The sequence below is a fragment of the Cylas formicarius genome, unplaced genomic scaffold (assembly GCF_029955315.1).
Source record: "Cylas formicarius isolate icCylForm1 unplaced genomic scaffold, icCylForm1.1 PGA_scaffold_8__14_contigs__length_24414737, whole genome shotgun sequence".
Lineage (NCBI taxonomy): Eukaryota > Metazoa > Arthropoda > Insecta > Coleoptera > Brentidae > Cylas > Cylas formicarius.
The window spans coordinates 4,237,286-4,525,643 of NW_026844361.1; the positions used below are offsets into that span (position 1 = coordinate 4,237,286).

At 34.0% G+C, this 288,358-nt stretch overlaps 1 protein-coding gene across 1 annotated transcript; it reads right to left on the reverse strand.

The window, feature by feature from the left end:
- Nucleotides 1-995: 995 nt before the first annotated feature.
- Nucleotides 996-140,345, reverse strand: LOC132706246 (LIM/homeobox protein Lhx1). Its single transcript, XM_060677461.1, has 7 exons — nucleotides 140,010-140,345; nucleotides 121,141-121,336; nucleotides 100,981-101,204; nucleotides 37,091-37,254; nucleotides 27,967-28,218; nucleotides 1,903-2,179; nucleotides 996-1,845 (listed from the first exon to the last, which is right to left on the reverse strand). Exons 2-7 carry the CDS (start codon nucleotides 121,311-121,313, stop codon nucleotides 1,631-1,633), a joined length of 1,305 nt encoding a protein of 434 aa, XP_060533444.1. The 5' UTR covers nucleotides 121,314-121,336; nucleotides 140,010-140,345; the 3' UTR covers nucleotides 996-1,630.
- Between the last annotated feature and the right edge of the window lie 148,013 nt (nucleotides 140,346-288,358).

The following is a 288,358-nucleotide window of genomic DNA, read 5'->3' on the forward strand; positions in this document are numbered from 1 at the left end:
TTTTCATATCTATCAAATTAAATGTTTTGTAATTGTACCCAATACTATAAACAATTTTAATCTCAAAATCCTTTTTACACTTTCTTTGTCAAACTTTAACGCATTCTCATCCCAACATTAGCACACCATCGGTTAAGTTATAATTACTGAAGTGGTGAAAAGAAGAGAACAGAAAATATTTCCTGATTTTCGTAGATTAGCGCAACCGCCATTTTAAACTTTTCAGCCAAAGTACCAGGAAAATATATATTTCTTAAAGCTGAGTTTTTTGCTTGGAGTGAATTCTGCTTAATACATTTTACAATATACTCATTATAATAACTAAACTATCCATTTCTAATTAAATCCAACTTACCTGTAATATGCGTTATTCTCAGTGACGTTGTTAGTGTGCGTTTTTAAATACAACAGCACAATGTTGCCAAATTTTCTAAATCATTAAACGTAATAGCATGAATTTTTTTGATAAAACTTTTGTCAAATGATACTAAATAGCCAAGTGAAAACCGCATCTCAGGAATGCAATTCCTAGACCAAAATATTGAAGAAAAAAAATATTTTTCATAAAGGGGTGCTATTAATTATTTTATGTTTTTATAATTTTTCTAATTTACAGCTTTAACTTTAATGATCTATCAAATCCCACTTAAATATTCTTACTTATTTTATGATTTTTTCATAATTTTTATAATAAATAGTGTGCTTCTTAATGTAACAGATAAAACAGAGAATATTTCAACATTTTTTAAACTATCAAACCCAATAGCATGACTTGTTCTTTGATAAAAATATAGTGAAATGACACCTAATAGCGGACCCGGAATCTTATTCCTAGCATAAAATATTGAATGAAGAAATAAATTCAAGAATTATATATATATATTATATTGTTTTATAACTTTTTTATAAAGAAATTTGGGGTAATTTAGTGCTTTTGCGGTAGGAAATAAAACCAAGAGACGGGTAATTATAGAACGTACTTTTATTGATAGGACATCTAAAAAGTAAGTAACAATATACACTAATATGTCGAACGCATTTTCTTTACAGCGGTTACGTCATATCGTAAACTATTTACACATTCTTTAGTTTTGTACGGCGGATTAAGTTGATACAAACTGAAACCGAATCCAGCGGCGGATTCGTCGTTATTTACACACACAAAAAAAATAACCTATATACTTTATACACCGACATATATAAATAGAAAACAAAAAACGGCTAAAATGCTTTTTTCTTGCTTGGCACTTTTTCTTTTCAACTTAATGCGAAAACGGATCTCACGCTATCTACAGTTTCTTCGGTGAAACGAGTCGATCTTCAACAAAAAAACATCCACAGATTGCACAAACTTAAACCAAAGCGACATCCAACAACATTTTTCTGTAACAAACCCAAAGAGCGAACATATAATACGAAATAATAACGCTGCCCGCGTCACCCTGTATATTATGAAACGGAAAATCGCCCGGCCTTGGTGCGCTGCGTCCCACCCCTCACTGTTATATCACAAAACCGCCCCTCACAGTACACCAAAACCCGCCGGCGATAGAACGGAAGAAGAATTATGTACACGCTGTCTCTACATTGTATATTATTCTCTAGCTCTCTTGGCTAGAGCCTTTGCCAGCTACCAAACCAACCCCTCGTTCAGCTGCTGGGGGTTGTCTGAGAAATTTCCGGGCGACATGAACTCCGGACTGCCTCCTCTTCCGTTGGCCGGTACCCCTGGTACCATCTGATCAGGTCCGGGTTGTTGGCCCATGAATTGGCCGCCTTCCGAGCCCGGCATACCACCAAAGTCGGCGCCCATCGACAAAGGACCGCCGTGGTCCATAGGGCCACCTACAATTGAAATAGTGGTTGTTCACCCAATCCCATAAGGGAATATGGTCGGCTTACCTCCTTGTCCGAAGGGTATGCCCTGACCTGGACCTCCTCCCGGATGGTGACTGGGGAAGAAGGGGCCGTCGTGCGGGTGGAAAGGGGGACCCCCGTAGCCGAACTCGAATTTACCGTCGGAGAAATAGGGAAAAGGGGGACCGTCTTCTAAGCCCCCGGGGGAGAGGTTCATGGGGAAGCCCCTCATTTTTCGGGATCCACCGAAGAACGGACCCCTTCCCATCGTCGTCAGTTGTTTCAGTCGCCGCTCTTTTGACCGCTTGTTCTGGAACCATACCTGAAAATGAAAAGATGTTTATAGTCTCAAAAATTCGTTCATTAAAGCAAGAAACGTTATAGTAGTATAATTATGATTTGCTTATTTCGCTTAGTCTCAAAACAGAATTCAGAGAAAATTAAGTTGGATAATCTACAATTTACAAGTGATCGACATAGTTATAGTGTAACAGTGTATGTATGTGGGTTATAGGTATCCGCACTTATTCGTGTAATGGATTTTCCTAAACCAAAATTAATAAGGCTTCAACACTATTCGCAGTTTAAAATCTATAACATTTGCTACGGTCTAACATGATTGAATTGAGTGTAGCAATTATAATAGGTATTAATGTTTCAATCTTGGGCGAAAGAGAATGAGCAATTTTGTAGGTGTTCATATTTATTGGTGTAACAGATTTTGAACTATGATTCATAATTACTCAACATTTTCCATAGTCTAGCAGGGACAGGTTTCAGTATAGTGTAAACACTAACAGTGTAACAGTGAATGAGTTATACACACATATAAGATGTATTAAGTGTATTTTGAGTGTTGGTCCAAAGAAAATGAACAATTTTAAAGGAGGTTTCTCTCAGTGTATTGGGTTATGAGTATGAGTAATAAGTTTGACGGCAGGAAAATTCCTAATTTTTCTATCCGGATCTGATATGAGTAGAATGTATGAGTGTGTATCAGGGGCCAAAAAGGCAGATAGAACAAACTTTGATCTAAGCACAATTTTTCAACATTTTCCACAGTTCAATCAGACTTCAGTTGAAACGTTTGGGTTATATATACACACAGAGTACAACAGGGTCAGGTTGCGGTGCTGTGTATATAACAACTATGAGTATATCAGTTGAAAGAAAATGAACAATTGTTGAAGGGTTATCGGCGTAAGAGTATAAGTGTTAATATTTCAAATAGGATGGACAATTTTTCAAAAATTTCCACATTATAATAGTGTATGAAATATACACACACGGAATAATTAGACCAAGTTAATTACAGCTATATAATAGAATTTTTCAGATTAAACCTGGAGGTAGGAGTTATAGGTGTTGATATATGTAACACATTTGTAAACCGCCATGACAATCCTGACATGACATTTTTTCCTTTTTTTTGTGGGCAGGCCTTACTTTTAACAAATTTCAGAATGTGTTTATTTAAACATTTAAAAAATAGTTACCAACCCAATATGACGCAGGATATTGCCCGCAGTTAACAGGATCGGTTAGGGGTACAGTGTATCAGGTACATAATAGTTATGACTGATCAGCCTTCGTCGAAAAAATTGAACAATTTTTGAGTAGGTGTAGCGATGTATGAGTAAGAGTACACTTTGAACTAGCATTCACAATTTTTGCACAGCTTAATCAGCCTCCAGTACATTGTAGTAGTTATACATTTGAAAAAATTACAAAACAAGTCAAAAATCATATCTTCATGATATTTTTGCTCATATGTAGACGTTATAGTTTTAACCCAGTCCCCCATATGATCACCCTCTTCTATTTTTTTAAATATAACATTCTATGTATTATTGTATTGTTGTATACCACATAAAGCTAAAAAAGTCAGTCAATCAATTGCGGAATTACGAATAATTCCAACTAGCTTTTATAGAAATCCATAGTAACGTTGAATATTATTTATGTCAAAGTTTGACCACAGTGTAGAATTCATAATTTTTGTAACTGGATTGCGTTCTTCTATTCTATAACATGAGTGTATCAGCCCTTGTGCTTTGAACACTTAATAGGCTCAAGTTGGACTACAGTGTATCGCGTATATAATGAACAAATGAACCTTTTTTTTGGTAGGGTTTAGTGGTATTCGTAGTAACTTTGATTATTAGGGATATTAAAGTATGACTACAGTGTAGAATTTATAACTTTTCTAAGTCGATTAGGTTTTTCTATTGTCTAACAAGTTTGAGTGTAGCTAGTATAACATAGACATGAGTATATCAGTCCTTGTAAAGAGAAAATTTTTAAGGTAATTTTTCTCAGAATATCGGTGGACGAGCATGAGTTATGGGCGTGAGAGGACTTTGAACATCTTCTACAGTAAACAGGATCAGACTGGAGCACAGTGTATCAATTATATAGTAGCTATAAGTGTAAACCCTTCGTCGGAAGACAAACATACATTTTTTTTGGTAGGGTTTATAGGTATCCATAGTAACTTTTTCACTTACACTACAGTGTAAAATTAGTAACTTTTCTAACTCGATTATGTTTTTCTATTATCTGATAAGTTTGAGTACAGTGTACAGCCCTTATAAAAAGAAAATGAATAATTTTTTAAGCGGCCAGTGTATCGGTGGACGAGCGTGAGTTATAGGCGTAGGAGGACTTTGAACATCTTCCACAGTTAACAGGTTCAGGTTCAGTGTATCAGGTATACATTAGGTATGAGTGAAAAGCCTTTGTCGCGAATCAAATAACCATTTTTTTGCTAGGGTTTAAGGTATTCATTATAACGTTGAATACTATGGATATCAAAGTGTGACTACAGTGTAGAAATTCATAATTTTTCTAACTCAATTAGGTTTTTCTATTGTCTAACAAGTTTGAGCATGGGTAGTATAATATAGGCATGAGTATCATGAGTATATCAACCCTTTTAAAGAGAAACTTTCTCAGAGTATCGGTGGACGAACATGAGTTATGGGCATGAGAGGACTTTGAACATCTTTCAGAGAAAACAGGATCAGATTGGAGCACAGTGTATCAAGTATATAGTAGCTATGAATGTGAATCTTTCGTCGCAAAACAAATATACATTTTTTGTTGGTAGGGTTTAATGGTATCCATAGTAACGTTGAATATTGTGGATATCAAATGGATTATCAAATCGGGGCGGCAAATGGAGGTCGTGAAAATCGACCGGCCGCCTTCAAAGGCGCCGACGCCCCGACATACGAGACTTAAATAATGGCAACGTAGCAACATTGCAGTCCGGGGATTATTTCCATGGGAAAGATCTCTCGGGTCGGAGCGAGCCTCATTCTGGCCGTGGCCCCGCTCGTAAACAACTCAATGACGCTGTAAAACCGACCGAGCGGTCCTTTTCCACATATATAAATATTATTTTTAATATGTGTTTTACGGCTTTATAAATATTTTATATATTCAGGTGTTAAGATTTTTGTATCGACGGTATTTTACGGTCGGTCCGCTTTGGACTGCGCCCCCCCGCCCCTTAAAACATATATAAACGTCAATTTTTATTTGACCTATACGGAGCGCGATCGTTTTTTTTTTTTTCGTTCCTTTTCGAGAGACTGCACACGTTCCCCGAAGCAGTAAACCCTAGTTTATTGCGACTCTCGAGAGGTCTTAAAACCAACGTAAATCTTTGGCGAATGTAACGTCCGTAGCGTTTCTGAAAAGCGTTTCGCGATAATTCAGTCGGGAATATGAAAGTTTTAGGGGCCCCTTTTCAAAAGATTCTTTTTCGATGATGGCGCTCGAAGTCGTTTTCGTTAAGGTTTACCGTCGAAGTTTCAGTTCCGGAGATGGAAATTAACGCATTGTTGGGGCTGGTCAATTGACTAGTCAAATTCGATGAAAATGTTTTTAATAAAATCTTGCTATTGTAGAGTGTCATCTCTCATTATTTAATAATAATAGGTATTTTACAATAAATTATTATGCATTTGTGATGTCCAATTTACGTACACTCAGAAAAAAAATGCGTTTTCAAATGTACAAGAAATCACCTTGTATGAAGTCAGCCCTTATTATTAAATTTAACTAATCAAAATATAACATTTTACGTAAGCGTCAAAATATTTTGATATTGATTTGTTTGTAAATTAGTACGAGGGCTGTCATTTATGTTTCTGGATTTTCTTAAACTAGTCCTGCCATCTGTGGGACAGTGAAGTGTGACATTTTGAGGTTAGGTTCACTCAGTTAGATTTTGGCGAAATAGTGTTGTTTGTGTTTTTTGTGATAAATTAAGAAAAATGTAACAGTTAAAAATGGAACTTAATCGGAAACATTTGCGTGAAATAACTTTTTACAACTTTAGACGTGGATTAACTCAACTCAACTCGATGAACTTAATTCAACTTTCCGAGTTAAACCACCATCTACGACTACTGTTTATGGTTAGTCGTAGCTTTCTTAAGGATGAATTTGGTGAAGGTCGTCCAAAATCGGTGGTTGTCCAAGTAAACAATGATGCAGTACGGAAACTGATTTTGCAGAATCGTCATGTGGCTTACCATGAGATTGAGGTATCTTTGGGCATTAGTGGGACCAGCATACATACAATGATTTCTTTTTATTCACATTAAGAATAAATTACGTGGGCAACGATTTTTGACACCAGAAGAAGAAGCGATTGATACGTTTCGGATGTGCCGGACTCGATGTGGGAAAAGTGCCTTGATGAATGGTTTTATCGAATGCAAAAGTGCATTGATCATCAATGCATCAGGGTGGATATTTTGAGATACAACAAAGTCATATTTGTTGGTAGCTTATTGTTTTTTGTTACAAATCTCGAAATATAAAGTTAAGATTTTCTTCTCTATATTTAATGCAGTGCGTATTTGTTTTAAACGGAGTTATAATAATAAGACGAATAGATTAATCAAATTTGAACGTTTATATTTTAAGGGCGATCGGTTGTTACATCTATAAGATTTCTTTAACATTTAAAAAAAGGAGGATCTGCTGTCATGTGAAAGGGCTAAAGCCGCCATTAGCGTCTGCGTGGCCCTTTTCGATAGTTCACATGTTGTGTTGTTAAAGTTTTTCTTACCGTTTTCTTGTCGGTTTTAAGAGTAGTGAATTTTTTTAAATTGTTGGCGATAAGCAATCAAGCATTGTAGTATATATGGACTGGATAAAATTGAGCATTACAAAATAGTGCAAGCTAGAAGGGGTGAAAGATCACACCTAAACATTCTTAATATTTTTTTTTCATTTTAGTACCAAAACCTAAGTAAAGGCAATTAGGTATTATTGAAAAAAAATGTGTTCATTTTATTTTAAGTAAGACTTTATATGCAAAAACTATTTTCCCAGGCGGTTTAGGCTTTTCGACCCCACAGAAAAAAATGATAACTTGAATTACAGCCAAACACTTTTAAAGCAAGACAGTCACAAGTTTGGATATTTTATTTAATTCATTAAGATATATAGCAGATGAAATAGATGACCCATCACGAGGAATCAAATCAACTATATACTTTTCAACAAGGGATCCTGTAGGAACAATAAGGATGGAGTTTAAAAGAATACAGATCATTAAGAAAGCAATGAAACAGATAACATTAAATGGGAATCCACTAACAATAAAATAACATAATAAATACAAACATATTTTACATTAATATTGCATATACCTGAAAGTAAAAAAACTAGAACTTTCTAGCCTGACCATAGTGTTAAGAAAAACAGGACTTTTCTTACAACTTATAATGAATGCCTCTTTTTTAAACCTATAACACGTTTAATTTTTTATTTTAAACATTTAAAATAATATTTTGTAATGTTTATTTTATTATATGTTAACTATAATTTGAAAATTGAATTGATTTGAAATAGAACCAATAAACCAAAATCATATTTAATTTTGATCAAAGCGTTTTTCAATTTGATTTCAAAACATTTTTTCTCTCAGTGTGTAACCCTCTTCAAGGAATAACCTAAAACGATACTTAGCTATTCCATTTAGTTCTGAGAACGACGGGACGGCGATGTAACGTACAATATAAATAAAATCAATATATAAATTTCATTGTATTTTTAAAATTATTTCGGTCAGTTGACTTGTTAGCAATAAGGCCCAACATCTGGGCCGTTATTGTTTAAATTTAAATCCCTTATCAAAACTTAGTTGAGTTTAGAAATATCAAGTTAATCCTCAAGGTAGTTTTGAAAAACGTGAAAGAATCAAGTGTGTCGGATTTTTAAGAAAATTCACATGTTCGTAGAAAAACACTTTCCAGTAAAACCATATTTTCCAAGGCAACCAATTTTTTTAGTTTTTCTTTAACAAAAAGTTTCAACTTTATCAGATGAAAGTAAATGTTTTTCATGAATTATTTTAAAACAATTATTCCATTGAAGGTCAAGAGGTGACTATTTTTTTTAAGTTGTTTTTTTTTGTATTAAATGTATACGTTTGTTTCCTATATTATTTTGTACTACACAGTTAAACAAAACCACCCCTGAGTTCTATTTATAAAGGAAATATAAAACCATAAATTGTTTTAAGTCAAAAGAGACAAGAAAGAGACAGAAATCTAAATCAAGAGCATTTACTTACTTTTATCAGGACCATACCTGATACCATACATGTACATATAAAGTACGAATTCCCAGATATATTACAAGTTGTGTTTTCTTTCCGGTCTCCTTTACTATTGATTTTGTCTTCGATGATAAGACGGAGCAATTCGTGTATTTACTTTTTCATAACGGGGCCAAAATATTGTGTTATCTTTTTTAGTGAGATGCATAAGCTCTGTTTTGGTGTTCAGCCTCCGAATATAACTCATGTAGGATATTCTAAGCATTTTACAATAACACCAGTTCAAATGCTTATAATGTTTTTTGTGTCTATCATTATGGAAGCCTCAACACATAACATTTAAGTATTTAATGACCGTCTTTATTGTTAATGTCACATGAATGTTTCACCATGTTTCACCACCTCGAAAGTCATTTAAAATTCTATGAAACTTAGGCACATCACGATCGACGTCTCTATATCTCGCAATTAACACACGTGTCGAGAAAACCGCTTGTGTTGTTCGGAAGTCATTGCTGAAACGAAATTGAGTTTGACCAGTTACTTTATATAATTTATTGTCTATTGCTTTTAGTTCTTCGCTTTTCCTGGAGTGCCTCTTTCATCTAGTTTGTTGAATGAGTTTCATTACTTCGACATGTCTGTCTAATAATATTTTGATTATTTCAATTTGGATGTTATCTTCCCCAACACCAATGTTGTCTTGCATTTACGTATTCTCTCCATCTGTCTATTTGGTCTTCTATAAACAACAAGGGTTTACCTTCAACAACAGATGGAGAGCTTTGTTTTCATATTCCAGCTGTTTCTTTTACTCTTCTATGTAGATTGAAAGAGTTGTTACTATGTTCTAATTCTTTAATTTCTGAGCATTTTTCGTTTAGTCGAGTTTCCTTGGTTTGTTTAATTTTAATTCTCATGTTTTTGTGTATTTGTATATTCTTTCGTGTCTACTTCTGCGTTTTTTTCTCTCCTCCACTAACATATTGCCAGTCTTGCTCACAACTTTGTATTGACTTTAAGGTTCTTCGCTGAAGTCTCTTTGTATTTCTTATGTTATTTTATTGTTAGTGAATTACCATTTAACTTTATCTGCTTCATTGCTTTCTTACTGGTCTGTATTTTTTTACCTGCATCGTTATTGTTGTTAGGAGAAGGTTTTCGTCGGGGATATGTCTTGAATCCCTTGTTGAAAATTATATAGTTGACTTGATTCCTGGTGATAGGTAAATCTATTCCATATGCTATATATCTTAATAAATTAAATAAAATATCCAAACTTGTGACTGTCTTGCTTTAAAAGTGTTTGGTTGTAATTGAAGTTATCATTTTTTTTCTGTTGGTCGAAACGCCTAAACCGGCTGGGAAAATAGTTTTTGCATATACAGGATGAAGCACAAACATCATATAATCAAAACTATTGTATGTTGTTGCATCTTGTCGCGAAACAAACACGGGAAGTTGCGATACAAAGTTGATTTTATAGCGAAGACAAGACGAAAAGAAGAAAAACAATTCAAGATGAATATTTTGATCAACGGCATCCAGCAGCGCCCTAAGTATAATTACACAATTAAACCGTAACGGAAATCGTTGTACTTACGTCCCCCGCGCAGAATTACAAGCGAAAACAACCCCTGCGATTTCCCCGACTCAAAACCGATTTGGACTTGCACGTACACCCGATTAATTCTTGCACTTGACAGAGTCATATTTACTTATTTATTATACTATGACGAGCCGGTTACCCCACGAGACTTCGCCACCCTCCACGTACGTACGCGCGTGTACCAAGCGTTCATAACAAGTGTATTTATTTTCCCCGGGTAACTACCCTAATTTTCTAATTTTCTGCAGCCACATGTCATATGGATCCATAATTTGCCGAATAATAACTTTTGGGCGCTCGGGGAGACGCAGCCCGTATAAATGCATTTCGTATATACGGGGAGAGTCAGATGCATTGAATTAATATAAAAATGTTTCCTCCAATTGTTAATTTTATCTTTGAACTGATTCTCTTCTAATGAGAAATGATATTCTACTAAATTATTTTATAATTGACAATTTAAATATTTCAATCTTGTTAATTATTAATTACGATTTTCTAAATACTTCACGGGCTGCTGTTATCTTTCGTCTTTTAGTTGTGTCACTGCTTTTCATCTAACATTTTGCACGAATTCAAACTGTGCTTAAAACATACTTGCTTTTTGTCCAGAATTTTCCATCTCTTCGTAATGTCTACGCCATTAATTATTTGTACTTACCTCTCATTAGAAAACTATATAAATTTAGATATTTTGATTTAATTTAAGTAATTTTAACGGCCTGTATATAAATGTCAGCAACTTTTATTTCTAGGCAGTCATGTAAGTTTCTCTGAAGCAGATTATCATCGAAATTTATCTTTCCGCAGAAATCCACCCATTATTTGACTGTACATTTTAATTTTAAAAAGAATACTCGTTATCAACACAAAGCACGTGGGAACAGATTGAGTAGAAGAACGAATTTTCACCGTTCATTTAACAAAGAAGTAAATAAATAAGTTTTAAAGACGTAAGTCCTTGTATTTATGTAATATTTAAAATAATTAACTATTTTAAAACAAGTATTTAGGAAAAAATATTAAATTTAAATTTATCAAATGGAAAGGAACAAGCCATAAAAACGAGATACAATTTCCACAAAGTCATTCCAAAAAAGAATTAAAAATAAGATTTTTTCATAAAACACAACTCAAATATAATTTAATTTTTATATTATACGTAATATTTTCATTTTGTTTGTGGGGTAAGGAAATGATTTTTAACACCGTCCATAAATGTTCATACAAAGTAAATTGTTTTGTTAGATAAAAATATCTGAAGGTGTTTTTTGAACTTCTTAATAGGCATAGGATTATGGAGCAAAAGCTGCTACTGATTTTGAAACTATTGTCTATTTCTTATGCTGTACAGGATGTAGAGAAATTAGTAGGCCAAACTATTAGCATATTTTACGTCCAAAATACGTAATAGCTTTTTATATAAAAATATGCCGTAAGGCCCCATAATATTTCCGAAATAGGTTGAGGAGAACCTTTTGAAATTTTTAGCGGTTTGTTTTTCCAAATTTGTCCAGAAGCTTAACTTGTGATGGGTACAGGTAACAAAAAGTGCAATAACTGTTTCCTTATAAAATTGAAAAAGTTGTGTTCTGTTACGAGAAAAAAGTACACTTGATTTATATCGCTAGGATGGACCGTTTTCGTTTAGCATGTCGATCTTATTTATTCATATAAAATTGAAAAGGAATTTTGTTATTATTCTTGTAAAAAGTAAAATAACATTAACCAGTAAATTAAATTCATAATCAAGTGTTAAATAGCTAACAATGAAAAATCGTCAATTTTGATTAAGTTCTCGAACAAATTTGCATTATTTTCAATATATAGTCGCGATCTTTTTCTACAATTTTGAGACGTGCGAAGAATCTCGAACAGATGGTTCCTAATTTCATTTGCAGGAACATTAATTCGCCTTAATAACTCTTGGGGATTATCTGCTTCTGTGGCATAAATAAAATTACACATATTACCTCAAAATCTAATGGGTCAGGCGACCGACCTGGTCAATTTACTGGACAAAGTTTCATCGAACCAGTTTCTTGTACTCTGCCCAAAGTGCTCCATCATGATCTTGGAACATCTCCAAGCGAGTACGTATTGGAATATTTTCAAACAATTTAGTAAGTATGTTTGATAGAATCCTTTGGTAAAATTCTAAGCGATTTGAAAAGTCTTCTGTTTTTAAATTCTGCATTTTTAGGTTATCGTAAGGTCAAATTTTTTTTCACGTTAATCAGATCAGTAAACTTCATTTTTTTTATTTCATTCATTCATTTGTGATATCCAGCCAGCGCTTTGGTACCATTTTAGGATTTTCCTCAATTCTGTTAAACCCTCCCTCCTGATCGTGATTTCCCATGAGATCGACTAACACTTCCACATTCTGCTAGATTTCTATTTTTGTTAAATAATACTCTTCGATGTCTTTGTGGAAACCGTATTTCGTACTCTTTCGTCGTTCAAAAAAAATACATATTGCAAAAACTTCAGAGACAATTTCAACAAAAAATGTCAAACTGACAACAAATTAATTATCCTATCAAGAATTTTCAGAGCTTTTGCCATTAGCGTACTTCGAAAAAAATTAATTTTTAGTCCAATTTTGAGGGTCGAATATTCCAAATTCCAAAATCAAACAGAAATTAATTTTGATTGTTTTCGACGGGAAACATTGTAAGTTTTCAACGATCATATTTATCCTATAAAAATACGTTTTGAATTGCCGATTGCCGGATTTCGACGCGGTCATTAAATCGTTAAGCGTCGGCCCTTCGACGCGAGACAGGGCGATGAAATATAGCTAACCACTTGCCGAAGGATTGGACACAATGGGGGCTTTTGTTGTGTATGCGTTTAGAATGGTCGGGCGAGGCGTTACCGACAGTATGTCGCTTTTTGTATCGGCCCTTTGTTACTCTCTTAGTAGCTACATTTGTAGTTCGGTCGCCACTATTCGAGGAGGGGTAAAAGAAAAACGATTAATCAATTTTTATATTGTGGCTTAGTTTTGAAAAAAAAAAGATTTTCGGTAGATTTTTGAATTTTATTTTAAAAATTGAACTGAGGTGACTTTCACTTGATGAAGATCCATTTAACAAAATAAATAAGAACTAAAAGTTCAGATTTTCACGAAATTATATATATTCACATGTACACTTGTTTTGATGACACCCTGTCTTTATCACACCACATTTGTTCTTTTTTTTTTAATTTTATTTTAATTAATGTTTCTTTTGAAACTCATGAATTATCAATAATATAATCGAAATTCTTAACTAAATTTGTTCAACGCACCATTTTCTACAAGTTAAGGTTGTCATTTGCCAAAACTACTTTTTTTTTATATAAATTGTACTATATACAATTAGGAAGTCGACGCTCACTTCTTGAAAGTATTTTAGCCGGATTGAACACACCAACATTCCTAATTTTCAAATTTTTACTACTCGTTTTTCCATAACAGAAAGGGGCAACTTCCGATAACACACCCTGTATAAACTGTGTGACAGACTAGACTAGCTTAAGTTCGTATTAAATTAATATAATTAAAATTAAAATTAAATTAAAATAAATATGTTCGAACACTAGAAACTGTATTATAATTTTGAAATAAATATATTGCAACAATATAGATTATTTATTACAAAAACAAAATAAAATTAATAATAAATAACATTAATAACTAATGATATGTTTTTTCTATTATAATTTGCGCTTTTCTAATAAAAATATACAGCACAACAACCATACAGCAAAACTAGACATGCATAAAATTATATAGATAAATAAATAATAGATAAATAAATTTAATAAACAATGAAATCTTAATTCAGTTAATTTTCTTTCGTAAAAAAAAATATGAAAGGCGTATTAACCAGGCTAACGGCTTAATAAGAATAATAATAATGATAGTAATAATAATAATAATAATAATAATAATAATAATAATAATAATAATAATAATAATAATAATAATAATAATAATAATAATAATAATAATAGTAATAATAATAATAATAATAATAATAATAAATAATAATCATTAACAACCAAATCCTCTATCCCTTTAACTTAAAATATATGAGATTTATGTTTTTCCTGCAAAAGAAACTTTTGATGTAAGCACATATATATGGGATGCTTCTTGTCCATGTTCCTCTTAAGGGAAATTTTCAAAAACTGAGGATTACTTTTTATAAAATGTACCTTATTTTATAATTTTCTTTCTAAAGACCTGGTTGATTGTAGAAATTATCAACAATTATTCTGTGAAAATTCTTCATTTTTGAAAATTTTCAGACAAGAAAAATTTGAAACATTGTAGAAAAAATCGCAATAAGAAAAAAAATTGTTTAAAAATCAATACAATAAAAGAACAATGTTAAATACAAAGCATTTTGGTTTTTAAATGGTAGTTTCGATTAATACACGATAATGAGCGTGTCTTAAACATGAATCATTTTCTTGTGTTTTATTTTATTCATCATAAAAATTAGGGAGCCATTTTATATAAGATGAATTCTATTTTATTTTATTTTTTTGCAATAAAAAATTAATAAGTATAAGTGTTCTCCTAATGTTGCAAAAATATTAACAATGAATGTATATGCTCTAAAACAGTATTTTATTTTCAAACAATTATCGATAACCTATCAATAAGCGAGTAAAATCTAATTTAATGCTATAAATATAATTCAATTTTTTTAATTGAATACAACTAAACAGACAGCAAAAAAATATAAATACTACGTGAATAAAATTTGGTAAAAAATGGTTTACATATAGAGTCGTCAGTTTAAATACAACATATGTATGGTCTGTTCATAGATATAAGAAAGTGACCAATGGCTTTTGAATGGGACTATCCAAGAGTGGTCATTAACATACAATGCAACAAGATTATTACCTAAAGTTTCGGAATTTAAATTCTGGTAAAATTGTGGTCCGTAATAGAAAATAATTTTATAGCTACCTGTGTTTAATATTCTTTGGTTTGGTATACTACTTAGTTTAAGTTTATTAGTAATCATTCTTATTTCGTGTGTAATACAGCGTGTGTTGAATCGTGTGCGAATTATGCAAAATATGTGCGAGTCTAGTGTACCTCAGGAGATATATGCTCCCGCCCAAATGTAGAAAACACTATTCTATTGAGACTAAGGAAGTTATAAACAATGTTTATTTGACTCTCATGGAACGTGGTGCCAGCAAGCAAGCATCTTTAGAAGAAACGGCTACATTGACGAAAATTCCAACATCAACTGTATGAAAAATTTTTCTCGAGTGTAGATGAAAGTGAACAAGATATAATACAGCGTAAAATTTACCAGTTATACGAGCAACAAAGCGTGCCTACATTAGATATCTTAATTAGGAGGCTTGAAAAAGATGAAACCGGTTAAATATGGCAGAACTACCTTATGGAAGTGTATTCAACACATGGGTTTTCGATTTAAAAAAATTGAGAAAAGGCAAGTTTTAATGGAATTTCTTAGAATTAGGAAATTGCGACTGGAATATCTAGAAAAAATTAGGATTTACAGAGAACAACAAAGATCATTTATTTACTTGGATGAAACCTGGTTCGACATTTATGATACCCCGGAAAAGGGTTGGGTTGACTCAACTGATAAGTGTAAAACAAACGCGCCATCAAAAAGAGGTAAAAGAATAACTATTTTGCATGCTGTCTCTAAAGATGGTTGGATTCCAAATGGACTTTCTCTGTCTATGAAAAAGATTAAAGATTCTTCTCTGGATTACTATGAAGACACCACCGCTGATTTATTGCATATTGCATATTGCAAATAATATATAACAAATAATAATTAGAACAGACAATGATAGCGATAGTGATACTGATATATTATGTGAATAATTTTAAGAACTTTAAGTATTTAATAAGAATAATTTGTAATTTTATTTTAGATTTAATCATAAATACATACATAAATAAATAAATATTGTTTAGTATCTTTCCTAACAAAACCCCAAATAATTAAATTCTAAGCAAAGTACGGACCTGTTTTCTTTTTTTTTTTTCTAAATTCGTAGCAGTCAGTCTTTTCTTTCTTATATCTATGAACAGACTTTATCTATATGTTATGTCTCACTTATTTCTTAGCAAACACGTTGATTTTATTTGGTTATAAATAGCGTCCGTTCATAAATATTAATTAAGCATCAAAATTGTCTGATTAATGACGCGATAAGGCTGATTGCACCTCTATTAGTGTGCGGCGCGTATTAACTAGGTGCTTGAGTATTTGCGCTGGTACTAACTGTTAAATGCCGTTTTCGATCAATCACACTACCATAACCGGCATTGAAGATGGTTATAATCACAGCCCGTTTTGATTTATTGCTATCAACATTGACGATGGTTTATTCATTGAAATGCGAAGCTGGGTTTTTGGATGTAACGGATGGTACTGCAAGGTTTCGAAAACAACGTCGATATTTTTTTGGTCGAGAAATGAAATACTAAAATTTAGAATAGTGGAATTCAGCACTCGGTTTTTATGGCCGCCGAACTTTTATGTTCTTTGAAACTATGGCATTACAATAATATACAGGGTGTTGCTCTAGTTTCCTGTGTAAAGATATGTCGAGATAAAGGGTTCTGAAATTCTAAGAAAAAACTATTATATATATATATATATATATATATATATATATATATATATATATATATATATATATATATATATATATATATATATATATATATATATATATATATATATATATATATATATATGTATATATATATATACATATATATATATATATATATATATATATATATATATATATATATATATATATATATATATATATATATATATATATATATATATATATATATATATATAATTTCATTGAAATTTTAGAAAAAAAAATGGTCCGGCACTAGGTAAGTGATGAAAAGTTATCAAAAATAAAACATAGGTTTTAATTTAATTATGTAATTTTTTGCGAATCAGATATACAGGGTAATTATAAAGAATAAGCAATTTCTTAACTGAAACAAATAACATGAAACCCCAATGAGGTTACTGTTATTGTTAATTAATGGTTTTTTATTGTTACCCGCACCTTTTCATCTTTTAAGTATTTATGAAAAAAGTTATGAAAAATTGAAAATTCTTTCAGATTTCCATTATGTGTCAATCGCAAATCTACAGACAAAAAAAATATAATTCGATTTATCTAAATAATGTGGTGAAACTAGCAGCCTCTACGAGCAACGTCCAAATAAGTTTCAAACTGCTAATTTTTTAATTATACTACCAAAACTTTCTATGTTAATGAAAAATTCAGATTCAAAGTAAAACATTATATCTGATGTTTCGATTCGCAGTATCCCTTACGAGAAACTTATGTCAGAAATTTTGAGTTGTTTCTCAGAAATTCTGACATGTCAGGAATTCTGTTTTTTTTTCTAAGAAATTTTGATTTAAGTCGGGAATTCTGACATGTTTCTCAAAAATTCCGACTTATTCTTAATTAACTAAAACTTATATTTTATTTTTGGTGGCTTTTCAGAGCTTACATTTAATATAAAAAAAAAAATCGATCTCTTGACTTTTTTCGGATCGTTTTGGTAAAAATCTTTCAGATCTTACGGACTTCTCTGGGAAATAAATTTTTTTTTCGCATTAGCAAATGTCTTTCTCTGCTTGAATATATATCTGGAATGGTTTTAAAATTATAATAAAAAAAAAATATTTTCTTAAAATTTCAATGCTTTGTATTTTAGAAATGAAGGGTTTCTGGACGTTTGTTTATATAGGAAACTAGGGCTTTTTTTCACAATACAATTTCGACACACCCTGTATATATTATTACATCATTTAATATTTTTATGAAACCGGGCCGCAAAACCCTTCAAAACGGATCTACAATAAACCATATATATTTTGTAACCCAACGAACCCAAACCCATTGAAAGAGGATAAGATAAAAAAAACTTTGAATTTACTTCGAAAAAGATTTGTTTGTTTCACGAAATGGGCGACACCTAGTGGTCATCCAAAAACTTTCAAACTTATCTCCCATGTTCTCTATGGGTCGAGCGTCGTCCTTGTTTGAACGGCCTGTATATTGAGATTTACGCCGAAAAATGAAGGCGCCCCCGTAAAAGAGCAATTAAGAAATTATTAATATGCGCAAAATGAGACTGTAAATGGCGCGTAATGTAGCTACGCGTCGCCATCAAAGGCGACGTCCAAAGACGGATGGCTCAATTAGCCGATGCCCGAAATAACCTTTGCGGCTCTTTCGCGTCGACGCCGTCTCGTACCGACGCCATCCATCATCAGGGTGTGCGACCGAAATTCGATTTAGGCGCGAGACGGCGCGTGGCGCCCGCTTTTTTTTTTATAGCGACGACATTATAGACCCGTTGGAGAACGTAATCTTGTTTTTTTTTTTTTGGAAAAAAAAAGCGTAATCTCCCGTAATCTCCATTCTTCTTTTAAAGCCACAAAATGTCGATTTTAGACAACTATTTCTAAAATACAGGACGTAAAACTTTGTAAAAATATATTTTTACAAGAGATCTTTTAAAAAGAGGAGTAAAACTTTCAAAAAACTATTTTTTTACAATTTTTTAGAGCTAGGTTTCGGAAGGAGTAGCTTTCATAGAAATTTTAGAATGAGCTTGGAAAAAAGTGAGAGGAAGCTTTTAAAGCGAACCTTTGGAGGGAGGAGCTATCAAAAAAAATTTTGAAGAGCAAAATTTTAGAGAGGCAAATTTTATTTTAGAAAAAGGTGTGAAATATTCAAAAAATATATTTTTGACAAAAAAAAGGTTTAGAGCGTGATTTTGGAGAAGTATATAGAGTGACTCTATAAAGAACTAGTTTTTAAAGAGAGCTTTTAGAGCAAACATTTGAGGAGAGGAGCTTTTGGAAAGGAAAGTTTTCAGAAGAAGGCTTTGGAGAGTGACATTTTACAAGTCGAAAACACTTTCGAGAAATAGTTTTAAAAACGAGGTTTTAAGGGATGATGACCGTAAATAAATATTTCAAAAAATTTGAGAAAATAGTTTCAAACTGTTAGAGATTCGTTTAAAGAAGAACATTTAAAAAAGGCATTAAAAATGAAATAAAAATAAAATATTTACATACATGACATTATATGACATATTTTCTTTATTTAAACATTACAAAACTCGTTTGTCGGTTCAGTGATGGGTGGAGGAGGGAAATATAAATAAGTATACCTTTTTCTTTAAGTGCCATGCAAATTCTTGAGTCGGTGTCCGTCACATGTTCCTGTTAATTGCAGCATTCTGGACATATCGAAAATTTTGAATCTATGTCCATTGCCTAATATTCCTTCTTTTTCTGGTGATGCTCTAAGTTCTAATTGTGCTCTCCGAAGAACTTTTTCATTTCTTATGCGACCTATTCTCAACATTCAAGCACCATATCTTGAACTTTTCTAATTTATTTATAAAATTTGCTTTTAATGTCCAGGCCTCTACACCATACACAAAGACTGACCAAACATATTATTTATGGGTTCCTTATCCTAATTTAAAATCTAGATTTTTATTTGCAAGATTTTTTTTAAGTTAAAGAAGGTTACTCTTGATTGCTGTATTCTGCACCTAATCTCTTGTTCTGGGTCTCAATTTTGTTTGAACATACATACCAGATGTTTAAATTGTGTCACTTGTTCAATATTCATGACATCTTTTCTCTAGTCTTGACAATTTTGTACCAAGGTTTATAACCTGAATACAGCTTCTCTTGTTTCGTTACAATTTTTAAACCCGAACTGACAGTTGCCGCTAGCGTCTTCGCACTTTTTATAGAGCCTAAATGTTGTTAGAGAGTTTAGAAATTATTTTTATATTCGGATCATTAATAAATTGGAACGTGCCAGAAGACATATTATCTAGGTCTTGGGATGATGTTCTTCGTAAGCTTTACTGAGTTTTTGATTTCATTTGCAATGTACTTGATCAGGTCAGCTCTTCTAATTGAACCATTGGGTTGTTTGTATGTTGTCATTAAAAACGTTCCTTGCGTATTTCTTCCAGATTTCATGTGTCAGCTACTATTTTATTAATTTCATTTCTAATAGGCTCGATTTTTTTGATATATCAGTATTTTCTTTAACTTTTTTTATGTAGGTTGGAAGTATTAATAAGAAGGTTGAGATATTCAGCTTCTGCCCATCGTCTACCTGATACTGCATAACTATGAAACATGTTTAAGACTACAGGTGTACAAGTTTTAAAAATATATTTTAGACAAAAAAATACAGCATCGGCCGAGGATTATTACAGAGAGGTATTGTAGAGAGAGTTTGGAGTGAGATTTTAGATCGAGGTTACGGAGAGAGGAGCATTTGGAGAATAAGCTTCTAAAGCTAGTTTTTATGGAAAAAGCTTTTCGTACAAGTCTTTGGAAAGTTTCGGAGCTTTTAGGATGAGGATGAGGATGATTTTATAAAAGGAGCTGTGAGAAAACATTTTTAAGATATATATGTTTTACAAAAAAAATTACGCCCCTACATTTCTAAGATTAAACTTTTAGAGTGAGATTTGGAAGGGAGAGTATTTAGCTTTAAAGTGAACTTTTAGAGGAAGCTTTTGAAAAACGGACTTTTAGAGCTAACGTTTGGAGAGAAAAAGCTTTTTTCTACTCCCGTCTGTAAAATACCTAATTACCCATCGATCTAGCATGTGGGAAGCGTCACTTTACCACGTCAGTTTCGTTTCCGATGAATCCGAGCCACTTCGGATATTTCCGGTATTTTACCGCACGGATTTGGGAGCAATCGGATGTTTTCGGAGATATTTTCCATGCTTTGAATTTTGACGTTTGTCAATTCTGATAATGAAAGTATTCGTGTTATTTCGCGAAAATGTACCCAAAAACTAACGGTCGTAGAAAAAGTATAGTATGCAACACGTTCGGTAAACTTTTTAAGTCACTCGTTTCTTACACACTGGCTCCGCTGCGCTCCGTTCGTGTCAAATAAACTCGTGAGTCAAATGCCGTTTACCGCACTTGTTGCATAATATACTATTGGAGAGAGAACTTTCTGAATATGTGTATTGGTATTGGTATTGGTATTAAAGGGGGGCGCCCTCGCGGGCGTCCAAGCACTTAAGCCACCAGATGGGCCCGTTGTGCCCCCAGGCCGCTCTAGAGGGCGTCCAGAATGCCGCCCCTCCTGTAGAAGGTCAGCAACTCCTTTAGCCCAATACCGTGCACTGAGTCCGGATCGATCAGGGCCGTTCCGAAGACTCCCAATCTTGCCCATGTCAAGGCAGGGCACTCGGTGAGCAGATGATACGGGGTCTCCTCCCCTCTGAATATGTGTAAAGGAAGGTTTTAGTTGGCAAGTTTTTGGAGATGGGGATTTTGGAGAAAGATAAGTTACAGGAAAACATCTTTCAGAGGGTGGATGAAAATGCTACCTTTGAGGTAGCATTTAGAGAGCACTTTTAGAGGGGGCTTATGAAGAACTTTCTTGACATCATAGCACGGTAAACAAATATTAAAAAAATATCTAAATAACATATCGAAATCACGTAAAGTTAAAATAATGGACTTGATGAATATTGTTATGAGCGCAAATTATGTTGAACGTTTCGAGAATTGTTTGTCAGTTCGTTATGAGAGTGAGAGCGAGGGAGAGACTGTGAGGGTGGGGGAGGGGGGAACTATAAATCAAATACCACGGAACGGTTTCTCCCACAAAACAGGCCGGTGCGTGGTAAATTTTAGCGCCGACATTCTGGGTTATTAATAATATTTTTAAATTTGAACCGTAACGGCCGAGCCGAGGGATGTTCCGGAGGGGCCCGACGTGGGGCTCCGCGGGGGACCTTTGTAGGCACCGGCGTCCGCACAAAAGGCCCCAGGGGCACGTGAATTAGTTCGGTCGTGTAGCGGCGACATAACGATAACAATTTCGATGAAAAATCGGACGCGATATATCATTCGTTTATTTATTTAGTTGAAACGTACAAAAAAAAACAGTTTTCGAATCTCGATGTTAATCGTGGCCAAGAGTTGTGCTTAAGTGAGGTATTTCTGTAACTGTAATAAGATATAAAGTGCCCATAGTAACAGTTTTGTTGGAATATTTAATACTCCGTCAACCTGCGAGTTTCAAAAGGAGTAAACAGAAACGGAGTATTAATACAACTCTCGTATACTAGGATTTATATAAAAATCACAAGAAACAGGTTGGAACTTTAAACCTTCTAAGCTTAAAGGTCAAGATCAAGAATAATCCGCAATTTAATACATTTTGTAAATTCTATCATTCTGGCCTTGAAATAATTTACAAATCTTCTGGATAATAGTATAGTGGAAGTTTCTTGCAAAATTAAAAAAATCTTGCCTTGCGTTTAGAAAAAAAAGTCGATATAAACTTGACAGCTCAGCCAATCAAACTCTCTCTAGTCTCTTCTTGTGTTGAGATCCAATTTCTTTTGTAATTTTACAGCATCTTCTTTCCTATAAAACTCCATCCACTCCTCAGATGAAATTGCATTTTCAACTTTATGGTGGATCCACAAGAAAATTGCTTATATATAAATGAGCTGAAGTTGCAGCGAACGGATAAAATTTCAACAGATTCTGCGCCGTAAGCATTCGTAATGGAAAGGAACGTGAAACATTTGATTATTTCGGCTTCTATGTGTTTAGCAGTATGTGATTTAAAGGAGCTGGGGAAGAATACCTACAATTCAAAATTTTGCATAGAGTTTGTACATCAACGTGAAGGGATAAATTGTAACGACTTTGTTTTTTGGTTAAGTGTGTGGTTTAGTCTAGAAAATGTTTCATTATATTTTCTGTATTTGCAATCGTTACCTTTTTAACTGCTTTAGATCCTAGGTCAGTTATTATGGGTGACGAGTCTAGTCTTAAACTTTTTGGTACATTTTTCGGTAAAAATGGTTGTCGCAAATCAATTAATTGAGCAAAACAGATGTTTTTTGCTATTTAAATACAAAAAAAAATGAATGCATTATTTATGGAAGTCTGATTCTTTGCCGGAAATTTTTCCAAACTTCGTCTATAGCGACAACTGTTTCAAATACGTCAAAGACGTCAATAATCCGATCAATTTTTTGAGGAGCAAGTTAGAATTTCTAACATAAGAAAAAATTTCTGAAAAACAAGTCAGCATTTCTAAAAAATAATTAAACATTTTTGGAGAAGAATATCTACATAAATCTCTCGTAAATGTCGATGGTTTTGGAGATACAGGGCGCGCAAAGTTTTAATTTTTTTCTGAATTTGTTCATTAATTGAAAAAGTTTTACAAGATAACCATGAAAATTGTCAGCTTCAGTTTTTAATTGAACAATTATGAATTTGAAATTTATTCGGACGTTGCTCCTAGAGGGCGTTAGTTTCAGCGAATTATTTAGATAAATCGAATTATATATCATCTGGAAGAAGGTCTAATTTTTTATACTAAAATTTCATAGAAAGGTGTCTAACTCCGGAGCAATACAAAATGAAAGTAATAAAAAAAATTAACTGTTTGAAAATTACCTATTCTGAATCACCTTGTGTAATAATAGAGTATAGTCTTGTCAAAGTACAAGCCTATTTACAAGCGTGTATATATTATTAAGATTCCTACCTCCATTATGGGTTTTGAAATTAACAAACTAACTAACAATTGTTAAATTAGTACCCGTGTACAGATCGATAGTCTAAGTGGATTTAACATAATTGTTTTACCATTCTGTGATATTAAACTAAACGTCTTATTTGTCTGCATTTTTTTGTCTGTTTTTCTTTCAATAATGTATAAATATATAAATAATTATAATAAATATATAAATAATGTATAAAGAATTCGTCGCAGGCTACGATAATACTATTTACAGATCTTCTGAATTCTGAAACTGTTTCAGTTAAACTCTGAAGAAGGCAGCAGATGTAGAACTATCGGGAGTTGACTTGGGATGGGGCCAATTTGTATGTAGAGCTTGTTCGAAAATTGTAAGTGTAAATCATATTTTAACATTTATTTTTTTCCCGTATATCGTAACAAAAGAAATATATATGTTATTTTAAACATTTTTTAGGTATTTATAAAATTTTTTCACTCAAATATTTTATATGGTTCAAGTAGAAAAGTTTTTTTTTTAAATTCGTTTTATTAACAAACGTAAACCCAAATTAATTATTGCTTTTTTGGATTTTACAGATTTATGCAGATAATTTTTTTTTTATTGCGGATCAGTATGTTAATGATATTGTTGAATTATTAATTGTATTATAAATTATTTTTATCATCACAAATAATATTTTGTCCCTATAAGATTTTTATATTTTGCAATTGGAAATTTAAGTATTATAAATAAAAAACTTTTGTTACGATTTTTTGTTTTCATTTATATTTATTCAAATAGGTCTCCGGTGTAGGTAAAAAATTATACGATTTCTGAAGAACAGGTGTAATTATAAAGAAATAGTTCTGGCTTTATTTACAATAACATTAACGTTTATAATTTTTCATATAATAATAAAGCATATTTGCATTTTTTGTTCATTTCATATATTTTGAAAATTTTTTTTTCGCTTGCAATTTTTCCGCTCACTAGCGTATGATATTAATTGATAATGTTGATAATGATGATTAAGTAAAATTCATTCGAAATATTCGAGTAACGTTGGCAATACTGACTTGTTTTCCAGAAACTCCAACTTGTTTTCTAAAAACTCCGACTTGTTTTCGACAAATTCTCTCTTCATTTCCAGAAATTCTGATTTATTCAAACTAAATCATTTATTTATTATTTATTTTAAAGCATTTGACGGTTAATTCGAATATAATTCACGTTAAGTCGGCAAAATGGCACCGCTAAGTAGCTGAAAACGATATGAAATTTTGGTGACGAGACGAAAAGGGCTTCTCGAAATTATAAAAACAAAAAAAAATAACCCGGGCGGCGTTAGAGAGAATTTACGCGGGTCCAATTCCCGAAATATTTACGAGCGTTTGGGTGGAATATGGGCCGACCCACCGTTGCCGATCGTTTTTCACATTCGTAACGGCCTTCGGGTCATTTCTCACTAATTGATGTCGAAATTTTGACCCCCACGGTCGTGGGTCCCCCGTCCCTCGTTTTTTATCGAACACTTTCCTATAATGCAACAAAAATATTTTAGCAATATTTTGCAGGTTCTAATAAAATTGCTTAGAAGTTAAGAAACCATTACCGCGTATACATGTAACTCAAATCGTTTTCAAAACTGGTTTTTGATTTAAGTTTTAGTTAGTTTTTTTTTTAGTTTTAGAGGAGTTTTCAATAATTTTAGTTAGCATCATAAGCGCACTTAGTCCATGTTTTGTGTTTCGGAAAAATCGGATCCAAAGACGTTAATAATGATAACTCTTTTATTTTGCCAATGGGTGCAAAATCAGCATCTTCTTTACCATCAAGTAATATCACGGTTTCATATATGTACGATCGTTTTCCACCTTATATTACTTATTTTTGATGTTTTATATCCAGTTTTTCTTTGGTTTTCTTTATCGACCTTTCCTCATCAATCAGTTGATGAATATCATCGACAATTTTACACTCGTGGAGTGCCTTTTTGGCAATGTCCATCGATGTTTGAGAGAAACAGGCAGGTTTCCTTCAGCTACTTCTGAACATCCCGTTCAACAGGAACTTGCTCAAGAAGAGGCAACAGTTGATACGATTGATGCTCAACCTTGTACTAGTCTCCGAAAAATAGATAACAGACTTAACGTAGGCCGGATGAGTGTTTGGCGAATTTTATACAATTTTGGGTTGTACTCGTACCACATTTTACCTATACAAGCTTCAAAACCTGCCGACTATGCTTCAAGACTTGCATTTAGTCGCTGGATATTGAGAAATCAAATTATTTGAAGGATAATATTATTTAGTGATAAAGTCTCACTCACCCGAAACGGTATCAATAACACCAGGAATTAACATTTTCAAGATACATTTTCGGTAAATATTTGGTATGGCAAATCCTTTAGATTACTTTTTATCGGGGACACTGAAAACTTGATGCAGAAAGTATTGAAAAGAGAGAACAAATAGCAGCTGGAATTATGGATGCCCCAGAAACTATTCGTGCTGATCCTGAAATTGCTAGCGGAGCTACCACTTCAATTCTGGGTATATATTTTGACAACCAATTCAATAAAATAAAATATAAATAAATAAAAAATAATAAAAGAAAAAATAAAAGGGTTTCTTTTAAATGGTCTTTAAAATTTCAAATTTAAAAGTTCATTTAACATTTTTGTATGTGAATGTAATTTTAATCATTGTATTGTATATGTCAGTGTGCCACTTCGGATATTTCCAGGATATTACCGCACGGGTTTGGGCTGAAGCCCTATGGTCTGGTCTAAACACATAACTAGAGAAAAAAAGAATGGTATATTATGCTACAAGTGTGGAAAACGGCATTTAAGTTACGAGTTTATTTGGCACCAGCGGAGCGAGTGTTTAATAAACGAATGACTTAAAAAGTTTGCGCATTGCATACTATACTGTTTCTATTAGACCAGGTCATAAGACTCCATTCAGTTCTTCTATGATTTTTTGCTTTGGGCTATCCTATCCTTACTTAAAGTTGTCGCACTTTTCTTGGCGAATTGCTATGTTGGTTTGATTTTTATATGCTTATAAAATGCGCATTTTACATCATTTTTACTTTAATCATGTTTCTGAGAATAAATATAAGCCAGAGTCGTATTTTTTTCTATGTTCTGCTTTTATTTTAGGATGCGAGAATGTCAAAATGCTCAATAGAAAGTTGTTTAACGCTAAAACTGTATTACTTTTTAAATTTTTAAATAATATTTTTTCATTTTAAATAAATAATATATTAAGAATCTACTTGGACAACTTCTAGACTTGCAAGCTTTTTCTTTTTAAAAACCTTGGTAGGGCCAAAAAAAAGGAAAAAAGAAAATAAAAAAAATTAATAATTCTGGATTTTTCCGATGGTAAATTAATTCTAATTTCAACCTTGTAAACAAACAGAGTAAAAAACTAACCAAAACTAGAATATAATTATAAGCAAATAATAGATAAATGGATCATGATAAAGCTGAAATTATTACTTGTTCTTTAAATCTGTTGTATTTGGATTTATCCTGCCTCGATTATTGTTGAATTAAGAGCCAAAACTAAAACTGGCTCGCATTTAACTCTGTACCTGCTTATATATTTTTTGAGGGGGGAGGAGCTAAAGCAGGGGCATGAATATTGTCGCGGATGACTGATTCCCAAATTGGAGACCGGTGCAGATCTCGCAGGTTATGATTGTTCGTTTGCATGTATATTTCAATTCCCGGATTTTTTGTTGGTAGAAGAATTGATTACGTGCAAGACTTTTAGTTTTATCGAATAAAATTAGATGTCCTTTTTTGTGATTTTGTCTGGTAATTGTCGAAGTCTTAAGGCTCTTTCATGTTCTTTGAGTCTAATTGATATATTTCGTTTGGTCTCTCCAATATATTCTTTGCCGTATGTAACTTTTGATATGTCGTCAGTGATGTTTTGAATTTAAGGAAGGACAAGTAGCCAGTGTGGGGTTGCTGTCAAACTCATTATCTTTGGAAGGTTGTGGTGAAGTATATTTTGCGAGCAAACGCTTAATATCTCTAATATGGATGTTATTATTAGTTTCAAATTCAATTCAATTCCAAACATATGTGTATATCGATCTATAACATTCAGGATGTTTATATTACATCTCCACCGCAGATGATTTCATATGGTTGGATTTCTGGCAGTTCCGAGAACTTCCGAAGACTATCAATATTAATTCCTTAAATAAATAAATGACCGAATTACCTTACTTAAATTGGCGTTTTGGGGTTGTAGAACGGGCTACTGATTTCAAACGACACTCACCTGTATAACCCTCATCGGTAACCCCGTCTCTTTCGCGAGCTGCTCGCGTATGTGCCTGGTGGGTTTCGGCGTTTGAGAGAATGCCGTCTTCAGGATCTCCAACTGCTTGGCCTTGATGGTGGTACGCGGTCCGCGACGTTTCGAGCCCGCGCTGCTGTCGTCCGGACTTTTGTTTTCCGTTTGCGAGTCTCTCGTTTCTGGGTCGCCGTCCAACGAGTTTTGGTCTTCGGAATCGTTTTCCGCCTTCGGATCCTGAAAAAAAAAAAGATCACGCAGTCAGCACGGCAGCCGCGTAGATAAATCGGCATTACAATAATGACGCGTTGCGGGGCATTACGTCGCGCAATCGCCTGCCTTAACCGCGAATTAACCAATTTAATTCAATATCTTCCGCTACTAACGCAATCTTGCGCTCCGCGATCGGACGCGATGCTAATGGAGTCGGTAGCGGGCCGGAATGGGAGCCCTGGGGCACCCCCGTCGAAACTGCGTATTAAGGAAACTTAACGCGCCCGGCCGGTATAAGGAATACCGCCGCGTCGCACTATACAGGGTGTATCACACATACAGATACGATTGTGCAAGAAAACTATGTTTGATCCCTACTCTAAATCCGAACTACGTGGACGCAATTATAACAGCATATTCCAAGTCCAAAATAAGTCCATATACGGCGTATATGTATTTTATAGATCTAGCATTTGACCGCGTAAGACTCCCTGATGTTGTGAGACTTCTTAAGAAAAAGAGCGTGCACCCGGAGTTAATGAAGATCGTAGTTGAGTTAAATACCGAAATATATACCCAAATACAAGTGGAAGGCGGAAAAACACGCAAAATACCCATGCAGGGAGGAATAAAACAGGGGGACAGCCTCAACTCTGTCCTTTTCAATCTGGTTATGGATGAGCTAATATTTGAAGTGAAGAAGATTGGAAAGGAATACCGACTAGGGGACTAAAAAAATAAAGATAATCTGCTATGCGGACGATCCCGTGTTGATATCGGAAGATGAAGACAACTTACAGAATATACACCGCCGTCAAGTACAACATGAAGATATCGGTAGCAAAATCTAAATCACTAAGGATATCAAAAGAGCTCAGAAGATGTAAATTGGTCATATACAATGAACCTGTAGAGCAGGTCATGAATTTTAATTATCTCGGCGTCAGCGTTACGAGCAGCAGAAATCTCCAAAAAGAAGTAAAATGCCAAACATCCAAGGCTGGCTTAATAGCCGTGTATCTGCGAGATGTAACATGGAGAAACAAATATATGACCATAGAAGGCAAAAGTCTCATATATAAGACCTGTGTGAGACCCGCTGTAGAAACAAGAGCGGAAAACTCGACAACAAAAAAAATCATCCGAACAGCAGAGATGAGAACTCTAAGATCTTTAATAGGCTAAACACTGAGGGACCACAAAAGAAACGAAGACAGCAGAGAACTTTGCGGTGTCCTTGATGTTGTACGATTATCCCGAAACAGACGGCGCCAATGGAGAGATCATGTGGATGACCACAGAGTGCCGAAAATTGCAAGAAATAGTCTCCCAAGATTGAGCAGACCTTCTGGACGTCCCCCATACGATGGCGTGAGAGCTGGAGCTCATCTTTCCAGCTACGTCTCTAACTACAGAGTTACAGACAAAAGCCTTATAAAAAAAAGAAGAAAATAAGTCCTAGTTTTCTATATAAACACATGTGGAGACACTGGTCCTAACAGAACCACAGGCCCTAAAAGGAATGGACCTAAAAATGGTTTTTTAATAATAGTGTGAACGCTCTATATAAGCAACTCATTTGAACCAATTTTAATAAAGTTTTTTATTTGGATAAGTTGATTATATGCAAAAAAGGAGCATAAAAATCCTTACCGTCTGGAAAATATTTTTACTTATTTCTTTTACTAACTTTTTGTAGGAATATTACATATACTGGCTACGGAGTTTCTGAATATGATGGAATCTTATAAAAGGATTTTAGTTAAAGTATACTTTAAAACAAGAGTTCACCTCACAAAAAAACAAGCTGCATTTGTCTTCCAGATATGAATCACACCTAACCGCCATAGATATCGTAAACTCATCAGCAAACTTTTTAAACGCTGTGTTCTTGCAAACTTTGCAAACCGTCAATATACAAGAGGAAAAGTATTATTAACAATAATTATTATTATCGCTCTCAGATTTCTGCCTGCAGTCGGGTTGTAGTGGGGAAAGCATAATTCCAGTAGATGCGGCATTGTTTTCTACTACTGTTTCAATATCACCTGGAACGTATAGGAGCACTAGTGTCTCATCCTTACTATAGGAATGCCTCAAGTGATTGAAAAGCAGCTGAAGAGCTGCGTTATGCCTGAAGATGTAGATCGAAACCGCGTATACCGGGAAATAGTAAATGCATAAGAGTCTCGGGAGGCTTACGGCAGGTCCTGAAGCTAATGTCAGGCTCCTAGACAGGTCCAGAATCTGAAGGTGCCTGTAGAACAATCCACGCTACGGCTTACTAACGTGGTCTTCTTGGAGCTTTTGCTGTTCCGCTCTCTTAATCTGGCATTTCAGGACCTCTGGATCAAGCTTAGTAAGTGAGTGCTGATTATCTGTATCCAATGTGAAGGTGAGACTTAAACGTTCTGCCACATGACCTGCTGCTCTCGTGTGCTTTGTGCTCGTGTAAGGTGTAAGGTGCACAGTTTCTGAAGAAGTGCGGGAGTGTCTGCTTGTAATGATGTCGCTGGTTTGCCGGTACAGGAAATCAGGTACGTAATTTTGTTGAGTTTGTGTTGCATCACAATGTCTAGCTTATTGTATTCGATGGTATGATCGGCTATTATGGTTCTGTTCCAGTATATTTTGTGGGTTTGACTTTCAGTAACAGGTTCTAGCGTGTAGGCATAGTAAGGAGGTTTCTCCATCAAAACACCAATTCCCTAGTGTATTACTTTAGCTATGTTATCGTGCCTTCTGGGGTATTTTGTTGGAGCTAAGGTTGTGCAGAGAGTAGAGATACAACCTACTACCGAAGAACAAACGGAGCCTACGATTCTGAAAGAAGAGGTAAAACGGGCAATCGAGACAACAAAAAGTAGAAAAGCGCTGAGTCCGGATGAAGTATCTGTGAAAGTGTTGAAGCTGATTGAAGAGCGCAACGTTTGCACTCTATAACAGCACTACTCAAGAGAATATACATAACGGGGATCATAGCAACGGAATGGCTAGAATCGACCTTTGTTACAATACCCAAAAAGGCAAATGCTGTGATGAATACTGTACAATAAGCTTGATGAGTCACACACTAAAAGTATTCTTGAAAATTATACACCGCAGAGTATTTCAGAAACTCGAAGATAACATCTGGGATGCCCAGTTCAGTTTTAGAAACGTACAATATCCTCATACAACGCTGTCTCGATGTCAATCAGGAAGTTTACGTCTGCTTCATAGATTAAAACAAGGCGTTTGATAAAGTAGGGCGGTAGTTTAATGCCGGTATTGCCTGATCTTCAATGGCGTGCATAAAGTCCTCAGTTTCCGCCATCAGCGTGCTGTTTTCTAACCAGGCGTTGAAGGCATTGGTGTCTATTTGGTTGAGTTCAATTGTAGCGGGGTAATATTATTATTATTTTTATTATGTGTTTCAGCGGAAGTCGGCCTTAATGGCAAGACTTACGTGCGTATCTCTATTCTAGAAATGATCTCACAATACTTGTCGCATCCATGGCTACAGAATTGTGCATAGTTCGATACGTGAACTTGGGAATATTAATGCCCCTGAGAGACGTGCTCAGTTTCTTTAGAATCAAGCAAATGCATAACAAAACATCAGGAATTATCTTGACTTCTTCCACATTCGACAGCTCTTTTAATTCTCTCTTTAGGTCAGGATATTTGTTGAGTTTTTCATTAGATTTGTTTTCTATCTTAGAGTTATTTGGGAGCACTATGTCAATTAGTAGCGCTTTCTTGGATTGTTTTTTAATGACTGTAACATCCAACCTGTTGTGTCTGTCATGATGGTTCTATCCCAATAGATCTTAGCGTGGTTGATACTTCTAGTATGGCTCGTTTTGAGGTTCAAGCTTAAATTTTTTCAGTATTTCTAAATAGACTATTGCAGCAACTTTGTTGTGTCGTTCTAGATATTTATTTGTCGCCATATTTTCACAGCTAGGTAATATATGTTCTACGGTTTCTTGGGAATATTATCTGGCACTTTATGCACCTATATATTGGTATTTCTCCCTTAGGGATATAGTTTTGATAGTTTCGCGTTTTAATAGTCTGATTCTGTGTACCAAACATAAACCCTTCAGTTTCTCGAAAAAGCGTTCCAGTGTTTAGCAATTCCACGGATTTACATTGATCTACTGTATCCTTCTGTAAGTCATTAATAAATCTACCATGCAGTTCTTTTGAATGCTTTAAACTTTGTCATAGTCAGTTTTTGTATCAAATGGCTTAAAATTTTCCACGCTTGTGTTTAGAGGTGTAATAACTCAAACATCTTTAAAGCATTCATCGCCTTTGCATCTATACCAATTAGTTTAATTTTCCACAACTAAAAGAGAAAAATGTTGCGTGGATATCCACATTGAACGGTACTAATTAATAAAAACGACAATAACAAGTTATTGATTACGTAATTTACATAAATTCCCTACAATTTTCAACTATTATAAAAAAAAGTGCAAGATAACGTACAGCTTGTGATAAACAGAAAATAAAAGTTAAATTTTACTGTAAAATTAACCTTGTGGCATCATTTCGCTTTCACATAAAAAAAAGATAATTACCGCGGTGATTCCCGTGCCATTTTTCAATATGGCAGTTTCCTCATTCGCAATTAGAACCACTAATCATTTTAATTGCTTTCATATTAATGAATCGGCTACCGCTAGACAGTTCCCATCGCAACTGAAAATCTCTCGAACGGACACAATTTTGTTCTACAAGCATTCCGCGAGCAGATTAATTGGCAGCGATAACTCGCGTACCAAAAAAAATTAGATTTATCGTTAAAGAAAACTTTTACAACAAATTAAAGCAAAGTTAAATTTTAAAAGAGCCATAACTCATTCGCTTTTGAATTTAGTAAACATTTTATGTTTATGCAATTTACCACAAAATGAAGAAATTTATTTCTGAAAAATTATGACGTCCAGATGCCTTCGCAATTTCAATGTCAACGTTTGCTTTGAGGAACCCACAGAGTTAAATCGGGACTTTTGGGGAGATAATTGATATCATGATTTAATTCTAGTACAGATAATTTTGCAGCGTTGCTCTATATCAGAAATAATTGTGACAGTGAGGCTGATTTACATCCTCAAAAAAAGGGACCAATAGTTCCAGGTGCAGACGTTGCTGTCCACACTGTCGCTTTGGGACTATGTAGTGGTTGCTGCATTTGACTATTGGATAAAGAGGGAACTATTAAATATATATAACAGCAGAGCAGTAACTGTCGTGCGAATTAAATCATATAGAACTGTTATTTGCTCAAAAGAAGGGATTTGTAGCCAGACACAATACGACATTCAGAATGAAAGACCTTAAGCTACAGTTTGATCGTGCCATGGAGGAAGTAACACTAGAGAACTTTCGAAAAGCTAGTGTAGCTACTGGGTCGATCTGACTGTCGTCCTGATAATTATAAGGTTAAAAGGAGATGACAGATCTTCTTCATGTCGCTTCTATATTCCGTAGGTTTGCTAACATCATATCAATCCTGACCTTGGAAACCGCTGCTCTGTAAGGATCTACACAAGACATGTTAAACCATTCTCGCAGATTCCGAAGCCAGGATATTCTTCTTCTTCCAATTGATCTCCTGCCCACAATCTTCACCTGGATTACCAAGTGAAGCAGCTCATACTGTGGACCCCACTTCTTTCAACACCTCTAACTCTTTGTTAATCGTGGCAAGCACCTCTGCGTTCTGTGCATCTTTCTATAGGTCCACATCTCTCTGCCTCTATTTTTCTTTGGTACACTCTGTTAGGGGTCCAAGTTTCTACGCCATAGCACAGCACTGGGAATACATAGCATACAGAGAATTTTTTTGCATTTTGACAAATGCTGCACAAGCTTTCTCTATGCAGAACTTGATTTCGGAACAGTAATCGACGGTACAGGTGATATTTGTACCAAGGTGTTCTCGCAGCGTGTTGTTTTTTGTTATGATCATATACTTGGTTCTTTGTGTTGAGCGTCAAACCAAAGTGTCGACTGGCAGCGACGACCTTATTTAGCAGTTCTTGTAGATCATGCATATTTTCAGCAAGAAAGACGCGTCCGCGTAGCACAAGTTACTAATTATCTTGCCATTTATTCTGATACCTCCCGAATCGCATACAAGGGCTCTGGTGAATATTTTTTCAAAGTATATGTTGAATAAAAGCGGCGAGAGGACACAGCTTTGCCTTGCTCCACGTTTGACTTCTATAGATTTTTCTGATTTAGTACTTCTATTAACTGGTTATGCCTCACTTTATCAAACGCCTTGTTGTAATCTATAAAGCAGGCGTAAAGTTACTGATTGACATCGAGACAGCGTTGTATGAGGATATTGTACGCAAATAATTTGTCCCAAGTACTGTATCCGTTTCTAAAACCGAAGTGGGTATCCGAGATGTTATCTTCGAGTTTCTGAAATACTCTGCAGTGTACAACTTTCAAGAACACTTTTAGTGTGTGACTCATCAAGCTTATTGCACGGTATTTATCACATCTTTTTGCATTTGCCTTTTTGAGTATTGTAACAAAGGTCGATTCTAGCCATTCCGTTGGTATATTCTGTTGAATAGTGCTGTTATAGAGTTCAACTCTTGTTGCTCTTCAATCAGTTTCAACACTTCCACAGCTACTTCATCCGGACCCAGCGCGTTTCCACTTTTTGTTGTCTTTATTGCCCATTTTACCTCTCCTTTCAGCATCGTAGGCCCCGTTTGTTCTTCAGTAATAGCTTGTATCTTTACTCTCTGATCAAATCTACAGATATTTAATATTATGTATTATTTAACTTTTTTTAGTGTCCTACCGCGACGCGTATCAATACCAAATAATAAAAGTGACTTAAGCATTTGCTTGGCCACTCTATAGTTTATTTACATACCTAACGGAGGTTTATTACTCTAGGTAACACAACAAATTACAAATTACTTTAAAAATTTGATAGAATATTTGTTGGTCTGACGTTTGATCTGTAATGTAATATGCAAGTGTCCATTTGAAATTCAGAATAGCATATCGACTTGAGAATTGAGATGCCGATATTTATTAAGAACTTACGTTAATGGAATAAAAGACGCAACTTTAATCTTGACTTTGACATCATTCTTGCTCTGTTTTACTGTTAAATACGTGACAGACAGCGAAGTCATGGAAATTATACATGTGCATTGACAGTCAAATCTAATCTGAAGGAATAGTAGAGGTATGGTTTGTCTCCAAGTATATCGGCAATTATCGCAATCATAAAACAAGTGACCATTAGGTATTGTAGGACTTCTTTGAATTTATGGGTGGTTTCGGGTATGGCCATGCTTCAATAAAAAATTTTGGTTAAAACCTGATATTCCGGATTGAGAACTGTTTCCTTCTGGCTGCCTTGTTTTTAGACTGGATCGTAATGCTTCTCTTAGTGAAAAGAGTGAAAGTGATGTGATCTCAGTATGTTGTTGTGAATGCGATAAAATGAAATATATATACTCTGGGTTTCCTTAGGGGTCGCATTTCGGTCGGTTATTGTTTGCCAATTTCCTGTATGATGTTTTTCAGTGTTTTTTACATAGTACTTACTTCTTGTACAAGGATGATCTAAAAGTTTCAAAATTATTTCTCACTGGTCGCCAACTACGTCTTGTTGCAGAGAGACTTGTCAAATTTTGAAGACAATGGTTCTCTGAATAGATTATTCGTTAACCCTGATTAGTGCCACGGTACTTTATTTATTAAAAAATTACCACAACTGTAAATTAAAAGTGTCTAAGTAACTCTATATAAACAACTATTGGGGTTTAATAACCTAAAATCTTTACAGAGACAGAGATATAGTAGAACAAATTTGGATTTATTGTTTGTTTATAAATTTGTAAACAATTTGATTGAATTTCCATTCGTTTTGGAAAAAATATCTTTTAACTGTAATCCTTACATTCTTCGAACCAGGAAAACGTTCTCTGTAAATCTCCAATTATGAGGCGTTGCCTATAACTATACCTATAAGTATACCTATAACAGAGTTAAGAGCGACTTTCCGGATCTTGGCTTATTTTCTCTGGACTTTGAAGCCTTTAAAGTACTTGTAAGACGGTATACAAATTTATTTCTTAAATTGGTTTTACGTGCAAGGAATCGTTTGGACTAGTCTATTTACTATCTATCTTTTTGTAATATTTTTAGGGCTTTCTTTTCTATTGTACGTAGGAAAGTCTTGTTTATACATAAATAAATAAAAAAATAAATAAATAAGTACATATGTTGTGTATGTGTATGTATGTAAATTATACATATGTTTTCGGATATATGCGTTTTCATTTTCTGAAGGTAATGAAATCTCATTACCACTTCTTTTTTTCTATTATGCAGTAATTAAATCCAATTTTATAAATAACTATATGGTGGGTGGCATTGCTAGTTAATATTTCTTTCTTCTAGCTTTCTGTTCAGTTAATACAAAGTAGGAATGATCTGGTTTTGATGAAGGGAACATATCTTCATTCTTATCATATCTTGTTCGCTATTGTACCGATGATGACGATTCTTTTATCGAATACTTTACTATTATCAATATACTTTATCGAGGATATTGAACTTATTAAATATTCACCCACATTATTCACAATATAATGACAAGTAATTTAAAGGTTAAGGAAAAATTTGTGGTATGCTTGTAAGAAGCTTGGAAATGTGTGGTAAAGCGGGTTACTCAACGCTGCCATTTATATCAGTGGACACGTGGTCGACATTTACTTGATTCGCCCCTGTCATGTCCCTTATCTAGGTCTTATTATTGTAAATTTAGGATTATACTAGGTTTACGGGGGTCATGTGGTTGAAATATTATTTTGAATGGAACGCCCTATAAATTCCAAGATGTGGCTCAAATCGTTTTTACCTGTCCTATCGAGCTGCTAATGTCAGAATGGGGTAGCGAGTTGTTGTTGGTCTCGCCCGGATTGGGGGGCAAGGAACCGTGGAGGGGGTGGTGCTTCATCACCGACGAGGCGGTACTGTTGTCATCGTCTTCTTCGTCTTCCGAACCCGAACCCATTAACGAATCTGCAACAAGCGGGAAACCTTTTAGATAAAGTCTGTTCATAGATATAAGAAAGTGACTAACTGATACGAATTAAGGAAAAACCCGGGCAAGCTGTAAGAATGAAACAGGTCCGTACTTTGCTTAGAATTTTATTATTTGGGGTTTTGTTAGGAAAGATACTAAACATTATTTATTTATGTATGTATGTATGTATGTTTAAATCTAAAATAAAATTACAAAGTATTTTTATTACCTAGTTAAATTACTTAAAATTATTCACATAATATATCAGTATCACTATCGCAATCATCACCTGTTCTAATTATTATTTGTTCTATATTATTTGCAATATGGATATACGATTCTTCTGATTTTTCTATATGTTTAAGAGAATTTGCCCAACTTTGTGGAGGGATGTTAAAAACTTCGGTTCCTATAAGTTTGAGGACATTGGAGTTAACACGGGGAAAAACATTGTTACAACGAATGGCAGATTTCAGTTGGTGCCAAACATGTTCAATGGGATTAAATATACAGTGGTATGGTGGAAGCCTTAAAACTGTATGCCCTAGATTTTTTGCATAATTATCACAGACCTATTGCTTTTGTAGGTTCAAGCTTGGTAGAACCTCAATTAATTGCTTTTTGGTATAATCTTCGTGAAAATAAATGTCGTTATTATACATGTAGTTTTGGATTGTTGCTTTTGTGTCACATGAGGAGGGGGTTTTAGTCAACTGTCTACTGTGATTGTCCATTACAATGACGCTGTTAGGAGGAATCTTTGGAACTAGTTTGTTTTTAAATCAACTTTCAAATAAATCAGCGGTGGTCTTTTCATGGTAATCCAGAAAAGAATCCTTAAAATTTTTCGCAGACAGAGAAATTCCATTTGGAATCCAATCATTTTTAGAGCCAGCATGCAAAATAGTTATTCTTTTACCTCTTTTTGATGGCGAGTTTGTTTTACACTTATCGGTTGAGTCAACCCAACCCTTTTCCAGGATATTATAAGTGTCGAACCTTTGTTGTTCTCCGCAAATTATATTTTTTTCTAGATATTCCAGTCGCCATTTCCGAATTCCAAAAGTTTCCATTAAAACTTGTCTTTTGTCAATTTTTTAAAATATAAAACCCATGTGTTGAATACACTTCCATAAGGTAGTTCTGCCACATTTAACACCGGTTTCATCTTTTTCAAGCTTCCTAATTAAGATATCTAATGTAGGTACCCTTTGTTCCTCGTATAACTGATAAATTTTATGCCGTATTATATCTTGATCACTTTCATCTACACTCAAGAAAATTTCAGCATCGCTTCTTTTTTTCCTTGCTGAAATGGGATTATTCACAATTTTCCATACAGTTGATGTTGGAATTTTCAATGTGGCCGTTTCTTCTAAATACGCTTGCTTGTTGGCACCACGTTCAATGAAAGTCAAATAAACATTGTTTATAACTTCCTTAGTCTCAATAGAATAGGGTTTTCCACATTTGGGCGGGAGTATCTCCTGAGATACACTAGACTCGCACATATTTTGCATAATTCGCACACGATTCAACACACGCTGTATTACACACGAAATAAGAATGATTACTAATAAACTTAAACTAAGTAGTATACCAAACCAAAGAATATTAAACACAGGTAGGTATAAAATTATTTTCTATTACGGACCACAATTTTACCTGAATTTAAATTCTGAAACTTTAGGTAATAATCTTGTTGCATTGTATGTTAATGACTACCCTTTGACAATCTCATTCAAAAGCAATTGATCACTTTCTTATATCTATGAAGAGACCATACCAGTGATACCTAAACAGGACAAATCGTAACTGCCGTCTTTCTTGCACGGTGATCATACTCTACCTCGGCACTCGGTGGCAGAAAGTAAGAAATGCCGGCCAAGGGACAATGCCGAAAATTATTTTTAAGGCTCTGAAATGGACACGAGAGGGCGTCATTGGCATCTTGAATTTTACTATCCGTTTTCTGCAATTTTTTTGATATTAATGATACTTAAACTTGACTCTTTTTTATAGCTCAAACAAATTGAAATCTTTCTTGTTAGATGATTTTTACTCTATCACCAAAAGGAAAATGGTAAACGGTGTCCCGGTGTTAACATTTAAATTTTAATAAACTTGGAGTCGTTAAGAAGTTCTTTTCCTAGGCTATGCGTCAGATATTTGAAATGAAATGCAACGATATACGTCACTAGATAGCCAACCAAGAGCAAAACATCCCAGTAACAACAGCATCTCAATATCCTGAACTAAAATATGCCCAAGATAAGCCTCAGATTTCCGATTTATTTAATTTTTTTTCAAAATTTTTAAACATCCTATTTCCCCATACGGAACCTCTTACTGGGACGCCTGGTATATTAAGAGTATATATTTAGTACTCAGATAATCGTGTGAACAGAATAAGGAAAAATGAAAGTGGATGAGACGAGCTTTTGCTCAAATCGGAGAAGTTAAAAGAAAATTGTTCATGCTACAAATTGATGAAATCGAAAAGGAAATTGATAAAAATGAAGAATTAGAAGTTAAGAACGAATCTACAGATGAAGACAGACAAACCGAATGAACAGTATAATAAAAATTAAATAAACCACAACATTTGAACCCTTATGAACTTGATGATATAAACCTATTTACAGCACTTTCATTGTTTAATGATGTACCCAAAACATATAATGATGGAGAATTAGAGGCTTTCGAAGACATAAAAATTAGTGGTGGTTTCGAAAGATGTCAAAATAATCGATACAATGTGGGTGTTTACTAAAAAGTTTGTTGAAGAAAAAGCAAATAAAAAGGCGAGACAAGGTGGCAAGAGGTGTTAAGCAGAGTGTTGCGAGGATTGACCAATTGTTGTTCTCAGTTGGACGTTGAAAAAATCGGTTTTTATAGAATCTCCGGATGGTTATAGTGTAAAAACAAGAATTTAATTTAAATTCTCTAATCGAAATTCGGTATTATAGATCAAAGTACCATCTGTGTGCTTTTCAAATATCACGCTTTTATTGATTCGCGTTGACGATACTATTTTGTTTTCCATGTCCAAAAACAGTTAACATATGTTAATAAAAATTTCAAATCACTTCAAAAAATCAAGCAAGGTTTGTTGTCCATATTAACCAGAGAAATTTGATAAGATTTTGACATTCTCGATTGTAAACCGTACGATTCATCAATGCATTCAAAATGTCAGGGAAGTTTTAATTAGCAATCTGATTTTAGCCACAAAATTTTGCCTTACAAAGAACTAATAGATTCATTAATGTATTTTTTTAATGGAATAAAATCAGATTTGAGTCCAGCACTCTTCTTCCACCTTACCTGGGTACCATAGCAACTCATCCCAGTGATCCATTGCCTAAATGCGAGTTTTTCCATTTTTTCCATTAGCTATTTGTTGATCATTTAAAATATTTGAATCTCATATTGAGCTGTCTCAAAAAAGCGCCAAATTAAGTTTCATAATATAATAATAAAACTGTGAGGTCGGCCATTGTATTCCCGGTTGTTTAAAAATCCTCATAGGAAAATATCAAGAGGGTCCAATCATCATCAGGTATTTAGTAACTGGATCGGTATTATTTTCAATATTATTTTGAATTAAATATAAATATCGATTGCCCTTCAGATGTCCATCAAGAACAATCGGTCCGATTATTTGGTTGGCCTACATGTCACACCACACAGCAACCGATTTACGACCTTATATTTTTACTGGTTGAATTTTATGTGGGTTTTCATTTGTCCGATAACGCTTGTTTTCCGATTAAATATACCTACCGCCGTCATCAGTAAAAATTATATTTTCCAAAATATGGGGATCCTCTGTTATATGCTTCGACATATTTTAACAGTTTTGTAATAGTTGGCTTAATTTTACTTCCTTCAGATCAGCCTTGAGCCGGGATAAATTTTCGAGATTTTCTAAAAAGTTATATCAAAATTAATTATATTTTTAATTAGTATACAGTTTACAAAATGTATGTGTAGCAAGTCAAAATAAAATAAACAAATACATAAAAGGATAATAAAACTATATATCAATAAAAGCATAAAACACTTTTTCTACTCCCGTCTGTAAAATGCCTAATTACACACCGATGTAGCGTGCGGGAACCGTCACTTTACCACGTCAGTTTCGTTTCCGAAGCATCCGAGCCACTTCGGACATTTCCCGGATTTTACCGCACGGGTTTAGTTGGAGTAATCGGATGTATTCGGAGATATTTCTCAAGCCGTGAATTTTGAGTTTGTCAATTCTGACGGTCATGTCAGAGGATGTATTCGTGTTGTCTCGCGAAAATATACCAAAACACTAACGGTCGTAGAAAAAGTATATTATGCAACACGTTCGGTAAACTTTTTAAGTCACTCGTTTATTAAACACTCGCTCCGCTCGTTTCAAATAAACTCGTGAGTCAAATGCCGTTTACCGCACTTGTTGCATAATTAATAAAGGCATGAAACAACTTTGTAAAAGCGACAGGTTATACAGTACTCCAAAAAGAGTTTATTGTCAGTAGATGCTCCTAAAAGAATTGTTACCAAGGCGTTCTATATTTATATTTTATATTGCAAAAGTTCAAGTTCAAAGAATTTCTAATTGATTTATCAAGACGGTGTCGGGGAATCATTAACTGGTGTGTATTACTCGTTGCGAAGGAATGAGTGCCAGAGTGAACACAAAATTTGATTTATTAGAATGAATCTCGATTGGGCTGTTGTATATGGTAAAGTTATAATATGAATACAGGGAAAATGTGTCCTAAGAAGAAGAAGAAGAATTCGGAGAGCTCTGACTGTGGATGTCCTATCCTATATGGTGATCCCGTATTGCATATTGCACATGATAGGCTTAACAGAATGAGTAAAATAATTTATATAATGAGGAAATGGAGCGGAACCAAAACCAATCCTTGCGGAACACCGTGAATCTAAGGTAAAAAATGAGAGGTACTACCATCTACGTGCAATCTTTGACGGCGATGAGTAAAATATGATTTGAAAAAACATACAACGGACTCTGGCAAACCGATACTATACAACTTTTGCAATACCAAACTTTGATTGACCTAGTCAAAGGCCTTGGATATATCAAAAAGAGAGATAAAGAGTACAGGCCGTCCATCCTCCTATTGTTACTGGAATAGACAATAGGAGCTATTTGAAGCTTTTCTTCCTGTGAAGGTTTCAACTTGCGGAACACTCGGCCAAATCGATAAACATCTATTTCAAGACTGACTTATCCAAATATCAATCAGTATATTTTTAAAATCAGAAAGAAAAGATCTTTCGTTACAACAGAAAATCTATAGTGCGTTCCATTGAAAAAAAATTGTTATTGTTTCTTAAACGTTGCGATGCCCATTTGTTTTCTTTTAGAAGTCTAAAAGATACTACTGCAAAAATTATGCACCTTTTGAATTAAAAGTTTTTCTCGGTGACCTCTGTAAGTGGCCACTCAAATATAAAAATTAATCCTGTACGTTTGTGATAATAAAAAGATTGCTTTCGAAAAATCGCCGTAGCGCGTAGCGCGAAGCAGCACTGTTTTTCAAAATGGAGTCGCTTCGCGGTTTCTTGTCAAAAAAGGAGAACTATTGTTTTTCTATCGTACTATTGCGGATCAAAATCGATGAAATTTTATTGTGCATGCAGTTTTAATAATTACCAAAGTTATTAAAATTTTTACCAATAATAGCGATTTAAAATGATATTTTTTCAAATATTTCGTGCACCCTGTATGATAGACAAATTTACCCACAAAAACGGCAATTTGCAGGGACTTTTTGATTCTTTGCCAATAATCGACACATAATTGAAAAAAATTCGGAAAAAGATGTTTAACCCTGGATCTCCCGCGTTTCCTGCTACAAGAATTTTCCCAATTGAGGAAATAGTTTTCGAGAAAATAGTTTTTTTCTGAAACAGTACATGCAGTACACCGTAGGAGGAAGGAATAGTGATTCTCATATGGATTTTTTCAAATATCTTGAGCAGCGTGTGTGATAGACGAAAATGTCCAAAAAACAGTTGAAAATCGCGAAAAAAAGATTAATGCCGGCTTATGTATCTCGTGGTGGGTTAAAAAGGAGATAAATCTCAATTTCGTAGCCCAAACAGTTACAAAGTTAAGAACGGAGAACGGAGAACGTCCAAACAGACAAAAAAAAAATTTTTTTTCGAAGCTGATCATTTCTGTACCAACGACGGTCTCCTGGGACCTACCTTCACCTTGATATAAAATTTTTATACGAGCATAGATACTTTCGAAAAATTCGATGTCATCGATTTTCAAAAGCAACAAGTAAGGGGGAATGTTATATTTTAAATTTTTATGGGAGAACAATTGAGTGTCACCTATAGAAAAAAATCCAAATCGAACAATTACGAGATAATTTTAACGGGAACCCGCCCGCCGCCAAAATATTTTTCTTTCCCCGCCATCGCGCGTGATTAAATTCGAAAACGAGGCCGCCTCCGCAATTTTCATTTCTCGTTCCGAGTCGAGGGGGTGTTGAAGAGGAAACGGAAAACGTAACCGTGGGAGTGTGCCTGACGCTTTCCTCTGCGTCTCCCGCCACCCCTTCGACCCCGTCCGACAATTTTCTGGCCAAATTTATTCATTAGCGTCCGTGTTACGAATACTGTTATCGCGTGTTCTTCTAAGAGCGATGGAGGGGCGGTTAAGTGGTCGGAGGGCGAGTCGATTGGTTTGCCCTCTTCGGGCGAACTTCCCGCGGGTTAATTTCTTGCGCACACATCTCGAAAGTGTGAAGTAGTGTGAGAAGAGTCAGAAGGAAAAAATATCAGTATGCTCATATAAATTATATACATGAATTAAAATTTCTATATATTGATAGATTTATCCTACTATTTACAAAACTTCTGGATTCTTTCTGGATCTCCTTGCTGACGTTTCGCCAATCATCCTGTTGCCTTCTTCAGAACTTAACAGGATCGCATTCTACTCTGTGACTACTGGTGACAGGTAAAGACCTGAGTCGCAGTTAAGATTGTTTGGTTGCTTATATTATTTCGGGTATATTAAAATCAGGGAATCTGAAACCAAACCTTCAAATTTTAATTGAAAAATACTTGTTTGGAACATATTTTTCGGTCAAATTTTTGAACACACGTCGGGAACAGCTATTATCACCTGTTTTGATCAGTGCAATGCTGAGCGAATCTCTTGCAACTATCCAATACCAACCAAAACTAAAAATCTATGGAAGGCTGATAAATTTATTTGTCAAATGAACAACCTGCCTATACGACGCTATAAACAAGTCTAATATCCCTTTTTCGCAACACGGGCGCGCTCTCCTTTTACAAACCGCTACGGTAATGATACTTTTGTTATTTGGCTTCATGGTCAAGAAGCCCTACAAGATATTCTTAGCGACTTAAACACCATACCCCTAACATACCCTATTCTTAGATATTCTAATCAGTAGAAAATCAGACCTAACATTGGGTCATTCAAACCTGCCCATACAGATCGAAACCTCAATGCATTATCACATCACCCTCCGACCCAAAAATCATCGGTTATCAACTTTTTTTGTTACGGAGCTATAAAACTAAACATATTTAAAACACCCTCCGACCTAAAAATCATCGGTTAACAGAGCCGTAAAACTAAACATTTAAAACACCTTATATCTGTTCTTCTCTCTAATAACATCCATCTTATAGATATTAAGGGTTTACTCGCAAAATACACTTCACTACAACCTTCCACAACTGTCGACAACAGCCCCACATTTGTTACTGTGGTCCTTCCGTACATTCAAAACATCACTGACCACATATCAAAAGTTCTTAGAAAATTTAACGTCAAAATAAGATTTGCCACGTGTCCAAAAATCTCTCAACATCTTCGATCAGTCACAAAATTCCGTTTGAGATACCAGGAGTTTACAGCATTCCATGCATATGCGCCAAATAATACATTTTAGAGACCGGACAAATAATATTAACCAGGCTCAAAGAAAATGGAAGAACCTTAAGACTAAGACAAATAAATTCATTAGCAGAAACTGGACATTAAGTTTGATTCTATAAAACTATCTATAATCGATTATTGGACCAACGAAGAATCCGAGAATCTATTGAAATCTAATCTAAGCAACCAAATAGCTTTTTACCAGTCACGAATGTGGGAATCAGTCACCCAAGATAATGTTCATGCCCCTTATTTAGGTCACATATAAGAGAGTAGAATGCGAGCCAGTTTTAGTTAAGCTCTGAAGAAGCCCATGGGATGAATGGCGAAACGTCAGTAAGTTCGATTCAAAAACAACTAACGCTGGAGGAATCCAGAATATTTGTAAATAGTGTTACGGTAACCTTTGGAAGTTTCTTTGAAAAATTAAGGTCTAAGTTCAAATAACTTCCCTTGGAAGAGGTGACCTAATACGGACCTGTTGTTAATAAGGACACTTTGATATTTTTGAGTGTATCTTAAAGTCCTCTAATCGATTTGCAGTGTGCCTTATGCAAGCAGTATCGATGATAGTCGAACTGTTTTCGACAGTTAGCCTACTTTGATAGAAAATTTTTGCTATTTTAATAGCAGTTTATTTCCTTTGTGTAATACGGATATCATTAATAAAGGTAAGGATTGTGAAAACGCGTGTATTCGATTTTATAAATAAAATTCGAACTTAGATTATAGGACTGTATATGAGTCCTGAGCATTTGAACACTTGCTATAAACTATAAAAACTCCGTGATATACATTACAACGTCACTCGACGGAGAAAATCTTCAAAATCATTCACCATACAATGAATAATTGCAAAGGACAAGGTCCAAAAGAAAACGAAAGGCATTTGAATCAAAAGACAAAAGCAGCCGATAAATAAACGATGGAAAACTGATGAATCTTCTTCTAGTTGATGAAGGCACGAACTACGATCAACCCATTCAACAAAATATACGAAACAGGCATAATGCCAAATTATTGGCTGACATTGGCGTTTATAACACTGCCGAAGAAGAAAAACTCCACGAAATGTGAAGAGCACCGGATTATTAGCCTGATGCATCATGTGTTGAAGTTTTGTCTCCGAATGATACACAATGGAATATATCATAAGTTAGACGAACACACTGGTCAAACTCAATTTGGTTTTAAGGATGTCTTCTCAACGAGAGAAGCCCTTGTCTTAGTGCGTGTAATGTATTTAATAGATTTTCAAGAAACTTTCAATTTGAGAAAACATGATAAACTAATCAAAATTTTAAGATCATGTAAGATTGACAGTAAAGATTTAAGGGCCATCTTAATCCTCTCCCAGCAACAAAAAGCTAAGATCAAAATCAAAAGCAAACTGTTTCAAAAAATTTAAATTCTGATAAAAACTTAACCGTTTTAAATGTTTAACATCCACTAGGAAGAGATAGTCATGATACCTGAGAACTTTGATAAGAAAGGAGAATCATGAGCATTATATCTATATCAACGATTTTTGTAGTTAATTTAAATTAAGTTACATATAGTTTTTATTTTGCATATCATTAATGATATTAGGTAATTTTATTCGAGGCTCGTATTCCATGCACCCTGTCTTTGTTTTTTATTCAAACTTAAAATACCCTATTAGGCATTGACAATGACCCTTTGGTACATGCACGTAAACTTTGGCATTAATACAGATAAAACATATAAAATAGGACCATTTCAAGGGCTCCTCTACGTTTTAAAAAATAGATTTGGATTGTTATGATGTGCTTAAATATAAGGTACTGCAAATTATCTTTAAATACCACAAAGCTAACCGAAACTAATATTTAATATTTGTTCTTCTATATACGATTTCAACTAAATCTATATTGTGTGCAATAAAATGATTTTCTATAGAAAAACAAATAATTTTAATTATGCTTAAATTTAGAATTGCATTCAAAATACGACTTATCTTTTAGGCTCAAATACGTGACTATAGTGATTGATGGTCCGACTTTTCAAGACAAGTAAAATAAAATTTTAGGTTGCTGTCATAAAAGAGGGAAACAAATTCGCCGTGCCAATAATTTTTTTGTACTACTCTTGAATATAAAGTAATACAAAAGCTCTTTATAGACTACAGAACCTCCAAATTTACTGTTTAATGTTAATTCTTTGCAGCAGTTGCGGCAGAAAATGTAAGGTGCCGCCACTACCCTTGACAATAATGGAGAAGTTTTGTTTAACATTCATGCAGAGACATTTAACTATAATATATTGGTGTAGATGTTATGTTAAATATTAGGATTTAATTCCCCTGTACCGCTGCTTCATTTATATAATAATAATAATAAATTTATTAACAGAAAATTAATTACAAAGAATATATTTGTATAAATTATATATAATTATCAATTATATCAATATATTCCCTGTAATGGGAAAACAAAGACAAAAGATGTCTGCAAAATTATGTATGGAGAAATAAGAGCTAAGTTTTCTGAAACTAATGTTGGATTTTGAATGAACAACAGAAGTGATAGAGAAAAACGGAAAATAAAAATTTAAAAGAACATAAGGATTTAAATGCGTATTAACAATTAAGACAATCAAACATTTAAATTATCTGGGGACACAGTACAGTATGTAAAGGTTATAAGAAAACGATCTCTCATAAAGTGAGGTATAGTGAGGCGAGGTACAACCCTAATCTTATTTACTATTTAGGAGGGACATTGATTATACTGTGGAACAAAACCGCAAAATGCAATTTACGTCGATTTTCGATCGGCAACTATTTAGTTTCCCGTAACTCCCTGCGTATACTATGTACAAATCGTAGGCAAGACTTTCGTACCCTCTGAATTCTGTCTTTGTCTATTTTATCCTAACACGGTCCAAAATCTACGACACAAAAATTAAACTGGCTTAGTACTAAAGAGTCAGATAAAGTAATTTTCAGTTTTTTCGAAAGCAATTGAGAATTTGGCAATACTTTTAAATTTCCGTCTGCTCTTTGTATACATCTATTGATATGGGGTTTAAAACGGAGAGATGTGTCAAAATTTAACAATAGATTTGTTGCTTGTTTTATGAATCTAATAATGTATTCTCCAATTGTAATATTTCAGTTTCAGTGTTATCCCCGTGCTTGCCAAATACGCGACAAGCCGCCTTATATCTTGATTTAACCTCTCTTGCACAGCTGTTGTTTCATTAAGTGGATAGGAGATATAAAGCTGTGTATCGTCTGCGTATAAATTTACATACAGTACTAAACAGCTACTCAAATTACAATGCAAGTAGCAAAATGGAGCCTTTACGAGTTTGTACAAATCGATATCTATTTCCCCAATAGCTTTTAATAAGTCCAATCGCGCTCTCCAAGAAGCCAACCAAATTTCAACTTACGATTTAACTCGTCAAAAGCTTAGAATAATCGAACAGCACAGGTGCAGTTGTCTTACTAACATGTGGCCCAAAAACAGACTGTTGCTCGGGAAGCATATTAAAGACTTTTGGGGTCTAGACTTATATTGGGGTCTGTTTAGACTATTCTTTATGAATCACCTCAAATTCCTTACAACCTGTACTCAATTCTGTGAAAAAGTGCGGCAGCAGAGACGCCGTGTATATGTTCCGGTCAAATATTAAAAGCGCCGACCTAAATAATTATGGCGGATGAACTGAAACTAGTTACTTCGTGGTTGCGCAAGCGGTCGCCTTATTCAAACGCGAGATAAATGAATATTTATTCGAATATTAAAAGATCAATCAGTAGTTATCAAAACATATCATTAATCGCCTATTTGCCTAAAATTCCAATAAAATTATTGTAAATTTAGTACAGTTTTATGTTAAGCGGTCACTCGGGTTTGCGCTGAAAGTAAACGCATTTTAATCGGTCATTAATCGGAGAATGAATTATTCATCAATTTTCCCGTTTTTTCTTTTCCGATTCGAAACTTTCGCCGGTGGACCATTAAAGACAAGGACTCGCGGTTTTGAATAATCACGCCGACATACAATGTAAAGCCGTCAGAAAAAACGCCACATTGCGCGCAACTTTGAGAAAATTGAGAAAAGAAAACGGGTTTCCAATTAAAGTCGGGTTTAAAGTTGTCGCCGAAATTGCCAGGCGAACTTTGATAATTTTTTAATTATACGTATCCGCCGGGATTATCATCTCGTCAGGGATATAATTTCGGCGATGAAAGAGTCTTTTCGCCTGCAAAGTGCTTTTGTTTGAAATACATTTCGCAGCTTTATAATTCGCCATATTTTCTGAATTGTCTTCCTTCCAAAGGGTCCCAGTACGAAAGGGTCAAACAAATTCGTAGCATATACATGGCAACAAAGATTTCCATTTCAATTTTTACAAAAAAAAACCGTAGTTAGTTAAAGAAGCACATATTGTTTAAAAAACCATTAAACCGTATACCAACATACATTTGCACATGTTTCTGGAGGAAATTGTTTTATTTTTATCTCTAGCAACTTGGGTTCACTTGAAATCATGCATTTAATGTTGTTTCTCAAATTATTGTTCCTACAAGTTTTTTTAGAAAAATGTTCCCTAAATTGTTTAATATCTTTATTCCGGACCTCCTGTGCCTCTTCAAATAACATCCCTATCGATAACACAAACGAATTGATGATTGCAGAATCATGAATTATTATCTTATAAACAGAAGTATTCACAGGATACCAAGAATATAAAGATACAAACAATTTAGTGTCTAATTTATAAGTTATATATCAAATCCTGATAGGAAGGTTTGTAATACTACATGGAATCTTTGAGTAATTCTGATATCAATTTGCTATTACTTGATATCAAATTGCCAGAATTTCCGTATTTTCAGAAAATTTTTGCGCAGTTGGAACTGCCAAACCCAGATTTTTAGGTTATCTACAATGCGGCCAATTTGAGAACATAATTGTTCTTGGATATGTTTTTTTCTATCCTGATACGCTTAGCGTACCTTCTGGCCACTTTGTAATGTCCATCTTATAAGTTGAATTTATCAGCACTCAAAAAAAACGAATACAAGTATGTAAGGTAATGGCAATATTATTAAGTTGTTTAGTAGCAGCAGGCTCCACAAATGTATTACTCTTGTGTCGACTAATTTAATTTAAATGTTATTGGTTCAACAGACATTCAGAAGACTCAAAGCTCAAAAATTTATGATTCCATGAGATTTTTCTGGTTTAAAATAAGCTCATTTGTTTCTTGAAGTTACTGGAGGTTGATGGAGCGACAGCAAGTGCTGGAGTTATGTCAAATATTTGTTATGCAATTTAGCTTGTAGATAATGGGCACTAGGATCATTAAAGATACTAGAATCCGCGTCGTTAAGGTTTTGAAACTGCTGTTTGTATTCAGCCTGTCCTGACGATCCGTCCTACTTACAGATCAAACTTACATCACTTGTATTATTTAGGAAACAACAAACATCTCTCTATCAGTAACTTTCACAAGTGTAACTTAGCAAAGACTGCAAAGGTATTTCAGTTTTTGTGCTCGTATAATTTCATCGTAACATGTATATATAAGATATGTGATATATTTTTTTAACCTAGACCCTTATTAAATTGTGCTGTAATTTGCTTACGAGCTTGTAAGCTGTGCTTGAAACTTTTTTTATTTTTAACCAAGTTAATTTCTTCAATATTTCGGATATATGGTCAAATTTCCGTAAAATAGAAATAAAGCGACAAGTATTCTGAATGAATTCTGTAGCCGATAAGAAGTCACTGTATCTAAACAGGGGTAATACTAAATATCGCAGACAAAAGAGAGAGAACAAGACTCTTACATAACTGTGTTTTCATGTCATACGACAATACATTTTTATATGAATACAGCAATTCCAAAATCATATGTTTGGAGACATGACCCAAAAACTTCATATTCTCATCGAAATATAGACCCAGATTTTTAACAGACTCTACAACTTGAATAGACGTATTGTCCACATATAATTTTAGCCTGGACTTGATGTTGACTTTCTTTCTCTTGGGAGCAAAAATAATGACACTACACTTTGAATGGGTTTAAGTGTTAACTATGTCCCTCCGCAAGGCAAATCCCTATTCATGATGTTCGAGGGCATATTCAAAATTGTCGCACTCAAAACTCAGCAAAGCAAAAAACTGAGCTCGCCACTGTGCAACCACACCACCCAGATGCATGGTATAAACAAAAATAATAAGGGTTCTAATACTGAGCCCTGCGGTACCCCCGATAAAATATCTACAGATGACGAGAGCCTTAAATTCGACTGCAGAAAATTCAACGTTCCTTCATCAAATCCAATATGTCGACATTTGGCAGTCAACAATCTGTGATTAATATTATCGAAGGCCTTTACGAAATCCAATAGAACCAAAGTTATCGCCATAAGCTTGTCACTTGTTCTCAAGATTTCGTCAATTCCTAAAACCAGATTGGTTAAGCAACTCAATCACGGTCACATATTCATGTATCTGTTCGTATATCACTTTTTCCAGAATTTTATCGGCCTCAAGTCTCCAAATATGGACGGATCAGTATTCTTGAGAACTGGTACGACCAATGCCTCTTTCCACAAAGCTGGCAAATATCCGACTTGACGGCAACAATTTACTAAATGACGAATGAATTTTTCTATTGCTGGCATACATAACTTTACCATCTCCAGTGTGATTCCGTCCAACCCAAAAGCACCAGATTTTTAAATTTGGAAGTAAAATTACATGCATTACTCAATTTGTGAGTATTATAAAAAATTATGATCACTTATCTTTTTTTTCTTGATTTTCATGTCTTTTACAGCTTTGTAAAATAATGAAGAGCTTTTTTGTCATAAAAATTCTAAATTCTCTGTTTATCTTTGAGAAATTACGGAGCAGTCTGTAATAATTTATCTTTAAACTGTTTGGAACATCAACTGCTTTCAGTAAATTTATTTACTCCTCGGACGTGCCGCCAAACTACTTTTTTTGGGGCAAAACGTATTTTTAATTAAAACCATTTCGAATATTTCGGTAAAAATTTATCGTTTTTGCGACAAACGGAATTCTGTTTCTTCCTAAAGTTTGCTTTAAACTTGGCAATGCTTCGCTTAACACTAATTGGAAACATTTCAGGATCAGTTATGTCCTTAATTTTAGCTTTAATCTCTACGATTTTCGACTTTAACTGTTTTTTGTAGAGTTTTTTTTTTAGTGTTAAAACTAACGGCGCTCTACTTAAATGTTAAAAACACCCAATTTTATGATCTTTTAAATCCCATGTCATCATGGCTCTCAAAAATGAGATTGCAAATACTTACAAAATATTTATTTCTTTAATTTATTTATTGTGAGCAGAGAAAGGCTCTTCTTTTCAGTGCTTTTCGGGCGCTTCTAGTCTTTTTAGGCAAAAGCAGCTACACGAATAAGATTCTAAGTGGATTTTAGTACGGGCCAAAACTAAAATATTAATCGCAATCGGTTGGAACGTTGTCTCGCGTTTTGGTAGTTTCTGTCTGGATTTTAATCTGTTGCGAGAGGGTTACCCCGAGAGCAGCGGCGTGCGTCCTCGATCGCATGCACAAAGTTGCGGGTTTTGAGATTGCCGCCGTTTTACATTAAAGAGTGAAACCAGAACAAATCGGGAGGCGATAAAACAAAGAAAACGCTCCGATGGCCGCGGTTTTTGTATACGCTCGAACAAATCAAACGTCGAGAAGTTATAAACACAACTGCGATTAACAAAATAAATATGTTTTAGTTGCATTAATTTATGTCACCAATCGTTAAATAACCCATTAAAAATAAATCATTTGGTAAATGAAAAATTTCTCTAAATCAGCAAAATACGTTAGAGCTGTAGAAATTACTTTAATCAAAATTTTTTATTTTAATAAGTTTTTGGTTTCGCTTATCGCAAGTTGTCACCTGTTCTAAGTAAGAATACTTTAAATTTGCGGAATTGGGTTCTTTACAGTAAAATTTTTGATAAAAAGCACGATTTCTTCGTTTACATTTCATTCCCTTATATATATAATATGTTGATGGAACTTTTCCCCATGTTCCTCGCTCACGTCTTGAAGGTTTTCTCGAATAAAATATGGACGAAAATGCAAATAATGCGTCTGGATTAAGATCTTCTGAATGCTGCCAATCTGCTTTTATCGTTTACGCGGTGAGAAAAAAAATAAATAACTTATAACAAAAACTGAAATGGGTCTAATTCATCAAAAATACAAATGCGTATGTGTCACTAAGTAAACGCAAATGGAAAAAAAAACTTGTTTTTGACAAAAACCGGTTGACTTTTACATACAGTGGTGTAAATTAAATGAAGTTTCAGTTCAAAAATAGTTAAAATTATATAATAATTATCATAAAACTTTTTAAGTTCTTACAGTGGCAATCGCTACACTGGAATAGTAGATTATGCAACAAGTGTGGTAAACGGCATTCACTTAAAAAGTTTACCAAATATGTTGCATACTATACTTTTTCTACGACTGCTAGTTTTTGGAGACATTTTTGCAAAACAACACGGATACATTCACTGGCCTGACGGTCAGAATTGACAAACGTCAAAATTCAAACCGTGCCTTAACCTTAAAATCTCCGAAAAGATCCGATTGCTCCCAAATCTGTCCCATAAAATCCCAGAAATGTCCGAAGGCGTGCGACAAAAAACTTACGTCGTGGCAAAATGTTATTGCATACGACTAACACCGATAGATTTGCTTATAAACATGACCAATAAGATTTCCATTTCAATCTTTAGAAAAAAACGATGCAGTAAGCACATATTTAAAAAACATATTAAACTCAATGAAATAACTGGCACCTTGAAGAAAGAAATAGGAAAATGATAAAGGGAGTCTTCACCCAATTCGATAATGTTACAAATTAGGAAATAATAGTGTAATTATTTTTTTGACATTGCAGATTTTTAATAATTTTAATAATAAAGTAGTCGAAGGTATTTGTGGTCCAAATGCCATTAAGGTATCTTAAATTATTTCAGAACAAATAATAATAAAAATAAAATTTGGGGCCTCCTTTACTTCCGATTTACTAATCAAACAGCCGTTATTTTTAGATATTCTTCACATTCAACTTCAGTTTGGAAAAAAATCAAAGTGCCAAAATATCTGCCAATGTTCTTAATAATTGCAAAAATTTTGAGCCCATGTCATTTTGTACACGTCATGTGGGTAAAATGACTCGATACATATTCTTTAAAAAGATTTATTACTTTACTTACTGGCGAGTTCTTGTATTAGTGTTTTAAATTTAAATTTAAATTTAAAGAAAACTGTCATTTTGTACGTATTTCCCCTAACTTAAGTCGTATCAATAAACACATGTTCTAATGAAGTTTGAGTAGAAAAATAGTTAAAATTATGTAATAATTATTACAATACATAATTATAAAGAAACGATGCCATCGGAGAGTAAGTAGTCAATTAGCTTAAGGGCAGCTTACATTTTACTTTATACGCTAGTAATCGCTAAACTAGAGATGTTATTCCACACGACTCGTATTGGTAGATTTGCTAATAAACATGCTAAAAAGATTTTTACAAAAACACGATGTAGTTAGTTTAAAAAAGTTAAAAAAAATAGGACCACAGAAAAGAAGAACCCAGACAATTTAATAACGATTTTTTACAAATTATTAAAAAAAACAGAAAGTGTGTTTTTATAATAGTAATGCTTCCGTAATATTCTACTGTTCAGTCTTCGTTTTTAAGATGAAAATTAATTATTTGTTTGGTGTATCTATTACGCAAAATCTTAATAATCAATGACAGAATCAATCAATAATAATAATAACAATGTTTATTATTCCAAATTGTAGTATGTACATGCCAAGTTATATAAAGCTGTACAAATCGGCCTTGACGCAGCTCCCTTCCGTGCTGTTGAAACCAACTAAACTTATAGCAAAGAAATCATACATATTAAATACAATAATTGAAGTGTATAGAAGAATGACAGGATACAAAAGAAAGAAGAAAGAAAGAAGACAGGACTTACTGTAAAAATTTTGAGCCTGTCATTTTGTACACATAATATGGGCAAAATGACTCTTTTTACAAAGGTTCTATTACTTTTCATTTTGCAAAATTTTATTAATAATATAAGATAATAAGTTTTTCGATCTACTACACCAGTGGCAATTAAATTTTTTTATTAGTTCCTCCATTAAATTTTTTTTAAATATAACTTAAGTCGTATAAGTTAATGACGTGTTCTAATTAAGTTTGAGTAGAAAAATAGTTAAAATTATAAATCGCTCAGATCGCTAAGCACAGCTTACTTTGTACTTTCTAAACTAGCAATCGATAAACTGGATATTTCATATCAATCGCACTTGTAGATTTGCTCATAAATATGACAAAAATGATCTTTACAAAAAAACAATTAGTTAAAAAAAGCACAATATTATTTTAAATAACTCAATTAAATAACCACCATTTTGAAGGAAAAAATGGGAAAATGAAAAACCTAACCCACCTAACGATTTTATATAAATTAGGAAATAATAGTGTAATATGGAAGACCTACTTTATTGCTAATTTTTTAATAACTTTTGATTTGCTTATACATAAAAAAAATATCAGAAAGTGTGTTTTTGTAGTAATAATACTACCGTAATGTTCTATTGTTCAGTCTATTCTCGTTTTTAAGATGAAAATTAAAAGCATTATTTGTCCGCTATATACGAATCAACCCCTTAAGTTATTTTCATTTGTTTTGAAACACCCTGTATAAGTTTCGAGACCCAATCGAAAGGAATTTGTGGTCCAAATGTCATTAATTATTTCGGAATAAATAATAAAAAAACATTGGGGTCCCTTTTACAACCGATTTACTAACCAACCTAAATTTTTAGATATTCTCTGCACTCGAGAAATCAGCGAGACGTTTATCGAGTATAGAAAAAAAACCAGTGGCGTACCGGCGGAAAAATCCTCGGGGCCGCTTGCGGCCAATTAAAACGGATATTCGCTCGGTAACGTTTTCTTAATTAATAAAGCGGCCGCAATATGTTCGCTTAATTACCCTGCCACGCTCGAAAATGTTGCCGGTCTAATGGCCGTTTTTCCGTCGGAAAGCGTCGATTCATGCACACTTTGCGCTTTTTATTGTGAAACTTCGCGAAAAAATTACAAGCCCGCGCGGTGCACCGGGGCGGCGGCACACTTTGGACTTTTCGACCGCGTCATCGTGCGCCGCCTCCAGCAGTTACCTTTATTGTTTTCGCGCCAGCGGCGGCGCGCAGTGACGCGAAATGAGGAAATAGATAACTTAAGAAACGATGGACGTGTGAAGCCGGGGTCGGTCTTATTTAATTCGAGGAATGTGGTTTTTGCTAAGGCTCAATTCACACCGGCGTTTTCGACCACAGTATGGACATACATGGAGTCTTAATAGGCCGTTGGTATTTTTTTAATAGGCACAAAATATGCCTAATACTTCATAACTTACACCTCTAACTGACAAAGGGCGAATTTTGGGTCCGTTTTAAAAAGAAAACTTCATATGAACATATGTCCTAGATACAAGGCGGTTAATTTTTCAAAAATACTTTAGATTTTTTAACGAAATTTGACACACATGTACTATGCCCCAAGAAGCATTATTTAGTGTACCACAATCTTCTTAAAATACACCAGTGGCGGGCGTATGGATTTCACATGTCTATTTTGGCGGACATTGATGGCACGCCATTGATTTCACTTAAAATAAAAAATATTCCTGCAATCTCCAATCATCTCTAAAGAAATTTAGCTTATTGATTTTTTTCCATCTGATGTAGCGTTTTCACTAAAAAAAATAAAACTCTTCTATGCATGGTCTTTACAATATCGTTAATATGCCTATTTGTTTTAATAAAATACTTTCTTTTTTTCTTTATAATTATTAGATATTTTGTTTTAGATAGATATCTTGTTTTCTACAAAAAAGTTCTTGATTTAACCGGTGCAGTGGCGACCTAATTAACCAAAATATTATTTGTTGATAGTGGAACGCCACTGATTTCCTTAAAAAAAAGACTAATCTTTCAGCATATATTAAGGATATTGTTGTGACCATACAGAGAAGAGGTTTTTACTTTTTAAGCGAAAACTGTACATCAGATTGAAAAAAATCAAGAAATCAAATTTCTTTAGAAATGATCGGAGATTGTAGGAACAATTTTCATTTTCGCTTTTCGCACCGATCTAAGGGAGTAGAAAAAAATATTTTTCCATACAAAAACTTCTATTACCGACAAGAGAAAGATACAAATATAACACATGTGTGTAATTGATGTTTTGAATAGCCATTATGACATTCAAAGAAACAATCTAAACATAAAAACTTCGAACATTTAGCTGGTCGATATTGAGATTATGTTGTTTTATTATTAGCACCATTCCTTCCCAGCATTTTTCTGATAGCAGCCTTCTTACTTTCATGGAAAAAGGCTATGCTTTTTCGCTAACATTATATCTTACTTTTTATGATCAAAAAATTAAAAAAAACAGAAATTTAATTGAAACCCGGAGAATTTAAATTTTGATTTTTATTAGATGTGGAGATAAAACGAGAACTCAAGAAGTTTGTAATTTGTTTAACGCAAAATATCCAATCCGTATATATTTATAATTTACTCCAAAAAATGCGAGCATTTTTCTTGAAATCCAATACCGGATATTTAAATGAATTCGTTTCATATTCTGGCCGTTCACTGCTTATGATTTGGGACATATTAGGTCTCGAATTTTTTTTTCATGGGCACTTTACGTGTTAAGACGCCCATCGGACAATGCCATAAGCAAGTTGTGTTTGTACAATTGCAAAATATAAAAAGTTGTTTTTTCTATTCCTACTATACAATTTGCAGTTTTGTGATGATTAATAGTGCGGAAAGTGCTACTTTAAGACGTCAGCTTCTTGCAAAAAGCCCCAGAAAGGACGCAAATAGTTTGGTGAGCACGTGCTCTGCCCTTTCCTGACTCGTGAAACTCCACCGTTGCGGAAAATCCTTCGCTGTTGTTAAAACTTTATTTCTGTTTTAGTTTTTGTTTCCTATAAGCTCTAGTAGGCTGCCTACGACGTTTGCACGAATACGTTTTATTTAAACTTATACTATTTATTCCCGCAAAGCGTATAACCCCGCACTAAATTTTATTTCATTGTTTATTATATAGGAAAAAAAAAACATCGGCATTGGTCTTTGATGGTTGCGATCTAGCCGAGCGCACTTAGAAAATCACGATTTTTTGCCGCAAACAAATAACTCAATCATCGGTTGAAGAATTGTTACAAGGTCGAATTTTTTTTCGCTTAAATACTTGATTGGTCAATGCAAAGGCCGATCGTTCCAGAGGATGTCCGTTTACGATCTAATCTTTGCCATTGAAATCGATAATTGAAGTCAACAGGGTGGCAAATTGGGTTTGCTGCTGATGCAGCGGTCGTACGAACTTTGGTCGGCGTGTAAAACGCTATTTTAGTCACGAGTTTGATTTGGCACGAGCAGAACGAGTAGTGGAAGTTACCTTCTAGTTTGAACATTCAAAAATTACATTGAATTCGTCGAAATTAAATTTGTTAAAACATGTTTTCAATAAAATTTAGGTGATTAAACTTAAATTTTAATTTATAATTCCAAGGTAAACTACGCCTTTACTGCGGCACAGACTTAACCCATTTTGGCCCAGTGGTGCGCTAATGCACCACCTATTCTATGATTTTTTTTGTCACATCCAGGAAATATTTTTGCACATCCATTTAGAAATTTTCTTATTATCGCTACTAAAGGACATAAAACCGTAGAAATCGCTAATTTATGTGTAAAGGGAAGATCTTATATATGACTTCAAAAGTTAACAAAAGCGGTATATAAATTTGTATAAAATTTTCAAGTAAACCCAAAATAGTAAAAAAAAATATTTTGGATTTGTATTGCCATTTTTATTAAGTCTATAGCGTGTAGATTACATCCCAGAAAACATACATTGGAAATACTATATCGATTATGCTTTATTTTCGATGCGTGAATGCACCACTGGTTTTATCTGCGAAATAAAACTTTGTTATTTCAAGTCTAGACAAGTAAGCGCATGTAGAACAAACATCCAACAATTAGCGTGTTCTTTAGTATTAGTTTGTGCCTTGTGTAGTGAACGTTGAAGTTCATAAAATATGGAACTTTCGAGTTACACCGAATGATACAGCTGTCCTTTAACAGTTCTGTAATTCATCAACTACTGAACCTGAATGGGACAGATGATGAAACCCTGAAATTCAAAAGAAGAAATTCTGCATACGACAGGCTTGCTTCTATTGTCAAATTTAAGAAAGGTCAGATTGAGTACACTCACACACCTATATCCGATTAATTTAGATCATGTGAGGAACTAAAAAATAGGCTTTCTGGAAAAACTCCGCTTGAAATATTTTATATGTTTTTTGATAACGAAGTGATTGATTTGATTTGCGACTTTTAAAAACTGATAAAACAATTACTCAAAGAAATCTTAAACCTGCCATACATGCGTTATGAAAATCAAGGTCACCTCATGATTGTTCATGCTAATAAAGCCCGAAGGAGATGTAAAATCTGCCACAGCCATACAATTTACGTTTGTAATAAGTGTAATGTGCATTTACTTACTTCATGCTTTGTAAAATATCACCAAAAATGAAACCGGGTGTTACTAGTGGTGCGCTCACGCACCATAAAATATTATGCGTTTTTTTTGTATCAAATCAGGTTCTGTTTGAAAAACAATCTACTTTTAGTTGTTTTATCTCGAATTTGAACTTTTTTCTGTATATTTATCTATAAATTATATGTTACATCTTATGTGCCCCAAAACATTATTTAATGTTTTTTCCCAGTGGTTCGTTTAAGCACCAGTATTTTTTTGTATGTTTCGAGTTTTTTTTTTATTGACACATGTAATGTATTTTTAAGTGCAGCAAAATAAATAATGTCAGAGCAAAAAAGTATTTTTTTATTTTTTTTATGCTTGGAATAATATGGGTTAATTAGAAAAACGATGTTTTGCTTGGGGACAAAAACATCGCGATCGAAAAAATGGTGTTGTGTCGTTTTTTAAATAAAGTAAAAAGTGTAGCTTAGTTTTGCATTCGAATATCATTTACAAGTACCTATCTACTGTAAAAATGATTGGATTAACTCCATTATTAGATATTGCAACCAGGATATTATGCAGGTCATACTGATTCTCTCAAGATAAATCACAAAAAACTAATGGAACAAAGAAAAGTAAAAAAAAAACTACGCGAACCAGACTTTTTCATAAAACTTGATAACGCAAGTATACGTTGCGTTAAAAACGGCATACATGAATATGAAGCAAGTATATCAGGTACGGCAATATTTAAGCCAAAAAATGTCAAAAAATGTCTTCACATCTTTAGTGTTGTCAGGATTCAAGTACGGGGATGTTATTTGATGACTATGCTTAGAGATTCTTCACACATATGGAGAATTCAGGTAGTGCAAAATGTATGTCTAACACTCATTTGTGGTATCAGACAAAAACAACATATTCCTCATAAATTATGTGGCATTAAAATGAAGTGGTTGAATATGAAATTGAGAAGAATCCTCCATGCAGCGTGAATGTTTTATAAAATCGTATCAAACAAAAATCCAACCTATCTGTATAACAAGAGTAGTAGTAACCGCCATTTAATATACATTAATAACAGAATTCCCAAATAGGTGGCGAAAACAAGAAGAAAAGTTATGAAAGGAAAAGTGGATCTGGCAGACAAACAATTAGTTCAAATCAAGAAGAAATATTTCAGAAATTTATCGTGCCCAGTGTGGAACAGCTTTACCAAGAAAATAATTATATTTTCCAACAAGGCAACTGGCCCTGTTCACATTGCAAATATTGTTACACAATGCTTCCAGCGTGGATAGGACGATGTTACACAAGTGACAGTCCTGACATCAACCCAATCAAAAACATATAGGGGATAATGATGAAACCGCTGAAATCTTCATAACTCCTTTCATGACTATGAGCCCAAGACTTCAAACTGTGATAGATGCGGATGGAGATTGCACAAATTGTTAAATTATTTCCAAGTTTTTGTTCTTGTCCTATTTATGTTACAATGTTGGGCCCCTGCTGATAATCTTCTAAATTTGTTACATTTCTTGCATTTACCTAAACCTAATTATTTTTAAGTAGTTTAATTTTAAAAACAAATAAAAGTTTAGTTTAGACGTTTTTTAATGATTAAACTTTCTAGAACAACCAACGATAAATAATAAAATTGAACAAAATACGAATACTGTAATATTTATATAATATAAGCATAATATAAATTTTTTTGCAATATATCTTCATAAATTAACCAAAGAGAATGTATATTATTGCTCACAAAAAGTTCGGGTTCAAACAAACGGTAAAGGCTGATCAAAGCAAGACTTTTTAGTAGTAAAAATAGATTTAATAATAGATTTTATTAAAAAAAGGCAACAGAAATAAGGGCTTTTAAGCTGTTCTCTAAAACAGTTGACAGCAAAACTCGGCATTCGATATCCGCAGGGAAAAAACACTCAACTCAATATATGCGTATTATTTTTCATTACTCAAAATGTTTGCATAAACCTGTCTTTAGATCCCGCAATGGACGTCAAAACAAACTTTGATTTGTCAAAAAGTGATATAATTTCATGCTGATACTTCTCAAAATATAAAGTTGAATTTTCAAGGTGTATTTTCATAAAACTAGACGTACGAATATCGAAACATACTTATTAACAATTTTTAATATTTTCTAACAATTTGAAATGAGTGTTTAGTAAAAACTATTTATATATTATTTTTTAGTATTTGATTTTTCATTCTTGTAAATATAATAACATTTTTTAAAATCTCTGTAAAATTTATTATAGCGATAGATTTGTTTGATTTCATTAATAATTAATAATGTTAACTGCTTATGCGCCTTGTTGCAGCAGATAAATAAGATTTTTTCAAGCCATCACAGCAGCAATGTATGCGGGAAACATTTTAATATTGAATAATAGAGATTTGAATATTAAAAAAAGCTTTAATCCTGAGAAAAATACAGAAATCACTTACAGGTTGGGTAAAAATTATGCAAAATATGCAATATTTAAAAATCATAAACGGATATTTGGATGGAGATTTCTGTACTCTGTAAAATGAATTTTTGCAAAATTTTGCCAACACTTGTCCGCTGCAACACCAAAATCCACAAAGAGGACAAAATCAACTCGAAACCCCGGACAGAAACGATCCTTCCGAATTCCTCAAGCTCAATCGACCGGGTATAACACGCGGTATCGGTTACAGCCCTCTGAAAAAATCATCCCCTTAGAATAATATTTATATTGCGTATGCGGTAACAACTCCAAACAAAGGGGTATGTTTTCGCAGCCGCAGGCACCTACTGCTGGGGGTCGATATCGTCGGAACCTTTGGTCTGGCAACAATGCGGGGATGAAATCAGAAAACGTTCTTTCCGGGGTTAAGTGGATGTATATATATATATGTATTATATGGCGGTATTCGTTGGCAAAGGAAAAGTCAGTTAGCTGTCGTGCCTATTGATACAGCGAAGATTATCGAAACTACAGTTTTGAATTACAATTATTGTGAACTCCCCTAAGGAATTTTTCTTTCTAACAGTCGGCTATATTTACATTACATTTATTTATTATTTATAATATAAGAAAATGATTGAGTCGTTCTTGGGCTGGGGTTGTTGAATATTATCAATATTTTTACGACCCAAGATGAACTTTGTGCCAAATATGACAAGAAATTAATGTCCTAGAACTTAAAGCACATCCACAGAATCTTACTAGTCTATGAAAATTATTTCCTTAATTTTAATCAGTTACCTAATCAGAATTATTGTTTAATTAAAACAAAAATAAATATTTCTTTGTGTTAGTGCTTATATTAGTTAATATTAGTTGGTGTTAGATATTTATGATACAGTAATTCATTATAGTTAGAAAGGTACGGGCACGTCCATCACCTGTACGTCTATCTGCCACTCTCGGGACCTTTGACAATTACATTATATAGAATACGGCTAAGACCACTATGAAACAGCATTCAATTACTAATTTTATATTGATCATTTCTTGTAGTGCCAATTTTTAATATTTACTATCTTGTGTTAAAATTTCAGTTTTTTTTTGTTAGGACACCATGAAAAAATATGCAATGGATATTAAAAAGGGCGGGAAATAAAATCAAACGTATTCCCATGTTAGAAATTACAAGGGGCTCTAAAATTTTGAACCATGTTAAGAACTAGTACATACAGAGTGTTCTAAAAAAGTTTTTCAAAAAACCATGAACCATCGCTAGTCAAGTCATTCTTTTTTACATCAACATGGGTCTGATTCTGCTTCGTTTCGTAGCTACAGGGTGTTAAAACAAAATTATTTTTTAAAGACTGTAGCGATTCCAATAAAGTTTGGTGGGTAAAAGTTATTTGAACTAGTACATATTTTGCTACAAAAATGTTTGGACAACTTGACCACTGATTTTTTTACATAAAATTTTTATTAGAGATAAATAAAATTGCACTTATCTCATTGAAGAGATTGAAATCCATAAACGACCAAGAGGTAGTTTTTAACAGGCACTAAACAACCTTCTTAGTTTTGCTATCAAAGAAAACAGTCAGTGGCGTAGAGGTTTTTTTTTTAGAAAAGTATTGCCGCGATAGCCCGTACACATGGCAGTGGTCACGTTGCCTAAGCTCCTTTTATGGCAAAATATCTAAATCCAAATTTCATTGGAATTGCAACAGTTGTTTTGAATAAATTTGAATTAACTCAAAAAAACATAAGTTCTTTAACACGGAACCTAACACAATCGAAGCCACGTTGATGTAGGAGATATCTCCCTGTACCCTATATATGTTCATGATTGCAATTTCTTAATATAAAAAAGTATTGAGATAAATTTGGGGCCCGATTTTATCTCTTTTTCCAACAACGATCTCATTTGCAGAAACCAATAAAGAAAATTCGATTGGCTAAGTGATATATTGACATTTATATTTTAATAAATTAAACTAAATAATAGCATTTTAAGGTAGAATATTTATGTATATATTTTTAGACCTGTTTTACTCAAGTCTAAGGTAAAGTAAGTATAGAAAACGAACTGTTCCACCAGTTGATAAAGGCCATTTTAAAGTCAAACGTGTCTCATGCTATGCTTTTTCTATGGCCATTAGATTTTGAGTGACGTGTGACAGTAGTGACAGGCATTAATATAACAAGGCTGAAATTTGCCAAAAACATCCACCGCTTACATAGGTACCGGGTTAGTAAAAAGCACCGCGACGCTTCAACATCTGCAAAATTGCCAAAGTTAGAACGATAGAGTTCAATAATTGGGGGTATTTGGAAATGCAGAATGTCCAAAAACCCCCAAAATTCTGAGTGGTAACAGTGGTAAATCCGGTACTTTTTATTAACTCGGTATATAGATATAAGTATCAATCTTATGCATTCATTACTTCGACATCGTCATATTTGAATTTCATATCCAAAATAACTTGAAACAGGAAAAAACTCACGGAAACCATACAACTCAAGCGACTCTAGAAGGGAAATTTGAATAATGGTCATAGGCCATTGATCGCAGAACAATGCACGAAACAGTTTTGCAAACTTCAAAAGCCATTGGAATGTCGTCTGAATTTTGAACAAATCTTGCATCTTTACATTTCCTTATAGCAGAGGGCTCAATCAAATTTGTCAACCATATGTCATATGAGATTATAATAGTAATAATAATAATAAAGACGAGTGCAAGAATTATAGAGGAATTTCTGTGCTGAATACAACGTACAAAGTCATGAGCATTGTCCCACTAAAAAGATTAACGCCTTATGGAGCAAGTGTTTTCTGAGGCAGCTGCTGTAGTAACATTGGGAATTTAACAAAGACACACACCAGATATTTGTAGACTTTCAGCATGCCTACGACTCAATCGACCGGAGTGGACAGCGATGACTCAACTAGAAACCCTTAAAAAATTGGTGGCAGTTACCCGAATGTGTGTAAATAACAGCTACGCACAAGTACGTATGGGAACGCAACGCTCTGAACCTTTTCATATTAAATTTGGTCCCAAACAGGAAGTTGTATCCTACCCTTGTTACTGATATAATAGCAAGAGGATCAAACGACGATGTAAAAATGTAAAATTTGTTTTTTTTTTTTCATTTTTTAAATTGTGTGTCGGGGATTCACCGTTACCATTTTATCTGCTTGTACCCGCATTTGTATAGGGGCGACTTCAATTTTGCCCCCGCCAGAACATCGGCAACAAAACCCAGCTAAATCTATCACGTTATTCAAATCAGCAGCGCCCCCGAAAACACGCCGGGCCCCCGAGGACACCGCAAATCGGGTATTCTGTATGCATTCGGTAGTCATCTGTTTTCTTAAGCTGTCGGCTTTATCTAGAGCTCCCGTTTTTGTTTGCACATCGAAATTGAAACGGGACAAGCTCGGGCAGGGGCGGCGCGCGCCGATCAACCGAAAAACGAATCGTTTCTTTTTTTAATGCTTTACTTATAAAGACACTGACACCGAGAGGAAGAGGAGAACGAATTTTATTAGCATTTATAACAACAAACAAATTGTAAGTCAGCCGATAATATCAAAAGCTGTAATTCTATACAGAAATCTTTTAGATTCCTCCTGCGTGGGCTGTTGATGAGTCGAATTTGCTGACGTTTCGCCAATCATACGGTTCGCTTCTTCAGATCTTTACTTAAACTGTCTCGCATTCTACTTGTATATATTCTTATCAATAGAAATTCAGACCTAACATTGTCACACCATCATCCAGCAAAAAAATAATCTCTGATTTTTACAGAGCCGTAAACCTATCTCAGCCCAAGTCACTGAAGCCAGACTTAAAACGCCTTACATCTGCTCTTCTCTCTAATAATTTTCACAATAGAGATATTAAGCGTTGATTCCGAAGTAATCCCACACTGGCCACTGTTGTTCCTTACATTTAAAACACCACTGGTGATATAATTTAGAAACGACTTTGAATTTTTGAGGTCAAGGTAAGTGTCAACGTCCTGTCGCTTTTGGTTCAACCGAAAGTTACATTTCTCTGTGAAATTCTAAACATATGTTACATCCTATCTTGGCTTAACCAACTTTGAACCTGCATATTTCTGTAATTTCTGATGCGCTTATTTGGGAAAAGGCACGTTTTTGGGATTGTTGTTGTCAACTTTTATCCAAAATTAGGTCGCAAATATTCTACAACTAACCAAAACTAACCATATTCGAAATAATTAGGATTTTTTATAATATCGTATTTGTTCGGCTTAACATTTTCTCATTACGTACTTGGCTATGGAAAAGCAATTATTACTATTATTATTATTTTATTATTTAATAATTGTGCAAGTAATAGTAAGTAATGCAGTTTTATAGAGAAATAAATCCTGGGCTTTAACTGTTAAACAGTTTAAAACGAAAAAAACGACTTTGAATGTTTACGGGCTAACTTAATTATTATTATTAAATTATTAAATTAATTAAATTAAAATTATTAAAGTAGATAACAAAAATGACAGAAATGTCAACTTACGACTCTTAATATTTAGCCAATTATCAGGATCAAATTTTCAAAAACTACAAAAATACGCATTTCCAAAATTTAGGGCTAAGATTAAGCTGAAGGCACAATTCTTTTAAGGTCAAGTATTTTAAAAACGGTTAGACATAGAATTTCCATTGTTCCATTTGAAATAAGCACGTTGACAGCAACTTCTGGTGGAACCATTGAAAATATTTCAAACAAGGAGTACACTTACGTTCACTTCAAAAATGAAAGGCGTTTCTAAATTACATCTCAATAAACTTTTAATGGATGGGTTGGTTGAAAAATGCTGTACAAAGAATTCTCTCATTATCCTTTTAAATGTGACAGTCAATAGATAGAAATTTTGCTTTGAACCTCCATCTGTGGTATGCGGTTGTAGCTGATTACAAATTGAACAATTTGGAGCAACAAATTGCATCAACAATATCAAAATGTCCGACATCTAAATACCCAAATACGGTAGAGAATGCTTGATATTTTAGAAATTCTTTAAGCACAGTTTAAAATGTCTTGCAATAATATAAAAAATTTCATGTCTAGATAAAGCTAGAGTTGATATCTGTTGTTTTCTTGACGTTTTCGGTACAATAAGTGGAGGAAAAGGCAATTTTGAATGGCATCTGACTGGCAGAAAAAGATGTTTAAGTTAATGTTTGTTTTTTGTTTAAAAATCAATTTTGAGTGGAATCTCACCTAAATCGACAAGAAAGGGCCTACAATTTGACGTAGAAAGTGAGTTCGTAGATTCCATGCGGTTTTCGGCACGATAAGTAGCGGAAAAGTTGATTTTGACAAGAACCTGATTGAATTGACAAGAACAGGATAATATATGACCCGGAAAGTAAGGTTTCGAGTCGATATCTGCAAGCTTTATGAAGTTCTCAGTACAAAAAGTAGGGGAAAAGTCGATTTTGCCTCGAATCTGATCAAAATCAACAAGAACATTATTTCACTCAGAAGGTGCGATTGTAAATTGATATCTAGTTAAGGTTTGATGGCGTTTTCGGTACAATAAGTAATAAGTTGACAAGAACAGAACCTGATTGAATTCATCACAAACAGGCTATTGTTTGACTCAGAAGCAGAGCATGTAAGTTGATATTTGTAGGTTTGATGCAGTTTTTGGTACGATAAGCAGCCCGACTAGAACCTGATTGAAGTTGACAAGAACAGAATAAATTGAAATCACCAAGAACAGGCTATTATTTGACTCAGAAGGTTATGTTTTAAGTTGACATCTGCAGGTTTGATGTTGTTTTCGGTACCAAAAGTAGCAGAAAAGCGGATCGAAATGGTCAAGAAAAAACCAGAAGTGAGTGACCACCGCAGACAAGAACTGCATCTCCAATAAACATGACGTACTTCGAAGCTACCTTCGCAAATTTCAGATTATATGGGCATGGAATATCAAACGTTATCAAACGAAACGGCTTTCTCGCTGCACAAGGCGCAACATTGTTTCGCCACAGCCAACCGTACAAATCACCAAGACGCGTTGCGATCCAAGTGGGCCCCCGGTCACGATCCGAGTAAATCATAGACGGCCGACGATGACGAAAACAAAAAACAAGCGCTACGGGAACATTTTCACGGTCTCCGGTCGGTCGGACGCGGCGTGGAGCCATCGCGCACTCTTCAAATAATTATCTCAGCAGTAGGAAACTCGATGTTCTATTGTCAAACACCTTGTTCTCGCATCGGGTAGGCCGTGCGCGGCTCCTACAGGGGCGGCGCGTCGCGGACAAAAACGTAATTAAACTTTCTATAAGCGGCGAGTTTGCGATTGCGGCGCAGCGACGGCAGCCATGATTTGGAACCCCTCTGAAACCTGGAAAAGTCAGGTGCGAACTGCAAAGGGAAGAGTGTATACACCTTCATTCCTGTTATCCTTATAATTCCTTGAGATTCATCTGGAATTTCTTCAAACCATACGGGAACAGTGGATATTGATGCCCAGTAAAAAATAGTGTGTTAGTGTTAAATGAAATACGAGGGCTATCTGTTATATTTCGGGATTTTATTAAACTAGTCCTGCGACTAATATTTTTATAGTTAAGTGTGATATTTTGAGGTTACGTTTAATCAGTTAAGTTTTACCGAAAGAGTTGTGTGTGTGTTTGTGATAAATAAATAAATAAAATCGGGAGCATTTCCGTGCAATAATTTTCTACAACTTTAGGCGTGGAACAATAATGCATCGATGACCTTAATCCGACATTTGAAGTTAAAACACCATCTAGGACTACTGTTAATCGCTGGTTTTCGGACTTCAGCCGTGATCGTAGTTTTCTTAAGGATGAATTTCGTGAAGGTTGTCCAAAATCGGCGGTTGTTCAAGAAAACATTGATGCAGTGCGGAAACTGATTTTGCAGGATCGTCATGTGACTTACCATGAGATTGACGTATCTGTGGGCATTAGTGGGACCAGCATACATACAATTTTGCATGAACATTTGGCTGCTAAAAAATTTGTTCCCGTTGGATTCCACACAATTAGACATCAGCTCAAAAAAAGGTTCGTTTTCATTGGTCGATTGATGCGTTTAAAAGGCTTTGGAGGTGCCCGAATCGATGTGGGAAAAGTGCTTTGATGATTGGTTTTATCGAATGCAAAAGTGGATCAGGGAATCAGTCATCCAAGACAATGTCTATCAAGACCGCTCCGGAGGTCCAAGAAATCTAAATGAAAATTAAGCAAAGTAATTTTTCAAAACTGCTTTATACTCTTCAAATATTTCTCTAGTTAACAGACAAAATGCTGTCTCCAGGCGTAATTCATATGCTTCGAGAGTTTTCAAACCCATTTTCTCACCGTTAGCACGTTCGAGTTAACAAAAAGCAACACAGGAGGAATACGGAAGTTTTATAAAAAGTATTACAGTAGCCTGTGGAAGTTTCTTTGAAAAATTGACTACAACATCGATTCGATAGCACAACTAAACGGACTTGAAATCTTGTGATTACCCCCGTATCATTGTATATTTAACCCAATTGGTCTGAGTTGGAAGCGCATATAAGAAGAAATAACACTGCACTAAAATTTAGTGATGGTACCATAAACGTAATTCGGCTAGAGGTAACTAAAATATTAGTACAAAGCTGGCCTAACTGTGAAAAACTAGTAATAAAAGAAGAGAAGAACGATTAGTGGCGAGTTGATCATTTAACTAGATGTTGACAGTAGCGATAGTGATACTATGTAGAAATGTAATGAAATAGAACGTAATAAATTGTTAGTTTGTACAAATTTTTTTATGTACATGTTGGAAGATTGAAAACATACTTATATCTTGCTTGTTAGAGTAACTAGATAAATTCCTAGGAGGGTGCTGAAGTGGTTACTGGTCTGCTCGGCGGGGTGTTCCATAAGGGGTTGCGGTTTTGGAGTAATAAACACCAGGCAAAGTTAATCACGGAGTCAGTTGTAAAAGCACTATATTTCTGGCCCAAGTATAGCTGTTCTTGGTTTTCATATTCATGTTACGAAACTTAAATATTAAACAGATATATATAAAATGATCGAACAACACCTGCATTCCTGAACGTTGAACAATATTTTTATGATAACAACACATGGCATAAAATAGTTTTTATTTTTTATCTCGTAAATGAAGCAAGATATGAAAAACATTGAAGAGAAGAAAAAGTGAGTGTTTTAGTCGCTCTATCTCAGTAAAGTATCGACATTTTCTATAAATTTTATGCCTCCCTCTTAACGCCAGTGTTTGATCCTTATTTAGTTAGGGCCAATTTAGCCGCCTGCGTTTATGTCTAACCCAAGGATGTTCTGACACTGTTTCTTCCGTCTGTGAAGCCTTCTTGAAGTATGTACTGTATTTGCAGCCGTTTGAGTACCGCTGAGAGCGATGACTCGCAGATTGTGCTGTTGGATGCGGTCGAGATCCATGAAGGCTGTTAAAAAATGACGTCCGCTACGCGTAGAAGCATCGCGGAGAACAACGAAGTCACAGAAAAATCCGCGAAAGCCTTCGGCTCGTCTTCTGTCCAGCTCAGTTTTCCGCCAAACGAAGCAAGAGAAATTCTTATTTTTGACTGTTCGTTCTATTATGTGACATGGAGCTACGTCACAGTATCGGCTCATCAGGGTATCATCATGCCTAAATTTACCTAATTATTATATCAAGGGAAAAACAAACCAATAATTTATTTAATTATGAAATACAAAATATATAAAATACAAGATGATATTGGAAAATTATCTGAAATTAAAGGTAAAACTCAACCTGCATATTGTTTATTCAGTTATTATTATTATCACAATACTATATTAACATATTCCAATTTTGATAAGGTTTTATTTTTATATTCTGTAATTTTCTTAGCAATAAAATCACGTTTTTTCTTTGCCGCTATATTCTTAAATCTATGAGATGTATTAATACTATTACATTTTATATGAACTTCAATTTATATTGTTAATGTGGGAATGAAAGGATTCGCAAGTGTTAGTGGTTTTATTCAGGTGGGCAGATGGATTTGCCCAAATGTGAGGTGGAAATTTTGAGTCGTCAAAAATGTTTCAAAATGGTGATCAGATTTTTTTACCTGATCATTCTGTGGTTTTAGTTCGTATAGCTAAAAAAAAATCTACTTTTTCAGGGTTCTAAAAACAAAAGTTCAAAACAGCAACAGTAACTACTATTTCCTTCAGTAAGAACTTCAAATTCATATTTTGATTCCAGCAAATTTTTGATAGACACAGCTCATAAGTGTTTTCAGTTTTGTCCTTTAATAAACAAAACACTAATGGAAGATAATTATTATTTAAAAATCCATGAAAAATAAATAATTGTTTAAAGTATTCGGTGCAATAAACAAAAGTGCCATTCATATAAATAATCCTGGAATCGCACAAAAATATAAAATTTGTAATACATTATGATGTTATTTATCAGTAATAAGAAGTCTTCGTCTCTGTTCGTGACTGCATTTCCTGTAAAGCATAATATATATCTTTCCTTATACAATGCACATCCTTTGTTGTTGGAATCATACAACTTGTACTCAACTCCGCAAGTTCTGTCCGGATTAGTCAAAAACTATGTATTGGCTGAAATTTTAATCTGATTTTTTTTATAATTATTTTGTTGTTATATTTTTTTTTCATGTACTTTATACTATTATACTTGTTATGTATGTCTTGTATTATTTGCATTTTGTTGATGGTTGGTTTTTTGTTAGAGCATTTATGCTAAATAAAGTATATATTTATTATTTATTCCTTTCTAGTGCCGACCGCTGGAAGTAAATGCCAACAGAAATATTTTAAATGCAACGGGATAAATGGATTTTTTTACTTATAATTTTTAAAAACTACCAATATTTTGGTTAACCGTTGACGGTGCCACTAGTTGTACGTTTTAGAATATTTTCCAAAAAAAAAAAGTACTCCAATGGCGAATTTTTGTATCTCAATTGCTTAAAGGTTTTTATTAACAAAAAACATATCGGAAATTCTTTATTTAAGTTTTTATGTTTTATTATTTCCATAAGCAGCATTCAATTATTTTCAGAAGAAAAAAAAGCGAATAACTGGAAAACGTGTTGTTTAACATTAAAAGTTACTTATAAAGAATAAAAAAAATCGCAGAATTGCTGGTCAAAGGGATAAATGAATTCCTTTACTTTAAATTTTATAAAAACTACCAATATTTAGGTTAATCGTTGACGGAGGCACTGGTTGTACGCTTTAGAACATTTAAAAAAAAAAGTACTCTAATGGCGAGTTTTTGTATCTCAATGGCTAAAATATTTTTATTAACAAAAATAAATCGTAAATTTTTCATTTTAGTTTTTATGTTTTATTTTTTTCCTACGCAGTGTTCAATTATTTTCGGAAAAAAAAATTTACTTATAAAGAATATAAAAATTTACAGAATTTGCTGGTCAAAGGGATAAATGGATTGCCTAAAGGTTTTTATTAACAAAAAATAAATCGGAAATTTCTCATTTTAGTTTTTATGTTTTATTATTTCCCTAGGCAGTCTTCAAATATTTTCGGAAAAAAAATTAAAATGCGAATAACTGAGAAATGTGTTGTTTAACATTAAAAGATGCTTATAAAGAATATAAACATTTACAGAATTTCTAGTCAATGGGATAAATGGATGTCTTTATTTAAACTACCAATGTTTTGGTTAACCGTTGATGGTGCCACTAGTTGTATGCTTAGAATATTTTCGAAAATAAAAGTACTCCAATGGAGAGTTTTTCTATCTCATTTGCTCAAAGGTATTTATTAACAAAAACAAACCCGAAATTCTTAATTTTAATTTTTTTTAACTATTTATTTTTTTATTATTTTCCTCGGGATTGTTCAATTATTCTCGAAAAAAAAATCCCCCTAAATCGGACCTTAAATTTACGACCGGAGAATGAGTCACGTATCGCGCGAGACCGCCACAACCCGCGTCTTCTTATACGAATGACCGTAAAAATTACGATTCGGAATACGACGTTTCGTATATATATGTGCTTCCTCGGGGCGGCTAACGCCTCGACTCGGTCCGAGTCGTAAAAACGCGATAGAAAAACGACGGGGGAAAAAAATTAACAGCCGACAGGTAACGAGCTAGGCGAGGAAATAAACTTGGAAGAATCATTTTTCATAAAGAGTGGTCGCGGGGTGGGGGGGGGGGCGCTCCGGACTTATAAATATTTAATGAGGCGATTTTTTTTCTCCTCAAACGAGGCGGTGCACCTTAGCGATGCTAATTTTACGGCCGTTTTGAATCGGACATGGGTGACGGCGGGGGGACGACAATTAGTCCGGGCGCGAGGGGGTCCGATCGCGAGTAAATCCGTGTATTTAATTATCTTGTTTTCGTCGATCGGCAGGAAGGACGCGATTCTTTAGGCCGTTAGCCCCCCCAACCTTACTATGTTCCAAGACGTCCAAAAAACAAAATTCTTAAGATTTTTTTTATTTTTTGATAATTTATTAATGTTTGTTTTCAGGGGTTCAACAGATCTAAGGAAGTTATTTTTTTATCAATACTCGAAATATCGAAATCAAAACTTTTTTCTTAAAATTCTAATGCTTCAAACGTTAATATTTTTTAAAATTACAAAAATAAAACGCTGCAACAATTATTCAAGAAGCGAATTCTCCTTAAAACATATTTTATTTGTATTTGTTTTATATATGATTCATTGTGTCCAAGATAAAAATGTCCACAAGAGATACAAAGATCGTTAAATTAGAAAAACTTGCAACATTTAAAGGTTAAAAACGTGCTGTTGCTAAAACTAAAAAAATTTGAACACTTCTGAAAATGCGCCGAAAAAACGAAATTTGCCGATTTCCTTTTTATTTTTTCTCGTGTCACTTTATCGTTGCCACTTTTGGAGAGAGCGTCGAGAGATTTTAAGTTTCGTTTTGGTGAAATGTATTAAATGTATTAAATAGCATATGAATTTATGTTATTTAAAAAGGATCAAAGTTCGAAATTGGACTATTACTTACGGCGAAATGATATTCCAAAATTTGAGTATAAATATTGTTGCGAAAGAAGTCTCCTTTAAATTTTTTCATATTTTTTTTATTGTTTTCAACCCTCCGGTTTTATTTTACAATCGACACGAAAATTAAAGTTAATTTTAATTTTAATGACATTAGCATTAGACATTGGTAATAAAAAACAATCTATCTTTTCTTAAAATATCGTCAAAATTCAATAGAATGATTTTTCAAAATTCCTTCCTTTTTTAGAGATTTTTTTTTTAAATTTCAATTGAAAATTGATTTTAATAAAATTCAAAATTAGCTAATTTTGATGCAGTTAGTTTTCTGAAATGACTTTTATTCGAGATCTAAAAAAGTTCCCTTCAAAATTCAAAAATTTTCATCAAAAATTAGAAACGTTATAATTTTCGCTTGTTCTTTAAAACAAAATGTTTCTTCAAAATTACCTTCAAGGTGTTATTGTCTTCAAAAATAACTTAAATTTTCGTCAAACAGTGGCATAGGAGCAAAAATTATTGGTTATTGTTTGAATTGTCAATCAGAGTTCAAAACAAATAAAACAATGCAAAAATAACTAACCAAAACTAACCAAAACAAAAAAATTTGGAAATTAATTATTATTTCTGGTTACTGTTGGACTAAAAAATCTGTTTTACACTTTTCTTTTTCATGTAGAATAAACTCGAGTTATTTCGAAGAGGACTAAGTCATAATTACATCAAGTTAACTTAAATGAATTAATGTACAACTGAATTTGAAGAGATTAACTAAACTGCGCAGTAGGGTGTTTTTTTTTTAATAAACCAAAAATATTGTTTTCTAGTAACGCAAAATATTTTTTGATTCTGTTCGGGTGGAAAAGAACTTTTATCTAAAATAGGAATATACAAGGAATAAAAAATTGAAGTTAATAGAGTTAAAATCAGCTATTATCTTGATTCGGGTTTAAAGGCCGTCGTCGATTGGAATTACTTCCTAACGTTTCGCTAGCACGAGTGGCGAGCTTCTTCAGAGGTCCTTCCATCTCCGATGTTGGACGTAGAACATCGGAGATGGAAGGACCTCTGAAGAAGCTCGCCACTCGTGCTAGCGAAACGTTAGGAAGTAATTCCAATCGACGACGGCCTTTAAACCCGAATCAAGATAATAGCTTATCAACGGGCCGCGAAAGCCTTAACCAATTTATCAGAGAAAAAATCATTTTACTTTTGTATAAAAGATTTTTGCCTATCCCTTTTCGTAAACTCTGTAAATGTATGTATTTCTTGTAACTGGTTAAATGTAACTAATAGTAGTAAGACCAATAAAGACGTAATTAATATTATTATTACTGTTATTATTATTATTAATTTTTCAAAGAAATTTCCATAGGCTACTGTAATACTATTACAAATTTTCTGGATTCCTCCTGCGTCAGCAAGTTCAGTTCATCAAGAACCGACGCAGAGGTGTTTTTTGGCCAAGTAATAATTAAAAATTATTACAACTTGAACTCTATTGCTGGCACAGCAATGAATATGTTGTTATTGTTATTATTATTATTATTTTTATTACTATATTGTTTATTTTTAGTTCGTGTGGTTTAACTATGTTTAGTTATGTTATGTATGTTAAGGACTTGCCTTAGACAATAATATGATATATAGGCGTTTATTTTACGTATTTTGTAAACCATACACATGTTTTTTGTATTTTGTGTTTGTACGATAAATAAAAAATGTGATTATTATTATTAATATTACTTCATTCGAGATCACAAGTGGAATTGTCCTTACATTAGTAAGCTGCCAGATGTTCTTGAGCTGCACTGCCAAGTTTTCGTATTTAATGACTTTCTGTGCCTCACTTCTGCCAACTTGATGACAATATCTGGTCTATTGTAGCCCACTGCACTACCCGCATATATAGACCTGACGCAATCGCCTCTTCGTTTTCTTCAGCATCAGTATCAGATAGCTCTCTGTTTGGTGCTGGTATAGCTAGTAAGATGGACAAGTCTGAAGATGCTCATCTTTGAGAGCTAGCTGTTGGTGGATGGTTTTAGCTACTTAATTGCATTGTCCCCTATCGCCCCATATTTCCGACATCTGTCCTCGACCTCTAGCCTTAGGCTAATAACTCTGTCCTGGATGGCCACGAAAAATCCTTCCGAGGTCAGCTTCTAGGCCTTTTGGAAACCTACTACGTGAACGTTGTTTCTAGCAGGTGGCATGATCTTATTATTAGTAGTTTACTTCGAAAAAACTCGGTAAAATAGGTCCCATCGGTCGGATCGGTCTGCGAAAAGTCGCTTTTTGCCGCCTCCGCCGCGTTTTTCGGAATCTCCGCGCGATTATCGACGGTTTCGTTTTGGGCAACAACGGGTGACGCAATCGAGCGGCCCGAGCTTTTTCGTTTACGTAACGAACCGCAAAAGGCGATAAATAACGAATCCGGCAAAAACAAAAGCCATCAATTTCGGTATCGGATTTATTGCGCCCCGCGCAACCTCCAAAAACCAAAAAGAATTACGATCCGGCCAATTACGGTTCGAAACGTCGGACCCTGCGGGGCGTCCCGTATCCCAATTAGCATAGGGACCCGCTGGGAAACAAGGCATTAACGGGACACCTCGAAGGGGTCAACCGTACAGGTATATAATACACCCACGTCTCGGTCACGAGGGCGAATTCTCCGAAGCGTCTGATGACGTTTTTTTTTCGAACTCGTCCGGATGACCAAGACTGCGCCACAAAATTTCAGTGCTTTAGATTCATTCGGATTTAAGGAAACAGATTATAGAAATAGGGCGTCAATTTCAATTAGTTTCTACACAAAAATATACCAGTACTTGGATGTTATCAGCAAATTTGAAAATATTAGTCCGGGAGCCGGGGGTCTTTTTTAAAGCGATTTATATGATATTAATTTTTCGTGAACAACTTTGTTTTAGCAAGACCTACTAAATTTTTCTCTGCGAAAAAGTTGTCAAGTGGGGCCTAAAAGAATAGGCAGGTGTTTTTGGTGATTGAAAGAAATGTATTAATATAAGTTGATTTTTATTATTTTTAAAATAAGAAGATTATGACTTAAGGTATTATGAGAAAATTTCGCAAGCGTTTCTTGTTATTGGATAGCTCTAGAAGATATCGCACGTGTTATCCGTCAGATTCTAGCCGATATGTTTGAAAAAGTAACTTAAAATAATTAAAAACCTAAAATTTAGGTGGAATAATCTTTAACAAATAAATGACAATGATTGATCTTTAATAAAATAAAAATAGCCATACTCAATTTACTAAAAACCTTTATTAAAAAACAGACACTTAAAAATTTCACTTCGAGTCAAGAAGCTGCATGGCTTGGTCACACATTTGTCTCCATTTGATGTTAATGTTCTTCAATACAGCTTACCACTCCCGCACTTTCAACTGTTTGAATCCATTTCCGCGACGTACCTCTACCTCTTCTTCAAGTTATCCCTCCATTCAGAATCTGCTTAGAAGCATGTTCATCTCCTCCATTCTATGGTTCTCCATAGAGCTCTTTAAGCTCCATATTAGTTATTCTTCCGTCTCTCTTTTGTTAAACTTCCATACTGCACATCCATATAAGACAGGTGGCCTAATCATATCATTTTGTGCGCTATTTTTTGAGACTCCATGACACGTTCTTTGCTCTTAATATGTGATGTAATCTCCCGATACATTTCATACTTTGTGGTATCCTTGAATTTCATGTTTTTCCTCACAACCTGATGTTATAACTACCCATAAATAACTAAATTTGTCGACGTTTCTAAAATAATATTTCCTATTTTCTGTTATAACCTCTAGCTGCCTATTTTGTCCATTAAACTCTTTTTCTCCTAGTGTCAAAAGCTTTGTTTTTAGTTCATTGGTTTTGGTAGCTGACTTTTCTGTCCGCAGATTGGCATTATATTCTCTCTAAACATATATATTATTTTTCTATTTAAATAGCGCATCTATTTCGATTAGTTTCTACACAAAAATATATCAGTAATTTGATGTTATCAGCAAATTTAAAAATATTAGTCCGGGAGCCGGTGGTCTTTTTTTAAAACGTTTTAGATAATATTAATTTTTCGTGAGCAACTTTGTTTTAGCAAGACCTACAAAATTTTTCTCGGCAAAAAAGTTGTCAAGTGGGGCCTAAATGAATGCGCAGGTGTGAATCAGGTGTTTTTGGTAATTGAAAAAAATGTGATAATATAGGTTAATTTTTATAACAATTGTTATAGATTATTTCATAAAATATTTGAAACAACATTTGTCCAACAAAAAAATGGCCCATTAAAAGTATCGCCCATCTTGAACATGCATGAATTATTAAAGAATTAAAAGTGACGAATGTCCAAATAATTTTTTTAACGCTTGGTAAATTTTAACTATATTAAACAGTCAATTTATTGGGCCATTTTTTCGGTCCTACACTAGAAAGTTGTAGTGTAGAACTTATTGTCAAAAACATTAATATACTTCCAATTTTTCGTAAGCAGCTTTATTTTGTCGAGACGCCCAACTTGTCTTCCTTGTAAAAATAAAAACACCTCGATTTAGTGATTAAAATATTTTGGTCAATAGACAACTAATTTTTATTTTTAAGCTTCATAAATATTAATATTATTAAATGGTCGCCTTATTTTACTAATTTTTTGGGCCATTTTGCTAGTCCTACATTACGAAATTGTTTACTCCACGATCAAATTTTTTTCACTAATATACGTAGGAAGTAGCATATTCTTGATTCAAATTAATTGATGTCCTACAAAAATATTGGCCTTTAGCGTTGATTGCAAAATCTTGTAAACTGAGAAAGTGCAAAAACGGCATGTGTACTATGAAATTGACGGACCTACGATAAATAATTGATCTTAAAAAATTTGCCTATTGCTTTTCGTTCATTACAGTTAAGCTGCTTAATTAATATTAATGATTTAATTAACACGTATTCGATTGTAGGTCTGTAGATTTTTTTTCTTTTCTATCTTTGTTTATAATATATTAAATATTTTTCGGTATTACAAACAGATATGTAGGTAGATAAATGACTAAAAAAAAATCTGTTAATAGATGGGTGGGTGGGTTGACGGTACCGAAATGAGAGGAGAGGGGTTAGAACATTTTTTTCATTTGGACATTCGTCACTTTTTATTTTTCAATAATTCATACACGTTCAAGATGGGGGATACTTTTAATGGGCCCCATTTCTTTTGTAGGATAAATGTTATTTCAAATAATTTATAAAATAAACTACAACATTTATTATAAAAATTAACTTACATTAATACATTTCTTTCAATTACCAAAAACACCTGTTTCACGCCTGCGCATTCTTTTAGGCCCCACTTGACAACTTTTTTGCAGAGAAAAATTTTGTAGGTCTTGCTAAAACAAAGTTGCTCAGGAAAAATTAATATTATATAAATCGTTTTAAAATATATATATATTTTTTCAAATTTGCTGATAACATCAAAGTACTGGTATATTTTTGTGTAGGACCTAATTGAAATAGACGCCCATCTAAATAGAAAAATAATGTATATATTTAGAGAGAATGTAATGACAATCTGGTTGATGCGATAAAGCGGACAGAAAAGTCAGCTAGAGAAACGGGGTTCAAAACGAATGAACTGAAAACAAAGCTTTTGACACTAGGAGAGAAAGAGTTTAGTGGACAGAATAGGCAGCTAGAGGTTATAACAGAGAATAGGGAATATGATGAAAAGTAGAAACATTTAGTTATTTAGCTGTAGTTATAACATCAGATTGTGACGAAAAACATGAAATTGAAGAAAGGATTGCACAAGGTATGAAATGTATGGGGAGATTACATCACATATTAAGAGCAAAGAAAGTGTGAAGGAGTCTCAAAAAAATAGTACACAAAACGATATGATTATTCCAACTGTCTTATATGGATGTGAAGTATTGAAGTTTAACAAAAGAGAGACGGAAGAATAACTAATATGGAGCTTAAAAAGTTATATGAAGAACCATAGAGTGGGGAGATGAACATGCTTCTAAGCAGATTCTGAGTGGAGGGATAACTTGAAGAAGAGGTACGCCGCGGAAATGGATTCAAACAGTTCAAAGTTGAAAGGGCAGGACTGGTAAGCTTTATCGAAGAACATTAACATCAAATGGAGGTTTTTAGTAAAGTAAGTATGGCTATTTGTATTTTATTAGAGACCAATTTACTTTTTCAACAAACATATCAGCTGGTATCTTACGGATAACATGTGCGATATCTTCTAGAGCTATTCTTTCCTTGATTTTGTTTGCCTAACACCCTCACATGTCATTGTCACACAAGTTTTCATGCAAAATGGCTTAACACTCTTTCTAATGAACAATATTTTACTAAATCGTTTGAACATAAAAAATTTATGTCAAAATTGTAGCCTCACAAATTATAAAAACAATCAATGGAAATAATTAGACAAGTCTTCACATTAACATAAGATAACCGGTAACGGTACCAAACACATCGATAAAGTATTTAAAAATTATTGGTTCAATAAAAAACTATCATTGCAAACTAACCCTGGCAGATTGACCGGTGATATTCTGAAAAAACTTTTTATTATCTATGGGTATCCCGAGTTACTATCCGTACAGAAGTTTCAGAATTTCACATAATTCCAATTCAAAAATTGAGTTATATGTATGAGATTCAGTCATTAAATTATATAATAGTATTTCAATAACGCTCTGTACATACAAAGAAGACGGATAACAGACAAATATCATATTACTGATTGTGTATTTTAAGCTAATTCACTAAAATTTTTGTTAGTAATGATTAATTTAAATTATTACGATAATCTAAAAAATGTTTTGAAATGTTTTGAAATTCTAAAGACACACGTTATTTTGTAGAAAAAAATTACAAAAATATTCTCGTTCAAACGTTTTGGGCTTCTTCCTAGATCGAATTTTTTTAAAATTTGTCTTTATAGACATCATATTAAACCGCTTTTGGTAAGTTTTGCATTTTTAAAGATGCATTACAGTTTACACAATTTCAAAAACCTAAAATATTGGAGAAAATGACTTTTCAGGCTCTAATTTTTCCAATAATTTTGGTAGCTTGGTAGTAAGAATACACTAACGAAGAAATGATATAAACAGGGTGGTCGGAAAAAGGCGCATCATTAGAAAAAAGTCGAAAGATCAATTTTTTTTTTCGAAATTTAGGAAAAAGTAATGCCTCGCCGTTTTTTAAAAATATTCCATAAATTTATTTTTTTTTTGCTGGTTCAAGGTAGTGTAAGTCAATGAAATATCTAAATATTTTAATAAATTATAAATAATTTTTTCTTAAAATTTCAATACGTTTCCAGACAAATATTTATATGGGAAATTTGCTTTAATTTTGGAACATACATACAGAGAATAGCAAAGTTTTTTTTTCATTATCAAATGGCCCAATTTTAGGGCATATTCATACATTCACATTATCTCTGACGTACACGTGCTATGGTGTGTGGTCGCCTTTAAAACATGTCGGACGGCGGCGAACGCCTAACGACCGACTTTTGGATTTGATTCGAGGCGTTAGCTGGAAATATTAAACGCTCGTGACATCGCTTGACGTGGTTTTGATAAAGCCCCCCGGGTCTCCTTTGACCCTTGTCTCTGTCAGACGAATTTCTGTGTTTAGAAGCGACGTCGCAAGATTTGAAAGACGCGGAACGTCCGAGAGGCTTTTCCCTTGTACCGTACCGATTGCTTGTTGTGTGCCAGACGTTCTGTGGGAGCGACAGAGTTGAGAGGGATTTTCCCCGTTTTCCCAATTCTAGTTTGGGGTTTGGGCTTGGACACTGTTATTTTAATCGATAATACGCGACAGATTCTTTAGAACGCGAAATTATAGCCGGTGAGTTATTTTGCCGATAATGGTTAGTTTACACTTTTAGAATTAGGAGTCAACTTCAAGCAAGCCAGTTGGAATTATGGTTCATTAAATTTCTATTATTTTATTATTGGACTTTCGCAGGGTTGTCGCTTTTAATGCCACAAAACACTTAAGCAGGTTCCAGAGCTTTGTAGTCCGATATATTTCAAATTCCACTTTTGGATATTTTTAAATTCATCCGGAAGCAATATAAACACCAAACACTATTTTAAAACAAAACTATAAAATAGCTGATAACGGAGTTAGATAAACAAATTTCATTAATGGACTCTCGAATGTATGATTGTCATCGCATCAAAGTTTTATTTACATTTTTATTACATTTTAAATAAATTATGTAAGCTGTCCGTCACGTTATCAAGGGAAGTAAAAAAATGTGGGATGTATATGTATATGAAGAAGAAAAGATTGTTCCTTCACATGGCCGGCCATATTTTAACACCCGTTACGCGTAAAGTTTACTCTGTTATTTTATTAATGCCAGATGCTCTTTTTAATGTGTTCACATTTCGAAGGCTGCTGTTCTTTCCAATAGCACTTCTGAGACAGTCCATGCCTCCATTTCGTATAATACTGGAAACATTACATTTCAGCATCCTTTTCCGGAGTTTTATGGAGAAATTATAGTTAGACAGAAATGTTCTCATTTTGAAGAATGCTTGTCTAGCCTTTTCCATTTTGGTAGATAATTTGTCTCCACTCTTCTGGAATGAACTTTGTACTTTATTTTCTTGATGTTCCTTTTCAGTCCACAACGATTATTGACTTCATTCACGGTGTCAAAAAACTATCATCTACGTTTTTGAGGTTACTGATCAATATTCCATCCATTGAAGTCATATTTTGCACTGCTTTTATAAAGATTGGCTCAGGGTATACATTAAATAGGAGTCAGTACAGCGTCATTAAATAAATATTGGAAATTCTCACGATCTAGGTTGTGTTTTCTTGTTATGAGCTTATCTTAAAGCACCCCATATATATTATTCATTTTCTAATATAGCCCATACAAATTAGTGTTAATATTTATTTGCAGAAAAACTTTGTGCATATCACTTTAGTTCTCAGATTAGAATTTTCTCGTTCTTGTCGGGTCAGGCTAACTGTCGACCTAATGGTTTTAAATAAAAAAACTAGGTGATCAATTTCCTTATTGGATTGATCGTGAGAGTCCAACACCTTGGCCGCATAGGATTCCATATTTCAATCTTATTGCTTTTTACAAAACTTCTGGATTCCTCCTGCGTCGTTTTTTGCTTAGTCGAAATTGCTGACGTTTTGCCGAGTTTTCAGTCAAGCTCTGAAGAAGCCAACAGGATGATTGGCGAAACGTCAGCAAAAACCGACGCAGGAGGAATCCAGAAGTTTTGTAAAAAGCATTACAGCAGCCTGTGGAAGTTTCTTTGAAAAATTATTGATTTTCGTCTTTGGGGGTATATGAAGTCGATAATTTATGAAGAAGTAGTTCATACTCGACATGAATTGTGGCACATAATCATTTGGAATAGATATCTTTTTTTTTATTAATAGTTTTTGTATTCCACTTTAGTTTAAAATTTAATTTATATTTCCATAAAATTGTTTTCATCGACGTCGAAGTTTATCTGGGTCTTTTGCGTGTGTTTGTAAAAATCTCAAAATAAATAGCATTCAAAACGTTGTCAAGGTCTGTACTACCATATTAGTTCAGTGGTATGCAATATCTCGGTTATTTTAAAATCGATGGCATAAAAAAAAGAAATTTTAAATTTTAATATTTAAAATTTCAAAACTAAATTTAAAAGTTTTTTTTTGTGTAAAAAAGTGGTAAGAAGTTAGGAAGTATCAAATGCATGAAATTTGGCGATCTACCTTTACTTCTAGGACACCCCGTTCATATACCCGATGATGATGATGATTGATGATGATGAAGTGGTGTTTCAATTACAAAGCACATACATTTAATTCCGATTTTTTTTGTGATTTTAATTTCTGCCTCCCCTTCTATTCGCTCGTTTTGGCACAAAATATGACAGTTATGAGAAATTGGATCACGAAAGCCTAATACCATAAAAAATGAGACACACTGTATACATTGTGTCCAAGATAAGGATGTCTGTCATGGGATATTGGAAACCAGAAGAGATACTTTATCATGGATAGAGATTATTTCATTCTGGTGTTATTTAAGGAGATATAAAAAATTTAGGTTACTTCCTCGCTGCCACTTATTGAGAGGTTTTAAGGATGACATTTCGATTCGCCGAAACCATCATCAAACGTAATTATAAACAATTTAACCTACATGACACGTATCCACCGCGGAGGGCCGTGGAAACCATCTCCGTCACAGTCGGCGTTGGAACCCGCGTATCGAAAAACAAAGTCATCATGGCCGCCTCGGCCAACAGCGAGGCATCGCCCGCGGGCCTAACCCCACGGTACTCATGACGAAAAAAAAAAGAGCCCGGCGTATCCAGATCGAAGCGCATCGACAAAGAAGCGTACGCGGTGAAAGGAGGCTCTTTGTTGTATGTTGTTTCGAAATTTCAACAAATCGACACAATCTCGAGACGTATCTCCGCCGCGCGCACAATGCTCGTGTAAATGCGGCTGATTTACAAGGTTAATTTCAATAGCAGGAGGCCTCGGCAGTTGGTGACGCAACGGCGCCCGCAGCAATGACCAGTTTTGCGCCACTAGGTTCCCGCTGATCGCTGGGTGTACACCGAATGAAGATATACTCGAAAGAAATCCAGATAATCAATTTCGGTTGATGTATCGAGACTGTGAACGATCGGGCTAGTTGGCTAGTGGCTTTGAGGACATTTTTTTCTATCATAAAAATTCAATCAAGCAAATCGATTAGTTATCAATTTTATCGAAAATGACCACTTTTTAGTCTGCGCTTCTTAAACACGTGTCTTTTCGGTGGTCCAGTAAAGATGGACAGAACCGTGAAGTAAGTTATTTCAGCGTATCTTCCAAAATATGCCAGCACATTTTTAGGGAAAAGCTTAACACAATCAGAAAACATACTGCGTCGAAACCACAGTTCTAAATCTGTCGACTAACCCACCTAATAACAATGGTCTGACAGCTAACAGGTATGGTCTGTTCATAGATATAAGAAAGTGACCAATTGATTTTGAATAGGATGATCGAAGGGTAGTCATTAACATGCAATGCAAAAAGATTATTACCTAAAGTTTCGGAATTTAAATTCAGGTAAAATTGCGGTCCGTAATAGAAAATAATTTTATACCTACCTGTGTTTAATATTCTTTGGTTTGGTATACTACTTAGTTTAAGTTTATTAGTGATCATTCTTATTTCGTGTGTAATATAGCGCGTGTTGAATCGTGTGAGAATTATGCAAAATATGTACGAGTCTAGTGTATCTCAGGAGATGCTCCCGCCCAAATGTAGAAAACACTATTCTATTGAGACTAAGGAAGTTAGAAACAATGTTTATTTGTGAATAAATTGTGAATAATTCCATTTCAGCGAGGAAAAAAAGATGCGATGCTCACAGTTTCTCACGATTTCTTGAACGTCCAACTGAGAACAACAATTGGTCAATCCTCGCAACACTCTGATTAACACCTCTTTTCACCTTGTCTCGCCTTTTTATTTGCTTTTTCTTCAACAAACTTTTTAGTAAACACCCACATTGTATCGATTATTTTGACATCTTTCGAAACCACCACTAATTTTTATGTCTTCGAAAGCCTCTAATCCTCCATCATTATATGTTTTGGGTACATCATTGAACAATGAAAGTGCTGTAAATAGGTTTATATCATCAAGTTCATAAGGGTCCAAATGTTGTGGTTTATTTAATTTTTATTATACTTTTCCTTCGGTTTGTCTGTCTTCATCCGTAGATTTGTTCTTAACTTATAATTCTTCATTTTTATCAATTTCCTTTTCGATTTCATCAATTTGTAGCATGAACAATTTTCTTTTAACTTCTCCGATTTGAGCAAAATGTCGTCTCATCCACTTTCATTTTTCCTTATTCTGTTCACACGATTATCTGAGTACTAAATATATATACTCTTAATATACCAGGCGTCCCAGTAAGAGGTTCCGTATGGGGAAATAGGATGTTGAAATTTTGAAAAAAAATTAAATAAATCGGAAATCGGAGGCTTATCTTGGGCATATTTTAGTTCAGGATGTTGAGATGCTGTTGTTACTGGGATGTTCTTACTTTCTGCCACCGAGTGCCGAGGTAGAGTATGATCACGGTGCGAGAAAGACGGCCGCTACGATTTGTCCTGTTTAGGTATCGCTGGTATGGTCTGTTCATAGATATAAGAAAGTGAATGAATGGAATTATCATAGGGTGGTCATTAGGTAATATACAATGCAACAAGATTATTACCTAAAGTTTCGGAATTTAAATTCAGGTAAAATTGCGGTCCGTAGTAGAAAATAATTTTATACCTACCTGTGTTTAATATTCTTTGGTTTGGTATAGTACTTAGTTTAAGTTTATTAGTAATCATTCTTATTTCGTGTGTAATACAGCGTGTGTTGAATCGTGTGCGAATTATGTAAAATATATGCGAGTCTAGTGTATCTCAGGAGATGCTCCCGCCTAAATGTAGAAAACACTATTCTATTAAGACTAAGGAAGTTATAAACAATGTTTATTTGACTCTCATTGAACGTGGTGCCACCAAGCAAGCATCTTTAGAAGAAACGGTCAAATTGACGAAAATAATCCCATTTCAGTGAGGAAAAAAAGAAGCGATGCTGATATTTTCTAGAGTGTAGATGAAAGTGATCAAGATTATAATACGGCTTAAAATTTATCAGTTATACGAGGAACAAAGCGTGGCTATATTAGATATATTAATTAGGAGGTTTGAAAAGATGAAACCGGTGTTAAATGTGGCAGAACTACCTTATGGAAGCGTATTCAATACATGGGTTTTAGATTTAAAAAAATTGACAAAAGGCAAGTTTTAATGGAATCTTTTAGAATTCAGAAATTGCGACTGGAATATAAGATTCTTCTCTGGATTGCCATGAAGACACCACCGCTGATTTATTTGAAAGTTGCTTTAAAAACAAACTAGTTGCAAATATTCCTACTAATAGCGTCATTGTAATCGACAATGCAAGTTATCACGGTAGACAGTTGACTAATACCCCTTCCTCGTGTGACACAAAAGCAACAATCCAAAACTACATGTATAATAACGACATTTATTTTCACGAAGATTATACCAAAAAGCAATTAATTGAGGTTCTACCAAGCTTGAACCTACAAAAGGAATACGTCTGTGATAATTATGCAAAAAATCTAGGGCATACAGTTTTAAGGCTTCCACCTTACCACTGTATATTTAATCCCATTGAACATGGTTGCCACCAACTGAAATCTGCAATTCGTCGTAACAATATTTTTCCCCGTGTTAACTCCAATGTCCTCAAACTTATAGATATCGAAGTTTTTAACATCCATCTACAAAGTTGGGCAAATTCTATTAAACATATAGAAAAAGCAGAACAATCGTATATCCATATTGCAAATAATATAGAACAAATAATAATTAGAACAGGCGATGATAGCGATAGAGATACAGATATATTATGTGAATAATTTTAAGTAATTTAAGTAGGTAATAAAAATAATTTGTAATTTTATTACAAATAATTAAATTCTAAGCAAAGTACGGACCTGTTCAGCCATATTTGATTCTTACAGCTTGCCCGGGTCTTTCCTTAATTCGTATCAGTTAGTCACTTTCTTATATCTATGAACAGACCTTACCTAAATAAACAGGACAACGTGATGAATTTAGTTTATGGATGGAACCTAAACTTTTACAAGGACTTTCCCATATATTTACAAGCAGAGTGACATGTTCATGGTATCTTAATAAAAAATCATTCATTCAACGGCCAAAAAATGGATGATTAAAAATTATAATAGTTTCTTTTTGGGGTCTTTTTGCAGTAAATATAAAATATACGCGGTAGGTCAAACAATAGATGTCTTTATCTAAAACAAATTCATTTTCGAATTCATTTAGCACATCATGAAAAACATAAAAAACATGTAAAAGAAATTCAATTTCGAAACTCTCCCAAAACATTACGTATTTTCATTAATTGGCTTTATTTCGTATTTAATTCTACTAAATCAACTAAATTTTGTAGTATTTCCTTATGCACTTTTGCTTTTATATATCCCCAGAGAAAAAAATCCATTGCGGTAATATCTGCAGATCGTGCAAGACATTCTATCTGGCATATCAGGCCGATTTGATTTTGGGAAATAAACTGCCAGAGTAGGAATTAAGCCATTTTGAAGAAATTGAAAATATCGGGCTCCGGTACCATTTGGATCGAAGAAATAAGGTCCAATAATTTTGTTATTTCATATCCTTGTCCAAACATTTATTACTTGCCGCTCTGTGTTATACGATTTATTCCTAGGGAAGGTATATTTCACGCAAACGTGAACATTTCACCCACTACTTTTTCTTTCTAAACAGCGATTTCCACACACTAAACTCGTTTTTCTGGAACATTTAAGGAGATCTAAGCATATTTTTGCCTTTGCGGCAGTTTAACACATGCGCATATTGGATGGACCTTATATAATATTAATAATAATATTTGCTTTAAACAAAATGTGGTTTCATCACTAAACAGTACCTGACGAAGAAAAAAATGGATTTCAGTTTCACATTTCCATCATCATTCGATCATTTAAAAACATATTTAGTTTTCTTTTTTAATTTTTAATTAAAAGCTTTAAGTAAATTTGATTTGCGCCCTTTACTTTCACAACGTACAATTTGAGAATCTCGATCTACGATCTACGATCGCATTTTCTTAAATGAACCACACAACCAAGCTTTTCATTAACGAATGAATTATGATGTTCTGTTGGTTCGTCTCCTGTTTGGCATTATTTTACGCTTTTGCCTCAACAAAACGTAAAGAGCAAGCGTAAATCCAAGACAACTTTACATTTTTTTGAAACAACGCCGTAAAGCAGCAATTGAATATCAAAACTGCAAATCCACAAAATTCACAATTGCAAAACAACACGTTACATGTTACATAAAGCCACAGGACTAATTGAACGCGAATTATTTATCAATATCAGTCACTAAGACTTAGACAAAATGTGAAACTACCAGCATAAAAATATTTTTAATTTGAAATAATCACCCGATGGACCATTGGCGCGTATTTTGTTGCCTTAGTCAATATTTTGGTTATTATGGTCTCCAGTTTTGATAATATTGATATTAAGCTTTATTGTCTAACAGATATAATGACCATTTAGAAGTTCATTAAGTATAGATACCAAGTCAATATGAACAATTAACAAAAATGCCACACAAGCAACCCAAACCAAATCAAATATTTCGCTGCAACCACGGCTATCTTCTTCTAGTTTATTATACTATCACCGTGAAGTTAAAAAATGAATATCAAATTTTGGAATCAAAGGAAGGTGGGACTGTATTTCGTGATGGGATTGTACGTAGAAAAATACTCGAGTTGCTTATGTGAAAACCCCTTGAGCACTGGCCGTCGGCGAGTTGCACTCGGACTTATTCGGCGTGCGAGATTGCCACGTTTATTTAAATTCTCAAAAAACATGACATGGAAATTAAAATTATATTAATAAAAAATGAGGCGTTAACACATATACAAACATATCATGGAATCAATACGCTCGGCAGCATTTGAAGTCCTTGGACAAACAAGCAAACAAAGCACAAAAAACAAACTCGTCACCTAGAGTACTGCACTAGAGGAAGAAAGAAGTAAAAAACTACAAGCGTAGCATAGCATAACCAGCAAGAACAAAATAAAAGTAGAATAATGTAGAGAGAACAACAAGCACGGTTTACAAGAATGATGAAAAAATAATATTGAAGCTGAAAATTAAGAGAAATGGACTCTCGTATCGTTGGCACAAGATCCTCAGAGGCGTGTAAGTTAAAATAAGCATCACTAAATAGGGTAAGATTCAACCAACCAAATAGAAAAGCAGGTACATGGGCACCCCATAGAACTTAATGAGGGAATTTAAGCGAAACCATACAGACCATGAAAAACAAGAAAGCTTGCGGACCCGAAGGAGTGTCAGTGGAAATGATAAACTAATCTAATACCGTACAAAACTGTTAATTAAATACCAAAATGAAAAAATCATATCAAGTAGTTGGAAATAGGTATCAATAACTGTGAAAACTACAGGTGCATATGTCATGAGCAGTTTATATGGAAAAATATTAAGTAACATAGTAGGGGAACAGTGCGAACACAAGAAGATTGAAAGCAGGCCGGCTTCAGTGTTGGTAGATCGTCTATACACCATATTTTTACAGTGGTACAGATGAATGAAAAAATAGTAGAAAGAAACCGTGAAGTACACCTACTTTTCGTGAAACTAATAAAGATCATACTGTGCCAGTACACGAAAATCCAACGACGGTGGTGCCTGTCTCCCACATTTTTTAAAATTTATTTAAATGAAGTGCTGAGAACTTGGAGCAGATCGTGCAGTGGACTAGGCATTGAATTAAACAAAGACACAACCCCCTGTAACCTCCACTCTGCAAATCTTAAAGTGGTTATTGCCCAGGATAAGGAGGATCTGGAGTTTATGGCTAGAAGACTATTCAAATATGGATAGATTAATGAAACCAAAACCAAAATAAAGGATTTGGAATTTGATCAGCGAATCAGTAAATGTCAAATATACATTCCTATGGACAAAAATTGATAAACAAGGACAGAGAAGGAAATTTAACATCATGACGGAAAAGCAAGTAAGCCGCTGCTTGAACATGATAGATCAATAAATCGGATAGAGACCGATTATTGAAGAAGATCGGGTGTTAAATCATGGCTCGAAAAAATTAGAAACGAGGACATAAGAGATAATGAAATTAAGATAAAATATAATTGAAGAAATGCAGAACTTAAAATGATATTGAATGGTATGAAATGGTATGTTATGGTATTGTCTGGTCTGAATGTAACTTAGGATCATGGGACTGGGAAAATCGAAACTTGGAATCAAGAGGCGATTTTTTCATCATTTTTCTGCTCTTTTTCTTTTTTCTTAATATGGATCGTCTACCTCATTGGCTATTTGAAACCGTGAGTAAAGATATACTCAAAATAATCTCATAAACTAAATATTATCAGAAAATGTCAACGTCAAAAAAGGACTTTTATTAGATGCGAGCCCTACATATTTTTAGTGAAATAATATTAAATTAAAAATGAAAAAATATTAATAAACGTGCTAAGAAGTAAGTAAATATTGAAATCAACGAATTTAGTCTAACTAAAACATGTTTTAGTCCGCCTCTAATAATGCGTTCAGGGCTCGTAGCACACAGACTATTAGTTTTGGTTAGTTTTGATTTTGATGCATTTTATCCGACTTTGAAATGAGTCGCCCCGGAATTATAAGAGGGTAATAAATTATTGATCACCGAACTCTCGAGTGCCTCATCGTTAAAGACACTATTATTTGTTGTTCAAATTACAGTGAGACCAGAGGGACCCGTACAAAAAAAGCGGGGAATAAAAATTCTGCCGGCACTTCGGAATCCCGCCGCCACCATGTTAAATAAGTTGTCATTAATACACGTCTCGCGTGCGCCGTACAACAATAACGCTAGGTATACGAGTGATTTATCGCCTATGTAAATTATTATAAGGAGAAGGTGCGTTGAACCAATCGCCGACATTGTTTCAGCAAAACGTTGTGATTGATATCGAAAATGTTTCTCTTTCTTTAGGGTCGTATTTGCGATTGCTCCTACTTATACGAGGTATGATGTCTAGGTTAAAGGCAACTTTAAGAAGAAAAATCAATTCAGTATGCCTTACGTAGGCGTATTTGATTATTTCCAATTTGTGATAGCCTATTGTCAATTAAGTCAATTATAGATTCAATGGTTTTATGTTAATGTTTTATAATTCCAATACACTAAGTTCGAACATTAGATCTTGGAAACAGCTGTCGAAAATGTAGAATGATGAAGTGTAAAAAAAAATTGTTTTTTTATTTTTAACGACGGCGCCTTTTTAATGATAAGATTTTAAACTTCAATTATAAATACGCATACGCTATAAAATTCATATGCATATGACATATTGTATACACTTTAATTATTATTATTATTGTTATTGCTATTATTAAATTCCGCAAAATATGTTCAGTCCAAAAATTACTTATTAAGCAAGCAATAAAATCAATAAGAAATTTTTACCGGATTTATTTTAATTATTATTGTTATTATTATTATTATTGTTACGCAAAATATATCATAGTCTAAAAATTTAAAAAATTTTGAGGTAAGATAAAAATCGATAGGAAATATTGACCGATTAATACATGCTTGATATTGTATTTACTTTAGTTATAATTGTTGTTGTATTCTTCATTATTAAAAAGTTTTCGATATATCAGTTTTAAATTTGAATTAAAACTAACAGCAATTTTTATTTGTTGTTGTGGTTGCTTTAATTATTATTATTATATTACACAAACCATATAAGATCCAGAAATACTATAACAAATTTTTTTGTAAAAAATGCGATAACTTGTACGTACGTCTCATTTTCGAGGTCACATAAAAACCAACAGGAGCTATTAGCTGATAATAACTTATATTACGCAAACAAATTTACGTCTTCAAAAATATACAACAAATTATTTCTTAAAAAGGCATAAACTTTTAGATTTACATAAAATCTTACCTCACTTTAATTATATCACTTTAATTACTATTATTGTTTTATTACTTTTAAAAAAAGAAAAGTTTTCGATATATCCGTTTTAAAGTAAGATAAAACGAACTATCGACTGATCAAATTAACTAATTCCATTTTTTAAAATACGTTGGCACCATTCTTGGTCATGCTGCCAGCATGGTTCACTGAATCCATTGGCATATAGGTTTTACCTAAATATACTACACTATATATATGCAAAAATCTATAATCACAAATATATTATCATAAAAAATATATAAATATATTATATTAATGTTCTTCAAGTCAATACTCTTTAGAGGAAGGAACCTAAGACAACTAAAACTCTAAAAATGATCCAACTCTGTGCGAGCGAGGTTACCTCAGGAACAGATCAATAAGCGGCAAGGTCATTCCATGGTCACGTCACAATGTTCGCGTCGTACTTTTCGCGGCTGATTTTTCTACAACAAAACCGAGGCTTTTTCTCGATCGGGCCAGAGAGGTTCCGTTTAGCGGGTATCACCATTCGAAACGGTACCACGGTTTGGCACCCGATGCGGTCGCGGTATTGTTCGCCGGATTTCACTCTCCAGCTCACCGCCTTTTCCCACATTTAACGCGGTTAACGAATTACGCTCTACAGGGTGGACAAAACAGCGGGGGACGGGTAGACCCGTGCGGCGGCCACCGCGATCGCCAGACTTCGGTTCGCCGGATTAAAATCGGTGTGAATTCCACGTTAGATTCGCCGGATCGCCGTACAAAGGCCGGACGGTACAGTTAGGCGAAACTGAAGGTAAAAAAAAATGCGACCGCTGGCGATTTATTAACGATGTTATTATAAACCGAAATTGAACAGGACGGATCTAATAAGAAGGCCGCGGATTTAGCTATAACAAAGGAAGATCCCGGGCGGCCTAGTTTTTTTCTGTGACCGTTCCTAAAACGGTTTTTGTAACTTGATCCATTTGGTCCTTAATAATAATAATCAATTGTATTTATTGATCAAAATAAAACAATACCAAGCGAAATAGAGAAACGCAGAACTAGAAAAATTAATACTAGAAGAAAACACTAGAAATGGCACAAAGGAAAATTTACGAGAAAACCATAAAGATTCAATCAAACTCCAAAGTGAAGGTCTCAAAAATTATTATTTATAAAATTTTACACGTGTTGAGCACACTCGGGCATCATCAGACCCATAAAAAAAATTCACACAAAAACACGCTCATAGTAAGACGTCAATTCAAACGCACATACACCAATTCGAGTGAGATCTATAGAACGAAGTAAAATTTGTTGAAATTAAGAAATATAAAAACTCCTAACAAGGTTACATCGGAGACCTGCAGTGGGTACTCATGAAGTGCATTGATATTTTGATATGGAGGAAAGTTAAGCCTCGTGGAGAGAAGATGAGTGACGAAAGCACATTGTCTTTGTCTTATCCTTGTACTTTTTCAACAACGTTAGATGCATTGCTATCAGTTTAAAGAATATACTCCTAATCTCGAAAAAAAATCTATTGGATCTTTAACTTTTATTATAAATTGTTTGTTTTTTTTACAAACAATTATTTTTGAGACATAAATGTTTCAATTAGAAGGAAAAGCGACAACTAAAGGATCCTTATACCGATTGTCTGAGTAAACCCACATACATATCTTGAAAAAAGGCTAAACGCATTTTAATGAACTTGGAGTTGTTAAAAAGGGGCTTCTCCTAGGTTATCATTCATGCTATTGTGATTGTGACCTTGGCAAAAAGATAATTTTATTAGATAATCAAATAACAGCCCAATAACCCAGTGAAAAAGGTATCTCAATACGTTTATAAAATGAATAAAAGAACTAAATTTAAGGAGCTAATAATAATAATACAGCAGGCACCAAATTGTCATCCCATATAAAAACCTACTTCGCATTCACCTATTTAGTATCTCTGTCAAGTGATCTTGGAAAATCTAGAACATCGTAGAACTGGGTCATGGTTTCTAAATGAAAATGCTTCCCGGAGTGTTAGCAGACCAAAATTAGAGCTGAGAGTTTTTTGGAGCCAGGTTTGCGACTTAATTTTTCCATCCACAGGAAAAAATAACGAAATATCGTTTTTAACAGACAGGGTCAACATTGTTTGTTCTAAAAGGGACTACTTTGGACTACTACTAAGTGGCAAGACAAAAATGTTGGTCTTCTTATTTTTCAATCAAACAAAACCGGGGACTACAACGACGATATGAACTCTGCAGGTTATTCAATAGTTATTCAATGGTTACTTTCAAAAGATTGGTGTACAATTTACAAGGGTGTCATCGTGTGATGGAAACTCTTATTCATTTCTTCTCCAAGAGGAATTATTTCCACAGCTAGCAGATTCGAATATTGAACTGAGGTGGCTTTTACTTGATGAAAATCCATTTATCAAAATAAATAAGAACTAAAAGTTCCGATTTTCATGAAATTATATATTTTGACATGGCAATTGTTTCGACAACAAGGCTAATCATATACAGGGTGTGGCAATTTCTATGACACGCAGTATTTGAGTATACGTTAAAATTTGCTATTCAACAACGCGTGAAATGAGAGCTCGCCATTTTTTCTACTATCCCCGTAATTAGTCGTAATTGCACCTGCAATTAAAGATATTTATTCCGCGTAAATAGTAATTAGACAGGTACCTACATGCTTACCGGTACGCAAAAACTTAAACACATGTTTTATCAATTACAGCCTGAAACTTGTAATCGAAGTTTTTTTTAATATAAATATATACAAAGATGAATTTATTGTTCGCCGTTTTGGTTAGTTTTGGTTACTAATTTTCGGGCGGTAGTATTATTCCAATCCTTTAAAATAAATAAACAGTTATCATTTACTTTATAAGAATGAAAAATAAACAAATAAAAAAAATAATTTTCCAAAGAACCTTTTACAGGCTACTGTAATACTTTTTATAAAACTTCTTGATTTCTCCTGCATCGGTTTTTGTTAAGTCGAACTAACTAACGTTTCGCCAATCATCCTGCTGGCTTCTTTAGAGCTTGACTAAAACTGCCTTGCATTTTACTCTGTACCTGCTTTCATATTGTTTGAGGGGGGGGGTGGAGCTAAATAAGGGGCATAAACACTGTTTCGGATGACCGATTCCCAAATTGGTGACAGGTAGATACCTGAGTAGCGGTGCAATGCCACACTTGCCACTCTTATGATTCCTTATATTCAAAACATCACTGACCACATATCAAAAATTCTAAAGAAATATAACGTCAAAACCAGATTTACCACTTGTCCAAAAATCTCTCAACATCTTCGATCCGTCAAAGACAAAATTCCATTTGAGATGCCAGGAGTTTACAGCATTCCATACATATGCGGCAAAGAATACATTGGAGGGACAGGACGAAAAATATCAACTAGGCTCAAAGAACATAAAACAGCCTTAAGACTAAGACAAATAAACTCATCAGCAATTGCCGAACACAATCACGAAAGCGGTCATAAAATTTTATTGGATAAAACTAAAATTCTTGCATATAATCAATTCTTCTACCAACGAAAAATCCGAGAGTCTATGGAAATCTATAAGCAACCTAACACTCTTAACAGGTCCCTATCTGTCACAAATATGGAAATCAGTCATCCGAGATGGTGGTTATAAAATTTTATTGGATAAAACTAAAATTCTTGCATATAATCAATTCTTCTACCAACGAAAAATCCGAGAGTCTATGGAAATCTATAAGCAACCTAACACTCTTAACAGGTCCCTATCTGTCACAAATATGGAAATCAGTCATCCGAAACAGTGTTTATGCCCCTTATTTAGCTCCACCCCCCCCTCAAACAATATAAAAGCAGGTACAGAGTAAAATGCGAGCCAGATTCAGTCAAGCTCTGAAGAATTCATGATTGGCGAAACATTAGCTAGTTCGAATCAACGAAAACCGACGCAGGAGGAATCCAGAAGTTTTATAAGAAGTAAATAAAACATTTTTAAATATGAAAAAATTTTGAAATACAACCGTAACAAATGATCCTCCCCATCCCAGCATCTTGGGTCCTCTTTTGTTTGCTATTTATACTTCTCAGTTTCACATGTCGCTAAATTACCTTAAATATTATCTTTATGCTGACGACACCCGACTACATACAGCTTTCAATGACAGTGAAGTAATGAACTTATAAATTCTGATGTAAATAACTTCTATAATATAGCTTCAACAAAATTAATCCTACTAAATCAGCTGCTGTAATTTTAGGAACCGATGTTCAAGTTTAAAACTCAAAAAATTAGGTCTTGTTAACGATTATATGATTCCAGTAAAACCGTGGGTTTATTCTTGGATTCTAAACTTTGTTTCCGCCAGAGCGTAATTGAAAAACTGAAAAAAGCTTATGTTACTTTAAAACTAATTTATTCTTATAGATACTAAAATTCAAAACCCATGCTTGAGGTTGATTTATGGAATTCAAAGGCCAAAGAATTTCAAAATTTCTCCGAACTACTAGTTGGCTCAATATGCACAATAGTTTCAAGTTGGTTATGGCCTCCTTTTATTTCAAGATCATTAAAGATAAATCACCTGGATATCTGTTTAATAAAATTTCCTTTACAACAAAAGTCCATGGGCTTAATTTTCATAATAAAGGATGGTTGACTGTATGGCAGCATAGAAAGGAAGTATTTAAAAGGTCATATTCCTACACTATTGCTTCACTAGTTAAATAAACAGTTTCATTGTTATTATAATAGTTACGGTGAGTCCGCATTCCAGGAACTTTCTCGTTATGTCGTATCATTTTTAATTACTTAGTACCTGTAACATTAGAAACTCATCCTAACTTAAGGTAAAAGAAAGGAAAATAAAAACATATATATGTTCGTAGTTTCCAAGTTAGGTACCTCGTGGGGTCCAAGTGGTCCAGTTTGAAGGTAATTGTGAAATACAACGGCAACATACGTTATCTGCAAAGTAATGTACTGGCATTTGGTTCTCAACCAGAAGAGAAGGGAAGAGTTACTTCCATCATGTGTGGGATAAGACTAAGGTGAGATGAATGAACGAGGTGGTAAAGGATATACGTAAACTAGGGATTAGCAGCGACAGAAGGAAAGAGGGAGACAACGTCAACCAAGTAATGGACCTTCTGGGCCTGGAGAGCTATTAATCATCGTACAAGTATAGTCTCAATTTTCATCGTGCTGACTTTTGCCCGCAATTATGAAAGTTATCTACCAACGGCAATAAAACTCGGGTGGTGCTTTATGTAGCAGACGACCGTGGTAGCTTGCGTTATCCATGTTATTAGGAATATATTTTTGAAGATTGTTTTAAAACCAAATTACAAAAAGTTCGGCACTTGTATCCTCATAATAATCCAAGCTGGAATTCTTAATATTCTTTGGCGTAAGTAGTTTGGGACAAATCTTTCTTCTGACCCAGCGTCTATTATGGCGGTGCGACTTATTTGAAGGTGCTTTCGCCTGACAGTTTTGTGTGGAATCAGACCCATCCTATGGATACATTGTCGTATGTATCGAATCATATTTCATGAAGATCAATTATGATCTGTTATCTAATCTATATCTTTTAGTCTCTTGAAGGTAATGAAATTTCAAAGTGGGTAATGTGTGTGATTCCATTATTACTTGCCTTTTGTCTATTTTGCGGTACTTAAACCCCATTTGGCGAACAACTCTATGGAGACACGGTTTATATTTATATTGGTTTCATCTTATTCTAGCTTCTTTTTCAGTTAATTCAAGGTAGGAACAACTACGTTTAAAAAAATGCAATATAATTGTATATATACAATATTGTCTATACGGTGGTAAGAAACAGGCTCCTTTAAAGCTTCTTGATGAATAAGTCATCTTCTAATTAAAGATTCATACATATTTTTCGTAACCTGTTTTGCATCAATCGACAATGTTATATTCTATTAAAATAACTTAACAGTTGAAAACTGCCTCAAATGGTCAACACTCAAGAAATATATCAGAAAGAAAGAAATATACCTGGCCCACCCCTGCCTTGTCACTCAAGTAAGAATAATTTTTTTCTTAGTGACTTTACCCAATAACAAAAGGTAATAACATCGTTAGAGTTTGATTGGGGAGGGTCCGTCAAAAGTTAACACGATAAAGATCGAGACGGACTATAACAGAAACGGTAAAACTATGTCGTATTTATACGCGACGTAACAAGAGGACGCTAAAAAATCGGTCCCTAGGGCCGTCAAAAATTGGCGTATCGATCCGCGTCGACGCGCGTCCTAAAGCCGTCCATCCGCTAACGTAAATTATCGAACACGTCCGCACGGCGGCACCTGCCCGTTCTCTCGCGGTCAGCGCGCGATCTTCGACGCGCGCCTCAGGGACACGGCGTGGCTAATCCCCCTCCCCAATGCGACGCGTCGCAAGTCAGCCGCGATCATCGCGGCTGCGCTCATTGGTCCGTCGCGGATGAAAAAAGGCGGGGCGTGGCCGCGCACGCGCCGCATCTACGGGTTCGCGTACAAAGCGATCGATGATCGACTATGGAAATTACGATTTTGCCGGCGGCTGCCGATTGAATTTCGTCACGGGGCGCCGCGAAGCAGCTGATTACACAGGCCAACAATGCTTAAACTGTAGAAATTTGATTCTACATCACGTAAGGTTTTTTTATCAACATTAAAATATATAGATAAAGATAGCATAATTCCATAAGTCTTAAGTTACAAGTGTTGTAGTATATTGTCAATACAAATACAAATGATATAAAATTATGTTAGTATAATTAATGAATTAATTATTAATTAATGAAATCTAAAATAAAATTACAAATTATTTTTATTAGCTACTTAAATTAGTTAAAATTATTCAAATAATATATCAGTATCACCCAAGTATCCCAGTATCATCGCATGTCAGCATCGCTTCTTTTTTTCCTAGCTGGAATGAGATTATTCAGGGATCAATTTTCCATACAGTTAATTTTGGAATTTTCGTCAATGCGGACGTTTCTTCTAAAGATGCTTGCTTGCTGGCACCACGTTCAATGAGAGTCAAATAAACTTTCTTAGTCTCACTAGAATAGTGTTTTCTACATTTGAGCGGGAGCATCTCCTGAGATACACTAGACTCGCATATATTTTGCATAATTTTCATAAGTGTCAACAAAGAGTGTTGTGGAAATAGGTCTCGACATTAAAATTTCCACGGCTACAGTATAATCCTTAAAATGCGTTTCTGTCTCCTAAAGACTTGAGGAACCTCCCCAACAAATTAAGGCGTAGTTAAGACGGGAATGGACAAAGGAAAAGAAACCTCATGCTGGAGGCTCCGTATGACAAAGCAATAAATAGAAAGTTTTTTTGAGAATGTAATCCACTTGTTCGACTATATACAAACTCCAAGAAATTTTACAACACTTTTTTGTTGGATTGTGCTTTCATTGAAATGTACTAATAAAAAAAAGCAAGCACCCTAGTGTACATCTTTTTTCAACCATTACCTCAACCAACTGCCATTTTTATTTATTTATTCGCAGGATAAACCCATCTAAATATTAAGTAATCAAGAAAAAACAAGGCCTGCATAAAAAAAAGGAGGAAAAGGAAAAAAAAACTATCATCCCCGCTGGATAGACACAGTCCGGTGGATTCCTATTATTATTACTCCAGTGGATGCGAAGGCGCAATGCAATCCACATCATTCATTTATTTGGCGTCAATCTCGGAGAAGTACAATATGGTTGGGTTAATATGGCACATCGTTCCAAAAATTTCCCTTATTTGTTACAAACTTTTAAACTTTTGTAAATTCATTCTTACTTAAACATAACAGCTTCAAATAATAGACATAATTTGAGCAGGTGTATTGGTAGGCCTATATATACCTATATACACGAAGACATGGAATTATGGGTAGGTGTTATATACGCATGGGACTTACCTTGCTGGTGTGGTATTCCCGTCACTTTGTTCCCGTTGAGATAGTCATCCTTGCAGATGAATTTGTTATCGTCCAACACGTAGAGCTCCTCCCCCGTAGACAACTGTTTCCTACACACTAGACAGGTGAAGCAGTTGAGGTGGAACACCTTGTCTCTAGCCTTGCGCACCAGGTCACTCGGCGAAATACCCTGGCCGCAGCCACCGCACTTCGTACCGTACCGTCTGCAACAAACGAATCATTTTCTTCTCGATTCTTGCTTCTTGATCAGTATAAGATGAATCACAATGGATGGTACATGAAGATTTAGTTGCAAACATAAGCAAGGACGATTTTCAAGCGATGCAACATTGCTATTTCTTCCAAATTGTAGCATCAGCTTTGATATTTTAAATGGGACATAGTGTATATCATCAGATTTTCCGGTGCGTCATTGACTTCTATTGATTTGTCGATTGCATTTTGTTCAAAACATATTGCCAATTAAATCTATTTGAATGTCATATTAAGTAAATCCTAGAAAACCATAATATACCAAAACAAATATAACTCAAGGAAATTGTGGGAACCTGTAAATCAGTATTTGTCTCGTAAAAGATAAGGTTCAAGATTCAAGGTTTAGAATGACTATATACTTTCCCATAGAGCAAAAGTTGGCGAACAAAATCCGAACCACAAATATTGACTCAGAAAATTATAATAATAACAATGTTTATTGAAGAAACGAATATTAGTGATATTAAAAAATTATTAACGAACTGAAGAATAAAAAAAAACTGCGCCTGGAGAAGATGGTATTGATGTTGAGATTCTAGAAGAGATTGCCACAGAAATATTTCAACCGCTATCGTATATAATAAATGTGATAATTCCTATGTTTATTGTTAGTCCAGTATACAAGGTGAATGCTGGCGGTTAATTATCGTCTTATCAGTGTTCTATCAAATATAAATAAAATATTCGAGACACTTATAAATATAAGATTAGTAAAACGCCTTTTACATACACAGCTCATTTCTAACATTTCTAACAATCAGTTCAGTTTTACTCAAAATAAAAATACAGCTGATGCCACTACTTTATTATCTGGAAAGAAGTATAGCTATCTGGATCTGGATAAGGCCTTTAACACAGTGAAACATAGGTTATTAATAAACAAATTAGAATCAATTGGTGTCAGGTGTATTGTGTTGGACCAATTCAAAAGCTACGGTGGAATGCTACAGGGAACAGTTTTTAGCGGATGATACAGTCCTAATGATGGCAGCCGACACTTAGGAATAATGTTGAATTGCAAATTAAGGCAGATCTTTGCTCAATAACCAACTTGTCCGACGAGCGCTTATTTTGCAAAAAACTGTGTACGTACCCTTTTCTAAAAATGCTTTAACATTACCAAGTAACAAGATTGAGGTTTACCCGGCACAGAGATCTGAATTGTGGCAAATAGAAAAACTGAAATGGGATGTTCATATTCAACACTAGCTATAAAAATCTGTATATATTTTTGAGCAAACGAGCCAAATTCTTTGAATAAAACAAAATGTGGTGGTGGCGGTGAATGTAAAATTAATCTCAAACCATTTGAGGTTATTCAGAAAAGAGTCTTCATAATTATATTTCAACTTGACCGACAGTATCGCTCCCATCAGTATTTCATGGTATTAACTATTCGACAGAAAATTCATTATTCAACAACGAAAGAAAACTTTACGCAACCATTTATAGAGATAGGGAGCAAACATTTTTATATATTGGGACTAAACTAGATAACATATTTATATATAGCGTCTAAAGGTTTCGGCTATTAATTGTCTAATTGGTTAGTAGAAAATCGTGAAACAATCACTGACTAACAGCTATAACTAAAAGCAACTTAAGTTAGTTATTTGTAAAATAAATAGCACTTAAGGGAGCATACGAATTCCATGACTCAAGTTTAATTAAATGTTATGAATCCTATCACAAATGTTATTAAGCACAAGAAGTGCTTGGAATACAAAACAAAATTCGAAATTAAAAACTATGGTTGAACAAGGGCAAATATTGGTGTCTCAAAAAAGCGACTTTATATAAGACGGATTAATAGAAAAAACAAGAAGACAAAGACAGCTATTTAGAGATAAAAATGACGACAAGGACTAAAACAAACATATTAGGAAAAAAGAAACATTCAGAAACGTGGAAATTTATTAGAAAGGCGAATCAGAAAAAGCAACACAACACTCAACTGAGACCAATGTGAACATGTATCCAACACTATGAACAGCTTCTAAATGAAGACAGAAATGAGTATACATCGATTACACTTCCAGCAGAGTTAATTAAATATGGTACAACGACACTCCAACTTACTTGGCGTATAAATCAATACCTAAACGAAAACCCCAAATCACACGAATTGAAAGTAGTATACATTTCATCGCTGCATAAAAAAGGAAATAAGTTGGATCGCTCCAACTACAAAGGTATATCAGGCACAAGCACTCATAGTAGTACAGACAACGTTTTTAGTCTAAAGCAGATAATACAAAAAAGATCAAGGACGAATCAAGAAAATCATCTTATGTTTATATATCTCCAGAAAACCTATGACGCTGTTCCTATAAAAAAGTTTTGAAAAGCATTACAGAAAACCAACATTAATGAATGCCCTCGAAAACATTTACAATTGATCGACGTCAGCAATAAAACTAGGTAACAGAATTTCATATCAATTTCCTGTTAATAGAGGACTACGTCAGCATATCACTCACAAGTTCTAAGATATATATTGCGCAAGCCTTAAAGTTGAAGTTGAAATAGGTCACACATGCTTATATACCTTACAATTCGCCTATGATCAACGAAGAAGAATAGAGTAAATGGGGTTTAGAATTCAATACCCAGAAAGCTACGTACCTGCCCATAGGAACGGAACCGTCTAATATCCAACTGAAATCAGATGAAATGGGATTATGTACCCACTACACTACAACGGGAAGAAATGATACGCGAATAACGCAAGCAAGGAGAATAACTCGCTGTTTAAACAGCATTTTTTTGACCGAGAAATTGAAAAAAACTAAAATTTACGGTTAATGGGACGCTTATGAAGAGTTTTATGGCACAGAGACGTGGAGATTCACAGAAAGCAATCCGAAGATCACTAGGAATATCCAGAAGAGAAAGAATTCCAAACGAGGAAGTACATCGGTGTAAAGGAATTTTGAACAATTGACATTGACAGAAAGCAACTCGTATGGTATGGATATATGCAAATAATAGAATGAAGCAAAATTGGTTACGGTGGAGTTTGCCCCAAGGGGAGGGGAACAATCGGAGAAAAAGGAGACAAAAGCCCAAAGCGACGGTGAAGTTGTCATAGGAGTTTAAGCATAACACTATAGATAAAGAAAAATAACTATTGAATATTTAGATTAATTATTCTAAAAGCAGATATTGGTCTATAAGTAAATTAGATTTTATTATTTGTGTGTATGTCATCTGACTAGCAAGAACAATGTAAGTTAGGTTATTTCTTGTTCTTTGGGAATATGGAAGAAGTTGGAACATCTCATCAAGATAAGCCAGTTCACCTGATTTTATAATTTTATAAAAAAACCCGTACATACGCAGTTTCCGTCGATTATTCATATTTAAAATAATTAAATTATTCAAAAAGTGATATATGACTACGGCAAGGTATTTTATAGGCGAAACGCATAGTTTCTGTATTGACCTTTTAATTTGCCAAAACAGACAATATTCATATGCGTAATCAAACAATGAAGGAACTGCAGAGAAAATCTTTTTGTTTCGGATTAAAAATTGCTTTATTCCTGTAAATGTTCTTAACACCTATGTAACTGGCTTTAAGTTTTTTTTAATGTGCGAATAAAATGATGGAGAATAGTTAAAATAGCAATAGTCAATCAACATAATTCCGGTGGAAATTATCACACAACGCAATCGAAGAAGGCTGGAAGCAACAGAAATGGGTTTATTCAAAAGATCGTTAGGAACATCAAGATTTCGTACGTCAATCGAAGTAAAGGGTTCTTAAACAACTGGTATTGAGAGAAAGCAACTGGCATGGTATGGATATGTCCAAATAATAGAATGAACCGAAACTGGTTATGATGTGGTTATCGCCAAGAAGACCAAAAAAGACCTGGAAATGAGTGCCCAAGTCAATGAGTTCACGAGATCTGAGAGAGGGACAGGAGCATGGGTATGGGACATTCGGAATTAAACTAAAGCGTTCTGTACTCAGCAGTATCTATCGTTATGTTAAGGTAAAAAATTGTATCTTACGGGCAATAAACAATTTATAATTATTATTATAATTAATAGTTTTACGTAAGGAAGTTCGCTCTGGGAGATTATACGGGTGGAAATAAAAATTATACAAATTTAATTCGTCTTAAGTAGCAATAAAATTATCAATCAATTAAATTGAACATGCAGTAAATTTGCCAGTTAATGGATTATATTGGAAAAACCTCCGTAAAAGGTACAATGTCATATAGTTTCGGGAAAATTTAATGTCAAGATCAGCTTTTCAGCGGGTGCGTCATAATATTAGTTTTGGGGGGAATGGCACTACTTCAAAGAATGCGGAACCATTACAATCGACATGACGCACCCTGCGTCTCTTTCTTCAGCGCGTCTCTTTAATAACTTTTTGATCGTCCGAGCGCTCTTAAAAAATTTTATTGCTCTCCCACAATAAATCTTTTATTAAATAATAAAATCCGCCTCGGACGATGGCGGCAAATTATGGTTCGCTTTTACGGCGAATTTTATTTCCGCTTTTATCGCTCGTACGCGGTACGAAAATTCACACTCGAGACGGCTCGGAAAATCGGGCGTGAAACTCGACGCGTCCGTTCCTTTTTTCCGAAATTTCTATCCCCGCCGATGAAAATAACGCTAATTTTACGTTATTTTTTTATTCGCAGCTTTGGATAACATAGATCATTAAATTGCAGGTTAAAAATGAACATTATGATTAATTAATTCTAATAATAAAGGAGCCTTAAGTATAAATCGGAATGTTTTATATCAAATTTCGAATTCAAAGCAAGATTAAGTAAAAAATTTAATCAACTTTCATAAAATTTTAAACCTAAACACGGGGGCTACCTTTTATATTTCGAGATTTGTAATAAAAAACTATAAGCTACCAACCTCCGGAGCTGTCTTGATAGACATTGTCTTGGATGACTGATTCCCTGATCCACTTTTGCATTCGACAAAACCAATCATCAAAGCACCTTTCCCACATCGAGTCGGGCACCTCCAAAACATGCTTTTTAAACGCATCAATCGCTTTTTCTAGTGTCAAAAATTGTTGCCCATATAATTCATTCTTAATGTATGGGAATAAAAAGAATCCTTAGGTGTTAAATCAGGACTATATGGTGGATGGATCACCAAATCAACGTTTTTAATGCTTTGTTTGCACTGAATGGTGAGAGCTAGCATTGTCGTCGTGGAGAGTGGTTCGTCTTTGGCGGTTGATTTTTCTAATTTTGTCAAAGTCCTTCGGCAAACAAATGGTTGATAATTCGTCACCTATCACGATATCATAGACGTCTTTGGAAACACCGCGATCGTATCTTTTTAGCATTTCCTTCGACCAATCAAAACGAGCCTTTTTTTGAGCTGATGTCAAATTGTGTGGAATCCAACGCGAACAATTTTTTTTAGCTACCAAATGTTCATGCAAAATTGTGTGTATGGTCCCACCAATGTCCGAAGATACGTCAATCTCATGGTAAGTCACATGACAATCCTGCAAAATCAGTTTCCGCACTGCATCAATGTTTTCTTGGACAACCTCCGATTTTGGACGACCTTCGCGAAATTCATCCTTAAGAAAACTACGACCACGATTGAAGCCCGAAAACAGTTGTTGAAATGCAAAAACTTCTATATACTATCTCTTTTAAAGGGACCCACAAAAAAAAATCCAGTGGGTTTAAATCCTGGCTTTTTGCTGGCTAGATGGTGTCACATTGCCAAATCCATTATCTAAAATTTCCATTGAAAAATTCACTAACATCTGCACTTCGATGATAAGGAGCGCTATGTAAACGCAGAAGCTATGAAAAATGAAAAAATGAAAAATTCTTATAAACCTTCGAAGCAAACTGTAACCCGAAATTTGGCTATTCAGTCATTCCACCGGGGAATCGATCTGGCTTGTGTCGTTTGGAAGGTTACTCAATTCGCCTTCGCCTCACGCACGTTAACCGGAAGAAAACGGCCGGAAAACTTGTTTTCCGACGAGATGAAAAAAATACCAGGGAAACTATCGCTACCGATAAACACCCGGATCACTCGCTCCGTACGCCGGCGCCGTTCGCGTCTGCCGTTCCGTACTTCCGCGTCGGCGTGAAATTAGCGCAGGATCCCTGCGATCAGTTCTGTACGTTACTTATGTTTAAAAACTAACAAGGTACTGTAATAACCCGAAGAAAAAAAAATTTGTATATTTTAACATATTTTAACATATTTTAATATTTTAATTTGTTGTCACCAATAAAGAGAAAAAAAAAATAAAAATGAAAATAAGACATAAACATAATTTAAATGTACATTCCTTAACACGCTATCTTGTGAAAAAAATAAATTTGGATGTTCTATTTCAGGAATAATATTCCGACTAAGATGCTGAATACTATTTTTTAATAAATCTAAAAATCACACTAGTGTATTGACCATAAGAGTTTCTCTCTCTCCAAATACCGCACCACAATTTAACCGATCATCTACCTTGTTCATTTGTCGTAAATTCACAAAGTTTATTTTTGAGAGCTCCAGTAGTGCATATTTTTTCGATTATGTAATCTTATTAATGTTGTAAACATCGAAAAAAATATTTGAAACCCTTTAAGAAATTTAATTTGCGTTAATATTGATTGACAATTGATAAAACTCATGAATAGGTTAGTTGGATTCGTCTTTTAAAGGGCTACCCTAAAAAGCAAAAATATACCGGTTGTTTTATTAACAAAAAATAAGGGAAGTAATATTTTGCAAAACATCGCAAAAAATATTTTAGGAATATTGTCTGAGAAGTATTATTTTTGAAAATATGTTATGCAGAAAAATATGTTTAAAGTTAACATGCACGGTAACAAAAATATTTCCAACATAACCTGAATCCCGAGGATATTCGCTAATAATCGTACATTAGAGACCGATATATACATATTTATCGTTGTTTTCGATTTTTCAAGTGATATATAAAAGTGTAATAAAATCTATTTAAAAAAATGTAAGTTTATTTGCCCAACCTCTATGTATTTAAGTCATAATTGAAATACTACAAGAAAATTAAAGGTAGTTTTACTAGAAACAACTTTTGTATTAAAACTCATTTTTTAATCCTCATAGATTTCTCTTATCCTACAAAATATATTTTAATCAATTTAACTCCTCTTTTCTGCAAGTATATCGTTTTTGTTTACAAAATTTACATGAAAACTGCAATATTTATAAATAAAAACGTGTTATAAGAAATCATGGGCGAAAATAAAAAATGGCGTAATAAGGGCTACAGGGACAGCAATAAAAATAGACCTCATTATTATAACGTTATCTAATAAATGAGTAATACTAAAAACTCAATAATTATATTATATCCTGCTTAGTTTTGTATGAAATCACTTCTTGCTTGCTTGCTTTTTATGCTCGCCTTTAATGATGCATGGGTCGTATTTCCTCCTGGACGACCGGATTTGTATTTTACTGAGCAACGCGACCCGCCGCTGAGACATGGGGCTCGTAAATATGCATGAAAAATTCCGCGTAACGCCGTAAAAGCATTCGGAACTTGCGAAACTCAAGTCCTTACTTAACCCCGAGACCCACAACTAGCCAGAACTGAATAATGATATATAATGATAACATATGTCTTAAACGTCTTAACTTTTGAGATACAGGGTTGTAAAGTTTTCAAAAAAATATATATTTTTTAATAATACCATTTTAGATATTTTAATAAAATTTGGTACACATGTACTATGTGTCAGGAGGCATTTTTTAGTGTACCACACTTTTTTTAAAATACACCATAGGCGGGCGGACTGGATTTTAAATGTATATTTTCTGTCTATTACGTGATTACTCTTAAAATAACATTTATTTCTACAATATCCAGTCATTTCTAAAGAAATTTAGTTTCTCTGCATGGTTATAACAATATCGTTAATATAATATAATTGTCTATCTGTTTTATTAAACTATTTTATTTAAATAAGAATCGTTTATTATTTTACCTTGTTGTCAGGATATTATATCATTTCATTAAAACTGTAGAAGTAAATATTTTAATATTTTTTTCTGAAGGACACTAGATATATATTCTATTTTTCATAAAAAAAGTTCTTGATTTAACCAGTGCCTAACTTAATTAACATGAATACTTTTGTTCAAAGCAGTCAGTGGCACGCCACAGATTTCCTTAAGAAAAATAATGCCTCTTGATGTACATGTCTGCATGTGTGCCAAATTTTATTGAAATATCTGAAGTGGTATTACAGATATTAAAAAATATATTTTATTTTTGAAAATTTTACGTATGTTCATAAAAAGTTTTCTTTTTAAAATATATCCAAAAATCGCCCTCTTAACTATTGACATTAGAAAACATCAGTGCCAAAAAAAAAACCTCGAGAATTCCTGAAAAACTATATTTATTTCCTTTTTTCTGGAATTTTTATTTATTATGTGAATTTTTAGGATTTTTTAGAATAAGAAGAATAAAATCAAAATTTTAATAATTCACTGAACATTTTTGTGACTTCGCATTTTCTAAAATTTAATTTTATTCAAAGTAAACAGAAATAGAAACAAAAAAAGCTGGATTATTTACTTATTTTCATCAACTTTTTGTTGTGGTATTACAAAGTAAAGTTTGGCAGATAATACGCCAATAAATCCAAAAAGGGTACATTTTTAAACCATGAGACCTATTAAATGCGTGGGACAAAAGTTATAATTAGGTGCATAATACCTTGAAACTAAAAAAGAACTAAATTATCAGACATGGACTATGAAATATTTTTGGGAAAACCAAATTCCTCGATTTTGTATTTTACAAAATAGTGTCGTAGGGTTCAAAATTCAAAAACAGTTACAGAATTTAAATTTTAAGGTTCTTTATAAAAAATAAATTGCTTAAGATGAGAGAAAACTCTGCGTATTAGTTTTGGTTAGTTGTGTTAGTTAGTAGGTAATCGGTAGTTCAATTCAGAATAAATGAAATTTAGTTTTGAACAACTAAAATATTGGATTTTGGATCATTATTTTTTTCTTAAGTAGAACATATACAGGGTGTACGGAACATCATTTTTTTAAAATCCCTTATCGAATTTTGCACCAAATTTCACGCATATTTCAATTTTACTCACTGTGGATCTTATAATTGACGTTTCTCAATATTTTGCGTAAAACAAATTACAAACTTCTTCAGTTCTCGTTTTGTCACCATATCCAATAAAATTTTAATTTTTATTACTGACGGAAATGTAACTTTACAAGTATTAGCAACTTATTTGGTCATTTCAAAATGGAATTTCTGTTTTTTATTCTCTTGCTCATAAAAAGTAAGAGGTAAAAGGAACTTGGTGTGGACATCTCTTTTTCGACGCACCCTGTATATTTTATGCTGTTGAAATAGAATCCCTAGTTTATTCCATGAATGTATATTATTTGACTAATTAGACTCTAATTTGAAGTAGGAATTTTTTATTTTTGCCATTAAGTAAGGACTTTCATGCACCTTTAATGGAGCAAAACTTACTCATAATATCCTTTTGCAAAAATGTTCACCCTGAACAAAGCACGACGTTACGCGAACTTAATGCTTCTCATTTAATAGAGGATATAATTCACCCCTTAACCGCCCTTAAAATTTCTTTCTTCTTAGCTTCTAGTTTACGGCACAGAGCCCCCCAAAGATCCGCCACTGGTGGTGGTGAGGGCGCGCGGGTTCAATTTTATCGCGTCCAAACACATCCCTCTCTTACGAATATATACATTAACTATCCGCCCCCGAGTCGGGATCAAACGTCACTTTAACCTCTTGATAGCGGGCCCCCTTCGCGGCGATAAAAGAACATTCCTCATTTATTTATGGTAATCGTTTTGAGGAACGGGCGGCGTACAAAGATTACCCCCTAATACGGAATTGTAAAAAAAGGAGGGGGAAGCGGGCCGCTTAAAACGTTCCCCGGGCCGCAGTCAAGTTAATAACAATTATCGGGGGGATTAAACAAAAATTACTAAGCCTCCCCCCTCCCCACCCCCGTTTTTGCACCGCTCTTATCAAGCAAATGAGGAGGGCTACGAAATATTCATGCGAAACGTTCGAGAGTCTTTATGACCGCGACGGGAGTGGGGGCAATTTATTTATTAGATTATTTTAGAGTCTAATTTTTACTTATACCAAAAGTTAACAGTATAATTTTATTGTAATACCTGTTAAGGGCAACGAGGTACGGTATTGGGGAAACGGATGTTTCTAAAAATTTGAAAAAAAATTTAATTAAATCGGCCAGGAGAAAACGCTTGGCGGTCCTGAAATGACTCCATCTAAGCTTAAGAAGACTAATATTGTAGTTGTCAATTTGCATTTATATATTGTTCTACCAAATAATGCAAACTAATTAGAACTGTATAACAAACAAGAGATATGTGCAACACAAAGTTAGTTTTGGTTAGTTTTTATTTTAGACCAGACTTATCCAAACCGTTGGATAGAAAAGGGCAGTTTGTTTTCGTGGCCTAACCTTTAGGTTAGAAGAAAAGATATTGTTTATCAAACGCGCGCTACTACCCCTAAAAATATGGTTGATTGCCTCCGAAATGCTGTAGCCAACCTTCCAAGAGTTTTGATTTTCCATTGAAACAATTTTGTTGTGTTTTATCGTTATCAATGTTTAGTGTCCATAACGTTCGGAGAGAGTTATAAATTATTCATAAGCGTTAGGTTAGGATAATAACTCGTTTATTAAGCACTTGTGGCTCAAATGCCGTTTACCACACTTGTGGCATTAAAGCTTCTTGTGAAACATGAAGAATTTGTACAGTGTGTCCCGAGGCCACATTTTCATGAAATGAAAGATGGCATAAACACATTGGTAAACTTGTCGTTCATTCCTACCAAATTCTTAATTTTGCAATGAGAAATTTAAAATAAGCTCAACAAGGAACTAGAGTAAAGTCTTATGTAACTTTAGTTAGGCTGCTATTTGAATATCCCTTCCGGGGATAATTTAAGCAATGAACTTTGAAAGAGATGTACTAAAGTGATTTAGAGATTAGGGTGGCAAACTCTTGCATCTCGCAGGGAGTTTTTTGTTAAAATGGGTATGCACTGCATTCTTCTGAGATACAAAATTATCCATGGCTATTATTATCAAATAAAGTTACCTGTTTTTCAAACAAATGTAGAAGCGTGTAGGTGTTCATTCGCCTTTGGGGCTTTGGGCCCCTTTACTTTACATAATTTTAAAAATAATTTCATTAAATAATCAAATTATAAAAATTGTTCTAATTTGCGAAAATTGTAAAATATGTTGCAATATGTAAACAGCAAAGGTTGAATGGGAAAAGTTTTACAGGAAAATTGATGCATTTCATAACCGGCTTCAGATTTGCGATCTGTCACTAACCTTTTTGAAAGAGTACGTGAAATGTCCAGTTTTGTGATATCTCCCAAGCGCACAAAAGTTTTTTTATACTCCCGTCTGTAAAATACCTAATTACCCACCAATCTAGTGTGCGGGAAGCGTCAATTTACCACGTCAGTTTCGTTTCCCATGAATCCGAGCCACTTCGGACATTTCCGGAATTTTACCGCACGGATTTGGGAGCAATCGTATGTTTTCGGAGATATTTCCCACGCTTTGAATTTTGACGTCTATCAATACTGACGGTCATGTCAGTGAATGGATTCTAACTAACTTTTAAACTTTTAAACTAACTTTCGTAGAAAAAGCATAGTATGCAACACGTTCGGTAAACTTTTTAACTCACTCGTTTATTAAAAACTCGCTCCGCTCGTGTCAAAGAAACTCGTGAGTCAAATGCCATTTACAACACTTGTTGCATAATATACTATTATCACACTTCGTAAAGTTAGGTCTTAATTATTTTGTTAATTTATCATGATTTAATCGATACCTTCTTCCCCTGTAAGGAGGGTTCTGACGTTGACGTTAAATACCTCAGACTATCAAAGTTGCATTTTAATAAGTGTTACGTTTTCTCTCATTAAAATCATAAACATAGCAAATTGATGATACCTGTTGAAAATGGCCGGTATTCCATGATCAAATGAAAAAAAGTTTGACATGCAAGCGCTGTAGCTCAGTCACGCAGAAATGCATGTGTCTGGAAACCACGGCAACCTTATAAAACCCAATTTTGAAAATTAAAATCCCCAAAGGGAATGTTTTAGAAGCTATCAACGAAAACTTGTTTATGGGTAAATACTGTTGGCGTGTCAAAATCAACGATACAGAGAGTGTTAAATAAGACTAAGTATCATCCATCCAAACTCACAATAGTCCAAGAAGGTATACTAGGAAATAACAACAACAAAACAACAACGAGATCTCGATTTTGTAAATCATGTATTGTGGTTCGATAGGAGCTTGTTTAAGCAAACCCTGATGAAATGGCAGCGATAGGTCTACATTTAGAATTAACGTAATTACTACCGCTTAAACGGATAGATGTACCTAGAACTTTTATGAAGCCGAAGATGAGTTCAGCAGTACCTTGTTTCACCAGGATGGATGTCTGTATCACAATAATATTCAAGTCAAGAAGTTCTTAGGCGAGCAGTTTGAAGACAGGATTATTTCATTAAATGGTACAATATCTGGTCCAAATTGCAATTGCAAATCAGTAAATTAAAGTAAATGTTATGACTTTGCCTTTTTAAAAGATCCTTCTTCTTCTTCTTTCAGTACTCTATCAGCTATCTAACGTTGGCAACCACTTGGGAGAAAACATATCGGCCTTCTGCCAGATTAAAAAGTTGTCCTGCTGCCCGGTGTCCAGTCCAGTCGTGTATGTTACGTAGCCAGGACATCTGCTTTCTACCAACTCCTCGTCTAACTTCAATCTTTCCCTGCATAATCGTGCTGAGGAAATGGTATTTTGCGCACCTCATTATATATCCCAGATGTACTACTTTCCTTCGCTTAACAGCTGTGATGAGCTCACGATGTGTCTTTGCTCTTCTCAGGAATTCCTCGTTGGTCACTCTTGCAGTCCACGAAATTTGTAAGCTTCGCCGAAGGTTCCACATCTCAAATGCTTCCAAACGGTTTAAGATGGTCAGTGTCCAAGGCTCGACTCCGTATAGAAGGATGTATATTCAAGCTGTTATTGCAGGACACTAACCTCACAGAACAGAAACTGGAACGCGCAATCTCAAATCGGGTTTTAATTCCTATAGCCGGGTCAAGGTTATCTGTAATCAGAGACCCTAGGTATTTGAACCTTCTGACTCTTTCTACGCGCGCTTCGTCTAGTTTCAAATGAGCATTTTCATGTGGTGAGCGGCTAAATATCATAAATTCAGTTTTGGTTAGTTATATATTCAGCTGATGGTGCTCACACCATCTAGAAGTCTTTGAAGGTCTTCTATGTTTTCCACCATGATAACAGTGTCGTCAGTGTATCTCAATTGGTACCCCATTTACCACAATGCCTACGTCCGTTCTCTCTAGTGCCATTATAAAAATAATGTCTCAATACAAGTTAAACAGAAGGGGAGAGAGAATACAGCCTTGGCTGTCAATGTGTACATTTGCTGTCTGGTTCCAATATAAGTTTCTTATGATTTGGAGGTCCTTTTGGTCCACTCCTGCACTTTGTAGCACTTCAATGCTGCAAGCTGCAAGCGATCGAAGGCCTTTTCATAATCAATGAAGCAGGCAAATACGTCGTTGCGCTGGTCTCGGTTTTTTAGCCTTCAGCAGGTGGCTCATGATACTAATTCTTCTCTGTGATGAACGTAGATTTCAGCCATTCATCAAGTAAATTTCCACTGGTGTAAATTTGGTTGAAGAGTTCCACAACGTGTTTGGTGTTGTCGTCATCGAAGGCTTTACTAGTTCAAAAGGAACGTTGTCAAGTGCGAATGCTTTGTTATTTTTTCCGATATTGATAGCATGCACAATTTCAGTTCTCGATATGTTATGATATTGTTATGATATGATATGATATTGTGAATTGGGTATTCCGAATTCGACAGGCCTTTCATCTTTAAACAATTCTTTCACGTAGCTTTCCCAGGCCGATTGTTTTTGCTCTTCTTCCATTATCAATGTGTTGTTCTCGTTCATCAAAACTGTGGGTGGATGCTTTCTAAATATTCCTGCCATCTTTTAAAAGGCACACAGATGGCAATTTGCCCAAAACGGCGGACTGAGTTGAGAAGTCGCATAAACGTTTTTTAGCGTTACTTATTAATGTTAATCTTAAATAAATCGCCTACTTACAAAATAATTCAGACTTTACGAAGTTTGATCAAATCTTTCGTGCACCTGTGAGACATCATCAACTGGAAGTTTTATGCTCTTCCCAAAAAATGAAAGTTAGGGCGGGTTGCGTTTTTCGACGATATTTTCCAAACCAAACGAAAGATCGTTAATCTGAAGCCGGTTATCAAATGTACTAAGTTTCCTGTAAATTTTTCCTCATTTAACCTTTGCTGTAGGTAGAATAGGAGCGGAGATCCCTGTCTAGAGAAGGAAGCTGGGATACATTGTATATGTGATGATATTTTGTAAAATGAAAGCCTCCCGCTGTAGTGAGTTAATAAATAAATAAATATGTAAATAAATAAATAAATAAATAAATAAGTAAATTGCATTAAACCCTTTTTCGGTCTACGCGTTGTAACGTGTTCAAGGTTCGCCTTGCTCGTCGATGTGGCGTAACAAACACGTTTTCGAGTTAACGAGCCCGTTTCGGGGGTCGTAAAAAAAACGAAACGTCGCGGTCAAATCGGGGCCCCCAAAAACGCCCGGGCCCCCTTTTCGCGTGACCAATCGGTTATTTCGACTGCGTCGGAAACTGGAAACGGGAACCGGCCTCTATTGCTTTTTTTCCGCGGTCGCCAGGGTTCGTAAGAAGTTTTTACGACGCACTGTCGTGGTCGGAGGGTTTTTAATGGCGGCACGGCTCGATTCTTGCGACGACGAATAAAAACTTCGACGTATACAGTGTGTCCGTTTTTCCATGGTTTTAAGGGGTATCTCGGTTATAATAACAGCAAACAGGTTTTTCACAGCCTTTTGTCATGTTCTTGGAAGTTGTGAATTTTTGGACACCCCTCCAGCCCCTTTGCTTATTGCAAAAATAAAAAGTAGCTATGTTGCCCCTTTTTACCCAGAATTCAGGGGCACACTGACATGTTTTTTACTCGCTCCCGTTGTGAAATGGTGTGTTTTAATAAATTTCTCACACATGTACTATGCAGTAATAGACATCATTTAGTGTACCACATTTTTTTTTAAATACACCAGTGACGGGCGTACAGAATTTTACCTGTCTATTTTGGCAGACGTTGATGGCACGCCACTGTTAAAATAAAAATTATTCTTACAATCTCCAATCATTTCTAAAGAAATTTTTCAATCCGGTGTACGGTTTTCGCTTTGAAAAACATAAATAAATCTCTTCTCTGAATGGTCATAACAAAACGGTTATGGTCAAAATCAAAAAACTTTTTTTACTTTTTATATATTTTTTTAGGTTAGGTCATGTAATGACGTCCTAAATTAACACTATATGCGCCTATTCTGCGTGCTGAATTTTGTTGATTTATGATAAAATATGTTAAAATCTTGGAAAATTCCGAAAAATATTGGAAAATACTTGGTAACCGTATAACAAATAAAGCGGAAATCTCTGAGAATAATACCGAATTGTCGTACGAGACCAGCAAAATTGACAAAAAATGTAAATGTAAACTATTTAAAAACCTCCGATCATTTCTAAATTTGTGACTCAAAAACGCCGGAAGTGGCTCTCGACACGGTGAAAAAGCTGTTGACGCTAAAAAAGCGAAATATTCTTGCTTTTTAAACAAAGAATTCCTTGGAGACACAAGTAAAAAGCACGTGTCACAGTGAAATGAGTCCAGATTGAAATACTTTATATGCATCGTAAAGGTAAAAAAAATATAAATGTATTATTTTTCAATTTTAATTTCTATTTCATCTTAATGATTTAGTAGAAATATTAATAAAAACATAAAAATGGAAGATAAGTTAGGGTTTTAGTTAAAAACTCTGGATTCCCCATTTATGCAATGATAAGTAATGGACGAAAATATAAACTTCGATACTTTCATCCAGAAGAAATTCTGGCAGAATTTATGAATTGGGGAACAAACACCATAAAAGAAGCTTAAATTCGCAAATTCCGCCATTTCACTTGTTTTATTTTTGTGAATAAATGAAATATTGATCATATATTATTGTTACGGCATCTAATCCAATAATAAACTTAGTTTATGGTTGAATCTCTTAATCTTATTGACGATCTGCCAGCGGCCACGTCGGTCGTTGAATGTCGCAAAGTCATAAGCGAGACTTTGAATCTAGCGCATGCGCATGTTGAATAGACTTTCTCAAAAAATTTTTTCCTAGTTGCTTCATAAGTTTCTGAATTTTAATAGGTCAGTTTCTTAATACCAAAAAAAGCGGCTATATAAATTGCACATTGACACAAATCGGATGTTTTTTTATAAGCAAAAATATGGCGTTTTCATGTATCAAATAGAAAACGCTATAGGAAGAGAATAAATTAAAAGTATTCATAAATTACTTATGGCTGTTTTATGTGTGTCGTTACCATTCGGGTTATGTTTTGGTTACGCGATTTCAATGAACTAGGATGAAGAGAGCAAAAATGTTTGATAGCTACAGATTTTACCAAATATCGAACCCCAAATCATAAACACTCTTACAAACTGTGATAGTATAACTAATTATATATTATAAATTAATTAAAGGAGGGCATTAATACACGCAATATAGCTTTAAAACTATCGTTGATAAAGTACATTTTAATTTTATTATTTTTCGGGATGATAATTGAAGCGCCATCTATGTTTTAAAGATCCAATCAAAACAGAGATTATCCGCCATTAGACACAAGAAATAAGCGTGTTGGTGAATCATCCGTTATTTGATCATTATTTTCTGATTAGCAATGACTTTTCTTTTGAGTGTTAGTAGACAAACGCATTTTCATTTCTTTCATTACATTATACGATATCAATTCAGTAACAACCTGTATGTATATGTTTGCATAAATGAATGAATGAGTAGTCTTCGAAAAGTGTTCTTAATAGAAAGATATATATTTGTTTAGAATAGAAAATTTATTTTATTTGAGTTAAAACTTTGATGTAAAATATTGAATTTATTACCATCAGCATCTAGACCTTGAAATGTAGAAAACCGATAACTTGTTTAAGTTTAAAAATAAATTCTTTCAGTTAGGGATATTTATTCAAAATAAAACAAATCTATTCTCGCATTTAAGAACAGCTACTTAAAGCTGAAAAATATAGAGACGGGATTTCCAGTCTTAACTATAAATTATAGGCATCAATTAGTCTCATAGATTACGATAATCAATATAACAAAGATGATATGCCTGTATTAGTTTAGTCTATATTCTGAAGGAACCAACAGTGTTTAACAAGAATTCATAATCAATTAATTTAATTAATCTTGTAATTGTTCTTTACAACCACATATCTCTTAACATGTATCCGATGTGTTCGTTACTGGTTGGTTGATGATATATTTAATGTACGTGTATTACATTCCTCATTCATCGATAATTTAAACGTTTTGAATTCACATTATTAAGATTTTCTGCTAATTATAATGATATATGCCAGCTTGTATGAATGAATGTGTAAAGTATGATGAACGCATTCTATCAAATCAATTACATTTATTATTGTTTTAAAACAGATAAGGTTTGAATTAAATCAAATAATAATAATTTCAGTGAACATATTATTGAGCATCATTGACTCAATGGACGTTTCGATTCTACAGTAGTGTTTTTGTGTATATATAGTCCGACGAATCGAATGTAATAAATAAATTAGTATTCAGCGTTAAATCAACCGTTAGGCTATTATTCCGATAAACAAACGACTCAATTAAATACGGAAAAAACTCTTTTTTTTTTCGACACGTCTAACATGTTTACGACAGATTCGTTTTGGCCGGGCTTCCGAGATAAGCGCAACATGCCGCTTGTTGTGTGTGGTTTTGAGCTACCGTAAATAGGGATTTGGAGGGACCACCTCGCGAGATAAACTTTGTAATTTATCGCCGAAATTCGATATTCGAATATTTAAATGGCCCGCCATTAGGAGTCGGTGTGGGAAATAACGTGTTAATATGGTTTATGGTCAGCGTACATTAGCTCTTAAGTTTTTTTTCCTAAAAAAGGTGATGAGGCGGCTTTACGTGGACAATTCCAGTGTCCACAAGAAAGAACGGAAAAAGATGGTAGAAATGTTAAAAAAGGAGGATTAAGAAAAAACCGCCTCTGGTCCCCACCATTGTCCTCCTCTGAAGAGATTTCGAAAGAAACCCTTGGTGAAGATAGCAATGGAATAGCATGGAATAACATGGAATATGTATGCTCTGATATGTCAATACTGACATATTTGTCTGTGAATCTCCATCTAGAGATGCTTTTAATGATGAATCATATATATTGCTATATATATTATATCATATATATATAAAATTAAAATTGTCCTTTAGTGCCTTCTCTTCAGAAACTCCATCTAGAATTTACAGGTCAATCTTCTTCTTCTTCTCTAAGTGCCTATCTGTTTCGGACGTTGGCTATCAAAATGGCTATTCCTATTCTATTTGTTCCAGAATCACGTACTTAGATTTGCCAACCATGACGTTCTCCGTCGGCTCGATATGAATTGCTCATCATGATCGTGGCACTGGAATATCCGAAATTTTATGCTATCTATCAATTATCAATTCATTCTTCGTAACATTTCTTGATTACTAAGTGACTGAGTTTACATGTTTCCGATCTTCTGGTAGTTTCTTTGGTTAGTGCTTTTACTTAATTCAGGAGGACTGAGCGGACATAACAAAATTATTATGGGTTCAAAACAGTTACATTGAGAAACACTGATCCTGCCTTTTCAATACGACACCGTATTTCTTGCGTTGCATTTATTACCGTCTCCTAATAATAGCACTGTTTTACTCGTTCTATACTTTAATTTAGTTTCATTTAAGTTCATTGCCAATCCGAAATGTGAAATAACCATGGCCACTGGCCATCATCTACTCTAAACGTTATTGTATCAATCAATTTTCAGAACTGCTGTCTGGTTCCAATCTCCTATTTCGGAACTTTACTCGAATTTTAACTCCTTGGAAGGTTAAGATCAATGCTCAGCTATGTATGTAGTTCAATCCGGAAGGAAATTTTTGTAAAAGATCAAAGAACACTAACTTAGGCAGACGATTTGCTATCAGTGGGATAATTAACATTAATTAGTTAATGTTGTTATCGGTAAGTAATTTTTTGTTAATTGCCCCCTTTTTTTTCTATATGGAGGTCTGTATTTGACATTTTTATTTCAGAGAAACTTGTCACCTGTTGTTTTAGTTCGCTAATATATTTTGACAAATGATACTGTAGATTTCGTGTGAATCTTGGTTTTATCTAAAGTAGTGACAATATTCAAGACTTAATAAAGAGTGAACAATTAGGCCTAGAATTGAACATTCATAAAAGCAAATATATGAATACTTGCAAAGGAGACGGGCCCAGAATACGGGATGAGAAAAGTTCTGTGTAATCACAATCTAAAATAACAGCTTAGAATGAAGACGGTAAGACGCGACGTCTTACCTGAGTAGGTATTGTGTTTCCCGGGGCAGGCAGATTGAACATTTTAACATTTGAAGTACTCCATAAGCCTGATATACACTTCCATTATAGTACATGTACATCTTCTATGTCTACATATACCTCTATATAAGTTAGGTACAATGGGGATACATGTATATGAAAATATACGTCGGAGACATATCTGACCCGAGCGACGCCATATATACTGTACTGTACCTGAAGAAATCCGATCTGCAGAAGAGCTTGCCCTCCCTGGAGAAGCATTTGTCTGTGAGAGGCGTGTGACAGTCGAAACACCTGACGCAATCTGCGTGCCAAGTCCTGTCTAGGACGTTCAGCAGGAATTTATCCATGATCGGCTTGTCACAGCCCGCGCAGGCGATCAGCATACCTGCGGCCGGTTCGCACCTCCCTAAAACAAATGCAGAAATGACACACGCACGCTTGATTATCTATTTGAAAATTTTAGGCAATATCTTCTTTATCAGATCATATGGAGGGCTAATGGGAACACGAGGGGAAAACCACTTAGGAAATGCTTGCCTTCTCAAGAGAAATACGAGGGAAATATCAAGATGGGAAAATTTTGTTCTACCGAGCCGAAATTTAACAGTCCAATAATGGTTATACCTTTTTTTCTATACCATAGCAGTATGAGCAACAACTTCAATAAATTGAATATAATAACATTTAATACAATAAAACGGTCAACTTTTTCCCGTAAATTCTACTATCCTGGGTGTTAACATGCGTCTACAAAATTGAAACAGCTCCAAATAATGAAAGATAAGGTTCTGTTTACCACATATATATTAAAATTTGCACCACTAAATTTATAGTATGTGTATATATTATTTTTTTGTAAATCATTTAAATATTATCGAAAGAAAAATAGTTAAAAACAAATATTTTTTAAAATCAATTGGTGTAGCCATATACATATTTTATATGAAGCATTACAATTAATAAAAAGCTTTATATAAGGCAATTCGAGGAAATAAGGAGAAATATAAGTGAAATACATGGAAATATAGGGAAATAGGGCCAAATTTTGTAGTAATACTGGGAAATATGGAGGAATATATTTTTATTAGTAAATATTTATTTCGGGAGCTGGTTTCTCCATCGGAATTAGATGTAACTCTTTTGTTATAAAAGAAGCAGCATAAGAATTCAAGGAAATGATAAAATTTAGTATGTTGTATGTTATAAAGGCAATTTCATATTATCAAACGCAATATTTTTTACAAACAAATTACTTAACAAAGTGCTAAAAAAAAGAGCCGACAATACTTTACAAACTTTGACTTTTTCGTTGGTTTGAAAAGAGCTATGGTTTACAGAGTAGCTATTAATAAATGTTATTTAAATTTGTAATTGTAATATTAAAATAATTATAGTACGAAATCAAAGGTACCAGATATAACACTACACACTAAATTTAGAAATGTATGCTTCATACGCTTGCGTTGTGACTTCGGGTGGTTAGGGTGGACCAACTGATATTTGAAATTTAACTACGCATGTTTTTTAACTTCAAAGTGAACCAATTGCATGAAAATTGAAAATTTCCCGTCGAAAGTGGCTTAGAACCGACAACGCTATACTACTATTCTGTGGTCCTGCAGAAACCTGTCTGTCTAAAAGTATATCGTCCAAAAAACACCTGACCATTGTAGCACAGAGCGATACTTATCTGTCTGTAGCGAACCAAGTTTCATCTAAATAAACTATACATCTGTTTTCGTGTGCCAGTCTATGCGATTTCGTTCCATTCTGCAAATAACTGTATGGAGGGTGGCAGGAATAACAATTATATGGGTTTCATCTTCTTTTAGCTTCCTACACCAAGTAGCAACAATCTGGTTTTGATAAACGGGATGTATTTTCCTTCTTATCATATCTTGTTCGTTATTGTTCATCTGGCGAGACTGCAAATCACCACGTTATTTTATTTCATTCAATAATTCACTGTTAACAATAACCTGTATCTTTAATGCTCCTTGTTTGATGAATCCTCTACTTATTAAAGATTAAACCTTGTCCATGATAAACCTTGAGCAGTCTAGTTCGCCTCCTCATCCCGTTGGAATCCGGATCGATAATTCTTTGCCGGCGTTAGCCAATTTCCAACAAAAATACGCAACCGAACGTTTAGGAATATCGCGTAAAAAAATTAGCTGTAAATAAAGCTGACTTTTATCGTAAACAATCCTAGCGATAAATTATCGAGTTTATGGGCGCATTAAAATATTTTAGGAGGTGCCGATGAAACGTCCCGTCCGGGGTCACGGGCTCGCCGTCCTATCCTCGCCCGAACGGCCGTCGAAATCGACAGACCTGCATCCGGGCGACTGCCGCTCGCACGCCTCTGATTCCGCGGAATATAAAAAATTAACGGCGGAATTGGTGAAAGATTTGGACTAAATTTTTCATTCCTAGAGGCTTGTGTAACAAAGTAACCAGACTGCGTACGCTTTTTACTGGCGGTTTTATGTTTATTTAGATGTGGGCCGTTTTGTTTTGTCGACGACATTTATTGGGAGAGTTGTGTATATTTTAAATCGACTTTTTCGTAATAGAAACGATTAAAGGAGCAATACGCACGATCTGTCTGGTTTCAAATCTAGAATCGATATACGATAAGCACTCTTTGGAATGCAAGTTTTAATAGAGATGTCATTTTAAGTTTCAGGAAAAGCTGCCATTCGAAAGACTTATGGACATACTGAAGAAGACAGAAGTAAAGACCACAAAATACAACCCCGAGAAGTAAATCACGATCAAAAATCCGTGCACTAATTCCTAGCAATGCCTCTAAATTTCCGATTTTGGATATCAATACTTCCAATTCCTATGAATTCACTTAGTAATTAAGGTTTAGTTAATAAAAATTTCTATTTCAAGTTCTATAAAAATTCCAAAAACGCTAGAGGATGAATACTAGATATATTCAGCACTTCGAATTCTCGAACAGTTTCCGAAATTGATTTATAACATTATTATAGGACATGCACAAAAAGTGTATCCCAGGTAGGTAACATCATAATAAAATCCTTTACAATTACAGAAAATACTTACAATAAAACAAAAAAAAGAACAGAGTACTAATTATATCAATGGAAGGCAGCAATACGGTTTAGATGGATTTGACAAATTGGTGATCTGATTGGTGATCTGACCATCACATTGGTCCTACCCTTAAAATGATTAAAAAAGGTCAGCACGGAGGGAATTTTAGCGCAGAATTAAAAAATGGATTGCCTCCAGCAAGAACGAAGAGTGTATAGAATTATTGACGAGTTTATGTAGAGTGGCCACAAATTTTTGAAGATAATATCTAGCAGCAAACTGGCAATAATATTTTCGTAAATCGGCGACCAGATTATAAATGAATCTTGGATAAGAATATTCCAGTATACTCCTTACAAAAGTTGTGTAAACAAGTTTAGGGGTAGAGATGTTGGTCAGTTTCTAACATAGTTGCCCGATAATTTGGATGCGCTTGGCGTTATTCTTGATACGTCCCCAAAAAAGTAAAATTAGTGTCTAAACGTGTCACACCTCTTCAAGGGCACACCGCTGAGCGTGTAGTCCAACAATATGGGACTATTATTTCGCTCGTTTACCATAAGCCGAGTGTTTGGAAATTCCTTGCAATCATTGTGTTCGGTTACAACGTGTATCTTCAACAGAGTTGCATGTTGAGATACGATTGTATTAAAATCAATAAATAATTAGAAAGTGTAATATTCAACTTACGTAGTAATTTTTGGTGATGAGTTTGGTCAAACGTTTTCTGAGTGTACAACATCGACCTGTCAACCATACAAGTACTTAGTAGTACAAAGTAGAACATAAAGAAGTAACAGTCACATTGATCAAAGAGTTTGAATAACGTCTTTACCATCTTTTACAAAAAAACTTAATTCAAGAAATCTTTCCAAAGCTATGCGATATCTGTTCTTCAATGCTCCTTTGGAATAGTTAAATGGATACAAGTAGATATCGAAACAATAAACAGTAAGATAAGAACAGAATTTACAAAATACAGAAAACACTACCCAAGGAATAAATCTACCAAAAGAAAAAGGAGGTAGAGGAATAAAAAATGCTGTGGAAGCCTGCAGTCAACTAATTATAGGCTTAAGAATTTTTTTTCATCACCTAAAAAGTGGACTTCATCAAGCTATAGTGAGAGCGGATATAGGATATACACCTCTAAACTTGAGAGTGGAAAATTTTAGGCCATTTGATACAAAAACTGACGATGACAGAAACTTGCAGAAATTTACAGTAGATCAAAGTAAATCCATGGAATAGCTACAGACTGGGACTCTTTTTCCAGAAAATGGTTTATGATTGGTATACAATATTAGATTATTAAAACAAGAAACTATCAAAAATATATCCTTTAGGAAGAAATAGCAATTGATAGATGCAGAAAGTGCAGCAAAAATCGTGAAACCGTAGAACATATATAATATCGCTGTGAAAATATGGCGAGAAATAAATATCTAAAACAGCAGAACAAGGTAGCTACAATAGTTTACTTAGAAATACTGAAAAAAATTAAGCTTGAGTCTCTATCAACGAGCTCTACTACAAGTATAAATCACCTCCAGTTATAGATAATCAGGGTTCAATCTGAGACATTCTGAGTATAGACAAGGTTAGTTGTGGTGGATCTCTTCTTCGTGAAACCATGCTGATGTACATGATATTACTCACATGGCAGTCCATGGCTTCGATGGCACCCAATTAAAATCACTAGTTCCTCACTAATCTTTAGTACAAATAACTTGTTTAGCTTTTAAACAAATACAAACAAATCTTTGATAGCACTATAACGTCAGTTACATTAAGAAAAAATTGAGTGAAAAACTACAAAATTGTTATAAGGATCAAAAAAAAAAAAATTAAACCATAAAAATAATTTAAAATAGATTCAAAATATGCCTAAATTGTAAAATGTCACCGAATAATCGAACCAACCTATTGTACACTCAGAAAAAAAATGCGTTTATAAACGCACAAGATATCACCCTGTAATAAATCAAACCTTTTCTACTATTTAATTAATCAAAATATAACATTCTCGATCCGTTTGAAAATATTTTGATAATGATTTGTATTTTTAGTTTAAAACATCAAGAACTTTCTTTTTACCTATATTTAATATTTGCTTGTTTGTTTGAACGGAATTTTGTCCAAAACAAATTTTTACTTGCTTATTACAAAAGGACATTCTTGCGTTCTCTTTTTCTTCTAATGTTTTGAAGTTTTTGTAGCCGTTTTCTTGTTGGTTTTAAGAGTAGTTAATTTCTTAAATTGTGTAAGGGGTAAAAGAAGAAATTTGCATTGCTGTTGCATTAATATTGCATGTGCTTGAAACTAAAAAATAGAACTTTCTAGTCTAAGGATAACGATGGTCTGTTTGTTTTAAATTTATAACATATTTAAAATATTATTTTAAACATTTAAAATAATATTTTGCCATGGTTATTTTATTATCTGTTATTTTAATTTGAATGGTTTCCTTTTCAATCCAAATGCAGACAATATTTTTGTTTCAATAATAGTGAGTAATAAAAATTGTCATGCATATTTTAGTTTCAAGAAGATATTATACTTGTTATTGATTAATTAACAAGCACAATTGCAGCAAAATCATATTTAATTTTGATCAAGTCGTTATCTTTTTTTTTTATTTACTACGTTTTTTCTATGAGTGTAGTGGATATTTTTTTTTACTTCGACGAAAGCTGTAAGTTCGGAAAGCAGTTTTAAAATTGCAGTCCCATCAATGAAATACTTCCTCTTAGGAAATATCAGACAAAATAATGCAAAGTGCTAATACAAGATAACATTATGAACCCAGCAAGTTTTAGAACTTACTTTACTTCTAATAAAAACTGTTGAGCTTCTCCTCTAGAGAATTATGCGATGGCTTTATCTCGGCTCGTAGGTTTTCAAAAATCATTTTAGAATAACCCATAAGCAAATGAAGTAAATACGAGGAACTAATTCCCCAAATTACTTAACTAACACTATTACTGCTAATTCCTCTAATTACAGTAATATTTTGACTGATACCGCTAATTTCTCTACTACTAACACTACTTGTCAAGGTTTTTACACAGCAATTCCTTCGCAGATTTTTCAATTATTTGTTTTATATAATATTTTTAGGTTTACAATTTTTGAAAAATATTTAGGCATACTGCTATTTTCCTTAACGAAATTTTTCTTTGTAATATTGGTATTACTGAATAAATGTCTTCTTCTTTTTCTCTATTCGTCGTTTTTTTCGCCTTAACTTTGGGACACCTTATGACGCCGGTGTCCTCGATCTTTCCCAATCCGAGAGACATTTTTTTTTGTCACACGGACCACCGCCCCAGCTGGAGTTAAACAAAAGCCTGTCAATGACGGACGCGACGTTCGTTTTTTTTTCGATTTCTACGAGAGCGCGGTTCGTGACAATGATATTGATATTTGTGTCAATAGCGTAAAACTTTTTTCATCCGTTGCGGCGCTCTCGATTCGCCACGCCTCTCGGCGAGGTTAGTCAAGTCGAAACGTTAACGGTTCAGGGAGTATCGCGTTTTTCTATTGTTTTTACGAGGAAAAATGCCGACGGCCGGGGCCTCTGATGCGTGCAGCGCTTAAGCTACCCGAAACGTTTTTTAAAATTTCTTCTGGGTTCTCTTTGAAAGATTTATATCGTCTTCTTTATACAATAATAATAATAATAATAATAATAATAATAATAATAATAATAATAATAATAATAATAATAATAATAATAATAATAATAATTTGTTTGAACCATCTATCACATGGCCGAAATCGCATCATAGATACCATGGATGATTTAAAACTATATGCCGCTTGTAAAAAACATCTAAATTCAAACCTAAAACTCATACATCAGTGAAGCACAAATATCTGTAAAACTGTATCAGCTAAAAAGGGAAAGCTAAACGAAGGAGAACCTATAGAACTAGGACCAGGCAAACTTATTTACGCTATGACCATATAACAACCATAAAAGTACTTAGGAATTCTCCAGACCTCCAACATACAACATAAAGAAGTAAACGTCACATGGATGAAAGATTTTGAAAAACGTTTTTACAACCTTTTGGAAAGCATATTTAACTAAAGAAATCTTTCCACAGCCATAAGTAGCTCTTCAGTACTCTTTTGGAATAGTTAAATGGACTCAAACAGGTTTCGAAGCAGTAAACATAAAGATAAGAACAGATTTTACGAAATACAGAAAACACGAATAAATCTATCAGTTAAACGAATAAATCTATCAAGGGAAAGAGGAGGAAGAAAAGAACGAAGAGAAAAGAAAAAATGCGGTGAACGTCTGTAGTCAAAAAATTATAGGATTAAAGAATTTTTTTCCGTCACCAAAACGTTGAACTTCATCAAGCTATAGTGAGAGCGGATACAGAATGACCACCTCTAAATTTAAGCGCAGAAAGTTTTAAGCCAAACTGTTTATAACACAATTCAACATTGGCGTTTAAAAGAACTGCATGGTAGATTTATTAATGACTTACAGACAGATACAGTGGATCAAAGTAAATCCGTGAAATGGCTAAAGACCGGAACGCTTTTTTCCTGAAGGGTTTAGGATTAGTATACAATATCAGATTATCTAAACAAGAAGCTATCAAAAGTACATCCTTAAGGAAGAAATATCAACAGTTGCCAAAAGTTACCTTGCTTAGGTTTTTTTGTCGATCCAGCCAAGGCTTTCGATACGTTAAATCATGGGCTTCTGCTGGACAAAATGGAACACATGGGAATAAAAGGCATTGCACTTAGTCGGCAATTTTCTTAATTGATAGACGACAGCACGTTCAAATAAAAGGCACTCTACTAAGTCCAATATTTATATTAATACTACTATTTGAAATGACTTCTCATTGAAGTATACTGGCCTTTTCACTGTCATACACCTCTAGCACTTGGGACGAAGTTAAGAGTAGAGTAGAATAGAATACAGAACATTTTGAATTACTTTAAACTAAACGTTTCGACTTTAAATATACATAAAATGCTAATAATTCCCTCACACCATACGAAAAATACCCCATACAAATACAAATAAGCAATACTGTAGATTTTCAGTTATCAAATACAATTAAGTATCAAGATGTACACATAGACTCATTTTTAAGTTGAAACATCCACGTTAACAAAGTTATGGAAAAACTGATATATAGATTCTATCAATTAGGGAAGTTTTTGAGTCAAAAACATTAAAAAATTATGTATTTTGCACTAGTTGCACTAGGATTGTCCAATATGGAGCAGTTGGTTGGGGAGGTATAAGGAATACCCACATGGTACCACTAGAAATATTGCAAAAAAAATCAATATCATAGGTAATAAATCATATATGTAATTACGCGCCACAAAATATATCCATCTTCCTCATGAAGAATCCGGGATACTTTGCACCCATACATCATCTGTCTGGGTCTAAAAATTCTGAATATCAACAACTCGTCCGATGAGAGAATAAACTCCCAAATTTTATTAAAAAAAATTAAGTAAATGGATGTTGGCACAAGAGAGACACGTGTTTCAATTCGGTACTTAGTAGGTCTTTGAATAAATCTTTTAGCGCTCTGCTTTATTTATTTGCTAAATTTATTAATTTGTGGAAATAAACAAAACTAACCCATACATAATAGTCCTGAATCTCCCACTTTTATTGGTACAAAAATTGTAGCTCTTGATGCGGCCTATGGCCTATAACATTGTTTGAAGAAATTACTCATATTTTTTACGAATTTTGATTTATAGTTAAGAAAATAACAACATTCAGGATCCTAAAAATTTTTGTCAATAGTTGAACAACCCTGTATATAATTGAAAAAATGCTTAAAACAACATTTATATAAATACTTTGTGAGATTTGATTGTGCTCAATCTCTAGAGTCTAGATGTGGGTATCAACTTTGCTAAATTTGAAATCGATAGCTGCAAAATTTGCCACCCTTATTACATTTTTCAATATAGCACAAAATATCCCGAACACAATGTACAATATGTGAAAATCTTAAATTCAAAAATTTGAGCTCTATATACGGTCTATATATGGTCATGTATAAGAAACTGACAACTGGAAGAAAACTTTCTAGTTATGGTCAATTATTAATATAAGCTGCGCGAGAGTCCACAAAGCTGCTACACCCTGTAAAGTATCTTTCAAATTTGTACCAGTAATAGCGATTTGTAATGATATATTTTCAAATATCTCGCGCATCCTGATAATAAACGGAAACTGTACACAAGACAGTTTACACTATCTAAACCATCTCTTACAGTTTTTTTAGGGTTAATAGTTTACCCACGAAAGTGGAAATTTTCTGTGTATTTTAGATATTTTGCCCATAATCGACAGAACCTGTACATAATCGTAAGAAATAAAAGTCATAGTCCTGGATCTCCCACTTGTCCTGGTCCATAAATTTTTCCAATAGACTAAATGGTTTTCGGGATCTTGAACCGGAACTACAAAATTGTAGCTCTCGATACAAAACGGTGTAAACGACATTTCCGCATTTTTAAGGTTTTTTTCTAATTTGCAACTTAATATGATAATATACGTTACGTTTTACCCTGTACAGAACCGAAACGATGTTTGAAATAAAAGTTATCGTCCTGGATCTCCCGCGTTTGCTGGTTCAATAATTTGGAAGTAAAATATCCCAAGATTTTTTACTATGTTCGACTGTGTACGACTTCCATAGTTTTGATGTCGGTAATATATTAAATACTATACGAGTTATATGTCTATGTGAAAGGCAAAGACAATTGAAACAATCTTCTGATTATGACCAATTGTTATTAAAAGAAGAAACCATTTTTTGAATTTTTGCAAATTAACGAGTCATCCTGTACATTTTCAACAAATCATCCATCACTGCGCGAAGATATGGAGGACATTGTAATGTAATTATCTTATCAAAGAGACTGAATGCAACTTGAGCCCTCCATTGCTGGAAAAAGTAGCCTCATCGGTGCACAATTATAGTGGTCTAATCTCTACTTTTAGAATTTGGTGTACCGATGTTTTATTAATAACTTAAACTTAACTTCTAAAGCTTAATTTAGAGATTTTGATAAGCATCAAATAACGACATTAAAGATTTGTGAAACTTCACAGCCTACTAAAGAAGCAAACATCAACCGCAACTCCTGCCTAAAAGAAAGTGTTTTTCTATTCCCTTCAGTAAAATAGCTAATTATACACCGACCTAGCAAGCGGGAAGCGTCACTTTACCACGTTAGTTTGTTTTCCCACGAGCCCCTTCGGACATTATCGGGATATTATCGTACGAGTTTGGGAGCAATCGGATGTTTTCCAAAAAACTAACGGACGTACAAAAAGTATAGTATGCAGTAAAAAAATATTTACTTGACTATATATACCGAGAATTGTTAAAAACTATTAACAGAAGAAGAAAGCTGGAAATATCAGACTGTGGATTAGATTAAGACTACTTTTTAAGTATAATTCCCATTCGATAAAAAAGGGTACAATAAAATCATACCTAACGAGGTTTCATTACTCTACACCTTTCCGAAACCGACTTAATAAGCTAAAACCAAGTGCCTAGTATACAAAACATTCATCTGGCCGTAGCCAATGGCAAGGCAGTTTAAAGGGCAACTATCCTTCTTTATACTGAGCATAAGAAATCGTGGAAAATTTCCGAAACGGACTTTAACGAAACGATAGCAAGACAAAGAGCGCCTATGTAAATAAGAGTCACGACGCATAACGAGTTGCGGACAAGCGACCAACGAGTCTGACATATTATTTAAATAAGCCACGGTATGGGTTACAGAAGAATAAAAGGATTAAATGGCCATTAACTTATGTATTCGGGTTATCCGCGCGTAGGTTTCGAGATCCCGTCCGTCCGTGGTACGATTGTTCTCAGCGTCTGTCGGATCCGTCAAGGAGGCCGCTAGGCTTTTGTTTCCGTCCACGTCAGAGGCGGGACACAAAAAATCCCGACTAGTTTAATAGAAATTTGAGGGAAACGCGTCCAGTCAAGCTGCAAGAGCCGCGGGAGGTTACGTGGTCCGTGATCGAGCCGCGGTCTGTGTTTCGACGGAGCGCGTTTTATGGTCCGTGCTATTGGCGACGCAAGGGTTAACTCATGACGGAATTTTTCACATTGCTGCCAGCTGGAACGTTTTAGGAGTTGAGGAGTGTCTTTCTTGCCCTCGTCGCTAAAATCATAAGGCACGTTTTTTCAAATTTTGGTAATTGAAACTATTCTTTAATGATAAAATGGTATTGAATTAAGACAAAAGAGACTGCAAAACGGATTGTTGCAAACAAGCCCATTAAATAATAAACAAATTTGTATATTGAATCTAAGGTGTAACTTTTGGTTGATTCTTAACGAATGGCATTTAAATTAAATTTTAAAAGCACACATTTTCTGTTTCCTTTTTTTTTTTTTTCATCAGCCCGTCATAATAATTATCAAAATTCCTAAATAAATGTGTCGAACGTGAGCTTTTCTAAAAAGAAAATTACTTAATTAAGGCCGCGAAGATAACTAATTTCATATAGGGAAAATTGAACGTATTCTAATAAAAATCGGCACGTTGGCCTTTACTTCTTTTTTTACATAAATTTAATAAACGAATTAAATATAACTCTTGTGCCCTTTTTTGAAAGTTATTAGATCCTTAAAAGTATCGGAAAACCATTGTTTTATCGACAAAATAATGGCTTATTTACCCCCTGACGTAGTTCCAATATTACCGAAAGGAAAGATACCTAGGAAATATGGGGAAATACCAGGACATATGAAGAAATACTGCGAAATACGAAGATATGGAAATATTGGGAAATATATAGGAAATAAAGTGGATATCTCCGACAAGAATATTTTTCCCAAATTGATTAGCGTAATAGACTTGTTTCTAAGAAGTGTTAATAAAATAACAGCTAATAAATGTAAATGTACAAAGAAAAAGAAAAATGTTTTGGGTCAACAATGGATGAATGAATTATGATTCAAGTTAAAAACTCATTTATCATGGGTTCATGGGTTTGATTCTCCATTTACGACATCAAATAATAACAGATCAAGATGTAAACAACTTCATTCGGAAAACCCACTCTTAATATATGACAACTGAAGAACAAAAAGTGTAACATGCATCACACATAATTTTAGTGACCAAACTTATAAATAAATTTATAAAAAATAAATAGAGTGTTACCTTTTGTCAAACAAAAACGCAAAAGCAGCCAATGAACTTGATTTCAATAAATATCAAGAGCGGCACCAAACAGATAAGCGAATATTTCGGAAGTTAAAAAATAGTTTCATCAATTACGGAAATTTCAAAAATTCAAGGCAAAATCAAAACCACTTAAATGAGGAACAGAAAATCCGGAGACTAAAATATTGGAAGATATAACCAGGCATTAGGTAACGCAACAGATGCTGGAAATGGAAAAAGTAAAGTTTTGATTATTTTAAAAAAACAGAAACTCAAGCTATATCGCAACAAAAATTTCCATAAAAGAAGATGCGGTTTCTCAAAAATCGGGCCCTTGACATGTAAGTCGATTTTGCTCTATCCAGTTCAGAAATAGGTTTTTCCTGCTAAAACACTGCAATTACGAGCACGCTGTACATATATACTTTAGCAAAATTAAGACCTTTACGTTTTTTTCTATAACTGAGCTCAAGAATTACCTCCCTTACATGATTAAGGATCAACAGAAATGTTGAGATAGGTTTACCTCTATACAGGTCAACCCAAACTTTTCCAATGCCGAGTTTAAGTAGACATATAAATCATGTGAACACTAAACCCTCCTTTGAAAGTCATGTTACTTGTTTATATTTCCTCTGATAATTTTGCGAATTTTGCCAATCAGAAGTGTTTTAAAATCTGCTTGCGACTTCTTTGATATTTGAAAAACAGATTCAAGTGGGAATTGATTGTGGGTAGATACCAGCAGAGACTTCGGCATTAAATCCTATATTAAGTAGGCCCTAGGCGACCACCATTGAGACACAGATTTTTCTCCGCTCCCCGTTCTCAGTGGAAATGGGTTTTAAACGATAACTTTCGAACCGTTGGAAGTGAACAAGGTAAATTTTCGAGTGTTTTTTGAGCATTCCTATGAAACACACACAAGATATCGACTTGACATTTGGAACATATATGGAGCTTGGTTTTCTAACGAAGCTGGAGGGTCTAAGAAATAATATTATTTCTCGAAAATCATTTACAGGATCGAAAAAAATCTTGCACCAAAAGATCCAAGAGATCTATGCTATTAACTTTTATTCTTGATAATTTACGAAAAATGTACAGGATGCGCCAGGTATTTGTAAAAAACTGAACATTGGGTTCCTCTGATGTTGATAATCGACCTCGACTAGAAGATTATACTCACATTTCTTCACGTATGGACTGCTATTTAAGATTTCCACATATTGTACAGAGCGTTCGGAATATGCTGCGCCTTATTTAGAAATGTCTCAAATTGTAGCTACCAACTTCAAATTCAGAAGAGAAGTAAAATCAGAGCAAGTAATTTTTTTTAAATTGATTTTTTTTGGGCTATTTTGTCTTGCCGGAAAAAACTATTTTCTCTTAAACGCGCAAGATCAGGGGCTATAACATTGGTTTTAATCATTTTTCCAATATATACAGGGTATTTCAATAATAGACAAAAATATAAATATTCGTAAAAAATATGGCTAATTGGTTTAAAAAGTACTACAATTTTTGTATTTACAGATTTGTCTGTCGCATACGCTGCTCGAGATATTTCAAAAAATCCATATGAAAATCGCGCTAATTCTAGACGTCATTTACTATTAGGTTTCAGAAAAAAATTGTTTTGTCGAAAACAATTTACTCTATTGGACAAATTCATGAATCAGGAGACGTGGCAAATTTAGGGCTACCACCTCTAGCTTTATAATTTTTTCGATAACATAATGGGAATGAAAAAAAATCTAAAAGACTATGAAAAATTGTCTTTTTCGTGAATAAATTATTAGCTGTAAATGAAAAACTATGAAACATGCGATAATTTGGTTTAAACAGTATCGTAAACTGTTTGGCGAGAGAGTATCAGGTTTCGTTTTTCTTACGGGATGCGCGAGATATTTGGAAAAATATCATCGCAAATGGTTATTATTTGTACACATTTTTTATTTACCAAACTTCGTCGTCACTTTGAAGTTCGGCGAGACGTGAAAGAAACTTTATACAGGGTGCACGCACAATAAAATTACATCCATTTTGCGAAAGGTTCATATTGGTCCGCGGTCCTGTTGCTAAAGTAACATATTTGCTTAAAATCTTAAATCATTAAAACATTACTCTTGTAATACCAACAATACTAAAAATTCCTCTCTTGGGGATTATTTATCTAAATTTTAGGAGGTGGTTTCACCATCGCACACCGCTAACTATCAGACCGACTAGATATATTTATCTGCTTAAGGAAAAAAAAACGCCCCGGTATTTAACCAATCAACGGCGTCACTTCACTTGGCCGGGTCGCTTTCCGCATACGAAATCTGTGGCAGTCGACCCACGACGGGCATTACGGACAATTAATAGCAGATAACATAATGATTATCGGCGGCAATAAAATTAGCACATGCAAAGTATATAACATTGACCGGCAAGCGTTCCGAATTGATTATCATAATAAAACTATAATGTTTACGCCAAGTAATATATCAACCTTATTGGGTCCGGTATTCGTTTCGTTTTCGCGAAGATCATAACGAAATATTTTCGAAGATTCGAATTTATTTATTTATTTACATTTAAAAACCAATTCATATCAATTAAAACAAATAAATAAATACATGGTTACTCAAAAAAAAGAACAGATTTCAAACACAAAAGATATAAACATGACTCTAACGTCAATGGATAAAGAAAAGTGTAAACTTCATTACATCGGTAAAATTTCCAAGCATGGCCACATTGGCGCTGACGAAAGGTATTGTGTAGTACTCAGGATATTTTCATTAATTCGTCTTATCGTATCTAATTCTAAATCATTTAAATTTTGCGGTTTTTCCTTATACATTTTTGCTTTGAAATATCCCCAGTGGAAAAAGTCCAGTGGAGGAATATCTGGAAATCTACCAGTCCCTGAAATAAAATTTATTATGCAAAAATTGCAAAATGTAAACATTTATTGTTAGTGGATGCTGTGTATGATTTTCTCTCAACCGTCGCTACTCCAATACTCCAATTTTGCTTATTTACATTTAAATAAAACGTGGTCTTATTACTTTTTGGACGGTAGGTAGATTCAATTTATTTACAGACAGATAAAAAATACATTAAATTCATTTCGAAATTAAATTTATGTGCTTATGAAAAGTAACTTAGTATCGACATGTACTATTCGACCCACCCTGTATATTTTCTGTTGCAAAAAATGCGCAAGAAAAAATTATGATGTATGTAATAATACCTAATTTTTAAATCCATTTGCTAAATCCATAGGCTAACACACAGAGAAATTCTAACTTCACCGATCACGAGGTAATTAAAATAAATAGAAAAACTGAAAACTACTTAGAATGTAAATGTAATCTGTAAATATGATGTCCTAAAGTCGGTAAGTAATGAATCAATTCATGAAACACAGAAACTATCAACATACCAACATGTGGTGCGATTACAAATATATCCATAGGAAGGAAAAATAGTTTTATTTTGCGTAACGTTATTTTTACAAAAATTATACCACAATAGTTGCTGCATTATATTGAATACTTCAGAAACTCAGAAACAGTTTAATTTTTCTCAGAATCACTGGTATTTAATCCGCTTAATCATTTCAAAGAATAAGAAGGAAATGACAGAAAAACTTGAGGAAGCAGCAGGGGTAACAATGGGAGTCAGTTTTAAAACAGTATAAGAAATTATGTATTAAAAATAATGATATAATTCTAAGAATGTTAAAAAGTGTAAATGAAAAACCTGCTTAATGTTGTAATAGACAAGAAATTAAAAAACTCTTATCGTCACTTGAAAGTCTTCGGTTACAGTTGATAATGATTCAAGTAAGTTAAGTATCCAAAACACTACGCTTTTCCAGATATTCTTTCAAAACCCAAATAGTTACATTCTATAACTTCTATTTCCACATTTTCCCTCAAATCTTCACTCCTTGGCTCTCCTTGTTTACACCTTTTAGTCTGGTATCACATTGTATTTTTTTGTCCAGGTCCAAGGCTTCGGAATTATGTTTTTTCCTTAATGGTATGTAAAACAAAACACTCACAAGTTATTAGCCTATGATATTTTTGTTAAAAGAGAATATTCTATAAAGCTCTTTATATTTTTTTTCTATTTGGTTTTCGAAATTTTGGCAAAATTAGGATGAAAATAGATTATTTATATTTTATTTACAAGTTACAAATTAAAGATACTAAGTGATATCTTAGTATTGACAAGATTAAAAATTAATCAAATTGTTTTATTATTCTAAATTTGGCAGTGGCAATGCGACCTCCATTTTGTTGAACACATTTTTCGTAAACTCTAAATATATGATTTTAGGTTTAGTTAATAATAGTTCCTGATTTTCTCCGAACTGATCGATTGCCCAAAGAAAAAGTCCACTAATGTCAAGTCTGGGTGTTGGCTGGCCTAGCAATACCTTCACCCTCCATCCGACCCATCGAATGGTCCATATTTAAAATATCAACAATTTAATATGGGGAAAAAAATTGAATTAATAATCTGGAGGGTGAATATTTTTGAAAAAAGTTAATTTCTATTAATAATGAATTTTAAATCCTTTAATTATTAATTAATTAATTTGAAAACCACTTTATTTTTTATAGAAATATCGCTCGGTTGTACTACCGGATGACCCTTTGAGGTAATTCCCATGATAATGACTAGCGATTATCAGCTTTGTAATGCTGCCATTAAAAGGACACCTTGACGAATGGGGCGGAACTTGCAATTGCCACCTTTACACAATAATGACGGACTGATTGTAGGTTTAGGTATGGAAATACGATTACGGTCAAAATTAACGAGACGTCGCAAGTCACGAATATCTAAAAAATTTGGTTTTATCTGATTTAATTTCTGTCGGTGGTCGAACATATGTTTCAGTGAATTCAAAATTGGAGATTTGACGGTAGAGCCACCAACTAGTCCAAAAATCATTATCAACATGATTTTTTTAAATGCAAAATGTGCTCTAGTTTGCGGTTATGCGGGTTCTCAGGTTTTTTCGATTTTAATTCAAAATTTTCGGTTGACTTTTTTAAAGATTAATTAACAGATAATTTGTCACCAGAGGCGGAAAAACCATGATTCTGAACAAAATTACGGCAAACTGAGATATGTTATCCTATAAAAAGATATAATTTTGGGACAAGCAAAGTCTGATAATAATATTTATCTAATAATGCAAGTGACGAAAATTTTTTTTAAAACTCTTTAAAGAGTAGTTGAAATTTTGATGGTTATTTACAGCAAAATTCTATTGTCATAATCAGAAAAAAAATGAATGACGCTGGAGTTCTTCACCAATCAAAAACTGTTTTTTTTTTGTTTCGTGGTTTATTTCATTATTCATTCAGGAAAAACCTTTGCCACTAAAAAACAACGAGAAATATCTATTTGTAGAGATTGTATAACTGATCAATCAGGATGTAGATATTTTTGTTATAAAGAAAAACTTTCATGAAGAATAATATATTTTTCTGAAAAAAATCTGGCGAAAATAAGAAGAAAGAAATTTGAATTAAGAAAATATTTTTAAAATGTTCTTAAAGCAAAATATATTACTTAAAAATAAAATCAGACGTGCTTAAGTTTAAGAAAACTTAAATTTTAGTGAAGAAAACCTCTTTTTTAAATTATTTTTAACCGCCTTAAAAAAGGAAGGGTCAAGTTGAAATTCAATGATACTCTAGAAATTAAATTTCCAGTTAAGGATATATTTCTTCTTAGTTGAAGTCAGCTTATTTCTTTTTACGGACACACAAATATTTTTGCGTAAAATAAGAGTATCCTTTTATAATAATGTATTATTTTGGTGATATGCAAATCATCTTCCAGGCATGCAAAGTAGTTTTTTTTATTTGCGGCCAATCTAGCTTACGTATTAACTTTTCAAAACTTTTAGGAACGTTCGGACTTTACAAATCGCATATCTTTTTCAAAAAAAGACAAGTTGCTTTGTCTGAGAATGGATGTTTTGAGTGAAATCTTATTATTAATTGAAAATTTTCGACTTTCAATGTGAAACCGGTCAACCAGATGGATTTTTAGGAACTCCCGGAGTTTGCAAATAGCATATTTTCTGCAAAAAGGAAAAAACAAGTTGCTTTGAAGAAAGGATTTTAGTGACTTTATTATTGAAAATGTTCAAGTTTCAATGTGAAAACGGATGGTCGCACTTTAAATATCTTCTTCAAAAAAAGACGATTTCGTTGGAGGAACAAAAAATGTATGTGCGACAAATCTTGTTTATTATGGTAAACTTTCTGGTTTCAATGTATAAACGCAAGACTGTGAATTTCCTGTTCCTTTTAAAGAAGGAAAGATTTTTTTAAGTGCGATAAATCTTGTTTATTATTGGAAAACTCCGTAGTTTTAGGGACGCCTGAACTTTAGAAATAACGAGTTGCTTCGTTCGAAAAAGGATTTTTTCATGTGCCAAAAATCTTGTTAATTATTGGAAATTTTCTAGTTTCAATGTAAAAACGGAAAGGTCGGTGGTTCTTCAGCAGCCCCAGGACTAAACAAATCATATATCAATAAAAGATAATTGCTTGCGCAAAATCTTATTTATGAGTGCAAAAAGATCAGTTGCATTTTCGGAAGATAGTGCAAGGCATTTTGTTATTTATTTTTGGAAATTTGAAAACCCCATTAGTTTTCCTGACCTTTTAAGAAGGTATATACTCTGCCATAGGTTTCTCAGTTTGACGAGAGGCTTATTTCTCCGGTTCTACCTTTTATCGGCTCACTTTGTCACCCCGTCATCAAAAACTAACCTATATTGTGTGTTGAGTGCTGAATGTAGCTGGAATTAGGCCCGATGGGCACATGGGGCAGCCCCGCCCGCAACGTCAGGGTCCCGACGGGTGTAATCGCGGGTCCTTCGAGGTACGCCGCCAGGTTGCCCGGATTTCGTTCACACGCGCACACACCAAGATACCCAGACACTCGTTCTATAAATATATTCGAATAAAACGACGGCGGCGATGGCGCGATTTCCTCAAGTCACCCCCGCGCACCCCGACGACCGCGTCACACGGGCCGCGCACGTCAAATTTGACAGGTGTTGTGGCTGTAACAAAAAGCGTTCGGCGAGCACGCGTACCAACCGCGCAAAGTGTCAAAGGCGACTGGTAGCTGACGGAGGCGCTGCCTGCATCCCTACTCGCGATCGATTTTCGGTCCCCTCTTCCGTGGGATACGCCAATCGCGAAGCCCATCCACACCTCTCCGCTGTGGCCACGCCCTCACCTGGGCAGCCATGAGGTTGTGATCTTTATCGCGGAGCCTTTGTCCGTTCTCTCTGGCCTGTCGACGTTCTTATGTTGATCCGTGCATCGCCTACTGAGATTTTTTTCGCCGCTACCGTTTTTCGCGTGGGATTCGTTTTTTGTCGCTGTTACGCGAAGAAGGGAGAGGTCGGGATGTTTTGGGGGTTCGATGTACCCTGGAAACGAGGAGAGCAGACTTGTTTTTATTTACTACGAGATGCCAGCAAAATTCTACAAAAAAAAATTGACTTATTGTATGTTGCGCCCAAACTACTTCTTCTCATACCACGTCCTCATTGAACGTTTTCAATAAGCATCTCCCAATAGTGTTGCGCTTGATTTCTGGAACCATTCCCGTAAGTTCCGAAACCAAGGTTCTGGTCTGCATTCAGGCTTTTATATTTTTTGCATAATTAAGTCTATGACATTAGCTGCTTAACAAAATATGCTTTGAGGACAGGTACTTTCCAGATTGTCTAAAAACTGACATTGTCACTCCTATTTATAAAGACGGCGATAGAGAAGAACTTCCGACCAATCACACTTATTATAAAAACAATGTTCTAGGCAGTTTGGTTTTCGAGAGGGGCAACTCATGGCTTCCTAGAGAAAATATGTGATGGTATAGATTCGAGTAAGCGGGACTTGTGCATATTAATAGATCAATGTGATTTGAAGGGAAGGGTGCAGGGCGGTGACTTATGCAGTCCGACAGGATAGCGTGCTCGGTCACTAGTTCAAAATAAATAGGAACTAAAAGTTCAGATTTTCACGAAATTATATATTTTGACATGACAATTGTTTCGACAACAAAGTGTCTTTAAGAAATGTAATATTTACAAACTACCTGGTTCTATATATTCCGAAAAATAAAAATAAAACCTTAATTAATGTTGTTGTGAGAATTTAAGTTCAATAAAGAAGAGGTGTTTAAATTTAATTGATCGTTAAGCAATACATTTGAATGTCTCATTTTGTTAATCTCCATTGCTTCCAATAAATTTAATTTTCTACTTTTGTGGCTGTATGTAAAATGTCAAAATTGTCGTCAAAAATGTGTTTTTCTGTGTTTAAGTGTGTAGCTTAATTAGAATCCAGACTATTATTTATAAACGCTCTTTTATGTTCGTTAATGCGTTTCGTTCATTTTCAATATAAATTTTAGGACAAGATCCGCATTTCAACCTGTAGACACCTGATTTTTGAGATTTTGGACATTTCGTTTTACAGTTTTCCAAATATTTTCCTATTTTGTTGTTAGTTCTGAAAGCTATTTTTAAACCACATTTTGAGAAATGTTTTGAAACTTTTTCATTAGGTTCTCCTATGTATGTAATTGTTTTAAATTGTTCGTGTTCTGTATTAGGTTTCGGATAAATAGAGTTTACTGTTGTCTGGATTTGTTTTTTTATTTATAATTTTATCTATAATGGACGGATTGTAGCCGTTGTTCAGCGCAATTTGTTTAATGATATTAAGTTCTTTGTTGTAATTTTCTGTTGAAAGTGGCGTATTAAAAGAGTTAAATGCAGCTATTTTGTGTGTATACGGGTGATTTATTGAACTTAAATTATCACAACAACATTAATTAAGATTTTATGGTCATTTTTCGGAATATATAGTACCAGGTAGTTTGTAAATATCACATTTGATAAAGACACGGTGTTGTCGAAACAATTGTCATGTCAAAATATATAATTTTGTGAGATTCTGAACTTTTAGTTCTTATTTATTTTGATAAATGGATTTTCATCAAGTAAAGGCGACCTCAGTTCAACGCTACTGTTCACCCTATATATAAATCTTCTATATTTAAACACAAACGATAAAATAGTAAGTTTTGCTGTGATTCTTTGTGAGGGAAAAAACTGACAGCAGTTAAAAATAGATGCAGGGAAAGATTTTAAATCGATGAAATCACGGTTTCTGCACCGTTTACATAGATAGATAGGTAGATTTATTGTTAACTATTTTTGTAAAAAGTACATTATAGCAGGTCATAGTAATAATATTGTACAATATTAAAAATACAGTTTAAGTATAAAAAGTAAAACAATTAAATATTAACACTACGTTACAATATAACAACAAATACAAATAACAATACATTTTAAATAAATAAAAAAAAGAACAAAGAGACAAATATAAAAACAGTAAAAGAGGTAATATATATTTCATAAAGTATGTTTAATTTATTTTTTGTCAAAAACAAAAATTGCTATCAAGGTATTCTTGAACGGGATAAAAACACTGACCGAGCAGTTATTCTTTCATTGTTGTTTTAAATTTTTTGTTGGAGAGCATTTTGATAGCGTAATTCAAGGAATTAAAAACAGATTTCGTTAACTTATGTAGCGGGATAGTGATCAAATCAAATCTTAAATTCTAAGAGTGGTTTTTACTGGTGGATGGCAAATTTGATTTTTTATGATGAACTTCTATTTCTGTGTCTCAGAAAGAGGGGCCTGCGGTGGGTACGATAATACACACCACACATAACCCTAACTGCTCTCTTTTACAATCTAAACATTATCTAACACATTAAACTGTAACAAAATTCGATAAAGTATTTGGAAATAATGTTGGACAGACAGATATGAAATGGGACCTGCACATGAAATATGTTTGCTATCTAAAATTACATGTCTTAGGGACTTTCTAGATATAACGCATTTAAATTGGAATGTCTCATTGGTGTGTAAAATTCATGTTTAAGAAAATTAAAACTCGTCCAACTGAATACTTTATAAGGAAAGTAATTTGTTGGATATACAGCTATACTGCCATATTATCTTGAATAATAATCACAAAGCAACATAGATATGGAATCCATGAGATATGAATACAATAAAAGAAAAAAATCAATTTATCCCGAAAAACGTTTTTATAAGTATGCTCTCCGACTTTACAATCGATTATCAGAACAAATAAGATGTATCAGAATGTTTCATAAATACAAATCCTTTGTGAAAGAGTGGATTTTTGAGAGTGGCAGGGCTATGTTTAGTGATCTCTTGGACTTGAAATATGCCAGATAACAGAATTGTGTTAAGAAATTGTAATAAATTACATTGATGGATTCTCTGTTTTTCCTGGACAGATTTTGTATGCATAAATGGTAAAAAAATCTGCATGTGGCATTTAATTTACATCCGACCTTTGTGGTGAATGGTGTCTCTGTGACATCTTTTCATTAGTCTGTTCTTCGCGTATCTTTAGTTAAGAAAAATTAAAAAATTAAATTCTATTACTTATATTATATAATATTATATTATATTATATTATAATGTGTAAACAAAATAAAACAAATATGAATTCGAAAGTCCATCACTGACAAACATTGATTTGCTTCTGTGGATTTAAACGGTTATTTGGTTTATCTTGTGAAACTGAAATTATAATAATAAATGATAAGTTATTTAAAAATATTTGTACATTTTTATTTTGAATAAACTTATGTTATTATTATATTGAACGCATGTGTAAAATATTTTTTTTAATTTTGACTATTTCGGGTTATTGCCTTAAGCGACTCTACCAGCTCATGCGCAGCAGTCTGCGGTATACCCACACCTCAAAAAATTGGAGTTTATTTAACAGTCTCCGTAAGTATTCAGCTTTCCACTCAGGACATCAATGACATTTTGTGAGTTTTTTTAAGGCTACTTAGAATTGTCTTCATCACGAAGACGATTTCTTTGCTTATATTTCAGTTATTATTAATGTTAGAAAAAAATAAAGAACTCTACTACCACCTTAACTAACTACAAAAATTCTTTATTCTGCTCGCGAGCAGAAGAATTGGTTTGAAAAACTTGTACCTTACAAGAAAATATTCAAATTTTTGTTCAACATACAGAACATTTTATTTGCAAGTGTAATAAGTATAAAATCATAATATCAACTTTTTGACATGTACCCTATACGGAGTTAAGGCTGATAAAACAACGTCAAAACAAAGAAATTCACATTCCTCGACAAAGTAGCTATAAAACTGTTAAATTTCCGCAAAACTTTAATCTTATTTTTGTTTTGTTTCGAAATTCGGGTACAAAAGAGGGAGACCAGTGAATCAGTACAAAGCTTCAAAAACCTAGTTCGGTTTTGTTGTATTAGTTCTAGTATCCTTGCTAAAAATGTCTATTTTCGTAGTTAGGATACCAAACGATATTAAAGATGAAATTAAAATGTTATCATTTATCTTTATTACTTACTTAAAATACATTCGAATTGCCAGAGCCAGAAAGTGAGGTTTTAGGCAGATATCTGTAGGTTTGATGCCGTTTTCGTAACAATATGGAAGCGGAAAAGATTATTTCGACCGGGCTCGAACTTTTGTCCCAGAACGAGGGATTTTAAGCTATCTGGAATTTTTATTTTAGTTACAAAAATCTCGGAAAAACCGACTTTAACTGAAATCTAAAAGGGTTTTTATGTTTTTACGTTGATATCTGCAAGTTTAAGGTAGATTTCGCTACAACCAGTGGCGGAACAGCTGTCATTCAGACTTTTTGATTTGATTAGCAGGTTTGAAATATTTAGTATTCAGTAGTGGTATACCGTATTTTTCTTAGTTCTTTATGAGTCTATTTTTCTGGGCACTGGATTACGAATATTAAACAAATTTCAAGTAATTTAAACGGCAGTCACGAGGCTTTGTTGGACTTTGACTGTGGTCTAAAAACCAAATTTTTTTTCATGGTTATCTTGATAATTGTAAATGAATTATTTATTATTCATCTTTCAAATAGTTTACCCCATTTTATATACTATTTTATTACCTAAACACATAAATAGTTGATAAAATTAGTTAGTCTGCAATAATTATTGATTAGTGATCAAGAGTAAATTTAAATGGAAAATAATTGACAACAGCTAAGGACGTCAAAACATAAAAATATGGGGTAATTTAGCGGCCTTCAACGGAATTGTTATAAAAAATAACATTGTAGTTTGATTTTTCAATATAACAATATAAAATATAATAAATAATAAATTATTTCGTAAATTCGACATTAATAACAATGCGTAAAGTGGAATATTTTCCCAAAATCCAACTTTTTTTTGGGCGTGAAATTATTTTTATCATATTTCAAATCAGGATAAAGATATTCAGATGCGATTTTCACTGGGTAGTTGGGCCCTTCTTTGAGTTTCTAATGACATAAGAAATCATAAGAAAACCATATCGCTGCACTTGGAGCGAATACCATTAAAGGAAAATGGTTTGAAGTTATCACGGTTTTAAAGCAACTCATTTTGACTATGGCTAATATTCGAAATGTTTGTAAAAACAAACTTTTTAAATTGAAAATGACAATTTTAGAACTGAAAAATTATTTCCAGCATTTCCTTTTTTGTAGAATTGTACCTCGCTACCCTTACTGACTTAGATAGGCAAGTAAGTACACGAATATAAGTAAAGTTATAAAATAAGATACACAAACGTATTTCTTAAAAATGTCAAATGACACAAGTTTCTTAAATTACTTTTTCTTTATTTTATTTTCATTTTAACATAATAGCGTTATTCTGGACTTCGCATTATATTTTAAAATTCCTAATAATATAATTTTTTGTCATAAAAAAAATTGGTAATTTTTTATAGAAAAAATACCGCTATGGAAAGTAATAATAGAATTCCCGAAATTATTTAAGACCAGTTTCTAAGTTTCTAAGTTAAAACTACTATCTGGACAAAATTCGGGTAAATGATCTCCTCATCCGAATATCCCGAACTTAATGATTAAAATTTACAAATTAAGATGTATCGTGGATAGTACGTTTTTTTAAATTATAATATTTATTACAATTTATCTATTTTCATATTATTTTTACTTCTATAAATAAGTCCTTATTTATAGAATAATTAATACCTCAATTATCTGAATATTTAATAATATATTGTGTCGGTCCAGAGACGTTGTAAAGAATATATTTGTTATTCTAATAATCTACCTGTAGTAACGCCACTGACACATTGCTCTCATTCACATCTTCCTAATGCATGCCAATTAGTGTGATAAGTCTTAAAAATTGAAATATGGGATTTACCGGAACCCGCATTGCAATTTTTCAATTATTATCGATTAACGATAATTATAATAATTAATTTATCGATTTAATTAATTATTTTCTAATCCAATGACGTATAATGAAATCCGTTTGATAAGTATTCTTCAGAAAATTTCAAAAATTTTTCGAAAGAATGTACGAATTTTTTATTGCAAACAATATTGTTCCACTTACGCAATGTGGTTTTAAAAGAGAATCCTGGAAGACGAGTAGCATTGCTTAATGTATTGGATGATATTCTTCGAGCGCATCATAAGAAAATGAGTACCGTTCTTGTGCTGTTAGATTTCTGGAACGCTTTCGATTAATAGAATCATCAACTTCTAATATCAAAGCTATAATATGATGGATTTTCTAATGAATCTTTTCTTCTTATCCATTTGAGTTCCTCTATTATTTATTGTGTCTGCTTCAGATATTTTAATCACCATTAACTTTGTGTAAAATTCAAGCGCTTCAAAAGCTATAATCTTAAGTTAAACTTTACCATTTCTTCATCAATTCTTATGGGTAATAAAAATAAAATGAATAGGATCAAAAATTCTTTAAATATTGCTTAGCACGGTGCTTAACTTTGTTAATAATGTTAAGAACATTTGCATTTGTTTAGTTAGAGAACTAAGATTTAAGGAACATTTAAAAGCAATGGACAAATTTTAGGTCAAAAGTTAAGGAAACAGTTGTGCGAGTCCCTTGTCTTATCAAATTTTAATTATTGTAATTTTGTATATGGTTTTTGTGTAGATAATGAAAGTGAGTGTAGAAGTCAAAAAATTCAAAAGCAATGTGTGCGCTTTGCGTCTAATTTTTATAAGTAGATTGGGTGACTTAGGATGGAGTCTCGTAGAAGACTACATTTCTTAACTTTTTTAATATATAAACGATCCCGATACTCTGTCCTCGTTTAGGAAACGAATAATGTTTAGGCTCAAAACAGGAAGTTATGACTAGGAAATTTGTAACAATCATCGGAGTGCCATGTTTCGGAGAAGTTTTTCGTATAATGCGGTAAAATATTATAATCCAATATCTAATAATCTAAATTGCATTACGTTTAAAATTAAATATAAGAAAGAATTACTGCATCTACGGAATTTGCTGTAGAGATTTGTCTTTTTTTTTTTTGTTCAGTTTGTCTCAGGCATTTTTTATAACCATGCTTTAAAAATATGTAGCTTAGATAGGACGTTTACATCAATTTCTATTTTAATTTTGTTGTTTACTATTGTGCTGGTTCAGTAAAGTAACTAATTGTAAGCTAAACCGCGCTAGTCGCCGGTACGACTAATTGGTTTCTGTGTTGTATGCTTTATTATGCCATTATCTGAAGTAAAAGTCGTTTATTATTATTATATTATAATTATATAATCTTTAAGTTGTCCACCTTATTTAATGATCCCTGTCATTGCAAATATAGTAAACTCCGGTTATGAAGTATCCTCTAGGGGCCAGAAAATGAGTACTCTATAAGCGGAAGAACGCCATAAAAAAACATAAAAAATTTATGTAGGTACGTACATATTTTAATTTTATATAAAAATAGAAAACTAAAAAACATCAATATAGGTACTAAAAAACGAAAAAACTAAATTACCTTAAATAAAAACTTATCTATCTATATGAATTTAACAACATACAAATAAAAATACATACCTTATTCGTTTTGAGCAAAAAAATTTGTCATTTTTTCTGAATACAAATTCCATATTCTCGATGTGCTTCTCAACCTTCTTGCATAATATCATCAGTTACATTATCAGTAGATTGTACAAAATTTGTAATAATTTTAGCGACACGTTGTTGTTGAACATCATCGTCGCTTTTGTTACTAGAGCTTTGAGGATCATTTGGCTGTAGAACTTCAGTAATAATATCATTATCCGTTAATAACTCCGTTGTTATTAAATTATCATCAACAGTTGGGAAGATATCCAGCTCAGGAAGGTACATTTCAATGTTGGTTAGATGTTGGACGCTATTGCCCAACCAATTACTTAGGGGAACCTCCCGTCGTCGCCCCAGAGGGAAGTAATCATCGGAATCAAATTCATCTTACGATGTTATCAGACCTGCATGTCGAAAGCAGTTTGAAGCAGTGGTTGAAGTAACATCATTCCAAGATTGTACAAGTAATTTTATTTTCAAATGACTGGATCCAACGATACAAAAAATATCGGCGGTAAGCCGTAAGGCATTTTATTATGCCCTGTTCCATTGGTTGGACGACTGACTCTAATCTGATATTTGAAAGGATTACATTTTTTGGATGAGCTGCACAATTGTCAGATTGCAGAACTGGACTACTTATTGCAATACTTTCGCATCTTCGAACTTGAAACCATCTTAAAAGAGCTTTATCTAAATCGAACGTACATGATTTCTAATTTTTTTTATCCTGTGCGATTTAGTTACTTGCTTTCTTGATCTTTTCGCGATTACTCCAAATTCTAGATATTGTTCTTTTTGCCAATTTCTTTTGTCAAGCAATTTCCGCCACTCTCATTACTTCGGATAATCTCTATCTTTTCTTTCACAGTTAAAGACTTGCGCCGATCCGCCATTTTAACAATAAACTCAAAAAATCGGTCAGCGCACCTTTCCATAAAACAATAAATTGGAAACTGTCGGTCGGACACGCACGTTTCAGGGAAAACTTTGCAACTGATTACTGAAAAATCACCGATTTTTTCGGGGAACCACCGCTCGATAATCGGGTTTTGGCGTACACTCGTACTTTAAAACCAGCACAATAGGTGAAAATATTCTACTTTATAACCGTAGTAGAACTTATATGTGGTATGTAATATCCGACCCTACTGAAGAATTAAAATATTATAATTTTGTTGATACAGGGTGCAACAAAAGTGTCGCCTACTACATCAACTTTGTTATTTTAAATGAAACACCCTGTATATATCGACATTTTTGGAATCCTTGGTTAAAATAAAGGTCACTTTCTTAAAAAATTCCAAATCGAACTTTGTATAGTTTAAGCATAAATTGAGGTAATGTGTTTTTTTCATATTTTGGTTGCCCCATATAAAATTGTTGTAACGCTGCCGATCCAGATATTGAAACGAAAATTTAACCACAGATTATACAGGGTATCCCAAATAGGTGGTGCCGTTTTTGCGAATTCAATTAACAAAATTTTTATTGAGATATCAATTTGAGATATTCGAGGTTTAAGATAAAACCTTCTTAAATTTAAAGCTGTCAGCATTCAGTCACTTGTTGGTAGACATGAACCTACTTTTTTTTATAGATATAACACTCCAGATATACTAATGCAACCTATTGCTAACTATATAGATTTAATAAAACAGAATTCATATTTAAAGAAACATTTATTGGTTAATTATCTAGCTTGATTGAAAATACCAAATATTAAAAATAAGTAATTAAAGTTATAGGCTAAATACCCAAGGTAACAAATTTGAATAATTAAATAAAAAAAAAGGTAACTAAAAAGTGATCGTTAATTCGGTCCATAAAGTTTAGTTAAAAATGTTCGTCTTAAAATGCTCATTTTATTTGCCATCAAAACAATAAATAAATATCAAAATATTTAAAAATGTAGTTTTGGCTATGACATCACAAACTTTTTTTGGAGCTTTATGTTTGTTTTTGTTGTTTTTCATATTTCTAATGAAAAAGTTCATAGTTGTTTATAGTTAGTATATATTTTCTTTGGATTTTTAAAAAGTTATAGTTTTTTGGTTAACCTATAAATTTTAATTATTTATTTTTGTTAGTAGGTATTTTCAATCAAACTAGATAATTAACCACTAAATGTTTCTTTAAATATAAATTCTGTTTTATTAAATCTGTTAAAATGTGTAGCATTGTTCTCAAAATCTCCACGTATTAATGGACACCATGTATTGTTAGCAATAGGTTTTATAGGTATATCTCGAGTATTATATGTTTAAAAGAAGTAGTATGATGTCTTTGTTGTTTAAAAAATACCTAATATTGCCAACAAGTGACCTAATATGGGTAGATTTAAATTCCACAAGAATTTATACGGGCGTTATATTAAACATCGAATATCTCAAAAAGTAAGTAACATTTAAATATAAGATAAATTACAAACTTACCTTGTTTTCTGTACTAGAATTGACATCTGAATAAAAATAGAGATTTTGTTAATTGAATTCGCAAAAACGGCACCTCCTATTTGGGACACCCTGTATAAGCTAAGGCACATCTGTCAAACTGATCGAGTTAGTCCTCTTATCTCCTTAGTCTGTGGTTAAATTTTCATTGGATCAGTAGCGTCACAACACAATTTTATATGCGGCAATCAAAATATGGGAAAAAAAACATAACCTCAATTTCTGCCTAAACTGTGCAAAATCCGAATAGAAATTTCTTAAGAATGTGACCTTTATTTTAATTAAGGATTACAAAAATGTCGATATAAATAGCGTATTCCATTTAAAATAACCAAGTTGATGTCGCAGGGGACACTTTTGGGACACCTTGAATCAACAAAATTATAATAGTTTAAATCTTCAGGAGAGTCCAAGAAACTTCTGTATGAAACTTTTTTTCGTATCTCCTATGGGTTTCCAGATCGTATAGTAGGTCGTTTTATTTGGCACACGGTGTACGTTATAAACAGAGTTTACTGTATACATTCTATTACTCCCTCATTTTAACAAACCAAATATAAATGATTATTTCATATTAGCTATATTGCCGCGAAGTTTTTGGATCTTGATAAAATTCAATGAGTTGGTGGACGGAATCCTTTTCAAATATAATTCGTCTAACATCGATAATTAACGCGCTAAACAATATCTATATTATTGTGGCTTGACTAATTGGGCGTGCTCTTGTTCCATGTTAAATGCTACTCTCTTTGCGTGTCTACAACATTGCCGTATAATTAAATTAGAATTAATGTTTCCCTAATGCCGTTTTTGAGTCGCCGGACCTATAATTTAAAATTATATTTTTCTCACTCTTAATTAGCGTCAACTGTTATATATTTGAAAAAATATGAATGAAGTTCATGGTTAAGAATGAGGATTGAGATTTGCTCTTTTCTTTTTGCTACGAGCGCCACTTTTATTTTCTTTCCCAAAGATTTTATAAAAAAAAACTTTATTTGGAAAAATAATACAATAATACTAATGGAAGCCTTTTTATTATTATTTCTACATGTCAGCATAATATGATATGTAATAACGGCGATACATGACTAATGGCGATGATTCATAATACGAGTAATCAGAAATGGCCATATAAACAAATTCTAGTGCAAATTTTAACGCAATTCCGCAGTGAGAAGACAACTAGTAGTTCACCAGTCAACGTCTTGTACACAGGGTGGCCCAGTAAGGACAAGTAAAGAGATGCGATTATTGGGGAATCGGGCCGAACTCGGAATTATTAAATAAATTGGCCCAGACTTAATGCTGAAAATTATTTTGCAATCTGTTAAATGGCCGCCAGGGGGTGTAAGTGGTATGTGGAAATTTAAAATCCGGTTTTTTGAATGTTAAACATAGCTGTGTTTTTTGCTCTCTCTCTCTCTCTCTCTCTCTCTCTCTCTCTCTCTCTCTCTCTCTCTCTCTCTCTCTCTCTCTCTCTGTGCAAGGAAAGTGAGGGATGTTTCTTCAACCAGCCATAATTTTAATTAACTCTGAGTCTTCAACAAAAGAAAAACTGAAAAAAAGTTGTAATATCATTAGATGTCAGTGAAAACCGCATCTCTAATACTGTACTAAATACACCAATGCACCAAATAATTTATTTCTAGGATGCCAAATGATATTGGGAATCACATTAAAATTTTACACATTCCTACGTTTCGACTTGATTAGCAGTTTTCAAATATTTGGTACCAATCAAAACTAATCAATGAAATTATCAGTATTTTTCGTCGTTCCTAAGGATTCTTTACATCGTAATCTTGATAATTATAAATGAATTATTTCGGTAAAACAATACATTTTATTCATTTTTTCAATGATTTTCCACATTTTAATAATTAAATCAATCAATGGATAATTAGGACCTAGCTAATGATTAAGCGCAAATTTTAATGGAAATAAATACTAAATAATAAATACTAATAATACTAAATAATTCATCAATAAAACAATCATCTTCAAAATTATGTATTTTTTATAAAATCACAGCTTGGATAGATATATAGACAATTTAATAGAAAAAATTATGCAGAGTACTATACAGGTAAAAATAAAAATGATAATTTTACATTAATTAATTAATTAATTATAACATTAATTATCAATTAAATTTAAAGTATAAATCTTGTTTATATTTAACACATTTGAAACGCGTATAAAAGAAATTCCATGTGTTTGTGAAAATTCGATTTGACGTTATTGATATATTCTGAAACTGAAAAAAAGCCGCTCAGTATGAGATGGTCTTTTATATTTTTTGTATTGACTGAAGTTAAGCACTTTGATATTAGCCGAAAATCAGTTGTCAAGCCAATCGAATTCTGGCACAAAGTTATGGTTATTTCTTATATTGTGAAATTATTCGTGAGGCCTGTCTAAGTCTGTATTTTGTACGTAGTTACAAAGTAGAGTTAAAATTTGTAAAGAACTTCCTTTCGGTAAGCAAACCCAGGGGGAATACGAAGACACTTTCTTTGCCCGTCCAAATACCTCAACGAAATATTCAATCATCGTAGAAACATCTATTTTTCGTCACACTCTTCTTATTGCCGATGAACAACTTATCTAATATATCAACGTCTTTACTGTTTTTAATCCAAAATCTTTCTCTTCAATTATTATCTCTTCCTTTCTTCTTTTTTGATTGAAAAGAACATACTGCTCTACAAGTAGATCTGACATCTGTTTGATGATGATGACTATTTGCCTATATTAAGTCGAAATTTTTGGTCAGGGCAGTTCGTAAGTCCACGGGGCATCACGTAACCCAGCAATCGCGTCGCAAATGAAGGTGCGAGGACAATCAAGTGGAACAAAATGTAGCACCGTAGTCGACCGATGGAAATTATCGCGTCCCGACATTTTATTCCCATTTCGAAAAAGTACGACGTAATAACAGCCTTTCAGGCAAGTATGCGCGGCGGTCGTAAATTCAGAAAAAGGGGATGGACCCGCCGCTTCCTCCCGACGACCTTTCGGACCACTCCCACACACCTTTTCGTTATTTACAACGCAAATATCTCATAATTCTCCGGTTTTGATTTATCGACCCATTTTCTTTCGCTTTACGGAGAATCAAATAATTTTTGTCTCTCTTTCTCCTCCGAAAACCGGTTACACCGCTGATCCAGCGTTTTGACGTTGACGTTTATTTACTGTCTTATGACGTCACCGAATGGGAAAAAGCTCTCATCGCAAGTAGGGCGTTCGCAGAAATATAATTCTTCATGATGTACCATTTTCGATGTGCATATGATATGATACAATTTGCACATTGCCCCTACATTTTTAAGACTTTAAAAATAAGGATTTTTTTGAGTGGAATTTCATTGTGGCAATTTAGTAGCTGTCTTCGGTATTTAATCAAGGTCTATTACAAAATACTGTAAATATAATTACCAAATACTGGACTGGACTCTCCAAGAACTAAGTTGGAAGATATATTTAGTAGTTTGTTGAGTGTTAGATTTTCATAAGTGAAATTTCAAAAACACAATAAGAAAAAGTCATAATTCTGTTATTCTGTTATGTGTTAATGTTAATCTTAATGCAGAGGTACATCTAAAAAGTGATAAAAACAAGGGACCTGGTGTTTGGTAACTGAACAGTACAAATTAAACATTTTATTATGTAATTTTCGCAGTACAGTTATTAAACACGCTGTTTTTGTATATTCCGAGGGCTGATGCAAACCAAACTCCAACAATTTTTATAAGAAACAGAAAAATGCGCGAAAATGCAGGGAACTTCTGTTAATTTTACTAGACGTAACCTTTCTTTTTTCTAGATTGTAGTTTTTTAGAATTTTAGAATTTAGTCATTAATTATTCAAAAATATTAACTACACTGTAAAGGCAAATGCTATAAAATCACAACAAAAATTGTTGGTTCGGCCAGCAAAAATCAAATTAAATTTACATTTGACATGTAACTTTACATAATTGTAAATTGTAAATGTAAAAAAATATAGAAATGTAGTTTTTATAAATTTGATTTAAAATTAAAACAAAACACCAGCAAATTTGTTGTAAACACAGTAAGTAGTAAATTTAACAAAAAATTACAACATCATATATAATTTGTATAATGTTTTTAAATAGAATGTAACATTTGTACACAAAACAAGATTTCTTGTATTAATTGTGAGAGTTCTGTAAATTTACCCTGGATTTGCAATAACGACTATGTGAAAACGTCTGATTTTTACGATAAAAATACCCTAATTTTACATAACTAACCGTAACGTTTATTCTTATTTACCATGTCGGTAGTATTGAATTATATATCTTTTTTCCCTTGAAAATAATAACCGTTGATTAACAAAAACTCTAAAAAATAATTAAGTAAAGTATTCAGTAAGTAAAAAAGAACGAATTAGGATAATGGGATCATAAAAAATCGTCCAAAATTCTTCTTGGTTTCGCATTTTGATTAAAATGAAAACAGTGTAAGTGTTTTTGAAGTAATGTATGCGCGGCTTTTCATCAATATTATTTTTTTCTTTCCCTTTAATATTCCTACATTTCTTTAGTTTAAAATATGTAAGTCAAATGTAGTAGATGAACAAATACACAATGTGTTTTTCTTTTAATATATAATTTATTTTTAACAGATTATAAAAACAAAATTTCTCTTAAAATAAAATTATTATTTTTATACCTAAATAAAAAATAATCATTTTATTGAAATGAATAAACCTGTTAGCACAAAAAAAAGTTATTGATGTTTTTAAAAAGTTTAACTTTCTTTTGAGGCCCCCAGTTATCCAATTATCAATAAGTTTTACAGTACTTTTAATTTTAAAGCTACTTAAAATGTAATATAAATTTGAACTAAAACTTTTATGATTTATATTTATTACAGGAACTAAAAAATAAATAAAAAAAATAAAAACATATTTTCTTAAACTAAAATTATTAAAATAATAATAAAAAGAAAATTTAATTGTTCACCTTTGCTTCTGAAATTGCTGTCACTGAGTGTTCTCCTATTCGTGCTCCCACTCTTTTTTGATGTAGTAAGGTCCCACATCAAACAAAAATGTAAATATAACAATTTAAAACCTTTACTGATATTACTTACTTGATCCGAAGAAAATTTCTTTTTTTTTTAATTCTTTTCCTCATAAAAAGTTGTAGGGTATTCTACATGAATTATGAGTAAATTCGACAATGGATTTTAAAAAAATTAAAAAATTAACTTGGTATCCAGAGCTACTTTTTGACCCACCCTGCATATTTTATATTTATTGAGCTTGCTTGTATTTTTCTAGAAATGCAAGACCTCATTTTCAAATTAGCAGTTTTTTTTCTTTAAATTAAATTTAAACAATTAAATAATTAATTTAAATTATTTTTTTTTAATGCCTACTATTTAAAAAAAAAGTATTTTGTGAAAAATCGAAGAGAATTAAAACACCTTGCAGCATTAACCGGTATACGCTGATTATTTTTTAAAAATCTCATTATTCGAGAAGTTTTCCTTATTTATTGTTCCGCTAACCAATCAAAACTAATCAACGAAATTATCATTATTTTTCATCGTTCCAAAGATTGTTTTCATAGTAATTATAAATGCATTACTTCAGCCAGAAAATATTTTTCATTCATTTTATGAATGATTTTCCACATTTTATTACTTAAATCTATCAATTAGGACCCAGTTAGTGATAATTTAAAAAAATTGCGTCGCATTAAAAAAAACTTGGTATCGAGAGCTACTTTTTGACTCACCCGGTATATTTTAGATTTGGTACGTTGGCGTGCACCTTTTTTGAAATGCATTATTTCATTTTTAAATGAATTTGATCCATATTTTAGCCGTTGACGGTATATTTTTTTCTTTAAATTAAATTTAATTAATCAGTTAATTACATTAAGTCAATTTTTTGAACGCCTTCTTTAAAAAAAAGTTTTTTGTGAAAAATCGAAGAGAATTAAAACACCTTGAGGCATTAACTAGTATACGCTGATCGCGCAATAATTTTTTAAAAATCTCACTATCCGGACAGTTTTGCTCATTTATTCATTCGCTAACCAATCAAAACTAATCAATGAAATTATCAGTATTTTTCTGCGTTCTAACGATTGTTTTCATAGCAATCTTGATAATTGTAAATGAATTATTTCGGCCAAACAATATTTTTCATTCATTTTTTGAATGATTTTCCACATTTTATTACTTAAGTCAATCAATTAGGACCAAGTCAGCGATAATTTAAAAAAAATCTGTCGTATCAAAAAAAAACTTGGTATCGAGAACTTCTTTTTGACCCACCCGGTATTATTTATATTTAGTACGTTTGCCTGCACCTTTTTTGAAATGCAATACCTCATTTTTAAATGAATTTGATCCATATTTTACCCGTTGACGGTATATTTTTTCTTTAAATTACATTTAATTAATAAGTTAACTAAATTATGTTAGTTTTTTTAACACCTACTTTAAAAAACAAACTTTTTTGTGAAATATCGAAGAGAATTAAAACACCTTGCGGCATTAACTGGTATACGCCGATCGCGCAATTATTTTTTAAAAATCTCATTATCCGAGGAGTTTTCCTCATTTGTGTTTGACCGTTCGCCGACGTTTCGCCATTAAATCCGTATAAGGCTGTCGCGCGTTACGACGCGGCCGTAAAGAAGACGAATAAGATTTTAAATTAAAAATGGTATGCAAAGGTCCCTAAAAAAAGAAACCGCGACATAAAAATATTTTCTTCTGATGCGTGCAAGCAAAGCGTGTCCTATTGCTAGTAAATTTTGTCATTAATGGCCCTATAAAACCGTACCGTTTATTACGCACCGAGCGATTGCCGCATGATGGACACGTCCTGTTCTCGAAACGTAAATTCTAATGGACGCGTAGCCCGGTCGAGTCACAGTTAAACGGCGAATCAAAACGATATATTTGTTTTAAAACGGAGAAAATAAATTGGCACCGACCCCTCCTGCTACGGGTTAAAATGCAGGATGTCCAAAAATTAGTGTCAAATAATCGATCCGTTGACGACAGGCCAATTTATGGTTCACTTTTATAAAGCGACTTTATTTTTAATGTTTAGTAGAAACGAAAGAAGTATAAATATGCATGTATTTTTACCCAAAGCCATTGACAGTTTTTTAAAATTTGTCAATAGATACTCAAAAAATTATTTTCTGTTATTTTTAAAATGCCTAAATGTTTAAACGTAGCAGAAAATTTTGGTCATAATGAAGTCACAAAAATATTTTTCCCCACGCTTGTCATTTTGTACATATTAAAAAAACTTATTTTTATTATTTGCTGATTTGGTAAACTTACCAATATCAACCAAGACTACCAAAAATTCATAAATTACCATACAAATTTTTAATACGTATCTGGCGACTGTCAAATGATCTATTATATGCAGATCTCACTGCATATAATACAATTTTGATTCTGGTTTGCAATAATAATTATAATGCTAATATGACAAAAGCGAAAATAATATAAAATTTAAAAAAATAGGTGTCTCTGCTGGGCCAGTCTGTAGCTTAGAGCTACTCTACTGAATTTTAAGCAAAGAATGGCATGCACCTACTTTTAAAATATAATTTTAGGAAAGACTAACCCTGCTAAATAATAGTCACTAACTTGCACTAATAAGTTAACTCACAAAATCTAGATTTAGATTACATAAAATTATGTACTGACCTTTACTTATTTATATGTGTAGTTCGCTGTATGTAAAGTTTTTTATGCATTATTAAAAAACTGCATTATAAAAAACGAAAGTTGAAACGTGGCACTCTGATAGAGTGGAATCGATAATTTATTCCTAGATATCATTTGAACATTATGAACATAGTGACAAAATACCAATCTTTCTCTGAGTGAATCGTTGGAGTCTTTGTTTTCGATAATTTTATTTAAAATTCTCGCCAAGCAATTGCAAGTCGTTGTTTAGATGGGATACATGAGCATGGTTTCTTAAGCCATTTTCAAATCGAGACAGAATCCGTAAACATAATTATTGTAATTAGAATGTGACAATACTAAGGTTTCACGCAAAGTTTCCTTTAGTTTGAAATTTAAAATATGTCGGTTGCTTTAAAAAAGTTGTGCTTTTTAGAATATTTGTTAGTCTTCGCATTAAAAGAAAAATAAATTTGACTATCACCTTGAGGAACCCCAGATGTAATATGTATCTGATCAGAGAAATTAATATTACACTGTATAGTCTGAAGCTTATCGTCAAAATAGGAACTTATAAGAAAACCATAATATTTTAATTTAAATACCAGAAGTAAATGGTTTATCGTATCAATAATAAGCTAAAAGAAGAATATATTGCTTATCCTCTTATCAAATGCATGTAAAATGTCGTCAGTTACATTCATACGGGCTACAGTTGTCCCAAAATTTTTTAGAAAACCGCATTGAGTTTTTGGTATAATTAAATTTATGAAAATTTTTTAAATACACAAATGTATACACATTTGTTTAGATAAAAATCTTTCATTGGATAAAGGTTGTAATATATTGGGTAAACATTTAATCGTTATATCATGTCATTTTTGACATATGTAAAAAACTTAAGTGCGAGGAAGAATATTTTTATGCCATTTTATTAAGAATAAAATGTCCAAAAACTTTCTTAATTATCAGTTTCTGCTACAATTAATATTTACGCAGATTGGACCAATTAAAGAAATCATTGAAAATCAGTTCTCTTTAGAAACATCCATTGCTGCCAAATCTTGAAAAACTAAATACGGTTTTGACTAGAGTTTACACATTTAAACTTTTTCGTATCTGCTTTCATTGTCCGAGATTTAATCTTTAAAATGTTGTGGTGGGGACAGAAAATTTTACAAATTGCCATAGACTTGGATTTATCAAAATCAACGATTAGTGACGGTGTCAACTGTTGTGGGGAAAATGGTAGCACCGATATTAATGAAAAAAGCTAAATTGCGGTGCTGGTCTTGTAGACGTCACATCTGAATGGAATGAAGCTGGAAAAGCTTCATATTTCAGAGAAATTTGCAGAAAGTGGATTCATAAAAGTGGTCTTGGATTTTATAAGCTAAATGCATCGGTTTTGAACTTTATTTTGCGAAGTACACTTTGAGTGCAAATGTTTTAGGTGAAAGAGAAGCGTTTGTTAATCAAGCGATAGATAAAAATGCTAATCTTGATGTAAAGAACAAATGGGATGGTCACAGGAACAGTAAAATTCGGTTATTTTTAGAAATGAGTCTAACTTTGATGTATGTGTCGGAGATAATCAAAAAGAGTAATAAGAACAAAAAATTAGGATTTCCATAAGGACTGCTTAAAACATAGTGCAATGTTTGACTCTAGGGAAATGAATTGGCCGCAAAGAGAGGGCGAAATATGCAGTTTATAAATAGAACAGTAGATGTAGAGAAACATTCAGAAATTGTACCCAGCAGAGAGATTCATTTTTCAGTAATATGGCATACTACAATACTACTCGAAATTGGTTTGAAACTCATGCCACTCAGGTTTTATTTTTCCTTCCAGTAGTCCCGACTTGAATATGATACTAAAATTAAGAAACGACCCCCAAAGAACCCGCGAAGGTTTAAGGTTTAAGGTTAAGGTAATGAAGGAAATTTTGGCCGTAATTTCAGGAAAAGGCTGTTATATCATATTAAATTATTAAGTTGTTCTAAATCATATAAGACGTTGTTTTGGCCGAACATTTAATGGTCGGCTTTAGTTTTGATTAGTGTTGGTTAGTTCTTAAGCATTGTAACATCTTAATTTACTTCTTTTCCGCCTTAATCTAGAGAGTGCCCGAGACATCTATAACTATAATATAGCTTTAAATATTATTTGGTTAATTCCTGTGAACTTCTGTAAGAACTTAGGTGTTCTGATGGATGTTAAATTAACATGACGATGGCCATGACTGTAATAGCTAAACCATATTTTAAAATTAGATTAAAATTGTATTTGAAGCCAATATTATCGAACTGATAGATGTTTTCTGACAAACAAATTCGTGAGTGAAATATCCTTGCCATGCAAATTAATTAATTAATGTTAATTCATATGTGTGATATATCTCCTAAATTGTCAATAAAGACATTTCGAATCCAACTGAATTGACTAGTTCTAAATTATAACTCTGTGTATTTGCTTATAATTCAAATAAGTGTTATTTAACTTAAACCCGAGTCAGACAGACCAACAAGGATTCGGTATTTTTCAGATTTTTGGAGTTTAGGGACTAAATCAATAGAAGAAAAGGTTTCTTATTACATAACATTCTAAAAATTGAAATTGCTAGGCCACTAGAATACATTCTGCATAAATCAACATGTTCTTGCATCTGAATCATTCTGTGCAAATGGAAGAATGCTACAGAAATCTGCAACTACTGCTCCAGAAATTCAAATACAAGGACCATAGTTTGATGAGTTGTGTGAGTGGGACAGTGGAAATAGTAGAAACAGACAGCAACGTCTTGAAGAACTGACCCAAAAGGGTTAATTTAACTCCCGGATCAAAAAATATTCGTCAATTCTTTTGCCATGCTTGCACATTAAATTAGGACTAATGAAGCAGCAAATTTAAAAATAAGTAAATCGTAAGGTGCCAAATAAGACTTGTTCAATCGAGGCCACCATATTTTATACTTATTAGAAGAAACTTTGTTGAGAAAGGAAACATCCAAGGCAAGTGAACTGATAGTTAATTTAAAAAAAATCGTATTTTATGGTTTAATATGATCGAGAGACCGGAGCTTTATGACTCAATGTTGATAGCCATCATTTTTAAAGGTCCAGGTAATAGCATCCCTGCAAACTGAACATTATTTCAACTGTTTACCATCAGGTATTTTACTTGGTTTGAATAAAGAATATCGTTTATATTTTATTTTACGGTTATGCTTCGTTATACGTTTATAAATACGTATTTAATATTTTATTTTTAATAAAATATATTTATTGCAAATGCCCGTTTTACTTACCTCCGTTCAAGTATTAATATTAATTATAACTAAATGCATTATTGAATGATTATTTAATGTTGTCATCTGAAAATGCAATAACTTGAATGAATGAATTAAAAAGCTGATCCTGAGAAACCAATTTCTTAAATCCATATTAATAATATATAATTTTAATAATATTTATATTAACAACACGTTTTACTTTGGGTATATACAAAATAGCGCGTTTGTCTGTGATCTAATAGTAATAACAAGAAAAGACATATACTACAATATTATAACGATTTGGAATAATGCTCTGGTGGACTTTGGAATGAAACTAAACAAAACTGTAAAGGCGATAGGAAATGGATACAAAGCAATATATATAAAACTGAATGATATACTGATACAGTAGGTCACAAGTATCAATTACTTAGGAATAGAAATAGAGAACAACGGAGAAAAGGAACAGAATAGAAAAAACACCAAAACTGTACTTTCCAATGAATAACAACTTCAAAAATAAAAAGAAAAATAACAATTTTCAAGGCTATACAAGCCATTTTTAATAATTGCTTGTGAATCGTGAACACTTACTAATCAACAAAAAAAAAACAAAATTCAAGTCCTAAAGTACAAATACTTGCGAAGAGTTAAAGAAGTCACAAAAATAAAAAAATAAGAAACACGGAAATAAGAAATTACCTTGAAGTTTAATTGACACTGGAATACATAGAAACACGACAATTGCGATGGTGATTACATCTACAGAGGTTGGAAAATACAAGACAAGTAAAACAGGCGTCGAAAGAAAAATAGATTCTGCAAAGAAGAAACAAAACTTGGAATAGAAGAAGTAAAATAAATTGGCAAAATTTGTATGTGAGCAATAAACCAGTCATACTTAAGATGATATTAACAGTAGACATATAGGATATTGTGATAACCAACAGCATTATGTAATGATAACAAGGAGTAACATGGGAAAATAGTGGTGAGTGTCCCAATTTTGTAGGGAAATAAATGTCAATAACTGCAGAATGACTGAACGCATTTTGTCATACTTGAAAAGGTCTTCTTATTGCTTGTGTCGTCAGTACTAAATTATTACTAAATTGTATTCTCAAAAAACATTAATTAATCACATTACTTTTAATGGAACAAAAGATAGTCAACTACGATAGCGAAACTCAAATTTCAATTTCTCTTTCCAAACTTGTAAAACCGGTAAAAGAAATACAATGTTTACTTAAGGGTTCATCCAGTCTGTTGAATTTACTAGATTTTTATTTGAAATGCGGTCGATTTTTTGGAATAAATCAACATGTCGTATAACCTTGTTTGTTTTTGTATAACATTGTATAAAAGAACCCAGCCGTAAACACGGTCTAAATTAATCACATGACCTATTTATACCATCAGGTTTTTGTTTTTTTTTTGCCTTTTTAACTGCACTGCACAAATTACTGGTCTATTAATTTTTTTTAACCATGTAATAGGCCGTATTAAAAACTTGCCTGTGTCGTCAGCGTCAGCAGCTGCTGTATCCCTGCTATGATAAAATTGAAAATCGATGAAAAAAAATCCAGTTAAATTTAGATTTTCGATTTATGAATTTTTTTGCAAAGATCGATTTATCATTTTGCTAGATTTACTGAGGCGAGCTATCGAATATCCTCCAATTTATAAATAATTAATATTCCTCAATTATCGAAGAAAAAAAAGGTAAACATTATACTCGTTGCGACCGGACTACAATGAAAAATCAACACGAACGCACACGAAAAGCGCGTAATATAAATTTTCACATATTCGTCGAGTTGTTAGACGAAGAATTTAAATTACAAAGTGACATTTCCTGGTTGGCATATGGACCGCGAGAGATCTCCTTCGACATCAAAAATTCTTCGGTCGATCGGACTTTTCTTACACACGTTATTAAAATTTTCGCGCGATGTGCAAATTTCAATTTACAATACTGTCACGTTCTTTTAAGAATTGATGCAGATAAGTTTTCACAAATTTTGCGACCAAAATTCAACGCCAGTCCAGTCCTAATTCATGGCGAAAATGTAAAAAAAATGTCAGGGCTATATTCCTTTCAAACATTTTTGATGACATATTAGGCGCTGCAGCTAAAGACTTGTCCACCCTCTACTGCACTGCGAAGATTGCAGAAAGTTATTGGATACTATAGACCATAATGACTGAGTGCCAGCTGTTTTGCTAATTATTTGAAAGGAAAGCGCCCCAAAACTGTGGTAAACCAGCAGTTGTTTCCGTTATTCTTCACACTTTTTTATTTGTTCTTTTACATTACCCAATTAGGATTACAGACAAGAATATGTTGCCCCGAGACTGCATATCCACCAGGCCTTGACCCTGTTTTTGTCCGATCTCTTTGTCTTTATAAAGCTGCAGTCGTAATTGAGATGTGGATTGTCAACTCCATTTGTTAATGGGAGTTCCTGGTAGTCTGGTGTCAGCTGGTATTGAATGCCTTGTTGTTTGGGCTAGTCTATAGCAGTCCATGGTACATGCGGGTTCCTTTCATTTCTGTTCTAAGTATCCTTTTCATTTCTGCTGCTTCGGCTCTCGTTTCAATTGAGTCTTACACATGACTTATATATACGTACTTTCCCGTCCAATGTCAAATTTTTGTTTCTCTCTCAGACAAGAAGGAGGTCGTGTTACAATTTGCTAGAACTGAATCTAATTGTGGAAACCAGGTGGACTTGCTCAAGTATAGAGAAGATCTGTTGAATGGTTCCCACAATGTATTCCTGTTTTCTTTGTGCTGCTTTGAGGAGGTATTATTTCTTCAATATGGAACTTGTTTAGGTAAGTTTAGAAATATATACGCAAAATCCTTAAACAAGTCTTGCTGCTAATCCAATAGAACATCTATTGGTCACCATGAAACGGTCCTAACTCAACTGTGGAATTAAGAATCGCTGGACAGGAAGCATGGAATGAAATTCTGCAAGAAATCATCCAATGTCTTCCAAGTAACTCGTCCAGAAGGATGCAGGCTGTTGCTCGTGATAGGGGAGGGAATACTAGGTCATAGATTGTCATTATCATTTGTTAATATATTAGTATATATAAAACAATATAAATGATCTGTTGCTATTGATTTTTGATTTTGGTTAATTGTATATGAAAAGTAAAATAAAAAAACTAATTAAGTCTCACAAGGGTTAAATATGGCTAAGAACAATAATTCATTGTCAATTTATCCACAAAATCCACATCCTAAGATAATTGACTTAAATATATCTATGCCCATTTAATTAATCAGTGACAGTTTGCACATATATTGTTCTGTGTTCTGTAACTCTAAAAGTATGTTGGTATCTCAGACCAGGATAAGGAACATGAAAAGCTAACCAGTGTAAACACAATTTTTTGCCTCACTCAGTATATAGATCCTATCAATTATTTAAGCTTTAGGGAAATCCAAACTTATTCTTTTTAATTTACTAATACTCGCATTTTAAATTTTAAATTGTGGATTCTAACAATCTTTACAATTACAAGGATTTTACAAGTACTGGTACAATGAATACCGAAAATGTTGAAAGTTTTTTCATCGAAAATAACTCCCAGATCTCTCACTGTGGAAATAGTTTAGGTCATAAAAACAAATTATTATTTTTTTTACTCAAAAAAAAAATGTTTTTGGCAGTTAATCCGAATTTTGAATGATTAATTATTTGAATTGAATTTCGAATATTGCGGTCTGTTTCGAGTTGAATTAGTAACGCTGCAGGTGCGTAAAAAAAATTGAAAAAGACAGTTATTACAATTTAATTGTTATCGCAAACATTCGGCATGGAGAAATACCGCTCGCATTGTTACGCCCCCCCCCCCCCCCACACATGTTTACAACTCGATATATCCTCGGGTAACAGTTGTTATGAAAGGGGGGGCAGTGCGAGGCCCCCCCGTGGTGCCCCCACGGGGAGCCCTATTAACGACACCGTTTCGAGGACACACTAGTTTGACGCACTTTAGCCCCGTAATAACATTTAGACCCGACTGCCACGTGGAAAAACTACGCGAAAGGGTACGAGGGGTGCATATGGTTAATTGGGGGGTTGTTTTTGCAGGCGCGCCGCGTGGGCCTTTTTGCGCGTAATTTCGCTGTACCACACAACAAGAGTAACTTTTTTTTTGTTAAGCCCATCAGTCCGATTAGACTCGACATACACGGAACAAACACTACTAACAAAATAGCTTTAATTCAATGATATATCCCACTCCGTATTTATCGAACAGAGTTAGGTTTTATTTAACAACAATCTTATGTTTGATAGAGAACCAGTTATTAACTAAATATATAATTAAAGACGCCTTTATTTTTCACTCGGAGAATTGCACCTGAGCAAACGAGCATTTAAAATAAATCGATAAATCAACTTACGATAAGACAAATTCTACAACAAATATAAATATGTAGTATAAAGTAAATAATAAATAATACATTGAGAATAACAATAAACGTGGGAAAAAGGCAAGACTATTGAAATAGGCAAAAAGAAAAAGTAAAATAATTGAACAATAATTAAAGCAATAAAATTGACAAAGCTAATCTACATTTAACAAAAGTACAAAAATATGGTTTACTATATAATTTACATTAACTGTTCCTTTTTAAAATTTTGTTTAAAAGACACTCTAGATGAGTTCCCAAGTAGTCTTATCTGGTATCGGTTTAGCAAATTAGGAGACACATAAGAAAATGAATTCTGACTCAGCATTGTGAATTTTTGGGTATCTTATAAATATTATTGAAAGTGTACAACGATTATGATTTATGGAAATTTTTTCCATAAAATATTTCGCATATTCAGTTTTAGGCATCGTAAAAATCGGCGATGTTAAGTCATCGTAATTCTTTCAGCTTTTCACTAACATGATCTTTAAGTTTTTCATTGAAACGAATACATGAGTTTTAGGGGTTAAATCTAAACAGGGACCAAATACAAAATCGAAATAATTTGTGTGATTCAAGACCAAAGCTTCAGACAATGATTTTTTAACTTTCTGTTAAGAAAATGTCTGTTTTTGTATAAGTTCCTTAAGTGAAAATAACCTTTTTGTATAATTTTAGAAACATGAGTCTTGAACCTTAAAAAATAACATCTAAGTATTTGCATTCGAAAGCAACAGTTATTTTAACATTATTGATTGAAATGTCAAGCAGCTTACGAGTCCAATCTTTAAAAGGTCCGAAGTATATAATGGCTGACTTATTCGGATTTAACATTAGCCCGTTATTATATATGTTTTCTAAACTTCCATTTAAATTATTTAAAACTTCAGCTGCCTCAGTTCTAGGAAAAACTTGCATATAATTAATACAATTAATCATATCGGAAGTGAAGATAACAAAGAACAAAGGTCGCAGAAGAGAACCTTGCAGTACAGCTTTTAAATATTTTCTATGATTCAATGCCAACAATAGTCTGACATGACGGCCTGATATTGCTATATTAAGAAAAATATAAGAAAAATGATATTTTTAACTTTCTAATAATTAATAATAAAATAATAATAACTATTATAACAATATTCAGTTAAAATATAAATTATTATTAGCATTGGGCATGGGTTATTATGGATTAGTGTTCATCTTTGGAATCATTTCTATTCTCAAAACACTCATCTCGGTCATGCATTTGGTTATCATCTGTAGAAATGATGTACACATTTTTCAACCGAACAAATTAATTTTGAAATAAAATTTGGTATAATAGAATTAGCTGGTGTATCCTAAATAAAATCACTAAACACACATAAACACGTATGATGCATCTGGTTATTTTGTTAATCTTACATTAGAGGATCTGTTACGCTTAGATATTGATGGCTGTTTATTTAATACATATTCTTTTACACTAGATTGAGTTGCTGATGCAACCACATTTTCACTTGCATTAAATATATTAACGACAGTTCAATTTTATACTGAAACATCATTTGATGAATATTCTGATAGAAAACGTAACTGTTTAAAAAAATAATCTCTTCACTTCTGTAAGCATTTTGGTCATTAACTTTATGAAGATTTCTTCTGGAAACTAATGTACTTATTCATATTTTTCTTGAGCACAAAAGGCACACTTAAATTTGTAGAACATACTTGAGATTCACGGAAAATATAATTCAGGTCAGCTCGGATTCATTATTGTTTTCTAATCGCTGAATATTGTTACAAGTTAGATGTGTTTTGTTTTTATTAAAGTTTACAATATAAAATATATGACAACATGCCTGGTGTTACTACTACCAGTAATCTACCAATTCTGTTGCAAAGATTATAAGATAGAAATATCGATCGTGTTTTAAGTTCGGAGCTAAAGTAATTGCGCGTGCTTTACTAGTTACATTTCTAATTGGTTGGCTGACCAAAGTATAGTTTTGATTAGTTTAGTGTTAAAAGGCATTGTTCTACATTTTTCGACTTTATTGTTTTCGATACGGATCGGTACCAAACCTTCTTGGTACTTAATATACTATTTCAAGTAATACAAATGAGATGTGCAATGTTCTAGCAGCATCTAATAAACGCGTATACACACGATTTATACACGCAATCAAACGATCCGCGCGTTCTGAGGCTCCGGTCTGAGAGGTCCATCTCGAAGATAAGAATAAATAGGTTCGCCGGCAAAACAGGGGGCCATACATCATCTAAGCCGTGGACAGTGAAAAATGAAGATCGCTCCTTTAAAATTTCCGACCGCTCGTCGAATGTGACGCTGTCCGTACTATCGGTCCCCGCAAGACACCGTCTAAGCAACGGTCTTGACGCGGTAGTCTGTAGCAGCTCGTTGTTATATGTTTGCGGTCGGATCGAAACTACGGGGGCATTTCGATAAATTCTCAAAGTTAGTGAATAGACTTTGAGCAGAATATCAATTCTATTAACAAGTTTGATTATTGCTATGCAAAATAAATTATTTAAATTTTAACATTTTATTAATTATTTTCCTTTTCTTCATTGTATGCATAAAATTTCTGTTGTCGGTTTATTACCGTTAAGCTAAGTAAAATTATCCATGTATAAAGACTGATTTATGATAATACTAAACAGTTTTTATGCCCATTTTTACAGCGTTTGGAAATTGGTTGTTGAGGGGAGTAATTGCAGCCCCAGCAGCTAAAAATAACCTCAAATCATAAACGTGGTGGCAAAATTGCTTGGATTGCTTTGCTATACCCATTTTCGGTGTTTTAGTCCAATACTAAAAACAGCCTTGTTTGATGACCAACCAACTCTTATTTAATTCAATGGTATAACTGCAAATTGAAAACTACAGCTGTTGATTATTTATGCATCACACAAATGGTGGGAGGGTTGTTGCAGCCCTAAACTATGACTTGAATGGAGTTTACGAGATGTCCACAGAGCATTGCTTACACATTAAACTTTTGAAAATTTATTTCGATATGGCATTTGATTCTGTATAATTTATTCCTCCTAAATTTAAATCTGATAAGCGCCTTCATCTATTACGTAAGGCTTTTTATCAACTTTTTTATTGATCTTTATTGAAAGCTTTAACGTAGTTCTTCATCAGTCTTAATTGAATATGCAACGGTGGCAATAAGATCAATAAGACTATAGTGAAGAATATTTTTTGATCCGCGCGTTGGCTAATTCTTTTTCACCTAATGTTGCTGTCTGTTTCTACTGTCACTCAACACAAAAAATCCCAAAAATTTTTGAGTCGCCACCAATCATAGAACTGTAATCCTTGTATTTGATTTTGTCAAGCAGTAGTTCTAGATTTTAGTAGCATTTTTTCATTTGCACAAATTGATTAACAGGTACAGAAGCAATAGAACAGCTTTAAGACTTCTCTTGGATGAGGCAACAAAAACCCTCCAGTCTACAGAATTGTCTAGATGCTGAAATTTCGGAAAGATCCTTACGTACACCTAAGTCTCTCACTCTCACAGTTATATTTTACTCTCTGGGATTCCCTGCTAATATATATACCAGTGGCTTAGCAATTTCAATTTTTAGAATTTTATGTAATGTTCAAATTTTATAAACAATAAATACGACATCCCAAAAATTGATTCAAAAATGTTGCGTGATAGAAACAAAAACACATTATTTTTCTATTAGTTTAATCCACATAAATCCAAACAATATGAAGTTCGACAGAATTGGTCACACGCTTAGTTAATTGGCTAAATATGAAAAACAAAATATTTCTTAATTCTGCACTCCTGTATGCAAAAATATTGGTGGAAAATCTCCTCCATACATTTTTAATAAAATAAGCTATTGCTGTGACGTACATTATTATTGTATACGATTGAAGGAAATGTATGCAACTAAAATTTTCAAACTCTCCTTTTCATATAACATTGTTTGATTGTTAAATAATCTACCAAATAAAATAAAAACTTAAGCAACCTCTTCTAATTTTTTCAAAAACTACAGTATGAACAAATGAAAGGAATCTCTAGTTAGCTGTGTGCTAAATGAAATATAATACTTTGTGTTAGAATCTCGCAAAACACTAATAATTTATGTACTTTTTTCTTCTCTTTTCTCGGGTTCGTTAGAAAAGTATAATAATCTTTAATAGAGTGAATCTTGCTTTGTATAAAAATGCTAACTTTTTATTATTATATAATTTATATTTCAAATAGAGACCTTTATTAATATTATTAATTCTAGACCTGCAAGACAGATCATAGGAGTCCATTTTGGTTAAAATTGGCCGAAAGTAAAGTAGATATTCTCTAGACTTCCCTAGCACGTTCTTTACATTACTAGCGATCTTATGAACTTACTTAATGCGAAAATACTTATTCATTATAAATATTAAAAGTGAAAATTTTGATGAAAATACCTGACTGGCTTCTTGAATGAGGAAATATTTGCAGCTCCAGATTGAGAATCTGATTGGTAAATTTCCTTCCCTGAGTATTTCCTTCGCTACGTCCATCTTTATTGAAAATTGACCAATTTTTTCTTTGGTAACAACTCCGCTCTTCTTTGGTTGGCATCCTTCTGATTTTCGTTCTAGCAAACTTGCAAATATCTTTATTATTTGTCACTGACGTTGTCACGGGTATTATAGCATAGAATAGCCAAAAGCTACACTGACTATAGTCCTTTGTCAAAGATTCATAATGCGCAAGGAATAACTTTTCTCGAACATTCTCATTCATGAACCTTTTTTTCTCTGGACTTTTCCGGAAGAATAAAGGACCCTGTGTTCTGCGCAATTTGTTCTAAGGGCGTTGGAAGATCTGATTCACTCATGTCCCGTTTTGCGTTGCAACGTATTTAACAAAGTAGTTACATGTAAGGTTATTTCATCTATCTCACAATATGGAAATCATAATTTACAATTTCCAATAATAAATTATTATAAAATTGGCGTAAAACCCATAACTACTATCAACATGAACTTTCGAAGCAACCCTCGTATTCGAACGGACGGTCCTTCGTTTACGGCGGACCACATTAGAGCGTTTTCAGAATAAAGTTAATTAGGCTATGGTAATTAGGAAGGTGATTCTGCTGTTCTTTCTTCTGACCTGCATCGTCGACCGAAACCTGCCTCCTCGCTTGTCGAGAAAATAAAATTTAAAAAAAAGCGGAAGAAAAAAGAAATCGATCAATCATTAATTCTATCGGTCGGCGAACACTTGCATTTTTCTTATGGACGAAGTTGGTAATTTCGGCGTTAAAATGATTTTTTTTTGACGTCATTGTTTCCGTGTTTCGGCTTTTGGGCGCCATATTGCACTGCGCTCTTGAAATGCCATTTTAATGAAGACTATATGGTAGAAACCTTATTACACAGCAGACTTAGCATTTGATGTGTTATTGTTCATTTTTTAACAAGAAATTTGGTTTCACTTGCTTGTTTCATTCATAGCTTATAGAAGCCTCATTTTCTTCTATAGGAGTGTAAGAGTTATAGGTCCTTTGCTTGAAAATGTGTGTGTGTGTGTTTTTTTTTACGGATTCCAGGAATAGATGTTTCGCCTAGATATGTGAGACTCGACACACGACACTGAGTTATAATAAAAACTCTTCTCTAGTGCCCCTACTCACTAAACCCTAAAACCTCTTATCTTCTATCCTCTCATCCCCCGTGGACCCGCCTTTTAGGCATTACATCGCAGAGAGAGGAATTAGCTGCTGCTCTTCCTTCTAGTACCTAAGATTTTATATCTTCTTCTTTCCTCTAGTGGACATTTGTTCTTGGCCTTTCAATAGAAGCGGACGCCTTCTACTGATGCTGCTATAAAACCTGCATTGTTGTTGTCGACTGCGTTCTGGAAAGGGAGCTTGCCACATGACCAAACGACAACTTTAGATGTGCTGTCACATTCCCACGGTTGATTACTTAGATGTTTGTACGGCTCAGTTATTAGTGCTATGTCTGTGTGTGTTTGTGTTTTTTTTTACGGATTCCAGGCATAGATGTTTCGCCTAGATATGTGAGACTCGACACACGACACTGAGTTATAATAAAAACTCGACTTTAGTACCCCTACTCAGTAAACCCTAAAACCTCTTATCTTCTATCTTCTCATCCCCCGCGGACCCGCCTTTTAGGCATTACATCGCAGAGGGAGGAATTAGCTGCTGCTCTTCCTTCTGGTACCTAAGATTTTATATCTTCTTCTTTCTTCTAGTGGACATTTGTTCTTCTCCTTTCAATAGAAGCGGACGCCTTCTACTGATGCTGCTATAAAACCTGCATTGTTGTTGTCGACTGCTTTCTGGAAAGGCAGTTTGCCACATGACCAAACGAGAGCTTTAGATGTGCTGTCACATTCCCACGGTTGATTACTTAGATGTTTGTACGGCTCAGTTATTAGTGCTATGTCTATGTGTGTGTGTGTGTGTGTGTGTGTGTGTGTGTGTGTGTGTGTGTGTTTGTGTTTGTGTGTGTGTGTGTGTGTCTGTGTGTGTGTGTGTGTGTGTTTGATAACCTAGTATGGAATTCTGGCCCAAAGTATCAAAAAACATTACTAAACTCTATGAACTATTTTGTTTAGAACTAAGAGGAAAATACATAACATTTAACATTGCACATCCTGCGTTAGTCATTGATGAATCGGACTCACTGAAACTGGAACAGTTAAGCTTTGAAGAATCATTCGAAATTGCTATTTGTGACCTCTCCCTAAGCTAGTGCCCTTTTTATTGTTACCTTTATCTGCAAAACTGGTTACATTTGTATCATTTAGTTACTATTTTTTAATTGTTAAAATATTTAAAAAATAATTTAGTATAACATACAGTGTGTAACACTTAAGAATTGTACAACCTTGTAAAATCTTTGTTACATTTTGATAATTGTTTTCTTGTCCCTCGGACAAGTGGGATTATATAACAAAAGAGGAAGAGGAGAGAAGTACTACTAGGGATTTTTGAAATAAAGATTTTCACTTCTTAAGTCGGACATCCCGTATATAATATACGGTATGTTCAAAAAATTGTTATGAAAAGTTACACAGCTGTAGGTAGGTTATTTAGTTTAGAAGTTTAGCTAATACTGTAAAATAGATTTGTAAAAAAGCATGACTTCATGTGATACTAGTTCAACTATTATTAAAAAAAATTTGGGATAATACATTTTAAATGTTAAAATGAAATTTACAAAAGATTGTCATTTATTTTACAGATTTTTCAGAATGATGTGATTTTAAAATTAAATAATTGTTTAAAAAATTAAACAGTGTGTTCGCGAATGAAGCGTACAAGAGGAAAAAATTATTAATTTTTTGTTATAGTTATACCACCAAATGTCGTTTTTTAATAAAGTTTCTCCTTGTTCAGAAAAGGAGTACTATATAGTAAATTAGTGTTCTTAGCAAGCTGAACCTTTAATAAAGAATTACTTTCTGATATAATAAAAAATAAAGAACTATTTTTTTGTTGCCCATATAGTGAAATATCTGACAGTAGAATGAAATTATTAATAAAATATGTTGCTTATATTTTGTGCAATGTTAAAATCTGAAGGAATAGCCTAATATGCTGGTCATTCTTTAAAAAAATTAAAACAAAAGAAAAGACAACAGAGAAAAAATTTCAAAAAAAATGCTGATCATATAAAGAAACAAAAAACATAAACCTGATTTTTTTTACATTTTTGTAATAATGATATGAGTGTCAATGAATTTACGTTTAGTGGCCATCTAAAAGTACATAATTTTAACTTATTTATAGTTCTATCTTTGTTAAATTATTAATCAAGTTAATTATTTTTTCTTTCGAATTAATTTTTTTAACTGTGGACTTAGTAGCGACATCAGGATGATGTTTTACAAAATAACGTTGTATCATTTCCATGGCAGTACAAATGATCTTTGGTTACATTAAGTTAAAAAGAAAATAAATGCACAATATCAATTTTGTAGCTTCCACAAATGAGTTGACTTGAAGTAACAACGTATTCTCCATGGCTATAAAACCAGATCCGCTTTCTGAAAAATAAAATTAATTCATGTTATACATATAAAAATAAATATCTATTAAAATTGTTAATTTTACAGCAATGATATATTATATTTTACCACTTTATAGTTATATCATTAAAAACAGTTGGAACTGATAGGAATAAACATGATTCGGATTCCCAGGTACTTTTTTATTTTGACAATGATAAAATTAAAGCAGACGTAGCTGTCAGCAAAATCGTGAATCCTACAATCTTAAGACTCGAAATAATGACTTTAGTATTCCTTAAAGTCGATAAATGTTTATGTCTACAATGCCGCAAGCTGTAAAACGAGTTCTGAGACTACCCCGTATAACGAAAAATAGTATATTATGAAACAAGTGACTCAAATGCCGTTTACCACACATGTTAAAAAGTTTACCAAACGTGTTGCATACTATACTTTTTATACGACCGTTAGTTTTTGGGAACATTTTTTCAAAACAACTCGAATACATTCACTGACATGACCTTCAGAATTGACAAACGTCAAAATTCAAGCCGTGCGGTAATATCTCCGAAAACATCCGATTGCTTCCAAACCCGTGTGGTAAAATCCCGGAAATGTCCGAAGTGGTTCGGATCCTTAGGGCAAGAAACTTACTTGGTAAAGTGACGCTTCCCGCACGCTAGATCGCTGTATAATTAGATATTTTACAGAAGGGAGTAGAAAAAATTAGTTTCGTTGCTGAGCGTTAAGTTTTACAATGCCGTTCTTACATTACGTTTACATTACGTGTACACATAGTTAAATACAAAAAGCGTTTGACATCAAATATATATTTTATTTATAGCATTTTTTTAAAAGAATGCTATGAAAACGTTTAAAAAATCAAATTATTCGTTTTTTTTTTAAGGAATGCTATGAAAATTTTAAAATTTCAAAATATTCTCTTGGTTTTGAGCATTTTTTGTCATTATCTAGCATACATATTTTTGAGTAGTTTTAACGAAAAATGAACTTGTCAATTTTTTTTTACACTTGAGAACTAAAATTAGGAATTTTTATTATGGATCCACGAAAGTCGTTAAATATCTAATGCTTTGAACTATCTATGGCGAATATATATTATACAGGTTGGTCACAAATGATCATCAAAAAAAATGTTTTTTCTAATTCAAAAAATATTTTGTTTTAATTTAACACTGTTATTGGGTTTGGGATTCCATTTTGTACCATTTCTTATATATTGCTTTTATTAGAAAAATGATGCTGAATTTTCTGCAACAACTCGTGTATTTTATTTTAAACCTAACTGTTCCTACCTTTTTAACATCATATTCTAAGTTTTTTTTTAATTAATTATAAAATCAACAAGTAACGTCCATCTTTGGCAATACAAGTGATATATATTGTTTCAATTTATGCAATAGCATGTCTAACCGCTTCTAGTGCATTAAGTTTACCTTTTGACGAAATTTGTATTTTTAGGTCTTGAATACTAGTTTTATACACTTCTTTTTTTATTCAGCCAAAAAAAAAGTCCAGGGGTGTCAAGTCAGGTTTCTTCGCTGGCCTATTCCGACCAATCCAAAATGGAAAACGTTGATTTCAACAATTTGTAACAGGTATTCCGGTATGATATGGCGCACAATTAGCAATTAGAATATTCGGTCATGTATAATGCCACGTCACACATAAACCCTTCTCCTTCTTAATTTATTTTACACGATTTTCATTTGAGATACAGCAGCAATGAGTATTTTTTCTGTTGAATATACATTTTTTTAAAAATTTCACTTTTATAAGAGTGGTCAATTTTATTATTTTTTTTATTATTTCTTATGTAACATTCATAAAGATCCAAAGGCCCATGAATACTGTAAAAAAACATGTTTTCTTTTAAAAACTGTTGGCGACAACTAAATGTCAAATAAATTCCTTATCATGTCAGATAAGTTCTATTCATTTCTTCATTCATTCTTGTTTATTTAGTTTTGTTTAGTTTACTCATTTTATTAACTCTGCTGAATGTTATGCATAAAGTCAAACTTATGTAACGGAAAAATATACATTTAAAAAAATTAAACAAAGAAACATACACTTAAAAATCAAGCCTTACAAACCTGGAGATCACCGGTCGTTGAAAAATTGGGACAGTGTATAATATGATTTTTTAACAAGGAACTGCTTGAGTTTTAATTTAGTTGTATTATTCCATTTCGAATCTACAAAGCCAGAGTTGAGTCGATACAAGTTGTTTAAACATTTAATACCAATGTAATCCGGGTTTTGTTGCGAGCTTCACACCGTCGTCATATGTTTGTCCCCAGAAAATTAAACCGTAGCACATTGCTGATTGAACAAGCCAGCGCTATACCAACTTTAACACTGTCTCCTACAATTTTTATTAAGTAACAATTAGCGCTCATTTTCGATAGAATATTTTTTCATCAACATAGAGTCCCAAAAATTTTGCATTGTCATTATTCAGCAACGATTTATTTTCTGTTTTTATTAAGATACTGTAATCCATAGGCCGGTTTTTCGTTCCAAATTGTACTGCGTTTGATTTGATTGCATTTAAATAAATCCCGTTTGATTTGCACCACGATTGCATGATATCCACCACAACGCTACTCTTAGTGGCTAATTCTTTAGTGCTTTTAGTGCTAATTATTGCTGTAGTTGGCGTACATTGCTCGAGGAGTGTTGGAGATAGACAAGATCCATGAGAGGTTCCCTCGATATTCTATACTGGATTTATTTAACAATTCCTGTCGAAATTGTTAAAACATTTGGCTGTAAGGAAAATAAAATTATTATAGTTATTATTATCATTATTTTCTGGCACCACCGACGTCTACCCGCTGAGTGCGATTACATAAATACGGGTCAATCCAGCTGGTCCTCTTACTCCAACAGATGTTAATTTTTTTAGCAGCGGATCGAAGTCAAACATGTCAAAGGAAAGGCTTAAGGCCATATGTATACTCTTTATTGCCGACATAAGAGCTGAGTCGAAAAGGCTGATCTAAATCCGTTTTGATATTGTGATAATAAATTGAATTTTTCTAGAAAACGCTTCAGGCGATCGTTAAAATAACTTTCAAAAATTTGACCGAGCTGACAATGTAATGCTACTAGATGGTAATTTTTAACTCCCCTTGCATCACTCTTGTAGATAAGTATGACTTCAGCTTGTTTTGGTGACGATGGGTGAGTTCCCTAAGAGAAACTATGGCTCATAACTATTGATCGATTGAACGATGTAATGTTATTGTACGACCAAAAATATAGTGCATTTATTGATTTGACGTTTTAAGTATTTTACAGTACCTTGGTAACACCCATCCCAACAGATGTTTATTCTTCATTAAGTAGAAACTTTTAAATTTTAAAATTTAAATTTGATAATACATTGCTGCTGCGGGGTATTTTGGAAAAGTAGAAGTGTTTATTTTAACATCAGATGATATGTATCGTTCTTAAGAGTTTAACCTAAATTGCAATATGTTCGAATGTGTTACTGAGGAATTTGAATGTGATCTTTCCAGTAAGTACGTATTTATGTGCCTGGTTCTCGAGCTTTGACCCTGCGAGGCTGTTTTCACTGGATAGTTCAAAGGGTAAGTTTGAAAATAATCATTTTTGTCTTGTGTACCTGTCGATTAACGCCGTTCGTCTTGTAATTTTGTGTCTTCTACATAGTTCTTCGATTTGTAAACAACAAACAGTATTTTTTCGCGTTTCGATAGCACAACAAAACGGATATAAAATCATGAGATTACCGCCGTATCATTGTATATTTAACCCGATTGAGATGATTTGGTCTAAATTGAAAGCGCATATACGCCAATATTTAGTGATAGTATCATAAACGTAATTCGGCAAGAGGTAGCTAAAATATCAGTACAAAGCTGATTTAACTGTGAAAAACGAGTAATAAAAGAAGAAAATTTTTATCGACAACGACAGTGACGATTTTTTAAGTGACTGATACTTTATTATTATTATATTTAATATTTTGTATATTAATAATGATACTATGTAAAAATGTAATGAAATAATACTTAATAAATTGCTACTTTGCACTAATTTTTTTATGTACATGTTTCAAGAATTGCTCGGCGAAGAAGATTGAAAATATACTTATATCCCGCTTGTTACTGTAAGTAGATAAATTCCTAGGACGGTCCTGGTATGGTTACGGATAAGGGACTCCTCTTCAGGCCGTGCTATTAGGGGCTGCGGTTTTGGAATAATAAACAGTAGGCAAAGTTAATTACGGCGTCGGCTGTAAAAACACAATATTTCTGGTCATGGTATACCCCGAAACATCATCTATTGCGAAGGATTTTTTCTTCCAAACTTTCTTTATAACAGTTAATATTTACAAATAAACTTAGAATAAGATATTGGTTAGGATTAAAATAAAATTAACAATTTGTTGCAGAAAATTGGACACAACTTTTAACTACCAGTTTTTTAATAAAACCTCACGAAAAATATTATTCCGGTATACCGTTATCATAAGAGTGACAAGAAATTTACGTTGCTGCAACGAGATTAAATAAAAACCTCTTTAGGTCCCTCTCCCACATCCATGTGGCGGTTAAAGGAAAAACAGGAGGCGAGACGTCATGGCGTTTGGTTGAAGTAAAACTCTTTCGTTTATCGAAAATTACTTGTTTTTTTTTATGGCAATTCAACAAAAGGAAAAGTTTAAATTATTAAGTGGTATTTGTCGGATAGTTCGCCCCGAGAAATTATTGGCATATTTGCATTTTTGTTTGAAGATAGCGCAAATTTCCGAATAATTAATATATTCGAAAAGCATTGTTGTTTACTTAATTGTAGAAAATGCTTACAATCCTCTGACGAGCAATCTGTTCCTAGGCGTCCCTTAAATGAGCAAAGGGAATGCCAAGCGTTGGAAGTTTGTGCTTTAACAAATGTAAACTTTCAGTGCAATAGTACTTCCAGGAACTTGAGTTACAACTAAGTACAGTGTAGAGTATTTTGAAGAGAAATGGGTACAAGCGTTATAAATTACAGACTAAACAGCAAACCACACAACAACAGCTAACCAAAATGAAAATGTTTTTCCGAATATTCTATTCACCGATGAATCTTTATTTTCGTTACATGGTCCTCATAATCCGGCAGTGGCTGTTGGGGATTCACAAGAGAACCAACACATGTCATTTCTTTTATGAACTCAGTATCCGGAAACGTCAACTTATAGGTTGGTAGTTTAAGATACCATAACATTCACCTTCTTTTTATTGATGCGAATTGAAATACAAACAAATATTTAGATCTTTTGCGTGATCAATAATACTAGCTGCTCAGGCTCTTAATATATATGCCTATTCATGAAATTTTAGAGTTTAGGATTTTCTGAATGTAACGTTTCCCAATCGCATAATTAGTGGAAAGGGATTAGGGATTATCAAATGGTCAGCTAGAACCCCAGATATAGCACCAAATAATATTTTTTTGTTTGGGGTGACGTTACTAGTACTAGGCAAACGACAAATAATTTCGAGGAGGTTCGTAATAAAATTACAAAAGATATTAGCAAATGTTACTGTTGAAACACTGGCCAAAGTTCGACAAGAATTTTCTGACAGGTTGGGATATTGCTAATCTAAAAATGGTGAAATTTTTTGACCTTTCATAAAATAATTTTTTTTTTGGTTAGTTTTATTGATAGAACATCTTTTTTATTCTTCATGTAGAGTGAACAGCTGTGATTTTAATTTTTCATAGAAACTTGAACAGGATACTGTAATAACTTTTATAAAACTTCTGGATTCCTTCTGCGTCGGTTTTTGTTTACTCGAACTAGCTAACGTTTCGCCAATCATCCTGTTGGCTTTTTCAGAGCTTGACTGAAACTGGCTCGCATTTTACCCTGTACCTGCTTTTATATTTTTTGAGGGGGGCGGAGCGAAAGCAAGGGCATAAATAGCGTCTCGGATGATTTATATAGACTCTCGGAATTTTCGCAAGAATTTTAGTTTTTTTTTGATGAGTTTATTTATCTTAGTCTTAAGGCTCTTTCATGTTGTTTGAGCCAAGTTGATATTTTTCATCCGGTCTCTCCAATGCATTCTTTGCCGCATATGCTGTAAACTCCTGGCATCTCGAATGAAATTTTTTATCGCAGATGTTAAGAGATTTTTGAACAAGTGGTAAATCTGGTTTTGACGTTATATTTCTTTAGAATTTTTGATATGTGGTCAGTGATGTTTTGAATATAAGGAAAGACAACAGTATGAACTGTGGGATTGCTTTCGGTTTCATTGCTATTGGAAGGTTGTGGTGAAGTATATTTTGTGATGGAACTCTTAATATCTTTAATATGGAAATTATTGGAGGGAAGAGCAGAGGTAAGGTGTTTGTGACAATGCACTAAGGTATCGGTCTGTGTGCGTAGGTTTTCTGTAAACACAATGACCCAATGTTAGGTCCAATTTTCTATTGATAAGAATATCTAAGAATGTTATTAGTTTCTGTTTCAATGGCAAAACGTATGTTAGGGTGTATAAAGTTTAAATGTCTAAGAAAAATATCATCGACGTAGCATTTCCATAAAATCGGTTTTAGATGGAAGGTGTCGAGAGCTTTCTTCTCAAAAGATTCCATAAACATATTCGCGATGACTGGTGATAGTGGACAATCCATAGCTGTTCCCTATGTTTGTTAAAAAATTTGACCGTTATAGGAAAAATATATTCCAGACAAGCATTTTTCAATAAAAAATTTAAAATCATCTGTTATTAACGGTCTTGTTTACAGAGCCGCAAAAATATCCCAGTCCGAGTTATTGAACCCAGAATTAAAACATCTTACCTCTGCTCTTCTCTTCTCTCTAATAATATCCACATTAAAGATATTAGCCGTTCACTCACAAAATACACTCCACCTTCCAATAGCAATGAAACCGAAAGCAATTCCACATTTGGTTAGTTGTCCTTCCTTACTTTCAAAACATCACTGACCACATATCAAAAGTTAAAATGAAACATAAAGTCAAAACCAGATTTAGCCTTGTTCAAAAATCTCTCAACATCTTCGATCCGTCAAAAACAAAATTTCATTTGAGATGCCAGGAATTTACAGCATTCCATGCATATGCGGCAAAGAATACATTGGAGAGACCGGACGAAAAATATCAACTAGGCTCAAAGAAGTTGCCGAACGAAAAATCCGAGAGTCTATAGCAATCTATAAGCAACCTAACAATCTTAACCGCGACTTGACTCTCTACCTGTCACCAATATGGGATCAGTCATCCGAGACAGTGTTTTGTCCCTAATTTAACTCCGCCCTCCTCAAACAATATATAAGCAGGTGCAGAGTAAAATGCCAGCCAGTTTCAGTCAAGCTCTGAAGACGCCAACAGGATGATTGGCGACACGTTAGCTAGTTCGAGTCAACAAAAACCGCCACAGGAGGAATCCAGAAGTTTTATAAAAAGTAGCTGTGATAAGCTATTATCTTGATTCGGGTTTAAAGGCCGTCGTCGGTTGGAATTACTTCCTAACGTTTCGCTAGCACGAGTGGCGAGTTTCTTCAGAGGTCCTTCCATCTCCGATGTTGGACGTAGCTGTGATTTTGTTAAACATATTCTGCAAATCAACGTTTTCATTTTAGTACAAAAGAAAACGTATACGAAAACAAAGAACAATAAAAAGGTATATTTTTTGAAGCATTGTAAAAAAACATGCGTCAAAAAATAAAATACCAAATACAACATTGTGTGAAAGAAATCTGCACTGACTGAAACGGAATTGAAGAACAATCGGAGAAACCTTATATTATTGAAACTCAGGAGACTTTACTAACAATAACCCTATCACCGAATAATATTTTACGTCACCTGTATATGAAATGATACACAATTAAATTCCAACCCGAATAAGTGTTAAATATTCATAGCATTTCATTTAAAAAAATAAAGTTGGTTACTGTCCTGGTAATAAAAAAAAACAAAAACGAGTACATCCGAATTCTTAGTGGTATAAAGATCTGAAACCCGTTTGGATACGTGAATGTGCATTTGCAGATGATGTGTTTGTGCTTGCAAGAAATGAAAGGGAACTTAAGAAGAACCTGGAAATCTGGAACAAGAGGCTAAATGAAAAACACCTTAAAATCAACGAAAAAAAAAAAACGGAAATTATGATTACGTCCAAAACAAATGGAATTCTGAACGTCGAATTATTTAAGAAACGAATAGACCAAGTTGACGTTTTCAAATACCTGGTGGTACAACTAAGTAGCAACGGGTGTCACCAAACAGAACTAAATGCGAGTATCGAGAGTGCCTCAAGACTATTTCATACTTTAAAATCAAGCTTCACGGGAAAGAGGGAAATATCAACTAAAACCAAAATAACAATATACAAAACTGGCCACCTTAGGGTAGATAGGTTTAGGATTAGGAACACCATGTATACGTAAAAATACTATAAATAAAACATAAAGTTAGGGTCACACACTTTTCGTATTTAACTTTTTTTCCTCGGTGTCGTGCATATTGCGATGACGTATAGAACCATTTCAAATGAACCCAAAAATTACAATTTCTTGATATTTTTGATCAAATTATGAACTTTTTTTTTAACCGATCCTCCAACGTGGGTCGCGCGGGTAGCTTAGGGTTCTATTATGTTATTTATATAAGTTAATCCGGGGGACTGACGAATATCCTCCCCGCGTGCTCATCCGAGCTCAAGAACGGAGTTCCCGAGGGTGCGTAGGCGGGGGTCGCACCGTCCCCCGGGACGGCAATCTTTAATTGTATCGAGACACTACACGTTGCCGGCAGTCTGATCGAATTGGGGCCGAAGTGGTTTGTAGTCGAGAGGGTTTGTCGAACGAACGGGGAGATTTTAAATCGAGTGCGAATTTCTAATTTGACGGGGTGGTTCGTGCCGGGGTAACGGGGGTTTATCGTCGTCTTCGTTTTCGGGATCGATTGTAATTGGTTTGTTGTTAAATAAATAAATAAATAAAAAATAATTGATTTTTTGTATTTTCGTACTTACCTATATGTGTTTATTTATTTATTATAACAAGGTACCCTAACCAAAACTAACGTCTTAACTTACAAAGCTGCACTACGACTAAGTACATTTATTTTAATTCGAAATAATAAACAAAGTTATTTCTGAATCCAAAAATAAAAGAAAAGCAATAAAGAATGTAGAAATATTTTTTTTCTGCTCCCTTATTTAAAATAGCTAATTATACGCCGCTCTAGATTTGGTTAGTTTTGGTTAGTGTCATCTTACCGTGCGATTTTACCGCACGGCTTGAATTTTGACGTTTGTTAATTCTGACGGTCATATCAATTTACCCAAAAACTAACGGTCGCTCCGCTCGTGCCAAAAAAACTAGTGACTCAAATTCCTTTTACCGTACTTGTTGCATAATATACTATAATTTACTCAAAGCGAAACCCTCTTATTGCTTGATTCCTAAATGAAGTGAGTGACAAAGCAACGGTTAACGGTATCCACTGAGAAAAACTTTTGATAAAAAGGTGTATACGTTTTGCAAGACGACCTTTAAGACTTGTAAAAGAAAAATGCGCTTCGCAAAGTTGAGACACAGAAGCAAGCTTTTCATTTTAAAATGAAACACCCTATATATTTTCTCTTATGACGAAACGTATTTTTCTCCTGATTTCAAAAATATATAGATTGTTGATATTTGGACATGCCGTTCTTGAAATATTAAAATTTAAATTTTTGATTAACTGACATATTTGCCATAATAAATAAAGCAATTGCTTTTGTTGTAATAGCAATTGCTGGTAAATTTTCAAGCATGCCCTACATTACATTTGCTTAAATTGGTTTTGTTGTGATATTTGTCCAGTTTTCATCCTAAAATGGCAGAGTGCGTGAATTATAAAGTGAAACTCTACAAAGTACAGTGCACGTGAAGAAATCGGTGTTCATCATACCAGTGTCGTCAAAACATATTTTGAATAAAATTGTAAAAAATGGGATTACAAATTTATCAATAGAATTCTGTCTATCGTTATAAAAACTCTTTATCGTATTTTATTAAACACGAGATTTTTTTCTGCATCTAAATTTAATATTCAATATTCAATCTAAATATCTAATTAGACACTGATCTAGGAAAGAGTCATATTATCACGTGATTTTCATGCTCTACGGATCCTTTCTTCACGATTTGGATCGGAATATGAGACTAAAATATCGGCAGTTTTCCAATATTTTTGGCCCTTTTGTAAACGACACACCTTTAACCTTTAAGGTGCTTGAAACAAGCACAAAAAATGAAAAATATCTATAAAATTTAGGTTATGACCATAGACAAACTATTATCATTATACTGGTCAGTTGTGCCCTATGAACATAGATAAGAGGTTAGTGTTGGTTAGTTTACCTTGAATTCGAGTCGGCCGTTGGTTGGTTAGTTGGTTGTTGTTCAATTTACAAAATTAAAATGTTACAATTTTTTATTTAAGTTGAAGGAAGAACTTCAGCCTCTTGTTTAGTACTCGTCTCCTATCTGTGAAGTGCAGCATTCAACAGTTCTCGATTCTTTCATTGCTGGACTAAAAATGTAGCTGCACTTACAAATATTCTGCAACAGTAGTTTTCTGAAAATTGTTTAGTACTTACTGAACTAAAAGGCCTGCTTTTGTGAAGTAGACATCCTAAATCAAAATAATATTAATTTTTTCATATTGACTACTGAGGAGTCTTTGCAATTGTCTCTCTGGCGGTTCTCTGAATAGTCGACTTTGGGTTGTTACATGGCGTAATTTCGTATGGGTGCGGTTAGATATTCGGAAAAATCTTTCCGATGATAAAAAAAGGCTGTAGATCAATTTTTGCACTGTTACATATATACGTTAAAAAGTTGATGTCTAACGAGTAACCATTAACAGGCAAGATTACAATACATTAGTACGCTTGAATGAGAGCAGAATCCAACAAAAAAGTGTTGTAAAATTTCTAGGAGTTAATGTAGACTCGAGACTTTCTGGTGTGAATAGGTGGATCACATTCTCAAAAAACTTTCTATTTACTACTTTCCCCTTGGTAAAAATGTACTATTTTCAATGTCGATTTCTGTCTCAACTACGTCTTGGTTTGTTGGGGAGGTTGCCCACGTGTGAAGCAAGTCTTTAGGATGCAGAAACGCATTTTACGGACTATACTGTTTAAGCAGTGGGATTTTACATGTCGAGATCTATTTCCGCAACACCCTTTACTGAAAATTCCTAGTCTGCACATACTAAATGGTACCATTAATCTTTAATCTTTATATGTTCTCAAGACACTCAGATATTCAGTATAATTTAACACCGAACCTTAACATAAAATTACTTACACACCGACTGTCTCTTTGTTCAAATAGTTGTTTTGAGTGTAAAAATTTATAATAAATGGCCTGTCGAACTATCAAACAAAATTCAAATGCACTCTTAAAAACAAATTGCTACGTCTCGCCAATTACAATATTAAGGATTTTCATTCTTGTGTTACCTTTTAATACGTATTCGTTGTTTGTTATTGTTTCTATATTTGTTATTTATCTGACATTATTAATTATTATCATTATCAATTAATTAATTATACTAAGATAATTTTATATTTTTATATTCGTATTATACTAACAATCATAAGCTATCTTTATCTATATCTTTATCTTTATTAATGTAAAATTTTATAATGTTTTGCCGCAAAATCTAAAAAATCCACATTTTAATTTAAAATGAAAATGAAAGACTTTTTTACTCAGAACGTCTTTTATAACAAAAACGAATATTTGGAGCTACTTAGCATTGTTGCCCTATTAGGAACTTTCTTATTTTATGTACTGTTGTTATTAGATTTTTATTTATTTATTTATTTAAACATTGAACCAAAAAAAATGAAAATGTGATTTTTGTCCCAACCGTCTCCGATCCCCCTACTTTTCCCTTTCTCCATTTTCTTTTGAAATCGTGTATTCCTATAATATATAACAAACCTTACATTTTGCCTTTGCCAACCTAGTTGGTTTAACTAACCTCTGTGGATCGGTTCTCTGATATCGCCCAGATATTCGGGGGTCCAAAAGCGCTTCCCGTTTAGACATCTGCCGCCAAATACGTACAAACACGTCAATAAACTTTCACCTGCCTAGCCGAGCGGGCTTGAGAACGAAATCTAATTTGGTAATTTTATTTCGGCCGAAATGGGATTGTAACGAAGTTTCGATCAGTGCAATATCCGCCTGGCAGGACGCGACGTGGGGATGTTGTCCCCGTCCCGCTCACCACCCGCCCCCCGCAATCGTGGAGCCGCCGACGCGAGAAAACCGAATCGAAACGTCGCTTGGCTGTTTGAAGACGAAACGAATTTTTTGATTTTGTTTTTTTTTTCAAAGAGGGTTATATTTGCAAGCAGAAATATTTTGTGTAAAAAAATGCCCTTACGACCATGTTACTTTATCAATCGTGCAATTTACAATTAAGCACGTGCGTACACTTAAAATATAGCTTATACATTAATGGAGGTCATCTGAAGGTCTTCCTTTCGTTATATACATGTAGAGGGAGTAAACTTTATTATCTCACTGGTCTCAGAAGTTATCGCAAATTGATTGTTAGCATGTACAATTTAAAATTATTGTACGGGGTGGCTCGAAAAAAAGCGTGACGAATAAAACATATATTTTTTCAAATCGAACCCTGTTTTTAAATTTTGTTTTGATTTCGTTTTGCAATTCTTCAACTTTTTTATTTATAATAGTACATATGTAAATCTAATAGTTTTTCCAATATTTTAAATTTTCTAAAAAAATCCTAGTTGTCAGACAAATTTAATTGTAGATCGCTCATTTTTACCAACATTAGCATTATTCGAAGATTCGAAGAGATATGTGCAACGGAATTTGAATTATATGCTGCAGGGTATTCAAAATTAACAAATATATTTGAGTATTGCTAAAATATTAGCTCTCAATGATAAAACTATAATCGGTAGAGTTCTCCATTTTTACGACATAATCTGGTATTTAACTTTGGTACATTTTTATGAAGGTCTACCCACAGGCCTTCCTCGCTTGGGTTTCTCTTTGTAATCCTTAAAAAATAGATTCGCAACTCCACAATGACGTTCCAGAACTGTACTTCGGTACTTCATGCATACAAATGCTGAAAGCTGACGGATTTGAGTAGAGTTTAATAGATGTTTATCATAAATAAAAAAATATCAATATAAATGAAACAAACTCGGAGAAACATCCATTAGCAATCAATTATATGTAAAATTTTGTATTGCTTTCCTAGGAAAATATTCTAGAGTCATTATGTTAAACCCTTAAATTTGAAATCAGTTTAAGCTTTTTAATGTGTTTCCAATCTAATGGCCAAATTCAATTTAAAACCGAGCTACTTCTAGGGGGGACTGCACTCATACGAATTAATATAACAAGAAAAAAAATTCTCTACTCTTAAAATACAACAGTCCGCACTGCACAGTTCTTATCGGCTAACATCTTAAATACGTCCCTGGCTTATGGTACACGTGCTCGAAAGAATGGTCCCTTCCGCTTTACAAGGGGCCGCTCATAAGCTTATTCCGAAGTCAAAACCATAAACGGTTGTAAAAACGGTACATCGTTTGGAGAGCTCTACGATTTGTGATGGCATAGTCTGCATTAAAATGCCAGATAAAATAAGATAGATTGTTCATCTTGCTTCCACTTATACTTCAACGGATGTTGTTCCGAAATAAATGTCTATCTAATCAATGCAAGGCAGCCATCATTAACGATCGTGAGTATGTTACTTGGGATTAAGACAGACAGAACTAGTTATACTTTAATTTATTAATTTAATAATTTAATTAGTAGGCCCATACTCAGAGATGGATTCATGTAATTTATATGTAATAATAATGTCTAGTCAAAATCGGCATCTTCGGCCTTTATTGTGGCGAAAACGTTAATGTCGTTAACCGCCCTTTCTAGGTGAAACAGTTGCCGATTTCTCTTATTGTACGGAAATCCACCTTAAAAATGCAGATATAAACTTAATGTTGGCAATTTGTTAACTATTAACTTTAACGTTAACTATTATCCAAAAACTGTAGCCCATGCAAAAAAAATTAAAACAATACCAAAAAATTCGGAAAATAAAAAAATATATATCATACCCTATAAAATAAAATTTGTAAGTAAACCATGTTAAGTTTGAATTTCCTATGAAACAGGTATATCATTAGAGCCAAAATTGCATTCTTTGATTATATTTTCTGTACGTCTTATACAACTAATCCAATTTTCTTTGGTTAGTTTTGGTTGCCTTCGAAACTGCAGTATCATAGTGCCTTGTCTCACTCAAGATTTTTATCAAAAAATTTTTTTTTGCACTTAGTAACAGAAATTCTATGGCGTTAAATATACAATGGTAAGGAGGCAATCTTAAAACTTGATCACCCATTTCAGCAATTATTTCATCTGTAGTATATGACCAATTTGTTTTGTAATCTTTAAGAATTTTCAATATTTTAGACCATTTTTTAGGTAATTAGTCCAATTGAGAAATTCTTCTTTTCTTGTTGATGCATTTGGTACCCTTTCGCTAAGCTTAGAATGATATCGTGCATCATCCATAATAATTAAAGATGGCCTTTGGAATTTCGGCAACAACTTTTCAAAAATGTGACCCCGTTAGCGTAATAGACGAAAGTAGAACATTGGCAGGTAAATGAATTGGTTTTGCCAATTTTAGTATACGAGGTGGAAACAGGCAAAATACTGAGACACCTTCCCTTTTGGTTTTATGACTGATTATATCAGCTTACAAAGCTCTGTTAAGATTAAAGAACTTCGTTGGAACTGTAGATACAGCAACAGACAGTTACTAACAATTTAATTTAATTTAATAACTTTTAATTATTGTTATGGAGTAATAAATGTTCAAAAACATGCCCTTCTACTTGAGTACGCATGTTTAGTCTTCTTATATTTTCTTGGACGTTGTTTAGCACGCGTCCCGAATCCTATTTTGTATTAATTGTGGTTTTGTAGGAGGATGCACATAAACACTTTCTTTAACACATTCCCAAAAAAAGAAGTGGCGTTAAGTCACATGATGGAGGGGGCTAGAAATTTGGTCTAGAAGGTCTTGGTGTAGTTGCATATGGAAGGGAAGATATTTGGGTTTTCTTGTGGTGCGATTAACGGAAGATTGGAATATACCATATAAGCTAGCTACTTGACGGCTACTGACCTGAGCATTATCCTGAACTTGAAGTATAATTTCCCCATTGGTTTACTTTACTTTTTAATTTCCATATTTAAAATTACGACTAGCATCAAACCGTTCCATTAAACACTGAAGAGATTGTTTAGTTGGTAGATACAGTCTATTAGGATACTTCGTCTTGTAAAGTCTTACTGCCAAAGTATTTCTTTCTCCCATTCTCCCTTAATATGCTGACACCGCAACTAATTTTATTAATTTATTTACTCAGTTGACAGCAAAAAAATTGACAATAACATTTTATCATAAGTTGCATGTACCATTTAAGAAAATCGATATTCTTCAATTTAAATTCATCCTAATATATTCGCATATTTTAAACAACCTGTAGCACCTAATTCAAAATCCTTTGCAAATATCTTTTCGTCATCTTCGAATAAAGCAAAGCAAATTAAAGTAAATATTATTTATTTATTGATTTAGTTATCAACAGGTCAACCGCCCAATATAAAATAAAACAGAATGAAATAGATAGATAGAACTAACCAAAACTAACCAACCATAGTACAACAAACATCGGTTTTCCAAAATATTAATATTAATATAGTACACTAGCGAGGCATATTGTTATACAGTAGTATTCGATAGGTGATCTAAATTGGAGTTTTATACAGTCATCAGCATTTTGGACTCTCATATGGAATTTTATGTGGTCAGCAAATAATAGAAAGAATGCATGATGAAAACATGAGGCAATATTATTCACATAGACATTGAAGAGTAGAGGTCCCAGGTGTGATCCTTGCGGAAAACCAGAAAGCACTTTAATTTCGGTGGATTGGAACGTCTGGACGAGCACAACCTGCACCGTTTCAGTAAGGTACGATCCCAAAAGTTTTCCCTGGATACCAATATTTCGCAATTTTTTGATTAAGATTTGACGATTTACTCTATCAAATGCCTTTGAAAAGTCTGTGTAAATGCCAAGAACGCGAGTCCCCTCCTCGAATGATTCCAGCAGAAAATCTGTAAATGTGTGCAAGTTTAGCTTAGTGGAGGGATGGAGGAGAAATCCAAATTGTTGGTCGACGAAGCAATCTTTCAGACGAGCAGATAAATAGTCGCAAACTAAAGTTTCACACTCTAGGAATACAGCTCAGGATACTGATGGGCCTATGATTATTGACTTGTGCAGGATTTTAGGATAGGGCTAACGAAGTTTTTAAAATTTACATTCTTTAAATATTGGTTAAAGATAATATAAAATGGTCTAGAAAGTATGAAGCTGCAAATACATGTTTCCCAAATTTCAAATAAATATTTTTTTTAAATCACTCAACAAACAAATTTTTCTCGAATTTTTTTTTTCAGTGTAGAATCCCTGTCTGATTTCTATGCCACTGTTTCAAGAGAAATGGTTCCAAAGAAATATTTTGGGGGCATATATATCTTAAGGTCTCCCTGCGAAAGTAAAACTTTTCGTTTTTTCGTCGATCGAAATCCTCAATTTTCTTACTCCGCATCATCGAAAAACCGACTTTAATAATATTTTGCTTCATACCGTGCTTCAAGGTCTCAAACATAACGAGCCCACGAGGGCGACTAAAACACACACACTCACACCGTCGGATATTAATCAAACGAATCGCATTTGAAAAAGGAATACCAGTTCGAAAATATTGATTTTCTCTTCGCGTCCTGACCTTTCGACTTCTACACATCGTACTCCCATTACTCTTATCTTTACACTTGTTATTTGTTACGCTCATTGTTCGGATGTAATAATGGGCCCCAGGTATATACCTTGCGGGACCCCGGGGCGCGTTAAATATGGAATAACACAGATTTTGTCGGCTCGGCCGAATCGCCCCCGTCGAGACGCTGATAGATTGATTCGGCGGTTTTTTTTCCACCGCCCGATTGTTTTTGATTTCGGCCGAGGCGGCGGCACTATCGATTTCGATTTGCCGGTACACCCGTCAACTTTTCTCTCTTTAACTTTTACCGTTTTTCGAGCGATTCATTATTTTACTTATTTAGTGTCCGCAAAACTTTAGAATATACAGCGCATTTGTAAATTGAGTTCGGAAACTTGGAGAAAATATTCAACGTGGTAAAATAATGGTAGGAAGTCATGTAACAAAAATTCGAAATCATAATATTTTCCGAGTTACAGTTTGTCGAAATTATTTTTTTTTAATTTTATTTTTAACGCAGTGGGGTTCATTCTCAAGAGAATGAGCTGGTATTTTACACACAGCCCTTATTTAGCAAAAGTCATTGCAAAATAGAACAGATTGCCTTAATTAGAATCACAAATCCTCAAAAATTGTTACTCTTGTTTTGAGTCGATGAGTGTTATCCTTTAGCCACAAATCGACTTTTTTCTTCTCGGTCCGATTATTCCGCACTTCTAATTTACGTTTATGTTACGGAAAAGTAAATGGAAATGCAGGCCAGTATTGTTAACCCGCAGGCGACGTGCACTAAATTTTTCGAGATACAATGCGACAAATTAAAAAAGTGAAAAAATGGCATAATTCAATGCAATAACATGTTTAATTTAAGTAATGTAAATACACTTAACATTTTTTAAAATAAAAAATTATTAATAATAATCGGGAATTAGACAAACAATTTATTTCCATTTCTGAACACGAAAAAATACGCCTTGCCTATTTCTAATGATTTCGCAACCGTTTATCATTTTTTTTCGTACACTAAGGACTTTAAGTGTCCCCAAAGAAAGAAGTCGACCAAATTAAGGTCTGGCGAGCGAGGCGGCCAAGCTAGAGGTCCGTCCCGACCTATCCATCGATGTCCAAATGCCTGATTTAAATACCTTCTTACAGCTAATGTAAAATGGGGCGGAGCGCCATCTTGCATTAGCCACATAATTTGTCTCCACTGCAAGCGTACCTTTTCCAGCAAAGGTAGTAGTACATTTCTCCATTAAGCGCTCCGTTAAAGGCATGAGGTGCTACAAGATTTTCTCCTATAATCCCTGCCCATATTTTAAAAAACCGGCGCTGATGTTTTCCCTCAATTTTTGCATGTTTGTTTCCAATGTTTCATCACGACTGAATGTATCCTCGTCAGTGTATTTTGAATTTTTCTTAAAATTTCATTGCATAAAATTACTCTCATATATAAACCCTTTGAACATGAAAGTGCCGACTATTTTCATGTAAAACTTCCCATACTGTAGAGCAAGTAATTCCTTCCTGAATAGCAAGTTTACTCGTACTCGTTGACGTGTTAGCCTCCACATTTTGAAGTATTCTTTCTTCTCTTGCAGCGGTTCTTTAATACCTTGGTCTCTCTTTATTCATATTATCAGGTTTGAATGATCCTCCTTCATCAAGTCTTCTGTGTATGGTGATGAATGCCTTAGCAGATGGAACGTTTCTATTGGAGTAAGCATATTTCTATTCAGTATTTGAATATTCCATTGCAGTTGTAGTGGGATATTAAGCTCTTTTAATAGAAACCAATTTTTAACGGATTGCGACATAAAATAAAAAAAGGTTCTAGGTAAAGTGCCCTCTGAAACAATTTGTGCTCCACTGCATAAAAAATAAAATTTAAAAAAAGGCATTTTGACAAGCAATAAATCGGTTTCGAATTTTCGTAACTCATTACCATTATTTTACCACGTTGAATCTTTACTCCAAGTTTCCGAACTCAATTTCCCAACACCCTGTATTGAACGAATTTGGCAGAATGACGAAAGACTGGCAGTTTCGCTTGCGAAAAAATGCAATAAGCGGAAAAGTCCATAATGTAAACTTGACATAATGGTTTTCATTTGTTTAGAAGTTCTAATGCTGGCTCTAAAAAACTGACGAAACTAGATTTTAAAAATGATGTTATGTCCATTCCACATAATCCTAATAGATTATGGTCCCACATCTGTTCAAAACAATCTATTTACAAATACAATTTATACTAATACTATTTACAAAAGTTCTAGATTCCTCCAGGGTCGGTTTTTGTTGAGTCGAACTAGCTGCTCCGCATTTCAAAAAACAATGAGTGAAAAAGATTTAACGACTCGTGTCGCTAGATGGGCTTTACTACTAGAAGAGTTCCTACGCGATTGAAAATCGTTCAGGAACAAGATGAATTTGCGGAAGCTATTGGAAAAATCGGTACTACTCAAAAAAATCAAAATTTTGTACTGAAAAATGACATTTTATACAAGTATAACGATGGTATAGAAGTACTAGTAATTCCTAGACCGATGCAAACCGAAATGATGAGGAAAGCACATAGAATTAGACATTTCGCTGTTTCCAAGATGGAAGAAATTATAAACAGAGAAAATTCTCCATTCCAAAATTGACGGAAAAGGTTCAAACTTGTATTGAGAGTTGTGTGATGTCCATATTAGTGCAAAATATGACTGCTACACCCTACAGCTAAGTGTGAAACCTCATCTAATGCAGATCATTTAGGACCTCTGACCTTTATATGGTTGGTTAGTTTGAAATGAAAAACTCAAGTGACAGCAGGAAACGTTTGGACAAAGTAACCTCCTTTACCCCAAAGTAGTTCCAAAAATATTGCAACTGGGAAGGAACCGAGCACGTTGAACTACCGAAGTGTCAAGAGAAAATGGGAAAATAGAGACAATCAATCGTATGATAAATCCAGTTCTCTCTAAATTAAGTATGGATGATCCAAATAACTGGTTTGGGTACATTGACAGAACTCAAAGAGCCTTAAATTCTACATTACAGCCAGCATATTGAATTGCTAGTAGGTGTTAGGATGGAAAAACAAATATGTACTAATTAAGGAAATATTAGAAAAAGAATTATTCGAATCCTTTAACAGAAACAGAGACGAATTAAGGGATAATTCCAAAAAAACAGATAATAGCGATTCAAAACGAAAACCGGAAGCAGTATAATTTAGGGAGGCGGAAACCACAGGCGGAGAAAGTTGGTGAGTTAGAGGCAATTAAACGAACTCAGTGCGGTCCGGATTTAAAGTGTACCAAGTGTCGACGAAGTTGTTGTACGAGGTGCAGTGTAAATAAGATGAAATATAATTATAATTTGCCACAATTGGGCTTTTTTCAATTATATCCAAATGGCGTAAACCCCAGATTAGACCCGTAAATTAATAGAACATAGCAAAAGTAGTGCGCTATTTGACTCGTTACCAAAGAATCATCCATTTTTCTACAAAACTAAGAAAACGATAAAAGAACTCCTAAATATGTTTGATGATTACTACTTCGACTATTGCTTGGCAAAAGGCACCCCTAGGAACCCCATCTGAAACAAATGATTTTGGTTTATGTTTCCCTAACTCCTAACTCCTAATGTATTATTAAAGAGTTTTTAATATTAATCTAATATTAATCTCAGCGTTACCGAGCCTCACAAGGTAATCAGGATAGAGCAGAGGGTATTCCTGAAAGTCATTTAAAATTAATAAACTTGGGGTTGACACCATAGGTGTATAACTTGCGATCCAGTAAAGGGTGACAAATGGAATCGAAAGCTCAACAAGAACCTACAAAACTGGGGTCCTGGTATAATGTCCACAACAGACTCCCATGTCAGAAGCCTCGCCATGAGTGTATATTCAGCAAAGCAATTGCTCGGAAGTTGCTTCTGTATCCGTTCTTGTGAAGCATTCGTAAAAGCCAATTTCGAGGCAAATTCTTCAAAAGTTCATAAGGAACGGCATCAAGTCTCGTCGGCGTAACTATCACCGACAAAGGGTCAATAAAGTCGATGTTTTAACGTCGCGCGTGACATCCTCAGAACCGGCCAGAGTACCATTACGCAGCGGTACCGAACTACGTGAAAAAGTACCCACGGCTCGAGGGCCGTTTTTGCCGGGCAATATTAAAACATAGAGTTAATGACACGTGACCAATCGTAACGGCCCGATTCGGCTCAGCGTGCCGCCGCCGCCGCCGCCAAAAAAAAACGTTTTACTGCCCGTTTCGGAAAATTGTGACTTGTGGAAAAGTGACGATACGTTGAAATTATCGGGTGAAAATATTTACGTATAGAAAATCGGTAAAACAAAAAAAAAACACGTAAAAGTAAGTGTGAAAACGCTTAGTTTTCGAGATACGGGGTGTTTCATATTTATTTAAAAAAAGGAATTTTGTACAATACGTGAAATACTTTTGGCTCGATTTTGTTGAAATTTGGCAACGCCATCGATAATCATAAAGGGCTAATTTTGCTGCGACTAAATAAAAATTGTGAAGTCATTGTCATTTTTTGTTTAAAAAACCAGTAGCTTGGAAAAAATCGCACCTTTCCCAAAAATAAGCAACCATACTCGTTTAATCTACCAGTACGGATTTTGCCAACTTTATGGGTGTAACAAAAATAAAATAATAGTTTTATTTCTTCTTCACCTCTTGAAAGCGTTTAACACGTTTAATAATAAACTATTGCTTTCGGTCATTCGTTTTATTAGCTTTTCTGATCAAGTGGTACAACTTACGTCCAATTTTCTTAGTTCTCCAACACAAGCTGTTTTTTACCATGGTAACAAGTCAAGGCGGTTGACGTTGGTGTATCTCGTACTTTCCGACTGACTTTCTGTCTTCATGACTTTTATTGTGACGACATTCTAAGCTATACATCGTTTTACCCAGACGAGAGTATACAACCGGTCGCAGCGCTTAATTTTGATTGAGTAAAATACGATATCTAAACGACATTGCCTGTAACTTAACACAAAAAAGTCATATCACGTTTCTTAAAATTATTATGAACAAATCTACAGAAAAAGTTTTTTTTTTATTCCAAAAAGATCTATGAACACAGAAGATTATTGCCAAAAAATATTAAGACTATGCTTTATGGGTCATATGTCCTAAAACAAGTAATTTATTGTGACACAAAGCATAATCCTTGTTTAAAGCAAATTTCACTTAACAGAATTCAGTGGTTGCAGAACTCTTGCCTAAGACATGCTCTCACACAACATATCTATCACATTTTAATAACAACCATTGGCTAAACATGACTTTTCTAACAGGAAACGGAAAGTCGCGTTTTAAAAACGTTATTTATCCAAACTACAAAAAGTAATAGTTTACCGCAAGAGCGTATTCAACTGACTAACTAACAAATAAGCCCAACAACAGTTTTATGTGATGAAAAGCTGACGCGGCAAAATCTAGCTGAGCATCTTCTTCCTCAGATTCAACTTCAAGGGTTAACGTGGAAGTTGAACACTGGCTAGCTCGATAACTGGTTCTGGTCTTCTGTTGGCTTCTTTGATATTACTAACGTTGAGGAACTTCTTATAGCAAGCGTAGCAGCCGGCGAAAATCATTATCCCATAAATCGATAAAGTCCATAAGTTTGGAGACTCCACGAAAGGAGATTTCCGGTTGTTTCTACAGGATTTGGGCCCTTATTGTATGCAGCTCGTCCAACTTGAAGTCGTGGAGCTCGATGTTAACATCTGGTTGAACTGGTAATTGGTTTATGACATCACCAAATTTGGATAGAAGTATCAACTGCCTAGTACTGGTTCATTTTTAGCTTACGAATACCCCTTGGCTAGACGATACCTTACAGTCAGGATGAGAGTCTCTTCTTTATAATGGCAGACCAACTTTATTTCTTCCTTGCGAGGGAAGATGCCAATAAACTGATTGGGGCCTTCCATACGTTGGAATTTTGGCTTAGTGACTTGAGTTTGTTGGCATGTGGAGGTGTTACCGTAGTAGTACTAGCTGTAGCTCGCTAGCGATTTCTAATAGGTAGTGGTCTTTTTTAAATATGTAGTGCAATTTAAATATTTTGGAAGAAGGTAACAATGTGCTATATTTATGAGCTGAAAAATTGCCTCTTGCCACTGTGAATAGATCTTCGTTTACATTTTTCGAGTAATATTTAAATACTAATTCGGGTGAGATAAAAGATCTTGATGAACCACAGTCAATGTCAATGTATGTTCGGGTAGTACTAATGTTTGTATTGTTAATGCAAAATAAACGAGCGTCTATGGATTGTCGTCTTGTAGAGGCAGTTTGGAAAAATTTTGTTCAGTTTCTTGTTTAATTTCATGGTTATCAACATACGAACAAAGAAGATTTAGGATACTACTATATCATAAAATTGTTTGGGTGATTCGTTAGGTTGCTGCCGTACATTAACGTACCATAAATCACGGTTGAGGTAGGCCTTATCGTGTTGATCCGCGTAATTTCTTACCAGAGTGATTTTGAGATCTTCCCAAGTCGATATATTCTGGACATTTACTACTACTTTGGCTCTGCTAACTAATTTTCCAACAAGACAATTAATTAGGAAAATATTTTCAAATTTATTTGGATTAGTTTGATCATAAAAAGCAGTGATAAGGCTATCACAAGTAGCAAAATATCTATTTAAATCGCCACATTCTTCAAAAATATGACAAACAAAATTCCAAAGCATTTGCACCAAAAACTGCATTTTAGTACAGTTGTACATACGCTGAACCTTAGTTTCCTCTGTATTACCCCCTAAAAATTAAAAATATCGTTCTCTTATCAAATTACATAAGTTGATAAACTTTCTGCACAAATTCTACAGTAAAAAATGTGTTTACTTTAATTTTTTAATCAAAGAGCAGTAATATATTTTAAAGTACACTTTGCCATAAATTAAAAACTTTGAAATGTACCAATGCAAATAAATATAAATGTTATGCTTTATCATTATTTGCCTATTTAATTGATACCTCGCATTATACGATATTTAATTTAAATTATATATTATGTTTTCCGTTTATTTTATTTATCTTCTCAAGGTTATAGCACACTCTAGCTTGAACCTTGAGAAACCTCTTAGAGTTAAATACTTAACCCAGAGTAATCTTAAAAGCACGTAAAAGAAAAGCCATCTTTTATCATGAATTCTACCAAGAGAAAATTAAAGACATCCTTTTAATTCTGAGCACCAACTGAATAAAGATCCCACTTGTTCCATAGAACGTGAAATTAAACCTGTTAAAGACTCGACTCTACAGTTTTCCCAAAATTCACAAAACAAATCAAGTTTAAAACCTTTCACAGGAAAAAGTTCCAAATTTGTGTTTAATTCTTTGCAAATCATTCAAGAACTACAAAGTATTAAATTAGAACCAGCCGACATTCTAGTTAGTTTTGACGTTGAATCTCTCTTTACTAAAGTTCCTGAAACACTAAGCAATATCGCAAACATTTTAAAATTCGAAAACTTCCCTGCAGTATTTCTCATTTTATTTTATATATTCTCCTGCTTTCTGCTTTCTGCTGCATTTGGAAAAACCAATCATTGACAAGTGTTATTCACTAAAAATGTGGAAGAGATATGTGGCCAGGAATCTCTTCAAACATCAATTTCACAATCGAATTTGTAAATAACGGCACTTTTCCACTCTTCCCTTTCCAGATATTTTTATCAATCGAAAACCGGAATTAAACTTCCACTCATACGGATCGATACCCCAATGCAAGATCGCATCACGAAAAATCAATCATGATGAATGCCTTAGTTTTGGGAACAATATCTCTGTCTCAACCCAAATCTCTAAACCAGGATTTAACACATCTCACCTCAGTTTTCCAAAAAAAATTTGTTTTAAAACATACGCTTCACCAAAACCATACAGTTTTATGGAATATGGTAGAAATATAGCTGCAGAGGGACCAGTTGAATTTTGAAAGAGATAAAAGAGTCCGTTAACCAATGCTCTAAGCGGTGAAAATATTATCTTCATTTAAATCAAAATGGACCCTTTTAGCTGTGAAAATTAAGTTATGTATATCTGTATGTATGTTACATATATATGTATGTAAATTAAAGTTATGTATATCTTTTACTAAAAAACGTCACTTTTGCACCCCGAAGAGTAAAAAGTCTATGCATTTTTCAGTCTTTTTGGAGAAAGGTTTGCACTAGATACTTATCTTATCTTTTCCACATTTTGGCGCCTTAGGGTGTAAAAACTATTGTTCTGTTAACGATGAAACGCTTCTAAAGATACAGATAAAGATAAGATTTAGGTTTTTGTAATGTAAGTGCTGTTATAACAAATATACAGGGTGTCCAAGGTAAGTGTACCTATTATGGGGTTACAAGAAATACGAAGATGATTAAATCAGAAAAAAGTGGCAAAATTTGAAAGTTAATAACGTGCCGTTAACAAAATCAAAAACTTTCCGAAATATTCCGATTTTGGATTTTATTTTGTTTTGTGTTTGTTTATTTTGTTTTGTTGTTATTTAAAGAGTTAAAAAAATAAAGGTCACTTATTCGTTGCCACTACAAGATAAATATAAGAGATTTTAAGTACGACGTTTCGATATCCTTTTTTTTTTCGATTTCCCACGAACAAATCGAATCTCTCAACGCTATCTTGTAGAGCTCAAAAAATTGCAACGAGAAAGTGATCTTTATTTTTCTTATATTTACATATCATTAAAAAATATTGTAAAGTCCAGTGCTGTCCTGAGAAGTATGATGATGATAAAGTATGAATAGTTTTGCAAAAGCTATGTACGCCACTGACTTTTTGGCAATTTTTGTTATGTGGTTTGGTCAAATGTACTTCTTAATAAGTAATGACGTTTGCATAATACAAAATATGTTGGTATTAGAAGAATCTAAAGTCTCTCATGGTACAAATTTTTCGTCTCTCTCAACTTAACTCCTTTAAAAGGATATGTATGTATGTATACAATTTAGCATATTAAACAATTAAAAAATATATGTTTGCAAGATAAAAAATAAGAATATAATATAAGAAACACACTTATGTAATCAATAGAAAATAAAACAAAACTTACTATCACTGATCATTTGTCAAAAGAAATAAACTCTCCAATTGATTGATCTAATTATCAAGCGTACGGAAAGTGTCACTTACACTCGCGCATCAGTAGACGGCATTTTGATATTTGCCAGTTCTAACAGTTTTGTAAAAATGTACGCAAATGCGAATTGTCGTACGGAAAATATAATATGCAAGACGTTGATAAACCTCTTCTCTCATTATTAATATTGGAAAGTTTTTATGGATATACCAAAATTCTGGAACACTGAGTATAGTATTAATGGAGCATGAATATCCTTAATTGGGGATAATAAACAGTCAAGATAATATATTATCTCATTTTTATGTGGGTGCAGCGTCTTCAGCGGGGACGTCAGGAGGAGCACGCATCATTACTACTTCCCGTCTTATCGTAATTAACAGGCAATTAGACGGGAATCAAGGCCCCGGTTGTGAGACAAGAGCGCAAGCCACATGTGCCCTCCACAGTTAACAAATTGCGATTATTTTTTTCTTTTGCTTATTGTCGGATTTGCCTGCGGTTTTCACTTCAGAAAACTGTGCTAAGGAGACAAATTCAGTATGACGAGAGTTCACCATAAATAAGGCCATGAGGTAGGGATTTTTAAAAATTTACATAAACGTAGTCCTGAGAACCTGAAAGAGAAAGTGAGCATCATCGCTGAGGACAGAGACGATGTTTTCCATATGTTGAGAAAGAGTATGAAAAGTGGAAAGAGTGCATAAAAAAAAAAACCGAATACATGGTGGTAGACTTAGTTAGACATTCAGCAAAGGATGACCAAGGGAAGAGTCGCAGTTAAACAGTTATATTAAATACTATGGAAGAAGAATATCACAAACAATGTAAAGAGAAGAATGTATAAGGCAACAGTGAAAATTATGTGGTGCAGGAGTGTGGTAAATATCTACGAAGAATCAAGACCGACTGAAAGCTTTGGAAAAGAATCCTAGGAGATGCAGCTGTAGCCTGTCAAAAAAAGTGAGAAACCAATAAATCACTATATATATAATCGATACTATCGAAGGTCGACGTCTAAATTTATATGGAAATTTAAGAAGAATAGTAAGTGACTTTTTTCACAATTAGAATTACTTAGTTCCTTTGTACATGTCGATCTTCGAAACATACTCGACAAGTAGAGTGAGAGGACAATCGTTGTTGTGGTTGAACTACTATTTGGACTGCAGAACTCAAGCAGTTACTAAGAAAAATCACCTTGAGATACTAAGAAATTATCGAACTTCTATTCTCTTAATTTTGTGTTGTTACTGTCCGTTATCGGCATGTGGAATGGTTTGAAACTCACCCTATAGATGCAACAATTGTTTAATCTAGGGTCTGCCACGAATATGTTCACGATAATTTGATAATCTGGAAAGGAACCGTTAGACAGGTAAACTCCTCAATCATCTGAATAATTTGCGACCGTATATTAAATTTACAGTTGTTAAAGCGAAGTACGGCTAGCTATCATTTCTAGGTGGGCTAGTAAGTAGAAATAATGACTCTAACAGTACCTCTGTATATAAGAAACATTCCGGACAGTATGTAAATTTGTCGTATAATCATTCTAATCATCCAAACACTCTGCAAAAGCGCGACACCAATATGCACTGGCAAAGCATCACTTCATGTAGAATTAATCAGTATTAAAGAGGATTTGCTTCAAATTGCTGCTCAAATTGCTCAAATACTATAAACTTAAACGGAAATAAGCAGCAGAACAGTGTGAAGTAGATACTCTCTCTCTCTCTCTCTCTCTCTCTCACTCACTCACTCTCTTGGCAATCCCATATGTGGAGGGATTTTCTGAAAAGATCAGTCGAATGGCGAAACAATACAGTGAACAGTGAAGACTGTATAATTCAAGTCCGGGACTACACTAAGGGGCATACTTACAAGAATAAAGCCACAAATATCAACTCAAGAGAAATAGTCTATTAGTTTGGGAATGTGAGTCATATATTCAAATCGCAAAACATATATGGACCAAACCACACATCAACTGGTCTGACTGTCTAAAATAAAAGCAATTGAAACATCTTTAGCAACGTAAGAGTGGAAATACATACGATCTGCAGCCCTTAATCTCTTAGCAGTTTTAATGAATCATTGTCTCCTTTAAGCAAAGCAAGCAAGCAAAAATTTGAAAAACTCCGTCTGAAAAATTCCTTGGACAATAGATTGTTCTCATTTATTTAAATGACTTCCAATGTATTCTCTAAAAAGTGTAAAATAAATTACCGAAAATATTAAAAGAGGTTCTACTCAAATAAATTATTTAATTAATTGAATGTGAATTCTTGAGTTCAAAGATCGATTCTAAACTTCAACGGTCCAAGCATACAAAGTTAATTTGCAACAAGCAATTTGTACCTTTTTATCTGTTCAGATAGACAGATAGATAAATAGAATGGAATATTTCTATTATCATACAAGAGGGAAAAAATTAGTTTATAATTGTCCTATACATTCGTTGTCTCTAACCGAGATAAATTGTTACCTTACTGCTACTGTTATTTATAATATATCCCTCAAAATTCTAAAATCTTTAACTGATCCTGATGCAATTGAAATCTACTGTTTTGTGAATTGTAGATTCGAAACCACTACTTTTTATAAATTTCTTAGCTTTAAGTTGATTAGATTTAGTTGCACGTGTCTGCAATGCCATATATTTTTTTTGTGCTTATGTGTTTTTTTTTGTATATACTTTTTATAGTTTCCCTGTATCTTTGGCATATTTTGAACTAGTTGAAAATAAATTTTGAAATAAATGCATTTCTTTTTCTCTCTATCTTTGCAGGTCTCCTCGCCCTGCAGAGCAATTATTATTTTTATACAGTGATCATTAAATTCAAAGCGTAGAAATATTTTAAGAAGAGTTTGTTTTAGCAAATTGCGTCTCTTGTAAATAGATTTAAAATGGCCAACCTCGGCGTTAAAAAAATATATAAAATGAGATCTTATTCATCGTCAGTAAATGTTTTTTAATTTTCCAGTTTTGTATTATAATAACAATTACAACAGCTTTGAATGTAGTTGGGGTGGGGATAACCGTAAAATGTTTTATAAATATGCAGCACAAGCAGTTATAAATCGTTATTTAATGGTAAAACATAATGGTCTTCTCCCTATTCCATAGGCATAATGTCGTAGGTATGATGATCACGGTCACAGGTCACGAGAATGGCAGATAAACTGATAGTTGAGCTACTTGTACCTTTTAAATTAGAATAATAGTTACTTCTAATTCGTTCTGGAAATTGGACAGTGTTGCCGAATTTGTTGCTGAGAAACGGAATAGTAACTAACCAAAATTAACCAAAGCTCTTAGCCAAAAGCCTTCGCAACCAGAAGTCAACATTCGGGGTAACACAAATAGTTGAAATGTTTGCCAATATGGCTCTGGACAGTCAACAATATAATGGACTTGTGCGCCAGGATAAACGGGTCACCAAAGAGAAGCACAGGAAGAAAAGAAAGTGTAATAAATGAAACACTCGTTTTACTTAATAAAAGAAACAGCAACCTTGGAAAAACATGAAAGAAAATCTGAAAAAATACTCAACGACATCATTTATAGACTTACTTTAAATAAAAAGCAATTTGGAAAAGATTGGAAGATTGTAAAAAAGGAATGGACAAAATAATAAATGATGTGAAAAGGGAGGATGTCGTTCCACTTATGGGTAATTGGGAAATTGTGGTAATTTTAAAAGGAAATGAATTTTTACGCAAAAAAAAATCAAAACAGAAAACCTTTTAATAGAGAAAGGCGAAATTATCTGTAGGCGACTACGATATCTTAGAGCATTTAGACAGTTGGTGAAATATTGCAGGATAAAAATTTCAAGAAGGATATGACACTGTTTAGATAATAAATGCCTTAAATGTTTTGAATAACTTTTTTGTGAATGCCATACTTCTAGCTTTGACGAGATGCAAACTAAAGTAATAATTAAAAAAGTAATAATAAAACAAAATATTATTTACCTACCTGTATACAGGCCATCAAAGATTTTGTGATTTAGTGTTTTTCACATGTTTGGAGTAGGACTAATGTAATAAAATTAAAATGGCAACAATACATAATATTCTAAAAATTGAAATTGTTACGCCACTGGCATACATTAATAGAATATTAGGTGGGAATCTCCCAAAGAAAAATATGGTTTCTGGGATTCTCCAATACGCGTTAAATACCCATTTTTCCTACGGCTGCAAGCCACTGTGCCGGGATATTACCGCACAGGTTTAGGAACAATCGGATGTTTTCAGAAATAATACCCGCCACTTGAATCTTGACGTTTGCCAACTCGGGCAGTCATGTCAGTGAATGAATAAATTCGTGACTCAAATGCCTTTTAACATACTTATTGGAAAAAAGGAGGTGTGCTCTTAAAGTGCGGTGACTTTTAAATTTTATCAAAAAGTATTTATTATTTATCAAAATTAATGTTGTTCCCTTCAAAGTAATGCCCCACAGATATAATACACCTGTGCCAACGTTTTATCCAATCCTCGAAGCACTTCTGGTAAGCACTTTCTGGTATAGCCTTGAGTTCTTCCAGCATTTTTTCTTTATCTCCTCAATTGTTCCAAACCTCCTTGCTTGCATGGGTTTCTTGAGTTTTGGGAAAAGTAAAAAGTGACAAGGGGCCATATCCGGTGAATATGGTGGTTGAGTGAGATAGTGGTTTTGTTCTTAGCCGAAAAGTTAGACACAAGCAAGGATGAGTAAGCAGGTGCATTATCGTGATACGAAATCCATGAATTATGTTCCCACAATCGCGGACGTTTTCTTTGTATTGTTTCTCGTAAACGGCTCAGAACTTCAAGATAATAAATACTCTTTATAATACTCTTTATTGACCGACCGAACTCTTAATGTACTACGCCACGATAATCAAAGAAAACAGTAAGCAAAGTCATGACATTTGATCGAACTTGACATGCTCTTTTTGGTCTTGGCGATTCTCGCTCTTTCCGTAGGGACAACTAGACTTTGCATATCAATATCAATATGAGTATAAAATTACAGATACAGATAAATGGACTTTGTTATTTAATTTAATGTTAATTAAATGCTTAATTTTTGTTTAAATCAACCGAAATGTTGATAAAAATACCTTACGTGATAGAGGAAAATGCTTATTATGCCTACATTAGATAGAATCAAAAGTCGGATCGAAATCATCATTCCAAAGTTTAAAAATTGTTGACCCGTGTTGTTATTTTATTAAAATACCTGTAGGGACGCCGCTGTCGCACTGATTTCATTTCTAATTTAACCTAATTTAGGATAGGATAGAAAACTATCACTGCAATTTATCCGCACTTTTTCGTTTTAATTTATTTAATTCGTCTGAAGCATCAGAATTTCAAGAAATAACATTTTGTGTCGGATCATTCTTGCATTATGGTCGGAGAAAAAAAGGGGGCTGCTTTAGTGCAGACCAGAGCTCTAACGCCCTGGACTTAATGTATCATCATACGAGCCCCCACACCGGCGTCCGACACAATGTAATACCACGGATCGTGGGCATATCTCCTTTCATTTTCCACCTAAATCTGCTTAAGACTATTTTTCGGGTGAGCGACCACCCTACGCGCGCCCCTAGCGGGGCCCATCCCTCTGGTGTGCGGCTTTTTCGTTTTCGTTTGGGTTAGATTAGCGGGGGCCAATATAGTGGGGTGCGCGCCTCAAAATAGGCAGCTCACACGAGATCCTCATGTGAAAAAGATAGAAAACTATAATTCGAACGTTGCGAACAAATATTGGCACGCCGCTGCTTTTTGATGCTTTTTTAAAATGGCACAAACGTGGCAATGGCACTTCTTAGTGTAGTGCGTCCCAAGTTAATATTACATGAACAGTTTTTAAGTACATTAATTAGCTATCACCTGTGAAAGTTTTCATTATTGAATAATTCGTTTTTTCGCTGAATATCACTTTATTTATTTTATAGAATAAAATTCAATGTTATTATTTTGTGTGTTGCCGGTTCTAGTCAAAATCAGCCGCAACATTAAAATTTCAAATGGAACATATAGTTTTTTATTGCATTTTCGAATTCGACATATAAATTCCACACAACTTCCACTAATTGTCTAATCTGTCGTCTTGGTCGCAGAAAGAATAGTTTTTTTAAACCCCGCTTATATAAAGTGCTGGTATAAAAACGAATTATCCAGGTAGCATTTTCACACATGATGGCTACTGAATGTACTTAAAAAACGTGCATGTAATATAAACAATATTTTATATAGGGAATGCCGAAAAGGCGCTCTTTTGAAAGAATAAATAAAAATAATAAAAAGTCATTTTCAATTCCGTCTACTAAGCCAATAAATTATTTTCACAATTAAATTGAGAACTGAAAGATATTCTCTATTGTCATAAGGCCCTATAACAATTTACTTGTTACTTTCGGAAAATCGATGAGATCGAATTTTTCTCGGCAACGGGAGGTCCTAGGGAATCCCCATTGGTATGGTCTGTTCATAGATATAAGAAAGTGACCAATTTCTTTTGAACGGATTATTTAAGGGTGGGTCATTAACATGCAATGCGAAAAGATTATTATTATTATTAATTAAGGTAATTATTAATTAAGTAATTATTAATTATTAACTATTAATTAAGGTAATAATCTTGTTGCATTGTATGTTAATGGCCACCCTTGGATAATCCGTTCAAAAGCAATTGGTCACTTTCTTATATCTATGAACAGACCATACACAAATGATCAACGTCGAAAAATTTTTTTTTTAATTTTCTGTTCTCCGTTCTCCGTTTTCCTGTAGGCCTGGCATTAATTGGCTATATATTTTGAACGGTTTGCAACATGACCTTCAAATTTGACTCCTTTTAAGCCGTGCACGAGCTACACCACCACCACCAAACCACGGTATCCATCTTTTTTTTAGATTTTCGACCGTTTTTTGGACGTTGCTATGAAACAAGATAAGTGTCTGAAATTTTAAGCTATCGACATAAAATTTGGCAGACGAATAACGCTTGGTCCCCTAACGGAACCTATTGAAATTGGGGGTCGGGAAGTTTTTTAAAAAAATTAAAAACCGCGTTTGCAAGGGTCCAAGAAAAAAATCATTTTTCGAAAATGGTTTAAGCTATCGAAAAAATTCTTAAACAAGAAGACGCTGCAGATTTGGCTTCATAAAATGTGATTCTTCAAAAATTTTAAAAAATGTACAGGGCAATGTACAGGCAAATAAAAAAAAATGAAAAATGCTTCCCTCCATTATTGAAAAGTGGCTATAATTAAAAGACCGTGTTTCAGAAGTCAGTTTCTTTAATATGATGATATAGCCTGTATTGACAGCTAAAACTTTTGTGTTTAAGGTTTTCACCTGTTATACAGGGTGTCCAAGATATTAAATGCTATATTCAAAAATTTACAGGTGTCTTAAATTTGCAGCTCTCGACTTCAGAGTTGGCAGAAGGGTAGAAGTCGACACCCGCATTTCATATGTTAAAAAAGGACTTATTGAAATTTTGAAGAATTTTTTTTTTCAATTTTTGAACATTTTTTTTGGTTTCTTTTGCCTTCCAGAAAAAAAATATTCTCTCGAAAACTATTGACCCGATTAGCAAAATTTGTGAACCAGGAAATGTGGGAGATCCGGAACCATAACTTTTATTTCAGACATTTTTTCCATTATATGCAGGGTTTGTGAATTATAGACATAGATCTAAAAGACCCTGGAAATTGTTCATTTTGCTATAAATTATTAGCCGTAAATCAAAATTCGTGAAAAATATGGTCAACTGCTTTAAACACTGTTATAGGCCACGTTGAGAGCTACAACTTTTGTATTTACGGTTTTTGTCTATCGCATACACTTGTCGAGATATTTAAAAAAAACCATCACCATTTCTCGCCCTCAATCTAGACGCGATAACGTAATTTACTATTACTACGTACTGCATGGTTTCAGAAAACAAATATTTCCTTGAAAACCACTTACTCTATTGGAAAAAATCATACAGCAGGTAACGTGGGCTATAACCTCTATTTTCAACATTGGTTGACTTATATACAGGGTGCGTCGTTTATAGGAAAAAAAACTAAAATTTTCCTTTTTTGTCTGTTTATTATCGATAAATGAAAAACTAGAAAGATGCGATAATTTGATTTGAACAGTATCGTAAACTGTGTTGAGAGAGAGTTTCAGGTTTCATCAATTATACAGGGCGCGAAAGATATTTGAAAAAAATTCATTCGACAACGCTATTATTTCGACCAATTTTTATTATTTAAGAAAGTTTGCAGTAACTTTGAAGTTCGGCATGGCTTGAAAGACACTTTATACAGGGTGTATGTACAATAAAATCACATCCATTTTGCGAAATTTCCGCGATACATGCGACGAATCTTGTTACTTTCGAAAAATCGATGAAATCGATTCTTAACCGTTGGTACTGATGGAATCAGCATAGAAAAAAAAACTTGCACTGGCACTTGGACAAGTTAAGACATCCTCCGACGTAATTTTGCCCAGATTTAGTTATGATGAAGCAAATTCCAAACGAGAAACCATTTCAGTTTTCTAACAGAATATTACATATTTAAAATTTGTTATGTTCTTATATAGATTGTTGTGAAACCACTGATGTATCTAAATCTTTAAAACGAAATCTTGAATTAAATCAAAATAAGTTACGAATATTAGAAACCAAAACACAATCTCGACAAACATTGTTGCCAAATTTAACTCTCCTTTTCAACAAGTAAATCAAAATGAAAAATTTATTGAAAGAAAATTAAATCGGGTGAGTCTTATTGTTCAAAAAACAACATATCGAAAATATATGTATTTTATTAAAGTTAACGGAATTATAAATTGCGAGATGTTGAAAACTCGATAACGTTTACCAAATTAAGAATATTGCATGCATTATTAATGCCCTTGCCTGTTAACCTGTTACATTTTAAAAAATGGATTGCTATCGATAACTTAATTTTAAATAATAAAATTTTTTGTATTGTATTGAGTATTATATATGAAGCAAGCTCGCAAAGTTATATTGTGAAGACCAAGAAGAGCATCAGAAGTTAGAAGGGAATTACTTGTTGCTATTGTGAGCTACAAGAAAGAAATTATCAAAAGCCAACCTATTATTTTTCCCGATTTTAATTATACACCTCCGAATGTTCCTGTGATTAACTTACGCTTTCATCTACAAGAAATTAACTTAGACGAGTTGCATCAGATCGAAAATAAGATAAAGATCGTCTGTTTATGTAGTCTACAAGTATTTGGTCACCAGATAATGATTCCGAAGAGGAAAATCCGAAAATTGAACTACCCCTTACCAGGAGTGGTTAATTCTAAGGGGGGAGGAGTTATGTTACCATACACCCTGAGAACCCGCTGAATGTGCAAGAGTCGCAACATATAAGTCAGTCAGTTGGAAATATTTATATTGCAATCTTGTAAACTTGTAATTCAAAAACAAAGATATTTTTTAAAAATCGGCAACCACGGTCTAGTTAGTTAAGTTAGACGCACTAATGAAGATTATACGAGGTTGGCCAAGGTGTTTGAAGAAATTATCCATGTTGAAATCCTAAATTTATTCCTAATGGGGAGTGCAGCAGAGTTGTTAGTAGAAATTGTTGATTTCTCAATATTTACCTCCTATGAATTGTACCAAATTCAGAAGGTTCAAGAAATTTTTTCTTGAAAATTTAAATATTAAAGCTTAGAGAGTTTTTCCGTAGCGGGGTATCCTGAAACCGGAGAAACCGGAAAAAGATTTAGGTATTTCAAAAAATTCCGCTGACACAGCATGGAATAGATCACTGTAAATTTCAAAACGTATCCGCTCTCCGCTAAGAGGATTTTGCTCGGAGTGCACAAATTTCCTAGATATTCTTAATTCCAACACAAGAGGACCTAGATTTCTTTTGTAAAATAATTTGGACTGATGAGTACAAATTTACAAGGGAAGACATTTTTAATAGACACAATCGACAAAGGGAGGACATATTAAACATTTACATTAACAGTTACATTTAATAGGTATTTATTTCGCACTTTTGTTGCAAACAAATACACGTCAAGCACATTCAGTTGTTGTAATGTCCAATAAAGGAATATATTTTATTTCTTAAAAACGGCGAGAAGTAGGTATAGATAGATAGATAAATCTTTTATTAACCACTTTCTGTAAAAAAATAAAACAACTGTGGCAAGTCATTTTCCACATAAAATTTAAAATATCTATTATTTGTTGAGAACACAAGGTGCTGTGTCTTTTCGGCATTTAATTTAAGAGCGCCTATCTTCTACGTGTTTTATTTGCTCTATTAAATCGTAAAAAGCACCGCACCCAGGACAGAGCCCTGACGTGCGCCACTATCCACGCTTTTCAGTTGCGACATGTCATTATTGTAGACCCCACATTGCCTCCTAGATGGCAGGTATGATTTGATAAGATCCAGTGGACGTCCCCGCACCTCAAATCAAGAAGGAAGTGGTAACAAACGCCGTCGAAGGCCTTGCTTCCATCGCTCAAAGCCCACCACTACGTCTCCCACAACTTTGCAGACTGTCTGGTTTAAAGCTTGGGCACTGCATACACAAGTGGTTTTTATTAATCACTCAAAATTTTTTCCCAGTTGGGGAACTATAGATATTGGCCTGTAATATATATATTATTTTTACGTTTTTGTAATTTTTTTACTTAGATGAATCCGTATTTTCTGTAGTATTTTTATTAAAATAGCGTGTCTTGTCTCGTTCGTGTCCAAAAATAATAAAAACAAGTTGATTTTAATGGTTTGATTTCGGTTTTGGTTAGGACCTGCCAACGTTGACGTCGACCACAAATCTAAAAAAACTAAGTATTTTCCTTATCAGTTCTTCAAAATTTAACTTTTTAGGTTTCATTTTGTTTTACGGTTTTTCACTTCTTTCCCTTATTTCTATTCTAATGTTCCCATTATGGTGCAAGAGGATACCCTCAGGCTATCTATTTAGAGGATATCTGTGGTATATCGTGTACAGTCAATCCGCAAACTATCCATTCAGAGGATATCCCTGTATATCTTTAGTATGTATGCTAACGTATATCCTATAAATCTCCTCCACAGAATACTAAGATTTCCTGTTCGGCACAAGAAGGGGGTCGCTTGTTAAAACAGACAGCGGTATTGTTATATCCTTTGCAAAATAAATATTAATCACTTCTCTTTGATTGCCCCCTTGGTTAAATAAGTATTTTATGAAATAAAATATGCCAGTTGCAGGTTCTAGCCGTGGAATTTATCTGTTAATCTTATTGCAAAAATCCTTAGTCTGCACTAAATCCTCTGGTGAGTTCATTTTTTTTTTATTTTAATGACATATAAGTTAATTTAATTAATTAGCAATAATTTTAGAATGGAGTGTTTGATCATAGAAAAGCATTATAGTGTGGTGGAAATATATGATTCTGATAAACATTTAAATGCAGACAAAGTATATACACATATGTGATGTACAAATTCGCGGGTATAATATATATATATATATATATATATATATATATATATATATATATATATATATATATATATATATATATATATATATATATATATATATATATATATATATATATATATATATATATATATATATATACAGGATGTCCAACGACATGACTGCCACAGGTTTGGATCGCTGAGGTTATTTTAAGTTGTCAAATGAACGGCATTCTCACTGATCCACAAGCATTTGAATTTTTAAAGACCATTTAAAAAGAAAGCTATAAATATAAAAAGTCCATGTGACAGTAAACATCAATTAGATTCATTTTGCGTGTTTATTTTCCTGTGTTACATTAAAATAATCTTCAAGGTAGAAGAATACGCCGACATTCACTTTGTTTATGGAAACCGAGGAGCGGTAGTTGATTGCCTTGTAGAACTGTTTTCGACAATGTCCATCGATGCTTAAGAGAAACAACTACTTCTGAAAACGTCCCGTTTAACACGAACTTGGACAAGAAGAAGCAATACTTAATACGGTGCTCAACTTTCTACTAGTGTCCGAAGAATAGGTAACGTAGACCAAATGAGAGTATAGAGAATTTTACACAATTTCGGTTTGTACCGGTGCCACATCTTACCTGAACAAGCTTTAAAACCTGCCAACTACGCTTCAAGGCTTGAATTTAGTGGCTAGATATTGGGAAATCAAACGATTTGTAGGGTAATATTGTTTAGTGATGAAGCCTTATTCATCCCAAACTGTATCAATTTTACCAAGAATTCACATTGTTGGGCACTTGAAAATCCACTACAAACTTGGGAATTCCATTTTCAATACATATTTTCGGTGAATATTTGGTGTGGGATTATTGATGATCGCCTCATTGGTCCGTTTGTAATTGAAGAACGTCCCACTGCCATTCATTATTTACGTTTCATTGAAAATGATCTTCCAATATTACTAGATGATGTTCGGCAGTTCTTTGGCCAGCAAGTTCTAATGCCCTAGATTACTTTTTATGGGGAAGACTGAAAAATTCAGTTTAAACAGAAAGTATTGAGAACAGAGAATAATTGATAGCTAGAATTGTGGAAGCCGGAGAAACTATTCGTGCCGATCCTGAAACTGTTAGAATTCTAAGAAGAGCTAGGCTATGTATACAGCAACTGGGTAGAAATTTCAACAACTAATTCGATAAACCAAAAAATACATATAAATAAAAAATTACAAAATAGAACATAAAGGGTTTTTTTTAATGGTCTTTAAAGTCTCAAATGCTTTGAGCTCAGGTAGAATAGCGTTCCGGGTAGGTATATGTGCATTTGAAATTTTAACTTGAAACCACCCCAGCCAAATACTCCTAAGCTATGGCAGTCATGTCGTGGGACACATCTATAGCTGTTATAAATTAAAAGTTGCAAGTTAATTCCACGTGATCGCCTTGCCCGATTGTGGATGCGCTTACCGTTCTTGGTTTTTGGCGCAGAACTAAATGGCGTCAGAAAAAGCGTTTAATCTGTCGCATTCCGAGACGCGGATTCCTAATCGAAAATCCGTCGAAGGCGGCCGCGGATGACGTCGCGCAGAGGCGCGAAGAGGAAGGGGACCGACGGGGTTCTAATTTTACCGGAGATCGACGGGCCAATTTGGGCGTTATTTTTTTCGGCAACGCGGCGTGAAATTAACATTACGCACACACGGGCACCTTTTGGCGCAGTCACGCCGTTCGATTGTTGTCTATATAGATTGATGTTTTGTTTGGTGTTCGGTGCTCGCAGCGCCTACTAGGCAGCCGCGTTTGAATTCCTCGGCTGCCGTGCGTGCCCCTCTTTTTTTTTTTTTTTTTTGGTGGTAATTAAATTTTTCGAAACGCGTGAGAAAGGCGCGCGACGATCTCACCAACATCCCCCCCGCACCAGCTGCTGGTTAAATTTCAAAAATTTATTGCAGTTTTTCTAATAATGAAATGTCTATTTTGTATAGGATAATAATAACAATAATAAATATTTTATTGGTCAAAATAATGCACAGAGTGATCATCAACCTTATTCAAAAATACAGGGTGTTGCAGAAATCATTTATTTTTATTTATTAATTTATTTACGACAGCAAACGGTTAACCAGATGAGGCCGATGAATAACATTTGCAATGTCTAATGTACTGTCTATACAAATTATTGAAAAAAAATCCTTGTTAAAAAAAACATACAATATATGTATGTATATAGTGTATCTTCAATGATATGACAAAAATGAAAATGATATTTACAAAAGAGAAAAAGGAAGAAAAAAGAGTTATTGACTGTAATGAAGAAGTACTTGTTGCCGACACCGACACAGAGTTCCAAGTATACAACACTCTGTTGCACAGGAATTTTTTCTCTGTAGTTTGGAAGTCTTTTCTTTGGTTAATTTTTTGGAGTGGCCTCGTAGATGGATATTCGGGTGATTTTGAAAGATGTTCACTTCACATGAGTAATATTTTTATATGATCTTGTAAGTCTCAATTAGATAGTCACATAATCTTCTTTGTTTCAAAGTTGTTAAACTCAGCTTTACAAGTCTTTCATCATAGGGATGATTAGATAAACGGATTGGATGTTTTGTTATTCTTCTTTGTCTGACCATATTCTAATTTTGGACGAATGAAAGACTCAAAGTTTAAAGTTTTACTATGGCCTGAGATGATCTATTAAGAAAAGCATTCTTCATACAAAACACCAAATAATTAACCTGTTTAACTACTTTTGAAATATGTGCCTCCCATTTCAAGTTGAAAGTTATAATAATTCCAAGGTCTTTCTATTCTTCTACATGTTGTAAACTCTTTTTATTGAGGGTATAACGATGCCCAGTTCTGATTGTTCCAATACCCAAAACATTACATTTCTCTTCGTTTAATTTCATTTTCCATTTTTTGAACCAAATCAACCTCATATAAAAGTTATATATTTTTTAATAAACCACCCTGTATATTACGCGCTTAATAAATTCCCCGCACACTTCTGCACATTTCTTGTATAATACGTCCTATACTCAAATTCATTAGGCTTAAGCTTTTTATTAGTTTTTGTGGCTTTTAACCACAAAGCCGATTTATTTTTGACTAACTTTAACTAAATTTACCCAAATTTACTCTAAGATTTTGGCGGTCGTGTCCCACTCTCTCCTATTTGTAATGGTACATATAATATTTATTAAAAGGTATTTAATTAAAAAAAATGTTACTCATTAGTAACTATTTTTCTGTCTGCTAAGAATTTGTTATTGGTATTTATAAGATTTTCGAAAGTTTTACCCCAAATCCATAGAATTATCCAAAAAATAACAGTTTCAATAAATTAATTATGATAATATGGAATAGCATTTTTTTTAGAATTTATAAGCGGTCCATTTTACCCGTGCTATTACGCAAAAGGCTAAAAATGTACAAATAAGTAAAATTCATAATGATAATAATGAAAAAAAAATTTGTTAGGGGTGGGCCTCCTTGTCCCGCCCTCCCCTAGTTGTTGAGATATATGGACTTTTAACATAAAAGCCACATTTAAAAATAAAATAATATTCAAAATGTTTGTTTATGACGACAGTGACGTTGTTTTCACTATAAAAGCCTTATTCTGAAAAAAAGAGGGCTAGATTGACTCAAAGGGAACTAAGTGAAACAAATTTAGAAGACGGTTAATCCTTGTCAGCAGGAGCCCAACATTTTAACATACACAGGACAGGACGAGTGAACGAATTTAATATTTTGTGCAGTCTCCATCCATCCCCATCAATCACAGCTTAAAGTCTGCGGCTTATGGTTATGAATATCTTGCCATAGCTCCTCGCTGTAACTGTTCTACACATAACGTTCAACAATATTCTGGCATAAGTGTGACCAACAAATCTTCCCTAAATCCCCCACACCGTTCCTATTCCTCTGGATGACATCCATCCTTATACAATTACACTGAAATGGTTTGCAGCTCTATACCTGTCGACAAATCGAGGGTTAAATGCTGGTTGTTTGGTATGTACACTTCGATTTGACACTTTTTGGAAGACTGGAAAATCTTTTCATCGGATCCATCAAAATTGGTGTTCTAGTGTTTAACAGCTAAGCGCGCTGTGCTTGCTTCTGTTGGGGAGTGAGTGAGTCTTTTTTGACGCAGTCCGGCATTAGAGATGCCTTAGTTCTTTGACAAACTGAGGTTTTAGTGCCCGGAAATTCCCGATCTTCTTGAACTAACTCTTTGTCTGCCAGATGCTCTTTTCCATTAAAACGTTTCTCCTTGTTTCCACCTTTTATTAATGGAAAAAATAGTTCTTCTGATTACAATAAAATGTCGATCTCCCACTGATAAGGACCAACCATCTTCTAACTTGATCACAATTCTTGCTTTTAACCCTCTGCTCGTATGTGGAGCCGTTCTAGGCTTTCTTTTATTTTCTAACGTATTTGGGACCACTAACCAAACTAACCAAAACTCGAAAAAAGTGCTTTAAGAGTCGTATCAGTTTTCTATGAAAGCGGCGGTACCTAAAATAGAAACTGTAAAAACTTTGTTAGGTAGTTAGGTTGTTAAGTATTGATTCCTTATTTGCACAAATTAAGCGGCTCTAAAAGTACAATAAATATATTTACGATGAATTAAACGGAAAATGTAACCTAAACAACTATTAAAGATAACAAAAATATTCTTAGTTATGAAATATCAGGATGCATTTGAAGTTTGCTACACACTGGGATCTGTGCGAAAAGAACGCAAACTATTGCGAATTTGCATGTCACTTGCACTGTCCTTAGCACAGAACCAAGTATCTCAGTTGCAGCGTGTTGCATAATGATACGAAAAAGGCGTAACCATTTACGGATTTTCAGAAATACAAAAGGTATTATTTCGGATGGTAGGATTTTGGAAATAAACGGAAAGGGATTGGGTTATCGTACGACATTAAAAGTTCAGCTTAGTGACAAAACTAATTTACTATACAAAAATTTCCAATCGGATAGTCCTGAATAATAGAAAATGTCTCAAGAGAGAAGAACTATATAGTACTCATTTTCTCAAGAAACACCTTAATTTTTCAAAGAACCATCCACAGCCAACTATAATACTATTTGCAAATCTTCTGGATTCCTCCTAAATAGGTTGTTTATAAATCAAACTTGCTGATGTTTCGCCAATCTTCCTGTTGGCTTCTTCAGAGCTTAACTGAAATTGGTTTGCTTTCTGCTCTATACCTGCTTATATATTGTTTGGAGGGGCATTAACATTGTCTGGGATGACTGACTCCCATGTTGGTAAAGACCTGAGTCGCGGTAATGATTGTTTAGTTGCTTATAGATTTCTACACATTATCAGATTTTTCGCTGACAGAAGAATTGATTACTGTTGATTAGTTTATTGGTCGCAGTCTTAAGGTTCTTTCATGTTCTCTGAGCCTAAATGATATTGTAACATTGTATTGCTTTTGTAAAAGTTCAAGATGTCTGGGCTATATCGAGTTATTCTTGTTCAAATTTAAAAAAATGTTTATTTAAATCTACGCGTTTGTTTAACTCATCCGGTTTTTACTGGGCTGTTTTTTCAAGTGTATATTACGATTTTTAAGTGTATTTCAAAAGAGTTTCGAGTTGTTCAATGAATCTTTGACACTGCGCAGAAGATATTGTTCCTTTTCCTCACTTAATTTGACTTGTAGTGGTGTGGAAAGTATATTATTCGGGTGAAGCGGCGGCCAGGGGAGTTGATAGTTTCCGATTATCTCCGCGACCTTTACCGGCTTTTGTTTCAGTATCAATAAGCCGCGCATAAATCACGCCAGGCCACGGTCGTAGCGCCGCTACGGTCGAAGTGTCGACAGACCCTCGCAGCGTGAACTACAAGCGACCCGCTGCGACGAGCGTATCGGAAAGCTTTGCGTTCTAGGCGAGCCTAGAGAAATTATGTGCTTTTGATGACCCGTCATTTGTTTTCGTCGTTGTTTCGGACGGTCCGGGGCGCCCTGAAACGATTTTCCGTTGTTTCGGACGATCGTTTGCGGTTTTCGGATCCTGACGAGTCATTCGAGAAATTGCCGACGGTTCCGGGAACTTGGCTCGCGTCGCCCGAAAGGTCGTACCGCCGGGAACACAACGAAGTGTCGAAGAAATGGTAGCGAAGTGTCGAAAGATCATATGAAATGTTAGCAAAGTGTAAAATAGTCACATAAAATGTTAGCGAAGTGTCGAATATTCAAAGATATAGTAGCAAAGTGTCAAATGTTCAACGGAAATGTTAGCAAAGTGTCGAATATTCAAAGGAAATGTTAGTAAAGTGTCAAATATTCAAAGAAAATGTTAGCAAAGTGTCAAATATTCAAAGAAGATGGTAGTAAAGTGTCAAATGTTCAAAAGAGATGCTACCAAAGTATCGAATGTTCAAGTATCGAATGACACAGGAAATATTACCGAAGTGTCAAATATATAAAGGAGATGGTAGCAAAGTGTCGAATATTCAAGCAAATAGTATCAAATGTTCAAAGATAATGTTAGCAAAGTGTCAAATATTCAAAGAAGATGGTACCAAAGCAACGAACGTTCAAAGAAGATGGTAGCAAAGTATCGAATGTATACAGGAAATGTTCAAAGATAATGTTAGCAAAGTGTTGAATATTCAAAGAGTTAGTAGCAAAGTGTTGAATATTCAAAGGAAATGTTAACAAAGGGTCAAATATTCAAAGAAGATGGTAGCAAAGTGTCAAATGTTCAAAAGACATGCTACCAAAGTATCGAATGTTCAAGGAAGATGGTAGCAAAGTATCGAATGACACAGGAAATGTTACCGAATTGTCAAATATTTAAAGGCGATGGTAGCAAAGTGTCGAATATTCAATGAGATAGTAGCAAAGTATCAATTGTTTAAAGATAATGTTAGCAAAGTGTCAAATATTTAAAGAAGATGGAACCAAAGCAACGAATGTTCAAAGAAGATGGTAGCAAAGTATCGAATGTCTACAGGAAATGTTACTAAAGTGTCAAATATTCAAAGAAAGCAAAGTATCGAATGTTCAAAGTTAATGTTAGCAAAGTGTTGAATATTCATAGAGATAGTAGCAATGTGTCGAATACTCAAAGGGTTGGTAGCAAAGTGTCGAATATTCAAAGAAAATGTTAGCAAAGTGTCAAATATTCAAAGAAGATAGTAGCAAAGTGTCAAAAGATGCTACTAAAGTATCGAATGTTCAGAAGATGGTAGCAAAGTGTCGAATATTCAAGGAGATAGTAGCAAAGTATCAAATGTTCAAAGATAATGTTAGCAAAGTGTCAAATATTCAAAAAAAGTAAAGTATGGAATGTTCAAAGATAATGTTATCAAAGTGTCGAATATTCAAAGAGATAGTAGCAAAGTGTCGAATATTCAAATGGTTGGTAGCAAAGTGTCAAATATTCAAAGAAAATGTTAGCAAAGTGTCAAATATTCAAAGAAAATTACATCAAAGTATCGATTCTTTTAAGGAAATGTTAGCAAAATGTCGAATAATCAAAGACATGGTAGCAAAGTGTGGAATGTTCGAAGGAGATGGTACCAAAGTATCGAATGTTCAAAGGGAATGTTAGCAAAGTATCGAATATCGAAAGAAGATGGTAGCAAAGTGACGAATGTTCAAAGGAGGATGTGGCAAACTATCGAATGTTTAAAGCAAATGTTAGCACAGTGTGCAATGTTCGAAGGAGACAAACAACAACAAACAACATACTGTCGAATATTCAAAAAAGATGTTATGAACAATGGATCCGCCAACTGCTGAGACGTGGCGTACAGACAAAACAATATGTGATAGAGTGATAGATATATAAACAGGATGTTTAGGTTACAACCAGCGATGTTCATAATGATATCAAATTTAATACATATTTTAAATGATTTCTTTTACTACTTTTTTAAAAAGGAATTCTGTTATTTTGGATGATAAATTCATAAAACGCAGAACAAGAGTAGAACCACTCAACAAATAATTTTCCACCACGACTCTATATATTATACACGCAAAAGGTGTAACGGAACAAGGCATAAGTTAATATTTTATAGTAGCTCAAAAGAGGAGTTCTACATGTTTAGTTCAAACATTATAATTATTAGAAGAAGAAACGAAAAAAAAATTAGTTAATTTTTAACAGAAGCCAATGAAATATCTGTCAAAAGGCCAGTGTTTGAAGTTTATTAAAAAAATTATTATCAACTCCTAATAACGGTTACAATGGTAGAGGTTACCTTTGTCATTAGAATACAAAATGGTATTCCTACATGCTTTTACTTGGACAATGCCCTGTGGATTGTATGTCAAATACAAGGAAATGTAGATGGAAGAAAATTATTGGGTTTGGAATGCTTGTGTTTCAAATTTTTGTTTCATTTCAACCAGTTGAACAGTTTTACTTCAGAAAACATGGCCAATAAATATGCTTATTTTCTGATACATAGATTGGATAGAACCCGACACTCTAAAAATCTTTCTTAAGGTGTATTGGGTAATTGGTTATCAATGGAGGACAGAAGAGAACTGAACTCTGATTCACTGTTCCACAGCATAATTATTTCTGCGGGCCCTTGGTATCTCACATAGAGAATTTGTTTCAGTAGCGACGTACATAAATTAAGTTTAACGCATCATGGATGTATATCGCCGCCAGTCCACAAAACTGTTTTTTGTATGAGAGATCCTTTTCATACAACATTTACCGGCTTTACGGTATACAAGGTCTGTTCAAATAGTAAGATGACTTTTAAGTTTATCAAGATTAGTATTATCCCATTCAAAGTAATCCCCTCCTAGATATAATACATTTGCGCCAAAGTTTTTTCTGATATAGCCTTGAGTTCTTCCACCGATTTTTTCTTTATCGCTTCAATTGTTCCAAACCTGCTTCCATTCATGGGTTTCTTGAGTTTTGGGAACAGGAAATGAGATCAGGAATGTGGTGGCGGAGGCATGATTGTGGTTTTGTTTTTAGCTAAAAATTTACTCACAAGCAACGATGATTGGGCAGGCGCATTATCGTGGTGCAAAATCCATGAAAAGAACGCTTTTCTCGTATTGCTTCTCACAAACGGCGCATTGACCGTTCGACCTTGTGGTAAGAACTCTTGATGTACTACGCCACGATAATCAAAGAAAACAGTTAGTAAAACTTGTGATCGAACTTGACGTGCTTTTTTCGGTTTTGATAATTTTGGGTTCTACCACTGGGACGACTGTGCTTTGGTTTAGACGTTATAACCCGTGATTCGTCACCAGTTACGACCTCTTGAACGATGTTCCTTCGACGCAACTTTTGTTCAAAATTAAGCAGTTTCGGAACAAATTTTGCTGCAACAAGTTTCATGCCCAAAACTTCGGGCATAGTGATGAAAACGTCTTCGGCCAATTCGCTAATAGTGATTCGTCGATTTTGCAACACCATTTGTTTTACTTCTTCAAGGCTTTAATCATTTAATGACGTGTTGGGGCGTCCAGAGCTAGATACCGCTGCCAACATTTCAAGTGGTTTGCAGCACTGTATTCCATTTTTTAAATAAAATTTTATGCATTTTATTTCATTTTATTTTGACAGACGAAAATCTCCGAGCACACAAAGCAGGTAAAACGCTTCTGTCTCACAAAAAAGAAGTAAACGTGCAAACTGGCTGAAACTGTAAACATATGTTAGCGACATGTGTACCAACATAACAAAAAAATATAGGACATTGAATGTATATAGCCCACCCAATTACAAAAGTCAACTTTCTTTTTCAACATACCTTGTGTATATAGGAAGAGTATAAAACCTTATCAGTGGTTAAATTCAAGAGACAATTTCTGCTCGACTACTGTTGAACAATTATGTCAGCAACTTTTCGAGTGTGGTTACTTTTCGCCACAGATATATTAAAATTGTTAATACTACTGTTTCTATTTTCTCGGAGGTTGAACATAAATATTGTCTCAATCGACTTTCAGTTTCCTTTTTACTATTATTATATATTATTCTTATTATTATTATTGTCATTATTATTATTATTGTTATTATTATTACATTACTATGCCTTCAATCCATTAGAGCACATGTGACACCAACTAAAATAAAGCATTTATGTCACAAAACTTTCCTGCAGGCTGTAGAGTAGAGTATTTTCTTTCCGCAGTCCGACCTTGCCCTTTGCTTGCTTGCCTTTTACTTTTCTCACATGTTTTTAACACCAGAGATACACGGAGTTATAAGGCATTCAAATGAAAACACTTCCAAGACAACCAGTACTTTGTAATTATGTAGAAAATTGTAGCAATGTACCAACCTCGGTTAAATAAAATTCTTGAGAAATTATATAGTATCAACAATGAAATGATCAAATAGGGAAAGCTCGCGCAAAGCGAACAATCTTAAATTCTTCAGATAGGGCTTGGGGTTGCTCATCGTGTCAAAGAACTGACCTGCTGATCTAAAAATCAGTTCCGCTCAAACGATAAATAAAACGTTATTTGGCGTTGTTTCTCGTTTTAAATTGCGTTGTTCTGTTAAATTATTTGTTTCAAGGTAAGGTAATAAATTCCTTGATATTGAGGTATTATTGCTGCTATTTATATTTTAGATTTATGTAATAATGTTTATGCGGCATCACAACCCTGGAATCCATTTGAAAAAGGATGTCCGTGCAAGGCGAATAAGTTGCAACCTCTGTCTACAGCCCTATAAAGGAGTATTCAGCGTATCTCAAAGCAGTCACTGGGCAAAATGAATTTTGTTGAAAAAACATACAGGTTTTTCGAATCCGTCTTTTTCATTTTGACAAGACATCAAATAAGACAACTTCTAAACCATCTATAACTCCAACAGTAGCACAATCGCATGCTGCATTAACTAGCAAAAAATTTGCCATTTTATTACCCCCCACTTCAAAACTGTCATTAAAATTTCCCAACCATCATCTTCTGTACTGCCATAAGCGCGTGTTACGTCCACACCTGTTGCACCAACTAGCAAAAATGTTAAAAAAAAATTGCCTCTCACTACACCAAAATTACCAGTAAAAGTTTCAACAGAGAAGAACCAAGCAGTTACCAAATCCATATTCACACAGATAGCCCATAAAAAGAAAATTTAAAAGGTGGTAAGTCATTAGCTAACAGTTTGGAAAAGGATTGTAACTTGTGGTGAACCATTTGAAGAAACTGGGGTAGAATGGATCCAGTGAGGCGGCTGTAAACAATGTACTCATGACAAATGCACTAATTATCTTGGGTTTGGACTATGTATAACTTTAAAAAAATAAGTTACAAGAAAATAAAGGACAATTATCAGGCTTAAATATATTTTTTCATTCGAAGTCGATAATAAATAATAGAGATATATATTTTCTCTCTTAACATATCCGTTTTGCCCGAGCACCTCTACCATCTGATAAATAAATGTTTCTAAAATAAATACAGTTTTCGGAAACAAAATTATTTTCACTTTAATTGTCAATCTTCGAGCCACACAATGAATTCGAAAAAAAGGTATGCTATCGGGGCGCCAAGTTTTTATAAAAATGTCGACTTTTTTTAACAGCGTCATGGGCGCGACGCAGATTCCCAACGCCCGGTTGCCTTTCCCATAAATTATCCTCGGCTTTCCAACTGCCTCATTTCTAAGGCAAGCGTGGCTAATCAAGAAACGTGCTACGATTTACATTTCGTACGGCCGACGCTCTCGCGTACGTTACACCGCAGAACGCCTTTTATTGCTTTTAATTATACCCCGGACCCGTTTTTTTTTTTTTTCAAAACGACGCGTAACAAGACGGAGGATGCGCTATCGGCGTTCAATAAAATGGCAGATCAGACTTATTGTAACATGTTGCACGGAATTCCAAATAAAAATAATTTAATATTCTCTTTTAGGTAATAATAATAATAATAAGTATAACAGACTCATAAAAACATTTACTCAAACAAATTCCTGTAGAGTATAAAATGTATGGATAAACAATGTTTGTTTCAATGATTCTTTATTTCGCATTTGAATGTTACAGCTTGTACATTATGTGCACGTCATTTTATGATAGATTTTAAATATAAATAAAACATAAACCCACAAATATATGCATAACAAATCTAGCCACTCACCAAACAAATACTAGTATAAATACGCACACAAAATTATGTTTTATTTAATTAACACACTTTAGAATTAGCATTTAATGTACATATCTACTACAGAGGGGAGTCGTCGTTGTAGAATTCATCTGCTGTATAGTAACATTTAGCTATTAAGAGTGATTTTAGTTTTTTTTAAACAGTGGTAATTTAATTTTTCAAAGAAACTTCCACAGGGCACTGTAATACTTTTTAGAAAACTTCTGGATTCCTCCTGCGTCGGTTTTTGGTGAGTCGAACTTGCTGACGTGTTTATTTAAAACTCGCTCCGCTGCGCTTCGCTCGTGTCAAATAAACTCGTGAGTCAAATGCCGTTTGCCGTACTTGTTGCAAAATATACTATTACCGAACGTGTTGCATACTACACTTTTTCTAAGACCGTTATTTTTTGGGCATATTTTCGCAAAAAACCCGCAAAACAACTGACATGACATTCAGAATTGACAAACGTCAAAATTCAAAGCACGGGAAATATCTCCGAAAACATCCGATTGCTCTCAAACCTGTGCGGTAAAATCCCGGAAATGTCCGAAGTGGCTCGGAGTCGTGGGAAATGAAACTGACGTAGAAAAGTGACGCTTCCCGCACGCTAGATCGGTGTGTATTAAGTATTTTACAAACTGAAGCAGAAAAATATATTTCATACATTTCTTTTTTTAATTTTCTTTCAATTTTAAAATATTTAAATATATTTAATCGTTTTTTAAATATACAATGTCTTAAATGTTTGTCTCTTTACTCCAAGGGCAGATTGTTTAAAATACGAACACCCAAATAATCACGTGACCTCGAAGTCGTCTACAGCCTACAGCAGGGAACATGCAGCTTACCGCTCTGTCTTGTATGCTCAGTATGTACGTCACTAACTTAAAATTAAAAAATAACATTTGAAAAATAAAATACTCGCCAGCGTGAGAATTCTGTACGGGGCAAATAAACCCCTACAAGATGTAAACGTTGAAATGTGTGCAATATTCCTTATTGTTCCTTATTATCATTTTCCTACATACAATTCATTAAAAATTAGCAACTTGGATGGTATCATTGTAAATTTTCTTTTCTCAATTTCTGAAGCATAAGTATCACATATAGTGGTTTCATGTGATCTAAATCTTTACATATCTTTAAAAGATTGCCTTGTATGTCCGTCTTACCTTCTTTGGCGCTGCTTTTGATCCCAATTCGTTTTAGAAAGAGGAACAAGAGGTTCCTGTGTCTCATGGCATTGGCCATATCGCTTCAAAATCAGTACATGACATCTTTTCATTATAGCAAGGCCTTAAATCATAATCTTCTTGTCTTAAAGATAAAGTTACTTGAGAGCTCTCCGACAGAGGGTTAGGTTGGGATTAGCGGTGTCTGACTTTCTGCCAGTATTAAGGGGTGTTCCGCAGGGCAGCATTTTGGAACCTTTATCGTTCTCTATTTACATCTCTGACTTCTCTAGCCACCTAAATGAATGTAATTCTCAGTAGTATGCAAATATACTTGCCATTCTCGGTCAAAGATGTAGCTTTGTCTTTTAATGGCATAAATGAAGATCTTGAAGTGATTTCTAGAATCTCCAAAGCCCATGGTCTGAAATTAAATGATTCCAAGGCCCAGGTTGTTCCTTCTGGCAATAAAAAAGAGAAAATTATCCACTATAATGATCTGAAATTTTGCTTGAATGGTGCTCCTCTTGAATTTATCGACAAATGTAAAAACATAGGAGTCTTTCTTGATAGTAAGCTGCTTTTTGATTCTCACTTGTCTTATTTACTGCAGAAGTCCTACGGGAAACTGAAAGTACTTTACTGGTATAAACACTACTTATCTAAAGAGATTAGACTTAAATTGTGTGACTCACTTATACTCTTTCTATTGGGATATGCGGACGTTGTATACTGGACGGCCTTAAGACGGAAAGACCAATACAGTTTGCAAAAATTGCAAAGTGCCTGTCTGTATGGTTTGCGTAAATTGGGTCATATAACGCCGGCACTCAAGGATTCTCAGTGGTTAAATCTGTCTCAAAGGTATTATGTGCATCTGTCTACTTTAGTGTATAAAATTACTTGGTACGAAAAGCCGCGGTATGTCTATATACAGCATAGTACGGCTGCGTTTCAGAGTTCTTTCACATATAAGGCAATTAAAACTTACAATTAACTTCCACTGGATATTATCAGTTGTTCATCTAAAAGAGTTGGTGTGATTAAGGAGAGGCTCAACCGCTTATTATTATTTTATATATTTTTTCTTGTTGTTTTGCTTTTATTTTCTTTTAGTCGTTTCTGAATGTTGCCCTTGCTTTCTAAAGTGTCTATTTTTTCTTTCTTTCTTTTTTTACATTTATCTCCCTTTAATTTGATTATAATTGTCAAATTGTGAAATCAGGTGGATTTAAGGAACTTATTTATATTTGTTAGTTTTGGTTAGTTATTACAATGTATTGGTGGTTATTAATAATGTTATTATTATTATTTTATTTTTCTAATAGGCATACTCGGCGCATACTTCACTAATCCCACCTATGCAGCTACAGTGTGCTGTAGAAATTGATCTATCTCTTTGGATAAAACACCAACCCTCTAGAGGATTTAATGAGTTTTTTGTGAATGTTTTACCTGAAACAATAAAACAATTTATCATTACGAAATACCCTGCTCTATTATTACATATGGTCGGTTCCTGGTGCTTTTGCCCGTTATTTGATAATTTGTTTTATTCTTCTTGATGTTTATAATTTCTTGGGTCCTTAAAGTATTTTTCCCAGACACCTTTGGCAAGTCCTTTTATTTGCTCGAATTCGGAGGTCGATGCTTGTTGACGTCCAAGTAGTTCAAATGCTATTTTGGTTGCCATTGAAATTCTATAAGCTGCTGACCTGCAGACATCTATAAGGGGTTTTTGTGGTATTTTGTATATTTAGTGACCACGCTATATTTTGGAAGCCCTGCAAAAGCTGACGTGACCGCCCCTAGATAAATTTGCCTTTTGTTTCTCATAATAATCTGCAGTCAGTCAACAACAAATAAATAAAAATCGCATTTCCATTCCATGTTTATGAGTAAAACGTGCATCGCAAGGATATTTCACAAATTAAATTATAATTATGTACTATATTATATTTAAATGAAAAAAAAACAAGGTATATGGTAAGACTATTGCCTCGACTTTCGTAACGAGCTCTAATGATTTTTTCGACCGGTATATTTAACTACGATTCGTAACGGATTTAGCTACGCATTTCATCCGACAATTTGCACACGCAACTACCGCGGTTCGTAACCACCGCACTTTTCCTTTTCCACATCGGGTCGATCCGTTACGCTTAAGTATTTTTTAATCAGAAGGCACCAAATCGGGTCGACTACGCGGCCGTCGTCGTGGTCGCAACCGCGAGCAACTTTTTCGCAACTTTGAAACGGCTCGTATCCGAAATCCCGGGGGAATCCCGGCCCCTTTGTGTCGTATATAGAAGGGCAATTTGCATTTTTCCGGGTTTAGAGTTCCCCCTGTACCGTGGGGGGTTGGTCGGTGTGACGAATTCGGGACTTGTGTCCCTTATTAAACTGCAATTTAATGATTAATAACCGTGGCGAGGCGCATTCGTTGTGGGAGTTTTGTAAAGCTTATAAAGAACGCTAAATATATGGTTATAGAGCTGACAAGCTAGTTTAGAGCAATAAAATGTTTCGGTTTCGCTCTCGCGTCGATTTATGGGATGAAATTGATTGTATACATGGAAAAAAAAGTTTTGTGATGGATAAGGAGTTGAGGCTTTCAGAGCAGACAAAAGGGCTTAGTTAAATTTAAAATTAAGATACCAGAGCGGGAATTTGGAAGCAGAAAACATAAAACAATGCTTTGAGAATTTCCGGCATCGTCTCAACTAAGTTGGGTCATTTTAAGTGCTGAATTAAAAAGCTTCTCGGAATTGTAAGCTTAATAAACTAATATTAAAAGTTTCTTTAAATATGTTGATTATTGAAATTTCTAGGTAAGGGCTTGCTAAATTCGGTTTAATTATTATTATTTATTTAAATTATTTATATATTTTAAAAAAGCCTACTTGACAACTGAAGTACCAATAAGTATTATAATTACAGATGTATTGAATGGAATTAGTACATCAGGAACCTTAAACTCAAATCTAATGTGACATAAGCATTAACTCGGATAAAAAACAACAAAAGACTAGAAAACTGAAATTGGTAATTATAGTTAATGGGTCAATTACGGTTTTGCAAAGTCCAAAAGGGAGTCAAACATTTTATTTGGAGCAGAAAATAGGTGAAAACTTTAAAATATTTGTTCTTGCCATTGGCAGAAGAAATTGGGAGTTTATACAAATAATTACTACATACATACACTAAGAGAAACATAACATATTTACTAATATGGCATGCGAAAAGCATTGTGGGGAATATACTAACAACAAGAACAAAACTATCGATGCATACCCTAACTTTTCTCTGACGCATGGGTTATATTAGTTACATCAATAACATAATTTGAAATTATAAACATAGAAAAACACATGTGAATATTTTACAATGAGTGAAGGGACTTTGAGTACCCTTAATATTGTTCTCAACTAAATTAGGAGATTAACTTATACAATGACATACATACATGACTACTGCAATTTGTTCATAATACTTACCATTTCCAAAAAGACAATGCATAACGAGATAAAAAAAAATAAGTTTAAAAAATCTAGCGGGCTACAGTCACTTCTTAAGGCGTTTATTATTATTGCTTCATTTGACGTAGATCAGGTATAGTATACGAGGTATGTTCAAAAAGTAAAGCGACTTTTGTAATTGAGTGAGCTTCGATATTTATGTTCGCAGTTTCAGCGAGTATGCACGTTTTTTTTTCTGCTGTCAAAAAAAATGAACACAGAGTTTGCATAATATTTTGTTGATAACGGCATATGGTGAATCTACTTTGAGAAAAAAAAATGTTTATAAGTTGTGCCAGTTGTTCCGAGATGGTCGAGACGTCGGCATCTCTATTGGCTCGTGCAGGCGAAGTTTTGGGCATGAAAAGTATAGCAAAAAAATATGTTCCGAAACTGGATTTATGGTTATGACGTCGAAATGAAAGATTAGTCGACCCAACGGAAACACCCAGAATCGCCAAGCCCAAATTAAGCAAGTCAAGTTCTATCAAATGTCATGGTTTGTTTATTTGTTGTAAAGAAGATAATTAATAAATATTGTTACAAAATAAAGCTGTTTGACATTTTATTTTCTTATTTGAACAAAAATTTGCAATTTCTACTAAACCACTTAAAATTTATTTTTTTCCATATGATTTTTTTTTAATTTAGGTGAGAAGGATGATAGAAAATCTAAAAAATATGCAGAAAGTATGTTTATATAATAGCAATACTTCCGGAACATTTTAGTGTTTCATCCATTTTGGCAAACCACCCACGAAACATCACGAATAATAAATCATTCAATATGTTTTACCATTGAAGTTCATTAATTTTGTATGTTATATGATCAGATTTTCTTCAATTCCATGTCAAACAACAGCATCTACTCAGCAACTTTCATTTTGGTGCTAAGAAAAAGTTGCTTAAGTGAGATACCCTTTGAGCAAGAAGTATTGCAAGTTCAGTAAAGTGGAAGGTTATGTGCTTACTCAATTAATATTAAACTGTGGTGGTCAATACTGATTATGAATATTTTCTTCCCAAAATGCAGCAATTTAGAATTGAGTGTTGCTCAGAAACATCCTTTAATTAATTAATGCACTTTTCCTGAGATAGTAGATTGAAGAAGCTCTGAAGTGTAGATTATAAAAAAATTGAGCTACTGAACACCCCAGAAAGCACTACTGAATTTAATGATTGATCATCAAACCCATAATATCTTGTATATTTGCGGCTCTGATTTCACCCTCCCATATATATATATATATATATATATATATATATATATATATATATATATATATATATATATATATATATATATATATATATATATATATATATATATATATATATATATTAAGTTCTTCACGCATCCCAAATTGTCTAAGACAATTTTTTTCCATCAAAATGACTTGTCGACATACTTTGCCCCCGCATATCGCGGCAGCGCGGTAATCTTTCTCGACGAAATGTCGCTTCACGGTCCGTTTGATCCGTTTCCAATTAGCGTTTGAAAAATCGGCGTTAATTTGTCGACGGGTGCATTTTTCGTGTCTCACAGAGAGGGAGGGGGAGGGCTGTAAAACGATCCGCTTCCGCGTGCGTAGTTTTAATTGGGTACGCCGCAACTGTCACTTTTCGTTTGTCCGGACGACACGCAGGAAATGCGCACGCATTCCTGCGGTGGCTGGGGCACGCGCGGAATGCGTGCTCATTTGTTTTAGTGACGTTTACGTCACGCCGTGATGACGTGTAAAAATAGAATAATCTGACGCGAAAGGAAACACCGATAATTTTCCATATTGATGCGGAAAGGGGGTGTGGCGTGTATAAGAAGGTGGATAGCACAGAGAAAGTAATAGGGTGTTTGATTCTGTTCTAAAAAAAAGAGCATTTGGTATTTGATGGAGGCGTTCCGGTGGGAGTAACGGGAAATACGAGTTTCAGTTTAGGATAGTAAATAGTATTACAGTAGACTATAGAAGTTTCTTCAAAAAAACTAAACTGCCTACAAGACATGAGAACTGACAAAATAAAAACTAGTACTAATAAACTATAGCTGTTAAATTTAAAAACAAAAATCGTCCTCACATCCTTGACCAAGTTTAACTTATCAAGGATCTTGAGTCTCGTTGGATGCGGGTATCCGATCACTTAAGTAAAATGTTACAAAAGTTTTTCAGATGCTCGGATTCATTAAAAAATGTACCCCAGACTTCACCAACATTTCAGCTTGTGTGTGGGTCTCTTTTATGCTTCATATTGGGGTTCTCTTCAAAGGACTGAACACAAGTTTTTGAAACATAGCACATAAACTGAAAATTCTTGGTAATTATAAAGATGCGGAACTACTGGTTACGCTGAATATGGTCTTCACTGTGTCACCCGATCTATAGTACTAATTAGTATCAGTTTAGTACCAATAAATTTTGACAGTTATTTATTGGTACCTTGTACCTTTACCATGCTATCAAGTTCAAATAATACATCTTACAGCCTTTGAAAAATAACATTACAAACAAAAAACATTGGGTGAAATAAAAGTAAGGATTGAAACACAAAACCAGCAAAATAAAACTGTTATTTTCATTATATAGACACATTACGCAAGTCTGAAACTTGCAGTTTTTCTTTTTGGGGTTAGGAAGTACCCCAAACCAAATTTTACTTTGAATGTACGCCTTAAAAATAGAAAGGTTGTTTAATATTAAGTGCACAGAGCAGATTAATTTCCATTGTTGCATGTATAAAACTTGACATCTTCTTAAATAATAAATTCATACATATTTTTATACCTATTTAATCATAATCACATAGAAAATATCATATCTGGCATGAAACAAGCAAATAAATAAATACTTTACTACTCTCAGATCTTTATCTATCATCAAATGTCCTGAATGCGTACTGATTTTGGTTATGGTTCTGGCATTTTTTGAACGTGACCATATTCTATTATTTATTTATCCACTGGCATACCCAATTACAAAATGGTAAACTTACAATTCACATTATATTTTAGTAATAATACTAGATAATAACCAACACATAATTACCTAAAAAAATCATCAAAAATAAAGGCTACTTGGCATAAAGGGAGCAAAGATGTGAATTTAGTAGCGATCATTTGTAGTCTTGCTATTCTAGAAATAAAAGTATTAAACCCATAACTAGTACGATGAATCGGGTGGTGGATGTGACAATTACTCTGATAGTTCTTAGTGGAACATGAACGCAGATTTTTTGAAGAATTTCTGGAATTGCAACTCTCTCATGAAGAAGGATATAAGATCATCTTTCCACTTACGGCGCACCCAGTGGCACCATACCATTATAATTATGGAAAATGTTCCGTTTATATGCTATTAGCTTAAAAAAATTGCGTTCAATCCGCTGAAGAGAACGTCATAAAAGGGAGACCACGTAAGAGGCATACTCCGGATGGGGGGATAACACATATAGGGCACAATATAAAGTTCTCAATGCTGAAATGCTTGTGAAGTCTTGGATCTTGGATAAACAAACAAAAATGCTTCTAGATCCTTGTTCTGGGAGAACCCATTATTTTTTTCTATCGTGCCCCTAAAGAAGAAAAACACATAAATCTCGGCAAACTTTATGTTATGTTAACTGTATGATAAATTGTAATTCTCGACAAGCGTTTAGATTTAGTAAGAGAAAAAATACTTTTCGTGATTCGGTTTGTTTAAATATGGTAGTGGACTTGCCTTCCAAATCGGAAGTCGACAAATTTAGGACAGTTAATACATTTCTTATATGGCACAGAATATCCGGAACGTCCTCTACAAATACAAGAGATTTAGCTGTCTATACGAGCTATAGTGCCGTTCTAGTATTCTAGTAAATTTTCTTTTTTTGAGATTAGCCTAGTACATTTTTGAAAATTACCAGAAATAAAGGTTTACAGCACTTACAGCAGACACGATATTCCCCGACCCCCTAGTCACCCCCCTTTAAATAACTTAAAACAGTAACAAAACTTACTAAAATTAAGGACTTTCTTGGTTCAATTTTATTGCGAGGTTTATAAATTGCGAGCTTGTATAATTTGCAAAAAATTTGAATAAAAAAAAATGGTGGACATTTTTTCAAGATCGTGAACAGCAAAGCCCTATTGGTACTAAAGGTTTTACATCCAATGTGGTCCAAAAATACGAATAGTAATAATTGTGCTAAATTAAAAATAAAACTTCATTTAAAAAAATATGTTTGACATACTGTAATTCTTCATTAATTAACGTAATTAATTTAAATGTCGTTGTATCTGAATTTGTTAGAGAGATAGCCAGCCTTCTTAGGGGTTACGTTTAGCACGAGCTACGCTATTCGATGTCGACGTATTTGAACTGAATTAAATTTTTTGACGTTAATTTCGAGCGCGACGGAAACCCATTCAACCTTTAAATTTGATTTTCCTGAAACGGGCTTTTTGGCGTTTTTAATATCGTGTATGTGACGCAAACCAATAACCGTAGAGCAAAAAGTGCTTGCGCATAATCAAGATATCGAATGGGTTTCGACAGGTAATTACGACAGACTGCAAGCTGCGCCCACCTAGAAAATTAATTTTCTAAAAACTTTTAATACAAAATGTCTCCTAGAAACAATAATTTTATATTTTTCTCCATACCCACTGGTCTTCTGGTCTATTTTCATTAATTTATTTGTTAATGACTCTACTTTATACATTTTTTATTTTTTTCCTTTACATATTTTAATTTAGTTTTTCCTCCTTTAATTTTTCCTATTCCTTTTGTATTCTTTCTCGATTTAGGTCGTCCTTCCCAAATTGTAGGAAAAAATAGGTAACATTATTTAATACAGATTTGTGTAGGTACTGAAAAGCATCATTCACTAGCCTGTTTAGAAAACAATACTTGGTGATCAAGACACACAAGGTTGAATACATTGGAATAATGGAACCTTTTGGAATACCTATGATATTGAGAGAGTCAACAAATCACAATGACGACAGCTATTTTTCTATTGTTTATCCGAACCTTATGTCTGCAGTCAGGATGGTGCCACATGGCGCAGATGTTCTAATACACGAGAATGTAGTCAATTTAGAAGAAGATAGCACTAGTCTTCCTGAACCTGAAATAGATGAAGACACCTTTAGTGATGTTGGTGATATATGAAATATTTCTCAGCTGCTACAGTTATGTTCACAATCAGAACTTAATGATTTGCTGACTGTCCGATATTTGAGTATCTAGACTTCAAAATAAGAAATTACTGGCACAAGACGTTAAAATCTTATATTTTGAACAAATATTTCTAATCTATTAACGAAACTGCGTACAGATTACAGTTCTGAGGAATGGAGGAAGCTTTTTATTGATTCATCCAAGAGAAACCCTAAAGCTGTTCTTTTTCACAACGGAAATGTTCTTGGTTCTGTCCGCGTTGACTTTGAAATTGTGGAACTTCTACTAGGTCAGCAGTCAAGATATATGAAGTAAACCTATTTTTGTGTGAGTGCAACAGTAGAAACAAATAGAAATGCTGGGTTAAAAAGAACTCACCAAAAAGGGTTAATTTATCTCCTGGATCAAAAAATCTTGTTCACAATATTGTTATTATACTTTAAATGTTGGTAAAAAACCTTACGTGATAGAGGCACGTGCCTATCACATTTAAAATTAGCGGGCCCAAATTATACAGAATCAAATTTCAAATCGAACCAACTTTCAAAAGGTTAAAAATTGTTGACAATTGACAATTGGGGCTGACTTGACCGCTTTTTTCTTGGAATAGGATATTTAATATATTTGGTCACTGTTCTGTTGCGCATCTTTCTTCATTTTAAAAATTGTTTTTTCACTAACACCACTTAATTTTGAAACGCTCACTGCTTAACTTAAACTTTTCGTCATTCACTAAACACCAGATGATATTGAATTCACAACTTTCGCACCCGCATTTCATATTAATTCTAAGAAATCTAACATAAAATAAAATATAAATTTAAAAAATATAAAAATAAAAAATATAAAAAGCCATTTTGACGGACTTGAAATGCATTCCTTACATGTATTCTCCGTGTCACATGAACCATGGTCTAGAATTTAAAAGCAATGTTTTGGTAATACTAAGGAATAGTTAAGTCTTAGAGTAATGTATAACCTTCTTTTTTAGGTTTTAATTCTGAGTAGAATTAAGAATTGTTTTTGTTAATTTGTGCTATCGTTTTAAAGGGCGCTGTATATATTAGTCATTCCACAAACAGGTAGATAAAATTACTTCTGTAGCTGAGTTATTAACATATTAGCTATACGATTTTCATCCCCCGATGGCGTTCGCACGCAGAGTTTCGTATCTTCCTACAACGACCGTCCTAGTTTTTATATTTTCAGTCAGTAGATTTCTAGAGCGGACGATATGTTCCCACGTAAAATTTTAATTAAAAATTCTCTCCATTTTTCACTCGCTCGCGTGCAGCGGCCATCATTGTGCTCCACTTCCAAAACTTCATTATAATCGAAAACTTGCCGACTCACCGGGTATATCTATATTTTCTATGGGGCTCATCTTTTATTAGCTACGATTGGGTACGTCCCGTGATGGACACTCAATTACGTCCAGTGTAAACGCCGATTTTAGACTGTGATACGTGATTAATTCGCCACAGAAAACCGGAACGGTTTGTTATTTTCGGAGAAGGATTTTTGATTTTTGGATAGATACAGCCGATACCAAATAAACTTCTAGTTATATCATCGATAACTTTTAAAACGATGATTTTTAAAACCATTATCCCAACCCAGATATCGACAAAAATAAATTTAAAAAAGATATTTTGTCGCCCTTACCGCATGCTGGACCATAAATGCAACGTTCCAGTGCAGTAGCAGTTCAACAATTTTTAAACTTTCAATGAAAAACATATATAATGTTCTTCGGTTTAAGCTTTTTTTGAAATGTCAAAATCCTTTACATTTTTGTTTTATTCAATGCTACAAGCGCAATGTGAGGTATGGTCTGTTCATATATATAAGAAAGTGACCAATAGCTTTTGAACGGATTATCCGGATTGTTATTAATCAATTGAGGTTAATTAAATTATTAATAATTATTAATTATTAATTGTTGCATTGTATGTTAATAACCATCCTTGGATAATCCTTTCAAAAGCAATTGGTCACTTTCTTATATCTATGAACAGACCGTAAAAGAGCGAAAGTCTAATGGCCACCGAATTTTGGAATAACATATACAACGCTTCTAAAATATCATTTGACTACGGTCTACTTTTGCGGCGTCTAGTTAAAACATTCCAAAAAAACTTGGCAGCATTGAAAATACGACCAATTTACCAAATTTTTACATAAGCATTGCAAGTCATTGTCGTCCTTTGCACTTTCAAACCCGGAAGACACTATTCGAACAAAATCAGTCGGAAATCAAAGCAAACGCAGTCTTAAACCTAATTCAAATCCTAAATCCCAAATGCATATTAGGGTGCCAACGTAGACATTCGTTGCTTAAATGTTCAGTTTTCAAATCACCATTGTCAAGCAACATCGCTTATGCACATTGTGCCTCAATATGCGGCGCAGTGCTAAAAAATATTCGAGCAATATAGTTTGCCAATTTTCTCAAATTCGGACACACCATACTTTGCTCCTCTGGGGAGTCGATTCTCCTTCCAAAGGCAGTTCGCCACAGACACCACCTGACTCATCATCCAAACTTGTTCCATTGTTGCATCTTATGCCTCTTCTTCGGCGAATATAACCGAATCAACCCTACTCGCTACTGCTCTCATGCAAGTGGCTGGCAGACATGGCAACCTGCAGCTGCATCACTGTAAAGTGTTTTCGGAGGTCGGGTTTAAAAAGCTGCGCTGGAAGTGTCGAAATTCAAGGCATTGGTGATGCGTCAATTGTCACATCGAAAGGCTACACTAGTTTGAACTAAGCGTGCCTGGTTTGAATCAACCTTTTGTGGCAGTTTATTCAGTCATAATTTAATTAATAATTAATAAATTAATTTGCATTAATATGCCTATTGTTTCAGTTGAACGCAATAACTGGGATCATTTGTCCCATATTAAGTTAGCCGATCCAAGTCTCAAGAATCATAGTGGTATCGATATTTTACTAGGTGCTTGCATATATCCATTACTCATGTTCGATGGCAAGATTATGCAATCTCAGCATGACCCCATTGCCTTAAACACTATTTACAACTGGATTATAATGGAAAATTTCAAATCATATGTCAATTCTCGCTCACAACCACATCATAGCATTATCTATCGTATGCTCATTTATTGATGGTCCTAATTCCTAAATGACTCTTCCCTATTTTAAGGAGGAAAATACCAAATTTTTTCCAAACAAATGGAGCGAAATGGTCTTTCAGACCATTGGGCTAGGGATTTGTAATAAAAAACTATAAGCTACTAACATATATGACTTAATTGTTTCTCAAAATATACACCCTGATGATCAATACACTTTTGCATTCGATAAAACCAATCATCAAAGCACTTTTCGCACATCGATTCGGGCACCTCCAAAACAAGCCTTTTATACACATCAATCGCTTTTTCTGGTGTCAAAAATCGTTGCCCACGTAATTTATTCTTAATGTATGGAAATAAAAATAAGTCATTAGGTGCTAAATCAGGACCATATGGTAGATGGCTCCTCAAGTCAACGTTTTTAATGCTCAAAAAGTTCTTTGTTTGCACTGATCGGTGAGAGCTAGCATTGTCGCCGTGAAGAGTGATTCGTCTTCGGTGGTTGGTTTTTCTAATTTGTTCGCAGACTTTCGGCAAAAAAATGGTTGGTTAGATTTGGTTTTACCTTTCACCAAAGAAACAATTGCAACCTGGTCAGTGTTCCTGAAAAAACAGGCAACCATTTGTTTCGAGGTGACACACACACAGTCGACTGCTGCTTACTTTCAGGTTCATATGCATAGATCCATGATTCATCACCTGTCACGATTTCATAGACGTGTTTGCAAATACCCTAATCGTATTTTTTTAGCATTTCCTTCGACCAATCAACACGAGCCTTTTTTTGGGCTGATGTCAAATTGTGTGGAATTCAACGAGAACAATTTTTTTAGCTAGCTTAAATGTTCATGCAAAATTGTATGTATGCTGGTCCCACTAATGCCAAAAGACACCTCAATTTCATGGTAAGTCACATAACGATCTTGCAAAATCAGTTTCCTCATTGCTTCAAGTTTTTCTTGGACAACCATCGATTTTGGACGACCTTCAAGAAATTCATCCTTAAGACAACAGTAGTCCTAGATGGTGCTTTAACTCCAAAAGTCGAATTAAGTTCATTGATGCATTGTTGTTAAGTTTGTCCACGTCTAAAGTTGTAAAAAACTATTTCAAGAAAATGCTCCCGATTAAGTTCTATTTTTAACCATCACATTTTTTTTTAATTTATCACAAAAAACACAAACAACACTCTTTCGCCAAAACCTAACTGAGTAAGCCTAACCTCAAAATGTCAAACTTCCTTAAAAAACCGTCAGTCGCCAGATGGCAGAACTAGTTTATGAAAATCCCGAAATATAATAGGCAGCCCTCGTATACCCTAAAAAGCAACCAAAGGAGAACAAAAATGGTTGCGGTTAGAAAAAAGATATGTAATGCATATTTTCTACGTACTATATAAAATGAGAGTCTTCTCTCCTACAGTATTTGTTTTCGAAATTGATTAAAGTATATTATTCGTAGGCATCAAACTGCGCCTATTCAGTGTTCATTTACCTACAATGCTGCAACAACCCGTGTTAAAAAGTCCTCAACGGTATTAGAGCTGGAGTGTAAATAGTTTAAGTTTTTGTTAGATTTATGATGAAACATGATTTTCTTTATTAAAGTTTAATAATTGTTGTGTTAGGTTTATCCCACCGTATTTGGGTAGGTCATTGGTTATATCATCTTTACCAGATCTCTCTCTTTTTTAGTTTTTGTAGTGCATTTTCTACGTCCCATGTTTCTATAATTGTTTCATCGTTCGTGCCTATGCAGGGCTTCTTCGTTTTTGTATTTTTTTTTGTGGCACAGCTTTTATAAATATTCTATCTAGGTTTCTATTTGGATAAGACTTGTGTTAATAAGTTCACTCGTTTCTTTCCTTTGATTTTGTTTTTGCAGTTCATGATAATCACTTTCCATTCTTTTTGAAAGAGTTTCCCAATGTTTGTTTTTAGTCTGTCTTACAAGAGTTTCATTACACATTTTTTTATATTTTTCGTACGATTCTGTGGTTTGTGCCGTCCTGAATTCTGCGTATGCTTGTTTCTTCTTTTTGCATTGTTCTTTAATTTCTTTGGTAAACCATGGTGTCTTGTTCGGTTGGTCTTTACATTGTGTTAATTTTGAGTGGTCAAAGAAAGTCTTATTAATTCTTAAATTATTAAATAAACAGAAATCCACCATTAGCTTTCCATTTTCATTCAATCATTGTTTCACTTCAGGAATTACGTCATTATCGAATTATCGAGTTGATTGTAGAAGTCCTCTCGTTCTTGGCGTGGTTTATTATCTTCTTTTTTATTATTTTTTGTTTCTAACTTACATATACTGACATTCAGCCATATTGTCCTTCAATTTTTTGTGAATTGCAATGGCTACTCCTTTCAAAATAAATAAGAACTAAAATATTTTGACATGACAATTGTTTCGACAACACCGTGTCTTTATCAAATGTAATATTTACAAACTACCTGCTACTATATATACCGAATAATGACCATAAAACCTTAATTAATGTTGTTGCGAGAATTTAAGTTCAATAAAGGGAGGTATTTAAATCTAATCGATCGTTAAGCAATACATGTGAATGTCTCATTTTGTTAATCTCCATGGCTTCCAATAAATTTAATTTTCTACTTTTTGTGGCTGTGTGTAAAATATCAAAATTGTCGTCTAAAATGTGTTTTTCTGTGTTTAAGTGTGTAGCATAATTAGAATCTAGACTATTGTTTTTAAACGCTCTTTTATGTTCGTTAATGATTTTCTTGAAGCATCTACAAGTTTGCCCAATATGAACTTTAGGACAAGATTTGCATTTCAACCTGTTGACACCTGATTTTTGAGATTTTGAATATTTCGTTTTATTGTTTTTTAAACATTTTCCTATTGTGTTGTTAGTTCTGAAAGCTATTTTTAAACCACATTTTGACAAATGTTTTGAAACTTTTTCGTTAGGTTCTCGTATGTAGGTAATTGTTTTAAATTGTTCGTATTCTGTATTAGGTTTCGGATAAATAGAGTTTACTGTTGTCTGGATTTGTTTTATAATTTTATCTATAATGGACGGGTTGTAGCCGTTGTTCAATGCAATTTGTTTAATGATATTAAGTTCTTCGTTGTAATTTTCTGTTGAGAATGGCGTACTAAGAAGTCTACGTATAAAAGAGTGAAGTGCAGCCATTCTGTGTGCATAAGGATGATTTGAGCTGTTATGTATGACTGTGTCCGTGTGTGAAGGTTTATGATAAATGGAAAAATCTAATTTGTTTTGCGTTTTCGTAATAGTTAAGTCTAAAAAATTAATAGAGTTATCCTATTCAATCTCAAATTATATAAGATTATGTAATGAGTTAATGTAATTTAAAAAATAATTCAATTGCCTGTCCGTCCCAACAAAGCAAGTAAAAACATCATCCAAGTATCTATACCACCATAGAAAAAGGCTGCTCAAGTATGATATTTTCCAAATTATCCATAAAAATCTCGGCTAACAAAGGACTAAGTGGGTTTCCCATAATAAAACCTTCCTTAGAGATGTAAATCTTTCCATTAAATTCAAAATAATTTTGGTTTAAAGATACTATTAAGCAATCTAATAAATTTTGTTTCACCAATGGGTTAACCTGTTTCCGAGTTAGGGTAAAATCTACTAAATCTATCACATCCATAGGTGGAATACTGGGAAATAAGTTTTGTGCATCAAAAGACAATAGTGTTGCGTTAGAAGGGATTATGATATCTTTAATTTTGTTGATTAATTCTCATTTACTGAACTGTACAACACAATATTTGCTCCTTTCCATTTTGCTTATTCTCTTGTAGGGCACAGATGTCAATGCTATTATCTTTTAAATCTGATATAGTTTCTTATTCCTTATTTTTTTAAATTCCAGGTAGCAAAGCGTAGCTGGGTTTCGGGTACGTAAGCAAATATTGGGTTTTATCTTGCGTAGGGAGTTAACCTGGCCCAGGAACCCTCCTCCTTTATCCGGGCTTGGGACCGGCAACAAGATCACTCAGTTCACCCAGTGATCCTGCAGGCGGAGAAAAAATATATACCCTAATAAGCAACCAAAGCAGAACGTAAAAAAAAAATACGAAAAATCCGATCCGTTTTGTATGGACAAAATGAAGATAAAAGAAAAACGTGAGAATCAGCTTTCCCTTCGTCCATATCCGGGCGACTGCGACCCTACGTAGGGCACCCCCGCACCAGGCGATTTAAATCCCGCACACCCTTTTCAGGGTTTAAACTCCCCCGGATCTAGCCTTATCCGTTTCTGCGCCCTTAAGTGATATCAGGACGCGTGGGCGGCATTTCAAAACGCGCACTCGGCGCCCTTTACCTTATTTTTTACCCCCCTCGCCCCGCGGATAAGCCACGCCCCGCGAGCTTCACCGTAAAATATATGATACGTTGTTTATCACCCTATAAATTTATTTACTGCCGACGCAATAACCCCGGGGGGAAAGAAAGTTTGAATTTTTATGAGGTCCTCGACACACGCCCGCGGAAAAAATTCGCGTCGCCAAAGAAACAAATCCTCTTGTCCGGATCGCCTTCAGTTTATATATAGATATATATTGCCCGGAATGGGGGTTTAAAGCCGCACCGACAGCCGATAAGTCCGGGAGATTAAAGTTTTGGCCGGTCGGCGTTATGTTTTCGACTCCCGGTTCGAAATAAATAAACTTTCGAAACGGACGGGATAATTTCGAACCGCCGGGGGGATGCTGTCAGGTCCGATTTCGCTGGATTTGTATTATAGGTACGCAGCAAAATATCGTAAAATTTGCCGCTCGAAATCCACCCCCGCTGGTCTATATCGGTCCAGGTGTGCTGGTATACAGGGTAGCTCAAATCCGACGCTTATCATTGGAAACCGTCAGACTCTTGTGTGCTGCAAAAGGTACGGAGCCACTTATTGTTATTATTATATAGCATTTGTTATCATAAAATACAAATACAATAATGTTATAAGACAAGTCCAATACATCCCACGAAGACAATAACTTCAGTTTTCATTCTACAAGAGTAACCTCGCAGGTAAAAAAAAGAACGTACGTACTGAATACTTCCCCAGCGACTATTGGCTAAACTATAAACTACTTGGACAACTTAAAACTATGCCAAATTCTAGCCTTAGAGCCATTTTGTTAAAAACCTTGGCAGAACCAACAAAAAAAAGAAAAAAGAATACTGGTAAAAGAAATGGAAAAACATTAATAATTCTCTATTTTGTCCCTAATAAATAAATAATAACTCTTAGATAGCTAATTTCAACCTAGAACCGACAAAGAAAGAAAAAAAATACTAGTAAAAGAAAAGAATAAAGATTAATAATTCTGAATTTTGTCCCTAGCAAACAAATAATAACTCTTAGAGTACTAATTTCAACCTAGAAAATTTTTGCAGAACCATATATCTCAGCCTCCTCAAGTTGATAACATTGAGATCCAATAAATGTGGTATCAGCATTCAGCTCATCCGCATTACCATCGAGAAAAGTTTTTAAATAATCATTAACCACAAAAATGGATCGGTAGAGGTGGATCCATTCGATTATTTATTTATTTATTTATTATTTATTTATTTATGATCAACACAACACTAGAAGATATGGAAAATATGAAACACCGTTTATTGTAAGGATCGTATGAGAAAATATATAAAAAGAACGAAACAAGTGTATCCTAGTAAACTGGTAATAATTGTCTGTTGCCTTGTCTACTGTTGGCTTATAGTTTTGTCATGTCTAATGTTATAGCAACACTCCTAGACAGAAAGAAGAATAAATATTGTAAAAGTTATAATGAATAGCAAAGTAATAAAAATAGGTCAAAAGTTGTAGTTTTTTGTAAGATCTTTCAGAAGAACACCCTATCGCATGTAATTTAAATTTTGTTGCATACATATTTAGGTCATGTGATATGAGAGATCTGGCTTAAAAATTAATGACCCTACCGCAATTTTTTGCAAGTGTGAAAACTAGTATGTTTTAGGAAAATAAAATATTGGTTTCGGTATGTATCATTATCGATAAAGAAATCAAAACAAAATAAAAAAATAATTTTGCAATTGTGCACCTAACAATCTTTACAACTTTTATGTTTAACATAGATCTTGAAAACAATGAGATAACGAACTTTATCATCGGGTCGCACTGCACTGAGCCATATTAAGCAACTGGAAAGATTTCTATATCTGTGCTAACAATATGTATAGAAACGACCAGAGAGTCGTCTACCCTTTTCCATCATCTATGGTTTCGACCCATTTCGGTTGCTTTTATAAATAACCGCGGCCAAGTCGGTACCGGCCGCCCCCCGACCGCCCCCCGGCCGCAAACTTCAAGACGGGCAACAGAAGACAAGGGAAACAGATGAACCCGAACGGAAAACACCGCAGTGGGCGTATACCGAATGTCCTCAATGAATGATGGTCCTACTTGGCGAACCTTATGTTATTAACTTTTTTTTCTATTTTTTTTTGTGTGCTGTTGTCCGCTCGCCGCGCCATGAATATAAATAAAATTTTTCGTGTTACGACCGGATCGTAAACAAGTTAAGGGTTGGACCCGAGAAATAAAATGTTTAGACGACTTTTTAAAAGCGCGGGACACGTTAGAGAATTTATTTCGTTAAAAAGGTGGGGAGGGGGGTAGGCTAATCGTTAAAAAATACGCTTCGCATCACTGAAATTTGCGTCAGTTTAAAGTCGATTTTCTCGCTCTAGTTGGATGTATTTTTTCACCCGTTCTTTTTGAACGATCTCGGGCATATGACGTTAGACTAAAGCTTTGTGGTTTTTTTCCAATAAAATACTCCTAAATTCCCAGTCCACGTTTTTAAGACCGGTAACATCGGATGAAATCTGCCATTTTGCTGGACAAATTAAAAATAATCCTAACAGTGGAATATACGAGATTCCAACTACTGTATTAAAAAATCTGTTCCATATATTGGTAAAGCATTCCTTTGAAACTGAGAACAGTCTTAATAAAACCCTAATATATAAAGGGAGACCCAGAAATAATTACCAATTACAGACCGATTAGCATTTTGACCGGTTTTTCTAAAATATTTCAGATGAATATTTGCGAAAGACTAGTAGAGTTTTTTAATAAGTATAAACTGTTCAACAATCATCAGCTATATTTCAATTTATAAGATCAATGTTCAACACTAGGAGGGAGGAAGAATAGCTTTAGGTAGGTGCTTAGATCTTTCTAGAGTACAGATAGCGAGTTATTGCTCAAAAAAATGGATTTATGCGGTGTAAGGGGTAATTTGGTACAATAGTCTGAATCATACTCATCAAAATCCATTTATCAAAATAAATAACACCGTGTCTTTATCAAATGTTTTTTGATTTGATAAAGACACGGTGTTGTCGAAACAATTGTCATGTAAAAATATATAATTTCATGAAAACCTGAACGTTTAGTTCTTATTTATTTTCATTGAAAAGGGAGCAAGTAGAAAAAATGATCTGGGTATAGCACAAGGTAGCATTCTTGACCCAAATTTATTTATCATTTTTGAAAATTACTTGCATTTTGTGCCCTCGGGAGTAGAATATGCTGTGCGGATGATATCAATCTTCTTGTAGGTGGAAATAATCTTAGCTAGGTTATTGATAAACCGCTTATGACTGGTTTCTGGTTCTGGGAAATAAATTGAGATTAATCAAAGAAAAGAGAAATTAAATTATTTTCATAACTAAATTAGGTATGAGCATAAGCATAAGGATAGGTAAAGAAAATATGAATATTGTAAGGAGCACTAAATTCTTAGGTTTACAAATTAACGAGTTTCTCGGTCTGAACATATAGAATATTTGGCAAATAAATTAAATTCAGTTTATTATAGAATTAGTATTGTTGCGAATTATATGAATTTGAAAACCTTATAAATTATCTATTTTGCAAAACTTTGTCACGCATGAGGTATGGTATGGTCGACTAATGAAATTTTACGTGGATCAAAAGAGGACTTCGTACCTTCAACAAAATGCAGTGTGGAGGGAGTTGTTCAAGTCCGAAAGCATTTTGACTGTCTCAGCTTTATATGTTTATGAAGCATTGATATTCCTTTTTGTTAATAGAGATGCTGATAAATATAAATTACCCAATACACCGCTTAACCTTAATAATTAATAAATTACCAAATAATGTAAAAGCAATTGCAAATCTAAAAATCGTAAAGTGCACTATTAAAAAGTTACTAAGAGATTTAGAACCAATGTATTTATGAAATGTGAAATAAAGTTGATTATTACTATTAATCACTTCACTGAAAATATATTTTTAACAAAGAAAGGCTTACATAATTAATAATAATAATAATAATAATTAAGTTTTTTTGTGAATAAGCACACAGTTTTATTAACTTTAACATAAAAAATGGCTTTATTTTGGTTTTAAAATGTTGAAATAGTGACGTGATTTGGAATTAAGTTATAGGTATTTAAAATTCGAAGCAAATTTGACGGGCAAGGGAAATATCCATAATTATCTGAGTGGAGTGATAATTGTGCGATAGATGTATAGGGATGCAAGTGGCGTAACTAGTGATGTACCGTGCGTATTGAAGCTTGGGAGAAGTATAATAAATTAAACCCTACACTCATTTTTTTCGCGTTTTTCTTGTATTTATTACGAAGCTAGAAATTAAAACTGTTAGAAGTGTATTTGCACCTTTTACGCCATTGTAAACATGCCATGTAAAAAAGCATGGAGTTCGGAAAACATAGAACATTAACGAAAAGAAATCTGTTAGTTGCAAATACTGTTTGAAGTGTTGAAGTTTGCGAAAGTGAATAAGGAAGTCCTAAGGAAGCAAATCAACTGATCGACCTAGAATCAGCTTCAACTTTCGAGTCAGCCATTGCCGAGCACAGATATAGAGAAACTGCGGTAGGTTTATAATTGAACTAAAATTAAATATGAAAATTTTTTGAACATACAAAATTTTACATATATGATAGTCCAATTAGTCAATGGCTAATTAAGGATTAAAGTCTTACTAACCTTGGCTTATTTTTACGTTCATTAATCGAGAAGGATAAAGGTAACATATTTTTTCTACTCCCTTCCGTAAAATATCTATTTATACAAGTGTGAAAAGTGTCACTTTACCACGTTAGTTTCTTATCCCATTGGTTGGTTGGTCGGACATTTCCGGGATATTACCGCACGGATTTGGGAGCAATCGGGTGTTTTCGGAGATTTTGTCGCACGGGCTTGAATTTTGATGTTTATCAAGTCAGAAGGTCATGTCAGTGAATGTATTTATGTAGTTTTGAAAAAGTTTATCCAAAAACTAACTGTCGTAGAAAAAGTGTGGTATGCAACAGGTTTGCTTTTTATCACACTTGTTACGTAATATACTATTTCAATTCGATCTAGGGTTATGGTCTGTTCATAGATATAAGAAAGTGACCAATTGCTTTTCAGTGGGATTATCCAACGGTGGTCATTAACATACAATTCAACAAGATGATTTCCTAAAATTTCAGAATTTTAATTCAGGTAAAATTGTGGTCCGTAATAGAAAATAATTTTATACCTACCTGTGTTTAATATTCTTTAGTTTGGTATACTACTTAGTTTAAGTTTATTAGTAATCATTCTTATTTCGTGTGTAATACAGCGTGTGTTGAATCGTGTGCGAATTATGCAAAATATGTGCGAGTCCAGTTATACAAGGAACAAAGCGTGCCTACATTAGATGTCTTAATTAGGAGGCTTGAAAAAGATGAAACCGGTGTGAAATGTGGCAGAACTACCTTATGGAACACATGGGTTTTAGATTTAAAAAATTGACAAAAGGCAAGTTTTAATGGAATCTTTTAAAATTCGAAAATGGCGACTGGAATATATAGAAAAAATTAGGATTTACAGAGAACAACAAATGCCAATTATTTACTTGAATGAAATCTGGTTCGACACTTACAATAATCCGGAAAAGGGTTGGGTTGACTCAACTGATAAGTGTATAACAAACGCGCCATCAAAAAGGGGGAAAAGAATAACTATTTTGCATGCTGGCTCTAAAGAGGGTTGGATTCCAAATGGACTTTCTCTGTTTGCGAAAAATATTAAAGATTCTTCTCTGTATTACCATGAAGAACCACCGCTGATTTATTTGAAAGTTGGTTTAAAAACAAACTAGTTCCAAACATTCCTCCTAATAGCGTAATTGTAATGGATAATGCAAGTTATCACAGTAGACAGTTGAATAAACCCCTTTCTTCCTCATGTGACACAAAAGCAACAATAAAAAACTACATGTATAATAACGACATTTATTTTCACCAAGATTATACTAAAAAGCAATTAATTGCGATTCCACAAAGCTTTAACCACTGTATATTTAATCCCATTGAACATGTTTGGCACCAACTGAAATCTGCCATTCGTCGTAACTATGTTTTTCCCCGTGTTAACTCCAATGTCTTCAAAGTTATAGAAACCGAAGTTTTTAACATCTCTCCACAAAGTTGGACAAATTCTGTTAAACATATAGAAAAAGCAGAACAATCGTAAATCCTTATTGCAAATAATATAGAATAAATAATAATTATAACAGGCGATGAGAGCGATAGTGATACTGATATATTATGTGAATAATTTTAAGTAATTGAAGTAGGTAATAAAAATAATTTGTAAATTTATGTTAGATTTAAACATAAATACATACATAAATAAATAAATATTGTTTAGTATCTTTCCTAACAAAACCCCTAATAATTAAATTCTAAGCAAAGTACGTATCAGTTAGTCACTTTCTTATATCTATGAACAGACTTTAGATGTGGGATCAGTAAGATGGTTATCCTGTACGGAGATGATAGATAGCTCAACAGCTGGTGAGAATGAGAATGTCAGTGATTTAGATTTAAGTATGTAATATGTGTTAATGTATTAAACTTTAAAAATTTTCTTGTAAATACATAAATAGGGTAAAAGTCCTGCGTATTTACCCAAAATATATTTACCTGGCATTTACCCATCACAAGGCATAACCCTAAGCTTCAGAAGCAGGGGTTGATAATGACATCTGTATCTCACGTTGGATATAACTCTAATAACCCTTTTGAATCTGTTGTTTCTCCGCAATGTACCGGCATATGCCAAAATTGAATGAAAAAGTGTTCGAGACTAGATAATCTTTTCTAAGTAAATTTTTTAGTTGTCTTGGCAAAAAGTTAATACTTGAAAGGCGTTTTACAAAATAATCAATACGGTCCTTTCACGAGAGCCTATCATCTAGGACCACACAATAACTTTCAGAGATTTCACTTAGTCGCCGTAGACCACAGCTACAGGGTCCATATGGTCAAAGACATCGTTAATATTAGCTAAAAATACAATCCAGTGCAGTGGGTTAGAAATCGTAAAAATCGAGTTTTGCTGGAAAAACTCTCCACAACAATGCTCACTGTACATAATGGTGCTTGGGTGGTAGAACGCCTTTTTCTACAACCAAATATTTATCAAATAATAATCAAAATCATGAGACAATTGAGAATGCTTAACTTTTTTTAAAACCTTCGAAGCTATGGGGATAATTGAAATAGGTCGATATTTATTAGGATCGGTCGTTTCACCTTTTTTGTGGATTGCCACAACTTTAGATATCCAGAGTTTTTTAAAGACTTCTGATTATACTACAGTAAGAAAAGACCTATTTATTATGCCCATCAACAATTACATTGCAGCACTCTTTCAAACAATAAAAGTCTAGAGCCTTTGAGTTATTGAAGGACAGTATAACTTCCTGGATTACAAGTGAAGAAACCAGGGAAAATTTGAATGAACACTTAGGCTTAATCAAATCATGCATGAACTCTAATGGCCTAGCAGGAGTTCCATCCAAGGTTTCAAATATTTTATGAGCTATTTTAGTAAATATTTCGTAAAATCTATATATTATATTTAGCAGTTGCACACCTATCAGCATCAATTAATTGCTAATTGCTTGGTTTTCCGTTTTTCTATATAATTTTGCTACTCAATCATCAAAAATAAATGTTAGTTCACTCGCTGAATATTGAATTATTAAGAATTGTTAAAATTATTGAAACACGGCACCTGAGTTAACCGCACCGGCCCCTTCACAACTTTACTATAAAATCTACAATGTGTCCAAATTCGAGGGGCCTCTATGGCTTTAAGCATTTTCAGCATAGTTAGCCCAAAACTAATATGCATGTTACTGGCTCGATTTTCGAGAAAAATCGAAAACTGAAAACCGCATCAACGCGTTTTTGAGCTACAGGGTGATTCTCAAAAATGTGCGATTTTAAAGGCCCTCTAGTGTTTCTCTCTATAGCCCTAGTGGAAGTATTCGGGTTTAATTCTATTTCTCCCAGAACTGTTAGTTCTTCCGACTCTCTATCTCTGGCTAGGGTTCTATACGTCCTAAGCCGCGGTTTTGTAAATGGTCCGTATCCTTGTAGATGACGTTTTAACTTCAAAAATATTTTTGAGCTAGGTTGCCTTCTTCTCGGATATCTCTGGAAATATAGATTTAACGCCGTCAATATAACATTTTATCATGTTCGTACTTTTCAAAGTTTTCAAACACTTTTGACATTTGGGCTTGTGTATCATGTCAATTGCTTTTATCTGATCATAGCTACTTAGATAAACAACGTAAAACAGCATAGGTCAGTGTTAAGCACAGCCTACTATGGTAATTATTAAAAATTGTAGATATCTTTTTAACTATTTAATAAAAATAGGTGTATGGCACATCGGTTAATAGGAAATTTTATTAGAAAACAATATTTCTTTTAATTGTAAATGTTACTTTATTATATCTCATCAACTAAAGGCTTGAAGGCAAAATGTTTTTAATAAAAATCTCTATCTTTACAAATAAAAAAGTTATAGAGGGTTTTTAGAAAAGCAAATTTTTAAGAATCACCCTGTAGCTCAGAAACGCTTTGACATATCATGATGGGGTGTTTAGTTTTCGACTTCTCCCGAAAATCGACCCGGTGACATGCATATTAGTTTCGGGCTAACTATGCTGCAAATGTTTAAAGCCATAGAGGCCCCTCGAATTTGGACCACCGTGTACAGAGAAGCCAATATTTGCACACCTAAAATTTACAAAGGATTGTTCCGTTCGACAATAAATCACCCGGTATACGTAGTAACGTTACACTATAATTTTTCCCAAGTCATTTTTCACTATTATAATTCGCAAAGCTACCTTCGCGGCATTTGCTTTCTTTCTTCGCACGTAGTTTCTCAAGGCAGCCGTTAGTTAGAAGTTGCCGTGGTTAGATATTGCTTTTTACAACTGCGGTCGCATTTTTCTTTTTCTTTTCGAATAATTTAATAATCGAAAGCCACGTATCGCCATTAGGGGTGATTACCGATGGAAACGGCCAGTCCCTAACCCGCAAAAGGTGGCGACAAATTGCGTTCCGCGACAAGGTAATCGCGAAACGGTGGCGCTCGGGTGCTTATTTCAGCATTTTTCAGCGACCGTAATGGGTAGTTTGCTTCTACCCGATCGTTACGCGTCCGTACGGTCTAATTAGTTCACGCAATGCACGTCTCGAACGCTCTAGCATACACCTGATTCGAATCGCCGCGTTGCACTTTAGAGTCGGTTTTTTCGATTCCAGTTATTTTCAATAACAACCATCGACCAGGGAACGGTTTTCAAGGAGCCCGCAAAGAGTGCGACTATTGATATTTTGAGATGTCTTGGTGTTTCTAGTTTTTGCAGATTCATGAAATTAATTAAGTCCTTCATTTTTTCTCATGGAACTGACAATAGCGTCCTTATAGTTGCAAGAATCGACTCTTAGAAAACGGCTCTACATCATTTACATTCTGACTAACTGCATGTCATTCCATTCCGTTTCAATTTCAACAATTATTCAACAAAGTTCATCTCAAGCAGCTATTGAAATTGTATTTGAAGCTTTGAAAAATCCAACCCTTCAAACTCAAATATTCCAATGCCTGAACGCATGTCTCTAAAATCTATAAAATCTACTCCCAACACAGTAATTTTAAAAGCCGAGAAAGGAAATGCTAACGCTAAAGATATTCTTACATACTCTATCGTCCACATGAAAAAGATCGCACCTCAAATTTGGTATTAATGCTTCTTCTCTATCAGAATCATTGAAAAAATGTGTCACCCCTAGCTACTCTAAAATTATCCGCTCGATCTATTGAGAGCACTGGTTCTCCAATATATTCTTTAGCAAAATATCTAGCTTCTATATTAAATCATTTTACATAGAAAACTGATAGTTTCCTACTTAATTCATTGAACACTTAAAAACCGTTACATTAAGTCCAAACGATATTCTAGTTAGTTTTGAGTCTCTCTTTACAAAAATCTCTATTAATGAAACTCTTAATATTGTTGCACATATATTAAAATTTGAAAATCTGGAATCAAACCTTCTCATCTTAACTGAAAAATGTTTGTCTGTACCACATTTTTCTTGTAATGATGAAATTCATGAACAAATGTCAGGGGTTCTCCATTATCATGAATCATCATTTGAGAAAAAAGCCATTGGCACCTTTCATCCAAAACCAAAATTATGGAAATTATGATACTTTTAAGATTTGGTCTCATGTTCTTAGCCGTTTAAAACCATAGGTTGCCAACTCTTGGTTACAGAGGCATAAAACTCAACACAAGTTACTGAATTCAGAGTTCTCTCTCTGATATTTTCTTCAATAATTTTCATCTTTGAAATATTGAGCATTCCATTACAAATAGCACAGTTCACCATAACCTCCCAAAAAAAAGCCCGAAAGCAACCCCACATTTGCCACTGCAGTCTTTCCATATATTCAAAACATCACTGTTTAAGAATTCATTCAAATTCTGTTTCACTTCCACTCGTCGATCCCACTTCTAAATCCCTAAATAAAGTACTGTAAGCTCTGACACTTGTTGTAAGCCGCTTGTCTTTTTCACTCAGATCTCCAAGCCGTTCTCTCCTATTTTTCATCTCCTTCCAGATTTATGTTACTAGCCTTGCACTCCTTGATGAAAAGTAAAGATCTTAGTTGCTGTTAAGATCCTTTGGTCGTTGGTAGACATTTCTACGAATTTTCTAGTTCTAGTTGAACTATCCTTTGGTAGAAGAATTGATTACATGCAAGAATTTTAATTTCTTTTTCATGTTCTTTTAGCCAAGGTGCTTTTTTCGCTCCATTTTTGCAATATATTCTTTCTGGTGTCATAAACGATCTTTTGATGGATTGAAGATATTGACAAATTTTTAGGCAAGTGTTTTTACTTTATATTTCTTAAGAACTTTTGATATATGGTCAGCAATGTTTTGAATATAATATAAAAAATAGTGGGAAGTGGGGGATTGTTTAATATTATTTAATATCTCTAATATGGATATTATTTTTATTAGTTTATAATTCCAATGGCAAAACGTATGTTAAGGTGTATAGATAATAGAGATAATGGAGAGCCCATCAGTGTTCCTGACATTTGTAGAAAAGCATCTTTCAATTGAAATGAGAACATTTGATTTCAGAGTCTCCGATTTTAATAAATCTGAAATTATGTTGTAAGTTTCAGGAATAGGAATTTAAGACAATAGTAAAGTAAACGGAATTTAGTACGGAACTATTAGTTTTTCCTGTGAAGTGTTTTAATATACAAGCTAGACGGAGTTGAACGTAGCAACAATGTGTGATATGAATAAAATTAGGTTCCTACTACTTACTTAAAATTTTGGATTAGGTTCTTCATTTGGTATGAATAAAATTATGAAGGAGATACATAACAATAGCGCACGTTCTATTTTTAAAAGTACCTACTTAACAGTGAGTAAATACTTCAGTTTTGGTACGAATAAAATTAGGAATATACTATAAAAGTAATGCAGTTATTAAATAATTTTAGATACCTTCTTAGGATGCTCAAATCAGTTGTAAATTTGATGTCATAATTAATGGTCGAATTTATGCCTATTGCTCCTGCACCAAAATTTTATAGAGTTCGGAGAGACTGTCGAGATGTTGATTGAAATAACAGTTTCGTTAACAGTTGCAAAAGTAATGGACGTTACAATAAGAAAATCAAATGTATGGATAACTGCAGAACAGTTGCAGCCAAAAATGGATACATGGCAAGAAAAATACAACTTTCCTTGCGCTATCGGTGGCATTGATTGCACGTATGATACCTGCCGTTTTCGTTGATGAATATGTGAACCAAAAGCAACGTGCATGAGTCACGAATATGGAGAAATTCCGACATATATATCCTTGAGTCACGAAGTGGCTTCATGACTTATGACACCGTACAGAAATGCTTCACTTCTTTGCAAAATTCGTGCAATAGATGTTTGACTCGAGAACGTGTTATTATAGAAAGGCGTTTTGGTTAATTGAAGCAGCGTTTTCCAGTACTGCAACACGAAATTCGAGTAAAAACAGAAAAAGTGTATATTGCTGCTTTAGTTTGCATAATGTTGCAAAATAACTCAACGACGATTTCGCTATTTTGGAAATTATGAAAATTGATTGTAGACTGTGGGGAGGTAGTTGTGCGCCAGAGACGCCAGCTAAGAAGAGACGTATTAGCAAGAAAATTTCATGATTCGAGGCAGTACTAAGTATTTCGACAATTCTCTTTATAAAACTTTATGGTGCCTTTTCGTTAAGTTTAAAAAGGAGTAAAAACAAAACGTTTTTTGGTTTTATCTTTAGAGAAAAACAGTTGCTACTATTCGAAACAGCGGTGAAAATCTCCCTTCCTCAGAATTATATAACAATTTAGCAAAGGATGGTCTCAACAGGATCGATAAAATCTAGACTATTCCTTAGTCCTTAGTCGGTTGTTGGGTAATTTTATGGAAGGGGGAAATTTTCACCGGTCTTTTGAATGGAAGTGGCCCATTTTACCTAAAGCTAGATCCAGAAAAAAATGTTTGCTGTTTTTCAATAATGGCAAAAGGACACTATATTATTTTATTTTTAAAAAAATCACCAAAACACGTGAAATGAGAAATCGAATGAAGTTTTTAAATATAACATTGGTTTTTGAATATTTTGGGAAAGTAGATCACTAAGAGACAAAATAGTTATGTTTTTATAAATATTCTGTTAGAAACTATGTTTTTATTCCAAATTTATTTTAATGAAGTAATTAAATAATTGGTTGTATTAAAGGCCATATTAACTACTTCATGTTGAGCTACAATTAATATGATCAAATATTAGATCATCTTTTTCTATACAGATTCCTACAAATTCATTAGAACGGGAAATATCTCTTTTGAAAAGTTTCCTATTGCTGCATCTGCCACATCTTTTTGAAAATTAGAGTTGGAGAGCCGCGTATTTTTATCGGTAATAATATTTCTTTTGCAAGCCTAAACACTTGTTACGGTTCCAAAGGAACTAATAGTTGAAGTTCTGGTGTCGTACGGTTTCTAGTTCCATCAGCTTCTGGCAGTTTTTCCTTCAATTGTTGGTTTTTCATACGAAAAGTTTATTCATACCAAAAGAGCACCTGCTACGAGCAGTTTTGATTAATATCACCCAATAGATCAATGGTGTGATACTGATTCGTGAGTCTTGAGTCTTGAGACATATAATCTTTTTAAGTTGACGATAGTATTCTTTTTTAAGAACATCATTTTTTGTTGATAGTCGGTTATGTTCATGCCTTCCCTTGCATCTCGGCGATTAGATTTTAAAGATTTTATGTTTGGTAGGTTTGGATAGTGACAGAACCTGAGGAATTGCTGCAGATATGGAGAGAATACACAATTGGTCTTTTCAACCACGATAATCCCCCAATAGAAATATCTACTCTCTCAGGACCGAGCATATTGAGGAGTGAAGTCACACATGCCATCAAGCTAATAAAAAATAAGAAAGCTTCAGATCCCGATGATATGTTCTCAGACACGTTTCACTTAATTAACGAACAAAACATTGCAAATATCGTGAAACTTTTTAATAACATCTATCATTCTGGGCACTTCCCGATGGAAGGTGAACAGCGCAACATCATTGTAATGAGCCATTTCCTAATACTTTTTCTCCGAATACTTCACACAAAGCTCTACCTGAAATGTGAAGAAGTGAGTGGAGCTCAGCGGCTTTAAGAGGAAATTTGGAACTAGAGAAGCCATATTCAGTCTTCAGAAATTGGTCCAAGATTGCCAGGATCAGAGAAAGAATGTCTGCACGACATTCTGATGACATAGCTTGGAGAAATGGAACTAGATGGAAAAGGTATAAGGTTGATCGGTAATCTGTATTGGCACCAGAGAGCGGAGGTTCGAATCAGTAACGCTGGAACAACTGAGGATTTTGAAATTAAAAGAGTTGTTCATCAAGGATGCATCCTGTCCCCCATGCTGTTCAACCTGTACGTACAGAAAATATTCTCCGAGTCCATCTCGGATAGTCCACTTGGTATCAAGATAAACGGAATTCCCATCAACAATAATCGGTACGCAGACGACACCGTGATATTGGCAGACAATGGACAGGATCTCCAAAGTCTGCTGACGCAGGTCATTGAAGAAAGCCAAAGATTAGGCTTTAAAACTAACATCAGAAAAACCAAGGTTATGATCGTTAGCAGGAACCATATTCCTCATACACGAATGCATATTATTGAAGAAAACATCGAACAGGTCAATCAATAAAGGATGGGACCTGGATCAAGAGATAAGATGCAGGATCGAACAGGCTAGAGCAGCCTTCTTGAGACTTAGAAAATTCCTCACAGACAAGAACTTGAACTTTGGCCTCAAATATGGAATAGTGAAATGTGAAATGAAGGCACACACTATGAACAAAATTGAGGCTTTCGAAATGTGGATTTTGCTGCGTATGTTGAGAGTGTCTTGGGTCGATTACGTGAGAAATGAGGATATCCTAAAAAGAGCCGGCCTATTCGAAAGCATCGAGAAAAGGAAAACGGGCTACCCGGACATATAACTCGAGGAGAGCGATACCACTTTCAGCGTCTCATTCTCCAGGGCAAGATTGATAAGTGACTTTCAAACACTACAGAATGCTGCAATTAAAAGAAACATCTGATAAGAAAACGATGAACGCCCATGCAGGAATCTGCTCGGCACATGAAGAAGAAGAAGGTTTGGATTAATTACTCTTGGACTTTTGCTGTTTGAAAAATTAGATTAATATAATTAATAAATGTGAGATTGAGAGAACGGAAAATGAAACACAACCCAAACACCGGTCCTCGGTTCTATATAAAAGGCGTTAGATCCTATCGGAGCCATTTTGAAGAGCTTAATCTAAGTTCTCCACCGACGAGGGGAATTCATTAGCCGCCCCATTGTCGCGGATCCGTCCGCTAAAACACCGACCTTTGCTGAACTATAAAAACAAAATTAATCTCTCTCGACGCAGCCTCATCAATCATAGCCGTAAATCACGAGGCTCCGCTTTCCTTTTTTTGCAATATTCCCACCCCCGGCGTAGGTGGCGGCGCAACAGCTGAGCGCTCGATTAACCCCCGTGCTTGGAAAATAATAGATCGAAAACCACTTACGCGCGAGGAGCAAATTAGACCGGCCGATGGGCAAGAAAATTTCAGAACAAATACTCATTTGGTTGTAGAGCCGTTGGTAATATAAACTGGGAGCCGAGAGGGGCTCAAGAGGAGTTGACCATAAGTGAACGAAAAGATTAAGATGAATTGATTTGTACCGAATAATTTCCAACCATTGCAATAAATTCTATATAAATATAAAAATTGTAAAAAAATGAAATAAGGGGAGCTCTCCGTAAACAGCATAAAAAGCGTAGAATTTGGAAGAGATATTTTATCGAACTTCGGATATAAGTAAATACAAACAAAAAAATGAACAAAGAAACGAACATCAAAAGAAAATAGAACAAATCTGCAACAAAGCTGCTACTAAAATTAAAATAGAACAGGTTTCATCACCAAGCGTCCTTATTAGACAATTTTTGTCCTCCATCCATCTAAATTAAAAAAAAAATTGTTATTGCTTTGCATTCATAAAACTCATAAAATTAGATCTGGTCCATAATGTCTTCAGATGAAAGAATCAGAATCAGGAAATATTGGGACCAGTTTAACCAAAACCATCTATGTTTCTTGTTATAGCGTGTTGCTTTCTGACACATTGTTGTGGAATGTCTCCCTTTTCTGACGTAGCTTCCGCTATTCTAGTCGTCGAAAGAAGATTATATTAAGCCAAAGATATGCTGCTTATAAATGAAATCCCTAGTAAGAGTTCTCTAAGGTAGTGAAAGAATTGTTTTGTGAGTCCTATCGGCTTCTATATTGGATAAATACTTCTTCAGTGGGAATATGAAAAGTGAATTAAAAAATAATATCATATTCCCTATACCTAAAGTATCCTTAGTTTCCACTTTACCAAGGTGGCCCAAAGTATTATTGATAAAATTTTTGATCCACCATCCTCATTCCTTTGAATGTAATTAGAAAACTTTTGAATTTTCTTTTATTACAGATAATATGGTGATGAATTCAACCCACTATTTAACGTTAATAGTAGAATAATAAAAGTTTCTAAGCACACTTTAGTGCCTTTATTGTCACATTTCCAGATCAGTTTAAATGCGCACAAGTGATCCCAACATTCAAAAAATAAAAGGTCGGCTTTAAGCAATTATCGACCACCTAGTTCTATGGTCCCTTCTTGCCAGATAATGAGGGTTTTTAGATTCCAAAAAAGGCAATTAGAATTCTGGTTAAATAAACTAAACTATCAAAACCAAAAATTCATGCAGAATTCAGAGCAATTAATTTGCTACCAGTCGTCGACACAATTGCAGAAACTATAGTCTCAGCAGCTGAGGAAATACCTTGAAACAAGTAAGATGAGATTAGTCTAGATTCATTCATATGAATCGGCTCTCCAGATGTACGTGTGTTACGTGTAGAAAAGATAGTGGTTAGTGTGTTTGTGGGTTCGAAACAATTGATAGAAGAGTTTTAATATAAAAAGTTATTTTCATATGGCATGAAACAAAGTGTATTATGTGTACTTCTCAAGAATTATTTATTTGACAGGTTCCATAAAAATAGAACTAAAGGAGATAATAAATTATCATATAAATTGTCAAGTAGGGTAGATAGTATCTGGAGGTTCGCAGGAGAGTGTTTTGGACCCTCTATTGTGTCTTGTTCATGTTAACGATGATCACGTAGTGTTAAAGAGGTTATTTATAAACTTATCTGCTGACGATACGCTAATAAATTCCAGTATACTTGACGTCTTATGTGATCACATAGAGTCCAAAACAAATTGTAGGAAATATACTGAACCTGGATTAACGTTAAATATAAATAGCCACGTAATTAATTTTTTATTCGAAATTTAGTTTTATTTGGGAACTGTATTACAACCACAACTTCATTTTTGATATTCATATTGATTATTTATTCAAAAAGCTGGTAAAAAAAATTGATCTGTTTTAATTGTTGTTAGTTATTAATAATTTGTCGCACTCAATAAAATTTATTTAGGCTACAAGTGCAACAAAATAAAGCAATGCGCATAATACTTTAAACTAATGGTTTAGCAAAGCATTAAGGGCAAATTTTGATTTACAAGATGGAAAATAGGCAACTATCAACATATTTAAATGCGTCTAGGGCAAAAAAAAGGATTATTTGCATGATCATAACATAACGTGCTGGGCAAAGCAGTTTCTCTTCAGAAATCGTTGTCTGCGGTTGGAACAAAGCTAATGTAACTGGTTAGGTAATGCTGCTTGTTACTTGTTACCATGTGGTGGAAACTCTAAGCTTTTTTTTTAAAGTAAACTAGTAAAAATGCCCTGCAAATATCTCAACTTTAAAACCCTTTTTGTAAAAACGAAAAATATTTTCGTCGTCGTTTTTGTAATTGCTGAATTTGCTGCCTTTAATAGTTGTGACTCGTGGTATGCATTACAATGACACTGTTAGCCAGAAGTTTTCAAAAAGTACACTTGCATCTTCATGATGATATTCCAAGCTGGGGTCTCAATAATCTTTTCAGACAACAGCAAACAATTTGGAGCAAATAATGAGTTTTCCTTTTTTTGGGTTGAGTTTGTGTGAGTTTTTATAAGAGTAAACCAATTTTTTGGATACTGTATGTTTTCGGATCCATGATTAGCATTACCATTTGTTCTTTATCTATTTTCGGGTATTTAAATACCATTTTACAAATACTTTTATGGATAGCACGGCTAATGGTGATATTGGCTTCATCTCTTTCTAGTTTCATTTTGAGTTTGTCCAAGGTAGGAACAATTTGGATTTGATGAAGGCAATATACTTAGCTTCTGGTCCTTACTCACTGTTGTACAAGTCTTCTTCTTCTTCTTCTTCATGTGCCGTGTCCGTCATCGAACGTTGCCTTTTATATTGGCTATCAAAACTTACTTCACGGCAGCTCTAAATAACGCTGTACTTGACCTATGGAAGCCATGATATTCTTCTCATTAAGCTAATTGTTCGGTAATCAGAGCATTCATAAGGAAGACATAAAAAGGACTGTTTTCCTCTATTATGAAGAAATATCACTATTTCTGAAGGTATTCCATCCGGTCCTGTTGCTTTCATATTTTTGCCGATTTTATAACCTTCTCTAATTCGTCTAATGATATCGTAGTACCCTTTATACAATGTTGCATTTAATTTTCTTACCTGTCGTTACCAAACAGTTCTTCTATGTATTCCTCCCATATTCGTAGCTTGCCTGTTATATTTATAAGATTGCCAACTAGTCTATGAGATCTCTTGGTGTTTGTGCCTGTTACTTCTTCAATTTTCTTACGCACGTTGAATGCATGATGTTTCAACTGCAATTCCTCAATCTCCCTGCATCTGTTTTCGTACCGTATAACTTTGCAGTTCGAATATTTCTTCTGATTTCTTTATTGATGAGGTTGTATTTTTGTTGGTATTGATTTTTAAATTTCCTTCTTTTATCCAATAGTACTAAGATGTCGTCGGTCATCCATTTCTGTTTCTTGTAAGTAGGTCTTGTTACACCAAACGCTGTCTCCTTCACTATATCTTTTAACAGATTCCAGGTCCAGGTCGGTGAGATTAAATTGGTTTTTTTGTAAGTAGGTAGGTAGGAAGGTTTCTTTTCAAAGTTTCTTGTTTAAAGGACCTCTGCGAAATAAATATTTCACCATTTTGTTGCCCGTCAAAATGCAAAAGGATATACTTTGAGACACACCATACCTATACCTAATTTACCACACAAAAATGGATATTGGAAAAAGGTTTTTTTGTTTGGAAGGCCATCAAAATTTCGAAGATCCCAACCAAGACCGAGATATTAAAGTCGACTGGTAGAAAACAAAAAGTTTTCCCGAGAACATAAAGGACTTCATAAGAAGGGGGTGCACCGCTGTCCCCCTAACATGCAATTTGTATCGCCACTAAGTCGGTATCGGATGATTAATTGAGCTCTATATACTACGAGAGGGGACGGATAACATTCTAGTTATAGCCACGCGATTGTATCGGAATAGATTTAAACATTTTATAGGAAGTGATAGAAAGAAGGAAAAAAAAAACGCAAAATAAAACCCAGAAATCTAGAAAATTAAAACGAGACAGTTAATGTAGTTCATCTCAAATTTGAGAAAGCTATATTGAAGCTTCTATTCAGGATAATATTGGAGTAGCTGACAAAATTCAAAAAGTAGGCAGTTCGAACACAGATGTTTATTGACCATAACAATTAGCAATATGGTTATCAAATAAGACTTAATCAACATTGCCATCGCGGTTGCTAATTGCTGCTTGTTGAGGTTATTTAGATTCGAATCTATTTTAAATGTAGGTAAAACAAATATTCATCTGCTGCTATCTGGTCAATCACACTTATACAAATTTATACACTAATACGGTGCCCAAAATTCGAGTTTTTCTTGACTAAAATGTAAATGAAGAGGAAGTTTGCGCCTTTTTCTGAATCTATTTATAAATGTACTATCCACTGAGTCAATTAATTCTACCATAATACAGCTAACCAGCTTTAAATACCTATTTATTTTAAGTAAACGTAATAACATTAAGAATAATTCAGCTGTACTGGACTAAACAGACATTTTTGTGGGTTCGAACTATCACGCTATTATTTTAACATGATTTCATATATTGGGTAGTCCTCAATGAACGCGTCAAAAACTAATCCTAAATTAAAATTGTGATAGGAATATCACTTTAGTAAAATGTCGCTCATTAGGGAGATATATTTGTTAAAGTTTAGTTCTCCAAATGATTATATCTTTGTAACTCAAGTTGTTTTCACGTAAGATGTAGAGGACCTTGATATCTTTCTATTTTATGCCATAATTTCCTTGTCAGTTTTTTTTTTGGAAGGTTGTGATAGAGAGATGATGTCTAAGTGAAGAGCATGTGCTCCATTAAATTTTATTAAAATTGAAAATATTTCTTTAAATCTGGATAAAACTGAACCATTGACATTAGATTAAGTTGAGGAATCATTTATTCACTAATACCAATATTTCAAAGAAAATAGCAATATTCCTGAATATTTAACAATATATTATATAAAACAAACAAATTTAATAATATTACGCGAAAAGGTTAACAAACAGAAAAAATTTGTCACAGAACACAAACTTTTTCATTTTTATCTATTGTTTATATGATTTTCGTAGTCACCGAAGTGATAAAAAATATTTTTGGTCCGTCAAACTTTAAATGATTTCAACACCAAGTATATCGTAAGTTTGCTCTGAATGAAAAAGTGATTTTTTATAACAACAAAAAAGTATTTTTTTTACTGTTTCTTGTTGAGAAGGTATGAGTGTCAGACCCAAGAATTTTTTCTTTATTTTTATGTATGTATTTATTATGTATAAATAGTTTAAAAATTTAAAAATTTTGGTATATTTTTTGAAAATGGAGAAGATCTACCCACAAATTTATCAACACAAGTAATATGCCAGCAATATGGTGCGCCTTCTCATAATATCAGGTGTGAATGGAGGAATTATTGGTTAGTTGGTTGGTTGGCCAAAAAGAATAAATTAGAAGAAAACTGTCAAGAAATAGAGCAGATCCAACTTCGAAGAAACTGTTGGAATTTATAAACAGAAAATAACACATAAGTATAGAGAAATTACATAAGGACAGTAACAACAAACATACTTCGACCAGACATGCGAAACTTGTGGAAAATCAAAAAGTATACAAAGAGTAAATAAAAGAGCAAGTAACACAAAACTTGGACCCCCATAACAAAAATATGAATGAAATAAAGGACAGTCTAACAACAATCTTAAAAGAAGTGGCAACGGAAGTAGCTAGAAGAGATAGAAAAACAGATAAAAATCAAAAACACCCACAAGTAGTGATAGAAAAACAAGGAAATTTATGAGAAAGGAAGTCGAAACTTAATTGAACGCAGCGAGATTTATACAACTATTAAAAAACAAATAAAAAAGAAGCCAGGGCAATCCAGGAAGCGAATATAGAAGATGTTATAAATAAATATTATTTTATCTAAAAACCAATCCAGAAAGAAAGAAAATTATAAAAATTAGGGACAAGATGGAATAGAGAGGAAAGCAAAGGAAGATATTTTAAAAATAATTCAAAAACATTACACTATACGCACAAAACAAGATCCCCCAGAAGAAATAAAGAAACAAGTCAAAAATAATGTAAAAAACGTGAACTCAGGGCTCCAATCTGCAATCGGAAATAAAGACTTTCTTAAAAGACTTGAAGGGCAATAAAGCTCCAGAAAATAATGGACTGGCTGTCAGAATATTGAAAAATATAGGAAAGTTAGTCATCAACACCCTCCATTCAGAATTTAACGAAATATTACAAGAAAAAACAATACCAAACGGTTGTCATATCTCACAATTCTTCTATATAAAAAAGGAGATAAAACAGACTACTGACCAGTAATACCTCTCAACGTCATCTTTAAATTACTCACAAAAGTATTAATAAATAGACTAACAATAAAATTTATTGCATGCCAATCGAAAGAGCAGGCCGATTTTAGAAAATTAGTTAGTACAAGCGACCAATACTAACATACTTGTCGTAAAAGCTAACCAATACCATATACCACTCTTCCTAGCATTTGCTGAGAATTCTTTCGACGGCGTAACGCACGGGGCTGTTAGAAACGTCTAGAATAAAGGTAGAATAAACTACAGGTATGCTGAGCTAATAACAAACATACACAACACAGTAACAACTACAGAAATATACGAAGAGCTGGGCTAAGTATAGGCTTCAAAAAGAATTACAAAATCAATCAAAACTATAGCAAGTATACAAGAGAAGACTAAACTCAGAATACGGGAACATACAATAGAAGAAATCGAAGATTACACATATCTGGAACAACAGGTGAAAATCGATAAAGAGAATCAAACAGCAGAAATCAAAAAGAGATGCAGACTTGCATGAGTAGCAGTCGGAGCAGTCTAAATAACAAAAAATATCCACAATACCTGGAGAGCAGAGTTTTTATCCAATGTGTACTCCCAATAATACCATATGTGGCACAAGGATGGACCTTTATAAAAAATAATGTAAACCAAATAAAAAACACAAATAGCGGTATAAAGACTTAGGCATAAAATTAAAGGATAAAAGAACAAAAACATCGATTATAGAAGAAGGTGGAACTAGGTGATCATACAATGGAGACCATAGGAAAACAATGGAGAAAGGGATAAGCCGCAAATGGGGTGGCTAGTTGACAGCAAGAACATTGCGGGTCCGAGATGGATAAACATACCAATGAATCGTGACATTTGTGAGAAGTCAATGTTCAGTACTGAATAGATAGATTATTAATGCTAGCAGCTTAAAAAAACTGCAGCTACCTATCAATAGGATAACAGCAATCAGCGTCGAATATGGCTTAAATTTAAATTTAAATTAAACTAAAAATATATGTTAGCAATATTTATTAAGATAAGCTGCATACAGAAATGAGACTCCTTTGTAGCTGTATCTTTTCTGCTCTACTTTATGTTATGAAATCTTCTACCTTAACAGACGCAACCACCACATGTTCGAGATATGGCTTTACCGCAGGATACCGGGGATTTACCCCAGGAATCTCTGGGGTAAATAAATGAAGAATTGCGTCGTAGAATGCAAAAAGATACGTAAATAATTAATATAATAAAAATTAATTATTTAAAATTAATAATAGAAATTATATTAAAAATTATTCCTTTCTTTGGTAGATAGACAAATCGATCACAGCCTTAAACTAAATAAATTGGATGAAGTCAACATACTCATGGGAGATTTTAATGCCAATGGATAGAGTAGGAACTGCAGTTGACCTGCCGAATAGAAATGAAAGAGGAGCACGAATGATTCAGTACTGTGAAAAACATGATTTAGTTATTAAAAACACATTGTACACATCGTCGCCTCAAGATAAAGACCAACGAATTGTACCCAGATCTCGCTACATTTGGCTAAACCTAAAAGGAAACATACAAAGAAAAGATTACATAAAGCTACTCCAAAATACCGTAAGTAATGTCAAAGAATGTTGGTATAATATAAAAAGAACTTTTGAAAAGTCAAACGAAAAGTTTTTCCAAAATAACAAATACACAACCAAAAAAGAATGGATGACCAGAGAAATATTAGTTCCTATTATAATATTAGTAGGTCAAATGGAAGAACGAAGAAAATTCAAAATTCGCAATATATATGACAAATATGACAAATATAGACAACTACAAAGAAGAATCAGAAATGAAATTAGAGGGGTAAAGAAAAAATGGTTTACTGAATGATGCTGAACATCTCAACCGTCTTAATGACACTTTCAACTTGCATAAAAAAGTTAAAGAAATTACCGGGACCTCTCAGACAGCTATTAGAAGACCGGACCGAGTATAATGGAAAGGTTATGAAGGATGGCCATTCCCCCAGCCAGACAATTCTTAAATTCTTTAACAATATTTATGATTCAGATCATCTTCCAGATGACTAGTTTCGTTCTACTTTCATTACTTTACTCATGAGCCATTTCTTGAAGCTCTTTTTGCGAATGTTGAATAATAAGTTACATAACAGTACGAAAAAGCTAGCGAAAACTGTTCATGTTTAAAAATGGTTTCGGAACAAGAGCAGCTATATTCAGTATACAAACTTTGGTACATAATTGTCAGCACCAGAGAAAAGATGTTTTCAGGTGCTTTGTCGATTATGAAAACGCTTTGGATAATGTTACGCGACCTTCTGATCATACCTGAAGGATTTGGTGATAGATGGTAGACAAGCGATTAATTAGCAATTTATACTGAACTCACAAAGTCGATTGAGCAACTTGTCAACAACCAAGCAGTTTGATATAAAAGAAGGTGCATTTTATCACCGAAGCTGTTCAATCTCTACTGGGAAAGAATGTAAAAAGTAATGTTAATGGGTCTCCCGTTAATACTGTTTTAATCCCCGATAACGCAAATGATCTACAAGAACTATTGCATTAGGTAAATAAAACAAGCACAAGATTAGGCCTCAAAATTAATATCATATTAATATAGTCGTGAGTAGGACTGATATTCTACGAATAAATAAGAAGAATATTGAAGTGACGCGAATAAAAATTATGATCGAGAACAAGAGCTTAGGTCTAAAATAGAGCAATCTTGTCTAGGAAAATTTCTTACAAATCAAGGACTAAACTTTAAAGTAAGATACCGAACCCTTAAATATTAAGCTTGGTTGGTTCTTTTAAAGGGTGTAGATTTTTGAACATTAAAAACAAATTTTATTAATTATTCGAGATGTGGTGTTTGCGAAGAATGCTGAGAATATTGTGCGAAGATCGCATAAGAAATGAAGAAGTTCTTCGAAAAGCACAATTAGAAGATCGCGAACTTTACTAAGTAGGAAAATATCCTACTTGGGAAATATTATGAGAGGAGAACTATATGAATTCCATCGCCTTCTCGTTCAAGGTAAGGTCGCAGGAGGAAATAGGAAGAAAGAAACTCTTGTGGTTGCGGATTATTAGGCAATGAACAGGGAATAAAAATTCTACAAATAATGAAAATCTGGGTGACATAAAACGGAACGAGAAATGATTCAAATTACTGCAAGAAAAAATTCAAGGGAATTGGGAACCTGTCAGAATAAGATTTTCTTGAAAATAAATAAGAACTAAAAGTTCAGATTTTCACGAAATTATCTATTTTTACATGACAATTGTTTCGACAACACTGTGTCTTTATCATCAATTTCTTCAAGAATTTCTTGGTTAAAAAACTTTAGAACTTGGTTCTCTTCAACAACAGGACTTTTTCGAGCTTCCGGACCGAATGGGCACTGGAAGAGGAAGATTAATGGAATTATTGTTTTCTGTTGGACAAAAAATTCGGTTGGGACCTACTGCTTCCCCAAAATTATGATTTCGTTAGACATTACCGAGTATACTGATGAATAGTGTACATTTTAAGAAAGTTTTTAACGTTAATATAGGAAAATATGAACCACTCAGTTTTTTTTTAATGGATAATTAAGATCTGTGCTTGGAAATTGAATTATACCATCTTGGTCTATTTTGACACTTGACGTTGCCAACTAAAGTACTAAGATGTGCTACCTCCTGCACCGTCTCACAAATAAAAGAAGGAAATCCCATGACCTTGGTAGTTCGCGACTCATGGAACCGACAAACAAGTTGGTAATTGGATCTTGCGTTTTCTCTCACATTTCTGATCGCGATCGCGTCCGCGAACCTTATCTCCCGGTTAAGATCGAAATATATATCTTGGCCGCGACTAACCGGACCGTACAAAACGGAATTAAAATCGGTGAAATTGCGTCGAGAAACCCGTGTTTATGGTAAACGGTCGCGCGGCCGGGCATCGGATATATAAACGCTCTACCGGAGGCTCCGGTAATTAATTTCGCTACCACTCGCTTCTAGTTTGTAAATAAATCGCTACCAGGCCGATATTATCGATCGGGCGATTCCTCTTTTTTCTAATTCCATGATTCTCGCTCGATCGAGCTGAATTCAGACTCGCGGCGATTAGATATATAAGGAGAACGGATACTTCATTATCTCCGACCGTTAAGACGTGAGCAAAAATGGTGTTTTTCTACTCCCCTACTCTGAAATATCCAATTTCGACTCACCATTGAGAGTTTGGCTCATAATTATTATATTTGGAACGTTTGGGGAGAGGAAACTGGAAACTAAATGATTCACAATATAACATGACAAATAAGTTTACTTTAAAAATAGTTCGGTACATTTAAATTTTTGAAAGTCCATTTATTGGATTTACAAAAGTCTCTGTCCTAAACAAATTAATATTTTACTAGTAATGACCCTTATTGTTATTATAGCTTGTTTCATTATAATCGTAATATTCGGTTAGTTTTAAGTATCTGAGATCAAGATCTTTAATTCAATAATTTAAAATATCTCAATATAGACTATTATTTTTAGTAATAATACTTAATGGTTTAACAACCGCATAGTTCGGGAAAGATTAGTAGATATTTGTGAGACATTCCGTATATTCGCGGATCCCCTTGCCTGTGGAATTCGGTAAGGGTACGGCGGCCGGTCATTTTTCTCCACGCGGTACCGCCCCTGCTTCTTTATAATGCCCGGTTCCGTGGCAGGCCGGTAATTAGTGGTAGAAGGTCTCGGAAAGGTATTAGATTTTGCCCGTCTGCCCGGGGCACAATTTTTAATTTCACGTGGGTGAAAATTAATGGAATTCGAATTAGATTTCGGGGGTTGTGCGGGTCAAATGCGAGTTTTAAAACGTCTCGGCAAAACGAGAGAGAGAGAGAGATCGATACGAATACGGAGGATCAACCGTTCAGGCGGATTATCCGCGATATCGGAGTTTTAATGCTTCTTTTCCTTTTATTCGTTGACTCGTCTCGATCGTTGCCATACCTAGTTTCTTAATGTGTAAATTTGTAATCATTAAACTTAAAATTAGAGTTCAGCGTTTAGCTCTAAACACACCCTCTAATAGCTCCTAAACTAGGGTTGCACTAACAACACTAACACGTACAATAAAAAGACAAGTTTGGTTAGTACAGTGACCCTCGAAGGAATAGAAAGGAGTACTCACAGAGAGCGCTTCTCATTCGAATTCGCTTTCTGTTCTATCCTCAGCAGTGGTAAAGGAATGTTTGGTGATCAAGAACGCGCTTTGGACGTAACTTTATTTCCATTTTCTATGTTTAAGCGTTTTGCTCTTAAGTCCCTATGGAGTAGCTGGTGTGGGAGCTTGAGGAAGTAGAAGAAGCTCGATTGTTGATAGATTGTTGGGACTAGCTAGAGTGTAGATGGGACTGCCGCCTTAACAAAACCAACAAGATTAGTAAATCAGTGACCCAATAGTAGCAGATAAGCCTTCATCTCGGTATAACATATGTGTGTGGCTTCTCTTCTTGGTAGAATCTGAATTCAGTGTTTATCTCAAGTATGTATTGGTCCGGCAGTATTCATACGTTGCGGTATTCCTTTGTTTGTCTCTGTTTGGCTTGCTTCTGCCTGAGATAGTAAACTCGGTTTTTTGCTATTCCCTCATCTTGTGTCTCTAACTTTAACTAAGGTGTAAATTGAGCTGAGACGCAGATATTTTTGTCAAAAGGTCAAATCTAACCTTTTCGAAATGCATTTATTACATTGACTAGGAAGATTCTGGATATGAATGTGTAGTTTGAAGTCGTACGTTCCTGGATTTCTCCTCATAAACTCATCCAAGCTGTTCTGCAAGTTAGACTTTAATTATTTATAAACCTCAAAGTCTACGGATTGTAAAATAATATCCGTATGTGCAAGGAATGTAAAAACAAAATTTCGCTGTCAAAATTTGAATCCGTGAATACTGCAGCAGGTCGAGCTATAAGAAAACGAAACCATTTCAAAAATAAATCACTATTATTCCAACGTTTAGGAGAAAATTTTACTAGTATATTGGGAAGACTATAATTTTTTAGAGAGTTATTTCTGCGGACTCCTTTAAATATGATCATTGAAGGAATCCAAGTTTCACATGCGCAGCCTAGAAGGGTTTGTGATTCACCTCTATAAGCATAAGCTGTTCGGTAAATGTGCCGCTTTCCAACTGCAGTTATAACTTTCTTTTTCTTAACAACCTAGCTGCGGCTGGATTTTCCATAGCCGAGCTCTATAGGCAGCAAGTGCTCGCAAAGCCAAATTGGACCGTTTTTTATATTGTGCTCACCACTTAGCCATGCGTGTGTTTTCGTCACCCCAAAAAATTTTCACTTCCCCTATTTTGAGCCAGACGATAGGCGGTTTTTCTGATCATTTGAACGGTTAATCTGAATCCCAATTTGTTATGTAAGAGCGAAAGGTCTAAGTTGGACACTTGATGAGACGGTTGCTTTTCATTTTTCCTTCAGAAGTCTTTTTAAGTACTCCATGGTGTTTCAGTTTGTTTACTGGCTATGTAAATATGAAAATTTTGTTCTTGTACTAAAGCTGAGGCGCCATGATTCCTGTATTTTACCATTTTGGTATTATTGTAAAGAAAAAAAAAATAGGATTATGTTATTTCGTGATAGTAGGTAATTTCGGGATAGGTCTTATAGAAAAAAAATACACTTTTGAGTTAATTTACTGTCTCTTTATTACTATTCATACCAAAGAAATTTTACAATAATTGTACAATGGACAATTAACAAATTAAAACAAAACAAATTAACAAATTAAAGAAAACCTCTAATCGTAACCTGAAAATGCTAAGAAAACACCGGTAAAACTTAAGCAATTAAGATTTTGATCAAGAAATTGTTATGTTTTTAATTAATCTAATTGATTATACTATTAATTATAAGATTAATTATCACGAAATTTACCTGTGGCATAAATATGGCACATCTCCCCAGAGATTAAAATGCAATGGAGTAATATCTGGAGATCTAGCAGGTCATTTATTAATCCTCTTCTGCCAATCAACTCTCCGGGAAATATTCAGGCACTTTTCTAGCAAAATCTATCCTGTTAAAACCAAATCTGCCCATCTGGCATATCAGGCTGATTTGGATTTGGGAAAAAACTGCAATAATTTCGTTATTGAACATCTTTGGCAATTTATGTTTTGCGAATGTTGTTTATGATTTCCTCACGTCGGTCGGGGATTATTTGTACTTCACTACCTGCTATTTTTGTTGTTTACCTTACCATTTCAACATAGTTACGCAAAGTCTGCTCCTGTGGTATTGTAATCTTGAACAGATGCTACTTTAAGTCTTTTAACTTTTAAATTTCTAATCAAATGTGTTCTCGTTAGTTATTGGTTCTGTTCCATATTTTAGCACTTCATTGTATATGGCATTGACCTAAGCTATAGATATAGCTACTTTTAATAAGATTAATAGGATTTCAATTGCTATGTCACACTATGTGGCACATTTGCAGATGAGAATTTCCAAAGTATGTTGCACATGAGGTTGTGGACAATCAAGTATTTTTTTAGCCTCTACAGACAACAAACCTATTGTTATCATACAAAACTTACGAAGCCTAACCATTAATTTTGCTAATTTTTCAAAGAAACTTCCACAGTATTAAATTTTCTAATTTAATTGAGTAAAACCCGTGTGAGTAAGTTCAAAGGTTTACTAATTTATTTAAATAACAAGGATTTTTATTTCCTAGTAAAAATTTGTAGGTCACGCTGTTGCAAATTTATGAATTACTTGCCGTATTTATTAATATACGTGCTGATAGGTAGTAGAAGAAGCTATAAATGCATTTCTACAATTTTCGCACTTTAGGCGGTGCGTATCAGAAATTTTAGAGCTTATTCGGCTCTCGTTCCAGGTGCCCACGGATTGGTCACGGGTTTTGTAGTACACCTGTCCCATAATTCGGTGTTTCATCGTGTCAATCTGATGCAACCACTTGTTTCCGTGTCGTCACGCTTTTGATGTTCCTGTTCTTCTAATCTAGTAGAAAACAAACACAATCCACCCAGATTGGATTTTATTATATATTATATCAGGATTATAACCATCCAAATAAATAAAAGTCGAAAACTAGGATTGTTTTTGGAATGAGATAAAGCAGTCCTTAGCGAATATTTTTTTACATTTTTATGCAAGTATGTATAAAGTATACAAGGGGCTCAAAAGAGCGTGACGACTAAAGCAGACATTTTTTAAATGAAACACATTATTTTTAAATTTTGAAATTCCTGAACTTTTTTATTAATAATAATACACATCTAAGCCTAATTTTTTTAAAAAAATAAGTTTTCACATTTGTAAAAAAATTACGATGGAGCTATTATTTTTGAAGGTACATTGATTATAATCGTATTATATCTTTTACCTTGTAGATGACGTAAAAGATATAAGCAAAGGAATTTGAATTAAATGCTACAGAGTGTCAGAGTAAACGAATATATTTGGATCATTTGAAATTCAAAAATCTCGATTTTCTTAAATGGCACACCATATATATTAAGTATTGTTTTCCTGAAAGATCTTACCAAAACTTACAACTAGCCCATGACAAAACTATTAGCCAACAGGGCTCTGTTAACGTCAAAGAATGAACAGAAGAAAAAACTTATTATTAGAATTTTTGGTGACAATAATGGCAAAATTCTAAATTGACAGAAAAAGTAAAGAATATTAACTATCTATTACTACAAATTAATTTATCCCAATTTTAATTATTATTATGACTCAATAAGAATTAGAAAATATATGAAGTTGACATAAATCATTCTGCATGAAGTTTAAATTTCAAAATTTTATCTGTAAAAAGTATGGATTTTCCCAATGCTGAATTAATTAATATGATTTTTAAAAAATTGTTACTCCTTTTCATCAACATTGCTAATAACTGTTTGTTCTTTGCTGCTCCAGAAAAGGTTTCTCCCCTGTTCATTTTCATCTTAACAAACCCTGTTGCCTAATAGTTTTGTCATGGCCAACTAATATAATAGTATTATAGTATTAGACAGAAAGAAGGGTAGAAAAGTTAAGACAAATCACAAAGTATATAATATAAGTATATGATATTTAATAAAAATTGTAAGTTTTGTAAGTGAAAAAATAATGAAACATTTGGTGTGCCGTTTAAGAATTTCGAAAATTTTCAATTTATGGCCAACCAAATATATTCATTTATTTTGATTCATAATATAGACTTTAAATCTGTCACTATATCATTACTTATAACTTATAACTATAGATTGTATTCTATTATTTGCATGGGTAGGAAGGTCTAACTCTGATGCTCCCAAATACATAAATTATGTTTAAGTAAGACTAAAATGTGAACTCGTTTCAGTGAAGCTCTGAAGAAGCCAATAGAATGATTGGCGAAACGTTAGCAAGTTCGGATCAACAACAACAACAACAAAGAATTTTTGTAAATAGTATTACAGTTTGTTGCAGAAAGTTAGAAGATCATCGACTGAACCTGGTAAGATTACTGTGTACACTGACTTTTTATTACGTTGCAGAGGTCATAACGTTATCCACAAGTTTCTTAAAATCTCCCAACATGTCAAAACCTCATTCGTTGATAAAATTCTTCGAAACTCTAGTTTTGCTTACTTCGAGAAAGAATTCATCAATATGACTCTTCTGCCTCTACATATTGAAATTGTCTCCATCTTGTCGCCATCCGAGTTCGATACCCTTTCAAACATTCTCCACGGCAAAGCTTTAAATCTACCTACCTACCTAATATCAGATTCATAAATTTGAAAAACTAACTTCAACACTAGTAAAACCAACAAGCTCTTCTCAACAGTGTTTGGCACTGATAAATCTATCATGGCACCAGCTTTTGAACACGAAAAAATCAGTTCATGCAAAAGGTTCCAACTTCGTCCTTGCCCCAGGTAGTATACCAAAAGAGGAAATCATTTCAAATATCGAGTCTATCTTAAACAAACTGCCACGTCGAACAGCTAATGAAATTCGATTTGAAACCGCAAAAATACTTAAAAAATCAAAATCCCCTAAATCTAATATTCCAACGTCTGGACGCATTGCTCTAAAATGTCTAAAATCTAATCCCGACATTGCAATCCAGCAGATAGAGGAAATACTAAAGTGGTCATGAAAACAAATGAATGTCAGGAAAAGATTCAAGATATTCTTACAGATGGATCATATCGTCAACTTAAATATATCCTACATCATGTATCGAACGCAACCTTAAATCTGTAATCTGTAAGGTTTCTTCCCTATCAGACTCGTCTTTGTCTCTACGATCTCCCTAAGATTCACAAAGCAAAACCTTTCGACCTATTGTCACCACCATTGATTCTCAAACATATTATCTGGCAAAATATCTAGCTTTTATATTAAAACCAATTACAGGGAAAGAATGCTTGCGTGCAACATACCTTTCTTATAACGGTCAAATTTTTGAACAAACCTCGGGAACAGCTATGGGTTCTCCATTATCACCAGTCATCCCGAACATATTAATGAAAGCCTTTGAAAAGAAAGCTCTCGACACCTTCCATGATACGCACGCACGATACTTTTGTTATTTGGCCTCATAGTCAAGAATCCCTAGTAATTGGTGTTTTTTTTCGATGTATAGAACTTTAAGTTGGCATTACTGTTCAAGATGGCGAATGATTTAACAGCTGTCAAGTGATTTATTCTTAGTTTGGTTTGGCAATTCATCGTGAATAGACTCACGCCTGAACAACGCTTGCAAATACTGCAATTTTATTTCGAAAATAATGGTTCTGTGCGGAATACGTATCGCGCACTACGTCCATTTTATCGTCAACAAAATCGTCCATCAGAGCAGTTAATTCGATTAACCATGGAACGTTTTCGTACCATGTTTACTCTTATTGATAACTCGCATCCCCAGAGACGCCGTACGGTGCGTACAGAAGAAGCTATTGCTGCTGTAGAGCGTAGCATTGAGGAAGACCCGAATGAGTCCATCCGCCATCGAGCACAGGAATTGGGTCTGTGTCCATCCACTTTATGGAAGATTGTACGAAAGGATCTTGGCTTACGTACTTACAAAATCCAACAAGAATTGAAGCCAAACGATCATCAAGTAAGGCGTAGATTCGTCGAATGGGCCCAAAACGAAGCGCACTTCTAGTTGAATGGCTACGTCAACAAACAAAACTGCACATCCAGAAAAACTGACTGTTTGGTGCGCTTTATGGGCTGGTGGAATCATTGCTCCGTACTTCTTCAAAAACGTTACAGTCAATGGTGATCGGTATAGAGCTATGATTACTAACTCTTTCATTCCTGAATGAAATAACCATGATGTCTAGGAGACGGCGCAACATGTCACACAGCTCGTGCCACAATCGATTTATTGAAAGACACGTTAAGTGACCGCCTAATTTCACGTTTTGTACCTGTGAATTGGCCTCCAAGATCTTGTGATTTAACACCGCTAGACGACTTTCTGTGGGGCTTTGCGGAAGACAACATTCGCCGTGTTATTGCCGATATGCGGCCACAAATGTTGGAAAAAGTCATCGAAAATTGCACGTCCAGATTGGACTACATCCGCGCCAGCCGTGGCGGTCATATTCCAGAAATCATATTTAAAATGTAATGCCACAAGATTATCTTTCGGATGAATAAAATTCATGTCAATCGAATGATTCATCGTTATTTTATTGCAACTTAAAGTTCTATACATCGAAAAAAAACACCCCTTAGATGTTCTTAGACATTTAAACTCTATACGCACTAACATACGTTTTACCATTGAATTTGAAACTAATAACTTTCCATTCTTAGATATTCTAATAAATAGAAAATCGGACCTAACATTAGGTCATTGTGTTTACAGAAAACCTACGCATACAGACCGATAACTTAATGCATTATCACATCACCATCCCACCCAAAAGTCATCATATATCAACTCTCTTGTTCACAGAGTCGTAAAATTATCTCAGCCCGAGTCTCTGTACCCAGAATTAAAAGAACTGATTGTTCTTCTACCAAAGAAAATTCCTAGAATCTAATGAAATCTATAAGTCATCAATATGGGAATCGGTCATCCGAGACAATGTTTATGCCCATCATTTAGCTCCGCCCCCCTTGAACAATATATAAGCGGTACCGAATAAAATGCGAGCCAGTTTCAGTTAAGATCTGAAGCAGCCAACAGGATGATTGGCGAAACGTTAGCAAGTTCAACTCAACACCAACCGACGCAGGCTGAATCCAGAGGTTTTGTAAATAGAATTACAGTAGCCTGTGCAAGTTTCTTATAAAATTAATTACTTTGAAACTTCTTCAAATTGTTTATTGCTTTGAAATACTTAAAAACGCTAATTGATATTGTGTTAAACTATTGCTATTAAAATATTTTTAATTCGAACAAAACGTTGGAGACAATTTTTATGTTGAGACGAATAAACCCATTTCGGTGGTGTGACCTAAATATGCGATGTTACAGAACATTATGGAAGGAAAGATCAAGGGTAGAAGGAGTCAAGGGAGAAGAAGAACCTCTTGGCTGCAAAAGGGAATGGTTTGGAATGACATCAAACCAACTATTCAGAGCAGCTCTTAACAAGATTAGGAGAGCCATGCTAATATCCACCTCCGTTAGGAGAAGGAACGATAAGAAGAAGAAGGTGTGTGTATGTATCGCTTTAAAATCTATTTCTATCATTTCATTAACGGGATCCTTTGATCCGAAATCAATACGCAGGACGAGGCGACGAACGCGCCCGAAGAGGTCAAAGTTTTTCGGCGATTCGAAACGGCGGGGTTCCGCGTCACACCCCGTAGAGAGATCCTCATTGCAAGATAAACACCTATCTATCAAACGGCGAGACCGTCAAATTGCCACGGAACCGCTTTCTAATTCGGGTTATAAATGGTTACCTTTCGATGCGAGGAGTCTCGGGCGGATAGAAGACGATAGTTTAGGTTATTTTTTTGGTTAATTTTAGGTAGCTATTGTGTAAAATACCGGTCTAGTAAAAAACAAAGGAACGCTTAAATACCTCCAATACTGCGGAACCTGGAACGAGAAAATTCAATACCTAGGGTTTTTTGCACATGCAGATTTCAAAAATACTTAGACTTACCGCTGTTGATTAAAAATTCTTATTATTTTATAATTTTGGAGGTGTTGGAACATGGCAAACTTTAGAAGTCTATCAGTAAAAGGTTACCAGAATTATAAATATATAAAATATTCCAGCTTTGGCAGTCTTTTAGATATTAAAGCGTTTTTGTACTTTTTAGGAACCCGGTATATTCTGGCTCTCATCAACCCAGAAAAAATATGTAACTATTCTTTTGACGGATAATTAATATATTCTTGGATCAATGCAATGCAACTGAAACAATTTTGTTTATATCTTACGCTTATTTTAACAAATATTTCTGAAAATAGGTGCTTTTTAGTCTACTACCATATTTTTGTTTAACAATTTTCGAAAATGTTATTTGGAAAGGCACCGACAGTAATTAAGGGAGATATTGTATTCCCTCCCCAACCACTACCATCGCCGTTTTTAATATCCCCAAAAAATTTAAATCCACGTCACTTGTTCATAAGCTCAAATGTACGGGGTGTCCCCCGACATGACTGCCATGGCTTGGGAGTGTGTTGCTGGGTTGATTTCAAGTTACCCGGAACGCCATTTTAACTGAGTTGCAGGCATTTGAAACTTTTAAGAGCATTTCAAAGAAATCCCTTTATTTTTTATTATTCTATTGAATTAGTTGTTCAAAATATCCACCCAATTGCTGTGCATCTAGTTTAGCTCTTCTTAGAATTGGAGTGGTAGCTCTACTAACGGTATCAGGCTCAGCACGAATAGTATTCTGCGGCATCCATAATTCTAGCTACCAGTTGTATTGTTTTCAATACTTTCTGCATAAACTAAAGTTTTCAGTCTTTCCCATAAAAAGTAATCTAACGGATTAAGGTGAGGTGACCATGCTGGTCAAGCTACTGCTGAACCTCTTCCAATCCACCGGTTTGTAGATTTTGATTAAGAAATTCTGTTACTTGTCGACCGAAGTGAGGAAGTGCGTCATCGCGCTGAATCCACATTCGTTGGCTTACATTAAGAGGAACATCATCCAGTAATATTGCAAAATCATTTTCAATCAAACGTAAATTTATATATGTAGTAGACAAACATGCATTATATCAATGTGAAGAGTTGTCGCTCATATGGGCGTACTAATTTCAAAATTGAATAAAATACCACGTTTTTTTCCATCACATTTCAATTTCTCTCGTTATGTTACACATCGACAGGCGTTCTCTATCCAAAAAAATATGTTAAATATTCGAATATTAAATAAATATGAAACCTAAAACTGCCCACACCACCACCGATCCGTCCTGCAATATACAAACATTTTTAAGGTTGTGAAATGACCACCAGCACCAAATTGGAATCTTGCAACACACACAGATGCACAGATGTCCAAACCTTACTGGCCTGAAGTTTTAACTCTAGCGTAGTATCAAAAGAAATTGTTTATCAAACTCTCAAACAAAAACAACGAAAACCCATTTGCCCAAAGAGCAAAGAAGGCAACAAAAACTATCATCGGAAAAAATATCTCTCTCCGAGCCTGATTCATGCATATCGATAACAACTGGAAGAATACTAGATGCATACATTAACTTTTCCCTTTCTCAAGACTCACTTATCAAGCGGAACGTGTGCCTACAATACGAGGTTAGCGCCAAAAATTCCCGGCCTGACATAGATGCGGCTCCAGTATCACGATAAAACTTTGTCTTTTTTTTAAATATATATCTTACTAGGTTGCGAAAAAAAAATTGAAGTCTTGCGTCAAATAGTTTTTTAATGACAGCATTTTAAGCAATTGAGTATACAGCAGTCATAGAGATTTTTTACAAAAGAAGGGTTAGCACCTAAAATTATTAAATAAAGGCTGGATGGTGTGTACGGCCAAAGTTCTCCTTCGTAGTGAAAGAATGGGCAAAACGTTTTCGAATGGGGCAGGTGTCCCTTGAAGATGATTCAAGAACTGGTCGACCAGTGGAGGTCATAACAGAAGATATTGTTACTTAGGTATGCATAAGGTTAGTGCAAGATGGTTTCCTAAAAACTTTTCGGCCATTCAAAAACAACGCCGTGTCGAGCTTGCGCGGTCTTTTTTGGAACTCTGTGGGTCGGAACCGAAGCCTGTGATAGAAACTATTGTGACGGGAGATGAAACTGTGGTTCTCTGTTATCACCCTCTATTGAAAAAAGAATCGATGGAGTGGCGTCGTAAGGGTGAAGCACCTCCAAGAAAATTCAGAGTCTGCCAGTCAACAAAAAAGGTGATGGCCACGATCTTTTGGGATTGTAAAAGAATTCTTTTACAGAAATTAATAAAACTGTCTATGGTAAATATTACGCAACATTATTACATAAATTGCGAGACTGCATACGTGTAAAACGTCAAGGAAAACTGACCAGAGGCGTGCGCCTTTTGCACGATAATGCACCTGTCCATACTGCTGGTGTTGCACAAGTTGCCATAGCTGCCGTTTTAGAGTGTGGGTTCCAACAGATAGATCATCCTCCCTATAGTTCAGATAGGGCCCCCAGCGACTATTATTTGTTTGGATATTTGAAAAACGACTTACTTGGACGGCGTTTTAACGACAAAATTGGGTTAAAAGAGGCTGTTTTAGCTCATAGTTCCTTCATTTTTCGGGCGAAACCTGAAACAAAGTGTTACGAATATTCTATCAGAAGTATTATCAAGCGCTTCAGTCTATAAACATCATGAGAAGTTACGGGATTGATGGAACCTATTTTGGTATCATAATAAATATAAATTGGGAACGATAAGGCGGAAGCTGCAAATCGCGATGGAAATTTGCCAATGCTAACTTATCCACTCTTAAAAGATTATATTTTGAAATAGTTTCATATTCAAAGAAAAATACTTAGGAACTACCTACGCAGTTTTTCTGGGAAGTGTTGTATCACTGGTCTTTTATTAAACTTGGCCTAAATGGAATATTTCTTTATTGCAGCCACTCCACGAGAGACTGCTTGATCTAACTTTGAATAGGTTTGGCTCAGCAAGTCGACAGTGATGCGATGCATTTTCCATTAACTATGCTTTGGCAATGTTAGCATTGAGGAAATGAGAGTTTCCGTGGGTACAAAACTAAAACTTTTCTCTGTTCGTAGTTTAGAAAAATTCCATTCTTTCCATAAAAAATAAATATAAATCACCTTTCAAAATTTTTATTGTTCATTGAACCATGGTACTCCCCCTATTTGCAAACCGATTTAAAAATAAGATTGGCATCTTTAGAGCCGGCATGTAAAATTATATAGCAAACTAATTTACCAAATTTTCTCCGAACTGTGTAGAGAATCGTCTTTTGACACAGATTTCGAAACTTTCCGGCATTCAGTAATGAATTAAATGGAGATGATCATGCCTGAAATGCTGTAGCTAACCTTACAAGAGCTGAAATTAGTACAACCGTATAATATACTCGACGCAGGATAAATTCCTGCAAAGAAAAGGACAGGATGCACTTTGAACATTTATAAGGACCTTTGAAGGCAATCACCTCAATTTTAGCACGTTTAATAGCCTAAGAAAAGTCCTTTCTAATTACTACAAGTATATTAAAGTTATTTTGGACTTATCCACTTCTATTTCCGGATGTGTTGAAGTAATCCCACCACTTTCCTTTTATAGATAAAGTAAAAAACATCAAACAAGAAAGATTAGAATTTGCCTTTGTTTTAAAACAGTATTCACTCTAAGAATCGTTAATTTCACTCTAATGACTACAAGTTTAGTAAAGTTATTTTGAAGTTATCCACATCTATTTCCGGAAATGTTGTAGCACTCCCACCACTTTCCTTTTAGAGATAGAGTAAAGAGCATCAAACAAGAAAGAGTTGAATTTGCCTTTGTTTTAAAACAGCATTCACTCTAAGCATTAAGTTTATTAAAGTTATTTTGGAGTTATCAGCTTCTATTTCCGGATATGTTGAAGCACTCCCACCACTTTACTTTTAAAGATAGAGTAAAAGGAATCAAGAGAGAGAGAGAGAGAGAGAGAGAGAGAGAGAGAGAGAGAGAGGAAAAAACGGACAATGATTCATTACAATCCCTGTAAGCACATAAGTACATTTTCTTATTTCCAGGCTCCAGTTCTGGTACTGTCCATTCAGGTCCAGGTTTAATTGCCACTAGGTGATATAAACTGCCAAATTTCGAAAAGCATGACATCTAGACTACATATTTGTATATATGATAGTATTTTTTGCCCACAAACTTTTTTATTGCGTTTTTAAATATTGTACTTATTAGAATATCTTTAGGTAAAAATTTATAACTTTAGGAATTAAACATGTCGAGCATTTCTTGCCCATATTTAGTAGTACTCTTCCGACCCGCTTTGCCCAGTGCGGATTCGAGTTGATTCCTCTATACTTTTTCCGTTACTTGGGTTAATATTTAAGCATGTTTCATTATTATTATTTTTACTACAATCGTTATTGCTACAGGATTTTCATCTTTCCCGAAGACAGATATGTCGATAGTGTTCTTAATCTGACCCGACTCCCCCCCTTTCCCCAGTATCAACGTTCGCCCACACTTCTAACACACGCTCACACACGTGTCGGACGTCACATAAAAAGCCGAAATACGAATAATGTATTCGTATAGCTACTGGAACTTATCTCCTTCGAATGCGACAGTTGACCAGCGGAATCGAAATCTGGTTCGCATTGATCCGTCCTCGTAAACGGTTTGGTTTCCCGCAAATATCGAACGGAATCTGGCTTGGAAAAATGACGGGCCGTTGAGATTTAAAATCTTAATTCCGTCGAAAAGACGGAACCATAGCGGTGGACGTTGTTTTTTCGTCGTAGTAGACAACAATTCGGAAACCAGGTACACGAAAAAGTGACACTTGTTCCCTTATTTATGTTGCCTATTCGAAAGATCAATTCAAATATTTGGCTTCAGTATGGGTATGATATCAAATATTTCATACTTGTTAAACCATAGACTCTGGCGGGTCTAAAAATATATAAATATTTTGACAGAATACTCCACCCATTATAATTATTCCTTGTGGACTAATAAAAACAAATTTTGAGGAAAGGAGAGGAAATGGTGGTGCAACATGATGAAGAGAAAGGGAAAATAATGAACAGCGCAAGAGGAACTGTTAATAGTGCGATCAAAATAAGAAATAACATGTCTGAGGCAGTAAAAAATTTAGATAATGAATGTATGTAATATAAGGATTTCCAAGTTTAGGAAAAAAAGATATTGAAATTGAGTCTTTTATGCCAATAAGAACCTGCTCCACAATAAGATTTTAACAAAAACCTTAAAGATTAATATTTACAAAATTATAATAGGATTGTATGTAGCAGAAATTATGATCATGATGAAAAGAGATGAAAAAATGGCCTACGGAAGATCTTGGGAGTTGGATTAGGGCTTGGACGAAAATAATTACATGATATGAACTGATAACGAGGTACTGGCAGAGCTGAATGACAAGGAGTATACAAGAAATGCGAGTAAAGTCGTCGTTGGAGAAAGTTAAGGCGGACTTGGAAAGAGCAGGAGTCATAAATTGTCATAAATACTTCTAATTTCTTTATAGAATTTGCTTTTAATGTCCAGGCCTCTACGAAATTCAAAAGAATTGCCCAAATATAACATTTAAGGATTCGATATTTTTGAAATTTTTTTAGTTTAAAATAGGTTTGCTCTTGATTACTCTCTTCTACACCTAATCGCTTATTCTGGTTCGACAAAGTTCATCATGTTAGTACCTTAAAAGCGTCAAAAGAAAGTTTTTTAATATCTGTTCAAATAAAATCAGAAAAAAATAAAATTGATATCGTTGAATTCCCGTTTTTTCTAAAGAGGCCATCATAATTTCTTTAAAGTTTCTGAACGGCATGTAAATAAGCTTGAAAGAACACAACTTTGTCCTAATATAACCGAATCTGAATCTCAAGCAGGTACATTCCCGTGCCTAGGATCGTCATCTTGGACTGTATTTGTCCTAAGAAGTCTGTGCAGCCCATTGCATTGCTGAAGTCACAGGCACCTTATTGTTAAGTTAAGTTGTCTGTTTTACATTGAAAATTATGTACTGTATAAAAGTGTTTTTCTACTCCCGTCAGTAAAATATCTAATTACACACCGATCTAGCGTGCGGGAAGCGTCGCTTTACCACGTCAGTTTCGTTGCCCACGGATCCGAGCCACTTCGGACATTTTCGGGATTTTAGCGCACGGATTTGGGAGCAATCGCATGTTTTCGGAGATATTTCCCACGCTTTGAATTTTGACGTTTGTCAATTCTGACGGTCAAATCAGTGAATGTATTTGTGTTGTTTTGCGAAAATATACCTAAAATCTAACGGTCGTAGAAAAAGAATAGTATGCAACACGTTCGGCAAACTTTTTAACTCACTCGTTTATTAAATCTCGCTCCGCTCGTGTCAAATAAAGTCGTGAGTCAAATGCAGTTTACCGCACTTGTTGCATATTATACTATTATCTCACACCATGACAAAATATATATTTTTGTAATATCTATTTTCCTTTCTTGTAATACTTGAAACTGCACGCAATAAGGTTTAATTGTATTCTCCTTCACCAAAACAACTCTTCTACCATATCATCTTCTATCGAGAACTCATAGTTTTTCATTTTATTTTCATTTACCCTGTTCTTTATCCCAAAAAGCTGGAAGAGATGGCCGGCCGGCTTGATGTCGCGAAAGTTCAGTGCAATTATGAAACGTTTACGAAAGAACTTTAAAATAAATATTGCTACCAAAAATTTTAAAAGCGAATCCAAAAACACAATTATATTTCTTTGTGCTCCCAAAATAATATTTTTAGTGATTTACTCAAAATTGCAAATTTAATCCGTAAATAGTGGAATTAAATTTTAACAAAAATTGAGACGAGCCGCCTATGGTTGCGACCTTGTCCGTTCACCCTTTATCGAACAAATCACCTTTTATGCCACGTATATGATAGACGCGAGACGCGATGGCATATCGAAGGCAGCATCGGGAGCGTCTGCTGCAACAATGGGTGCTTGGAAGCCGCCCACGGAGACGATAGCGGTCCTTCTGCGATCCTTCTTGATCCCGATATGTCATCGTCACGCCGCGGGGTCGAGTGCTGCCCTATTGTCATCCGTTTCCGGTAGGTAACTACGTCTCGAGGCACACCTCGGAAGAGACGTAATTATGAGACGTATAAGCCACAATAATATAAAGCACTAAATCTCTAAAAGTGCACAGACGACCTGTTCAATATTAAAATACAGTGAACCAGAATTACTAAACAACTGAGATATCAGCCAATTTGATATATTTTTTTTAAATGGGGCACTCCTTATATATAGAAGAATGCGTCCCTAAATATATCAACACCAGTAATATGGCAGGAATATGGTGCGCCTCCTTTTAATGTCAGACATTCCTATTGTTATTATTATATAGCATTTAATAGCAAAATCTCGCAGGTGGAAAAGAGACCATACATAGTAAATACCTCCCCAGCATACTATTAACTAAACTATAAACTACTTGCACAACTTAAAACTATACCAAATTCTAGCCTTGAAGGCAATTTTTTTAAACCTTCGTAGAACCAAAAAAAAAAAGGAAAAAAATGCTGGAAACAAAAAAGAAAAAACATTAATAATTTTGGATTTTGTCCTTAACAAATAAATAATAACTCTTAGATTATTAATTTCAACCTAGTAAGCATACAGAGTAAACATAGAAACAAAAACTAGAAAAGATTCATATGCAAATAATGGCTTAATGGATTAAATTAAGAAAATTTGAATTATTATTTGTTCATCTCTAGTTATTTCAGTTTTAATAAATGTTTTTAAATAACGACAGCGTTCTAGTATTAAGCAATCCTATTATTATATGAATCTATTGCAGAGAGATAAATAAAACGTCTCTGGTCCTATTGTTTTAGATATCCTAGGTTTGAGAGTGGCGCAGTTCATTCTGTTTCTGATTGAGTAAGGATGTAGATAATTTATAATAGGCATTTTATCTAAAAAGATTTGCACTGCTATTTTTTTAAAATAGTCAAATAATAAAAAGAAATGTTAATTCCCTCTAAATATTTCTTTGTCAACCCACCCCATCCTAAAATTCCGTAATTTAAATGTGATTGATCAGGCGCATAGTACAAGATTTTAAGTTAGTCTAACTCTAAAATTTTTGTAAAAAATCTGAAAACTGGTGTCAGTGGTATAAGTTTGTTTGAGTTGCGGTCCCATCTCAAATGTCTATCAAAAAGCCACTCGAGTTAACTTGAAATTTAAGGGCATCATATAATGGTGATTGCTGTAGCAACTATCTCTAATTCTTTTCAGTCGTAACGCCCATTAGGGAGTGTGGTAGTGAGCGTAACATCATGGGTGATTTTACTCATCTCATTGACATCGTGCATGGGCTTGCTACAGCTAGTCGTGATCTGGTCTATCCAACAAGTCGGAGAGCGGCCACGTGGTCTACGTTCCTTCACCTTGCCTTGAATTATGAGTCTTTCCGAATTATCCGGAATTTTCCTCATTATATGTCCAAAATATATTAGGTATAACAGAGACGTTTGTACGATTTTCAGTCCATGGATTACAACAATATCTCGGCAGCACCGATATTATGACGTTCCGCCTGTCTGAGAGTTCACGATTCGCAGCCATACGTCAATATTGGGAGTACCAGAGAGTTGACTAGATCTCTTGAAACCTGGCAGTCTTACCAGATCTTGGTCAGTCTCTCAATAGGTACCTTTGCCAGGTTCCACCTACTTTTCACTTCTTCTTCACATGTGCATGTATTTGTCAATAGGGATCCCGAGTATACGTATGACTTAATATTTAGATGGTTGTTATGTTGTGTTGTTTTTTGTGTATTTAGTTTAAGACCCAGCCGATTGCTTTCGTTTTCTACGCTATAGGCTAAGTTTGTTGTCGTGAAACTATTTTATGTATTTTATAAAATTACCTTGCATTTAGTCGTTCAAATGTTCCCAAGTATCAACCTCATAGTAACAACTTGCATCATCTGTAAATGCAATTGCGCTTGCCTCACCCATCACCTTAAAAAGGTCATTAATATAAATAATGAAAAAAAGTGAGGAACAACAGTTCCTTGGGCAACTCCTCAAGTCAGGGATAGCTCAGAACACTATTTATTTCCACAGACTGTCATCTATAACAAACGTAGGTTTTTAGCAATTCTAAACCTGCTCATGAAAACATATTTTTTTTTCATGAGTGAGAGTTGGTATCAAATGCTTTTGCAAGATCAACGAAAACGGAGAGGGATGGGTCACTTTTTTCTAATTAATAGTATACTTTTGATGTCAACCACTACGTCCTTAGTCGATATTGTCTGCCCGAAACCATATTGCTCTTTTGATAAAATATTATTCAATTCGAGATGAGACAAAATTGTGACAATAAACTATATGTGTTCGAAATTAGGAAAAAAGATCTACGATTTAAGCTGATCATATTCCATTTAAAAAAATGATGTTGCCGTCATTTGGACAGCTTGAGATCGTCGTTTATTTTTTGCGTAAGTTAATAGATAATAGATATTAGATACGAGATAATAGATAATAGAGCAAAATTCTACAAACTTTTGTATTTACAATTTTTTTTCTATCAAAATTGACCCTGTAGGTAGGTGTTAAAATATAATAAATAAACCTGTAGAGGCGTAACAATAGGGCACTCGTCTCTTTTAACAGAGTAAGAAATGTTCGACAATACTAAATCCTGCAAACGATTCATGTCATGTTTATGTCAGTTATTGACAGCTAAGAGCCCTAGCAGCCGATGTTGTAGATTGCGGGTGTTTTAGTTGGTAAACCTCGATTGCACATCTCACCAGATTTCACCTCCAATTCCCTCAAAACAAAAAAAGTGGGGATAACACCCCGTCTAATATTTCTGCTGACCGGTTGACTTCGTTTTCTTGTGTTACAATGCGAAGTGGTCCGGGAGGCTATTGAACATTTGGCCTCGTCGCCGAAGTTTTCTGCTCGTTCGTGGTCCTCTTTTTTTTTCGGATTCCTCAAAGCCGCGCGCATCTAACGCGGCGTGTGATTGAAACCCGTGGCAAAAACGGCCGCGCAGATCTCTCGCTTCGTTTTGCCAGTAATTACGAATCTCCGTCTCCGGGCACCGCCGTTCCGTTGTTTTTCGGCCCAAACGCCGAACACAAAAACGCTAATTTATGCAGAAATATGCGGAATTTAATTACAAAACTATTTTTTCCCAGGCGGACACGGTCATTAGGCGCGGTTTTCCGCGCCGATTGGAGACGCCGGCGGTTTTGATGACGCAGACTTTGATGTCGCGAGAGTTTACGTGTTTCGGAACAAAGGCGCCTCATACAGGGTGGTTCGTTGATATTCGGAAATATTATTTAATAAGTGTTCATAGTGCTCCAAAATTTGCTAAATAGTGCTGATTTCTTAACGAAAATCGTCCTAAAGGGTCCTACCCACATTATTATTTATATTTGCGTATCCACTTACAGAGTTAACGGAAGTCACCGAGAAAAATTTTTAATACAAAAGTTGCATAATTTTTGTATTACTACCTGTTACAGAAACCAAATGAGCATCGCAAAGTTTTTTGTTTTTAAATGCACCACCCTATATATTTTCTGTTATGATCTTTTTCTTCTGATTTCAAAAATATATAGGTTGTTTATATTTTTATAGGCCGTTTTTGAATTATTTAAGTTTAAATTTTTAACTGTCTAAACAGGTATTAATCAAGTTGAAAAGCTTCAAGCGACTTTTTTATTTCAATAAGTATTAATTAATCAATAATACTAAAAATTGTAAGGAACAATAATTATAATATAATGTGAAGTAAATGGCTATGCATATACACCATGATTTCCCAAGTAGTTTCCAATGTTATCTGTCATTTTACGACAAATGGCATTGAAAATAAAATCTAAATAATTGCATAATTTTTGCAGTATTAGCCGTTAAACGTGTAAAAGAAATCAAATGAGGAAGTTTTTTGTTTATACCTTAGATGTTTTCTGTTATGATGAAAGATCTTGTTTTCCTGATTTCAAAAATATATAGGTTGTTGATATTTGGATAAGCCGTTCTTCAATTATTTAAGTTTAAATTTTTAATTAACTAAACAGATGATAATAAAGTTGCAGGCGTTCCGCAAATTGAAAAGCTTCAAGTGTCTTTTTTATTTCAATAAGTATTAATTAACCAATAATTCTAAAAATTCTAAAATATAACATCAACAACAACAAACGATAGTAAAACCGATAACACCGATAATTAAAATATAATGTGAAGTAAATGACTATGTGTTTTCTACATATCTACCACCCACCCGAACAAATTCCAATATTATTCCTCATTTTACAACGAATAGCATTAAAAATAAACTCTAAATAATCTGTATTGGATATGAATATTTCTTGTTCAATTCTTTGGCCCAATACTGGTATATTTCGAGATCTGTCATTGTATACTCGGTTTTTTTTAACATCTCCATAGTAAAATATCAAGAATGTTTATATCCGGGCTATTAGCTGGCCACTGTGCCATATCTGCCTATCCAACCAACGAAATGGGTATTCAGTAACGGAATTTTGTTGCCAAGCAAGGTTATTGTCTTGGTGAAGAAATATTTTTAAATGTTATTTTATTATTATCATTATTTGGTTGGCCAGTATGCCACACCACACAGCAACCGATCTACGACCATGAATTGAATTTTATATAGGTTTTCATTTGCCCAATAATGCTTATTTTTCCGATTCCTCAGGATTCAGGATTCCTGCCGTCGTTAAAGTTACATCATCAGTAACCATAATTTTTCCCAAAAAATCGGAATCCTCTGTTATATGCCTCGAAAATTCTTAGATAAAAACTAAACGATGGCAAAAAAGAATTTATTAAACTAAAAGACAGAGAAGGAAACTTAACAACAAATAGAGAGAAAATACTAGATATAACAAAAAACTTCAACGATGAATTATATAGACGACAACTAAACGAAACAAATGAAACACAAACTGGAAAACTCAAAGTAATCAGTCAAGGATCGAAGTTATGCCAAAAATAACACCAGAGGAGATGAAAAGTAGCTTACAGGAAATGAAGGACAAGAAGGAATCGGGAGAAATAGTAATAGAAGCTATTAAAGTAGTAGAAGAACTAGTAAATCCAGTTAACAAAATAAATAAGAACTAAAAGTTCAGATTTTCACAAAATAATATATTTTTATATGACAATTGTTTCGACAACACCGTGTCTTTGTCAAATTATCAACATTTGATAAAGACACGGTGTTGTCCAAACAATTGTCATATAAAAATATATAATTTCGTGAAAATCTGAACTTTTACAGAGAATACAGAATTGAAAGATGCAAGATGCGAAATTGTTTACGATAGTCCTGGAATATGCTTTTAAGGAACTGGATTGGGATAAGAAGGGAATAAATATCATTACCGATGATATTGCCATTATGGCTGAAAAATGAAATGAACC

What these genes read in the sequence shown, in the direction of transcription:
- LOC132706246 (XM_060677461.1), bottom strand. Translation starts at nt 121,313, where the DNA reads ATGCTGATCGCCTGCGCGGGCTGTGACAAGCCGATCATGGATAAATTC. An exon ending in TGCAGATCGGATTTCTTCAG is followed by an intron (nt 101,205 to 121,140) that starts GTACAGTACAGT and finishes CGTTTGTTGCAG; the next exon opens with ACGGTACGGTACGAAGTGCG. An exon ending in TTAGCAGCTCGATAGGACAG is followed by an intron (nt 28,219 to 37,090) that starts GTAAAAACGATT and finishes TTTTTTTTTCAG; the next exon opens with GATCCGAAGGCGGAAAACGA.